Source organism: Cetorhinus maximus, chromosome 9 (assembly GCF_964194155.1).
Source record: "Cetorhinus maximus chromosome 9, sCetMax3.hap1.1, whole genome shotgun sequence".
Classification (NCBI taxonomy): Eukaryota; Metazoa; Chordata; class Chondrichthyes; order Lamniformes; family Cetorhinidae; genus Cetorhinus; species Cetorhinus maximus.
This window is the reverse complement of record NC_135887.1, coordinates 136,482,451-136,770,808: the sequence shown is the minus strand read 5'-3', so window position 1 is coordinate 136,770,808 and position 288,358 is coordinate 136,482,451. Positions and strand designations below refer to the sequence as shown.

The 288,358-nt window shown below is 42.7% G+C and overlaps 2 protein-coding genes across 4 annotated transcripts; both read left to right on the top strand.

Moving 5' to 3' along the window:
* Positions 1-106,444: 106,444 nt before the first annotated feature.
* api5 (apoptosis inhibitor 5) lies at positions 106,445-134,928 on the top strand. Its single transcript, XM_078549565.1, has 14 exons — positions 106,445-106,631; positions 113,399-113,560; positions 113,889-113,982; positions 117,630-117,695; positions 118,450-118,601; positions 120,738-120,944; positions 122,530-122,634; positions 126,667-126,756; positions 127,735-127,916; positions 129,901-129,994; positions 130,187-130,243; positions 130,599-130,675; positions 132,944-133,077; positions 133,681-134,928. Exons 1-14 carry the CDS (start codon positions 106,563-106,565, stop codon positions 133,758-133,760), a joined length of 1,569 nt encoding a protein of 522 aa, XP_078405691.1. The 5' UTR covers positions 106,445-106,562; the 3' UTR covers positions 133,761-134,928.
* Positions 134,929-167,259: 32,331 nt separating this feature from the next.
* Positions 167,260-281,403, top strand: ttc17 (tetratricopeptide repeat domain 17). 3 transcript variants are annotated; one of them, XM_078549564.1, is made up of 25 exons: positions 167,260-167,408; positions 188,627-188,716; positions 190,111-190,280; positions 191,577-191,688; positions 192,870-193,001; positions 195,390-195,499; positions 198,928-199,075; positions 202,131-202,270; positions 202,814-202,974; positions 203,509-203,621; positions 211,528-211,680; positions 212,751-212,857; positions 214,842-215,016; positions 216,799-216,867; positions 220,353-220,577; positions 222,537-222,723; positions 245,493-245,654; positions 252,913-253,184; positions 258,904-259,081; positions 260,183-260,303; positions 265,801-265,960; positions 268,178-268,261; positions 269,902-270,021; positions 278,275-278,422; positions 280,895-281,403. In XM_078549564.1, exons 1-25 carry the CDS (start codon positions 167,271-167,273, stop codon positions 281,020-281,022), a joined length of 3,603 nt encoding a protein of 1,200 aa, XP_078405690.1. In that variant the 5' UTR covers positions 167,260-167,270; the 3' UTR covers positions 281,023-281,403. The 3 variants fall into 3 exon arrangements, with proteins under 3 accessions (XP_078405690.1, XP_078405689.1, XP_078405688.1); XM_078549563.1 differs by having other exon boundaries at positions 245,490-245,654; positions 278,275-278,418; positions 280,891-281,403; XM_078549562.1 differs by having other exon boundaries at positions 245,490-245,654.
* Positions 281,404-288,358: the final 6,955 nt, after the last annotated feature.

Here is a 288,358-nt window from a genome sequence, read left to right as displayed (position 1 = left end):
CCTGCAGTATTCTCCTGCAGCACATTATGACCATAAGACCATAAAACCATAAGACATAGGAGCAGAAATTAGGCCCATCGAGTCTGCTCCGCCATTCAATCATGGCTGATAAGTTTCTCAACCCCAATCTCCCGCCTTCTCCCCGTACCCTTTGATCCCCCCTTACCAATCAAGAACCCATCTATCTCGCCCTTAAATACACTCAATGACCTGGCCTCCACAGCCTTCTGTGGCAATGAATTCCATAGATTCACCACTCTCTGGCTAAAGAAGTTTCTCCTCATCTCTGTTCTAAAAGGTCTTCCCTTTACTCTGAAGCTGTGCCCTCGGGTCCTAGTCTCTCCTACTAATGGAAACATCTTCCCCACGTCCACTCTATCCAGGCCTTTCAGTATTCTGTAAGTTTCAATCAGATCCCCCCTCACTCTTCTAAACTCCATCGAGTATAGACCCAGAGTCCTCAAACATTCCTCATATGTTAAGCCTTTCATTCCTGGGATCGTTCTCGTGAATCTCCTCTGGACCCTCTCCAGAGCCAGAACATCCTTCCTGAGATACGGGGCCCAAAATTGCTCACAATATTCTAAATGTGGTCTGACCAGAGCCTTATAAAGCCTCAGCAGCACTTCCCTGCTTTTATATTCTAGTCCTCTCAAAATAAATGCCAACATTGCATTTGCCTTCCTAATTACCGACTCAACCTGCAAGTTAACCTTCAGAGAACCCTGGACTAGGACTCCCAAGTCCCTTTGCGCTCCAGATTTTTGAATTCTCTCCCCATTTAGAAAATAGTCTATGCCTCTTTTCTTCCTACCAAAGTGCATGACCTCACACTTCCCCACGTTATATTCCATCTGCCACTTCTTTGCCATTCTCCTAACCTGTCCAAATCCTTCTGCAGCCTCCCCGCCTCCTCAATACTACCTGTCTCTCCACCTATCTTTGTATCATCTGCAAACTTAGCCAGGATGGCCTCAGTTCCTTCATCTAGATCATTAATGTATAAAGTGAAAAGTTGTGGTTCCAACACTGACCCCTGTGGAACTCCACTAGTCACCGGCCACCATCCTGAGAAGGACCCCCTTATCCCCACTCTCTGCCTCCTACCAGACAGCCAATCTTCTATCCATGCTAGTACCTTGCCTCTAATACCATGGGCTCTTATCTTACTGAGCAGCCATCTGTGCGGCACCTTGTCAAAGGCCTTCTGGAAGTCCAAGTAGATAACATCCATTGGCTCTCCTTTGTCTAACCTACTCATTACCTCCTCAAAGAATTCTAACAGATTTGTCGGGCATGACCTCCCCTTGATGAAACCATGCTGACTTTGCCCAATTTTACCATGCACTTCCAAGTATTCTGAAATCTCATCCTTAATAATGGACTCTAAAATCTTACCAACGACCGACATCAGGCTAATCGGCCTGTAATTTCCCATCTTTTGCCTCACTCCCTTCTTAAACAGGTGGGTTACATTAGCGATTTTCCAGTCATCTGGGACCCTCCCTGACTCCAGTGATTCCTGAAAGATCCCCCCTCATCCTTCTAAACTCCATCGAGTATAGACCCAGACTAACGCCTCCACTATCTCTTCAGCTATCTCCTTCAGAACTCTGGGGTGTAATCCATCTGGCCCAGGTGATTTATCCACCTTCAGACCTTTCAGTTTTCCTAGCACCTTCTCCTTGGTAATGGCCACCATGCTCACCTCTGCCCCCCGACTCTCTTGAACTTTGGGGATGTTACTCGTGTCTTCCACCATGAAGACTGACGCAAAGTACCTATTCAGTTCCTCCCCCATTTCTTTGTTCCCCACTACTACTTCTCCAGCGTCATTTTCCAGCGGCCCAATGTCCACTTTTGCCTCTCTCTTACCCTTTATATATCTAAAAAAGCTCTTGCAATCTTCTTTTATATTACTGGTTAGTTTACCCTCATATTTAATCTTCTACCTCCTTATTTCTTTTATAGTTGTCCTCTTGTTGGTCTTTGTCGGCTTCTCAATCCCCTGGTTTCCCACTGCTCTTCGCCACATTTTATGCTTTCTCTTTAGCTTTTATGATGTCCCTGACTTCCCTTGTCAGCCATGGTTGCCTCGTCCTCCCTTTAGTATGCTTCTTCTTCCTAGGGATGAATTTTTGCTGTGTCTCCCAAATTACTCTCAGAAACTCCTGCCATTGCTGTTCCTCTGTCTTTCCTGCTAGGCTCATTTCCCAGTCAATTCTGGCTATCTCCTCCCTCATGCTCTGTAGTTGCCTTTATTCAAATGTAATACCGTTACATCTGATTCCAGCTTTTTCCTCTCAAATTGCAGGGTAAATTCTATCATATTATGGTCACTTCCTCCTAAGGGTTCCTTCGCCTTAAGCTCCCTTATCAAATCTGCCTCATTACACATCACTAAATCTAGAATTGCCTGTTCCCTAGTGGGCTCCACCACAAGCTGCTCCAAAAAGCCATCTCGTAGACATTCCACAAATTCCTTTTCCTGGAATCCACTACCAACCTGATTTTCCCAGTCTACCTGCATATTGAAATCCCCCATGATCACTGTAACCTTGCCTTTCTTACACGCCTTTTCTATCTCCTGGTGTATCTTGTGCCCCACATCCTGACTACTGTTCGGAGGCCTGTACATAACTCCCATTATGGTTTTTACCTTTGCGGTTCCTCAACTCTACCCACACAGATTCTACATCATCTGACCCTACATCATTTCTTGCTATCGATTTAATTTCATTTCTTACTAACAAAGCAACCCCACCCCCTCTGCCAACCTGCCTATCTTTTCGATAGAATGTATATCCTTGGATATTTAGCTCCCAGTTCTGATCCCCTTGCAGCCATGTCTCCATGATGCCCACCACATCAAACCTGCCAATTTCAATCTGCGCCACAAGCTCATTTACCTTATTTCGTATACTGCGTGCATTCAGATACAATACCTTCAGTCCTGTATTTCCCGTCCCCTTTCTCATTGTCATCCCTTTATCTGGTGTGCTTGAAGTAGATTCCTAGCCCTTTCCAAACACTCTGTCCTATTTTGTGTTCTGGAGACTTTAATAGCCTCTCCTGGGCTCTCCTTTCTTTTCAGTTTTTTCATAATTTTCCATGAAGTTGAATCCACCCCCCCACATGCTAACCTGCTGCTTTGTTTCCCATTAGTCATACTTCTTGGAGTTTTACCCTTCCCTCCCCGCCCCCCCACTTTCTAGTTTAAAGTCCTGTTGACCACCCTATTTACCCTTTTTGCTAGAACATTAGTCCCAGATCGGTTCAGGTGGAGACCATCCCAACGGTACAGATCCCTCCTGTTCCAATACTGATGCCAGTGCCCCACAAAATGGCACCACTCCTTTAGCCACGTGTTTACTTCCCTTATTCTCGCGTCCCTATGGCAATTTGCACGTGGCTGGGGTAGTAATCCGGAGATTATAACCCTTGAGGACCTGTTCTTTAATTTAGTTCCTAGTTCCTGATAATCCCCAAACAGGTCCTCTTCCCTAGTCTTCCCTATGTTATTTGTCCCGACGTGGACCACAACAACTGGATCCTCCCCCTCCCTCTCCAATATCCTTTCAAACCGGTCAGAGATGTCCCTCACCCTTGCACTAGGCAGGCAACATACCATGCGGGACTCTCGATCCTGCTTACAAAGGATGCTATCAATTCCCTTAATTATAGAATTGCCTACAACTACCACTTGTCTTTTTGCTCCCCCCTCTTGAATGGCCTCCTGTGCCACGGTGCTGTGGTCAGCTGGCTCATCCTCCCTACAGCCCTCTTCCTCATCCACACAGGGAGCAAGAACCTCGTACCTATTGGACAAGGTCAAGAGCTGAGGCTCCTCTGTTCCTGAACACAGGGTCCCTCTACCTGCCTCACTTACAGTCACACCCTGCTGACCCTGACCACTGACCGAACTTGAGGTACTTAATCTACCGGGTGTGACCGCCTCCTGAAACAAAGCGTCCAGGTAACTCTCCCCCTCCCGGATGTGCCGCAGTGTCTGGAGCTCGGACTCCAGCTCATCAATTCTGAGCTGGAGTTCCTCCAGCAACCAACACTTGCTGCAGATGTGGTCACTGCAGCTCGCAATGGGATCTGCCAGCTCCCACATCATACAGCTACAGCATATCACCTGCCCAGCCATCTTGACTTAGATAATTAATTTATTAATTAGCTTTGCAGTGTTTTTTTTTCAAATTTGGTGCAGATTTTCTACCAACCAATCAGGTCACAGCTTTCCTGTGATGTCACTTTTATAGTTTTGGCTTCAGTTACTCTGTGCCCCGAGGTCACCGCTCTGGTGCTCCTCCCTCCGAGTCTGCTCCCTGGAGACAAGGCCGCGAATCCCCGAGGTAAGCTATTTCTATACTCACCACTCCGGTGCTCCTCCCTCCGAGTCTGCTCCCAGGGTTTACTCACCAATCAGCTGCTTTTTCTTTAAAATCCACTTTCAGAAGAGTGTCCCTCACAGGTCTGGCACACTCCTGAAGGCACTGCCTCTTCCTCTCTTTTTTTTTTAGGTTTGAGGAGGAGGGAGGGATGGAAACACTACAGCAATGTAATGTTTGGGGCCATTCCGTTCTTTGACAGTGGGTCCTCCTCAATTCCCTCCTGAGTCGCGGTGACTTCTCCCAGAATGCTTCAGTCACTTCTCACCAGCGCCCTCTGTTGGATGCTCTTCCTCCTGTTGAGTGCAAGAGTCCTTCTCCTTGATTACCTCCTGAGTCGCAGTGACTGCGGTGACTTCTCCCAGAATGCTTCAGTCACTTCTCATCAGCGCCCTCTGTACTATGAAATATATTTGGATAGCACATTGCTCGTGAGAGTAAGCCCACAAGGCAAAGCTGCTCCCACGTTTACTGCTCGCGAAGAAAGATCACACGACGGCCGGAGTGGGATATATGTTTCTCTACTGTAGCAAAGGATATAGCTTTGTGAATGCTGCTTTATAAATGCAAAGTTGTGCCTGTTGTTAAAGCGCGGTTGCATGATCTGCTTTGATTTCCACTTGAAGAACACTGGAAAGTATTGTTGCAACCATCGTTCTAAAGCCTTCCTGGAGGATTCGGGCTTTACAGTGCAATCTTCACCTCATAAAATCTTGTTCAAGCCCCCTTAAATCAGAGCTCTATATCTAGGAAGCGGAGGTTTGTTTTTTGTTTGCTGCTGGGTTGGCCTAGCAGTTTAAAAAGCCAGCAAGTAAACAATCCTCATCTAGATCGTATTTGACTGCACCCTGTCCTCCCTTTAATGCCTAAAGCTAGTAACAATCTCAACATAAAAACAGGACGCATTTCTTTCAATGCACAGATTCCAGATGAGTGATGGGGCTAGCATCCATGCGGCTATGCTTCCCTCTGAGTGTTATTTCTGAACGCTGATGGGCATCAGGCTCCTGCGAGCTACACCCTTCAGAGTTTAGAATGTTCTTATTGCACACCAAATGCCTGAAATGACACAGATAATAATAAGCATCCCCCCGGGAAGCCACACGTATACGTCATACAGGTACAATCACGAGAACTAGTGCGTTGATTCGGACTGCAAGATTGGATGTTCTGTGCGTCAACTAAATTCAGAATGTCCAGGAGAGAGGGAGAGAGAGAGAGAGAGAGAGAGAGACAGTTTTCAAAAGGTGAATTCAGGCTTTCCTGAACCTCCCAGGTCTCCTGTCTCTTTCAATGTGATGACAGCAGATTTGTCTTGGCAGCTCCATTATTCCCTATGGAAGGATGTTTTCATGGTTAACAGTTGAACTCAGAAATGTTCCCTCAGATTAGCAGCTTGCGCCAACCGGGGTGCAACACTCTCTCTAATTGTTTGGAGCGAGTGCGCCTTTAAAACAGTTCACTGCTAAGAAGATTCACTGCTTTGCTGCAGTTTGCTATTTTTCTGAATCAATGTGACTTGTTATTTTTCCTAATTAAAGCAATAATTAGCGCTAATGAATTACCGCTGCTGGTGAAATGTAACCCGTTGTAATGAAGCAAATAGATGAGAGAGATCAGGAAGATAGTTGATATCAATTTAAAATTGCTGTTTCTTGTTAACCTTGCAGTTAATTACCTTGATTGGAATGTCATATAAACAAACGCTTAAAACATCACAGACTAGAAATTAGATTGCATTGCAAATGTCTAAAAGTTGAAATAAGCAGGTGCAGGTATATATACGCTACCCAGCACAGGGGATCAGGCTGCTCCACAAACCTGAAACTGGCGACTGGATTCTGACAAATCAGGGGGGAGCCTAACGTCTGTTTCAGACATCGTTGTGAAACTGGCCTGGGAGTGACCACTGCATGGTCCATGCAGGCTAGGGTCAGTCCTCCCAGGTGCACAGCAACCAAACCAGCGACCTTGGTTAAACAGACCATAGGAAGCGGCCGCCCGAAAGGTCAATTATACCTTTTCATTACTTCCTTTAATTATAGAGACAAGATCACAGGAGTTCCTCTTCAAGCAGGATTGAAAAGGATAGGCTGCTGTTGGCCATCGTGCACTTCACTCACACAAGGCCACCAACACCCCAACTCCCCCCAACACCCCCCCTCCCACAGCTTTCTTATTTGCCTCCTCGCTCTGGACTTTGCTGAAGCCCATTGCCATCTCTGACCAATCTTGCTGCCCTCCTGCAGACCAGCAGCCACACCTCACCAATTCTATATTCGTAAGGCCACAGGACTGATTGGCCGCCATCTGTCCTTTCGCCATCCACACCTTGGGCCCAATTCAGGGGGTCAATCCGGTCTCTAGAGATCCACATCTCAAAGTTAACTGAAATATGCAGCAAAGCGTCACTAAACAAAATAAAAACATAGGGCTTCAAAGGCAAATCTGAAGAGCTTTAATAGCTGTTGCTGCAGGGCAGTTACTTCCAAGATTTATTGCTGTTGCTCCACATTCTGACAGAGGATGATACTCAAACCATCCACCCCGAGAATATAAGGATTGCATTAAGCACACATCTGCCTATCTAGAACAGACATTAATACACTGGAGCTAGTACAGATGTATTACTATATAACGCTACGTCAAGTACACAAGCATTCATCCCAGCAGCATGAACTCGCTGAAATGTTTGTTGTCCAGTTGCCAGAAGTGTTATGGAGGTGTTTTCCTTCACCAGGCATTATTTATCGTATATTTTGCGATTTTTGTACTAAACACCGACAGAGTGAGTGTCAAGGTGTGTGCCTGCCACTGGAAATAAATGCTACAATTTAGTTTTGACTGTACCCTGCTGAAACGGTAGGTAATCAATACATTTGCACCATGAAATCCAATTCTGTAGCACTGCTGTGCTCTGATAGCCAGGGGCGGGTAAATAGCATGTGTAGTGCCTGAAGCCACCACCAGTGACAGCCCCAAGCTGGGGAAACTCTTTCGAGTTACCAACTGTCACAGATTGCAACTCTTTCGAGTACAATCACAGTTCTTGGTTTCCGGGAGTGGGACATGAACCCACAACCCTCTGATTCAAAGGCGAGGGTGCTATGAACTGAGCCACAGCTGACACCTCCAAATTCTGCCCCAGATGAAACTCTTTCGAGTTATCAACAGTCACAGATTGCAACCCTTTCAAGTACAATCACAGTTCTTGGTTTCCGGGAGTGGGACATGAACCCACAACCCTCTGATTCAAAGGCGAGGGTGCTATGGACTGAGCCACAGCTGACACCTCAAAAAATTCTTTCGAGTTATCAACAGTCACAGATTGCAACTCTTTTGAGTACAATCACAGTTCTTGGTTTCCTGGAGTGCGACATGAACCCACAACCTTCTGATTCAAAGGCGAGGGTGCTATGGACTGAGCCACAGCTGACACCTCCCCAAGCTGGGGAAGGTTCTCATGCAGATACCACCTCCAATGCCTCCCAACTGGTGCTGCCATGATGTCACTCAGCTCTACCCACTGATTTGACTCACAGTTTACAAACTTAGACATTACAGGCCCATTCAACATATTCGCTTGTCACTCACGAAAGAGCGTGCATTCAGTTGCCAGAGGGACCCAGCACTGGTGTTACTTAGTGGGTCAGGCAGCCAATTGGCAGGTAAGGCTATTTTCACTCATTTCTGCTATTGCATTTCGTGGAAGGACTGTCGAGTGTTTTTGAAGGTGTTGTGGTGAGTTCCTGGATTTGGCAGCGACTGTTGCTGCATTCTCACAGGGAGGGCAAAGGATTTGGTGACCAGCCCTCTCGAAGACTGCAACAGGGATGGGGGCAGCAGCTGCAGTGCCTCAGGTCTGCAACATCACAGAATCACAGAATCGCTGAATCACAGGATTGCAATGGTACAGGAGGCCATTCAGCCCATCGTGTCTGCACCAGTTCTCTGAATGAGCATTATAACTCAGTGCCATTCTCCTGCCTTTTCTCCATAACCCTGCACATTGTTTCTATTTAAATAATCCTCCAATGCCCTCTTGAATGCCTCAAATGAACCTGCCTCCACCACACTTCCAGGCAGTGCATTCCAGACCCGAACCACTCGCTGTGTGAAATAGTATTTTCTCACATCGCATTTGCTTCTTTTGCAAATCACTTTAAATCTGTGCCCTTTCATTCTTGGTCCTTTTATGAGCAGGAATAGTTTCTCCCCATCTACTCTGTCCAGTCCCCTCATGATTTTGCACGCCTCTATCAAATCACCTCTTAGCCTTCTCCTCTCCAAGGAGAATAGTTCCAACTTCTCCAATCTATCTTCAAATGTTTCTCACCCCTGGAACCATTCTTATAAACCTCTTCTGCACTCCTTCCTAAAGTGTGTTCACATCCTTCCTAAAGTGTGGTGCCCAGGATTGTACACAATACTCCAGCTGAGATCTGATGAGGGCCCTATACAAGTTCAGCATAACCTGCTTACTCTTGTACTCTGTGCCCCTATTAATAAAGCCTAGGATACTGTATGCTTTATTAACTGCTCTCTCCACCTGTTCTGCCACTTTTAATGACTTATGCACATACAGATCCAGGTCCCTCTGCTCCTGCACATCTTTAATGTTGTACCCCTTATTTTATATTATCTCTCCATGTTCTTCCTACCAAAATGAATCACCTCACACTTCTCTGCATTGACCTTCACCTGCCACCTTTCTGCCCACTCCACCAACCTGTCTATGTCCTTTCGAAGTTCTACACTGTCCTCCTCACAGTTTCCAACACTTCCAAATTTTGTATCATCTGCAAACTTTGAAATTGTCCCCTGCACAACAAGATCTGGATCATTTTATATACATCAGGAAAAGCAAGGGTCCCAATAGTGACTCCTGGGGGAGGGGACTCCACGACAAACCTTCCTCCAGCCTGACAAATACCCATTAACCTATTACTCAGTCAATTTTGTTTTCACGTTGCCGCTGCTTTTATTCCGTGCGCTAGAACTTTCCTCACAAATCTGTTGTGCGGAGCTGTATCGAATGACAGGGGGACGGAGCAAAGGCTGTGGAGAGGAAAAGCCCTGCAATGTTCTCTGCCAAGTTGTAATCGGGCTCCTCCATGCTCCTTGACAGTGACAGGAGACAGTCTAGCAGATCATCCAATGCACCCAGCATCTCAGCATGCATGCCCTTCAGTATCTCTTGAATGCCACCCCATCAAAGGCCTCACCTGAGGCCCTTGTAGCAGAACCCACCTACAATTTAGCACTCCGGTAAGATTGCACACAAACCATCCTTTCCTCTTAGCCTGGTTCAGCCCACTTTTGCCTGGTACTTCACCATATGCAGTTTCCAACTCTATGCTAGCCTCCAAGGTACATGCAGTGCCAATGCCTGAGCTAGAGGCTGTGAATATCAGTAATGGGGCATCTTCATTGGTGCTGTGCTGTTGCTGTCTCTCCTCTGCCTGGGGCTCCTGTGACTGGACAGGCAGCAGTCCTTGGGTGCCTGAAAGCGGGAAATTGGAATGAGGGAAATGGGATGAGTTGGAAAGCTTGCTCATCATGCCAGATAGCAGGGTAAGGGTGAGTTGGGAATTGAGAAGGAGCATAAAGCTCAAAGCACACTGTCATCCTCAATGTTCTCACTGATGCCAGATGCCATGGGCTTTGCTGCAGCCAGCCACAGAGAACCATCTGCTCCTCAGGGCACAGGAGGCACGGGCATGCTTTTCCCCAACAGGTTCTGCTCTGCTCCCTTCAACTGTGTGCCACCATATCCCAGAGAAGAGAGGGCAGACTGCAAATTGATCGTCTTACATTGTGTTTGAGAGATGCGCCTGCCATAGTTGAATAGCTGGAGATGTGTGGAAGCAGCGGGAGCTGGAGGGTGAGACCGACATCACTAGAATGTGTGTGACCGTGAGATGGAGTATCTGAATATTAAGCCTGAGTCCTTCTGATTACCCGGAATTGCTGTTAGTTGAGTATAGGAGTGTGGTGCATTGAGCAGTGTGAAAGGGTGGTGAATTCATGGGTAGAAGATGCATTCACTGACCTTGACCACCTGCTTGAGTTTATTGCAGCCAGGTCCTTGGGGCCAGACTCTAGGAATTGACCTGCTAGGTCACCTGCTCCCATTCCCTTCTGAGAGTGTTCCTGCCCCACATGGCCCTTCTCCTCCTATCCCCTTCCACCACTAAGGACTCCTGTGCTGCATCTCTGAACCGAGAGCCCTCTCTTTTCCTTAGTGTGCCACAGGCAGCTGGCAATAGCTCCCTTCCACTGAGCAAAGCTCCCCTTTAAGAGGGACAGACTGCCTTTAAGAGGAGGCTGGCTGCTCCATGTGAGATGAATGAATGCTGCTCAGTCCCCCCCACTCAGTGCTCAGGCAGCCAGCAGCTTAAGCCCTGCTCGGGCCAATGACACAATCAGATAAGGAGGAGGAGCCAGCACCAAACTTGCATGGTGTCCTGTTGCCAGGGCGACTGGCAACAGCAAGTTGTGAATCTTTATCCCTATATTGATTATGCCAAGAATAAGAGGCTGATTTGAAAAAAATACAAAGTGGGGAATTTTACACCCACCACACACCCACTCACCCCGAGGACAGGTGGGTTGGAATTGGCTTGGTAGTAAAAATTGGAGAAAATTGAAGTTCGAGCACAGCATCCACTGCACTTGGGTTTAACTGAGGTATTTTGTTTCTATAATGACTCATTCTATTTTTCTTCACTACATTAACATGATCCATTTGTCACAGGTTCCATACTGCAGAATAATTATCTGCTTTTGCAGCACTTATGGAAGAAACCTTTTGCACTCTGTCACATCAAACTGCCTAAGCATTTTGGCCAAATCTCATATGCAAATATAGTCACAGAACATCAATAGATTTTGAATCATTAAATGGGGTTTAATTTTATTTAAGCTTTAGAGCATCGTTTTTTTATTCATTCATGGGATGTGGGCGTCATTGACTAGACCAGCATTTATTGTCCATCCCTAATTGCCCTTGAGAAGGTGGTGGTGAGCTGCTTTCTTGGACTGCTGCAGTCCACGTGGTGTCAGTACACCCACAGTTCTGTTAGGGAGGGAGTTCCAGGATTTTGACTCAGAGACAGTGAAGAAATGGCAATATAGTTCCAAGTCAGGGTGGTGTGTGGCTTGGAGGGTAACTTCCAGGGGGCAGTATTCCCATGTATCTCCTGCCGTTGTCTAAATGGTAGTGATCATGGGTTTGGAAAGTGCTGTCTAAGGAGATTTCATGAGTTCCTGCAGTGCATCTTGTAGATGGTACACACTGCTGCCACTGTGCGTCAGTGGTGGAGGAAGTGAATATTTGTGGATATGGTGCCAATCAAGCGGGCTGCTTTGTCCTGGATGGTGTCAAGCTCCTTGGGTGTTGTTCGAACTGCACTCATCCAGGTAAGTGGAGAATTTCCATCACACTCCTGACTTGTGCCTTGTAGATGGTAGATAGGCTTTGGGGAGTCAGGAGATGAGTTACTCGTTGCAGGATTCCTAGCCTCTGACCTTCCCTTGTAGCCACAGTATTTATATGGCTGGTCCAGTTCAGTTTCTGGTCAATGGTAACCCCCAGGATGTTGATAGTGGAGGATTCAATAATGGTAATGCCATGTCAAGGGACGGTAATTAGATTCTCTCCCGTTGGAAATGGTCATTGCCTGGCACTTGTGTGGCACAAATGTTACTTGCCACTTATCAATCCAAGCCTGGATATTGTCCACGTCTTGCTGCATTTGGATATGGACTGCTTCAGTATCTGAGTTGTCTCAAATGGTGCATTGTGCAATCATCAGCGAACATCCCCACTTCTGAACTTATGATGGAAGGAAGGTCATTGTTGAAGCAGCTGAAGATGGTTGAGCCTCAGACACTACCCTGAGGAACTCCTGCAGTGATGTCCTGGAGCTGAGATGACTGATCTCCAACAACCACAACCATTGCCCTTTGTGCTTGGTATGACTCCAACCAGTGGAGCGTTTTCCCCCTGATTCCCATTGACTCCAGTTTTGCTAGGGCTCTTTGATGCCACACTCGGTCAAATGATGTCTTGATGTCAAGGGCAGTCACTCTCACCTCACCTCGTGAGTTCAGCACTTTTGTCCATGTTTGAACCAAGGCTGTAATGAGGTCAGGAGCTGAGTGGCCCTGCCGGAACTCAAACTGAGCATCAGTGAGCAGATTATTGCTAAGCAAGTGCTGCTTGATAGCACTGTTGATGGCCCCTTTCGTTACTTTACTGATGCCCAGAGTAGACTGATGGGACGGTAATTGGCTGGATTGGATTTGTCTTGCTTTTTGTGTACAGGACATATCTGGGCAATTTTCCATATTGCTGGGTAGATGCATTCATACTAACCTGAGAATTATAGTGATTTAGAATCATGGGATCATAGAATAGTAGAGCAGAAAAGGAGGCCATTGGGCCCATTGTTTTCATGGCAGCTCTTTCAATGAGTGATTCAGTTAGTACCACTCTCCCATTTTCACTGTGCTACTGAAATATCATCTCCTTTAAGTATTTAATCAATTCACTTCTGATGGTTACTATTGAATCTACACCCACCAACCAACATAAAAAAAGGTTCCTCACATCGCCTCTGATTCTTTTGCCAATCACCGTCTGGTTATCAACACTTCAACCATTGCAAGCACTTGCTCTTTTTTTAGTTCTTCATGATTTTGAACACCTCTATCAAATTTCGTTTGGATCTCCTCTGCTCTTAGGAGAACAACTCCAACTTCTCCAGCCCGGTGACAAGACTTGGAGACCTCAGTGTTAACTGGGCACTACAATTCAGTGCTTGAAGGCAGGAGTCCACACTTGGTCCCACCTGGGAAAGGAATATTTACACTCGAGTTGACGCTGTGTTATCCAGATTCATATACGTTGTTGATCAGATGGACTGTTGAACATTGCACATAGTAACTTCCAGCAACAAATACCATGGATTTTGTCATGCTCAACTCAAAATTATTTGTTAATCTGGCACAAATTGAAGAAGCAATCACCCGTGATTCAATTTCGAAGACAAAACAGTCAAATATAGCTGCTTTTGTTAAAAATAACCCTTACTATAGTAATGTTAAAGTAAAAGATTGGATTGTTTTCTCACCCTTGAAATTGCTTCAGAAATAGCCTGGGAGAGTTTAGGTAGAGTGGTATGCTATTGTTATAGTAAGACTAATATTAGAGCTTGTTCAGTCTGAACTGGACCCTACCAGTGGATAGTGACAATGGCGTTTGGCTGTACCTGAAACGAATGGTTGTTTAAGCAACAGCTTGGCTCACTGGAAACACCGTCACCTGTCATGGGGCTGCAAGTTCCAGCCCCACTCCAGGACTGCCCTGTTCCATTGAGCCGCCTAGATTGGAGATGGACAGAAACAAAAACATTAGCAATCCAAGTATGAGGCATTACATTAAAAGAAATGAAGGCAAAAATAAAAGCTGCTGTTCACATTTAAGCAGCCGGTTATGGGTAGCAGGGGAGGCATTGCCTGCGTGGTCTTGGAGAAGCACTTAAAAATATATAAATAACTCAAGTGACAGGCCGTTTGTCAGAAATATAAAAATTTAAAAATTGATGTTAGCCTTTATAATGCAGTATCCCTGCCCCTACTTGTGCTGTTCTGAGATTATTTGGTAACAGCTAAATTGTGCAATGTACAAACATGAATCATTAAAACAGCTTGCTGTCACCAGAACCCGTCAAATTAAACAGGAGGCAAGATTCCTATTGAATTATGCAGAAAACCTTATGACTAGGCTGCTTTCGTCAACAACATAACAACATAAACTCATGATAAATGAAACTTGCTTCTGTATGGATGGGTCACAGATAAACTTGTCATTTGTCATATTTGTCATGTTAGAATTGCTATTTTTTTTTTTTTTGCTTTTAGTCTTCACAACGCCATGAACCTTAAATCAGCATGCAAGAATAACTGCTACCCGACTTGTCAATCATCAGGAAGCAGGGTCTTTAACAGCAAAGGATGCATTAGTTATTCACAGAAATGCTATTAGAATCAAACCTCAACTGAATTGAATGCCAGATTCACAGTCATAAAGATCAGCCCAAAACAGGGCGGCTTGGTGCCTTCTGAGATCACAGGTAATTCAATTCTTCAGGAACATTAGAACAGAAGGAGACCACTCATTCATCCCCTTGAGACTGTTCTGCCACTCAACGAGACCATGACTGATCTGCAGCCTAACTCCATATACTTGCTTTTGCTCCACATCCCTTAATGACCTGGGTTGACAAAAATCTGTCCATCTCAGATTTTAAATTAACAATTGATCCAGCATCGGTTGCCATTTGCAGAAGAGAGTTTCAACCTTCTATCACTGTATTATTGACACTTGTGCTGTGATATGATGTGCAAGTACCTTTAAGGGTACGTATCTAAAACTACTGTCAAATATTGCCCACCTCACCAGGGTGTAATGTAGCAGCCCCATGACTTGTATTCAGTCAGCAAGCTTCAGTGATTGAGGTCAGACATGGGCCCCACAGTCTGCCAGTGAATATTATCTATATTCAAATAATGAGCTCATAATATTGTTCCATCAACCCTTGTGTATTACTGGCATGTTTACATTGAAGAAAAGAAGAATGTAACATGGTGTTAGGGTGGCTGCATGGTTTTTGAATACAAGCCTCAATCCTTCCACATTCAGCAGAAGAAAAGAGCTGGCGGGAAAGTGAAACAACCATCAAGCCTCACTGTGTGTAAGGATTCTGCAGCTTTGTGGGGATTCTACATACAGCGTACCTTTGTTCTGGGATTGCACATTGCTCCAGGCAGCAGGCACCGGGTCCTGGTAGGATTTTTCAAACCTGGACGAGCTTAATTAGTAAAATTCTAACTGCTGCAAAGTTAAAGAAGGAACGGAAATTCAAAAAGCAGACTGCCGTTGGTCTTGCTTTAAGTAAAACTCCACCGACAGGAGAATTCATTACTGCTGTAGCTAAATACTGTAGGCTGGCCTGAAAAGAAAAGGTCCATCCACTAACAGCTCCTAACAGCTAAAATAAGGCTATAAAAAAGCTTTTATCACTGCGTCAGTTACCCTTCAAAGCAGGCAGCTCCATTTCGTGCCAAAATTACTGTTTTGTGGGCAGAGTTTAGAGGTAAGCCAGAAAAGATCAGAAAGGGATCAAAAGGTGCCACGATTGCAGTCAGACAATAACCTATGGCCAGCTAAGGCAGTAGGCACTAAAGGTATCACAATTTAGAGCTACATTAACTCTAAAAGAACTACAGAAAACCTAAATAACTATCAAAAGTGCCAGATAGCATTAAAATCCTGCAAAAAGCTAAAATATGACCACAAAATTTCCAGCACTTAATTGGGAGACAGTGGATCTCCTATCTGACTTTACTTTGTTCTGACAATGCATAGAGCTATACCTTCTGGACCTCAATATTTCCAAAGCAGATTATCAAGCGATTGAAACTGAAATTGCCCTAGGGAATGAAAGCCCCAGCAGACTGAACATGTCAGATCTGCCTGATGACCATCTTAAAAATCCAGATAAAATATGATCAACACTCGAAGGTCAAAATGAGTGAAGCTCAACTACAGAATACACCATCTGGAATTCACGTCCTTTAGGCACCAACCAACAGAAACCATTGATGAATTCATAAGTAGATGCAGAGACATAAGGCATCATTGAGGTCTCCTGGCACCTGAGCTAGTCAACAGAATAATCAAGCTCATAATAGCATCTATCTCAATGGAAGCATTCCAAAAAGATATCTTGGACCAACCCAAAGGCTATATCGTGGAAGCACTACTACAAGTGGACACAAGTACAAAACCATACTAATGGTTAGACAGAGTCTGCAGGCTATGCATAATTCATCCACCATTGGCACAATAGCCAATGCAGGCAAGCCTAGTAAGCAATGCTAGCAGATCGACCTCATACACACACCAAGAAAATGCCTGACTTACAATGCTGTATGCAAGGCATGTGGAACCAGAGGACACTCCATGCGCCAGTGCAGAAAGCAAAGGCCAAAACAAATGGTTTACATCATGAGAAGCCACAACCAGAGGCCAGACAAGTACAGCATTCCAAACATCCAAGAGCACGTACCAAACAGGATCAAGACATGATCCACAAAATGCCTAGACAAGCTATGTGGTCAGATGATGAGGATGACCAGACCATCGATACACAAAGTGAATCGACATTCAGCACAGTGAATATCAAAGATTGTTTTGGCACAGTGGTACCAACAGAAACCTTTTCCGCTATCCAGATTATATGCCCACAGATGCAGGGTCAACATAACCTATTGTTATAGTATGGCAAGTGGTAATTGCCAGGCTGGTAAAATACCAAAGGGGAACTTGGACAAGCTATCAAAACAATTTGCAATTTGTATTCTTATTATGAGAAGGTATGTGTACTGAAGTCAGAAGTAAATATTCCACTACCAATTTTGGAGATCTTAAATACTAAATTATTAACAAGAGAAAAGAAAACTTAAACACACAATATTACAGTTAGACAGGTAAATTTAGCCTTACAACATTTCCCAAAAGATTTCTACTTAGCTAGACTCACAAATAAACACACTTTTCCAGGCAAAAGTCCCTCTAGGTTCTTAATCTATAAAAAAAATCCAGTAATATTATTGCAAGGCACCTACTATCGCTATAGGGGTGGTATTTCACAGGGGCTTCTCCCTCCCTCTCACCCAACAATGGAAATCCAATGTTTGTACCAAAACCTTTGCTTTCTGGAACAAACAAATACTTCCCTGGGGTGGCCAGAGACCATTTACTTCACAGGCCTGTCCTCACACAGCACACTCTTCAAGATCTCACATGGCCACACATCCCATGCAGCTTTCAATCTTTCCTTAACTATGGTTTTTCTCTTTCATCTTTTTACCCATTATTCTTAACTTTCTTTGGAAGTTATCTTTCCCAGAATATAAAAATCTTACACGTTGTCTTAATGGCCACTACTTTTGGTAAATTTAATAACTTTGCTTTATTCATTTATGATCTATGCCAATTATAAAACTTTCTTTTATTTCTCTTTGAAATTTACCAGTTGAAAATGTAACTCCTCATTTATCTCCTAATGCAAATTCCTATTCATTTTGTAGTTACTTGCAACCCACCTTAGCTCGCTCATCTCCACTTCAAAATGCCTGCTTTTACACATAACCCTTTGATGATTTAAACCTTTCAGTCTGACTGTCTTCAATTTAATTAAATTAGACACACATACACACGCACACACACAGACACACAACCACCACAAGCCTGCTTCACTGTATCCCACACTAGTATTGGAAAAAATCATATTTTTCTTTACATTATATGCAAAACTGGATACTAATGCTGGTGCAAACGTTCTTCCGCTTCGCACTCCGAAGTGTATATACCCACAGAAGTGGCAAATGATGATTTGACCAACCAACGCCAAACTCACAATATATAATGGCTTGGAGATTCCAGCCCTAGGATCCATTACATTCATGCATCACTACAAAATCTCACCCTGGTCACCCCAGAAATTTTATATTGTAGACATCACGGGTCCGGTGATCGTAGGCCTACCAGCGTGCAAGGACCTGTCCCTAATCATCATCCATAGTGTCGTTAAGAAAATGCCAAAGGCCAAGGACCACAAGGAGCACCTTTGGAAACCCTGTGCTTACACAGGGAGATGATCACCTAATTCTGCAACGCAGATCACCAGCCAACAGGCGGTACAACATTGTTTGAACTGAATACATATGCCCATTCTGAATGTGCACACTTCACCATACTGCAGGACCAACGCGGAACTGCTCTTCCATAAACAAGTGTGGACAAACCTCCCCAGTCATCACTCATCCATACTCCCAGGAGTCCGTGATGCACTACTCGAAAAACAAGAGAGTAAATGATTCCCATGACCAGCATGCGGGTAACGAATTATCCAACCTGAACATCAGACAGAAAGTTCAAAAGTGCAACACCCAACTGATGGCACCTGGAATCCAAGAGAACTCGTCAGTATATGCCCGGTACCAAGATTATATAAAGTACGAACACCAAATGCATGACAGTGCAATGAAACAGATGCCAAATCAGAACACTACCACAACCAGAAACACCAAGTAACCCTACTGTGACTAGAATAAGGCCTGAAATGCAACACCATCAAAGCATCACCAACCAGCATTCTGAAAACATATTGCAGCCTCCAGCAAAGATCACCACAATAAAGGTTGGACCGATAAGCAAACCATTGATACATTTCAGAGACTTGTTATTTTGTTTTTCTGCCATGGTTATTTAGAAAAAAGGGACGATGTGATATGATGTGCATACACCTTTAAAGAACCATTTTCGTCAGTTGTCAAGCCGCAGTGGTCAAAGTCAGACATGTACCTCAGTCTCCCAGTGAACATTCTCTGTATATAGCCTCATCTTCCAATAAAGAATGCACATTATTGTTTCACCAACCCTGGTGTACGATTGGTATGTTTACATCAAAGAAAAGAAGAAGATAACATCTTAGAAGCAAATCACTCATTATCAAGTTGGACAAAAACGTTAAAATGGCTGGGTAGTTATAAGCTAACCCAAAAGTAGCTGAAGTTTGTTACCTACATTGGTGACAAGCTGTTCGAAAGCAGCTAAAGCAGTGTGATAGGGATCTATAGAGATTAAATTAAAGGCAGAGTCGTCGGGACAGAGATTTGCTTCTACCTGTTGAAGCCACATGGGTTGCACCACATAGAAATGGTCAAAAGTATAATGTAAAACAACTGTAATTCATCATGTGCATTTGACAAAAACTGTGCTGTTCATTTTCCTTCTTTTGCATTGATCACTAGCTCTTCCACAACTTGTATGGAGTGTCAATCTGTCCTTCCAATTGCTTCATGATGAGTGTCAATACACAATGGGACCCAATGGATGAATGTGCAATGGGTGTTCATGTGTTTGAAGGACTGTTCCATGCAAATGAGAGGAGGCCTGGGAGGGTAGAGGGTGGCTGTCAGAGGTAGAAGAGAGAAGGCCTGGAGGGTGGCTGTCAGAGGTAGTAAAGAGGAGGTCAGAAGGATGGCTGTCGGCTGTCAGAGGCAGTAGGGAGGATGTCTGGAGAATGGAGGATTGCTGCCAGAGTTAATAAAGAGGTCAGAAGGATGGCTGTCAGAGGTAGCAGGGAGGATGTCTGGAGAATGGAGGATTGCTGCCAGAGGTAGTAGCTTTCGCTTTTTATTTTATTTCAGTCGGCATAACTAACTGAGCCTTCCAGCTGTTAGGGCAAAACTGGCAGCAATGGCTTGTATATGGTTAGTCTGGCAATGAGTGCCCCATGTTCATTTTCCTCCTTCTGTTCCTCCTCTTCCATATCCTCCTCATCTGAAGATAAGTGATGAGTGCCTTCTTCTTCCTCTTCTGTAATCCTCTCTGCTGGGAAATGTACTGCAGGATGCAACACATCACTATTATTCCAGTCACTCTCACTGGTGAGAACTGAAGGGTGCTTCCAGACCTATTTGGCCACCTGAAATTCATCTGCACCATTCTGATGGCTCGCTCTATGACAAACATGGTGGTCATGTGGCTCTTGTTTTGGTCCATTTTGTTATGATCTTGGTGGATACCAGCAACCCTTAAAATTCTTCACTATACTTTACAAACTGGTCTTCTTTGTCCATCTTTTTGAACTTGAAACAACACTGCGTGTAATCATGAAGACAATGCACCCACTGCTACAATTGTTGGCAATTCTGGATCAGAGTGCACTAGGATTTCTGGTGAAATTAGAATATTTTTGATCTGGTCAAAAGCATTTTGCTGGTACATGTTCCAGCACCACTGTTGACCTTGTCCCAACAGCTGTCATAATGACTCATGATTTCCGCCAAGTTTGGTAGGAACTTGCCTACTTGGTTGACCATCCCAAGGACTTTGTGTAATTTTGTGATGTTTTTAGGCTGTGGGAACTCTTTAATTGTCTTGGTTTTCGGTGGATCAGCTATAATTCCCGAAGCAATGCAATGTGCCCTAAGAATTTTACCATAGGCTTTGCAAACTCACATTTGTCATTTAAAGATAAACCTGCTTCTCGTAGAACCTTGAGGACTGCTCTCACTCGATGGTCATGTTCTTCCCTCGATGAACCACGTATGAGAGTGTCGTCCATACGGCACATTATACCTTCCATGATTTCCAGAGTCTGAGACATCGTTCTCTGGGATAACTCAGGCACTGAAGCAATTCCAAATGGTAACTCTTAAAACAATAACAACCAAATGGGATGATAAAAGCAGTTAACAATCTGGATTCTTTGTCCAGAGGCAGCTGCCAAAAGCCACTGTTAGTATCCAATTTTGTGAAGAGGGTGCTTTTTGCTAATTTGGTGAGACTTTGTCTGCGCTGGAGTGCTGTGTTTGACTGCAGTAGAGCGCTTCAGTTGGAGTTTGGTGACTGAGGAAGTTCAGTGAGAAGGGAGGAGAAGCTCCTTTTCCTACCTTTCCTCAAAAAGAAGAACTTCGGCCTTGGTAAGCAGGAACTGGTGAATAAATTAGAAAAGCGTAATATTTTTAAAGCTGCTATACTTGGATTTAACTGTGAAGCACCAGGAATAAGGGAAATTTAGGACCAATATAATAAAGTAATATAAATAATCCAAAGTAGAATAAAGTTAATGTAAGGGAAGTAGAGTTAAGTAATGGCAGGGCAATTCAGTGAAGTGGAATGCATGTCCTGTAATATGTGGGAAGTTATGGACTCTACCAGTGTCCTAGATGATCACATATGCAGGAAGTGCTGCCAGCAGCAGAAACCTGAGCTCCGGGTTTCTGAGGTCAAGCGGCGGCTAGAGTCACTGTGGTGCATCCACGAGGCTGAGAGCTAACGTGGATAGCATGTTCGGAGAGGTGGTCACACTGCAGCTTAAGGGCCTGGAGACAGAGAGGGAATGGGTGACCACCAGGCAGTCCAGGACAAGTAGGCAGGTAGTACAGGGGTCCCCTGGGGTCCTGCTCACAAACCGGTTTGCCATTTTGGAAGCTGGTGAGGGTGTTGGTTGCTCAGAGGAGTGCAGTCAGAGCCAGGTTTGTGGCACCATGAGTGGCTCGGCTGTACAGGAGGGGAGGAAGAAGAAAGGAAGAGCTATAATGATAGGGGATTCATTGGTTAGAGGAACAGACAGGCATTTCTGTGGCTGTTGGTGTGACTCCAGGATGGTAGGTTGCCTCCCTGGTGCCAGGGTCAAGAATGTCACAGAGCGGCAGCAGGACAATCTTCTGTTGGGGGGAAGTGATCAACCAGAGGTCGTGATCCACATTGGGATCCATGGCTTAGCTAGGAAGGGGGATGTGATCCTGCAATCAGAATTTAGGGAGCTAGGTAGAATATTATCAAGCAGGACCTCTAATGTAGTAATCTCCGGATTGCTCCCAGTGCCACATGCCAGTGAGTATAGAGACAGGATAAGACAGGTGAATTTGTGGCTGGAAAGATGGTGCAGGAGGGAGAGCTTTAGATTCCTGGGACACTGGGACTGGCTCTGGGGAAGATGGCACCTGTACAAGCTGGATGGGTTGCATCTGAACAGAGCCGGGACTGAATTCCTTGCGGGGCATTTTGCTAGTGTTCTTGGGAGGGCTTTAAAGTAACTCAGCAGAAGTGGGAACCAAGAAAAATATTGCACAAAATACTGGGACAACAGATAGCACTAGTACAGAGAACAGTAAGTTAATAGGTAAAGCCGGAGTAAGGGAGAAAGTAACAAAATCTAAATCAGAGTTTCTATGCATGTGTGTGAATGTACAGAGTATAGTAAGTAAGATTGGGGAGTTACAGGTGTAGATTGCTGTGTGGAAGTATGATGTGTTGATAACATAGACTTGGCTCAAGGAAAGGCAGAACTGGGTGTTAAATATTCCTGGGTACAAAGTGTTCAGATAAGATAGAAAAGGAAGGAAAGGAGAAGGGGTGGCGGTATTGGTTAAGGAGAGCATTGCAGTGCTGGAGAAAGAGGATGTCCCAGAGGGTTCAAGGACAGAATCAATTTGGCTAGAGCTAAGGAACAAATAGGGTGCAATTACATTGCTCGGTGTAGTCTATAGACTGCCAAATAGTGAGAAGGGCGTAGAAGAACAAATCTGCAGGGAAATTACAGGGAGATGCAGGCATTATAGAGTAGTTATAATGGGGCACTTTAATTACCCGAATGTAGACTGGTACAATAGTAGTGTAAAGGGTGGAGAGGGGCAAAAGTTCCTAGATTGTGTTCAGGAGGATTTTCTACAGCAGTATGTGTCCAATCCAACTAGAAAATAGTCCTGCTTTCTTAATGCTTTCTTAATGCTTGTCCTGCTTTCTACCCTTAATGTCACCATAGCACATTCCTTAGATAATATCACCACCGTCAACACCCCTTTGTCCTTTTGTCTATGACATTTTTGGCAATCTCTTCTTTGCCTCCACCTATCACTGACCCTCTATCCAGCTCTACCTGTCCCACCCCCCTCAACCAGCTTATATTTCACCACATTTCTATATTTCCTTAGTTCTGATGAAGAGTCATATGGACTCAAAACATTAACTGTGTTCCTCTCCACAGATGCTGTCAGACCTGCTGAGTTTTTCCAGCTATTTCTGTTTTTGTTTAGAAAATACGCACTGTTGGACCTGGTTCTTGGATATGAGGCAGACCAAGTAGATCAAGTGTCAGTGGGGGAACATTTAGGAGACAGTAATCATTGTATTGTACGTTTTAGGATGATAATAGAAAAGGACGATAGGCAATCCAGAGTAAAAATAATTAACTGGATGAGAGCCGACTTCAATGGGGCAAGAACAGAGCTGGGCCAGATAGACTGGAACGAAAGATTGGCAGGAAAAACTGTAGCTGAACAATGGGCTATCTTCAAAAAAGAATTGGTTTGGGCACAGTCAAGGTATATTCCATCGAAAGGGAAAGGTAGGGCAAACAAATCCAGAGCTCACTAGATGAAGAGGGAGATAGAAATTAAGATAAAGAAGAAAAAGTGTGCTTATGACAGGTGTCAGGTAGAAAATACAATTGAGAGCCACGAGGAATACAGAAGGTTCAGAGGAGAGGTGAAAAATAACATTAGAGAAGCAAAGAGGGATTATGAGAAAAGACTGGCAGCCAAAATAAAAGGGAATCCCAAAGTCTTCTGTAGGCATATAAATAGTGAAAAGGATGGTAAAAGGAAGAGTAGGGCCAATTAGCGACCTAAAAGTGAATTTACACATGGACGAAGGAGCCATTGCTGAGGTATTAAAAGAATACTTTGCATCCGTCTTTATCAAGGAGGTAGATGCTACCCAGGCCATGGTGACAGATGAGGAAACTCCGTCACTAGAAAGGTTCAAAATTGATAAAGAGGAAGTGTTGAATAGACTGTCGGTACTTAAAAGTTGATAAGGCTTCGGGACGGGATAAGATGCATCCAAGGATATTGAAGGAAGTGAGAGTAGAAATTGCAGGGGCACTGGCCAGAATCTTTCAGTCTTCCCTAGATTCAGGGGAGGTGCCAGAGGACTGGAGAATTGCAAACATTACGTCCTTGTTAAAAAAAGGTTGTAAGAATAAGTGAGGAGGACGGTGTGGAGCTTCAAGAGGACATAGGTAAGTTGGTGGAGCGGGCAGATAGGTAGCAGATGAAGTTCAATGTGGAGAAGTGTGAGCTCATGCATTTTGGTAGGAAGAACATGGACTGACAATATAAAATAAGGGGTGAAATTTTGAAGGCGGTGCAGGAGCAGAAAGAATTGGGTGTATATGTGCACAGGTCATTGCAGGACATGTAGAGAGAGCAGCTAATAAAGCATATAGTATCCTGGGCTTTATTAATAGGGGCACAGAATACAAGAGCAGGGAGCTTATGTTGAATTTATATAAGATCCTCATTAGACCTCAGCTGGAATATTGTGCACAGTTCTGGGCACCATATTATCACAGAATTGCAGAATCACAGAATCACACAGTGCAGAAGAGGCCCTTCGGTCCATCGAGTCTGCACCGACACGTGAGAAACACCTGACCTACCTACCTAATCCCATTTACCAGCACTTGGTCCATAGCCTTGAATGTTATGACGTGCCAAGTGCTCATCCAGGTACTTTTTAAAGGATGTGAGGCAACTTGCCTCCACTACCCTCCCAGGCAGCACATTCCAGACCGTCACCACCCTCTGGGTAAAAAAGCTTTTCCTCACATCCCCCCTAAACCTCCTGCCCCTCACCTTGAACTTATGTCCCCTCGTGACTGATCCTTCAACTAAGGGGACAGCTGCTCCCTATCGACCCTGTCCATGCCCCTCATAATCTTGTACACCTCGATCAGGCCACCCCTCGGTCTTCTCTGCTCCAATGAAAACAACCCAAATCTATCCAATCTCTCTTCATAACTGAAATGTTTCATCCCAGGCAACATCCTGTTGAATCTCCTCTGCACCCCCTCCAGTCCAATCACACCCTTCCTATAATGTGGCGACCAGAACTGCACACAGTACTCCAGCTGTGGCCTCACCAAGGTTCTATACAACTCCAACATGACCTCCCTACTTTTGTAATCTATGCCTCGATTGATAAAGACAAGTGTCCCATATGCCTTTTTCACCACCCCACTAACATGCCCCTCCTTATAGGAAGGATGTGAACGCATTGGAGAGAGTGCAGAAGAGGTTTACAAGAATGGTTCCAGGGATGAGACAATTCAGTTATGAGGAAAGATCGGAGAAGTTGGGACTGTTTTCCTTGGAGAGGAGAAGGCTGAGAGGAGACTTGATAGGAGTTTTCAAAATCATGAGGGGGCTGGACAGAGTAGACAGGGAGAAACTGTTCCCATTCGTAAAAGAATCAAGAATGAGAGGATGCAGATTTAAAATGATTTACAAAAGAAGCAAATGCGATGTGAGAAAAATCTTTTTCACACAAGTGGTTCGGGTCTGGGATGCACTGCCTGGAAGTGTGGTGGAGGCAGGTTCAATCGAGGCATCCAAGAGGGCATTAGATGATTATTTGAATGGAAACAATGTGCAGGGGTACTGGGAAAAGGCAGGGCAATGGCACTAGGTCATAATGCTCATTTGGAGAGCTGGTGCAGACACAATGGGCCGAATGGCCTCCTTCTGTGCCATTAAAATTCTGTGATTCTGTGATTTCATCCACTGATACCATAGGGTGGATCTTGCGCTCTACCAGCCTGTTTAATTTAGTCAGGTCCATGCACATTCTGATTGAGTCATTAGACTCTGGTACTGTGACCATTCCATTGTTGGTATGGTAACTGGAAAGATGACCCCTCATTGTAACATGTATTCAATCTTGCTCTTGACTTTGTCTAAGAGCGGGTGAGGAACCTTTCTCGCTGTGAAGAGACGTACAGACTTTTAACTGCCCTTGGAGAGATGTGATATTCTGTTTTCAGCTTTCCTGAGCCTGAAGACAGGGATGGAAATTCATTTCCGAGACTGCTCATCAGCAATTTCATCAGCCTTCTAAATGAGCCGCGGCTGCAAGCATGTTTCCCTGCTCAAAATTGATGACTCCTGGTTCTGTATAACTTACAGCGATGCCACAATTTCTCTATTGTATTTTAATTTTGCCCAAGTGTTGGCTTATAACTCTTTGTGTTGACCTTCTGGAACATTGCAACTGGATGCAGGATGTCTGTAATGTGATTTTTGTTTTTAAAGAATACTTATTTATAAGGTTCATTGTCCCATTTTGTTAAAAAAAACAACTTTGTGAAAATGTCCATAACCAATTACTTCCATAGCGGCTTCAGCTGGCATCAGTTTTGATGATCTGTTATCGTAACCTTCTTGCTTCACGCTCAGGTTCCAAAAGCGTGAGCACATCTCCCTCACCGACCGGTCCTTTCACATTTCACACGATGGCTCGGTTGCTGTCATCCATAAGTTCCACGCGGGCCTGAGTATGTTGTCCCTGGGATCCCGTCCTTACAAGAACTTTAGTAGCCCAGGCCACTTTGACGGTCTGAGTCTGTGGACCCTCCACGATGGTGGGGGCTGAGGACACAGAAGCTGGAGACACTCAGGTGAGGGGACTTGCAGTTCTCTGCAAAAACCCAGGATTGAACCTGGGACCTTTAGGTGCTTCAGTCTAACACTCTCCCAACTGAGCTATTTCAGCTGACTTTAGCATTTTGCCACATCAGATTATATTAAAACACTTGGCACAGTGTCTAGCTTGAATTCTGTGCGATGACCATCAACTTCTAATTTAGTGCTCCAATAATTATTTCCTGTTTCATTAACTCCCCCTAAGAGGGTTACCAGGTTTTTTTGTGTGGCTCTTCCACTTCTTGGATTTTATTTGGTTTTGTTGTTATCTCTTTCTTCTTATGAGCTATAGGAATTTTGGATCTGCAGACTATTTTAAAATGTCCTAACTTCCCACAGTTCTGGCACTCAGTAAAAAGTAAAGTTGCAAAGACATATTAGAACAATGGGATTTACCTTAAAAAGGGAGAAACCTGTATAAAGGAGCTGAGGTAATCAGAAGGCATTCTAAGATCTAACAATTGTGAAAAGCCTCCAGCTTCTATGCATCAAGCTGCTGTCTACAGAAACAGAAGCTAAGAAAACTCTCTGCTCAGCCTGTCCACCATCTAAAAGGCACAAGTCAGGAGTTTGATGAAATACTCTCCACTTGCCTGGATGAGTGCAGCTCCCACAACACTCAAGAGGCTTGACACTGTCCAGGACAAAGCAGCCCCGCTTGATTGGCACCACGTCCACAAACATTTACTACCTCCACCACAGATGCACAGTGTGCCCCATTTACAAGATGCACTGCAGGAATTCACCAAGGCTATGTCGGCAGCAACATCCAAACCCGCGACCACTACCATCTAGAAGGACAAGGGCAGCAGATAGATGGAAACACCACCACCTGGAAGTTCTCCTCCAAGTCACTCACCACCCTGACTTGGAAATATATCGCCGTTCCTTCACTGTCCCTGGGTCAAAATCTGGAGCTCCCTTCCTAACTGTGGGTGTACCTACACCACATGGACTGCAGCAGCTCAAGAAGGCAGCTCAACACCACCTTCTCAAGGGCAACTAGGGATGGGCAATAAATGCTGGCGCAGCCCAGGGTATTTTGTGCTTTGCCTGAGTCTGTTGAAATCTACCTTGTTTTAATGTTGCCTTAACAGAGGTGTAACTGGGAGCAAGATTAATTAGGAGATTCAGGAGTTATTATAGTAGTCATTTGTAGACCTATGGATGTGCTTAAAAAACCTTTTTTCTCCTATTAATAAATGTTTAATTTAGTTTTGTAAAAAAAAACTTCTAAGTCTTGATGGGCTCATTCCTACTGAATTCAAAGCACCTATCTCAACATAAAATACAAATTGCAAAACAGTTGTGGCAGCTGTTTCAAGTTGCCCTCTGGGATTTGAGCAGCTCAGCATTTACCATCCGCTGTGCCATAACAGGTCACATCTGTATCAGGTGCTCCTGATGTTCACGTTTTATTCTACAATGGCCACCACTCCCAGTCTAGAAAGGTTGGGCTCCAAACTCAAAACTAAGCTGGTGCTGAACTTCTCCAAGTTCCTTGACATTGATAGTAGGCTTTCAATGCATATTCAGCTTGAGCTGCCAGTGCAAATTCACATTGCTGCCATCCTGGTTGTGGAACATACTGTCCAAATGGACTTGCAGGCTGTCACAGCATTTCGACAAACTGTCCTACATTGAAAAAAAAAATGTTGGCGTCTGTACACACCGGAGTTTTTCAGTTGGATATCCCATCTAAGGTCTCATCTGATTCATCTTCAGCAGAATTCACAAGCAACCTCACCCTTGAGCAAACTGGCACCTGTGTGATCACCACCCCCTGCCCTGCCCTGCCCTGCCCTGCCAGCAGGACACCCATACCCAGTGTTTCACCAAGTGTGGACCCCCTTCGATACTATCGCCTACAGTAACGTAGAGTGCCAGTATCTGAGCTGCTGGCTGTGAAAGTTGAGCGACCGTCTTGCTCATCACTCTCTTCTTGCTGCTCCTCCACTGCATGGCCAGGTTGCACATCTTGGCTTTCCAAAGAGAGAAAGGTACGCAGGTAAGATTGCGGTGCAGGGAGGAAGTGAAAGTAAGAGGTTCATGCTTACATAATCCGCAGCTTGTAAATCAGGAGAGAGAGTGTGAGAAGAGGTGGGATGTGAGAGCGCCGTCATCTTCAGCCCTCTGCTGGCCACAGCCACAGCAATGAATTTATCAACAATGGTCAGCATGCACATCCACCATAAGGGTTTGGGCCATGCAGGCGTGCCTGTCCCCATCCAGGTGGCTGCTGCTGCCTTCAGTTGTACACCACCTAGTCCTGCAAGAGAAAGGGAAATATGCCTGTAAGTGTGGTGAGCAATGGTTGGGTGATGTGGTAGTTATGGTTGAGGGTGTGCCAGCTGTGACTCATGGACCCGAGGCTTCCAGGAGGGCTCATCATGTGAGTGTGCAGTAGATCATATTAATTTGGGGTATGACAGAGATTATTGCTAGGTGAGCGATGGGGGTGAGGTGGATTGAGCAGTGTCTGAGGCTACTGCTGCAGTTGGCAGGATATGGCATTTGAAGTTCACCGACCTTGACCGCACATGTGAGGGTCATTGAATTCCTTGCAGCACTGCATCCAGGTCCTCAGGGCTTGACTTCTGCCATTGACCTCCAAGGTTACACAGCTATCTGCTCTCCCACTACCTTCTGAATGTGTGTCCGAAAGGCCTCCCGCACCCTCACAGATTCAGGACATCTTTTTTTTATTCATTCAAGGGATGTGGGCTTACACTGCCCATCCCTAGTTGCCCCCTTGAGAAGGTGGTGGTGAGCTGCCTTCTTGAACCGCTGCAGTCCATGTGGTGTAGGTACACCCACAGTTAGGAAGGGAGTTCCAGTATTTTGACCCAGCAACAGTGAAGGAACGGCGATATATTTCCAAGTCAGGATGGTGAGTGACTTGGAGGGGAACATTTAGGTGGTGGTGTTCCCATGTACCTGCTGCTCTTGTCCTTCTAGATGGTAGTGGTCATGGGTTTGGAAGCTGCTGCCTAAGGAGCCTTGGTGAATTTCTGCGGTGCATCTTGTAGATGGTACACACAATGCTGCTACTGTGTGTCGGTGGTGGAGGGAGTGAATGTTTGTGGGTGGGGTGCCAATCAAGAGGGCTGCTTTGTCCTGGATGGTGTCAAGCTTCTTGAGTGTTGTGGGAGCTGCACTCATCCAGGCAAGTGGGGAGTATTCCATCACACTCCTAACTTGTGCCTTGTAGATAGTGGACAGGCTTTCTCTCCTATTTTACACCTCGTCCACCTGGGTTCCAATGCAGTGCCTGAAAATCCTCCAACCTCTCCCTTATTCTTCAAGTTTTCCCAGGTCAGCTTCCCTCCCTGCACAACTGCCAATACCTGCATCCAGGCAGGATACACCTCCACTTTCAGAGATGCGGGCTAACTTTAAGCAATACAGGCCCCAATGGGGCTGGACACTCACAATATTAGCCCCCTCCCCAAGCCTTCAGCCCTTCAGTACTACTGGAAGCTGAAATAATTTCAAACAGCACACAACACAAAGTTAGCAACAATGCCAGAATTACAGGCAACAGTTGCAGGCTAATTAAACACCGAGTTCCCCAAAGCCATTTTTGGGAGCCATCGAGTTTCATCCCCAAATTCTTTCAAGTTAAACATCTGGTACTGACAAGGTTTAAATAAAGCATTCCAAAAAATTATTAATGTAATAGTGCCACCCAGAGGTTTGGCTTGCCAATGCAACTCCATATTAAGCTGAAGACTAAATATTATTTCAATTCATAACTGTTAACAATAAACTGATCACAAAGGCAAGACCCCTCCCCCAAAATCACACAGAATGTACTGCACTGAAATAGGCCTCGTGTCTGTGCCAATGTTTATATGGTACATGTGTCTCCTTCAACCCTAGCTCTTCAGCTCTGGTTGAGGCAGAATCACAGACTAACATCTTTATTCCACCAGCACTTAATGAATGTGGTTAATGATATGATAGTGACCAGATGATCTGTTTTTTGTGACGTTGATTGACTGATAAATGTTTACCAGAACACGGGGGATAACTCCCCTGCTCGTCTTCAAAATAGTACATGGGACCTTTTACATCCACCCAAGCATGGGCAGGTGGGACCTCAGTTTAACAACTTACCAGAAAGTTAGCACCTCAAACAGTGCAGTGCTCCCTCAGTACTGCACTGGAATATCAGCCTTGAATTTTTGTACTCAAGCCCTGGAGCGGGACTTGAACCCAGGAGCTTGTGATATCAGGGGCAAGAATGCTACTGGCTGAAACACAGCTGACTTTCTAGCTCACACTAAACCTATAATCATACCCTTCTATGCCTTTCTCCCATTTGTTTATCTAGCTTCCCCTTAAACTTATCCATACCATTTGCCTCAATTACTCTAATAAATGGTTGTTGGCTCCTCTGTAATGCTAGTCTGAAATTAACAAGGGAGGTGAAAGGTTATCAGGGGTAGGCAGGAATGTGGGGTTGAGGTTACAATCAGGTCAGCCACTATCTCATTGAATGGCGGAGCAGACTCGAAGGGTCAAGTGGTCCACTCCTGCTCCCAATTCGTACGTTCATACGTTCGATTTTATGTTAAAAGGGGGTGGTAAAATGAAGAGGAACCAAAGTAGAAAGTCCAATTACTTCCCGTTCCTGTTCAAGAGGTACCTTGTTCCCCAGGCACGATAGCACCTATTGACCTGGATAAGCTTGACCTCCTGTTATCAGCATTCTGCCAGAGTCCTAATGCCAATTAAGCAAAGGGGTTTGGAACATTCCTGTGTGGCACACTAATGTTAATCAATTATATTCAAAGGGATTTGTGTACAAACCTAGGGGCTAAGTTAATGTTAAAAGCATAGTTACAGCATCGCTTTGACCTTTAAGTTACATTGCAGATACCAGCATATGATCACTTGAGTGTTCTTATGTAATCCTGTTGCTCATTATTTTAACAAAGGATATAATCTCCTCCTTCTTAGGCAGTCCCTTGGGATTGAGGAAGACTTGCCTCCAGTTTGATGGGTTCTGAGGTGGCTGATAAGTCGAACGCACGATCTAAGGACTGTGCCACATGTGGGGCAGGTGCTGCTTGAAGGGTCGGGTTGGATGAGTTGTTTGGAGGTTTTTTGTGTTTACTCTGATACCTCGACTTCGCCTCTGCACGTTCCCAATGAAAAGTCTCTCAATGTGTTTTGCGTCTTCCCTAATGTACCTTCCCCATTTTAGTCAGTCACAAGCCAGGGACTCTCATGAGTCGACAGGACCTCTTCAACAGTTATAACATCTGTATATCGTTCAATGCGTTACACAACTTGGATGATCACTCACACAGTAATTTATCGGTTATTTTATGTAAAATCATTTTTATTGATAACAGTATTCCTGAAAGAAGTGTTACCGCTCACAAATATTGAAATAAAACTGGAAAAGAATAGATGATCTAAATCCAGTCAGATTGTAGCATCCCTCCAGGTGTGCAGCATTTTCCAGGGGCTTCATTCGAGGCCAAGAACATTCAAGATGACGAACTAGAGTGAACCAGAGTACAAAAATAGCACAACTTACATTTAGCAACGTTGAAATGTCCCAAGGAGCTTCACTGGGGTATTATCAGGAAATATTTGACACTGAACCAAATAAGGAGATATTAGGACAGGTGGCCAAAAGTTTTGCCAAGGAGATGGATTGAAAGGAGCTTCAAAGCAAGTGAGAGAGGGAGAGAGGTAAAGAGGCTTAAGAGGAAATTCCAGGTATGTGCAAGAGACCAGAATTGGAGGAGCACAGAGATTTCGGAGGGCTGAAGGTAGTTACAGACATAGGGAGGGATGAGGCCATAGATGGGTTTGAACATAAGAATGAGAATTTTAAAACTAAGGCTTTTCTGGACCCAGTTGCAACGTAGGTTAACAAGCACAGCTGATGCGTAGATGGGTCTTTGTTGCTGTACTAACTTACGCTGAGTTTTGGATGAGGCCATGTTTACAAAGGGTGGAACATGGGACACCCGCCAAGGATAGTCAAACCTGGAGGTAACAAAGACATGGCTTTGGTTTTCAGTAGCAGCTGAGCTGAGGCAGGGAGGAGACAACAGAGGTGAAAGTAAGCAACGTTGGTCATGTGAGGATAAGGGGTTAAATGGCTAAAAGGGATAAATGGTAAATGGCTCAGCTCAGGGCCAATAGGTTAGAAACAATCCCAATCAGCCAGGAGGACATTGGAGTCAGCGGCTTAGGAAGAGAGTTTGTGGAAGGGGCCAAAGACACTTGACGGAATTTTCCGTGCCCAATGGCATCGGGCGTCATGGCGGGCGTGAGTGGACAATATGGCTAGAAGGCCAAAAGTCGTCAATGTTGGGCCGCGTTTCCCAGCGCCAGACATCGGGAAATTCATTTTAATACACCTGCACATCATTATAAGCCCTGCTCACCAGAATCATCCCCTCACTCTGGATCATCCAGGCATGTCGGCCTGATTGCACGCCAACGTGTTTCACAACTGAACAAAAGTGACATGCACCTGATGATCTGCAATTTGCTCAGGACTTCGAGGTTTGTTTGCCGACATTGCTTCTGTCAGCACTCACGGCCATCAGCGCCAGGCTTCACCGGCAGCACCACATCACTTTTAGGGGGTCTCACAGGCAGGTCTCCGATTACGAGGCCAGCCATAAGGCAGGGGGGGCGCTTATCAACAGCTGCAGGGCTAGTGCTTGCTTGGGGAAGGGGGAGAAGTGGTCTCAGGCAAGGGAAGAGGCTGCAGGGTTAGGGCATTACTGGGTAAGAGGGGTATCCCAGGTTGCATGTGGGGACACATGCTGATCTGTGCAAGTGGCTTCAGGAGGGTGAGGGCTGAGGAGGCAGTCTCCAGAGGAGATGAATCCACATGGAGATGTGAGGGTGTGTGTGTGAGAGAATGGGTGGTGATGGCCCTTGAGCTGACAGTGAGTAAGATACCAGTGAATGTGTGATGAGCTTGTGAGTGTGTGAGTTTAGAGTGATGAGATGGTTGCCTTACCCTGGTGGCACGGATGAGATTATTCATCCTCTTTCTGCACTGGATGGTGAACCTCTTCTGTGCAGTGTTGGCACTGACCACCACTGCCACCGCCTCCCAAGCCAGAGTGGTGACACTGATGGGCCTCCTGCGGACAGGGCAGTGGTAGAGGACATTGTGGCGGGCTCCACAGCGTCCAGAAGGTGTTCCATGGATGTGTCACTGAATCGTGGGGCTGCAGTTTTCTTGCCTTTCAGGGCCGTGTCTTCTGTGCAGCGCTCCTGGGCTGGGAGCACTGAGAGGTGTGCACGCGACTGCACTTTAAACATGGTGCCCAGCGTGAGGAAGCGGTGAGGTGATGGCGTGGCGGGTGAATTGGAGGCTGCCCACCAGCCAAATGGCATGTTTCCCGGGAATGCATGATTAATGAGGTGGGATTGGGATGACACGGCGCAGAAACCCACCTTTGCGACCTACGGGTAAAACGCCTTTCTTCCTGCCCGCTACCGCCCTTAGTGCAAATCTGGGATGATTCCGCCACTGGTTTTGATCTTCCCAATATTTAACTGGACAGTACTAAACAAGGACAACATCTCTACCCTACAAAAGTACTTCAAGGCCAACACAACTCCACAACTACGCTATCCTTATTACTTGGCAATATCGCCACTGCCTCCAGGACAATTGCTTTCCTCCATGCCATCATCAAATAAACTAACATCTGCCAATATTCAGCGAAGGTCTTTCTCTCACTAATCCCACAATAGATCAGCAAGAAAAGGAGCCTTCCATGATTAATAGAAAATATATCAGCTAAGATCTTGCAAGCTAATTTTGTAAAAAGAGATGAATTAGCACTATTACAGGATAATAGATCTTTTACTTCCTGATAAAAAAAAGCCGTGATGGTGGCTGCGCTTAAATCAGGCGGTCTCTCAGTAACTCTTTGAGCTGCAATGCAGTTTTCTTAAAACCCACTGTGATATGATCCATGTCCTAATCTGTAAATGTTAATTGTGAAAGAGATAAAGATAAATTGACTGCATTGTCTGTAATGGCAATGATGAACCCAAGCCTATTCAGTACTAATTCAGCATAATTTACAAGGATCTTTTGGATCCATATCTCCAACATCCTACTGCATGAAACTCGTTTGATTTTCCTCAATGTTTTTCTTCCGTACAGTGTAGCTTTCTAACTAGAATTGGAACATGTCCACAGCAGACAAAACATTGGAGTTATCTGAATAGCCAGAATTGACATATTGTACTCATTCAATTATCTTTCTCTGAATGAGAGCTTGTTTGTATAAAGGGAATGCCTGCATGAAACTTAAGTACCATCATTCACTGGCTGCTCTAAACTGAATTCTGTCATTTCAGTCTAGAGGTGCAATCACATTACTGATCAAGCTGAGCCATATTGTCATCAAGTGCATTACAGTTATCATAAAATATATAAAACAGCCATCACACTATCATAGCTGGAAAAAAACAGTTTGCTAAGAACGCTTTGAAAGAAGCTGTCCACCAGCAATGGTGTCTTGCAAGACAAAAATTCCACAGAACTAAATTAGTGATGCTCATAAAGTTAGTGGACATAAGGTTGGCTCACCATACGTTTTAAAGATATGTTCTAAGGCATGCCTTTGAACTTGTAACTGAAATATCCTTTCTATTAAAATGACAAAGGGCTCAATGATTTTTTGCGAAGTCAAATAGCCCTGAATTGACCTGTGAATTTCATCTCACCCCCCCACCCACCACCCCCACCCCCCCACCCCCCCGCCCATCCCCCATGGCCTCTCATACCGTTTACATCAAACTATGCCATCCACCCACAACCCCATGACCCCTCGTACTCTCCATGTCAACCTGTGTCACCCGCCCATCCCATGGCCATTTATAGCCCCTATGCCAACTTTGTGCCAACCTATGGTCCCCACCCATCACCCTTCGCCTTACATCTTCCATGCCAGCACCCAGTATCCACCATGGGCAGACCTCAGGACCCATGCTGAGAGATGAGGTAAAATAAAGTTCTCAAGTGTCGACTGAAGAATTCACTATTTTAAAAAAAACACTCCCATTGATAAACCCATTCATTATATTTAACTTCCTTTAATCCATTACAAAAACAAGCATTGGAATTTGTAGTCCCACTTCAAAGAGTTTACAACCATTTGAAGCCATCAATCAAACTGTAAAATTACAGGCAATCCACCGTGACATTGAAAGGTTGTGAAATCAGTCATGCAGCACTATTCCTGTAATGATAACCCTCAGACTTAGGTCAACAGATGGAGCGAAAAGGCAACCACTGATTTTTTTAACACTTCAGGCAGTTTTTTTTTCAAATCTTTAAAGGGCAGGGCTTTTAAATTCCTTTTCAGCTTGACACCTACTTTTGCGACAGTTGCAAAGAGCTTGGGAGTTCCAATGAGTTTAAGGCACTTTTTATGCATATTTATGTCTTCTTTTAATGATCCTAAAGGGCTCAGTACCTCTCCAAATGGGTACTTGAGCTCACCCAAAGGGAACCTTACCTCTTCCAAAGGGCCTTGACCTCTCCCAAAGGGCAGCGACCTCCCCAAAGGTGTCCCGGGACCATATCCAAAAGGGTGCCTTATATCTCCAAAAGGGTACCCTATCTCTCCAAAGAACTCCGGCAACTTTAGACCTTCTCCTACCACATCTAAAGTGCACAAGTCATGCTTTGGGCAACCCACCAGCAAAAATCAGATCAGCCTGAGGCAGCTGCACTTGAACATGTGTAACTGCCTCCATGAACCAAAGACGTGCACATTAGAACCTGCCGCCATCAGCCCACCCCACCTCCCTCCCCCCGTCCCCCACCACAAACTCCTAAAATGGTGGATGCCATTTGTGGGTGGTGAGGGGGTGAGGGGGGGAAGGTGGCTTCTAGACTCGGGCCTCTGTAGCCAATTTTGTACTGAAGGCAAGGCTCTCCATCTTTACCAAAATTCAGGCCAAGGTGGTATTTGCCCTGCTCTGGACAGTTTCCTTCATTTCCTGCCTGGAGAGAAGCAAGTTCAAGGTCATTTTCAACCACACTAGATTGGAACACAGTTAGAAGAATCCTACCCCATCCCAGATAAATATTGTTGGAAAATACGGAAAGGGCTGGAAGCTTCACCAAGGATTGTTCATCATTTCCTTTTAACATTAAATGTAGTTGGAAGATAAGTTACAGTAAAGAAAAAGATGGAGCCTTTGACATGTTATTGTTTGGATAGGGTTATTTTATGGTGATCTGTAAAACGGTGATAATGAACAGGTACCCCTGTTCTTTTATAATATAGTGTTGGAAATCAGCACCCAGCTTTTGCCCCTACATCCCTCTTTGCTCATTTTGGCCTCGATTTTAATAAAACCAGGACATTTAACTACTCACCTGTTACACAGGTAACAAAAATTCAGTGAGCCATGCTGTTAGCCATTGTTCAAAACTGTATTGATCTGCTTTTTAAATGTATTATTTAGGTGGTCTTTGTACACAAATCATAGCAAGTTAACATGCAGGTGCAGCAAGCACTTAGGGAGGCTATGTTAGCCTTTATTGCATAGGGGTTGTAGTGGAAGATTAAGAAAGTCTTGCTGGAATTACAAAGGGCTTTGGTAAGACTACAACTGGAGTACCATGCTCAATTTTAATTGTTTTACCTAATATTAATATTAAATATTAAGGAAGGGTATATTGCCTTGGAGAGAGCTCCAAGGGCAAGGTGAGAGTGACTGCCCTTGACATCAAGGCCACATTTGACCGAGTGTGGCATCAAGGAGCCCGAGTAAAACTGGAGTCAATGGGAATATGGGGGAAAACTCTCCACTGGTTGGAGTCATACCTAGCACAAAGGAAGATGGCTGTGGTTGTTGGAGGTCAGTCATCTCAGTTCCAGGACATCACTGCAGGAGTTCCTTAGGGTAGAGTCCGTGGCCCAATCATCTTCAGCTGCTTCATCAATGACTTTCCTTCCATCATAAGGTCAGAAGTGGGGATACTCGTTGATGATTACACAATGTTCAGCACCATTTGCAACTCCTCAGATACTGAAGCAGTCCATGTCCAAATGCAGCAAGACCTAGACAATATCCAGGCTTGGGCTGACAACTGGCAAGTAACATTCGCACCACACAAGTGCCAGACTATGACCATCTTTATCAAATGAAAATCTAACCATCACTCCTTGACATTCAATGGCATTACCATCACTGAATCCCCCAGTATCAACATCCAGGGGGTTACCATTGACCAGAAACTGAACTGGACTAGCCATATAAATACTGTGTCTACAAGAGCAGGTCAGAGGCTAGGAATCTTGTGACAAGTAACTCACCTCCTGGTTCCCCAAAGCCTGTCTACAAGGCACAAGTCAGGAGCGTGATGGAATACTCCCCACTTGCCTGGATAAGTGCAGCTCCCACAATACTCAAGAAGCTTGACACCATCCAGGACAAAGCAGCCCACTTGATTGGCACCCCATCCACAAACATTCACTCTCTCCACCACCAACACACAGTAGCAGCAGTGTGTACCATCTACAAGATGCACTGCAGGAATTCACCAAGGCTCCTTCAACAGCACCTTCCATCTAGAAGGACAAGGGCAGCAGATAGATGGGAACACCACCACCTGTAAGCTCCCCTCCAAGTCAATCACCATCCTGACTTGGAAATATATCACTGTTCCTTCACTGTCACTGGAAATCCTGTGGAATCCAGTGGAAATCAAAATCCTGGAACTCCTTCCCTAACAGCACTGTGGGTGTACCTACACCACACTGACTGCAGCGGTTCAGAAGGCAGCTCACCACCACCTTCTCAAGGGCAATTAGGGATGGGCAATAAATGCTGGCCTAGCCAGCGAAGCCCACATCCCTTGAATGAAAAAAAACAAAGGTTCACCAGATTGCTTCCTGAGATGAGAGAGCTATCCTATAAGGATCGATTGAATAGAATGAGCTTATATTCTCTGCAGTTTAGAAGAATGATAGGTGATCTCATTGAAAGTTATAGAAGTCTTAGAGGGCTTGACAGAGTAGATGTTCTGTCACCAGCTAGTTAGTCTTGAACAAGGGGGCATAGCATCTGGATAGAGGTCACCCATTTTGGACTGAGTCAAGAAAAGATTTCTTCTCTTAGAAGATTGTGGATCTTTGGAATTCCCTACCACAGAGAGTGTATTCCAAACTGAGATTGATAGATTTTTGGACAATAAGGGAATCAAGAGTGCAGTAATTATGGTTCAATTTAGTGTGTAATGTACCTGTAAGAATAATACTTGTTAGGGAAGATCACATGATCTGTAGTAACCACTAGGAGAGTAGCACAGGCTACCTCAGGCAGTCAGTGTAGAGTTAGAGTTGGAGTTGAAAGCACACATGTAGTGGCTGCTGAGTATATTGTAAATGAACTTAAAGTTTCCACCCAAGAAGTGTCTGCAGATCAACTCTATCATTAACAGCATAACTCAGTCACCCTACAACAAACTGGCAATGAGGATAAAACAGGATCGATCAGAAGAAATCAAGTTAAAAAGAAATTGGCACTATACCTCACCCTGTAGTTGTAAGTAGCAATTTCCGTTAGAATTGAAGAAGTTATCCTCTCTTAAAATACCACAGTTTGGGAGAACTGATTCGTTTGAACCAGCCACAGATGATTGGTCTCAACACATAGAATGCCTCACGTTCTTTTTTCAAGCAAATGAGATTATGGAGGAAGAGGAAAAGCGAGCAATCCTCTTGAGTACTTGTTGGAGCAAAACCTACAGTCTGATTCGAAATTTGACATCACCCAGTGCTTGAGATTCGAAGAAATTTGATGAATTGGTGGACCTCGTGAAGGGTCATTTTCAACCCAAGCCCTAAGTCATAATGCAGAGGTTCAGGTTTAATTCACGAAATAGAGCCCTGGGTGAGACAGTTGAATACTACATGACAAATTTGAAGCAGCCAACGGAACATCGTGAATTTAGTACGACTCTTAACGACACGCTCAGAGTGTGTGGTGTGAAAGGGAACACTATTCAGAAAAGATTATTGTCCGAAGCGAATCTGGATTTCAAGAAGCAACTAGAAATAGTACTGGCCATGGAAAGTGCAGTAAGAGATTCAAAAGCAATACAAGGTGCACAAAATGACGCCATCCTCCACATTGGGCAGAAAACCTCAGCAAAAAGAGTTGCGAAAAAGCGAGACTCTGCCGAGAAGCGGGAAACAGCCCCCGCTAGCCAAAGAATAAAGAAAAATAACCTAGCAGCAAAATTGAAGAATGATTTTAATAGAGATGGAAACAATCAGTCTTATCGCGATTGGCAATTTAAAAAAATCGAATGCTACTATTGTGACAGAAATGGACATATCATGAGACAATGCAAGAAAAGGTTCGAGCAGGCTTGTAAACAAAAGAAGAAGCCCAATGAAATCTACAATGTAGAAGAACCTGAAACAACAAATTCTGACATTTACTCGTTGTTTAATCTGAAAGTTGGAAAGACAGAACCAATATTTGTGACAGTGAAAGCAAATGGTAAACCTGCTAAAATGGAAGTAGACACGGGAACTTCCACTACAGTAATTGGGGAACATACTGTTAGAAATTTGGATAATAGTGAACATCAATTAAGCTTGGAACGAACAGCAGCCAAGTTAAAAACTTATACAGGCGAAGACATTCAAGTAAAAGGCATATGCAGAGTAACTGTCCATTGTGGAAGCCAATCGGCAAAGCTACCAGTGTTCGTATTGAGAGGCAGAGGACCAAGCCTTCTAGGATGAAATTGGATAAGGAAAATCAACCTTGATTGACCACTGAGATTCCAAAAGGAAGCTAGAAGCTTTCCTGTTCTGAAAAAGGAGTGTGTAAGGACTCAACAACCTGAAGAAATGCAGACTGTCTTAAACCAAAACCCGGAAGAACAGCAGAAGGAACTCGAAGAGAACTTACTTGATGACAGAGTTCAAGAGTTGGTGAGGCACCTTTGCAGATACAAAGGAAACCTGTTGAAAGACCTTCACACACTACAGGGTTCCCTCAGGTCAAAGTTTGTACGTCTAGAAAAGTATGAAGAGAAACAGAAAGAATTCAGCACCTCTCTGAACAAACTGAAGAATCAGTTGGCAGAGAAGATGCAACAATGTTAAATTTTCCAGGAGGCAGCAAACAAATACAACAAAGAGACAGAAGAGCTGAAGAATCAGCTAAATGAAGCCAAAGAGGCTTTGGCAGCAAAATTCGCAGAATTTTCCAAGAAGCAGACAGATAATGAAATTTTGGGAGACTCAGCCACTGAGCTCAGATAAGCTGAACTTGCATCTGAGAGAAGTCTGGCCAACAGTGAGGTCAAAAAGAGGGCCGAGATTAAAGTCTGCACTAGAAAGAAGAAGGCACTTAGAAAGAAGAGACAGAAATACTAATAGGGCTTTAATTCTGGCAGCATACCAATACACTTTCATACATAGGCCTGGCAATCAAATCGCAAACATCAATGCCCTGAGTCGTTTACCTTTACAAGAAAATGATGAGCACGTCCCAGTTCCACAGGAACTTGTTTCACTGTTAAATTTCTTAGATTCCTCGCCAGTACGTGCTCGACACATCAGAGACTGGACAAGTCGGGACCCAGTCCTATCTCAAGTACGAGAACAAATGTTACATGTCTGGTCTCAGGAGCCCGTATCTGATTAAATGAAACTGTACTCCAACAGAAGACATGAAATAATCAGCCAGGATGGCATCTTATTGTGGGGAGCACGAGTGATAATTCCTCCAAAGAGAAGGGACCCACTTTTAATTGAACTACACAGTGTCCATCCAGTAATTTCCCGAATGAAGACCATAGCTCGCAGCTATCTATGGTGGCCAGGGATGGATGGTGAAATAGAGAGTTTAGTAAAGCACTGTGTTCAATGTCAGCAACTGCAAAAGTTGCCAGTGACAGGTCCATTACACCCATGGGAGTGGCCAGGTAGACCCTGGGTGCGGTTACACATTGACTACGTTGGACCTTTCCTGGGAACAATGTTTCTGCTCATTGTCAATGCCCTTTCAAAATGGTTGGACGTTTATGAGGTGAAGTCACCAATGTTGGCCGCTACTATTGAGAAACTACATCAGAGTTTTGCCATTCACGGGCTACCGGAAGTAGTCATTTCCGATAACAACACGGCATTTACGAGCGCTGAGATTCAATGGTTTATCTACCTCAACAGTATCACTCATGTGAAACCTGCACCATACCACCCTTCCTCAAAAAGACTGGCCAAAAGGGCGGATCAAACATCCAAGGCAGGCGTGAAAAAGCTAACTGGTGATTCCTTGGCAACCAAGCTAGCACGCTTTCTTTCTCATTACAGGACTGATCATAACGAAACTTAAGCTTAAGCAAAATTTGCACTCAAATTTAACAGCCTGTATATCATTTGGTTACAAAACAATACCATAAAAAGTTTGAGTTAGAAACTGTCCCTATAAAACATCATCTCCTTGCTGTTTGGTGGGATCTTATTGCTGTGTGCAGAATGGCCATCACGTTTACCCACATAGCAATTGTAATTGTGCAATGTAATTTGTGCCAAGCAAACAACTTTAGTGTATTTCTGAGAGACCATAGGTGCTATATAAATGCAACTTCTTTCCATCTACCAATACTTTGCATTTTAGTTGATGACTGTCTCCATTCAGTCGCTCGTAATGTAATCCTGGTTCAAAAATGTGCTTCATTTTACTGATTTCGTTTTGAAAACTGTTTGAAAATATAGTCATATAAAAGAAAAGCTTTGGAGGTTATCTTATTACATTCATGCAGAAATATTGCCTGGTTGCAAACCATATCAGCAATGCTGCAAATTATTTTTACAGTGTTATCTCAACTCTGCAGGAGACACCTTTCTCCTCAAATTTAGACGATATTAATGCAGTCCACACTGATGCACATAAGGGAAATGTGAAATAGATATACATAATGACATTTTTATACAATCACCGGCATGTTCTTTGAGGAAATAATGACAATTTAAGATCTCAACAGATATAAACAGACCAATATCTATCAATAATCAATCACTTTCTGACAATAAAAAGCTGGATAAATATGTATTATATATATTTTATATACATCTATTATATTATATATATATTATATATATATGTGTGTGTGTGTGTGTGTGTGTGTGTGTGTATAATGATTCCCGCTTTCAACAACTATTTTTACTTGTACCCTGCAAAGGAAACCTGTTTTTATGCTAAAAAAACCTTTACAGCTTGAACCAAAATGTGACCTTTTACGCAAAGTGTTCTGATAATGTAGCATGCACGAGGTGAATAATAAATCCTTTATATTGCCATAAAATCGCTAGGGACGGTACAAGATACCTTGTCCTTTCCCAGACTCTGATTATTATAAATTCTATAGTAATCATTCATTCAGATTCAACATCATAGGTCACTGTGGAAAGCAAAAATTGTTTCCCCTATGAACTAGGAAGAATCTTAACTGTGGTGTATCTAGTTAAATTGTAACATGACTTGGAGGCCATAACAGTAGGATGTACTGTGGGTACTGCATTCTGTGTTCTCACATGTGCTACCATGTGCATTCTCCTATATTTTGGAAAGTAGACCACAAAGGATTCAGAACCTTCTTCACCTTTACTTTTCTTTGACCCCATCTCTCCCTCCAATCTCACCTTTTGCCTAGTTTTCACAATCCCCTTTGACCTTCCCCTCTCTGACCCTAAAAATTCAGTCCTCAGCAAAGGCCTCAGCTACATCCCCTTAGGCCCCCACCTCAATGATTTGCAAGCCTTCGCTCCCGCTATTTTGGCTATGAGTCCTCCTCCAGCAAATCCCATCTACCCTCTGGCTCCTTATGTCTAGATCTTCTCATTGGGAACTGCCAGTGTGATATCAGCCTTCTCAATTTTTCTTCATTCACTCACACGGACCTGTCTCCCTCTGAACTTGCAACACACCATTTTCTCAATCTTAAACCCTAATATTGTCATTAAATCTGCTGACAAGGGTAGTGCTGTTGTTTCATGAATCAACTGCCATTTAGTGGAAGCCAAATGCTGAATCTCTGACCTCCTCCTCCCTCCCCATAACCGTGACCCCACCACCAAACATCAAACCGTCATTTCCCAATAGTCACTGACCTCATCTCCTCTGGAGATCTTCCCTCCACCGCCTCCAACCCCATCGACCCCCAGCCCCAAACAGCCCGCTTCTACCTCCTTTCCAATATTTACAATCAGGTCTGTCCTGGTAGACCCATCATGCTATCCTACTTGACTCTAGTACCTTGTCCAGGCTCTCGTGCTGAGGGATGGAGGTGTAGAGGGGTGCTATATCCAGGTCAGGAGACTGGAAACTGCTAAACTGGCCGAGGTCTTTGGGAGTGGCGTGGATGTAGGCGGGAAGAATCCAATCCTGTACCCATCAACCACCACGCCTCTCTCTCTGGCTGAGCATTGTACAACTTCTCCACTCAATTCCTGAAATAATTGTGCTGTTCTGGGAAGTCCTGCCTTTTTGTGGGATATGTGGATCGTTCTTTGTTCCAATCCTGCTCAGGTCCACTCTCCCACCTCTTCTCAGGTCCACTCTCCCACCTCTTCTCCTGCTACATTGATGACTGTATCAGTGATGTTTCTTGCTTTCACACCAAATTGGAAAATTCCATTAACTTTGCTTCCAATTTCCACCCTTCTCTTGGTCCATCTTCGACTGGAAATGTTAATTGTACTTCTCTCTCCGCAGATGCTGTCAGACCTGCTGAGTATTTCCAGTGTTGTCTGGTTTTATTACTTACTCCTCACACCCAGCTAAGGTGACTGTCTCAGCCTGTGGAAGAACTGTGAAGTGTTGTCACTATTGTAATGTAGGAAACATACCAGCCAATGCTACACAGCAAACTCCCACAAACAGCAGGATGATTTTGACCAGATAATCTGTTTTTGTGATGTTGATTGATGTTGATATTGCTCATGGTACCAAGCAGAACTCCCCTACTCCTCTTAAAAACAGTCCAATGGAATCTTTTACAACTAGCTGAAAGAGCAGGCAAGGCCTCAGTCTTACATCTCATCCAAAAGACACTCTGACATTACAGCTCATTCAGTACTGCGCTCGAGGGTTGATATTTGCGTTCAAATCTCCGGAGTAGGACTTGCACCCACAATCTTCTAGCTCAGAATGCCACTAACTGAGACACAGCTGATACCAACATTAGCCCCTGTGCACTGCTCCAGCATCCCCTGAGGCTTCCGCTCCCCCAATTTTGCTCTCCTCGCTTTCATTTATCACATAGGGGTGACGGTGCCTGGTGATGGGACATCTGCAGCTATCCCAGGGACAACCCAAAGGCCTAAGAAAAGTCACTGAAGAAGAAATGCATTCCCTCTTATGATTCATTCCCTCTAATGACGCCGGCCAGGAATTTGCCCTGGTCGGGCAGGCTCGGCAGGGGCAAGCGGGGGCGGTCGGAAAGCCGACCGCTGCCCACACAAAGGCAACCACAATGTCACACTGGTAGGCCAGTGAAGGCCCGCCCAGGGTGAAACGCATGCTGGGGGGGAAAGGAGGGCGAGTGCGGAACTTTGTGCATGCGCACAGGTGTGCGCAGGAAAAGCTCCCTGAGGCACAGAGCTACCTCAGGGAGGTGGAGACTTATGAAAATAAAAAGCAAAAAATAAAGTTTTTTATTTTTTTTTGATGATGGATTGAAACATCATCCCGCCCGTGAATGAGGTTTCACAAAAAGTCCAAAGGCCACTAGACCTTTTTGCCTGCCCACCAATGGTAAGGTTGGATAGGCAGCGAAAAATTTAATTCAATTAGTTCTTTACTGGCCTTAATAGGCCTCTTAATTGTCGGCAGGCGCGCGATATATTTCCAAATCAGATGGTGAGTGGCTTGGAAGGGAACTTCAAGCCTGGTGACCTTTTCACCTGTCTGCTGCCCTTGTCTCTCTAGGTGGTAGTGGTCGTGAATTTGGAAAGTGCTGCTCAAGGAGCCTTGGTGAATTCCTGCAGTGCATCTTGTAGATGGTACACACTGCTGCTACTGTTCGTCGGTGGTGGAGGGAGTGAATGTTTGTGGATGTGGTGCCAATCAAGCAGACTGCTTTGTCCTGGATGGTGTCCAGCTTCTTCAGTGTTGTAGGAGCTGCACTCATTCAGGCAAGTGGGGAGTATTCCAGCACACTCCTGACTTGTGCCTTGTAGATGGTGGACAGGTTTTGGGGAGTCAGGAGGTGAGTTACTCGTCGCGCGATTCCTAGCCCTTGACCTGCTCTTGTAGCCACAGTAATTATATGGCTAGTCCAGTTCAGTTTCTGGTCAATGGTAACTCCCAGGATGTTGATATTGGGGATTTCAGTGAAGGCAATGCCATTGAATGTCAAGGGGCGATGGTTGGATTCTCTCTTGTTGGAGATGGTCATTGCCTGCACGTGTGGCACAAATGTTACTTGCCACTTATCATCCCAAGCCTGGATATTGTCCAGGTCTTGCTGCATTTGGACATGGACTGCTTCAGTATCTGCAAGTCTTGGAGCACAAGTCTTCAGTACTATTGCCGGAATATTATCAGAGCCCATAGCCCTTGCAGTGTTTAGTGCCTTCAGCCATTTCTTGATATCACGTGGAGTGAATCGAATTGCATGAAGACAACTGTGATGGTGGGGACCTCCAGAGGAGGCCAAGGTGGATCATCCACTCGGCACTTCTGGCTGAAGATTGTTGCAAATGCTTCAGTCTTATCTTTTGCACTGCTGTACTGGGCTCCCCCATCATTCAGGATAGGGATATTTGTGGAGCTTCCTCAACCAGTGAGTTGTTTAATTGTCCACCACCATTCACAACTGGATATGGCAGGCCTGCAGAGCTTAGATCTGATCCGTTGATTGTGGGATCACATAGCTCTGTCTATCACTTGCTGCTTACGCTGTTTGGCACACAAGTGGTCCTGTGTTGTAGCTTCACCAGGTTGACACCTAATTTTTGGATATGCCTGGTGCTGCTCCTGGCATGCCCCTCTTCATTGAACCAGGGTTGATCCTCTGGCTTGATGGTAATGGTAGAGTGGGAGCTATGCCGGGCCTTGAGGTTACAAATTCTGGTTGTATAAAATTCTGCTGCTGCTGATGGCCCACAGCACTTCATAGGCGCCCAGTCTTGAGTTGCTAGATCCATTTGAAATCTATCCCATTTAGCACGGTGGTAGTGCCACACAACACAATGGAGGGTATCCTCAATGTGAAGACAGGGCTTCATCTCCACAACGACTGTGGGGTGGTCACTCCTACCGATACTGTCATGGACAGATGCATCTGCGGCAGGCAGGTTGGTGAGGATGAGGTCAAGTATGCTTTTCCTTCTTGTTGGTTCCCTCACCACCTGCTGCAGACCCAGTCTAACAGCTATGTCCTTTAGGACTCAGCCAGCTCGGTCAGTAGTGGTGCTACCAGGCCACTCTTGGTGTTGGACTTGAAGTCCCCCACCCAGAGTACATTCTGCACCCTTGCCACCCTCAGTGCTTTCTCCTAGTGGTGTTCAACATGGAGGAGCACTGATTCATCAGCTGAGGGTGGGTGGGGTGGTTGCAGTACGTGGTAATCAGCAGTGGTAATCATGAACTGATGCTATGAGACTTTGTGGGGTCTGGAGTTGATGTTGAGGACTCCCCGGGCAACTCTCCCCCAACTGTATACCACTGTGCCGCCATCTCTGCTGGGTCTGGCCTGCCGGTGGGACAGTACATACCCAGGGATGGTGATGGTGGTGTCTGGGACATTATCTGTAAGGTATGATTCTGTGAGGATGAGGATGACTATGTCGGTCTGACTAGCCTGTGCGACAACTCTCCCAGTTTTGGCACCAGCCCCCAGATGTTAGTAAGGAGGACTTTGCACTGTCGACAGGGCTGAGTTTGCTGTTGTCATTTCCGCTGCCTAGGTCGATGCCGGGCGGTCCGTCTGGTTTCATTCCTTTTAGAGTTTTTAGCAGTTCGATATAACAGACTCACTTGCTGAGCCATTTCAGAGGGCAGTTAAGAGTCAACCACATTGCTGTGGGTCTGGAGTCACATGCAGGCCAGACCAGGTAAGGACAGCAGATTTCCTTCCCTAAAGGACATTAGTGAACCAGATGGGGTTTTCTGACAATCGACAATGATTTCATGGTCATCACTGGACTCTTACTTACAGATTTTTAGTGAATTAAAATTCCACCATCTGCCATGGTGGGATTTGAACCCCGGTCCCTACAGTATTACCCCAGGTCATTGGATTACCAGTCCAATTACAATACCAATAGCCACCTCTAAACGGAATAAATGAAAAATTGGAAAGACATGAAGTAAATCCAAGTTAACTTCCCCTTTCTACATCAAATCCTGTTAATAGAACACTCCGAAGTCATTGCTTAAGAGTTTTGATATCAACCCCGAGTCCTGGGAGAAGCTCTCCCAGGGTGGTTGCACCTGGCGCAACCAAATAAGAAACAGTGCAGCCTCCTTCGAAAGCAAGTGCATAACAGAAGCAGAGAGAAAACGCAAGGAGACAAAATCCCAAGCCCAGCAACTCATCCAAAACTCCATCGATACTCTGCGGTATCCTGTCCTATGTGCAGCAGAGCTTTCCAGGCACAGGCCAGCCTTAGCAGCCACCTACATTCACACTGGAACCTACCAAACACTCCAGAGGATGAATATGGACATCATCGCCTCGAAGAATGAACAACAACTGCTTAATAACTCAAAATAAAAGCATTTACGCATCAGTATGTACATTAATGAGTGTTAAAAGTGTTTACTCCCAAGGGTATGTTCAGAAGCATTGGCAGAAGTTTCTACCTAATCATATCGTGCCACAAAATTACAACCCCTTGAAACACAATTAGTGCATGCACTATCTCTTACTTACAGAGCAAATTAAACACCCCAGTGTTTTTAAAAATAGCTTTTCCTTGAATTATAGTGCATAAGTTCAAATAAATAAAATTCTATGAAAGTCAAGTGATGAAACAATTAGGTTGTCTTATTCCCATTAATTGTACAAATGCGTAATAATCACCACTCCATTCTTTGTACAGTTAAACAGGAAATACAAAAGATCACTGTCACTTTGTCATCTTCACATGGGAATTAGTCAAATGCCTAAATGTTTAGAAAATGAAAGCTTGAATTACATGTGTTTGGACTGTGGTTATAAACAGAAGGAAAAGCATAATAAAGAAAATTAGTCATTTATTTTTAAATAGAGATTTTCACCAGAAATCTTAATCTTTAATTAGCGTAAGGAGATCTCTATGCTCCATGGTGGGTTTTGATGAACATTTTAACCTTCAATCCTCCACAATCGTCCTCTTTTTATTCGGTTGATAATAAGGGTGCAGAATTCTCATTCAAAGTTTGAGATGTGAAGCCATCAAATATTAAGACCAGGACGTAATGGTAGAATATTTCCTCAGTGCAAATTTCACATCACCTGGTGCACAAAGCAAATCTCCCAGAGAGCCTATAAATGGACAATAGCAACAAACCGATTAGTTGTAGAAATTGATATGGATTTTGTGGGCTTAAAAGAGACACAAAGCACACCGAAATGTGCTCAGTCTGCACAGGCATTGATCCCACTACTAAATGTGGGATTTCCTGGTCAAAGGTCCAGACCAGCTTTAGGCCCCTTGAAAATGCGAATTAGGCCAACACTCCTCTACTCCCACGGAAATCGCTATTGCCCCTCTCTATGGTAAGCCCCCCCCACCTCACTCTTGACCCCCTCTGGTGCTTACCTGAGCCAAGATTTGGTTTCCCCCATGTAGCCATATACCTGTGGAAGGTGTGATAAGTGCTAACAACTCGCTCTGAATAGATAGATGATGCCAGAACTCCAATTTTTATCGATCCTTGAGCCTGTCCCTTATGACATGCGGAAAACTGTCCAGACTCACTCCTTCCTACCTCATCATGTTCATCAAAAAGTGCAAGGATGGTAAATTCATGAAAACTCCGTTTGGATTATTGTTACAGAAGGAGATTAGTCTGATTTAAAGCTTTGTTCGTTATCTGATGGTATTTAAAGACTTGGATTTTGTAGTCGTTGGCAAAGGGTCAGGGGTCGCTGCTGACCTCGAAGGAAGCTGCCCACAAAGACCTAGCGAGCTCTGGTGTGTCAATTTCCCCCATTCCAACTCTAATTTAATTCTGGCGCAAGCTACAGGGATCCCTGACTTCCAGGATCATTGAAGCCATCAAGTAGGTTGAGCAGCCAATCAGTCAGATTGGAAAATTCTCACAGGCAGCAAACCAGGTAGTGAAAAAACACTGATTATCATTCACTCTTTAATCATGTTACAGAGGATGAAATAAAAATTAGGACATACACATGGGAAAGGGGTAAATATCATAATGTACCCCCGGTCACTCGCAGAGGCCCTTGCTGGTTTACTGGTCCCGCTTCTCCGACTGCTGAATACTGGACTCTGACCTCCATTTGTCCATCATTCATGAAGTACATATGGTTGGATGCAGTGCAAAGGCACAGTTTCCCTCCCATGCATAAAGCTACTCGATGCTTGCCCACTTGTGGCTAGATGTACTTTTCCTGGAAGACGGTGCCCTCAGCAAACATCAGTTATGCACTGGAGCACGTCATCACCAACTGCATCAGCTGACCCCTTCCGGTAACCAACTCCCCATCCATCTTGTCACATTTCCTTTAGGGCATGTCTCATCATGCTCAACAGCGTTGAAGTGATTCTGACGACACAAAAGTAGCTCAGCTCTCATTTTTAGCTGCGAGGATGGGCATCTCCTCGCCACGGTTGACTGCAGTCCTTCATGCAACAGGAATATGGGTGAAGCACAGAGACTGCTGCCTATCCTCCAACCAGAACTGAAAAGCTACCAAATCCAGGCCCTAAACTTGGAGACTCACACAACACAATTTTCCCCTCTCATTTCTCTTCCACTCCTCCTGGAAGGGGTGCTTCAGTGGCGGGGCTGGAGGAGAAACAGGACAGTACAGGAGGAGAAACAGATCAGTCACAATAATCCTTCAATAAACAGCTATGGGCAGAGAGCAAAGAGAACACTGGTCGACAGGATACCTGTGTGCCCCACCAAACTAAGCTCAGAGACCGAGAACAAATAAACAACATCAACCCTTAAACCCTCACGACTCCCAGCCCAACCACAATCACGACTTAAAATCTTTGTATGTAAACATGCTCCTCACCCAGCACTGTATGGTTAAAATGCAGGATAACACCCAAAAAGTGCACTTGAATATAAACTCTTGAGAAATATAAGTAGAGTACCATTTTACACATTAGCATGGAGACTGACAGCATGATGAAACTAAGTTAACATGACGAGATGTATAGCCATTAACCCAGGGTACTTCAACAATCCTCTCATTTAAACTTTGATTGTTAATTCAGATCCTTTACATGGTAGCTCAGTGATTATGTGTAATAACAAATTGAATTGCATAAGTTAAGATATCACAGACAGCTACTAGTTTGTTTTAAGGCAGCAATTCAATATTTGGTTTAAAGTACTGTGCATTCATATTTGTAAATCAGCAGGTTTTCTCATTACAAAATTAGCTTCCTGATGTTTTAATGCAAAAGTTAATTACACTGTATCCTGCAGCATTTAACCAAGACATGGGGCAGGATTTCACAGTTGGTGAGCAGGTCCGCGCCTGCCCACCACCGACTGCCAGCTAAGAGTCGGACAGAGGGAAGTGCATCCGGACACCGGGAAGTGCATCCGGACACCGGGAAGTGCATCCAGACACCGGGAAGTGCATCCGGACAGCAGGAAGTGCATCCGGACAGCGGGAAGTGCATCCAGACACCGGGAAGTGCATCCGGATAGCGGGAAGTGCATCCGGACAGCGGGAAGTGCATCCGGACACTGGGAAGTGCATCCGGACACTGGGAAGTGCATCCAGACAGCGGAAAGTGCAACCAGACAGCGGGAAGTGCATTCAAGGGCAGCCTCGGAGCAGGTCAGGAGGTGGCAGCATTGGAGACACCACCGACAGTGTTTAACAGTGCTGAGAAGGGGGCTGCAGACAGTTCATTGTCTGCAGGAACAGCCAGTTCCTCAATCCTGCCCTGAGCAACTCAGCCAGGAACGAATCACTCACTGAAGCGAGGCGTGGCAAACAGAGTGCGCAGCCAAGCTGGTGTGAATGCTGAGGAGACTAGACGCACAGCCCCACCGTTCGCAGATGGCCCCTCCAGGCTGTGGGTGAGCAACAGGGCAAACTTCTTCCCCACGAGGCAAGAAGAGGAAACCTCCACATCTAACAAAGAAAGCCTGGGTGGGGGGTGGCAGAGCCAGTCAGCCGCTGTGGGGTCGTGCGGCCGAGCAGGCAGTGCTAGAAGAGGGTCAATGAGCTTCCTTGCTCTTGCAAAGGTGACTAAGGAAGCGACTTGGCATTTGGAGTGAAGGTATATGGGTAGCCATGTACTTGGTGGGGCTAGGGGCTGTCTGCCCAGGTGTGTCTAAACATGGTACACCAATGGCACTTGCGCCAACGGAACTCTGTGCCCAACAAGGCTGTTTGGGACTGGGTAAGTCAGGCGGAAGACATGCTTAGTAGGGGAAGAGTGCCACAAGGTGGACCAGAGATGTTGGGGAGGAGCATGCGCGTCTGAGCCATATAGAATTGCGACCCGTTAATGTGTTTTTGTCTTCACAGAATAAAACGCCAAATGTCTGGGAACACAGCCCTATAGGTGGTGTTCGGTGCGTGCTGTGCTCATGCCAATGATGGAGGACACACTGGAGATGGCACGCGAGCAGGGGGTGAGGTGTGTTGGTTGAAGAGAGATGGGGGTTTTCTTACGAGAAGGGTGTGAGTGAAGGGGATACACTTTCACCAAAGGGGCAGGGGGAGGTGCAGGGGATATGATGGGCTCCGGGGCAGAGGTAGCTGCATATCCATCCTTTTGTTCTCTTTGGTCATTGTATTCTTGATGTGCACCAGGCCCATGCGTAGGATGCTGCAGCAGCTGGTTAGTCTGCCTCTTTAATGGTCATGTACACTCACCACTATTTTTCATACATCAGGTGACTCATCTTCCAGGCCGGCCCAAGGTCCAGATGGTCCTCCGCTGACCCCTGAGAATGAGCAGTGGCCCTCAGAGGAAGCATCGTCACATCCTCATCCTGCACCTCACGCCACCTTAGACCCTGGCACCTCAGTGGGGTTGCATGCGTCCATCCAAACGGTGGCACAAACTTGGCAATAGCGCTGCACAATCGCCAGAACAGCTGTCAGAGCAGCAAATGCCCAGGACTCTGACGCTCGGGTGGTGTGGGGTAGACCGGGAAGATGCTGAGCCCCCGGCAGACGGTGAGACTCTGGAGTCAGTCGTCAGGCGGAAAATGCTGGATGTCCAGCGGGAGGTCCATGGAAATCTGGCTAAAAGGGACTCGTGAACCAGATAGGTTTTTATAATCATCCAGTAGCTTCATACTAGCTTTTTATTCCAGATTTATTTAGTTAACTAAATTCAAATTCCCTGGCTACCATGTTGGGATTTGAACTTACATTTCTTAATTGATCATCCAGGGCTTTGGATTACTAACCACGATACCACCAGACCCCTGCATGAACCAATTAATATGCTTAATCTAATTCCAACTGGATAAATATTGTGTGCAGTAAATTTCAATCTTTATCCTATTGTTAGAGTGCTTGTAGGGTAAAACCAAACTGAGGTCCTATCGTTACAAAAACTGCTGAAGTATCTTTTAAAGAAAATAGCCTAGAATATTTTTCAGCCTTAAACTATTTATTTTGAATGGGTTAATTTCACCAATAAAACAAAACTATGAAATACCTAGATCAATGTGTCACTGAGTTGAGAAGGTGGAAAGAGAAAAGGCAAGCAGTTGCTATGGCAATGCTACAACTCCCATCTACCCACTAGCAGCAACACTACTTCTGTTTATTTTTAACTATAAAGATTGAAGGTTTACTGTCAAGTTCAAGCTGTACTGCAGTCGGGTACAATAGCTGTGACCACACTGACAGTGTAGGCCTTATACTAACCATGACTGCCTGACAGGAACAGAATGAGTGAGTGGTTAAAATAATGGTTACCTACTGACCATTTCATTACCAATGCACTCCAACAGACCATTATCATAAGCGCATAGTGTTTGGGTTTAGATTTGTGGTTCCTCCGCACCTTTACCCTGACATAATTGTGGGCAAAAACATGTTTCGAGCCAAAGGCCAAACTCCTGGCCATTGTTCTCCTCGACTTCAACTGTTTGGATCAATTAAAGTTAATCACCTTCACCTTCTCCAGTCACAGGACCCTTTCTTATCACGCTCTGCTGAACTGTTCAATAATCAGTTTGTAGCTTCTACAGTCCTTGAGCCAGAATGTTGAGAAGTCAAAGGTCACCCATTAAACTTTGGCAAAAACCAGTTCACTCTGCAACTTCACAATAATGTCCATTTTCCCATGGCGCTTAGCGGCCTCTTAGATCTGTCGGCCTCCCCCCCTCAGCCACCACAATTTGCAAACTCTGCACACGAAATTACCAAATTCTCAGTTTACATCTGTAACAAGCACGCTTCTCAATCTGATCAAACAGTCAAACAATAAACTGAAATTCAGCAAAACTGTTACAAGCAAATAGCTGCAAAAGACATTGTGCAACGATATACTCCCCTTACACTTCCTCATTTTTAAGCTCACAAAAGCTTGCTGCTGAATTATTTAATTGGAATACACACGCCAAGGGTGAGAAAAGACATACACCTCTTTCCATACAAAACATACTGATTAATGGGCAGCAAGAGAACACATAAATTCTATCCGTGACCTGTTGCTGCTAAACACTGCCTCCTTGACTTGGGTAAGGGTTTAGAGTCAGATATTGCGATGTGGCTAATTGGATTGATAAAAGGAATAACAGCAAGGGTTGTGCTGTAAAATGCTAGGGGCTGTTGAATAAGGTGTCCCAGAAGATGCTCAATGTATAAAAGTTCAGATATACGGTGTTAAAGAAAACGTAGCAACATTGATAGGACGTTTGTCAGTGGGCAGGAAAAAAAGAGTTTAGGTGAATGGGTGCGGCTCAGATTAGAGAAAGGGTAAAAATGACCTACCACTTTAGTTCTCAGTATATATTACGCAAACATGAAAAACAGAAGACGTTGGAAATACCCAACAGCTCTGGAAGCATCTGTGGGGAGAGGAATCAAAATTAATGGGCAGAAGTTTACGTTCCGGGGACGGGCATGCGCCCGATCCGAACGGGCATAAAATCGAGTGCTGATGGCGTCGGGTGAGCATCCCAACATCATCGCGTGCTCGGGCGACATTTCACTCAGCGGGGGCGTGCGGCAGTCAGAAGGGCGACTGTCGACAATTAAGCGGGCAATTAAGCTCATTAACGCCGCAATTGTCTGTGATCTTTCGCAGCCCGTCCGACCTTACAGTTGGCCGCCGGGCCAATCAGCCAGGCGGGCTTTACGTTTTCGATGAAACCTCATCCCAGGGCGGGATGAAATCTCCGGTAGGATTTGGAATAAAAGCAGATATCTGGGGACAGCACTTTTATGAGGTCAGCTTCCAGGTGCTTGATTGCGATGCATGGGCATTTTTTGCCGCATTTTCGTGCTTTCTTTTATTAGTTGGGGGTCTGCAGCTCCCCCGGGGCAGCTGTGTCTGCCCTCAGGGGAGCTCAGTGGGAGTGCTTACCAGCACCGGTGGTGACATCGGTGCCTCGCCCTCTTCCCGCCCCCCCACCCTCACCCGGCAGTGCTGAGCCTCTCTCCGGGCACGTTTCACGCTGATTGGCCGCTGATTGGCCAGCCAGCGTGAAATCGCGGTCGGGAGCCGATCGCAGGCGGAGGACCCGTTTCCCCGTCCGCTCCCAGGCCCCACCGATCACGTGCACCCGGCGGAGTGAAACATGCAAGACAAGGTTTCAGGTCAATGGCATTTCACTAGAATTTGACAGAAGTTAGAGGCGTAATGGGTTTTCAGCAAGTCCAGGGGCAGGGAAAGGGGAAGGGTAGAGGCTTGAAGGCAGGAGAGGTTAGATCATGAAAGGGTGGAAGGCAAAAGGGGGGTGGGAATGGGACAAGTAGAGAAACAAGAGTTGGGTGCGGAGGAGGTGAGGATGGCAATAACAGAATCATTACCAACTGCTGCCATCCCAAAGAATAGGAGCAGTGATTACATTCTGGAATTATCGAGTTGAATGGTGAGCCCTGAAGATTGTAAAGTGCCTAATCGATAGAGGAGGTGCTGCTCCCAACCTTCCACTGAGCATCTTCGAAGGAGGCTTGAGGAGTCGGAGTGCGGGTGGGGCAGAGAATTAAAATGGCTGAGGGTCACACTTGCTGACTGAACAGAGGTGTTTTGCAAATCGATCCCCAAATTTACTTCTGGCCTCCTCAGTGCAGAGGGGGTTGCACTGTGAGCAGCGAATACAGTGTACTGAATTGAAAGTAGTCCAGTAAATCACTGGAAGGAGTGCTTGAGGCTCTGGGTGGTGGTAAGGGAGGAGGGGAAAGGGCATCTGCTGAGCAGAGGGAACGGTGCTTTGGAATTCTGAAAGTGGAGAGGAAGGAAAGATGTGTTTGGTAGGGGCATCAGGCTGGAGGTGGTGGAAATGGCGGAGAATGATCAGCTGAATGCGGGGCTGGAGGGAGAGGACATGGGAAGCCCTGTAATAGGAGGGAAAGGGGTGAGAGCAGAAGCGTGAGAAATGGGAGAGACACAGTCAAAGGCCCCCTCATCCACAGTGGAGGGAAATCCTAGGTTGAGGAAGGAAGGCATATAAGAAGCACTTGTATAGTGGCTGCCATCATCAGAACAGATGTGATGAAGATGGAGTAACCAGAAAAATCGAATAGAGTCCATACATGTAGAGGAGTGGGAGGAAATGTATTCAAGATAGCTACTGGAATCAGAGGCCTTACGATAGATATCAGTTAACAGTCCATCCCCAGAAATGAAAATAGAGAAGTAGAAGAAATGAAGAGTAGGAGGTGGATTACGTGAAGGTGAGGGAAGGGTGAAAAATGGAAGCAAAGTTGATTAAATGTTCCAGTTTGGGGCAAAGGTCACAAGGAATAGGAACAGGAGTAGGCCATTCAGCCCATCGAGCCTGCTCCACCATTCAATAAGATCATGGCTGATCTGATTGTGGCCTCAACTCCACTTCCCTGTCTGATCCCCTGACTCCCTTGTCAATCAAAAATCTGTCTAACTCAGCCTTGAATATAGTCAATGATCCAGCCTCCACTGTTATCTGGGGAAGAGAATTCCAAAGACTATTGACTCTCTGAGAGAAGAAACTCCTCCTCATCTCTATCTTAAACCCCTTATTTTTAAACTGTGCCCCCCTAGTTCTAGGTTTCCCCCACAAGAAGAAACATTCCCTCAGCACCTACCCTGTCAAGTTCCATCAGAATCTTATGCATTTCAATAAGATCACGTCTCATTCTTCTTAACTCCAATGAGAAAGGGCCCAACCTGCTCAACTTTCCCCGATATGAGAACATCATCCCAGGAAGTAGCTCAGCAAAACTTCTCTGAACTGTTTCCAATGTAATGATATCCCTCCTTACGTAAGGGGCCCAAACCTGCACAAAGTGCACTGGGTGTGGTCTCACTAATGTACTGTCCAGCTGTAGCAAGACTTCCCCCAACTTTTATACTCCATCCCCCTTCCGATGGAAGCCAACATTCTTCTTTCAGCCTTCCTAATTAGTTGCTGTGAATATGAACATTTTGTGATTCATGTACAAGGACACCCAGATCCCTCTGTACTGCAGCATTCTGCAGTGTCTTTCCGTTTAAATAATATCCTGTTTTCTATTCTTCCCACCAATGCACACAAGCTCATATTTTCCCACATTATACTCCATCTGCCAAAGTTTTGCCCAATCACTTAACCTGTCTACCTCCCATTGTATCCTCATCACAACTTGATTTTCTACCTATTTTTGTATGATAGCCAGCAGGTTATTATTATTGTTATGTTTCCAATGAAGAAGAGAAGTATACATGAGATTTATTAGGGGGTTTTAATGTTATGCAACCTTTTGACAATGCATTGAGACAGACTATTTTGTCTGTTGGTGAGTCAGTCATATGGATGTGCATTGCCTCTTGTGACTCCCCTGATGTATTAGGTGATGAAGCAGTAATTTTCTAACATTCTGTTTACTCACTCCGACTCTAAACCACTCAGCTATTCCTTGCTTACACTTAGCTGATTGACGTTTTGATTTAAATAACCTTCTCCTTTGTCACACAACTTTCTTCTCTCTTCACACAGCAAGCTATTATCTTTCTTACTCTGACAGTCTGTAACAGACCCCTGGTGTTTGCTTTGTTTTTTCATGTTAAAAATATCTTACCAGAATAGTTTATGTTTTCTGCCTCCCATGTGATCAATGTTTTTTTCACCTCCCACATGCCTCTGACATATACATCTATGCTAATTTCTTTCCTATCTGAGCTTTTCTCAACACTTTGTACCCTTGTGTCTTGTTTTCATTACAATCTGAAGGATGTTCTACTATCCTTATTAGATCTATGCTTCCCTGCTACTGCAACTACCTCAATTTTAAGCGTCTTCCTAATAATGCTTCTAGCATTCACTTATTACCTATCAGAAATTTGTGTTTTCTTTTGAAATTTGATGCCTGCCTATTACTCGTACCTAATTCCAATTGTTTTTTATTTACTCTTTCATGGGGATGCGGGCGTCGCTGGCGAGGCCAGCATTTGTTGCCCATCCCGAATTGCCCTTGAACTGAGTGGCTTGCTAGGCCATTTGAGAGGGGCAGTTCAGAGTCACCTGTAGAGCCAGAGTCACATGTACTTCAGGCCAGGTAAGGACAGCAGGTTTCCCTCCCTGAAGGATATTAGCGCACCAGATGGGTTTTTAAGACAATCGATGATAGTTTCATGGTCACCATTACTGAGACTAGCTTTCAATTCCAGGTTTTTTTTAATATTAATTGAATTTAAACTCCGGGTGGGATTTCAATCCATGTTCCACCCCCCCCCCACCACCAAGCATTGGCCTGAGCCTCAAGGTGACTAGTCCTCACTAGTGACCTTACTACCACACCACTATCTCCCCCTTTCCCTCTGCGACACTGTATGCAGGTGTATTTTGTGGTTTATCGCACCCTCTTCCGTCAATCATGCCCCTTCCTGTTAATCCTCCATCAACCTTAAACAAATTTCCGAGCCTGTCTCGACCTTCCTCACTAAACTCTCTACTTAAGTGTCATTTTTTCCCCTCTCCTGTACCAGCGTTCAATCCCAAAACCCATTCTGAAAATGGTGTTATATCAGTTAGTCAGCCACGTATATCTTTATATATCATCGCAACATGTAATTCAGGGGCAAAATGCAGAGTGCAGCAGACTATTCCTTTTTATTCTGCGAATTAAGGAGACTTGCGTTTTGCAACATATCGTGATTATTTGGACGCTCAAATGTTCTTTTAATCGTTCATGGGGTGTGGGTGTCACTGGCTAGGCCAGCGTTCATTGCCCTAATTGCCCTCCTTCAGAGGGCGTTTTTTTTTATGAGTCGACCACATTTGCTGTGGGTCTGGAATCACATGTTATGAATGATGATTACTTGTTTAACACATATCATCATCACAATTCAGAACATGCTGCCAGGATGATTTTTCAATCAACCAATTATCCATCCATCTACCTATCATAATATCCATTGAAGCAAACTGAAGCATTTTATGCCTTTTTTCTTTCAACATTTTTGTGGTCTGGGTTCATTTTAACCGGCGCAGGGGAAACTGCACTTTCCAATTTGTTAAAGCTCAATTTTCTTCCCATTTTGAAATTGGCCATTGTGAGTTATACTGTTTTCTACTGCCACCTGGTGTATAGAATGATCCTTGCATCAGATTATTATGCAGATCCAGCCTGAGAAAGGAAGAAGAAATCATTCAGCACCTTGCGCGATCACAAGGCGTCCCAAAGTGCTTTACAGCTAATGAAATGCATTTGAAGCACTGTCAATATAGGAAAACACAACAGCCAATCTGCGCACAGCAAGCTCCCACAAACAACAATGCGATGATGACCAGATAATATGCTTTTTAGGTTTTGATCGAGGGGATGAGTATTGGTCAGGGTACCAGGGATAATTCCCCTGCTCTTCTCCGAAATATTGCCCTGGGATCTTTTACATCCATGTGAGGGAGGAGGCAGAGCCTGAGGAAGCATCTCATCCAAAGGTTGTAGTACAGAAGCACGTTAGTGAATGCTGGATGTTCAGTGTTTCTGGGAAAGGTTGTGCTTCTTTGGCAGTAAAATGAAATAGAGAAATTATCATTGTTAAACCAAAAATGGAAGCACTTATAACTAATCGCTGAGATTGGCAGTGAAACAGAGATGGATGCTGTGAAAAGTTAAACAATGTGGTGTAATGTATTGGTCATAGCGCGGCAGGACATAAGTTCTGCCTCATGTCTGCGCCATAACTGTCCCTGATCTTAGTTGGCCATGTGGGAGAAGCTGCCATGCAGCAATAATTGACTCTCTGTGAAGGAGGCAGAGAATTTCAGCGAGTGGGGACTCATCTTGACTTGGGGTTAAATTGTAAAGCAGGCAATATCAACTCAAGCACCCTTTATACACCTCTCACAAAGCGAAAATCAGGAGAAATATATAATGGTGTGGGGATCGGGGTTATTGATCGATATTACCTGTCTCACGCTATCACCCAAAGTCAAAATTAGCACCCATATTCCACTTCCATGTGAGATTAGCACAAAAGCAGCACTGAAAAATAACTAGGTTGCTCTTAGTCATGTTGCGTCATTATAATGATATAATACCTTGCGCTTATTTACTGTACAAGACACAAGGCACCAGGCATTCATAAGGGATTGGCTAAACATGTTTCGGGTTCATTTATTAAGGCTAGGCATGCGAGAACAGTTATACATGAGTATAAAGCTTGAAGGCATCAGAGCTGTGTGTGTGTGCTCTGCTCAAAGCAAATGTGATACTAAGGCCAGGTCACGTGGCACATTTCCCGTCTAGTAATGTCATGCCGCTATCCCTTAAAGGTGCATTACAACATTCCCCTTTCTTTTTAAAGATACTTTCCCTTCTTCTAAAGTATAACTTTTTACACTTCCATGTTCATGTTTAATTACCATTACATAAGTGCATAGAACTGATGAATCTATGAGTCTCTAAAGTGTAAAGGTAACCTACTCTTATGGTCAGATCTTGTGATGGTAACTTTGTCTGGAGGTATTTTTAATAGCTCACAGTGTGGGTTTGTTGTTCTTGGATGTTGTTCCTGGATGCATTTGGGATCTTGTCCAAGATGCAATTGGACTGTACTGTGGTTGATGAGCTGGAGTGGATCTGATTTGTCCTTGGTTATGCCTCACCATTGCACCTTTGTATGTGATGACTTCATAGGTCCATGGTTCTGAATAAATCCTTGTCACCTCAGCTGGTTGCCACGTACCTTCTGTGGGATTCTGGATGTGAACTTGTTGTTCCAACTGTAAACTTGGCAATTCTGTACCTGCATTTTTATCATGCACATTGGTCATCTTCTCTCGTAGTTTTGAAAGTTGCTCTCTAGTGTCTGAGAGAGTAGAATGGGTAAGAGTAGGTATATTGGTATGGACTGGTCTGCCAAAATTAGCTTTGCCAGTGCTGGAATAGTTGCACTGAAAGATGTCACTCTCAGATGTAACATTGCAATGAGTAGATCTTTCTTGGTCTGTCTATATTTGAGAATTAGAGATTTCACCGTGTGAATCATTCAGTCAGCTAGGCCGTTAGATCTAGGGGAATGAGGAGAAGAAGTAGTGTGTTCAATATTCCACTTCTCAACATATCCTCAAATGACTTACCAATAAATTGCAGACTGTTAAGTATGTTGATCTCCCTAATCACACCAAATAAACTGAAAATAGCACTTAGAGTGTGTGCAACAGTTGTGCTTGATGTATTGTGCATTTGTCAAATAATGGGGTACTTGGTGAAGTATTTGACAATGATGATGGGATCTGTGCCATGGACATGAAAGAGGTCGGATGCGACTTTGGACCAAGGATGGGAAGGAACTTCATGTGGAATCAATGGTGCTTTGCGCTGACTTGGCTTATGCTCTGGACATGCCTCACAGGTCCTGACGACGACTTCAGTGTAATTGTTCATGCCCAACCAATAGACTGTCCCTCCTGTGAGTCTTCTCGCCTGATCGGTGAGAGTGATGAAGTTGTTGAAGAATATTAGGCCGCAAAGATTGTGTTATGATGGCCTGCCCATGTTTAAAAGTGACTCCCCGGGAGATGCCTAGCTTGTCCTGATAAGGCCAAAATGGTCTCACGTATATATGGACATGCTGAATTGAATAAGGCCATCCTTTGATGACAGTTTTCCACAGTTTCTGTAGTGTAGAATATTTCACTGTTTCTTCTTGTAGCTGCTGCATTTGCGTTGTGCAAAATGTACCAGGTCAGTTTGGAGAACATCTTCAAGTTTGATGTCCATGAAGTCAACTTGTAGATCTGAGGATATATCTTCTGTTTTCACTGAGTTAGCCAATCTGTATCCGATGTAACCATTAAGTTGCTTGGCTTGTACCTAATCGTACAGTCATACCCTTGAATCGTTAACAAGAGACATTGCAATTTTGGCAGCGCAGTCAGTGCTTTTCACCAAATCACCTCTAGTGGCTTGTTGTTGGTCTCTACCACAAATCTTTTGCCAAATCGATAAGCATGAAAATGCGTGATTTCAAACATAAAGCTAATGTTTCCTGCTGGATGTTGGAGTGGTTGAATAGCATTATAGACAAAGATTATGAAACAAAGGCAGCCAGTTTGCCTTTTTTGTAGTAAGCATGCTCCCAGAACTTTCCATGAGGCATCTATCGCCACGGGAGTTGCCTCCCTAGGAATGTAAAATTGCAATGTCAATGCTTCTGATGATGACCGTTTCAGTGCTTCGAAGAGGGATTGGTGGTCTTCGTGCTACAGGAAAGGCACATCCTTTCTCAACAATTCCCTGGGTGATGAAGATTTTTGAGTGAAATTGGGAATGTATGGAGACAAGAAATTAAAGAGACCGAGACATCTTCGAAGATCATCCTTATCTTGCAGAGTTGGAGATGGTTTTACTATCCTTTATTTTACTTGGGACATATGCCAGCACTGCAATAAATAGAAATGAAGAAACTGATCTGCTGCTCGTTGATGTTGCATTTCGGACTGTTGAACACCAATGCTTCATCATGTACTGCTTGTATCAATAAGTTCAGATTTTGATCATGTTCTTGCTTTGTTCTTCCCACAAAAGCATTGGCATCTATGTATGATACAGATTCATCCTGGTACAGTGCCTGGAATGCTGTCTAGGCAAACTTGAAAGAGTTCCTGACTAACATATAGCCAAAAGGAAGTTATTGAAAACAGGACTGTCCGAATTGGGTATTAGATATAGTAAGCTATTGTGACTTCTCCATGAGATGTACTGACCAGTAGCCATGCTTGGCATTGAGCTTCAGGAAGAATTTTTGCACCTACAAATCTTGGATTTAAGTCTTCTAATGTGGGTATTTTGTAAGGACAATGTTTAAAAGCTATGTTTAAACATCACGAATCAAGGCACACTCTCAATAATCCATCCTATTTAATGAGACATGTGATTCACCTACACCAATCTGTGTGCTCCTGTAACGATGCCACCTTTCTCCATTTTGCCTAGTGCAACCTTCAATCTATCTTGCATGTGGATGCTGTACTTACATCAATTGACAGACTTACATTCTATTGCAACTGTAATGTTGCTGCTCCCTTAAAACTGACAATTTTGTTGAAACATTCTAGGTATTTTGACGTTGAGTCATGAGCTGAGGTGATAGGAATAGTTTCTAAGGTTGACCTGCCTTGTGATGTCTGACCGATTCCATGGATTGTTACTAGTGTGAGGCCATGGCCTGCCAGTAAACCTGCAATTGCTGGACCTTTACATTCCTTGATGTAGAACATTTGTGACACACAGGAGGATTGATTGTACTTGCATTCCAGGACTATGGATCTCGCACATGGAATTAGTGAACCATTGTTTGCAGAAGATTTCACAGTAGTAGTTTTCGCCATGGTCTTCCATGTCTGTGGATACATGTCTTTTAGAATTCTCAGGGAGAGTATGTTGGCACTTGCCCCTGTGTCTATCTTTGCCAATAACGATTAATTACCAACTTTCTTGGGACAGATAATTTGAATCTTGGCAAAACACTTCAGACGGTGTGACAGCATTTATGTTTTCCACGAGATTGACAGGGTGAAACATGTGCTCACTGCTCTTCATCTTGCCGTGCACATCTTCGTCATTTTCAGGTTTGTCAGTCACCTCATGTATATGATTCTGACAGGATACCGGATGGTCATTCTTATTGCTTAAAGGTACCCATTGTGTACAGTCTGTTTGGATCAGTGCACGGCTTTTTGTAGCTGCATTAGCCTTTGCAATAGTGCACTGTCACTGCCAATGGCCCTTTCTGCCACATGCCTTACAGAATTAGCGGAGAACTGGGAATTTCCTCGATGCATGCAGAAGGCACATGTCTCTCTAAGTTTGGGTGTTCTAGTGAGTGCGTCAACAATTGGGATTGTGCTTAGGACCTTTACGTTTTGTCGACCTGCGAGGATCGCATTGTACTTATGACCATCCTTGACCAGCTCTTTGATGCTATACCTTTTGGACTTGTCCAGCAGATCTTCCTGGAACAGTTCCAAGGAGTGGATGCGATCACCAACTCAATAATTCTGTCTGCTAGCTCTGTGTTTAAAAAAAATCACAGTGCGTACCCTTTTCTCTGCATCAACTGACAAAGTGGTTTGTGGATTCTGTCAGCTGTTGTCGAAATGACATGAACTCCAGTCGATGAATGTGGAAGTTTAACCCGATTCCAAATTGGTTTTCCAATGTAGTCCGTATATTTTGGCAGGGCTTGAACTCTTCTTCTGTTAATCCTGATGTGTTCAGCCTTTGTAGCCCTTCATTCACAATTGCTAGATAAATTCTATGGCTTGCTGGTCTGGTTCAGACAAAACTGAATCAAGAAATTGTAGCTCTGTATCCTATTCAAACATTTTGAATACATGTAATAGGTCAGCTACATCCCAATTCAAACTGGGGAATTTTATGGGTATTTGACAAAACCCCTTTGACCTTCCATCTTCTGTAGTACCTGGGATGAGCATCTCTGTAGCTGCTTTCACATGCATTTCCGAAGCTCCACCCACAAAAACGAGTTTTGGCGGGAATGCACCAGGGAATAATGGCATCTTTGCTTTTTATTCGATTTATTATTCAGCAACTCCCGAAGCCACCCATTTTAATCACAACATTCTCAGCTTTTTTTTTTTGTTTGGCTCTCCCTAGCTCGCTATCGATCTGGCCCACAGCCTGGTCACTCGCCTTTCCTGACTAAGCTAGCCCGGTGCTGGTCCTCTTTCCTCATAGGGACAACCCTCTCATCCCAGGATTCAATCTAGTGAAACTTCATTGCATCCCCTCTATCCCTCCTTGGGTACTGAACCTAAAACAATACATAGTACTGCAGGTGTGGTCTCACCGTAGCCCTGTACCATTCCACTCCTCCAAGCCAGCTGCTGAAGACTAAGACAGAGAGATTTCCTTGCAGAGAAAGGGTTTATTGACTCAGTACAGAGTCAGCACTCCTCTATCCCACCAGTGTCCCAGCTATCCCCATTTTTTAAAAAAGACAGCAGCACTCACTATGGCACTGGAGTACCAGCTTGGATATTTGTGCTCAAGCCCTAGAGTGGGGCTTGAACACCTTCTGACTCAGAGGTGAGAGTGCTAACTTAGCCACAGCTGACACTACACTGCTGTGGGTCTGGAGTCAAATGTAGGCAAGACCAGGAGATTTCTTTTTCTAAAGGTGGTGGGTTTTTATAACGATTGGTGATGGTTTCATGATCATCATCAGATTTTTAATTCCAGATTTGAATTGAATTCAAATTTCACCATCTGCCATGGTGGGATTTGAACCCAGGTCTCCAGAGCATTACCCTGGATCTCTGGAATACTAGTCCAGCGACAATACCACTATGCCACCAGCTCCCCCTATCCCTATTTATAGATGTACAAATACCCATCAACTGCTTAACAATGTAATTGCCATTAAACCTTAACAATTTAATTGCTATTAAACCTTTACAGTGCAATTGCCAATAATATTGACATGGACAATTGCAACAACTTCCTTACTCTTGTACTTTAACCCTGCCTCACAACAAACTATTTGGCTTCCTAATTGCTTGCCATACCTGTATGTTAGCTTCCTATATTTCATGTTCAAGGACACCTAAAATCATCTGAAAAGCTTAATAGTTTCCCACCATTTAAAAAATATTCTGTTTTTTCAGTTCTTGCTACCAATGTAGGAATTCCCCACATCTCTCCATGTTATGCTTCATCTGCCAATTTCGTGCCCTTTCATATTACCTGTAGCATCCTTTTACAGAAGTCATGTGTGGAATTTAATGCCCTCCCCTGAGGTGATTTTGGAGGTGGGTGGGGTCATTTAATCGGGTGGGAGGGTGCCAGGTGGGGACTCACCATGCCCCATCTATGCCATCCCATGCCACCTCATGCACCCATCCACCCCCCATGGCCCTTTATAGCCCTATGTCAACTTAGTGCCATTTCATGCAAACCCCAACCCACCACCTTTTGCCCTTATATCCTCCATGCCAACTCACCCAGTATCCACCATGGGCGGATCATAGGACCCATGCTAAGATGAAATAAAGTTCTAAGTGTATATTGATTACTTCACTAATTTAAAAAAACACTGATAAAATCCCATTCATGACATTTAAATTCCTTCAACTACTTAATCCCTCTTAAAAACAAGCATTTATATTCATAGCTGCACATGAAAGATTTTATAACTGCCTGGAGCTGTCAGTCAAACTGTGAACTGACAGGCACCCCACTGTGATAACGATAGGTTGTGAAATCAGTTATGCAGTGCAAATGTCAAAATGACAATCCTCAGGCTTATATCAACAGATAGAATGATGTAGCAAGCACTATTTTTTTTTTAACTGCAAACTTTTTTTTATTTAAAGGGCAGGAGATTTAAATAACTTGACAGCTTTACAGTTCCAAGGACATTTAAATGTCTTGACAGCTTGACAATGGTGCTTATCCACTTTTTGCACACATTCATGTCTAATTTTAGTTCAAAAATGAAAATGAAAATTCAAACCATCATGTTTTCTTTTCATTTTCTGATTTCCAGCATCTGTAAAATTACACCCCAACTGGGCATTATTGAAGTAAATGACATCGTTAACATGAATATTTTTCTGGATTTATATTTTGCACTGTGAGCTTTCTTTTGGTGTTATTAATATCATAGCTTATATTTATTTTCCGAGCTGTATAATTGTTTTCCCCTCCCCCAATTTTTGACGCATCATTAGCAACTGGGGGGGAGTTAGGAAAGGAAGGGAATCTTCTAAATTGAATCTTCTTTCAGTTTCCTCTCTTGCACCCATGACAAGCCCAACTCTGTGCTAAATGGACCCCAGCCAGATGGTGCAGTATGAAACTGGATGCAGATCCTTTCCTAGATAGTATGTTTATTCACAGAATGCAGCATTCTGTATGTCTGCCTCTTAGCTACCAACCACAGTGTCCCAGCAGTCCCTTTTTATACTCTTTTGTGTAAAACAGTTAAACAAATGGACAAATAATCAAATGACCAAACCCTGAAAGAGAACTGTAACAAAAACAAAACTCGAAAGGAAGCTTCTCACAATTAAGTTAAAATGCCATTTTGGGGGCTGATGATACATGCTATCCCCTGCAGAGTCCGCCAGTTGCAGAAGACCTCAGCATGCTGGTGGATACCATGTGCCTCCTCTCCAAAGGACCAGCCAGGCACGGACATAACCATGGAAGAGAGGCAGACATTCAGTTCAAACGAGCCCCTCAACCTGCCCGCTGCCTGGACCTGTTTATGGCCACCTTGGCCAGGCCCAGGAGCAGGCTAACGAAGTGGTCCTCCGATCTGCCCACTCCACCCCCAACCACACCCCACCCCACCCCACCCCCACCCACTCCACATTAGGAGTGGCCTGGGAGTCCATGAACCGACTTAATCTATGGTTACACAGGACTGCAGCTGGCAACACCCTTCACGCCAGATCCCTGATGGGGAAAAAAGAGGATTCCCACATAGGGACCCTCCCAATGGGCAGGGACCTGCCTCCCCCAGATGGCAGGACACTGTGCCCAGATGGCCAGTCCCTTTTTAAATGTGCACAAAATACGTAATCAATCAATACCCTCCACTTGTTTACCCTCAACCTCAATAATACAATTAACATAACATTAATACTCTGACTGGTAACTCATCATTTAGGAATTGCATGAAATGGCTCTTGTCTGCACAGTTCTTGTGACCTGGTGCCTCGGTATCTATCAGGGTTCATGGTGAGGACGCTGGGTTAACCAATTCCATGCCCAGCATTTCCTCTGCCTACTGTACACCTACAGAAATTATTTAATCTTGATTTGAGAAGTGTATTTGAGGAGCAGCTGTCCAACAATGACGTTATGATGCCCTCAGCTGGGGGAGGTTTTCTCTGATAGGTACAAGTGTGACAAGGGACGGTAACAAGCATATCAGATGTTACTGTGTCCCATCTGACAAGTAATGACTGTTCCAAAATAAGCAAACCAGATCCAGCTTGCTTTGTGCCTGTTAGTTATTTCTCTTCTTGTACCTACCCTGTATGGTTACAGGTTAAGCTAATTGATATTAACACAGATGTAGGAACAGTAAAGGTACAATTACTACCATACTTAGGGTCACAGTGAAGCAATTCCTATTTTGCTGCAGTGCTAAGGCCAGTGTATAAGCAATGACAATGTCAGATTATTTTGGATTCCAGGAACAGAAATGAAATAAAATCAACAATCACCTGGACAAGTGCAGGATCATTAAGGAAAGCAAGCATGGATTCATCCAGGCAGAATCATGTTTAACTTACTTGCTGGAGTTCTTTGAGGAGATAACAGAGAAGGTTGACAAAGGAAATGCTGTTGATGTGGTGTATATGGATTTTCAAAAGGCATTTGATACAGTGCCACACAACAGACTTGTGAGCAAAATTCTGGTTCATAGAATAAAAGGGAAAGTAGGCACTTGGATGAGAAATTGGCTGAGTGACAGGAAACAGAGAGTAGTGATAAATGGGTGTTTTTCAGATTGGAGCAAGGTCTGTAGTGGAGTTCCCCAGGGATCAGTATTGGGACCCTTGCTCTTTATGATATATATTATGACCTAGGCTGTGGTGTGCAGGGCATGATTTCAAAATTTTCAGGTAAAACAAAGATTAGAAACGTCAACTGTATTGGAGATAGTCTTGAACTTCAGAAGGACATAGACATGTTAGTGGATTGGGCAGACAAGTGGCAGATGAAGTTCAATGCAGAGAAGTGTGAGATGATTTGTTTTGGCAGGAAAGTCATGGTGAGAGAGTATAAAGTAAAGGGAGTGCCTCTAAAGGAGACCTTGGTGTATATGTACATAGGTCATTGAAGATGGCAGGGCATGTTGAAAGAGCAATTAATAAAGCACATGGTATCTTAGGTTTTATTAATAGGGGCATTGAGTAAAAGAGTAAGGAGGTCATGTTGAGCCTGTATAAGACACTAGTTAGGCCTCATCTGGAGTACTGCGTCCAGTTCTGGGCACCATACCTGAGAAAAGATGTAAAGGAATTAGAGAAAGCACAGAGGAAATTCACAACTTTGATACCAGGGATGAAGAACTGTAGCTAGGATGATAGATTAGAGAGGTTTGGACTATTTTCCTTGGAGAAAAGAAGGCTGAGAGAAGACTTGATAGAGGTATTCATGGTCCTGAGGGGTATGAACAGGATAAATAGTGAGAAACTGTTCCCACTCAAGAGAACATCAAGAACTAGAGGGCACATATTCAAAATAATTGGCAAAAGGAGTAAATGTGATGTGAGGAAATTTTTTTTCACCCAGTGGGTGGTTGGAGTCTCGAATGAACTTCCTGGAAGGGTAGTAGAGGCAGGTTCGATCAAGGTATTCAAAAAGGAATTGGATTGCTACCTGAAAAGAGAGAATGTGCAAGGGGATAAGGCAGAGGAGTGGGGCTTGGTGGAATGCTCTTTCAGAGAGTCAGTGCAGACTCACAGAATCACAGAACTGTTACGGTATAGAAGGAGGCCATTCAACCCATCGTGTCTGCACTGACTCTCTGAGCATTCACTTAGTGCCAATCTCTTGCCTTTTCCCTGTAACCCTGCACATTGTTTCTATCTACTCTCATGTCTCTCTGCTCCTGCACATCCTTTAAAATAATATCCTTTACTTTTTACTGTCCATGTTCTTTGTACTAAAGTGTATTACCTCACACTTCTCCACATTGAACTTCATCTGCCACCTATCTGCCCACTCCACCAATGTGTCAATGTCCTTCTGAAGTTCTACACTGTCCTCCTCACAGTTTACAATTCTCCAAAGTTTTGCGTCATCTGCAAACTTTGAAACTGCCCCCTGCACAGCAGGATCTACATCATTTATACACATCAGGCAAAGCAAGGGTCCCAATACTGACACCTGGGGGACTCCACTACAAGCCTTCTTCCAGCCTATAAACCGTTATTTCCTGTTTCCTATCCCTCAGCTAATTTTGTATCGGCGTTGCAACTGTCCCTTTTATTCCATGATCTATCAGAGATGAAGATAGAAACTTGTGTGTAGATGCAGAGACTGTGGGAAGGGTTTTGAATGAATATTTTGTCTCCATGTTTACAAAGGAAAGGGAGGATGTAGATATAGTAGCTCAGGAGGAACACTGCGAGATATTGGACGGGATAGTCATAAAGAAAGAGGAAGTACTCAAAGGGCTGAAATCCTTGAAAGTTGATAAGTAACCAGCGTCAAATGGATTGTTTCCGAGGCTGCTGAAGGAAGTCAGGGAGGAGATAGCAGATGCTCTGAGGATGATTTTCCAATCTTCACTAGATACAGGGGAGGTACCAGAGGACTGGAGAAATGCAAACGTAGTTCCATTGTTTAAAAAGGGATCAAAGGAAATGCCAAACAATTATAGGCCAGTTAGTCTTACATCGGTGGTGAACAAATTAGTAGAATCAATCCTGAGAGATAAGATTAACTGTCATGTGGAAAGGCATGGACTAGTCAGGGATGGTCAGCATGGACTTGTTAAAGGAAGGTCTTGCCTCACAAATTTGATTGAATTCTTTGAGGAAGTGACAAGAAGGGTTGATGAAGGTAGTGCAGTGGATGTTGTGTACATGGATTTTAGCAAGGCATTTGACAAGGTCCCACATGGCAGATTGGTCAGGAAAGTAAAAGCCCATGGGATTCAGGGTAATGTGGCAAAACGGATAAAAGGTTGGCTTTGTAACAGGAAACAAAGGGTAATGGTCAATGGATGCCCTTGTGAATGGAAAGTTGTCTCAAGTGGTGTTCCACAGGGCTTGGTGTCGGGACCCTTGCTGTTTGTGTTATATATTAATGATTTGGACGGGAATGTGGGGGGCACGATTGGGAAATTTGCAGATGGCACAAAGATTGGCTGAGTAGTGGATAGTGTAGAGGATAGCCATAATCTCCAAAACGATATAGATGGGTTGGTGGAGTCGGCGGTAAAGTGGCAGATGGATTTTAACATAGAGAAGTGTGAGGTCATACATTTAGGAAGGTCAAACAGTTACAGGGATTACAAAATAAATGGTAATATACTAAGAGGGGTAGATGAAGTGAGAGATCTTGGCATACAAGTACACAGGTCCCTGAAGGCAGCAGTTCAAGTAGACAAGGTTGTAAAGAAGGCATATGGAATGCTTTCCTTCATTGGCAGAGGTATAGAATATAAAAGTAAGGATATAATGTTGGAATTGTATAAAATACTGGTGAGGCCACAACTTGAATATTGTTTTCAGTCCTGGTCACCACATTACAGGAAGGACGTAATAGCTCTGGAGAGAGGGCAGAGGAGGTTTACAAGAATGTTGCCAGGGTTAGAAAAGTGTAGCTACGAGGAGAGATTGGATAGGTTGGGGTTATTTTCCTTAGAACAAAGAAGGCTGAGAGGTGACTTGATTGAGGTGTACAAAATTATGAGGGGAATAGATAAGAGTGGACAGGATAAAATTGTTTCCCATGGTGGAGAATTCTAGAACCAGGGGACATAGATTCAAGATAAGTGGCAGAAGGTGTTGGGGGAACATGAGGAGGAGCTTTTTTACGCAGAGGGTAGTGGGTGTCTGGAATTCGCTGCCCAAGTTGGTGGTAGAGGCAGAAACTCTAAACTCTTTTAAAAAGTACCTGGATCTGCACCTTAAGTGCTGTAAGCTACAGGGCTATGGGCCGGGTGCAGGAAGGTGGAATTAGAAAGGGCACCTGGGTGTCCTTGGGCTGGCATGGACAAGATGGGCCGAATGGCTTCCTTCTATGCTGTAACTTTTCTATGGTTCTATGGTTCTATAACTTTCCTCACAAGTCTGTTGTGTGGCACTGTATCGAACACCTTTTGGAAGTCCATATACACCACATCAACAGCCTTGCCCTCATCAACCATCTCTGTTACCTCTTCAAAAAACTCCAGCAAGTTAGTTCGACACGATTTTCCTTTAATAAATCCATGCTGACTCTTCCAAATCAATCCATATTTTTCCACATGGCTATTAATTCTATCTCGAATAATTGTTTCCAGAAGTTTCCCCACCACTGAAGTTAAACTGACTGGTCTGTAATTGCAGGACAGATCTTTACAACGTTTTTTGAACAAGGGCGTAATGTTTGCAATTCTCCAGCCCTCCAACACCTCCCCCAAATCCAGGGGACATTGAAAGATTATTGTCAGTGCCTCTGCAATTCCCACTCTCACTTCCTTCAATATTCTTGGATGCACCTCATCCGGTCCCGGTGCCTTATCAACTTTAAGTACCAACAGCTTATCCAATATCTCCTCCTGATCAATTTTAAACCCTTCTAGTGACTGAGTTTCCTCTTCTGTCACCATGGCCTGGGCAGAATCTGCCTCATAGATAAAGACAGATGTAAAGTATTCATTTAACACTTCAACCATGCCTCTTGCCTCTATGTGTAAATCCCCTTTTTGGTCCCGAATCGGCATTACTCTTCCTTTTGCCACCCTTTTAATATTGATGTGCTTATAGAATACTTTGGGATTTCCTTTAATGTTAGCTGCCAGTCTTTTTTCATAATCCCTCTTTGCTTCTTGTATTTGCTTTTTCACATCCCTTCTGAACCTTCTGTATTCAGCTTGGTTCTCAATTGTATTTGCTACCTGACACCTGTTGTAAGCACACATTTTCTTCTTTATCTTAATTTCCATCTTCTTTGCCATCCAGGGAGCTCTGGATCTGTTTATCCTACGTTTCCCTTTTGAGAAAACATACTTTGACTGTGCCCAAACCATCTTCTCTTTGAAGGTAGCCCATTGTTCAGCTACTGTTTTTCCCGCCAACCTTTGGTTCCAGTCTATCAGGCCCAGCTCCGTTCTTGCCCCATTGAAGTCCGCTCTCCGCCAGTTGGTTATTCTTACTCTGGACTGACCATTGTCATTTTCCACCTAAACTGCCCCGTCATCCTAAACCTTATGATACAATGATCACTGTTCCCTAAATGTTCCCCCACTGACACTTGATTAGCTTGGCCCACCTCATTCCCAAGAACCAGGTCTAGCAATGCCTCCTTTCTTGTTGGACTGGACATATACTGGTGTAGGAAATTCTCCTGAATACAATCTAGGAACACTTATCCCTCACTGCCCCTTACACTACCACTATCCCAGTCTATATACGGGTAATTAAAGTCCCTCATTATAACTACTCTATGATGTTTACACCTCTCTGTAATTTCCTTGCAGATTTGTTCCTCTATATCCTTCCTACTGGCTGGTGGTCTATATATTACACCGAGCAATGTAATTACATCCTTCTTATTTCTTAGCTCTTGCCAAATCGATTCTGTCCTTGAATCCTCTGACACATCCTCTTTCCCCAGTACTGCAATACTCTCCTTAATCAAAAACGCCACCCTCCTCCTTTTTTCACTTTCCTATCTTTTCTGAACACTTTGTAACCAGGAATATTTAACACCCAGATCTGCCCTTCCTTAAGCCAGGTCTCTGGAATTGCCATAACATCATAATCCCATGAGGCAATCTGTGCCTGTAACTCACCAATTTTATTAATTATACTCCTTGCATTCACATACATGCAGTGTAACCCTGACTTAGACTTCATTACTTGCTCCCTTACTCCAACTCCATCTATTAACTTACTATTCTCTATTTTAGTGCTATCCGCTTCTCCCAGCATTCCGTGCTCCCTGGTATTACTCTCTAATGTTCTCTCCTGGTTCCCACACCCCTGCTGAGTTAGTTTAAACCCTCCCCAACAGCACCAGCAAAACGACCCTCAAGGAACTCAGTCCCAGCTCTGTTCAGGTACAACCCGTCCGGCTTGTACAGGTGCCATCTCCCCCAGAGCCAGTCCCAGTGTCCCAGGAATCTAAAGCCCTCCCTCCTGCACCAACTTTCCAGCCACACATTCATCTGTCTTATCTTCCTATATCTGTACTCACTCGCATGTGACACTGGGAGTAATTCAGAGATTACTACATTAGACGTCCTGCTTGCTATTTTCTACCTAGCTCCCTAAATTCAGATCGCCCTTCCTACCTATATCGCTAATACCAATGTTCACCAGGACCTCTGGCTGTTCACCCTCCCCCACAAGAATGTCCTGCAGCCTTTCTGTGACATCCTTGGCCCTAGCACCAGGGAGGCAACAAACCATCCTGGAGTCACATTGATGACCGTAGAAACGTCTTTCTGCTCCCCTAACTAAAGAATCCCCTGTCAGTGCTGCCCTTCCCTCTTCTTCCTCCCCTCCTGTACAGCTGGGCCACCCATGGTGCCTCGGGCTTGTCTCTTGCTGCCCTCCTCCAAGGATACATCGACCTCACCGATATCCAGAATGGAAAACCGGTTAGTGAGCAGGACCTCTGGGGACTCCTGCACTACCTGCCTGTTTCTCTTGGAGTGCCTGGTGGTCACCCATTCCCTATCTGCCTACTTGCCCCAAACTTGCAGTGTGACCACCTCTCTGAACGCGCTATCCACGTAGTTCTCTGCCTCACGGATGCACCTCAGTGACTCCAGCCGCTGCTCAAGCTCTGAAACGTGGAGCTCAAGCTTATGCAGCCGGTGACACTCTCTGCTCATGGGCTCGTCTGGGTCACAAGAAGTGTCCACGACTCCCCACATGCCACAGGATGGGCATTCCGCTTGGCTGAGCTGTCCCACCATGCCTTAACCTTAAATATTTAAATCACTTTTATAATTGAACTTTAGTTACGTTTACTTACTTTAACTTACTTTAACCTTACTCTTCTACAATAAACTATAAACTGGAGATTAGTAGAAAGTAGAAATTCTTCACCCTTACTCACAAATCAGCTCCCTCTCCTGTGCCTATAAACTCTTACTTACCTTGCGCATGTTTAGAAATGTATGTTTCTGTACTGGCACTGTTTTCAATCTCCCAACTGTCTCTCCATTCAGGCTGTTTTATCTGCTGAACTCATGCTGTTTTATTTCCCGAACTCTCAATGTTTTCTATTCTGAATTCTCGCTGTTTTATCTCCTGAACTCTTGCTGTTTTATCCTCTGAACTCTCGTTGCTTTATTTCCTGAACTCTCTCTGTTTTATTTCCCAAACTCTCAATGTTTTATCCCCTGAACTCTCGCTGTGTTATCCCCGGAACTCTCACTGTTTTATCTCTTGAACTCTTGCTGTTTTATTTCCCAAACTCTCAATGTTTTCTATCCTGAATTCTTGCTGTTTTCACCTGAACTCTCGCAGTTTTATCTTCTGAACTCTCACTGTTTTATCTCCCGAACTTTCTGTTTTATCTCCAGACTTCTCGCTGTTTTATCCCCTGAACTCTCGTTCTTTTAACTCATAAACTCTTGTTATTTTATACCTAAACTCTTGCTGTTTTATCTCCTAAAGTCTTGCTGTTTTATCTCATGATTTCTCACTGTTTTAACTCCCGATTGCTTGCTGTTTTATCCCCTGAACTCCTGCTGTTTTATTTCCTGCACTGTCACAGCTTTATCCTCTGAACTCTCCATGTTTTATCTCCTGAACTCTCGATGTTTTATCCAAGTAGAAAATTATTTTATTTGGCCCTGCTTAATAAACCTTACCAAAAAGTACAGTCCCTACTTTATTCTAAACCTTATGAATAGAATAAATTTCAAACACTGACCAGATACTCACCAAACAGCTTCTTCCCCAGTCAGTCAAAGTGCTTCTTTTCTGTGATGTCACAATTTGGTTTTTTTCACTCTCCTTTCGAACTAAGTGCCGTCTGGTTCCAAGCAGCTGACAGATCCTCCTCTCCGACTGCTCTTCCCACAGGTCCGCCCCTCGGTCTGCTCTTCCTGAAGGTGAGTGATGTTGGCCGTGCTACCCGGGCTGTATTAATTCTCTCCCCTCTCCGTGTATCTCCCGCAGGTCTGCCTCTCTGACTGCTCTTCCCAAAGGTGGAGATGGACCGAATGGCCTCCTTCTGCACTGTAAAGATTCGGTGATGCCGTGATACTGTGAAAGCTAGCAAGTAATAGTTTGAGCTCCAATCTGCAGATCACAGAATGTGGTCCTCTGCAGCTTTGTCTCAGACGTTGTTATGATCCCAGCTGAGGTTACCACTGGACAAGCCTAATCCCAGAGTGGAACCCGGCTTGATAGATCCTAACCTTTAATTTGTTTGTTTAGATACGTGGAGAGGGGAGACTGAACAGAGTCACTGGAGTCAGCGAATGAACTTTTAACAAAAGCATAAAACATTTATAAAACAAGAAAAGATGAACTGTATTACAACACTCCTTCACCCAAAACTATACTTTTACAGATATATACAGATTTGAAAGGATAACACAAGTTGCAAATTGGTCTTATACTCTAGTGTTCGCAGTAAGTACACAATCCATGTAAACCAGTTGTGACCTGTGGTCAGACACATCACACTCTGAAATCAAGCGATAGATGCCACCTCACACAGATGCTATGGGTCTCCCCTCAATTCCCCCCAGACACTTGTTACACTGTGAGAGAACCAGTCTCACTGAACTTCATCTTTCACATGAGGGTTTCCAATCTCCACTCTCCAAGGACTTGCTTTGGAATCTTCTCCCGAACCGACACTTTCTCTCAGGCACCTTCCACAAGGGTTCAGCTCCAGGGTTTCAAACTCTCCTTCCAATGTTTCTCTCCCCTGGGTCACCACATGCATTCAAGCTTTCTTTCACGCACTCTCTGGGCAGGATTTTATGCATCGGCGAGCAGAGGTGGGGCCCACTCGCCGACGCGTAAAATCATGCACGGTGACATCGGGTGGAACTCCCGACGTTACCGCATCCCAATTAAATTTTCAGGAAGGCGGGAGCGCAGCAAAATCAGCCATTGAGGCCATTGACAGAGTCAATTATGTAATTAAAGGACCTGCCCGTCCAACCTTAAGGTTGGCGGGCAGGCCAGGAGCCCCAGCGCAAACTGGAAAAAGCATGAAACCTCATCCAGGGACGGGGTGAGGCTTCATGTAGCTTTTTAAAAATTTTAATAAAGTTTTTTTGAAAATTATGGACACGTCCCAACTCATGTGATGTTCTCATTTTATTTTATTGAAATGTTATTTTTCTATTTTAAGGTTTTTGACATTTATGGCCGATCTCCCTGAGGTTGCACTTAGCCTCAGGGAGATGAGTGCGCTCTTTCATGCCCATGCGTGAAAGAGCACACTCTCGATTTTAGGATTACCCCCCCACCTGCACAGGAAGCGCATAGCGCTTCTGTGTGGATGTCACGCTGGGCGGACCTTAATTGGCCCGTCCACATAAAATGGCAGCACGCCCCCAATTGGGGGTGTCAATCGGAAGCGCGCCTGTGAGTGCCCATGATTCAAATTCCCCCCCAATAGGGAGAAAATTCAGCCCTCTGTCTCACCAACTCAGCTGTCAACAGTACCACTGCTTCACATGCCTATAGCAAAGAGTTATAAACCTTCAGTTGTCTCTGGACCTTCTGGCCTCTTGCAAGCTGTCCTTACTTTAAATCTGCTTTCTGCAGCTTTAGTCTCTTTAAACCTGAAGCTTGGAGCCTTTCTCTCTGCACCTCCCTCTTAACTTCACTTAACAGGACTTTTTCAAGGTTCCTGTCCTTCCCTTTGACTAGAAGGCCTTCTTGGGACTTTCTCCTGTTCTACTCCCCTGGATTTTGGGATCTTTTCATTTGCTTGGGACTGGCTATCTGTCCCCTGTGCTCCAGTCTCTCCTGACAGCTGTCTTCAAAACCAACTGAACTCAAACAGGTTCCACATCAAACTACTGTTTCTAGTTTCTTCTGTGTGTGTGTCTGTGAGAGGGACCTGCCTTTCTGGACCACTGTTGCTAGGCAACAGCCCAATTTCTCTACTCTTGTTTGTTTAACTTAGCTGCAACAGTCATAAAACTCTCATTAGAAATGTAAGCGCCTTTGAAAGTGGAACTAAAACTCAATTTGACCTTTTCTAACACAGAGATACAGAAATACAAATACAAAGCCTCTGGACTCGGTCATGTCACGGTTGCTGGAGCTGCAAAGGCAAGCAAGGGAACATCAGGAAGGGATGTCCGCTGCACTCCTCAGATTGCAAGGCCCGATGGAGGAGTCCGTCCGTCATCAGGCTGAGGTGATAGCTTTTGGTATTGCAATGGACCGAGGTCAACACTGGCAGGCTGGCAGTCGCCATGGAGACCTTGCTCCAGGATGCTGCTCCTGCACTGCTGCACAGGCTTAACTCCATCGTTGATGCCATAGTTGGCCTCCAACAGCGCATATGCGACAGGGGTGCTGGGCAGCTCGATCTCACTCCAGCTACCCCTTCCCCTCATGGAGTCAGCCAGGGGCCCTCGGGCATCCAAAGGGAGGAGGATCAGTATGTGCACACCCCAGGGTCATTCACCCAGGTGACTCCAGGAGTGTCCGGCCCATCTGAATCCCCTCTTCCTGTGACCTCCGCAGCTCCAGCTTCACAGGCCAAGAAAGGTGCCACTGCCAAACAGCAGGACCCCGAAAGCAGGTCAGGGCCCTCCAGAGGACGCCTGTCAAAGTCATCACAGACAGGGCGTAGCAGTCAGCAGGCTGCCTCCACCTCCACTGTGGATGTCCAGGGAGCACAAGACATAGCGACAGGGTTAGGGCAGTTAAGGAGAATTAGTTGTACAGCCTGGCCATGGGTGTTGGTCCCTTTTACATGCTGTTCACTATTGTCAATAAACTCCAAAGAATGCCACCCTGTCCTTATTCTGATGAGCAGTGTTCTTGTCACTCAGATGTGAAACTTTTCTACACAAGATAAAGGCAGGTGTCTCAGTCCAGGGCCTCTTCCCTGTGTCTGTGCAGCCTTCAGACCAAAGTGATGGTCCGGCCTCACTCCCTGGAAACATTACTGATGCCTGCATCTCGGCAATGCTGGTCATTGCTGCCAGAATATAGTGGCCAGGCCGCACAGAGTTCCCTCATACTCTCTGTGTGCTCTCAGCATCTTTAAAATGGGGCTGGCCCCCATCACACCAGCATCTGTGACCAGTGATGCTGTGCACCAGCTCCTGAAGGGCTGAGGTGCTGAAGGCGGACACAGCATCAGATGCGTCTAAAGTTTCATGGCTGCCCTGATCATGGAGCACAAGCGAGCTGCCCTCGGCCAGACAGGAGTCAGATATTCTCAGAGGCTATGTGAAGATTCATGGAGTGTCCTCACTGAATGTCGTTATCATCCTTCAAGTGACTATCATGGCTTCCACTGCGTCTCCATGACAGGAGCATTCTCACAGAGGGTATTGGCGCTGAGATAAGCCAGACTGGAGTCAATCGTTCACAACTGCGATGTGAGGATCTATGGTGTCACCTCACTGCATGTCATCATCATCCTCCACAAATCTGGCAGGTAAGAGCGTGCCTGCCTCGTCTAGCCAGTGCAAGAGCCTCATCCCCGTCATTGTCACCACCGAGGACCCGCTCACCCTCATCCCCGCTGCCGTCCTCCTCATTCAAGGAGACCTCCAGTTCCTCCATCTTCTCCCCAGCCAGCTCCTCTCCCCGTTGCAGCGCCAGGTTGTAAAGGGCGCAGCAGATGATGATGATGTGTTACACCCTCTGTATTGCAGGGCACCACCAGGCCGGTCCAAGCACCGGAACTGCATCTTCAGCATCCCGATGGTCTGTTCCACCAAGTTGCGAGCTGCAGCATGAGCCTCATTATAGCGTCGCTCTGCTGCAGTCTGAGGCCGCCGCACGGGTGTCATCAGCCACGGCCTCTGTGGGTAGCTCTTGTCCCCGAGGAGCCAACCCTGCAGCCTCTGTGGACCCTGGAAGACTGCAGGGATATGTGACCGACTGAGGGTGTAGGCATCGTGCACACTCCCTGGAAACCGTGCGCACATCTTCAGGATGTGTTTCTGGTGGTCACACACCAGCTGCACATTCAGTGAGTGGAAGCCCTTGCAGTTGACGTTGTCCACCGTGTGCAGCGACGGGGACCTGAGCGCCACATGAGTGCAGTCGATTACACCCTGTACCTGTGGGAACCCCAAGATCAGGGCAAATCCAATGGCCCCAGCATCCTGGCTGTCCCGGTCCCGGGCGAAATGCGCAAAGTTGTTGCCATGGAGATGGCATCCGTGACCTCATGGATGCATTTGTGGTTGGCGGATTGTGAAATTCCACAGAGGTCACCTGTGGAGCCATGAAAGGTGTCACTGGCATAGAAATTGAGCGTCGCAGTCACTTTCACAGCCACTGGCACTGGATGCCCTCCATGTCCCCTTGGCACCAACCCCTGCAGTAAGTGGCAGATGTGAGCGACCAGGTCCCTAGACATGTGCAGTCGTCGGCAACACTGGTTCTCGGTCATCTACAGGAATGACAGGCGGTGTGTATAGACCCTCGGTGTGACTCCTGGGCAGTGTGTGTATGGGAGCCTCTGCTACCCCTTCTTTATGAGGTTGCTGCTCCTGCCTTTGCGCAGCCAGGTGCCTCAGTCGCTCTCTCCTCCATCTTCTTCACTCTCTGTAGGCCATCAGGCAGACAGCTAGGTCACCAGGATCCATGATCCTGATGTGGTCCTCCTACAGCATGAAAGAGACAGAGAGAGAGGTTATCATGGCTGTACTCAGCACCTTTCCTGGCCCTGTGTGACTGCCCCTTAATGCTTCCCGGAGAGTGCTGGTCACCCCTCGGATGGCCACAGATGAGTGTATGACATGGTTGTCCTGTCAACCTCCGACATGGGGGATGCTGGTCCAAACCAGGGTGCTGAGATTCCAAGGGGCTGTGAGCGCCCCCAGCAGTGACTGCTACATGGCCAGCATTGGCGAGGAGTTTGTACAACGTGTGCAGTCCAACTGCTCCGCGGTCCAGTAAAGTAGTTGCAGGCTCACAGTCTGTGCCAGGGTGGTGGGGGGTAAGGTCTGGAGGGCTTGGTGGAACATTGGTGCCTCTGCATTGCTTGCGTGGGTGGGCAGGCTAGGAGCCTAACCTCAATCACATCACTGCGGCTACACCATAACTGTCTCAGTTGCAGAGGAATGGTCAGTTTATACAGGTGTCCCTACTGCGTGGCCACTTCCCTCACCTACCCTGCCCCCCACCTCAATTGCTTGTGCGAGGGATCCAACGCCAGGGCAGCAGTTGCCCCTGGACACCACCCCCTCCCCTGACTATAGTCACCTCCAGGCTCAGGCGGCACTTCACCCGGGCCCCCCGGCACCCCTGAAGCCTGTAGAGCAACAAGCGACCCTGGTGAGCTGTGGAGGACGATGCTGTTCACTTGCCTCAATTCCCCCAAAGTGAAGGCCGCCAAGTGCGTGTCGCCTGTGCGCTGTTGTGAAACACGTCGACGTGCTCTCCTGCCAATGTGGGTGGACAATCCGACAGGGGTCCAGAGCCTGGTGGGATGGCCTTTTAATGAGATGCTGATGTATTACAATGAACTCCTCACTGACCGTTGGCGGGAAACGCGGCCGCCATCGGCGGGCTGAGCGGACAATTGCGACCTGCCTTCCAGCTGCTGTGAAACCAGCTCGCGCCATATTGTCTGCACCTGTCACTTATCACACCCGCTGCCGGCGGGCACGGAAAATTCCACCCGAAACATTAACTCTGTTTCTCTCTCCACAGATACTGTCAGGCCTGCTGAACTTTTCCAGCGCTTTCTGTTTTTATTTCAGAATTCCAGCGTCCACAGTATTTTGTTTTTATTGACTTTGGGGACAGTTTGTTTCCCGCGATGTGATCGACAGTGGAGTTCTATGATGTGGAACAAAAGTAAAAATACCTGGAAAAACTCAGCAGGTCTGGGCAGCATCTGCGGAGAGGAACACAGTTAACGTTTCGAGTCCGTATGACCCTTCAACAGAACTAAGTAAAAATAGAAGAGAGGTGAAATATAAGCTGGTTTAAAGTGGGGGTTGGGACAAGAGAGCTGGATAGAGGTCCAGTGATAGGTGGAGGTAACCAAAAGATGTCACAGACAAAAGGACAAAGAGGTGTTGAAGTTGGTGATATTATCTAAAGGAATGTGCCAATTAAGGGTAGAAAGCAGGACGAGCAAGGTACAGATAGCCCTAGTGGGGGTGGGGTGGGGGGGAGGAATCGAAATAGGCTAAAAGGTAGAGATAAAACAATGGATGGAAATACATTTAAAAATAATGGAAATAGGTGGGAAAATAAAAATCTATATAAATTATTGGAAAAAAAGGTGGGGGGGGATCGGAAAGGGGGTGGGGATGTAGGATAGAGTTCATGATCTAAAATTGTTGAACTCAATATTCAGTCCGGAAGGCTGTAAAGTGCCTAGTCGGAAGATGAGGTGCTGTTCCTCCAGTTTGTGTTGAGCTTCACTGGAACATTGCAGCAGGCCAAGGACGGACATGTGGGCATGAGAGCAGGGTGAAGTGTTGAAATGGCAAGCGACACGGAGTCATGCTTGTGGACAGACCAAAGGTGTTCTGCAAAGCGGTCACCCAGTCTGCGTTTGGTCTCTCCAATGTAGAGGAAGCCACATTGGGAGGAATGAATGCAGTAGACTAAATTGAGGGAAGTGCAAGTGAAATTCTATGATTTGGAATTGGCCATCGAGAACAAAACATCTACATCCATTGCAACCCCTCCAATTCAGAATGCTAATGCGGTGAACATCCATCTGACAAAGGAAGAAGCTGGGGCCAGTCTATCTTCACATCGGCTTGTTCACAAAACTCAGCATAACAAGTGCAGACCACTTTTCCCTTCCACGCAGTTTCTTCCCCGCACAGGTGGAAACTGGTTCTTATACATGTGCCCTAACTTTTCCCCAATTAGCATCTGCTGCTCTTAATCACATCAAGAGCACGCGCTCAATTGTCACAGCTTTTGCAAAATTAACACAGAATGCTTGGGGCCGAGTCCTTTCTGGATTTTGGAATTATCCAGCTTATAGAATGACTCTAGAATGCCTAAACACGTGTAAACCGGAAAGCACCATAGCTATCAATATATTCCTGAAACATAAAACAGAGAGAAAATATCATAACTCTGTAATAAAAAATGTTTCAACCACCCAAATACTGTATCTTCCATGTTTCCACTTCCAAAGTCCTATAATAATGCTCGGTTTAAGTTTAGGGGTTTTGAAGTATCCCAAAAATAAGTCAGTTCCAAATTCATAATTTCGAACAATGGGGTCCTCAGCTGAGCCTGACCCAACAAGACTTAAATAACTAATATCCATGAAGCAAATGGGATTTATTCAGCAAAAATTTGACATGTGCTTATCAAAATCAGTAAAGACAACATGGAAGTTGCTTATCCCTCAAGGTCCTACGATTCCCCAAGTGCTGCAATCACAGGTGATGCCTTTCTTCTTCTGGCTTTGAAGTGATGTTGAAGTATGGGCAGAATTTTGCCCTTGGCGTGCAGGCTTGGCGGGACCGGGCAGGGGTGGTCAGAGGCCCAACTGCCACCGATGGTCTGTCCCGGACGGCAATGTCACGCTGACAGACCAGCGAGAAACGAGAGCAGCAGCGCTCAGCGTTGCCCGTGCAGGCGGGCGGGGGAGGGGGAGGGGGAGGATGCGAGCCAGGCTGCCTCAGGGAGATCTTCTTATCATGTCCAAGGACAGTCTATACATGGCCCAGCCAGAACTGGACACATTTTTGCACCTTGTTGTTGAATTCAGCAAGATCTGCAACAGTGCAGGGTTCCTCTAGCGATAGGCATTGCAGGAGATGTTGCATAGTCTGTGGCTCAGTTCCACATTCACAAATTGTCGGGCTGGTTGTATATCCCCATTTGCTTAGTGACACCTTTGAACGACCTACACCAGTCCTAAACAAAAACAGAATTACCTGGAAAAACTCAGCAGGTCTGGCAGCATCGGCGGAGAAGAAATCAGTTAACGTTTCGAGCCTTCATGGCCCTTCGGCAGAACTGAAGCATAGTTAGAAGAAGGGAGAAATATAAACTGGTTTAAGGTGGTGGGGTGGGGGGAGAGACACATTGAGGGTGTGGTGATTGTGGAGATGAGCAGATAATCAAAAGATGTCACAGACAAAAGGGTCAAAGAGGTGTCGAAGGTGGTGACGTTTGTCTGAGAAAAGTGCTAATTAAGAATGGAAGGCAGGATATTCAAAGTACAGCTCTAGTGGGGGTGGGGTGGAAAGGCTAACAAGGTTTTAGTTTAGATTTAAAAATAATGGAAATAGGTGGGGAAAGAAGAATCTATATAAATTATTGAAAAAAAAGGGGTGGGGGGGGGAAAGAAACGGGGTGGGGATGGGGGGAGGGGGAGTTTAAGATCTAAAGTTGTTGAATTCAATATTCAGCCCAGAAGGCTGTAAAGTGCCTAGTCGGAAGATGAGGTGCTGTTCCTCCAGTTTGCGTTGGGCTTCACTGGAACGATGCAGCAAGCCAAGGACAGACATGTGGGCAAGAGAACAGGGTGGAGTGTTAAAATGGCAAGCGACAGGGAGGTTTGGGTCTTTCTTGCGGACAGACCGCAGGTGTTCCGCAAAACGGTCGCCCAGTTTACACCAGTCCTAAGTCTGTTAAGGCACTTCCAGGTTGCCCAGTTGCAATTACCTCCTGGGGGAAGGCTTTCATCCGGTAGAATTTCCATCGCTGGGGGTGGTTCGAGACTGGCAAGCCGGTCTTTCCACAAGGCGATGCGGGCTTCAGATGGGGTTGATTGTAATGGAACAACACTGTTCATGAAGCTCTTCCTTGACTTCAGGCGGCTGGGTGTAGGTGTATGACCATGTAGAGGGTGCCTCTCATCTGATGTTTGACGGAGTCGCTCTTTCTTGCTGGCTACTGTTCCTCTTATATCAGGGGGAGCGATACCCACCAGGATATATAGGCTGTTGGTGTTTGTTGGTTTTAAACAACCTGTGATAAGTCAGCAGCTTGCATTCAGAGCGGCATCCATCATCTTAGCATGAGTAGATCTTTCCCATGCAGGGCAGGCTTTTTCGGCAGTGGAATAGCAAAGAGCAAGTGCACTGGTTCGCAACGTTTTCCAGCTTGCTCCCCATCTCAGGGAGATGAAGAGATATGAAAGAAAATAACTAAAAAAGTAAACATGTAATGAAACGTGTCCCTGCTCATGTGACAGAGTCATATTTAATGAAAAATTAAAGTTTTTATTTTATTTTTATTTGCTTTTGGAAACCTCATCCCGCCCATGGATGAGGTTTCCAAAAAAGGTGCGAAGGCTGCTTGGCCTTTTCACCTGCCCGCCAACCATAAGGTTGGACGGGCAGCAAAAAATTTCTTTTAATTAACTTTTTAGTGGCCTTAATAGGCCTTTTAATTGTCGGCGGGTGTGCTGCTGACTCCAGCACATGCCCACCGACCGAAATATCGCGCGAGTGCATGATGACGTCAGGATGCTTGCCCGACATCATTGTGCGTCATTTTATATTCGATCAGGTCAGGCACCGCCTACCTGCCGAGCTAAAAATTTTACGCTATGTTTCAGAATCGTACCACTGAAGCCATGGTGTCAACAAAGGCTTTGATTTTCTAACGTTTATCCCGACTTCTCATCCTTTATTTGGAAATTGTCCAAATGTACCTCTTCCACTGCCTTAGGGTGAGGGTCATCTGGTGTCACCCCACTTCTGTAACTAAAATTATGTAGAATGAAGGCACATGTCCATCTCTTGTTCCCTGGGTCCCTGGTGGAACATTCCATTGTGAACAAATGGCACATCCCACCCTTGCCCCAATTGAGGCCCTTAAGTGGCCAATTACTGACCACTTAAGGGCCATTTCCCACCCAGCCTCAATTTTTAGGCTGGCCAGAAGATTCCCCTCATGGAGGATGCCCAAAAATAATCAGGCTTAGGCCTCGAGCTGGAATGGGGAGTCACCTCCTTCAGTCTAACTTTGGGTGTCCCCCCAACTTAAGTAGTCACTGGACCACCCTCCACCACCCCTCCCAGCCTCTCCCTCAACACCCAATTGCCCACTTTCCACCCCCAAGGCCTTCCCTATCTTCCCCACCCTGGGGCCCCGAAAACTTACCTTGCCATCCAGCCCCAGGACCTAGGCTCCCGCATCATCGAGCACTTCCTCTTCTGTACACTGCAGCTCCTGCTGCTGCAGGGACTAGAGAGCTGTCGGCCAATCAGATTGACTAGTAGCTCTCTAAGGCGGGACTTTCTCCCGGGTGAGGGGCAGAGGTCCTGCCTGTAGCCAATTGACACTTTTTTTTTGCAAAAATATACTTTATTCATAAAATATCTTCAATCACATTCCAAACCATTTCAAAAACACCATTACAAGGGTACAATCCAGGTTAAACTTTTACAAAATGTATCACCAGGTGCATCAGTACAAACAATATTACAATCATTTACAGCCTTTCATTTTGAGCTGTACAGCCCGAGGGGCTCTAAACAGTTCCCAGTCTCTCGGTGCGCTGTGGCAGAAAGGTCTTAGACAGTGACCCTTCCCCATTGCGCCTTTGCGGCAGCTGCCCCAAGCTTTAGTGCGTCCCTCAGCACGTAGTCCTGGACTTTGGATTGTGCCAGTCCGCAACAATCGGTCGGGGACAACTCTTTGTGCTGGAAGACCAACAAGTTTCGGGCAGACCAAAGCGCGTCTTTCACCGAGTTGATGATCCTCCAGCTGCAGTAGATGTTTGTCTCGGTGTGTGTCCCTGGGAACAGCCCGTAGAGCACAGAGTCCTGTGTCACAGAACTGCTCGGGATGAACCTCGACAGCAACCACTGCATCTCTCTCCAGACCTTCTTTGCAAAGGCACAATCCACAAGGAGGTGAACAACGGTCTCTTCCCCACCACAGCCACCTCGAGGGCAACGTGCAGAGGGGGTGAGACTCCTGGCGTGTAGGAAGGATCTGACGGGGAGGGCCTTTCTCACCAACAGCCAAGCTACGTCTTGGTGCTTGTTGGAAAGTTCTGGCGATGAGGCATTCTGCCAAATGACTTTGACAGTCTGCTCGGGGAACCATCCCACAGGGTCCACCCTCTCCTTTTCCCTCAGGGCCTCTAGGACGTTACGTGCTGACCACTGCCTGATGGACTTGTGGTCAAAGGTGTTTTTCTGCATAAATTTTTCCACCAGGGACAGGTGGTACGGCACGGTCCAACTACTTGGAGCGTTCCGCGGCAGCGTGGCCAGACCCATCCTTCGCAACACCGGGGACAGGTAGAACCTCAGCACGTAGTGACACTTGGTGTTTGCGTACTGAGGGTCTACGCACCGCTTGATGCAGCCACACACAAAGGTGGCCATCAGTATGAGGGCGATGTTGGGCACGTTTTTTCCCCCTTTATCTAGAGGCTTGTACATCGCGTCCCTGCGGACACGATCCATTTTCGACCTCCAGATAAAGCGGAAGATGGCTCGAGTGATCGCCATCGCGCAGGAGTCTGGAATGGGCCAGACCTGCGCCACGTACAGCAACAGCGAGAGTGCCTCACACCTGATGACCAGGTTCTTACCCGCAATGGAGAGGGAGCGTCGCTCCCACATGCCCAGTTTCCTTTTCACCATAGCCACTCGCTCCTTCCAGTTTCTAACGCATGCCCTGGTCCCTCCGAACCATATCCCCAGCACCTTCAGGCCATCAGCCCTGACAGTGAAGGGGACAAAGGATCGGTCAGCCCAGTTCCCAAAGAACATGCGCAGACTGATGCACATCTGCGACCAGTTCGAACTGGCCTCGGGAGCCAAGGTAAATCGTGGGAAGAGCGAGGTAGCCAATTGACACTCATTCAAGGTTGAAATGGCTGCGGGGCAGGCAGAGTGGGCGGGGATGTGTTCCCCACCGACTCTTCAGATGGTGGGAAAGGAAACCCTTTCAGGTCAAGGTGTCATCCTAAATTCAAGTTATGTTTTAGCCATTTAATCAAAGCTGACAAAAAATCTCTTAACTGCACATAGTATAATTAAGATAACATACAACTGCTTGAACCCAGACCCTAAGGCACCTTTAAGATCCTAAAATCCATTAACACCACTTCCCCACAAACAGCTGCCTTAACAGTAAGTGTCCCACTAGCAGGAATTCAAACTGAACTGTTTAAAAAGTAGCTAAAATAAAATCCATAAATGTTACTTCAGACGAACATTGAACCTTAAAAATTAGTTGTATTATCAAAATCTTACATTGGCTTGTTCAAAAAATTCCCAGACAACTGGTGTTTCCAAACAATAGATTTCTGGACTAGACAGTTTATAATTAATATTTTATATCTCAGGACATCAATGTCCTTGGGAGCTATGTACCAGCTCAGTTAAGGCTTTTCCCATGTTGGGTCTAGCACAAACTTGCACACATCCAGATCACACGTCCAGTATTTCAGATAACTTGTTAAAGTTTTAAAGTTGGGGCTGGGGACAAACTTTGTTTGTCTAAAAACAAACTTTAATCTATTTTTTCAGGCTTTCAATTGAAGTACTGAGCAAAAATCACACCAATTGGTTGCCCAAGTCCGACGTAACTCAATGTTCAAGTGGACTTTGAAATGAATGGATAACACTCAGACACAAAACAAGCAAGAGTCTCACTAAAATAGTTAGAAACATAGAAACATAGAAAATAGGAGCAGGAGTGGGTTATTCGGCCCTTCGAGCCTGCTCCGCAATTCAACATCTTCATGGCTGATCCTCTATCTCAACGCTGTACTCCCGCTCTCTCTCCCCATACCCCTTGATGCCCTTAGAGTCGAGAAATCTATCTATTTCCTCCTTAAATATATTCAGTGACTTGGCCTCTACAACCCTCTGTGATAGAGAATTCCACAGGTTCACCACCCTCTGAGCGAAGAAGTTTCTCCTCATCTGTCCTAAACGGTCTACCCCATACCCTGAGATTGTGAGCCCTTGTTCTAGACCACCACCCCTCCACCCGCCAGCCAAAGGAAACATCATCCCTGCATCCAGTCTGTCCAGCCCTGTCAGGATTTTATATGTATCAATGAGATCCCCTCTAATTCTTCTAAACTCCAATGAATACCGGTCTAGTCGGCTCAATCACTCCTCGTACGACAATCCTGTCATCCCAGGAATCAGTCTGGTGAACCTTCACTGCACTGCCTCTATGGCAAATATATCCCTTCTTAGGTAAGGAGGCCAAAACTGCACACATTACTCCAGGTGTGGTCTCACCAAGTCCCTGTATAGCTGCAGTAAGACATCCTTGCTCCTTTGCTTAAGTCCTCTCACAATGAAGGCCAACTTACCATTTGCCTTCTTAACTGCTTGCTGGATCTGCATGACTACTTTCAGTGATTGGTGTACCAGGGCATCCAGGTCCCTCTGTACATCAACATTTCCCAATCTATCACCATTTAACTAATAACCTGCCATTCTGTTCTTCCTACCAAAGTGGATAACTTCACACTTATCCTTTTTATACTGCATCTGCCATATGTTTTCCCACTCACTCAACTTGTCTAAATCGCCTTGAAGCTTCCTGACAGCCTCCTCACCACTTATATTCCCACCAAGCGTCATGTCATCAGCAAACTTGAAAATATTACACGAAGATAAAAGCATAATACTGTGGACGGTGGAAATCCAAAACTTCAGACCATGAGCTCTCTCCTCCACCCTCACCACCCCCTTTTCCCCCCTTTTTATCAATACTCCTTTTTATTTTTTTATTTTTATTTTGTATCCACTTATTTTTATTTATTTTCATTTTTATTCATTGTTTTATCCCCGCCTTTTATTCTATTTTCGATCTTTTTTCACACCACTGTCCCCCACCCTCACAAAGGCCATCTGTCACTTGTTCATGTTGTTCTTTCCAGAGTGCTTACCCTAGTCCTGTTATTGTCACATTCTGCTTTCTTACCTTATTGCCACTATCAGCACCTCCTTTAGCCAGTATCACTATCATTAAAACCACTATATCCTTTTGTTCATGACGCCTTTGTCAATCTCTCCTTTGCCCCCATCTTTCACTGGCCCTCTATCCAGCTTCATTTACTCCACCACCCCCACCCTTAAACAGTATAAATTTCATCACATTTTTACTTCTCTTTAGCTCTGAAGAAGAGTCATACGGACTCAAAATGTTAACTCTGTTTTTCTCTCCACAGATGCTGTCAGATCTGCTGTGTTTTTCCAGCAAATTCTGTCTTTGTGTTGAAAGTATTACAATAAATTCCAATAACATTATGAGAATCATTATATCTTACTGACACTCCCTCCTTATTAAAAAGTGCACCGGCATAATTTAAAATGACAGCTTCATTTTCATTAACCCATCTTATACTATCTCCTGTATTTATCTATATACTTACACTGTTACATTACCAGATGCACACATTAACATACCAATATAGATACAAATCCTTCGTATCAACAGAAATCATTTCAGTTCAGTGTCCAGGTTTTAAATGCCCAATTTTCCCTTTAGGCTTCAAACTCTTGGGGTAGAATTCTGCCCCCCGTCGGGCAGTGGGAGGTTGTGCGGGAGTGGGCGCAGGTGAGCGTGGACCCGATCGGCGCCCCCGATCGGGTCGACGCCGCTATTTTATGTGGGCAGGTCAATTAAGTGCACCCGGAAGCGCTGTGCACTCCCTGTGGCGGGGGGGGGGAAAAAGTTCCCTGCATGAAAGTGCGCAGAAATCTCCCTGAAGCACCTCTATGCCTCAGGGAGATTAGTTTTAAGTTATAAAAATTTTAATAAAGAAAAAAAAATTTAAGACATGTCCCTTCATGTGACAGTGTCACATGAGCTGGGACATGTCCATGAATTTTAATGAAACAATGTATTTACTTTATAAACCCTTCATGAAACCTCATCCCGCCCGTGGATGAGGCTCCAAAAAAAAATGCGAAGGCCGCCTGGGCTCTTCGCCTGCCTCCCAACCTTAAGGTTGGACGGGCAGCTTTCTCAATGGGCTTAATTAGTTAATTAATGGCCTTTACAGGCCTTTGACAGGTCGGCGGGCACGCAGCCGACTCGGGTGCGCACCTGCTGCACTGAAAATCTAAATGGCGCGCGGTGACATCAGGGTGCACGTACGACATTGCACCACATCATTTTACACCTCGGCGCGCGGGTTCGGAGCCAAAGATTCAGCCCTTGATAATTGCATCTGCAATCAGAGTTTCTCATCCAGCCACATGTATAATCTGTCGATTAAATGGTTGCAGTAATAAACTCCACCTGAATAGCCTTGCACTTCTGTCTCGAAATTTGTGCAGAAACTTTAAAGGATTGTGGTCTGTATAAACAATTGTTTCTGACGAATTGTTTGCAACATAAATCTCAAAATGCCGCAATGCTAACACCAGACCCAAAGTCTCCTTTTCGATCATTGAACATCTTCTCTGTTGTACATTCAACTTCCATGAAAAGTACCCGATCGGTTTCTCAATTCCATTTTCATCTCCATCTTAACAGTATGGCCCCAATGCCTATGCTACTTGTGTCAATGACCAACTTAAATTGCTTGGCATAAGTGGGTACTGCCAAAACTGGTGTAACATATTTAATACAGTTTTCAAACCATCAAATGCCTTCTGACATTCCTGTGCCCATTGAAACTTCTTATTCTTTTTTAATAGTTCAGTCAATGGAACAACCACACTGCTAAAATTTGATACAAATTTCTAGTAAAACCCACTCATGCCCAGAAATCTTAAAACTTCTTGTTTTGTTGTAGGCAAGAGTAAATCCACAATAGCCTTGACTTTCGCACCTCTGAGAGCCACATTACTATGTCCAATGGTGTGGCCCAGATATGTAACTTGTGCTTTTCATCACCAAATTAGCTTCTTGTAATCAAGTAAATAATTCTTCCAGATGTAAATGCTCCTCCCACATCTGACTGAAAACTATCAATTCGTCAATACAAGTCCCCTGGACCTGATGGGTTGCATCCTAGGCGATTAAAGGAAGTAGCTGCAGAGATAGTGGATGCACTGGTAGTAATCTTCCAAGAATCCTTAGATTCTGGAAAAGTTCCAGAGGATTGTAGAATGGCCAGTGTAACACCCTTATTCAAAAAGGGAGCCAAAAACAGGTAACTATAGGCCAGTTAGCTTAACATCTGTCATTGGGAAAATGTTGGAGTCTATTATAAAGGGTGTAATAGCAGAGCATTTAGAAATACATAATCTAATCAAGCAGAGTCAGCATGGCTTCATGAAGGCGAAATCATGCCTAACAAATTTATTAGAATTCTTTGAGGAAGTAACAAGCAGGATAGATAAAGGGGAATGAGTAGATGTAATATATTTGAATTTCCAAAAGGCGTTTGATAAGGTACTGCATATATGGCAACTTAATAAGATAAGAGCCCATGGTGTTGAGGGCAGTATATTAGCATGGATAGAGGATTGGCTAACTAATAGAAGACAGAGAATTGGGATAAGGGGGGCATTTTCGGGATGGCAACCTGTAACTAGTGGAGTGCCACAGGGATCAGTGCTGAGGCCTCAATTATTTACAATATATATTAATGACTTAGATGATGGAAGTGAATGTACTATCACCAAGTTTACCGATGACACAAAAATAGGTGGGAAGGCAAGTGGTGAGGATGACACAAGGAGTCCACAGAGGGATATAGACAGGTTAAGTGAATGGGCAAAAACTTGGCAGATGGAATATAATGTGGGAAAATATGAGGTTATGCACTTTCGCAGGAAGAATAGAGGAGCTGAATATTATTTAAGTAGGGAAAAGCTGCAGCACAGGGGATTTGGGATTCCTTGTGCATGAATCACAGAAAGCTAACATACAAGTTCAACAGGTAATAGGGAAAACAAATGGAATGTTGGCCTTTATTTCAAAGAGAATGGAGTATAAAAATAGTGAAGTCTTGCTAAAACTACACAAGGCACTAGTTAGGCCACACCTTGAATACTGTGAACAATTTTGGTCTCCTTATCTAAGGAATGATATATTGGCATTGAAGGCAGTCCAGAGAAGGTTCACTAGGTTGATCCCAGGTATGGAGGGATTTTCTTATGAGGAGAGGTTGAGTAGGTTGGGCCTGTACTCATTGGTATTTAGAAGAATGAGAGGTGACCTTATTGAAACATATAGGATTCTTAGGGGGGTTGACAGGGTAGATGCTGAGAGATTGTTTCCCCTTGTGGGAGTCTAGGACCAGAGGGCATAATCTCAGGGTAAGGGGGTGCCCATTTAAAATAGAAATGAGAAGGAATTTCTTCTCTCAGGGAGTAGTCAATCTGTGGAATTCTTTACCACAGAGGGCTGTAGAGGCTGGGTCGTTAAGTATATTCAAGGCTGAGATAGACAGACTTTTAATCAGTAAGGGAATCAAAGGTTATGGGGAAATGGCAGGAAAGTGGAGTCGAGGATTATCAGATCAGCCACGATCTCATTGAATGGCGGAGCACACTCGATGGGCCGAATGGCCTACTTCTGCTCCTATATCTTATGATCTTATGGTTTAAACAGCACAATTGCTCAGTCCTGCAATTACTTTGTTTTTCAGTCTTTGAAATGTTGCAGGTGCATTTTTCATACCAAACAGCAAGAATTTAAACTGACATCCTCCATCTGGTGTCACAAAAGCCGATATCTCCTCTGCTCTCTCCAATAACAGTACTTGCCAATATTCTTTTAGCAAGTGATAAATTTTGGTTGTCCCACTTTCTCAATAAAATCTTCCAACCATGGTACAGAATATGAATCCGCTTTTGTCACCACATTCACCTTTTGATAGTCCACACACAATCCTTGTGTTCCACCTGGTTTCGGTACCAACACAACAGGCGAATTCCAGTTTCTGCAACTAAATGCAATGATATCATTTTGAAGCATGAATTTGATTTCTTTCTGTACTTGTGATAACTTTGCCAGATTTAATCTATAAGGATGTTGCCTTACTGAAGATGAAACTTCTACAGACACATCATGTATAGCTAAATTTGTCCTTCCCAACTTATTTCCATAAATATCTTTGTGTGACCACAATGGCTTTTCCAAATCACTTTTAAGCTGGTCTGGAAGGTAACTCAATATTACATTTAAATTTTCAAGTACTCCTCATTATCCAATTTGATTAGAGGAAAATCAATTTCAGAATCCTGTAATTCTACTTCTTCCTCATTATCCATCATCACTAACACCTCCTTTTGGTCCTCTTCCCTGTCAAAGTACTTTTTAAGCATATTTACGTGACACACCCTCTGCTTCTTTCTTCTATCTGGAGTATTTATTAAATAATTCACTTCACTCAGCTTCTTTTCAATCCTGTAAGGTCCACTAATCCTTGCCTTGAATGAGTCACCCAGTACAAGGTGGTTCCCCAGCAATAAAACTATGAGCTGTAGCTTTTCTGTCTGCTTTCACTTTCATCACTTTCTGTGAGATCTTTAAATGTTCCCTCGCCAACTCACATGCTTTATCCAATCTCTCTCTGATACTTGATACATAATTCAGGAGAGTAGTTTCAGAATTTTGACCCACCAATTTCTCATGAATCAATTTCAGTGGTCCTCTCACCTCATGACCATAAACTAGTCAAAAGGACTGAAGCCAGTCAATGCATTAGGAGCATCCCTAATAGCAAACAACAAGAATGGAATTCCCCTACTCCAATCCTCTGAATAATTCTGACTGTACGCTCTCATCGTAGTTTTTAGAGTTTGATGCCATCTTTCCAAAGCTCCTTGTGACTCCAGATGATAAGCTGTTGACTTACAACTATTTTTTTCCCAAACTGTTCATTACTTCCTCAAACAGCTGTAACATGAAATTTGAACCCTGATCTGGTTGTATTTCTTTAGGTAAACCTTATTTTGTAAAAAATTTAGTTAACTCTTCCACAATCTTCTTTGTTGCAATGTTTCTCAAAGATATTGCTTCAGGAAACCTGGTAGACACATCGATTATTGTCAGTAAGTACTGATTTCCACTTTTAGTCTTAGGGAGGGGTATTACACAATCAGTCATAACCTTAGTAAAAGGTTCTTCAAATGCTGGAATTGGAAATAAAGGTGCCAGCTTAATCACTGCTTGTGGTTTCCTTATCACCTGACATGTGTGACATGTTCTACAGAATTTGACTACATCTCTATGCAATCCAGGCCAAAAAAACGTTTTTGTATCTTTGCCTGTTTCTTTCTAATTCCTAAATGTCCCCCCATTGGAATTTCATGGATTATCCTCAGTATCTCACTTTTATATCCAAATGGTAGTGCAATCTGATGCACCTCTCTCCAGCTTTAATTTGCTGAAACATGATAAGGCCTCCTTTTTCTCATTAAAACATCATGGTAATAACATAAGGTAATAACTTAAGGTAAAACATTCTGGAACACATTTTGCCTCTGTTTCTGAGTGGGCTGTCTGATATAACTGTTTTATTTGCAAATCCTTTTTTGGTAATTCCACTAACCTCCTTAAGTTAAACACTTCAGCTACATTGCCCTCTAGTCTTTCTTCCTGAACAATTTTATCAAAGACAGTGTCAGCTAATTGGATTTCCACACCTTCTCCCTGCCTTTGAACTTCCTCTTCTTCTTGTTTCAACCTATGAGCCTGTGATCTTGTTATCACACAATCTGGAAACTATCCAGGATGCTCTCTCTGCAACACTTCTGTTGAAAACAATTCTATAGGCTGTTCAACTACCATAGGCATTACCCACATTTGTGATCCAACTATATCATTACCCAGAATAAATTGAACACCTGTAGTGGGCAATTTTTCCATCCCTCCAACAATCACCTCACCTCTTTTCCACTTACTCTTTAAATTTACCTTCCACAATGAAATAGGTTTAGCATCTCCATGAACCCCACTTGTTCTGCAATGCTCCCTCTGAACAACAAATATCACTATCCCACAACATTAATTATTGTCTAGCCCGTGTCTCCTAAAATTTTAAATTTTTATCAACTCCATCCTGTACACATGGAAAGACTTTCCATTCACACACAAAATCTTTAAACATTTCTGCAACCTGCTCATCAGAATTTTCTTGGGTAAATTGTGAATACATTCCAAATTCTTTACCCATCACTGATTCTCCCTGTTTTACCTGTACACAAACCACTGGTTTTTCCTGTGCCTGAACCTCAGAACCCACAGTGCTTTTACTTCCAGAACTTTTCTGCATCCCTATAATTCCAACAGATTTTCCATGTCATTTCCAGCACACAGATTTCATGTGCCCAACTTAATTACAATGAAAACACCTCAATTTTTGAATGTCACTTCTACTCAGCTCAATCTCTGCCCTCTACCCTCCTTTTCATTCTGAGAAAAAAACTTCCTGCAAATGTCCACCTACTCCTTCTCTTCCCCGACCTTCCTTTCACCTTCCCACTTTCTATCCTTTTCTGGTTTAAAAGCATGACGAAAAAAGGTTTCGCTCTATGAACTAACTCATAATCATCAGCTATCTCTGCGGCTTGTCTTACCATTTGAACCCTCTGTTCCTCCACATGAGTTCTCACTACCAAAGGGATTGAATCTTTAAATTCTTCTAAAAGAATTTCTTCTCTAAGTTGCATTTGTCGTTTCTATCTTTAATGCCCATATCCGCCGGTCAAAATTATTTTGTTTTACTCTTTCAAATTCAATATAAGTTTACCCAGGCTGTTTTTTCATATTCTTAAATTTCTGCCTGTATGCTTCAGGAACCAACTCATGCGCACTCAAAATAGCCTTTTTTACTACATCGTAGTTCACCGACTTCCTTCTGACAGTGAACCCTAAACCTCATGTGCCTTTAATTGATTTAACTACCCTGTCAATGGCCTCAATTGGCCATTGGCAGGTCGGCGGGCGGACAGCTGATCGCGCTGTCCTCCCGCCTTCCTGAATATTTAAATATGGTTGGATGATGATGGGGTTTTCTCCTGACATCATCCCACGTCATTTTCACATCGGCGAGTGGGCCCCGCCCCCAGCTCACCGACGGGAAAAGTTCTGCCCACTGTTTCTAAACTTCATCTGTCTAGGTGACACATTCCCTGAAACCAATCTAGTCTGGTTTATTTTAAAATGCACATGTTCCCTTGACACCTATATTTACCTATTTAACATTTCAAACCTAGCTCATCTTCTACCACAGCTGGTCTTCAGACCAGCTGCCTTTAATTCAATTAAGTCACACACACACACACCCACACCCACACATACAGACACAGATACCACTATTTTACAATAAATTCCCATAACATTATGGGAATTATTATATCTTCCTGACAGTAACTAAACCAACTATCTAGAAAGGGTTTGTGTCTAGTTTCATACTTCACCAATTGGTTTTATCAATGGTGATATAGTCACGCTTGTCTATTTCAGTCCCTTTGTCGGGTTTACATATCTATGCCTGGGTTGGCTTGAGGCCTCACAAAAGTACCAGACATTGTGCTGCATGTGAAAATCAGCCAAGTCATTGGGTATCCCGCAATATGCGCGTACTAGATCAGCTAGGTGCATTTCCAAGGATTCGGCGTCTTCATTGGACACTAATCTGTGGCGGGATAGCTGGGAGTCGAGGAGTTTGAACTCAGCAAATATCGCTTCCCGTTTGATGTGGGACAAAGGCATACCACAATAGAAGCCACGGACCAGAGCAAACTCCTCGCTTTCAGAGAGTACATGGTCAGAGAGATTTACTACATGTTTGGTGGTGTCACTAATTGCTTGGTCAAACTGCTTCTGCTTAAGTGAGTTGACAGTGTGGGCAAAATTCTTTGCTGTAAGCAAAAAGATAAATTCATGAAAATCTAAATTATGTGTGATGTACGCAAAGATGGTAATTTATGGGCTTAAAGCCCTGAACCCAGTGCTGTTTCATGTGGAATTTGTGGGAAACGTGTGCCATCCAGTCAGCGGGAGTGAGAGACAGAGCTCTTTATCAGAGCAGCCCTATGTTTTTGTTTTACTCATTCGTGCGATATGTGCATTGTTGGCAAGGTCAACCTTAGTGTCCATCCTTCATTGCCCTGGAGAAGGTATTGGTGAGCGGTCACCTTTATTACAACTGAATGGCTTGTGAGGGCGATTAAGAGTCAGCCACATTATTGTGAGTCTGGGGTCACATGGCTGGGTAAGGGTGGCAGATTTCCTTCCCTAAAGGACATTACCGAAACAGATGTATGTCTAAAGCCACAGATACTGCCTATCCAGTATGTTTCTGGCATTTTCTATTGTTTCAACATTAGAAGTTTTGCTGATATCATCCTTACATACCCTTCTGAATCCCTGTTATCCCTCATCATACCACTAGTAGCATATCTAAGATCCTAAGCTCTGGAACACCCTCCCTAAACATCTCTGCCTCTTTCTCCTCCTTTATGACGGTCCTTAAAACCTGCCCCATTGCCTATCCTTACATGGTACAATGCCAATTTTTATTTGAAAATCCCCCCCATCCCCGCACGCCACCCCCTGCCCTTGGGCTGGTTTACTGTTTCAAAGGTGCTATATAAGTGCAAGTTGTTGTGGTTGCCAGAATTAGCTGCAGTAAAAACAGGAAAATGCTTAGCAGGCCGGGCAGCACTTGCAGAGAGAGATAGACTTAGCCAGAGACACCGTGTTGAAGATCTCGGGCGGGTTGACCTTATGTTCTGAAGAAAGGTCATTGACCTGAAACGCTGACTCTGTTTTTCTCTCCACAGATGCTGCCGGACCCGTTGAGGTTTTTTACGGAATCACGGAATGGTTACAGCACAGAAGGAGGCCATTCAGCCTGTCGTGTCCATCCTGGCTCTCTGAAAGAGCAATTCACCCAGTGCCACTCTCCCTGTGGTCCTGCATTCTTCATTTTCAGATAATAATCCAATTCCCTCTTGAATTCCCTCAGTTGATCCTGCCTTCATCTCACTCTCAGGCAGGGCATTCCAGATCCTAAACACTCGCTTTGTGAAAAGGCTTCTCCTCATGTCTCCATGGCTTCTTTTACCAATTACCTTAAACCTGTGCCCTCTGATCCTTGATCCTTCCAACAATTGGGAATAGTTTCTCCCTACTCTGTCCAGAACCATCATGAATTTGAATGATTTCTGTTGTAAGGTTGTACGTTGTGTCATGCAGTTTGTTTGGTTGAATAACAACTGTCTATTAATAACACATAACTGTATACTTATATACAGGATACAGTGCTATCTAGGCGCTATCTTCATGTCGACTTCTACCAGACTCTACTACTCCCATGTGACCCTCTACATCATAATGTGGGAGGTGCTGCTTCCCCAGGCCCACATTAACCCTCACGGTCCCAAACATCCAAATACTACACCTCCCCCCAAGTCTTAATCCAAATATATTTATAATAACATTCACACGCTATTCCTTCTCCCCCAAGACTCTGACTTTTGTTATTGCCCCAGCTGATGTTACCACTGCTCAAGTCAGATCCCAAGTTGGAACCCGGCTTGATAGATCCTAACTTTTTTTTTGTTTAGAAACGTGGAGGGTGGCTACTGAACAGAATCACAGGGCAGAATTTTTCGGCCTCGTTTCGACGGGGATGGGGCCATAAAATGCAGCGAGACATTCTAAACCCCATTGAGGACAGCGGGAACGTAAAATCTCCCTGTCGTAAAATTCTGCCCACAGAGTCTGCTGATGAACTTATAATAAAAGAACAAAATGGTTATTAAACAAGAGGAAATGAACTATATTATACTACTCTACCCACAACTATACCTTTACAGATATTTACAGGTTCGTAAGGATAACGCCAGTTACAAAATCTATCTTATACTCTAATGTACACAGTAAATACACAGTCCATGTGAACCAATTGGAGGCCTATGGTCAGACACACCACACTCTGAAGCCAAGTGATAGATGCTATGGATCTTTCATCGACTCTCTCCAGACGCTTGTCACCCTGTGAGCCAGACGATCTCACTGAACTCCATCTTTCACACGAGGGTTTCCAATCTCCATTCTCAAAGAACTCGCCTTGGAACTTTCTCCCAAGCTACACTTTCACTTGAACGTCTTCAACAACGAGGATCCGGCTCCAGGGTTTCAACCTCTCCTTCTGATGTTCCTCTCTCCTGGATCGCCGCATGCATCCAAGTTTCACCTTCCACACACTTTCTCAGATACTCAGCCTTGCCAACAGAACACCACCGCTTCACAGGCCCATAGTAAGGAGTCACCCCCTTTAGCTGTCTCCACCAATCCTCTGGCCTCTCTCAAGCCCACTTTTCCTTGATTCTGCTTCCTGCAGCTTTCTCTCTTTAATTCAGAGCCTTTTCCTCTGCTCCTTACTTTCAATTCCACTGAGCAGGACCGGTTCAGATTCCTGTTCTTTCCCCTTGACTTCACTGTCTTCCTGGAACCATCTTCTGCCCAACTCCCTGGCTGTTGGGACTTTCATTTTGCTTTGGGGCCTGCTCCCTGCAGTTCCCTTCCCTGCAACTCCCTCCCTGCAGCTCCCTCCCTGCCTGTTCAGGCAGTTTCTGTGAAATGCCCTTATCAAATGAAATCAAACTGCTTTTCTGTTTTTCCCTGTCTCTCTGGGCCCTCCTGTTGCTAGGCAACAGCACAGTTTTTTTTATACGTTGTTTTAACTTCCCTAAATTACTTCAAGGGTTGTAAAACCTCATGAAAATGCAGGTATGCAAACAAACCCAAAGACTTGCAGGCAACATTCTAAAGTGACCAAAACCCAGGTTTCCCCTTTCTTAACACACACATACAACATATATATTAAACTTCAACTTAAAGCTATGGTTAATTCCTAACATCCACCAATACAGATATAACTTACTTAAAACTAACTCTAGTTCCTAACGCTTTATAGATTCAGACAGTCTGGAGGCTTTATGACTCCTCCTGATCTGGTTCTTTTCAAGTTTGGAGGAGCAGCTATCTCAACTGCTTTAGGCTGACTTTGTTGGTCTGGAGTTGAAGTTGCGGTACTTGGCGTTTCAATTATTTGGGTTGCTACATCTGGTACATTTGAATTTGCATTCACCACAAGGAATGAGAAGACTTCTCCTGTTCCTCCTGATTGTGCCTTCTAGGGTATCTATCAAGTAAGGCCGCCATCAATCTTCATCCCTCGGACAATGATGCCTTCTCTGTCAAGGTCCCTGATCCAAACCTTGTCACCCGTGTTTAGTCTGGACAGGTTTCTCATACGGTACCCCCTATTGTAGTGGAAGCCTGATGCTGTCTGTAGGACTCTTCTCAGTCCTGAACCTTCTGACAGACCCTGACTGCCATCCCGAAGATTAATTTCTTCGGCAGCTTGGGAAGTTGAGTGTGAAGTTTTCTGCCCATCAGCAGCTGTGATGGGGCGAATCTCACAAGCCCACCTTACTGCAAGGGGCTCTTTTTCAATAACTCAATAACTGCATACCACATCTCCGTAAGAAAGGCAAAATACTGCGGATGCTGGAAATCTGAAACGAAAACAAAAAGTGCCACCACATTTCACCACATTCGCCACATTTCCACCAAATTCACCACATCCACCAAATTTTACCACATCTCTACCTCCCTTTGGATCTGTAGAAGAGTCATATGGACTTGAAACATTATCTCCGTCTCTCTCTCCACAGATGCTGTCAGACCTGCTGAGTTTTTCCAGCATTTTTTGTCTCCGTGCCACATCTCTGTGTCTGACAGCCCCCTGGACATGTAATATACTGGTCAGCAGCATCCATCCAGCTGCTCCTGAAACAGAACTGCCCCTAGTCCTATTGACGAGGCACCCACTGTGATTGTAGTTGGCAGGGATGGGTTGTGGTGAGCCAGGCTATCTGGTGAGAGCAGCATGTCTTAGATCTGACAGAACGCTTGCTCTTGGTGTGCGTCTCAACACCACACCTGGGTCTTCTTGAGAAGGTGTCACAGATGCTCTGTGCCCCGCGCCAGGTTGGTCAGAAATTTTGCCAACTCTTTCACCATGCCCAGGAACCATTGGAGGTCTGGAATGGGCGATGGGGTTGGGAAGTCACTGATTGCCTTCGGTTGGTGCTGGTCTTCCATGACGCCTTTGCTACTCAGAGTATAACCGAAGAACCAAATTGGTGTCTTAGAGAACTCGCACTTATCATTCAGCATCAATCCTGCTTCCTGCAAGCGTTTCAAGACAGCCGTGAGTCTACTGTCTTGTTCTTCAACAGTCGTACCCTGGACAAGGACATCATCCACGTGACAGGTGACTCCTTTCAGGTCTTGCAAGATGGCTGACGGTCACGCGGTGAAAAGTCTCAGGTGCCGAGGTAATGCCAAAGGACAGACGATTAAAGCAGAATTTGCCAAAAAGGGTGAGAAAAGTTGTCAGCAACGTAGATACCTCATCTAACGGAGCCTGCCAGAAGCCACCGTTGGCATCGGTTTTCGATAACACTGGGCTCTTGAAGAGTTTAGTCAAGCTGCCGTCCGCCGAGGGCATCGGGTGGATTTCCCTCACCACGGCCTTGTTGAGGTTTGTCAGGTTGACACAGATGCGAATGGACCCGTTTGGTTTCAGAACCGGGACCATCCCAGAACACCATTCTGTCAGCCGAGTGATGGGGGAGATGACACCCACCTTGGTCAGTTGTTGTAGTACTTGCTTCGTAAGTGGTGTAAACAAGCACACGGGTTGGCATCGTTTCTCAGCGTTATGCTCTGTGCCATCTTCAGTCACCCCAGCCCAGTGAAAAACTTTGGGAAATCCTTTTTAAAATTGAAACTGGTTAATCTCGTCAATCTTTTGGAAAAGGTTGAAGTCAGTGCAGGCTTTCCTGCTCAGGAGAGAAAATTCTTGGTTGTGGAGCAGATATAATGTCTCCCGTATTTGTTTGTTTTTTATATTGGAGCGTTGCTTGCCATGTACCTTTGACCTGGAGCTTGATGCCTCCTGGTCCATATAACTGTGCTGTAAGTGGCTTTGACATTTTTTCACTAGCCAGGGTTCCTGATCTGACAGGACGGTCAACACTGGCTCCTGTGTCTAACTTGAAATTCGTGGGCTGACCATTTACAGATATGTCTGCATTCCAAAATGCGAGTCTGAGATCCTTGATCTCTCCCAAGAAGCATTGTTGGACTTCTTCTTGGTGTGGCTCATCTATCCCATGGACTGGTTTGGGATCCTCCACAAACCTTGAGGTTTTGGACTTACATCTTTCCAAAGTGTCCCAGGCAGTTGCAGTGAAAGCACGGCACACTGATTGCTGGACACAACTCGTGTTTGAGAGATCTTTTGGTCCTACGGCGCTGACGTGGTCTGGCACCACCTTGTGTTTGGCTTGGATATTGCTTTCCTTGCCCAGGAGTCTCCTTGCCCTTTTGTTGCTTTATGAGCTGGACTATTGGGGTTACTCTGTACCATGGTTTAACTGCACAATGCAAAATAGATCAATTTTGCTGGTGGACTTCCAATTGTCTGACACTTTGGATGGCTTTTTCCAAAATCAGATCTTCTTTAGATTGGAGCACATCTGAAAGAGCATCATCAGCCCCCTCCCACTACAATTTTGTCTGTTCTCAGCTCCAATTTAAGGTCACCATTGTCACAGCCTTCAGCCAACCCGTATAACTCATTTAGGAAAGAGCTTATGGGCTCCCTGGCCCTTTGGACTCTCTTGTTAAATTTTGCTCACTCCAAAATTTTATTGCTTCTTAGGTTAAAGTAGGTGTCAAAGGACTTCATGGACTCGAGGCCTGCGGGTGGTGCTGTCGGTGGTGATTTTTGGAACTCCGATCAGAAGGTGGCGCTGTTGGTGGAGGAGCAGGAGATTTCCTAGATTCCAGGCGGGAAATGGCGCTGTTGGTACAGATTTCCCGGATTCCGGGAGGGAGGTGGCGCTGTCGGTAGAGATTTACTGGACTTCGGGTGGGAGGTACGGGAATACACAATGAATGGTAGGACCCTGGGAAGTATCAAGGATCAGAGGGACCTTGGTGTGCATGTCCACCAGTCCCTTAAGATAAGGTGGTTAAGAAGGCATATGGGATACTTGCCTTTATTAGTCGAGGCATAGAATATAAGAGCACAGAGGTTATACTGGAACTGTACAAAACGCTGAAACAAAAACAAAAATTGCTGACAAAACTCAGCAGGTCTGACAGCATCTGTGGAGAGGAAGCCAGAGTTAATGTTTCGAGTTGGTATGACTCTTCATCAGAACTAAAGAGGAATAGAAATGTGGTGAAATATAAGCTGTTTAAGGGGGGTGGGACAGGTGGAGCTGGATAGAGGGCCAGTGATAGGTGGAGGCAAAGGAGAGATTGCCAAAGATGTCATAAACAAAAAGACAAACGGGCGTTGACGGTGGTGATATTAGCTAAGGAATGTGCTAATTATGACATTAAGGGTAGAAAGCAGGACGAGCAAGTGGCAGATAGCCCTAGTGGGGGTGGGGTGGGGGGAAGGGATCGAAATAGGCTAAAAGGTGGAGATAAAACAATGGATAGAAATAAGTTTTAAAAATAATAATAGAAATAGGTGGGAAAAGAAAAAAAATATATTAAAAAATATATAATAATTATTAGAAAAAAGGGGATCAAAAAGGGGGTGAGGATGGAGGAGAAATGCTGGTTAGTCCACAGTTCTGGAATCCGGAATTATAGGAAGGATGTGATTGCACTAGAGAGAGTGCAGAGGAGATTTACCAGGGTGTTGCCTGGGCTGGAGAGTTTTAGTTATGAGGAGAGATTGGATAGTCTGGGGTTATTTTCCCTGGAGCAGAGGAGATTGAGGGGGGACATGATTGAGGTGTATAAAATTATGAGGGGCATAGATAGGGCAGACAAGAAGGAACTTTTCCCCTCGGTGGAGGGATCAATAACCAGGGGGCATAGGTTTAAGGTAAGAGGCAGGAGGATTAGAGGGGATGTGAGGAAGAATATTTTCACCCAGAGGGTGGTGGGAATCTGGAATTCACTTCCTGAAAGGGTGGTAGAGGCAGAAACCCTCATAACATTTAAGAAGCATTTGGATGTGCACTTGCGATGCCATGGCATACAAGGCTATGGGCCTAGTGCTGGAAAATGGGATTAGAATAGTTCGGCAAAATACTGCGGATGCTGGAAATCTGAAACAAAACCAAAAATGCTGGAAAAGCTCAGCAGGTCTGACAGCATCTGTGGAGAGAGAGAGACAGAGTTAACGTTTCGAGTTAATTTTTCAGAGTGATCCGAGGAAAAGCCATACAGACTCAAAACGTTAACTCTGTTTCTCTCTCTCCACAGATGCTATCAGACCTGATGAGTTTTTCCAGCATTTTTGGTTTTGTTTAGAATGGTTAGGAACTTGTTTGTTTGACCAGTGCAGACTTGAGGGGCCGAAGGGCCTTTTTCTGTGCTGTAGACCTCTATAATTCTATGAGATGGCGCTGTGGGTGAAGATTTACCGGACTCTGGGCGGGAGGTGGCGCTGTGGGTGAAGATTTACCGGACTCTGGGCGGGAGGTGGCGCTGTGGGTGGTGATTTACCGGACTCCGGGCGGGAGGTGGCGCTGTGGGTGGTGATTTACCGGACTCCGGGCGGGAGGTGGCGCTGTGGGTGGTGGAGATTTAGCGGACTCCGGGCGGGAGGTGGCGCTGTGGGTGGTGGAGATTTAGCGGACTCCGGGCGGGAGGTGGCGCTGTGGGTGGAGATTTCCCGAACTCTGGGCGGGAGGTGGCGCTGTGGGTGGGGATTTCCCCAACTCTGGGCGGAAGGTGGCGCTGTAGGTGGAGAATTCCCCGGACTCCGGATGGGAGGTGGCGCTGTGGGTGGAGATTTACCGGACTCCGGGCGGGATGTGGCGCTGTAGGTGGAGAATTCCCCGGACTCCGGGCGGGAGGTGGCGCTGTAGGTAGAGATTTAAAAACAAAAAACTACTGCGGATGCTGAAAATCCAAAACAAAAACAGAATTACCTGGAAAAACTCAGCAGGTCTGGCAGCATCGGCGGAGAAGAAAAGAGTAGTCGTTTCGAGTCCTCACGACCCTTCAGCAGAACTGTGGAGATTTCCCGGACTCCGGGCGGGAGGTGGCGCTGCGGGTGGAGGAGCGGGAGGTTTCCCCGGACTCCGGACGGGAGGTGGCGCTGTAGGTGGAGATTTACCGGACTCCGGGCGGGAGGTGGCGCTGCGGGTGGAGGAGCAGGAGGTTTCCCCGGACTCCGGACGGGAGGTGGCGCTGCGGGTGGAGGGGAGCGGGAGGTTTCCCCGGACGCCGGGCGGGAGGTGGCGCTGCGGGTGGAGGAGCGGGGCAGTTTCCCGGTCGTCGCGAGGTTTGCCGCTTGATTGTCCAGGTTGGGGGGGGGGCGGGGGAAGGGAAAGAATCGGCGGCGGGAGAGAGAGAGAGAGAGAGACCAGAGCAGCAGGACCAGCACCGGCGGAGGCGGGGCGGGGTGGCGGAGGGTGAACCATGACCACGGTGGAGGAGCTGTACCGTAACTACGGCATCTTGGCCGACGCCACGGACAATGTGGGCCAGGTGAGTGCGCGGGGCCGGCGGCGGAAATGGGGCGGTCATTGCGCACAATTCAGGCTGGGCCTCAGGAGCCTGAGAGCCGGGCCTGGCCTGAGGGAGCTGAGGCCTATGACCAAGCGGGCTCAGTGCCAGCTCCTCGGGCTCAGGCTTTCAGTTTCCCTCCAGGCCCAGCTCCCCCTGAGCCCGGGGCCTGGATCCGGCTGTTCCCATCACTGACACAGCAGCTCGTCAAACAAAAACCCTGGCTTAAGGTGTTAGTGTAAAGTTTGAAGTTCACGGGATGTTGTGCAATTCTTTCGGGGGGAAAGTGAGATTTAGCAATTTCCCAAATCCCCCAGGTCGTTTCTTTGACTCTAACAAAAATGCCAATAAAATAAAATGGGGGGAAGAGCAGAGTCAGGCCAGGCAGCACCTGGAATGGAGGGAGGGATGGAGGATGGATGGATGGAGGATGGAGGGAGGGATAATATCAGAACCTGGGCTGGCAAAGAACAGAAATCAGTGGAGACAGGTTGTTCGATGTGCAGCCAGCCCCTGGGAACCAGGAGGACAAGACACACAACATGCATCCTAAAAGCCCACAGTCACCTTGCAGTAACAAAAAAGTTCCAGGAAAGCTCCCTGCCCTTAATTTATGTTATGATACTTGCAAACGTATGACTTTAACTGATCAAATGTGTTGGCTAGGATTAAGGGAAGCCCTTTGACCTGAATGCGATTAGCACCCAGGGCCAACAATGATCAGTGCCTGTGCAATATTGCAATCCATCCATCAAACTTTTCTGGCTATTCTGGCAACGAAGTGTTTTACGTACCGCCGATCATGGCATGAAAGTCGACCCAGTGTATAAGATGACCCCAATTGTTTGACCCCAAATGTTATGTTCTTGCATATACTCAGTGTTAAAGTCCACCCTCACCCCTCCCTTTTCAACCATGCCATGCTATAATTTGCATTAGTGGTCAGCCTCAATTTTTCACCCCACAAATGGATGTTTCACTTACCGGTAGTTTATAACCGGGCACAAGGGATCAAGCCGGCGATGTGGGCTGTGTTGCAAAGATGTATGGGAGTTTAAGACATGCCCACATAGTGCAGACCCCACACGGCAAAGAACAAAGCTGGTGACTACCTTAAGCCATGCCAGTGGGTCACTTTTTTTGGAGGGTGTTTTGAAGGTTTTACACACTGACATCTACAGTAGGTGATTTCCGTTGTAAATACATCAAGGTCACAACATGGATACAGGCCAACCAGTCCGTGTTGACATTTAACCCTCCACTTTAAGTAAAAAATTCTAGTCACAGCTCCCCATCCTATTCGCATATCGCCTCAACGAGTTTTATTTATCCATCTATCAATCTAATCTGATTATTACCATAGTTTCTTCCTCAGCTGCCAACAATAGGATTAAATTTCACATTTTTGCAATTCTAAAGTAATTTTGCCATTTTAATCTTGCATTTAATTTGTCTCTATAGACCCTTGTTCTTGGGCACCTCATATACTAGAAACATTCTGCTCCAACTACCTTGTCCTGTCCTTTCATAATTTTAAATTTTGCTATCACATCTCCTGTAAAGTTGTGATATTCTAACAAAAAGCATTATAATATTTAGTCTTTTATTTTGGATTTTTTATTACCCCATGCCAGGCAATAAATCTGTTTTGTGTCTTTAAAGCCTCAGCATCCATCCTATTGCTTGGATCCCAATATATGAACACAGCGCTTTAACAAGTTTTATTAAATGTGGATATGCAAATTTGTAATAGGAAAACGGTGACAAAATGTCACAATGAAGTATGATTTTGTATTCAGAAGTCACATTCAATTTAAGATTGAATATATTCCCTTGGATTTTGCAGTAGTAACGACAGCAGAATTGTCAGCGTTCACCATTATTACTCCTTTGAAACTGACAGTGATTTCTGGAGTCTGCATGTACAAATGCAGCAATATATAAGATGCTGTCAGTGATTCTAAACTTCTTAGGATGCATTGTTGAAGTCTGCACAGGCAGCAATCATAGAGAAATCTCTGAATAGATGAGAATTTACCCTTTATTCTGTTAACCTCGCCATAAAAACCCTTGAAAAAGTTACATCTTGTCGAATGAAGTCTAACTGGGGTTTAAATGGTATAATAAGTTCATGATTGCTGCCGGAAAACCTCTCTGGTCCAGATAAATTAATTTTATATTTGTGGCATGTCAATTTTTTCCTCGATGGTAAAGTCTAATTTTTTTTAAAAAGGTTTGTTTATAATATTTCACTTTCAACCTCCATCCCATGTGTATGCCCCATTATTAATTTCACTTTCACTAAATTTTAATAAAAAAAGTGAAGGATAATCAGTCCATTTTACTTCCTGATTTGCTACCTATGAGAATACTTCAGTGTAGTTGGCTACTTAACACTGCTTGATTACATCATTGTTGCTGGACGCCTGGAGACCCCTTTGTCTTAATGTTAGTTCCAAACTAAATCAGGGGAAAGGGGAAATCCACATCGTAGATCGTTTGATCTTTCAGGTTAACACATCATTTTTCCACTGACTGTGAAATCCAGACCATACATATAATAAAAACTGGACGTCACACTCTGTACATCAATATCTCTAAAAATGGAGACAGAGAGAGAAAGCTAGAGAAATAATGCTGGCATTTCTTACCTGTGCTTTCCAATATTCAAAATGCCTAGTTTAGCATCTTTATTTAACAATTAGACTCTTTATTTAGTTTTTTAACAAATCCAATCTAATCTGTGACCCAGCCATTAATTTAAAAAAACACCTTGTAGATTCAGTGACATACATACTATAGTTTAGCAGCAGAATAATGTCATGTACTTCAGAGGTGTAGTGTTCCTTTCCTTAGAAAACAGCAGTATAATTTACTGTGAACAAGAAATTGAAGATTGTCTGTAGACATGAGCAGACATTTCACTTGGTTCAGAGAAGCAAAACCTTCTCGTGAAAGAGGATGTGGCAAGAGGCAGTGTCTTTATGCTGGGTGCTTTGATCTGATGCTTAACTTGACCAGTACTTTACAAAAGCTCATTGCCCTGAGCCTCAGTGTCTTAAACTGTCACAGCTCCATTTAATTGAATAAAATATTTTACATTAGATGTAATAATTCCATCCTTTTAAAACAGGGTTCCATTAGAAATATATGAACATTTGTGCATCTGCCCATTTCAGGCATCGCATTTGCAGTTACAAAGCAATCTTTAAAAAGTCCTTGCTGCTTCTGAGTTGCACCTTAAAACTGATTAGCATTATCCATCTACAAAGTTCTCCGCCCAAACAATCAGCTCTGAGTGATCATAGACTGTTTACTTACAGCAGTTATATTTTCTGACCTTACAGAAGCAGGTTAGCTTAAGCACAGCTCCATCAGATTAATAGAGTCTGCGTTTCCTGCTATATTTCAATCATTACCAAAGACATTATCACCTGGCTTACCGTGAGCAATGCCATGGGAGATCCACTATTGTGCGTATTTGTATTTTTCATTCTAGCACTTCAGATGTGTGAAGTAGCTTATGACATTTAATGACCATTGAAATATGTTTTATTGATACTGAAGCTGCCATTGAGGCCATAAAAAGCGTTGTGTGTGAATTGTGTGGTCGTTGTTGGTTTGTCAGTTTTGTGTTCGTTCTCTCAGGGTTTGATCAACAAGGGAATCATAGGTTATAGGGGGCAGGCAGGAAAGTGTAGTTAAGACCACAATCCGATCAGCCATGGTAATGAACGGCAGAGCAGGCTCGAGGGACTGAATGGGCTGCTACTCATATTTCTTATGTTTACAGATTTTCGTGGGCTCAAATTTTTCCCTTGATTTCTCCCAGTTTCTGATGCTAAAAATAACTGAACAGTGCTCAGAAAATTTGGGTCCTGAACCAGCAATAAAAGCTTGCTTCGCATGTCCTTTTTATGATGTTAAATCTTCTGGAACATCAACCAATAGAAGAACATGGATGAACCAATCAAAAGCTGAGAACATTTTTGGGTTGAATGTGGGGCTGAGTGGGGAGAGCCATGCATTGTTTTGAGCTGAATTTAGTGAATTTGGCTGGCAATAAATTGTTACTTTTTTTTTAAATCATGGTTTCAAAGCAGCATGATTAAACTTAGCTATAAAGCTGCCTCTTGTGTATTTCTGTAGCTTCATCTCACATTCTTCTGTGAAGGATGCAGTTTCTCTCAAGCCTTCCCTCAATCACTTAGTTTGAATGTAATGGTGCAGCCTGAGCATTGTCCTATAGTGAAAGTAGCAGCCTGGCCCACAAGTGAAAGGATCTATCTTCCCCGTGTCATAAAATATTTTTGTAAGTGATTTAAAAACAAATTGCTGAATGAGCTTTTCAGTGAATGTTTAATAATACCTGTGGTTTATTTTTTAGTACCGAGAGCTGCAGAGGTTTAAATTAAGTTTGTGCTAGTGCACCTATTAGTCATGTTATTCTCACAGCTGTCGTGAACACGTGCATTCAGTGCCACTACCTGTTCATTGATAAATAGATATTTGATAAATAGATAAATTTGAAGAAACCTTCAAATTCAGAACAACTGTGCTGGCCATACCAATACCAGCTAGTGGATAAGGAAACTTCTTTCGGAGGACAAAAATTTGACTTTGTCTCCCCCACCTCCCCCCCAAGCTCTACAAACTACTCCCATGGCCAAAATAACAGCTCTCCAACCTCCTAACTGTTCTCCATCCCCAGTGCCCCCTCCCTACCCTTGCATCCCCTCTACTCCATACTCACAAAAGAAAAAGACGAAAGACACAGGTAAGGAGCCAACCCAGATGAAACAGATTAAATAATTGACAGGTGGGATATTGGACAAGCAATGGGAAACGTTCAAACCGAAAATAATTGCAGTAAAAACTAGACACGTCCTCATGATGCAGCGGGGTTGAGCTTTAAGGATGATGAGTCGTGCTTTTCACAATACTAATATTATAAACTTCTTTCAAGATTCTCCTAATCTTTACATTTCTCTGCCAGGCCAATAATATAATTATGCAATCTGAATCGTGAACCCCAGTATGTGACATTGTAGAATGTTTGCATTAAATTCAAGTTTAACTTAATTTTGCATCAAGATGTGATTTATATAATAATCATCTCATATGATGGAGTGTTTGGTGTAGTCTGCTAATTTACTTATCCACAAACTCTCCTGCTGTTTCCTCCCCTTCTCATGTACATAAGAACATGGGGGTGTGAAATTGCCACTGATTTCAGTGTTGGGAGAGACATTATGTAAACAAACCACCTTTGTTTTCCATGCCCACATACTGGGGGCTTTCAGTCTTTTAAAAATCTAAACTGATCAGGTAGAAGAAAAATATATTGGAGCTGTCTATTTCTGATAGATTGGGAACAAGTAATTTCAAAAGCAATCTCACGGAGGAAGGAACTCTTAGAATGAGGACATTGTTACTAACTTCAACATTGATTTTTATTTAATGAAATTTGACTACACGGATTATAACTGATCAATGCATACATGTAGATGAGTTAAAATACTGATAATTTATACGGAAGATCTTATAGCTGCCTGACTTGTGATTTGATGCAGCACAGTATATAGACATGAAGAGACTTTTGGGTTTAGTCACATAAGCTCTTTGCAATTCAGAGTTAGCCAATTTTAAGATGTTAATTAGGAATTGGGTAGGTACTATTGTGCAAGAAGTGTTCAGATCTCTTTGGGCTCCATATAATGTTACATTCAATTTCTCAAAATTCCTTTTCAGAGCTTCTGACTTCTCAAATAATAGAATTGTTAGGTAATGTAGTTACTGGAATTCAGACTGCAAAGCATGAATTCCAATTGTAGTCCTGAACAGCATTTACTTTCAGCTTGCTGTAGGAGGCAAAAAGTCTAAAATTGTCTTAACTCAGCCAGGTTGATTGGGGAGAGGATTCTTTTCCATACTGACCAATTAATCAGCGAGTTATATGACAGATGGTTGTAGTTAAACCGCCCTGTTTTCTCTTCCAATTGTATGGTATATGTATGGTGGTAGTTGTATAATGTATCACAAGGTAGGGCTATTCTTCAGGAGATGTTTAAATGTGCATAGTCATTTATTATGTACCACCTGAGATGAATGCATTTTTGTGATGATGCAGATAAGCTATTTGAAGTATTAACGTGCTTGCTTTGAGAAAATAATTTGGGACCAGTTTGAAAAACATTTTCTTGTTTACATTAATATGTACGGTAGTCAGCCGAAATTGGCCTAAATTTTGTGAGCATTCAGAGCAGTAAATATTATCATTTGCATCTTCATATTATCACTCAAACTGTTCAGATTGATTTTTTTGAATTAGTAAATGATTTGCATTGCAGAAGTTTTGTAAAATGACTGTGTTGAGGTGATTTTTTTTATTTGAACTCAGTCCAACGTGTAGTATATTCCAGTATATTTCTTTGGAAAATAGCTAGTGTCTATCCATTTTCAACTGTACAGAAATATGTTGTAGTTACATGTCAGAATTTTGGACCATGCAGTTTTGACGGTTAGTTTTCCTGTACAGGATCGGTCAGACATCTTTGTGTTGGCGCTAGTTATCTCTAGACTTTGTGTTTACCCCTCCAGTTCCCAATTTCAAAGGCTTCTGAAAGTTTATGGATCCACGTGGGGAGCATCCTAAGCTTTAAAACAAAAGTGATCTTTACAAAACTGAATGATCTGAATATCTTACAAGGGTTTTAGATCAAATTCTGACGACATGTTTTTTTTTGCAGTACAAAGATGCGTATCAGGCCATTTTGGATGGTGTGAAGAGCGGAGCCAAGGAGAAAAGATTGGCAGCACAGTTTATCCCAAAGTTCTTCAAACATTTTCCAGAGTTGGCAGATAGTGCTATCAATGCTCAGTTGGATCTCTGTGAGGATGAAGATCTTTCTGTAAGGGTTATCTTCAGTTTCTGTTGTAATCTGAACTTCTGTTGATAGAGTGGGGGGCATAGGGAGAAAAAAAGGAGATGACCATATTCTCTTCTCCCCAACCTTCAGTAGTCCTGGTTGGCACAAGTTTAGTTTTATTCCATTTGTTTTAATAATTTATAAAAAGCAATTTTTATATACTTGATGCTCAGAGCAATTAATGCTGAGACCTTTTGGGAATTTCAGAAGAGTATGTAAGAACGCCTGCAGCATGGGATTAAATAAACTTTTTGACATCATTGCAAACAGAATATGTAAAACTTCAGGTGCTGAAATGTTTTTTTTTCAGATTCGCCGTCAGGCTATTAAAGAGCTCCCTCAGTTTGCAACAGGTGAAAACCTACCAAGAGTTGCAGATATATTAACACAGCTTTTACAAACTGGTATGTGTTTCTTTTGTAATGTAGAACTTTAATTCGTCCTATCCTATTGTGAAAATTTCCCATTTTAGTGACTAAAGGCTCCTTTTGTTGAAATGGATCTTTAAGTAAATTTTATTTACTGCGTTATTTCCCACAAGAGCAATAAAATGCAAATTTTCTTTATATTATATGAAATTACTTTTCTACACTTCACTTTCAGCCTGGTAAGTTGAGCAAAGTGGGTGGAAGATAGGTAACTGGTGACTGCTATTTCTTTGGGGAGAAAATCTTTCATTGAATCCATGTCAGTATGAATCTTAATAATCTAAACATGCTCGATAAAACAGTGGAAGAAAAAGGTAAAGAACATCAATCTGTCATTGAAGTATAGGAAGTGAGCAAATGGTTGATTAAAAAGAGCTTACAGCCAAGTGGTAAATATTTTGTTTATATGTTTAACTAATTGAAAGCTGTAATAGTGTCAAGTGAACATTTAGAGGGTGTCAACGCCTGTTGCTACATATGAATAACAATATACCACTAGTTGAATAAGTATGAAATCAGATTATTTCCCAGATGTGATTTCTGTTTATATGGTGAGTAGACCACACATCTTGGAACTCTTAGCCGATCAATAAACAGTAGTAACAGTGAGGCTCACTTAACACTGATTAATGCAATATGGCATGCAGTAATATTTTGAATAAGCAACAAAAATTGATAGTCCATGTGCGACAGGGAGGGAAATTTGTATATGTAAAATTGTATAAAGTCTTGGTTTAATATCTAGTGGTTTTTGGAATCTATTTGAGACATTGGTAATCAGTTTGATTACTTTTGACTTGGTATACAACTAGGCTAATTGGGATGGTTAAATGGTCTCTACTTGGATTCCCACTGTCGTGGATTTTTATTTAATCTTGGGCTGTGGGGAATTGTGGCAAGGCTACATCTGCCCTGAGCAGGTGGTCCTTTTAAGTAATCTTGCAACTGAGTGGCTCACAAGGACACATTAGAGGGCTTTGAGATTGAACCAAATATTGCAGGGTTGGAGTCACGTAGGCCGGAGTGAGTAGAGGAGGTAGGACAACTTCCTGACGAATATCAGTGAATAAATTGGCTATTTATCACTGCCACAATTTTAATGGTATATCTTTTGTGCAGCTAGTTCACAAAAAACTCAATTTATTAATTTGACTTGAATTCACAATAGTCCAATATTATAACCACTGCACCATCATACCCAACTATGGATTATTTTATTTTCTGATGCCCATAATTACAATGCAAGATTAAGGCCCAGCAGGTAAAGTGAAACCTTTTATTACCTGATAGGTCAAAAGGCTGCAGTCAGTGCAGGTGTTAGTCACAGCAAAATGGGAAAAAGAGACAGAGTTAATTAGTTGTAGTTGTTGACATACCAGGAGCTGTTATTCTGTTGTAACGGACACTCTCAGTTTTAATCCTGTGGGTGGTTGAAAGCTTTATTTAATTGCGAAAGATACGTTTTGATGCCTTTGTGTCTGGGGATAGCTCCTTTGCCTAAACACACACAGCCACTTTTTGTTAGTTCAGTATTCAGAGATTGTTAACTCTGATCATCCCTGTTCAATGAGTCAATTTCAACCATTGTATCCCTGTAGCTAGGTGGCATCAGTTTCAGTGAGATAAAAGCAAAATACTGCAGATACTGGAAATCTGAAATAAAAACAGAAAATGCTAGAAAAACTCAGAGGTCTGTGGAGAGAGAAACAGAGTTAACGTTTCGAGCCTGTACGACTTCTCCAGAAGAAGAGTCATACGGACTCGAAACGTTAACTCTATTTCTTTATAATAGTAGTAAAAGTTATTTACTTACATATTTCAATTCCTTTGTAATAGATGCTAACATACCATTTGCTTTCCTAATTGCTTGCTGGGTACCTGCATGTTAAACTTCCTATAATTCGTGTACATTAACTCCAGGTCCTGCCAAAAACTTAACATTTCCCAGTCTCACCTTTTAATAAGCATTTTGCTTTTCTATTTTTCATATCAGAATAGTTAACTTCACATTTCTCTGTGTTATATTCCATCTGCCATTTTCTTCTCCGCTTACTTTGCAAGTCTGTCCCGACACTGCTTCTTTGTGTCCTCTTTGCAGCATACTTTTCCACCTAACTTTGTACATCGCCACCAAGCTTAAATATATTACATCCAGTCCCCTCGCCTGCATCATTGATATCGATTGTAAATCATTGAGACCCCAAGCACTGACCTTTAATTCTGCTACCAAAACCTGCCAACAGGAAAATTACCATTTATTCTTATTCTCTGTTCGCTAACTAATCCTCAATTCATTGCCCCCAATTCCAAGATTCCTAATTTTGGGTAGTAACTTCTTGCGTGGTATCTTATTGAATGCTTTTTGAAAATCCAAATATATTACATCCACTGTAATATCCCTCATCTATCCTGTCAGTTACAACCTCAAAAAACTTTTAGTACATTTGTCAAGCACAATTTCCCTTCCATAAATATCTCTTTAATATCTCTGCTATTCCCTTGTTCCCCATTATAATTCCTCCTCCCTCTGAGGAATTCACGTTTATTTTCTCTAATCTCTTACTTTTCACGTTCTAATTGAAGCTTTTACAGTTATTTTTATATCTCTTGGTTTACATTCATTTTGTTTTTCTTTTTCTTTATCAATATCCCCCTTTCCTAAATTCTAAAATCCTCCCAATTCTCAGACTTGCTACTCTTTTTTGACAACGTTATAAATCTCCTCCTTTGGTACCTTGCTCTCTTTAACTTGATGACCACCTGTGGACCACTTTTCCCATTGTTTTTTTTTATTCCTTAAGTGAGTATTTGTTGTGAGTTACAATTTATTTCTTTAAACATGTGTCATTGTTTACCTAACATCATATCTTTTGCTGAAAAAAGGGACACAGAGTCAAAGCTTTTCGTCTTGCACTCATCAGGGCAAATGCAAGAATGCCAAATTTCCAAGGGAGCAACATTTTATACTGCGTGAGAAAAGGGTGCTGATTGGTTGTCAAGTCTACTCTGATTGGTTGAGGTGTTGCCATGGAGAATGCACACCAGGGAGCTATTGTCCCCCGTCATTTTGTTTAATTCAAAAAAGGACGCAATGCCTGGACATGTTTCTTTGCCTTCCCCCTCCCTCAGGTCTTGCAATGCTTGTGCCTTGAACTCCAGCTCAACAACTCAGTAGCTGAATTTCCTTCGGGTGCAGACACTTTCTGCAGATGTGGTGGTCCGGGGTTGCCAAATATTTACCTGCAATTTACCCCCACCACCCTTCCTTGTGCTGTGACTCCATTTTGTGCTATGCCACTTGCAGGTAGTCCATTTCTACTGCTCCATTCTCAGCCTCATTCTCTTCCCTAGTCAGTGCAGTGTCCAGGTAACTTTATGTACACAAACCTTTTAAGAGCCTTCGTGGTCTGACTGCTTAAGTATTTTGAAAAGCATGATTAATTATTTTGCTCCATAAATTCAATTTCTAATCTAGGATTTAAAAATCTGCAGCAATTGAGGGTTGTTAGATTAAGCTCAGCTTGCTGCAATGTACTATTATCAGAACATATTAAAGCTAAATAACTGATAAATCTTGTAATTCAGAGCTGAAAGTAACTACAAAAATTCCCACTTTTTTCCAGATGATAGTGCGGAGTTCAACTTGGTTAATAATGCATTAATATGTATATTCAAGAGTGATGCCAAAGGTAACTGCTATTTTCTTCCTAATTATTGTGACTATTTTGTCAAGAGTTGGTATGTTATTTGGATAAACCTACTATGATATACAGAGTGAAAGAGGGTGGCAGATCATTTATAAAAAATAAATTACTTCATTTTAATTTTGTATTACTGTTCATTTGAAACACTGCTGCACATGCAGTTTGTTTTGCGAAGGCAAACCATACTGAAATACTTTGTGTGTTAGTGCTTTATTTAAGGTTGTCATAATGACTAAATTTAGAGGAATGCATATGTATATTTTATCTCATCTAGCTTGTATTTGTCACAGTGAAATGTTGACCAGTAGCAATTATTGCAAAGATTGGCAAATTATCAATTTGCAATAAGTAGAATGAGAGATGAGAGAAATACAGGACACGGAAAAAAATGGAAATGTTTAGAAAATCTTGGGAAATTGGCATGGCGGAGGAGAGTAAGCAAAACCCAACAATAGTTAAAAAAAAAAGTCTCTTTACTTAGGCAATGAACAAGTTGTGACAGTTGACATAAGTTGACTTGTAAGTGTAATGTTGGCATGTGTAAATTTAGGTCATTTGATGCATTATCAAAGACCTGATGGACCAGTATAGAAAATGCATTTTGAAATGCCAGGTGTGTGTGCTTTTGAATCATATAGTTACGATGGGCCAACATTATGCCTTTTCTGCAAACCTTGATACTGTATATGCACACTAAATTTAAAATAATTTCATTCTTAATTTCTCTCTTTACCAAAAGGAACCTTAGGTGGCCTTTTCACACAGATAATACAAGGGGAGGACATTGTGCGAGAGCGCGCCATAAAGTTCCTTTCCACAAAACTGAAGGTATTACCAGAGGAAGTAATGACCAAAGAGGTAGAAGAATACATTTTTGTGGAGTCTAAAAAGGTAAATCAAGTAACATTTATTAATTGCTATTGGGAAAATTCTAACCCCTTTTTTGCTTTTAAAAGACTTATGTAATTCATCTCTGGTGGATGTGAAAGATCCCATGGCACTCTTCAAAGAAGATCAGAGTGAGACAGGGGTGCGATATTTCTGTGAATAATTTGACGGTTCTGGTTTAAGTAAAAGTTATTTGGATAATGCAGCTGTCGACTTTACAACAGAACAGACTCCCTGAAATGATGTGTGTTGAAGCCACTGTACTTCTGCTTCTGGATTGAAGAAAATACCCTCGCTGCATTGGCAAGGCCGTTCAATAAAGTTATTAACCTGAGTTGTTGTGAGCTGGATTATCTGGTGTTCGAAATCACAATATTCCATCTTTAGAGAGTCAACACTTCGAAGTCAGTCACTTGCGTGCTCCAATAGAAAGCACAGTATAAATGGAATTTAATGGATCCAGGCACAGCTACTGTTGTGAAGGGACGAGATGGCACAGGACATTGAGAACTGAATATGAAACAATATCATTGAATGGATTTGCTTTACAGCCTGCAACCACTGGTCGGCATTTGTTTTCATTTTGTGGAAGTTGCTTTTTCTATGGTGCTACCAAATTACTTTTTTAAAGGATGCTATTGCAACCACTAGTTGCCTTTAAGAAGGTAATGGTAGTGAGTTACGTTCTTGAAGCGCTGCAATCTGTGTGGGTGTAGGTACACCCGCAGTGCTGTTAGGTAGGGAGTTCCGGAATTTTCACTCAGCAACAACAAAAGAGTGGCAATATATTTCCAAGTTAGGGAGCTATGTCTTTTCCAATGCATCCATAAGTCCTTATCTTTTTAGCTGGTAGAGGTTGCTGGTTTGAAAAGTGCTGTTGAAGGAATCTTGGCAAATTGTGCTGTGCATCTTATAGATGGTACACAACTTTGGCCTCCTTGTTCCACTGTTGGAGAGAGTGAATATTTGAGGTTGTTGATGGCACATCACAAAAGCGGGCTGCCTCATCCTGGATGGTGTTGCGCCTCTTGAGTGTTGTTGGAGCTGCTGCACTCATTCAGCATAGTGGCGAGTATTCCATTACTTGTGCCTTGTTGATGGTGGAATGGCTTCGGGGAGTCAGGAGGTGTGTTGCTCACTACAGAATACCCAGCCTCTGACCTGCTCTTGTAGCCATGGTGTTTATGTTTCTAGTCAATGGTGACCCTCAGAATGCTGATAGTGGATTTGACAATGGTAATGCCATTTTGTGCATTCAAGTCCAGCTGCCTCTTGCTCTTCCAACTGATGTTTTTAGGGAAAATGCTGTCTAAAAATTAGCTATTGTAATGGTTGAGTCAGAATTGCACTAAGATCTGATCACAAACGTTGGGAAATTCTGCAGATCTGGTCCCACTTTGCTGCCTAGCTGTAACCTAAACTCCATTTATGCACGTAAACAGGGTACATCTGGCGACAGTGTGACAGTGGAGCAGGAACTACTCTTGAGAATTTCCTGGTCCAGACCTCTAGTTGTGGAAATACAAATACAAAATACATAAGGTACTGGAAATCTGAAAGTAAAACATAAAATTGGGACTGGAAATGTTTAGCAAATTCCATTGAGAATAGATCAGCAAGAGTACATAAGTGCACATCCACAGAGCTCTACTTGGAACAGGATCACAGCATTCTGGTTTTTGTTGGCACAAATGGAGTAGTAGAAGATCATTAGTTCCATCAAGCCCATTTCCTGATGTGCACTGTGTGAACTTGCAGCGCCAAGGCATTCACCTGGCTCGAACCAAAGATGCCCAAGTAGTTGAGTAATAAAAACTTGTGGTGTTGACTATGTACTACTTACAAATTACTGCAAGTTAGATTTTAAAACCCAAACCTCAAAGAAAATCAAACCAAAGCGTGCTCGTTGATTCACTATTTCAGAAACAAAACCAAAACACTTTATTTAGCTTGTTAGGTTTTTTTTTTAACTTTTCTTTCGGACAGTACAGAACTCAGGAAGGACTCAATCAAATCTAGGAAATCAAAATTTCAAATATACAACCATTAACAAGTCTTCCCCATCTCCTAAGGCTTTTAGTAAGAGAATATAGTTCACAAAGAGCAGCATTTATGCGTGTGCATTTATTTTTATTTTAGGTACTGGATGATGTGACAGGAGAGGAGTTTGTTTTATTCATGAAGATTCTGTCTGGCCTGAAGAACCTTCAGACAGTAAGTGGTCGACAACAGCTGGTCGAGTTGGTGGCTGAACAGGCAGATTTAGAGCAGGTGTTTAATCCTGCAGATCCAGATTCCGTCGACAGACTACTACAGTGCACAAGACAAGCAGTTCCACTTTTCTCGGTAAGGCTCAATTTGATTTCAGTGTATTTCAGAATTGCTGTCCCGAGTTAATTTCAGGCTTGCCCTCTGCAGTGTAACTATTTCCTTAGCCAGGCAGTTGGAAGAAGCCTGTGATTTTACAGTTGGACTTCCCCACTAATGTCTGCAATAAAATGTAATGTCTTTGCTCCTTTGAATCTATTGTTGCAAATAGCCATTTGTGCTGTTTGAAGATGAGCAGATCCTTTGTTCTGTTCATCTATCAACCTCATCCAGAGTCTTGAAAATATGCAATTAGGTTCTCTGGATGTAATATCCAAAAACACCTTTTATATCAACAAACTCTGTTTTTAAAAAGAGTGGCTAATATAGCTAATGTGGCTATTAATAATCTCATAGTAATTTGATTGACACTGGTTCATGTGACCTGATGCTTCAGCAATTATAATTTGTTCGTGTGCATCAACTGGACTTCAATATGTCGATTTGAATATTTCATACTGCTCCTGAAGAGTTAGATGTTAGGGGTGGCAAGAATGATTGTGAAGTGTCAAATTTACTTTAGAGCATATCACTATTGAGGACTTATTTGATAAGCTAGGCGTGTTTGTGTAAGGAGAGCCCAGGTTGCTGAAAGGAGCATTGAATAGGGTGTGGATGAGCTGTAGTGGGGACGAGATAGGCACCTATTATGGGGGTGATGATGGACTTGGTATTGGGGCCTTTGAATCTTGGCTTAACAGAACAACAATGATGGGCAACATTAGGTTTAGCCTGAGCAGTAGCCAAGTAAGTGCAATGAATTTCAGACTATAGCATCAAATCTCTCTCAAAATGAACGGAACAAATGTGGTCATGTATGTAGTTGGAGAAAGTTCTAGCTAATCAGCAAATTCATGTTGGCAAAAAGTCCAGACAGTGGCATTTACAGAGTTAAGGATGTGGCAGAGAGGCAAAGCTGAGTATTGTCCATGTACATGTGAAAGTTGATCAAATATATATAGGTGGCAGATGTTATGCCAGAATGTTGAGAAGAGAGTTTGAGTGTAATCCAGGCAACAAGAACAACAGTGGAACTGCCATTATGAAAACAATGGCATCAATAGTACATTTGTTTAAACTTTGAAAATATTTTGAGAGTGAACAGATTTTCCAGCTTTGGAATATACCTTGCAATCTGGTTAAAAAATTCTTTCGCGTTATCAGCAGTCACAGATTGCAACTCTTTTGAGTACAATCACAGTTCTTGGTTTTCCAGGAGTGGGACATGAACCCACAACCCTCTGATTCAAAGGCGAGGGTGCTATGAACTGAGCCACAGCTGACACCTCCTTGCAATCTGGTTAAGCTGCATTGTGTGGCACTGTTCCATATTAAAAGCCTTTCCCTTAACCCTGCAAGCATGTGATGCTGCTTAACCAGATTGTGAGGTAATTTTTTTTTAAGTATTAAAATGTGTTCCAAATAATGTCTTGGATTATGCATAAACAAACATTGATTCTTGACTGATGAAAATTAGAATCCTGAAGAAGTATGAGTTCAGAAAGAAGTGATCATTTTTACCTGTGCCTTATACATTCGAGTTTTATCTGTGCTTATCTTTCAGAAAAATGTGCATTCAACCAGGTTTGTCACCTACTTTTGCGAGCAAGTGCTGCCAAACCTAAGCTCCCTCACTAGTCCAGTGGAAGGACTTGATATTCAGTTGGAGGTAAGGGGTGGACCAGCTTGATTTATTGGTTTTGCAAAGTAGACTCATAGACATTTACAGCACACAAGGAGGCCATTCAGCCAGTTGTGCCCACGCCGGTCAATAAAGATCTGACTTCACCAATCCTATTTTCCAGTGCTTGACCCATAGCCCTGGAAGCTATGGCAACGCAAGTGAATATCTAAATACTTCGTAAATGTTTCAAGAGTTTCTGACCCAACCACCCTTTCAGGCAGAGTGTCCCGGACTCCCACCACCCTCTCGGTGAAAAAACTTTTCCTCAACTCCCCGCTTAGCCTTCTCCCTTATACCTTAAATCTGTGCCCTCTGGTTATTGACCCCTCTTCTAATGGAAAAAGTGCCTTCCTATCCACCCTATCTATGCCCCTCATAATCTTATACACCTCTATCAGGTCCCCTCTCAACCTTCACTGCTCCAAGGAAAACAAGCCCAGCCTATCCAATCTATCCTCATAGCTCAGGCCCTCCAGCAGCCCAGGCAGTATCCTGGTAAATCTCCTCTGCATCTTCTCCAGTGCAATCACATCCTTACTATAATGTGACCAGAACTGCACACAGTACTCCAGTTGTGGCCTAGTGGCCTAACCAGTGTTTTATGCAGTTCCAGCATAACCTCCCTGCTCTTGTATTCTATGCCTCGGTTAATAAAGGCAAGTATCCCATATGCCTTCTTAACCATCTTATCTACCTGCCCTGCTACCTTCAGGGATATGCACACCAAGGCCCCTCTGATCTTCAGTACTTTCCAGGGTCCTACCATTCATAGTGTAATCCATATCCTTGTTAGTCCTCCCCAAGTGCATTACCTCACACTTTTCCGAGTTGAATTCCATTTGCCACTGCTCTGTCCACCTAACCAGTCCATTGATATCCTCCTGCAGTTTACGGCTATCCTCCCAATTTTCGTGTCATTCACAAACTTCTTGATCTTACCCCTACATTTAAGTCCAAATCATTTATGTACATCACAAAGTAGCTTTGATAATTTGACTTGTTCCAACAAAATACAAGTTTGCCTGTCAAATTTTGTTATATGTATTAAAGATAAAACTATTTTAAGTTGTCTCTATATATGTCATCTGAGGCAATAGACATGGGAAAGCTCTTGCAAACAATTGACTGCATAATTAATGTAATATCAGTTGTTAAATACAACTATATCCTGTTTTAAGTAATCCCAAAGAGAGCAGTTTCACTACTAAGTAGTTTAAAAAAATGACTACCCATTTATTTGTTTCAAGTGCTACCTAGTCCATTATAAAGCAGTTGGGAATTGGGTGAAAAGATTTTTGTAACTGTCTGTACAGTTACCGGCTGGGTGAATCAATGAAAGGGCAGTTTCCCCATTCTCCAGAACTTTCGGCTCAGGTTTTGGTCTCGCCCCCCCCCCCCCCCACCCCAACACCTTGGAACATGTTGTTCCTACCGATGGCCAAAAACATGTTCTTCTGGATCCACACTGAGGCCTTTAGTTCCAGAGCAGCAGCAGAGGTCCACAGTCACTTTCACTTGCCCCAGGAGGCTGGCGACTTTGAGCTCTAATGCCGCCGCCACCACCACGCCCAGGTCCCCTCCTGGCAACCACAAGCACAACGGCGAAGAGGGCACTGAGAGGAAGACGGCACCTACCAGCGCCCCACCACACAGGAAGAAGAGGGCTGAAGCCAAGAAGCTGTATGGTAATGGGACACCTGCCCACTGCCGAGGGAATATTAGCACAGGCAACCTGGTAATTTTAACAAGCAAATTAACATACATGAGCATAGGGGAAATCAATCTCTGAAAATATTTTTTTAATTCACTGATGTGGGCGTTGATGGCTAGGCCAGCATTTATTGCCAATCCCTAATTGCCCTTGAGAAGGTGGTAGTGAGCTGCCTTCATGAACCGCTGCAGTCATGTGGGGCAGGTACATCTACAGTGCTGTTAGGGAAGGAGTTCCAGGATTTTGACCCAGCAACAGTGATATATTTCCAAGTCAGGATGGTGAGTGGCTTGGAGAGGAACTTCCAGGTGGTGGTGTTCCCACGTATCTACTGCCCTTGTCCGATCATGAGTTTGGGAGGTGCTGTCGAAGGAGCCTTGGTGAGTTTCTGCAATGCATCTTGTAGATTGTACACACTGCTGCTACTGTACATTGGTGCTGACGGATGTAAATGTTTGTGGATGGGGTGCTAATCAAGCGGGCTGCTTTGTCCTGGATGATGTCAAACTTCTTGAGTGTTGTGGAACCTGGACTCACCCAGGCAAGTGGAGAGCATTCCATCACACTCCTGACTCCTGCCTTGTAGATGATGGACAGGCTCTGCGGTAGGGCGAATTAGGCGGCGAATTACTCACCACAGGATTCCTAACCTCTGACCTCTTGTAGCTCTTAATGTTGACAGTGGGGGATTACCTTTGAATGTAATGGGGTTATGGTTAGATTCTCTTGTTGGAGATGGTCATTGCCTGACACCTGTGTGGCGCGAATGTTACTTGCCACTTGGATATTGTCCAGGTCTTGCTGCATTTGGACATGGACTGCTTCAGTACCTGAGGAGTCACGAATGGTGCTGAATATTGTGTAATCATCAGCAACCATCCCTACTTCTGAACTTATGATGGAAGGAAGTTCATTGATGAAGCAGCTGAAGGTGGTTGGGCCCAGGACAGTACCCTGAGAAGCTCCTGCAGTGATGCCCTGGACCTGAGATGACTGACCTCCAACAACCACAACCATCTTCCTTTGTGCCAGGCATGACTCCAACCCGAGGAGAGCTTTCCCCATGATTCCTGTTGACTCCAGTTTTGCTCGGGCTCCTTGATGCCACACTCAGTCAAACGTTGCCTTGATATCAAGGGCAATCACTCTAACTTTACCGCTGGAGTTCAGCTCTTTTGCCCATGTTTGAACCAAGGCTGTAATGAGGTCAGAAGCTGAGTGGCCCTGGCAGAACTCGAACAGAGCTTCAATGAGCAGGTTATTGCTAAGCAAGTGCTGCTTGAGAGCACTGTTGATGACCCCTTTCGTTACTTTACTGATGATGGAGAGTAGACTGATGGGGCGGTAATTGGTTGGGTTGGAATTGCCCTGCTTTTTGCTACAAGACGTACCTGGGCAATTTTCCACATTGCCGGGTAGATGCCAGTGGTGTAGCTATACCGGAACAGCTTGGCTAGAGGTGCAGCAAGTTTTGGAGCACAAGTCTTCAGTACTATTATCTTGGGAATGTATTTTGTACCTTTAGTTTGGAGCAACCAGCAAAAATAAAACCTGTTCTCCTTGAGTCTTTACCGCTTCACTGGGAATGTTGAAGGTTTATTTCCATTGGGTTTTGTTTGTGTCATATTTAAATTATGTATTGGTGCTGGAAACCTTGGGTTGGGAACGCATTTCCTGATATTACATACATTTAGATGGGAAAACTTGCTTCAGTATAAGTAGCTTCAATTTAAGTAGCAATTGCCACAAAAATATCTGCTACTTAAAATGGGGAATTCCTGTATTTGTTCAATTGCTTTTAACTCTGGCTGATCTTCCAGCTGTGTTGCTGTTTGTGTCATGATGCACAAATAATGGCTCTTTGATTACACCACTTGATTCCTTAATCCTTAAACACTGGCTGCCATAATTTGAGTAATCACTCAGATAAGAATGCAATTTTTTAGTAATTTTAATAATGGAAATTTCAGTGACTGTACCAGTGCACTGCAAAAATAGCAAGGCTTTTTAGGAACCTGGCTCTTATGAGCAAGGTGTCATCCTTGCTACAAACCCCTAATTTGAGAACTACTGGGCAAAAGTGGACTTGTATAATTTATCACTGCTTTAAAGTGCATCCAGGAAGATCTTTGGATAGTTCCTCAAAATGTCGTCCTAAATTCACAAATTAGCTTCAAAGCTCGGACCACTACAGAATTCCTTGTAGATTTGTACTTAAAGGTATGATTGTTTAACTGTACTTCAATGTTAGTGTGTTGATTTTTTTTATAGTGTTTGAGAGAAAGTTCTATGTTTTACCTTTACAGGTTTTAAAGTTACTGGGAGAAATGACACCTTTCTGTGGTGACATGGAAAAGTTAGAAAGTAACTTGAAACAGTTATTCGAAAAGTTACTGGTAAGAATGCAACTTTCTCAGGAATATATAATCGCAGTGTGGCTCACTTACGCATGCTAGAAGCCACATATATTTACACACAGGAAAGATTGGATAGGCTAGGGTTGTTTTACTTAGAACAGAGGAAGCTGAAGGGTGACTTAATTGAGGTGTCTAGATAGGTTAGACAGGAAAGACCTGTTTCCCCTAGTGGAGAGGTCAATTACCAGTGGGCACAGATTGAAGGTGACTGTTAGAAGGATTAGAGGGGACATGAGGAAAAACTTCTTCACCCAGAGGGTAGTAAGTGTTTGGAATTCACTGCCTGCTTTGGTGGTGGAGGCAGAAACCCTCAACTGGTTTAAAAGGCACCTGGATCTGCACCTGAAGTGCTGTAACCTGCAAGGCTGCGGACCAGGTGCTGGAAGGTGGGATTAGATTATGAGAAACTTACTGACATATTTATCTGGTTAAGAGCTTTGTAAGCATGGGTCAGATTTGTTGTATATGAATTACAGCATCAGGAAGATTGTACACAGTGGGAGACAGTGGCGTTATGGTAATGTCACTGGACTAGTAATCCAGAAGCCCAGGCTAAAGCTCTGGGGAACATGGGTTTTAATTTAAATTCAATTAATAAAATCTGGAATTGAAAGCTAGTCTTCGTAGTGGTAGCCATGGAGCTATCATACATTGTCATAACCCGTCTGGCTCACTAATGTCCTTTAGGGAAGGAAGCCTGCCGTCTTTATCTGTTCTGCCCTACATGTGACTCCAGACCCACAACAATGTGGTTGACTCTTAACTGCCCTCTGAAATGGCCTAGCAAGCCACTCAATTCAAGGGCTATTAGGGGTTGTCAACAAATGCTGGCCTTGCCAGCGACACCCGCATCCCATGGAAGAAATTTTTGGGAATGCGCAATTCTTACAAATGCTCATCAGCAAAGACATGAAAAAGTATGTCTTGTAATTAACCTAGAATTTCTGATAAACCTAGGAATATATGCCATTGCCCCCAGAAGAAGCAGAAAATGGTGAAAATGCAGGCAATGAGGAACCCAAATTACAGTTCAGTTATGTTGAATGCCTGTTATTTGGCTTCCATCAACTTGGAAAGAAGCTTCCTGACTTCCTTACAGCAAAACTCAATGCAGATCGACTGAAGGACTTCAAAATCAGGTGGGACGAATGTTTTGTTTACAACCTTCTACTAAAAACTGTTTCTCTTCTAATCTGTAATAGTACGCAAACTTGTGTTCCTCTTCGTGTTGAGTCACTTCAAAATTTTTGATTTGACTGGAATTATTTGCACAAATCATTTCTACTTTTCCTAGTAAGATCTAATGAGCAAGGGTAGTTCAAGTTCTAGATAGCTAATAGTAAGCCTAGAAGTAATTACAGGTGATTATAACTGCATTTGTATATGTGGAGAGATGAGAAGCTGGGGTTAGAGCAGACAAGCATAAGTGATTTGATAGTTCAGAATTATGAAGGGTTTGATGGAGTTAATAAGGAAAAATTGGCAGAAGGACCAGTAGCCACATGACACAGACTTAAGTTAATTACTGAAAGAACCAGAGATGGCATGAGGAAATATTTTGTTCCACATAGAGTTGGTTATCTGGAGTGCACTGCCCAACAGGGTGTTAGAGACAGTTTCAGTAATAACTTGCAAAAGGAGATTGGATAAATACTTGAAGGGGAAAAGCTTGCAGGGCTATTGAGAAAGGGTGGGTGAGTAGGACTAGTTAGATAGTTCTACCAAAGAGTTGGCAAAGATGCATTGGGCTGAATGCCTTCCCATGCTGTATTATTCTATGATTCTAATGCAATAAAATCTCTGTTAACTGGCATGCTCCGGGAATGAGAGGTGCCGGTTAATCAGATATGCCAGTTAACTGAGATGTAAGATGAGTTCTGCGTTTTCATCCAATGAGCTCCAGGGTGATTGCACAGGCATCGAGGTCTCGTGAGAGGTGCGGGAACACGCAAATCAAGTGAGAGGAGCTGAGGGGCGATGGTGCTGCAGAGCAGAGTGAGGACAGGCCGCCAATAACAACTACCAGGCAGTTTGACATCTCCAATCCAAAAACAGATCAGACCCAAGAGTTCCAGTTGGTAGAGTGCTGGATTACAGAAATTTTACTGTGTATACATGTGCACATCACTCACGGCAGTTTATGCTTCAGCTTGGGTTTGTGGCATTGATGCGCTATCTCTGAAGGCAACCGATCAGCTAGGTGGATTATTCCAGCTAATTACATAGAATGTACAGCACAGAAACAGGCCATTCGAACCAACCAGTCCATACCAGCGTTTATGCTTCACTTGCGCCTTCTCTTGTCTTTCCTTACCTAACTCTATCAGCATCAGCATAACCTTCTTTTCGTCTCCTGCATGTGTTTGTCCAGCCTCCCTTTAAATGTATCTATGCTACTCACCTCGACCTGTACATGACGGAGCGAGTTTCATATCCTCATCACCCTCTGGGGAAAAGATTTTCTGCTGAATTTCGTTTTTGATTTTTTTTTGTGCGACTTTTTTTATATTGATGGCGTCTAGTTATGCTCTTCCCCATGAGTGAAAGCACTCTCTTTGTGTGTCAATTCTATCAAAGACTTTCATAATTTTAAAGACACTAATAGTTCACCACTCAGCCATCAAGAGAAAAGAGTCTCAATCTCTTCATCCATCTCTGATAGGGACAACCTCGCATTTCTGGTATTTTTTTTAATATGGCGACCAGAACTGTACAAGGTCCCAAGTGTAGCCTAACCAAGGTTCGATACGGGTTTAGCATAACTTTCAGTTGCATCCCTCTAGAAGTAAACCCTGGTGCTTGGTTTGTTTTTTGTTGTGGCCTTTTGACTAGCAACTTGTAATGATTTGTATTTCCAGATCCCATTTAGATTCTTACTTTCCAAATAATGTGTGACTTTTTTTTTTCACCAAAATGTAAGACCTCACACTAATCTCTGTTGAAGGTCATAGGCCCATTTTGCAAGTTTATTTATATCATCGTGTAATTGTTGCAGTCCTCTTAAGTGTTGACCATAACACGGAAAGGAGTGGGTTTGAATTTTGGTCTTAAAGCTAAAAGAACCATCTGGAATATATTGTGCTACCCACCCCTCCGATATTAATTGTGTAATTTTATGTTCAGATTGCAGTATTTTGCAAGAGGTTTGCAAGTTTACATCAGACAGCTTCGTCTTGCTCTACAAGGAAAAACAGGTGAAGCTTTGAAAACCGAAGAGGTATGCATTCTAGGTCATTGACCTTTCAGACTTAAATAATGAGGCAGCTGGGAACAAGTTAGATCATTTAATACAGCATAGTTACTAAAACTGTCTCTTGGGACAGAATTGTGAAGCTTTTAGCCAAGTATTTTGGAATATATGTCAGATGAAAATTTATATTTTACGCATGGTGCTGTTTCTTTTCCACAGAACAAAATTAAAGTTGTTGCATTGAAGATAACCAATAACATTAACGTTCTCATCAAGGTAATCATTTTTTAGTGTTGTTTGTGTTATTTTGGGATTTTGTGCAGCCAAAACTTATATGCTATCATAGTTACCTGCAAAGCTTGGTACTGTTTACAATGCTGTCATATCATGCAATTCCCATAAATGACAAGAATCTGGCAAAGAGAAGCTACAGTATTACACTGGCATGTGCAAAATCTGTCTGGTATAGATGGAGATCTTTAAATACTGTTATTTAATACCTTGAAATATATACCTTTGTACAGTTAGCCAAATAGGTTATGACCTAGATATCTGGATGACAGAGACTTGGGTGCTGTAACTTGGGCTGAAAACAGCATTATATAACCTGCACTTTTTTTTGTTTTGTTAGGATCTGTTCCACAATCCTCCCTCTTATAAAAGCACAGTCACCCTTTCTTGGAAGCCTGTACAGAAGGTTGAAGGAGGGTAAGGTTATTCTTGTATCTTCTGATGTTGTACACTGTTTTCATTTCTCCCTAATAAGCTAATGCTAAGAAACTGCGGCGATAACTCCGAATTTTAAAAAATCTTACTGCTGCTGAAGTCCTGATCCTTATAACTTGAATGATGCACTGTAGTTATTACTATTTCAAAAGAAAACATATATGTGATCCTAGATTTTATAAATGGGATCTAGACTATAAATGATAAATCAATGGTTAAGTAGTTTAGGGCATCCTGCTGGAAAGGATTTGAACACCGTGGAGAGAATGCGGAAGAGATTTACAAAGCAAGGGCAGAGACTTGTTTATGAGGACAAGAGTAGAGATCCTGGGACTTTTTCTCTGGAACGTAGAGGATATGAGCAGATAATGCAGGTATTCAGGATTAAAGGGTTTTATAGACTTAATAGGGAAAACTTCTTTCCATTGGTTGGCTAATTGGTAACTAAAGGCATACGTTATTACCAAAAGAACAAGGGAGATGCTCCAATTTATGTAGGAAAACTACAGCTTCAAAGGATATAGGGAAAAGGTATCAGAAGCAGAATAAATGGAGAAGGCCAACCCAGATGCAATGAGCCAAGTACAGCCACTGATTCTGTCAAATTTTATGATTCTAGTTTGCAAACTTGGTTGAATAAACAGAAGTTTACAAAAAATTCAAAGGATGGGGAATAACGTTTTGAGTAGTGAAATATAAAGTCAGTTTATTCTGTTTTTTCCTGCTCACATCTGTCATTTTATTGTTCAACATTCAGAGCTTTTAATATTTAGCATTTTGAATAAAAAGCCAATCTAGTAAAAGTGGGGTATGTTGACTTGGGAAATTGGAGCTTTGGAGGATTTCCACGGCCTAGCTGGTGGGGCTTTTAAAATATTTTGGAATCTTTTTTAATTTGTCATTCGATCTATTTTCAACACCAACACTGGCTTCAAAATTTCAGTTTTGATGTGGTTTTATGTGGTTAACCTTAGAACTGGGAAGCCTAACTAGCAGGAAAACTAAAGGTATGAGTGCAGAGAGCACATGGGAAGGAAAGAACTGCATAAGCCAAATTGGTCTTTAATTTTATCTCCTTTGGCAAGGCTTGTGGGTAGTTTGGAACTGATGTGGAGTCTGTAATGCTGACCAGGCCTTGCTACATCCTAAATATGAACACGGTTTTCATCGTCTTTACAAAATGAGAAGAAAATCTTGCATTTATATATCACCTTCCTTGGCCTCAGGATGCCCCAAACTGCTTTTCAGCACTTTGAAGTACCTTTGCAGTGTAGTCACCATTGTAATGTAGGAAACAATGACATGCGTAGCAAGTTACCACAAATAGCAATGTAACAATGACCAAATAATCTGTTTTTGTGATGTCGACTGAGTCATAAATCTGGACTGGCACACCAGAAATAACATCCCTGCTCCCCTTTAAACAGTGAAATAGAATCTTTTATGTCTACCTGAGAAGGCAGTTGGAACCTTGGTTTAATGTCTCATTTGAAAGACAGCACTTCCATCAGTACAGCATACCTTCAGTACTGCATCAGAGTGTCAACCTTGATCTTTGTGCTCAAGTCCCAGAGTGAGACTTGAACCCACAACCTTCTGACTTGGAGACAAGAGTGCTATTAAGTGAACTGCAACTGACGCTTAAAATTGCAATTTTACCGAGCTTATATCATCCGACTGCTAACAGAGCTACTTCTGGTATAAATCAACCAGATACATGGCAACAACTTGCTGAAGGCGCAAGTAATATTGTTTTTTCTCTGAGGGTTGTTAGCCTGTGGAATTCTCTTCCCCAGAGAGCTGAGTAATGAGGAGGGGGGGTGGGGGGCAGACAGGAAAATGGAGTTGAGGCCACAATCAGATCAGCCACGATCTTACTGAATGGCGGAGCAGGCTTGAGAGGGTTGAATGGTGGTCTCCTGCTAAGTCTTGTGTTCTCTCTCATCCCCCAAAAAGCCCCTGCCTCAGTTATTGCAGTTCTTGCACACAAAATGTGGCAAAAACGATATGGATTCAAGGCCTAGTCTCAAAAAAGAGGACGGGCCTGTGCAAGAGAATTTGTTGCATGCTTTTGTAACTTTTTGAGTAATTTTGAATAGGTTTGTAATTATTGCCCAAAAGTAAAAGGCATGTGACTGTGATAATAAGGCACTTCATAATTTCTGCCTTACTTTAATATTTCTTTATATAATTGAGTAATTTTTATTTAATGAAAACTTGAAGGATAATTAATCTGGTTGATGTTAATAGGCAAAAACGAATGGCTGAGGAAAACACTTCATCCCCTCCCAAGAAACAATCTCCAGCACAAAAACGGGATACCAGGCAGATTTACAATCCACCCAGTGGCAAATACAGCAGTAACCTTGGTAACTTCTCATATGGTAAGCTATGTAAAGCAAATTGGAGATCATGGTAATTTAATTTTTCTACGGTGATGTAGTAGGTTGAATAGCACCAATGATGGAATATGGGTTTGTCTGTAAGCTACTGAGTTTCTCATCTCAGCAGTGTTGCTGTGGAGAAAATGCCACCCACAAGACTATTAAGTGTTCCGTCAGTGTGGCAAGGAAAGACAGCACTGCCTTGTGCTCACCCACTACTTAGTAACTGGGTCAAAGCGGCAATGATCGGGTTTGGTGTCTAGTCATATATCCTCACTTGGTTCATGTACCAGCTGAAGGGCGAAAATAACTTGGGAAGAGAATCCATACCCTGGGAGGAGGGAGAAGCAGGGAGTAACACTGTCATTTTGAATTTTGATTACCATGGCAAGGTCATTTGGGAAAGGAAGACCTTGATAGGATCTATGATGAATTTTTTGGTTGCATGGCCAAGTTTTGTAGTGCAGAATTTTAAACTGCGCGCTCGTTACAAGTGGACGCCTACGTGATTCAGCATAATCTTCAATTTCCGTACCATAACAATGCCCTTAAAATTACAAGTATATACGAAAACACATCAAGCATCATTTTCTTTCTTTACAGAACAGCGAGGAGGTTTCCGTGGAGGCAGAGGTCGAGGCTGGGGCGGACGAGGAAATCGTAGCAGGGGACGCCTTTACTAAACCTAAAAGGCTCCTTCACCATTGTCCATTGTGCAGTAGTTACTGTGTATTATAATCTTGAGATCGCTACAGAGCATCTGCAAGAACCGCTAGGAGCCTTCAAAGGAGAATTCTGTATTTAAGCAAACCTAATTTCTAGAAGATACCTTTGTACATTTCAACTTATGTTTATATGTGGGAATGTGAAGCTGTTTTCCAAACCCACACACCTGTTCCAAAATGTGCTTTTTATTTCCTTTTCTTTGTTTTATACTGCTGATCCAACATTTTATAATAATTATAGGCTGGGAAAAATTTTCAAAAACAAAAAGCACAGCAACAATTGACATTCCAAAATCCATCTTAGCACCGGGGTAAAATTAGAACACGGTAGAGAAGTTCGAGAGTAGCTCCCACTCCCTGCGCGTTCTCCAATTGACTGTTTCCCACAAATGTGAAGTAAAACCTGCATTCAGGGCAACATTTAAAACTGGTCTTTTTGGGATCTACGGCCAGTATGGGAAGTTTCAAGCCACTCTGGGTTCCCCTAGTGCCAGTGCATTATTTCAAATGAAAATGTGCCACCAGAAGAAGTAACATCACTGTAACACTGTTCATGATGGATTCTTGCAGCGCTGACACTTCCAAATTTTGGGTTTCATTCTTCCCTTATTGAAATGCGTAAGCTTTTAATTCCCTTCAATAGGTTCCTAGACTGAATAGCAGATAAGCAATGTCTTTCAAGGGATGGCATCTTGATTAACAACTGACAGGGGCCTCAACTTTTTTCCTCCATTTCCCTCACTGGATAATATTTTGCCTTTTCCTAGTAGTGCACAGCTTCCCAATTGAGATTGGTAGATTTAATTGTGTGGAAATTGTGGCTAGAAATACACTTATGTAGTGGTGTATTAATGTGCAGTGTGCGACTCGGGCCAAAAGTCCCTCCTTTCTGAAGCTAGGCAAATGCGAACCAATCTCAATTCAACATATGTCCTTCATCAAACTGATGGCACTATCCCTATTGATGACTATAAAGCTACATGCTGTGATAACATTTCTTAGTGCTGTGCAGTATTTATGTAACCTGTTGCATTTTTATGATCTATGTAGATTAACTGTTGAGTGCTATAGTACTGAAGTACTGTATTCGAAGAGTACTTGTAGCTTAAAAAAATGATTTGCTTAATTCCAAAGCTTTGTCTGCATTTGTGCTTTGATCCCCACTTCATTGCCTATCTGCATGGCCAATAATCTTGTGATATCAAATATTACCTCATTGTAATATTGCCTCTGCATTTTACAATGGGCTTCATTTTGATGTCAGAAGCCAACAGTCATGAGGTAAGTTTTCTAAGCTTTACCTCAATTCCTCAGTTTTTTATCCCTCTGCCCAAAGAAACCAATAACTAACAACATCCATATGTTAATGTTTTAGTTGATCATTATCTACATTTTAAATTGAGCGTGAAGATCATTGCGCTGTTGGGATAAACACTATATCTGTCTAAAGAAATTACATGCTGTTTGCAGTCTTGTGAACAAAGCTACATCCAGCAGTAGGTTGACCCTGATGTATTTCCACTGTAGCCTTCAAATGCATTGAGTAATGATATCTCACTTCAGCTCTGGATTAGGTTTAGGCTGTGGGAATTGCTGTATACTTATGCAAGATATTACATTATGGCTCCAGTGATTGTTACAGGGATACCAGAAACACCAGTATGATAGTGAATAAACTGCAAGTTGTCATGTGTTATTGTATCATGGTCTTGCAGAAAACCTGTCAAACTTTCATTTGTGTTATTGGTGAGTCCAGCATTAAACATTCTGTATCTAAATTGGGGGAACAACCATCAATTCAAAGCAATCGTTCTTGTGAATTGGTGAAACAGCTACATGAAAATTTGGCCAAGTGCCTTCATTGTGCACATTGTGATGTTGAAGGCCACAGTGGAATTGTTAAAATGTTAAGTGTCAAGATTTGAATGATGGACAAAAATCTAAGTGGTGAAACAAAATGGCCCTGAAGTCATGTTCACATATATGTATGTTGGTTCTTCAATACCAATTGCCAATGTTACAAATGTTTCAGAATGAGTAATGCCGAACCATTTAATTATTGTTGCTTAACTACCAAGATTTTAAATTTACCATAGTGCAGACGTGCTTTAAGCTGTATTTTGGAAACTTGCTGTTGGAGGTGAATGAATACTTTATTTGGATATCTGCATGAATAATATTTTCGTATTCATTTTTTAAAATCCAGTCATTGTACAGCTTTTCTTTGTGTGGAAGCTACCTAATACAATACCTATAAAGAAGGTATTTGGGGGAAAGATACTTTTTCCTTTTGTAAATTACACAATGGAACCTTTTTCTTCATTTAGTCTTTGGTTTGCAATATAACAGTGCCAGACCATTTTTAGTAGCATGTGAAAGGTTCCAGTTGTCTTTCTTATTGTGCAGAAAGATTTATTTCAACACTTGGATTAAATAAATGCAAAAGCAAAAGTTGGAAGTAGTAATACATGCTATCTCTAAGGCTGTAGGCGAAGCACGCTGTTTATTTAGAAAAGCTGTAATTGCATGTGACCTTTTTATAGGGCTGTCCTTACATATTTAGAGAACGCTTTTTGTAGGTGGTTGCTAGTTCATCAATGCCATTGCAGCTTCTGTTTAGAAATACAACAAAGTTAATTGTTCGCCGCCTCATTTTCTTTCAGTGGAAGGAAATGTAAGCGTGCCCCATCCTTTTGGAATAAAACGTTTTGTACAGTAGTGGTGCATACTGAGTATTTTTGTATTGTGCACCTATAATCAATTAGTAAACTGTGATGAAAGATAGAAGTTACATTGTCAACTTATCAGGTTTTCAATAATTTAACTTAAACAATAACTATTGAAAAGATTTAAGTATTTTTATAGGCTTATTATTTTTGATCTGGTTATATAGATAAATGGTTTTTCAAAACAATTTTTAACTGTGCAGGAATATTGAGATCACCTTTGACAATGAGTGACAGGAATTTGTGATCTGGCAAACCTTGAAAATTTGAGTATTTAATGCAGCTTCCCAACAAATTGTTGCTGAATACTGAAATGTTCAATCAAAATTTAGACATTGACATTAGGTGAATGATAAAGAAAATCAGATGTTCATCTGCCTACCAGATATAGGATTTCAAATTATGTACATTGTACGTAGGGTGGGCAAATATTTCTAATAATGAGGATCTGTGTGCCAAGGTGTGTTGTCAAAAGGCGGTGATGCATATTTGGACCTGTATCAGAAATTTGAAGAGCAAATGGCTACCTTTGTAGTTTCCCAAAATATATTGATGGTAAATCTCATCAGGAATTAGTATGTGTCTCATTCTGACTTGTTTTGTTGCCTTACATTAAATGTTTTTTTCCCCCCTTCTACTTTCATTACTTCCACTTATTTGGAAATATCGTGATCTGGCAAATTATATAATAAGAAACCATGTGAGGAAATATCAAAGTAGACCGGAAATCTACTGTAAATCACTTTTTTAAAAAGTGCAAGGCAAAATTGCTGTAGTTCTTCTTGTGAACTGGCATCTATCCTCATATAAAGTGCTTTGTCTGTTAAGCTGCTTAGTCATTCAAACACTTACATGAGTGAAGTATCAAAATCTGTGGTATTTAAGAGTGGGTTCATGAAGTCTTAATCTCATTTGTGCAATTGCAAAATTAAATCCAACATTATTGTCATTTTGATAGTATAAGACAACGAGCTCACCCCTTGGCCATGAATAGTTAATTAGAATATCATAATGTGCGAAAAGTACAGTAATTGTATGAAGGAAATTGAACATATCTGAAAAACTATTCCATTTTTTCTTAGCATTAAAGCTACATGAAACTCTAGTGCCTTGCTGTAGTACTTCAATGTGGCTTCAGCAACATCCTGAAAATACTAAAATATCAAGTTTATTTAGATGCATACTGCATATATTTTTCCTGCCTGCAATTTGATGTCAAATCTGGTCATTCACAAAACTATTTAAGTTAAAATTTTAATCATGGAATGGCAATCTACGTCTAATGGAAGCAGAATTGCTTGTGGAAAGTGTTCCTTTTAAAAGCTTCATTCCAATCACAGCTACATATCCATATTACACTCTACACTACCTTGTATTAAACTCTCAGTACCTGATGATCATTAGAGAGGTGGCAAAGAAGAGGGTCATAGGTTAGCAGAACAAAGTAGTGCCTACTGGCTGCACCTTTACTGTGGAAGCAGAAACTACACATCTTTATCTTATGTAGACAGAGCTGGTAAGTGAATCTTCATGATTTCTGAAAAGATTTGTGTTCTTTGTCACTTGGGTAAGTTGTAACTGTCACCAGACTACTACATGTCTACTATTGAAAGCAGTATCTAAATACCCTAGCCTGATAGTAATGGCACACGCTGATGTTGTAACTCACTGTGCCAAACAAGGTTGGGATATGCTCGTGCATGTGATTTCTCTAAATGTTGAGTTCCTGGTGCCTGTGGAAAAAAGCAGATTTGTTTCTGGAACAGCAGAGGGCAGTAATTCAGAAGACTGATGAAAATATTTGAACGTCGCCTTGTTTCTCAGTAACCAGAACTGAACATTGTATTCAAGCTGTAATCAGACCAGGGAACCACAGTTTGATTTTCTATGACTCCAGTTCTAATGTTGTGGCTTTTTAGTTCAATGTTCTGTTGGCTTTATTGATTGCTCTGTACTTGTTGGACGTGTTGAATATTAAGACACCAATAACTCTTTCAGCATCATCCTTGGTTTCTCTCAACACCATTCATGAATTATTGCCCATTTTTCCCTCCTGTAAACCAAGTCTTACACTTGTCTGCTTTAAATTTCATACATAATTTTTCTGCCCAATTAGAATTACAGAATTGAATGAAATGTTAAGCTGCCTCCTTGATTTCAAAGCCCCACAGGCTTGGTTTCATCTCAAAATTTCGCCAGTTTACTTTGAGCTCCTGAATCAAAATTTGTGTAAATTAGAAAAGCTAGTGGTCCCAGCCCAACTCAAATGCCAAAAGCACTATGCTTAATTTCCCCCACCTCAACATTATTCACATTGTTTTCTACCCTTATGCAATTTTCCCTGAATCCCCAGTTTTGAGCTGGACGAATAGCCTTTCAAATGAGACATTTTACCAAATGCCTTTTAGAAGTCTGTGTATGACACGTTTTAGTGATTTCAGGTCTTTCTTGGAATGCCACTTCCTCAAAAGATATTACGGATCAGGCCGAAACACTCGATCTGAGCACATGTTGACTGCTGTTTTACTCTATTATTGCAAAGCTGGCCTTCAGTTTAACAAAATTGAAGTATGACTAAAGTACCTGTAGTTGTCCTTGTCTGTCTTGTCACCTTTTTTGAATTTGGCCTGTTTGCAATCTGCTGCCATCTTTCCAACGTCTAGTGAATCGGTGATAATTAGCAATACCTCAAAAATCTCCCTGTTTTCTCTTGGATGGCGTTTACCCTAGAGAGCTATCATTGGAGATTTACTGCTGTTGATGCACTTTTAGCTTGTTCTGTACTTTCATTTCCTATATATCAGAATCATTAATTTTGTTGGGAGTATTTCAGTGTAGAATATTAGTAAAGTGAATAATTGGAGAAAATGATCATTCAGAATGTTTGTTTATTACCCTGTGCTTGTTCTTTTCCAGCCTGTTAGCATACCTTATGGCTCTAATATTTTCACTGCTTACACGCTTGCTGGTGGCATTCTGAAATAATCTTTTGCAGTTACATTTTGCCCCTGCAGCTATATTTCTTTTCTAGGCTTCCCTTTGCCTTCTGGTCACCTTTTCATGTATTGCTGCATGTTCATGTATTAATCCCAGTAAACACCTTTCATTTTCTCCGTGCAGGTTTTGTGGCCATTTTTCCTCTTTCATTTTCTCTTCACTGGTCCATTTAATTTTAAGCTTGTCTATTTTGTGCTTGTTGATTCTAGGCATCTATTTATCCCACATAGGCAATGTCATTGAGATTTACAAAATTCTGAAGAAGCTTGATAGGGTGGCCACTGAGAGATTGTTCCCGCTGGTCGGGGAATCTAAAACACGGGGGTACAGTCTCAGCATAAGAGGCCGATCATTTGGGACTGAGATGAAGAGAAATTACTTAGCTCATAGCACTGTGAATCTAGAATTCTCTATCCCAGAGGGATGTGGATGCTCCATCATTGAAGACATTTAAGGCTGGGGTAGACAGATTTTTGATGCCTCTGGGAATTAAGGGATATGGGGAACGGGAGGGAAAATAGGGTTGAAGCCCAAGATTAGCCATGATCATATCGAATGGCGGAACAGGCTTGATGGGCTGTGGTCGTCTATTTCTCCTATCGTGTTCTCGTTCCTTAAAGATTGAGGAACAACCACACCCAATGAATTTTCTTTTAATTGAAGTTAGCCCTTTCAAGATTGTACACCTGGTCCCTTATCTGTGGAATTTCTGAATTTCAAAACCTATTCAATGCCATGCTGACTGTTTTTAGTACTTTGGGTCATTTATGTACATCAGGTCAAGATTGAATAACTTCTGACACACTGAAGCAATCATGCATTACATTTACAAATTCTGAACCAATGGAGAACAGCTGAAAGAAGTAAAATGAAAGGAATCAGAAATGAATTATAATTAAAAAGAGGTGAAACTTAGGACCTGAAAGGAATTGTCTATGAAATTTAAGGAAGTAATCAAATGATTCAGAATTAAGATGGAAGCTACGAGGTTTGTTTGCCATAAGATATTTACAATTGAAAGAACATGGCATAATGAAGGTGAAACTGTCAAAAAGTTTAAAGGAAGATTATAACTAGCGAGGAAAGTACAAAACATCCATGAGTAGATAGATAAAAGTGAGGGGATATTTGAGGATGTGTGTTTAGTATTCGACTTAGTGGGATGAATCTTGAATTTGCAAGTGTAAAATGGATGGCAGCAGGTAAAAGGCTGCCAACTCAGTGTCATCTGTTCTGCACCCATACAAAGTCAATGTCTACCCCAATTAATCAACCCACCAAAGTATGTTATTCCTCAAAATAAGCAGTTGTTCAGGAAGGGCTAGCAAGTGCAAAATAATTGCCTGAAGTACACTCAGAAGATCAGTGAAGGTATGTTTATTTTAAAAAATTAATTTGCACAAAGTGCTTTCAGTTTTTAAGACTTCAGAAGTTCATTCTATTGAGCCAAATGAGAATAGGATATCAAACAAATGTAAATTATCTATAGTTTGCTCTCTTGAATGAAAAGTTTTTTGATTTCTGCAGTTTTAAAGCCAATAGTAAGAAAACTTTGTCAGAATTACAAGGAGAACGTAAAACATTGTTTCCATGATTGCGCAGAGCTTCATATTGTGTGGAGTTTAATCTTCTATGCAATGTGCAATTGAATATCGATGTACAAAAATAAACTATCCATATATCTTTAATATATTAACCATGTGTCTGCACACACTTCCTGTCTGCAAAATGCTACTTTTCACATAATTTTTGCTATTATAATTTCCCAGGTCCACATTTAGATTAGAAACTATCTATGCAAATATAACCCACTGTACTTACACCATCTTGATAGCTGTGGTGACATAGTACAACATTTTGGATCACAGCTGCTACTGCAGAGAAAAAAGCACCTGTTCTAAGTTGCTGTCCATTTTATTTAAAATTCAAAATATATAAAGTAAGAATGGAGTGCTGGACTTTAAAACTGGAAACTAAATTATATGTAAATACATGGTCCAATTGTACCCTACTTCAGCTGAAGACTAAACTTGTTTTTGATTTCTGTGCAACAGCACAGGTGATGGACTAGTGATTATTGAGGTATTGTTCTGATCAGGTTGGTGTATAACTTGGAAATTATTCTAAGTTTCATAACACTCAGAGTAGCTAATTATTGCTGTGCAATTCATGATATGCTGTTGTTTTGTGATCTGCTTGAAATGTAATTTCCTGCCCAAATCACTTCAGCTCTTCAAGGATACTGTGGATATATTTATACTCCAGATAATTCTCATTGCACTTTGGAATGAAAAGTGAAACAGCAGCTGGGAATTTCATATCAGGGGCAAAAGCCCTTTTGCACTGTTGAATTCTCCCAGGCTTTGGGTGCCACTCAAAAGTTGCTTAATGTACAGCACTGATGTCATGCTAATGTCAAGAACTTTAGTTTGTCATGTGCAATACTTGCCCTGTAACACTTTTGAATTTAATTCCATCACACTTTGTATGCCCAATGAAGGTAGCACTTTACTCTCTGGGGCTACTCAATTTAGTAAAGTCAACCTGCTCTCCTTACTTTCTAGCAATACCCCAGTCCAGTTTGCTTTTTTTTAAAAAGTGCTTAGATAACTATACAAAAAGTAGCCAGCAGACATTTCCTCCATACTGTGCTGCAGCCCTAGCTGAGAGCCAAAGGGGGAAGGGAGAGAGAAAAGCAGAAAAAAACAGGGAATGTGAAAAACAGAAAAGGAAGGAGAAATTGAGAGAAATATGAGTAGACTGGCCTGTGAGTGAATTTGAAAGATTGACAATGTAACAGAGCGAGTCCGACACTGATTCCTCTATCAAACCCTAGACAGGTTCCCAGAGACTGTGTTGTGTGATCCATTTCCAGGTGTCAATCTTCCCCAACCTGCCTCAAGTTGTTGGCCATCCCAGCCCTCTTCTGCTTACTCGTGTCCCTTTTTCCACCCCACACATTCACAGTTTCTGACCATCAGGTATAAACGTTAAATCCTGGGCAATCCACTTGGAACCAATCTGAAACTGGTTTTAAACACAGAGAACTTGGAATCTGGTGTGCTAGTAGCAGTTGAATGCAGAAACTGCATATTTTGCACCTAAACATTGGTTTCAGATTGGGTTTCGTTCTCCCAAATCGCCGTTAGTCCTAATGTTACCATACTGTTGTACCAACCTCAATTCTCCTAGATCCAAATATCCTTTCCCTCCCTAGTTCAACCATACCTCAAAACCCCCTGTCCTTATCATTTGTAGACAATGATATCTTCCACTACTTCTCCCCAAAACTCCTAAATCATGCAACCATGCTCCCCAGTGTTTCCAGACTCTGATCTCCAGACAGTACAGCCATTTGAGAGTGCTCCAGACCTGGACAGCACCCAGTGCTGTCAGACCTTGGGACCTTCTCTACTGACAGCCTGCCACCATATGCAATTCTTCCAACTGCACCTGTGCAGTCATAGTTAGTATACAATAAGACCTTCCTGAAACTGCTGACAAATCCCAAGAATCACCCAGTAAATAATAAAAGGGCTAAGTTTTGTATCCAGTGAGAAATCATTTCAGTTTAGCAGATTAGAGAGGATATGAAGTTGTGAATTTAACCTACACAAGTAGGAATAGGCTAGATGTTGGCTCCTTTTCCAGAGAGTAGCGGACTTTTGGGATAAATTAATGGCTTGAAGGATATGTACTGACTCTTGGCACACCAACAAAAGGGATGAGACCAGTTATTAGCTGCTGCAAAGATTTCACCTGATGAAAGTTAAGCAATTTACCAGTTAACTAACATGGACGACTGATTTTAATCGCCTGTTGAACTTTGGAGTTGAAGAGAAATTTTCTAGATTTTGACCCTATTTTTGGAGTTTTTTTCTTTTTAGGGATGTTATCTAGTCATTCCTAGCATCATGGGTGTGGGTCAGATTTAATGCAGCAGCCAGCTGGTGGTCTTGTCAGTCCTGCACGTTTTGTGTGCGCCTCAGCTTTTCCCCTTATTTCACATATCTACGTTTACACATGAAACTGCCAATAGAAGTTTAAAATTCAAGACAAAAAGCTTCGGCAGCATTTTTTTTTCAGCAATACTCAAGTTTATAATTCTGCAAATAAGGATTCCTGATAGAGGTTCTGCAATTTCTATTATAAATAAAGACAGAGGAATTCATAATGGAAATTATTGGTGGAGAGAGTTTCTAGGCTGGCTGAGACTATTGCAGTCGTAGGTGTGGACACCAGTGCTCAAAGCAGCCAGCAGGCACTTGGAGCAGTCTAGTTATCTGTGCTCCTGGAGATCACTAAGATTGCTGAGTGGGGGGCCACCTTGGGGAAGCAGCAGTGCTTGATGGTGCATGAACCTGTGGTCCTCTCCCAGGATCATAATATTCATGCCCCCAGCACTGCCAAGAAGATGAGGTGCCGAAGGTGTTCTGCAAAGCGGTCACCCAGTCTGCGTTTGGTCTCTCCAATGTAGAGGAAACCACATTGGGAGCAACAAATGCAATAGACTAAGTTGGGGGAAGTGCAAGTGAAATGCTGCTTCACTTGAAAGGAGTGTTTGGGCCCTTGGACAGTGAGGAGAGAGGAAGTGAAGGGGCAGGTGTTGCATCTTTTGCGTTTGCATGGGGAGGTGCTGTGGGAGGAGGAGTAGGGAGTGATGGAGGAGTGGGAGCAGACTGGGCGACCGCTTTGCAGAACACCTTCAGTCTGTCCGCAAGAATGACCCAGACCTCCCTGTCGCTTGCCATTTCAACACTCCACCCTGCTCTCTTGCCCACATGTCTGTCCTTGGCTTGCTGCATTGTTCCAGTGAAGCTCAACGCAAACTGGAGGAACAGCACCTCATCTTCCGACTAGGCACTTTACAGCCTTCTGGGCTGAATATTGAGTTCAACAATTTTAGATCTTGAACTCTCTCCTCCATCCCCACCCCCTTCCCGTTTCTTCCCCCTCCCTTTTGTTTTTTCCAATAATTTATATAGATTTTTTCTTTTCCCACCTATTTCCACTAATTTTAAATGTATTTCCACCATTGTTTATTTCTAGCTTTTAGTATTCCCCCAGCCCCACTAGAGCTACTTGTACCTTATCTGTCCTGTCTTATACTCTTAATTAGCACATTCCTTTAGATAATATCACCACCTTCAACACCTCTTTGTTCTTTTGTCTGTGACAGCTTTTGGTTATCTCCTTTCACTGGCTGCTTGTCCAAACAACACCCCCCACCCCCCCACCCCCCCCTTTAAACCAGCTTATATTTCACCCCTTTCCTAATTTTACTTAGTTCCGTTGAAGGGTCATGAGGACTCGAAATGTCAATTGTACTCCTCTCCGCTGATGCTGCCAGACCTGCTGAGTTTTTCCAGGTGTTTCTGTTTTTGCTGGAACACTACGCCACCACCTCCCCCTGCAGTTCGCTGCTGAGCTTCAGGACTGTATTTCTGTACATATGTTGGCTCCATTCTTTACTCTGTTGCTTATTAAGTCTGGCCCAGAAATCCACTTGCTCCTGGATTCCATTTCTTCGCTGGCTCTTGGCCTTTACTGTATCAAGAAAATTCACCGTCATTTTCAACTGAAATTATTCTCTGGACTGCTCCAATGACAGAGTTTACAGTGCAGAAGAAATTCAGCCTAGTGGATTGTTGCCTGTGTTTATGCTCCCTATGAATTTACCCCACCCGACTTCAAGTAGCCCTATCAACATAACGTTCTATACCTTTCTCCCTGTGTAATTATCTTGCTTCCCCTAGCAGTATCTGGCTTGGTTTAGAAGCTCAGTTTTCTACTGTGCTGAGACTTATTCACTCTGCTAACTTTTTCACAGTTAACCAAATTCCACTCCTGCTGGTTCCTGTCCTGCACTGGATTCTCCGGTCATATGTGCTGAATGATTTCCGCTATGTTGAAACCTGGCTTCTTGGTGGCTTCGGAGTTATCTCTATGCCACTCACCCTTCAGAACTCCTCCATCACTGTTCACTGGGTTGGGTTGGACCAGCTCCTCAAATTGCTGCTACTCCCAATCCAGCACGCGACTCACCTCTCTACATCAGTTCCTCGGACCACTTCCCTCATCTGCGCTGATAGCAGAGATTTACCTTTCACCCTTTCTTGGGTTCCTGGACTTCACTGCTCCTTTCTTCTCAAGTTTCAATTCCCCTGTAAGCACAATGTTGTTAAAATTTCAACCTTAAAGAGGAATATGAGGGGGAACATTGTAGGTCTATAATTAGGTGCCAAGTGGAAGACCAAGAATTAATTTTGAGTGCTATTTCAAGTTAAACAAAACTGAAATGTAAGTAGAAATAGCCTAAAATGGGCAAACAGCAAGTTTGATGTTTATTAAACCCTGGAATAATCTGTTTTGGGTTGTGGAGACTAATTATTATTTAAGATGCAATCAAATAACAAGACTGGAAGGGTGGGGGAAATTGTTTTTATGACAGATGATCTAGTTTTGTCAAATGGCTTCTCTCATCTGTACTTTGTGATACTAATATTTGAGCGAAGATATTAAAAAATGGATCTACAAAGCACACCTTTATGCAGATCAAGGCAAAATACTGTGAATGCTGGAAATCTGAAATAATCTTCATGCAGTGTTGACAGGCTTGGTCGAAGTCATATATAGAAATTCAATTGAAGTGCTAGAAGAATGACTTAGTTGGGAAGTAAGGAATATGGAGAAAAGGCTGGAAATTGAGATTAAAAAGATAGATAAATAGCTGTCTAAAGATAAATAGCTGCCTAAATTCTGCAGCAGGTTCAATGCGCTGAATGGATAACTCCTTATATCTATAATAAAGCTGAGGTTTGTTTACTTGTTTTCTGCAACTTTTAATAAATATTACACTAGCCTTTTTAAAGAAATACATCTTACACATAGGACAAAATAGAAAAGGAATGCAGGTGATTAAAAACTGTGCTCTAGCCTTGGATGCAAAATGATGTTTTGCCATTTCCACACCTCATCTTTCCACTTCTTTCTGTACCTTCAAGTCTCTACCTCCTCGTTTGTCTGTTTCATGTCTTCTCACACTATATTCCCCTTTGGGGAATAGTGGGGAAGTGTTGGAAGGATGAGCAGGCTGGTTATCACCCTGGTGATCCATGTCATGAATACTCTTTCTGTGGCCAACAAGTCCTGAAGTGAGATTTGAACAGGGAGCTTCTGCCTCAGAGGCGGGACACTGAGCCACAAGACGACCTATCATCCTCCTAAGGCGTTATTTAAAACCCAACCCCTTGACCAAGCTTTTGGTTACAGCTCTCGCTATTTCCTTGTTGGCATCCATTTGGACGAAAAGAGACCCATAGACGTTTACAGCACGGAAGGAGGCCATTTGGCCCATCGTGTCTGGGTGAGGACACAGTCAGCAGCACTGAGAAGAGCTATCCAATCCAGTCCGGCCTGTGGCTCTTGAGCGAAATCCATTTGTAATGTCAAAGGAAAACAGGTATGTGATTGGTTGGTGAATATTTTACCCATTCATCTTCAAACCCTTGTAATTTATTGCAGAAAATAAAAGCTCATGGTGTAGGGGTCACATATCATGGATAGAAGATTGGCTGGCTAGCAGAAAACAGAGAGATAAATGGTCATTTTCTGATGGGCAGGATGTGACGAATGGAGTCCCGCAGGGGTCTGTGCTGTTACAACTTATATCAATGACTTAGATGAGAGGAGCAAAGGCATGATGGCTAAATATGCAGGTGACACAAAGATAGGTAGGAAAATATGCTTGAAGAGGACATAACGAGGCTGCAGATGGATATAGATAGGTTGAATGAGTGGGTGAAAATTTGGTAGATGGAGCATAATGTGGGAAAATGTGAAGTTGTTCACTTTGGCAAGAAGAATAAAAAAAGCAGCGTATTACTTAAACAAAACAGCTGCAGAATTCTGAGGTGCAAAGGAATCTAGGCATTCCAGAATCTCAAAAAAAAAATAGTATGCAGGTACAAGTAATTAAGAAGGCTAATGGAATGCTATCCTTTATTACATGAGGAATTGAACATAAAAATAAGGATATTATGCTTCTGTTATACAGGGCGTTGGTGAGACCACATCTTGAGTAGTGTGTGCAGTTTTGGTCTCCTTATTTAAGAAAGGATAGAAATGCGCTGGAGATGGTTCAAAGGAGGATTATGAGATTCGTACCTGGAATGAGTGGGTTGTCCTATGAGGAAAGGTTGGACAGGCTGGGCTTGTTTCTACTGGAGTTTAGAAGAGTGAGGGGTCACTTGACTGAAGTATATAAGGTCCTGAAAGGTCTTGACAAGATGGGTGTGGAAATTATGTTTCCTCTTGTGGGTGAGTCCAGAACTAGGGGGCAATGATTTAAAATTAGGTGTTGCCCTTTTAGGATAGAGATGAGGAGCCTGCTCCACCATTCAATAAGATCATGGCTGATATGTTTGTATTTCTAATTCCACATTCCCATATACTCCCAATAACATTTGATTCCCTTGCCTAACAAGAATCTACCCACGTCCGCCTCAAAGATATTCAATGCCCCTGCCTCCACCACATTCTGAGGCAGAGAGATCCAAAGTCGCACAACACTCGGAGAAAAAAATAATGGGGGTTTGTGCGAAAGGTACAGCTATTATCCCTGGATTACTTCCGGTGCCACGCGCTAATGAGTATAGAAATAGGAAGTAGTCCAGATGAGTGCGTGGCTGGAGGGAGGAAGGGATGGTGCAGGAGGGAGGGTTTTAGATTTCTGGGATATTGGGACTGTTTCTGGGGGCGGTGGGACCTGTACAAGGCGGATGGGTTGCACCTGAACTGGAATGGGACCCAACATCCTTGCGGGGAGGTTTGCTTCTGCTGTTGGGGAAGGTTTAAACTAACTTGGCAGGGGGGTGGGATCCTGAGAGGAGGTTCAGCAGGGGGAGATGCACAGCCAAAATTAGAAGACAGAGCAAGTGAGGCTGAAAGGCATAGAAATTATAAGTCAGTTAAGGCACAAGGGAGTTTGGCAAGGTTGGATGGTATTTATTTTAATGCAAGGAGTCTAATAAATAAAGCAAATGAACTGAGAGCACAAATTAACGCATGGAAGTATGATGTCATTGCTGTCACAGAGACATGGTTGAGAGAGGGGCAGGATTGGCAGCTCAATATTCCAGGATGTAGGGTCTTCAGGCGAGACAGGGAAGGAGGTAAAAGAGGAGGGGATATCGCAATATTGATCAAGGAATCAATTACAGCAGTAAGGAGGGATGACATCCTAGAAGGCTCCTCAAATGAAGCCATATGGGTAGAACTGAAAAACAAGAAGGAGTAATCACATTGCTGGGAGTGTACTATAGGCCCCCAAACAGTCAGAAATACAACAGCAGGTATATAGGCAAATTTCAGAGAAGTGTAAAAATAACCCTGTAGTAGAGGATTTCAACTTCCCCAACATTAACTGGGTTAGTCATAATGTTATAGATTTAGAGGGAGCGGAATACTTAAAATGCATCCAGGAGAGCTTTTTAAGCCAGTACCTAGAAGGTCTTACAAGAGTAGGGGGCGTCCCTGGACTTAATTTTAGGGAATGAAGCTGGGCAAGTGGTAGAGGGGGAGCATTTTGCAGATAGTGCTCATAACTTAGATTCAAAGTCCTTATGGAAAAGGACAAGGATGGGCCAGAAATCAGAGTCCTAAATTGGGGGAAGGCTGATTTTAATAGGATCAGATATGATTTGGCCAGAGTGGACTGGGAGCAGTTACTTTTAGGTAAATCTGCGCCAGAGCAATGGGACTCATTCAAGAAGGAAATAGTGAGAGTACAGGGCCAACATATTCCAGTAAAGATAAAGGATAGGACCAACAAATCTGGGGAACCCTGGATGTCAATGGATATACAGGATTGGATAAAGAGAAAAAGGGAGGTTTATGTAGGATACTGAGGGCTCAAAACAGCGGAAGACCTAGAGGAGTATCGAATGTGTAGGGGGGAACTTAAAAAGGAAATTAGGAGAGCAAAAAGGGGGCATGAAAAAACATTGGCAGGTAAAATAAAGGAAAATCCAAAGTTATTTTACAAGTGCATTAAGAGTAAGAAGATAACTAGGGAAAGAGTAGGCACATTAAGGACCATAGTGGTAATTTATGTGTGGAGCCGGAAGACGTAGGTAGGGTTCTAAATGAATACTTTGTGTCGCTGTTCACAAGTGAGAGAGATGACATGGGTATGGAAATCAGGCAGAAGGACTGTGATATAATTAAAGAAATTAGCATAGAAAGGGAGGAGGTTTTTGGTGGTCTGGCAGGTTTAAAAGTAGATAAATCTCCAGGCCCGGATGAAATGTATCCCAGGCTGTTGAGTGAGGCAAGGGAGGAGATAGCAGGGGCGCTGGCAATAATTTTCAATACCTCTCTGGCCACAGGAGAGGTGCCAGACTGCTGGAGGACAGCCAATGTGGTACCGTTATTCAAGAAGGGAGGAAGGGATAAACCAGGGAACTACAGGCCAGTCAGTCTAACCTCAGTGGCGGGGAAACTATTGGAAGCAATTCTGAGCGACAGAATTAATCTATACTTGGAGAGGCAGGGATTAATCAAGGACAGTCAGCATGGTTTTGTTAAGGCGAGGTCATGCCTGAACAATTTGATTGAATTTTTCGAAGAGGTGACCAGGTGTATAGATGAGGGCAATGCATTTGATGTAGTCTACTTGATAAGGTCCCACATGGGAGTCAGATAACGAAGGTAAGAGCCCATGGGATCCAAGGCAATTTGGCCAATTGGATCCAGAATTGGCTGAGTGGCAGGAAGCAGAGGGTGATAGTCAAGGGGTGTTTTTCTGACTGGATGCCTGTGTCCAGTGGAGTTCCACAGGGATCGGTGTTGGGTCCCTTGCTGTTTGTGGTATATAGTAGGTTTTACATTAAACTAAATGAAACATTTTATTAATTTACACAGGTTAAAATATATGTACACATGGCTACAAGTTACAACTATCATAACTTTTAACAAATTCCCAAGCTAATCTCCATTAAGGCAACAGCAACCCATAGACTTAACCAGACACCAGGCAAAGCATTTCCACCTTACAAATTCAAAATGAGGTTCTTTTCGCGGTGGAGCCAGTTGGAGGCTTACAGCTGCCTTTTGATCTTACATTGTCTCTGCCTGCACACCCAAAAACTACTGAAGTTATACCTACCACCACTGATTGAATTCAAATTCTCATTGTCTCACCAGTCTCTTTGAAGTTAACCTTTTAACAATGAAACCCCTTTCATTGTACCAATTTTATTAGTAATATAAACATATTGCTTGGCAGCTGTTAGAAAGGTGTCAAGTTTTCACCCCCCTTCTTGAATTCTCTCTTCAAAAAATGCAAATGCACGCTATCTCTCTTACATATCAAAGCTAGCACATATCAAAGCACCCAGACTAGCTGGCTTTAATCCAATTAAGACATACCCGCAGACTCTATTCTAAAAGAAAAATATTTTTCAAAATCTTATATACATTAATAGCTTCATGACAGTCTACAACAAATATGCATTCCTCCAAGACACAAAAACCCAACAGGAAAGGTGAATTAGCTGTGGATAACAAAAAAAGTTAAAGATTGCATTAGATCAAAGAAAGTGGGCTTATAAATTTGCCAGAAAAAATGGTAAACCTGATGATTGGGAGCAATTTAGAATCCAGTAAATGAGGACCAAGAAGCTGATAAAGAAAAGGAAAAGAGAATATGAATGCAAACTAGCGAGGAACATAAAGGTGCACTGTAAAAGCTTCTTTAGGTATGTGAAAAGGAAAAGATTAACGAGGACAAATGTGGGCCCATTACAGGTCGGGACAGGAGAATTTATAGTGGAGAACAGGGAAATGGCAGAGGAACTAAACAATTGACTTGTGTCTATCTTCACGGAATAAGTTACAGAAAATCTCCCAGAAATACTAGGCGACCAATGGACTTTTGAAACTGAGGCACTGAAAGAAATTAGTATTAGTAAAGAGGTAGAACTTGAAAAGTTAACTGGATTGAAGGCTGTAAAATCCACTGGACCAGATGAGCTTCATCTCAATGTTGAATGAGGTGACAGTAGAGATAGCGGATGCACAGGTGGTTAACTTTCAAAATTCTATAGATTCTGCAAAGGTTCCTACAGATTGGAAAGTAGCAAATGTAGCCCTATTATTTAAGAAGGGAGGGAGAGAGAAAATGGAGAACTACAGACCTGTTAGTTTGATGTCAGTAGTGGGGAAAATATTAGACTCTATTCTAAAGGGTGTGATAAGGGGACATTTAGAAAAGAATGGTAAAATTGGGCTGAGTCAATGTGGATTTATGAAAGGGAAATTATGTTTGACAAACCTCTTGGAGTTTTTTGAAGGTACTACTTGTAGCATTGATAAAGGAGAACCAGTGGATGTGGTGTATTTGGATTTTCAGAAAGCTTTTGATAAAGTCCCACACAGGATGTTAGTAAACAATATTAGAGGGCATGGGATTAGGGGAAATATACTAGTATGGATTGAGAATTGGTTAACGAACAGAAAGCAGAGAGTAGGAATAAACAGAGCATTCTCGGGATGGCAGGCTGTTAGTAGTGGGGTACCACAAGGATCAGTGCTAGGTCCACAGCTGTTCACAATCTAAATAAATAATTTGGCTGTGGGGGCAAATTGTAATATTTCCAAATTTGCTGAAGACACAAAACTAGGTGAGAATGTAAATTGTAAGGAGGCTTCAAGGGGACTTGGACAGGCTGTGAATGGGCTAGAACATGGCAGATGGAATATAATGTGAATAAGAGTGAAGTTATCCACTTTGATAGGGAAAACAGAAACGCAGGATATTTCTTAAATGGAGAGAGGTTGGGAAGAAAAAAACAAAAAACTACTGTGGATGCTGGAAATCCAAAACAAAAAAGAATTACCTGGAAAAACTCAGCAGGTCTGGCAGCATCCTCATGACCCTTCAACAGAGCTAAGTAAATATAGGAGAGGAGTGAAATATAAGCTGGTTTAAGGTGGGGGTGGGTGGGGGGAGAGGAGTTGGGGGTGGGGGTGGGGGTGTGGTTGTAGGGACAAGCAAGCAGTGAAAGGAGCAGATAATCAAAAGATGTCACAGATAAAGGAACAAAGAGGCGTTGAAGGTGGTGATATTATCTAAGAGAATGTGCTAATTAAGAATGGATGGCAGGACACTCAAGGTACAGCTCTAGTTGGGGTGGGGTGGAAAGACTGACAGGGCATTACAGGGATTTAAAAATAATGGAAATAGGTGGGTAAAGAAAAATCTATATAAATTATTGGAAAAAACAAAAGGGAGGGGGAAGAAACGGAAAGGGGGTGGGGATGGAGGAGGGAGTTCAAGATCTAAAGTTGTTAAATTCAATATTCAGTCCGGAAGGCTGTAAAGTGCCTAGTTGGAAGATGAGGTGCTGTTCCTCCAGTTTGCGTTGGGCTTCACTGGAACAATGCAGCAAGCCAAGGACAGACATGTGGGCAAGAGAGCAGGGTGGAGTGTTAAAATGGCAAGCGACAGGGAGTTTTGGGTCTTTCTTGCGGACAGACCGCAGGTGTTCTGCAAAGCGGTCGCCCAGTTTATATTTGGTCTCTCCAATGTAGAGGAGACCGCATTGGGAGCAACGAATGCAGTAGACTAAGTTAGGGGAAATGCAAGTGAAATGTTGCTTCACTTGAAAGGAGTGTTTGGGCCCTTGGACAGTGAGGAGAGAGGAAGTGAAGGGGCAGGTGTTGCATCTTCTGCGTGGGCATGGGGAGGTGCCATAGGTGGGGGTTGAGGAGTAGGGGGTGATGGAGGAGTGGACCAGGGTGTCCCGGAGGGAACAATCCCTACAGAATGCCGCCAGGGGGGTGAAGAGAAGATGTGCTTGGTGGTGGCATCATGCTGGAGTTGGCGGAAATGGCGGAGGATGATCCTTTGAATGTGGAGGCTGGTGGGGTGATAAGTGAGGACAAGGGGGACCCTATCATGTTTCTGGGAAGGAGGAGAAGGTGTGAGGGCGGATGCGCGGGAGATGGGCCGGACACGGTTGAGGGCCCTGTCAACTACCGTGGGTGGAAAACCTCAGTTAAGGAAGAAGGAGGACATGTCAGAGGAACTGTTTTTGAAGGTAGCATCATCAGAACAGATGCGATGGAGGCGAAGGAACTGAGAGAATGGGATGGAGTCCTTACAGGAAGCGGGGTGTGAGGAGCTGTAGTCGAGGTAGCTGTGGGAGTCGGTAGGCTTGTAATTGATATTGGTGGACAGTCTATCACCAGAAATTGAGACAGAGAGGTCAAGGAAGGGAAGGGAAGTGTCATAGATGGACCATGTGAAAATGATGGAGGGGTGGAGATTGGAAGCAAAATTAATAAATTTTTCCAGATCCCGACGAGAGCATGAAGCAGCACCGAAGTAATCATCGATGTACCGGAGAAAGAGTTGTGGGAGGGGGCCAGAGTAGGACTGGAACAAGGAATGTTCCACATACCCCATAAAGAGACAGGCATAGCTGGGTTGGGAAGTGTTGGTGTCCAAAGGGACCTGAGTGTCCTTGTTCATGAGTGACTAAAAGCCAGCATGCTGGTGCAGCAATCAATAAGGAAGGCAAATGGTATGTTTGCCTTCATTGCAAGGGGATTTGATGCAGGAATAAAGATGTCTTGCTGCAATTGTATGGAGCCTTGGTGAGACCACACCTGGGATATTGTGTACAGTTTGGTCTCCTTATCTAAGGAAGGTCGTACTTGCCAAGGAGGGTGTGCAACGGGGGTTCACCAGACTAATCCCTGGGATGGTGGGATTGTCTTATGAAGAGAGATTGAGGGAACTGGCCTGTATTCTCTAGAGTTTTGAAGAATGAGAGGTGAACTCATTGAAACTTAGGAAATTCTTACAGGACATGTCAGGGTAGATGTAGATGGGGTGTTTCCCCTGCCTGGTGAGTCTAGAACCAGGAGACACAATCTCAGAATAAGGGGTAGGCCATTTGATACAGAAATGAGGAATTTCTTCATTCAGAGGGTGATGAATCTTTGGAATTCTCTACCCCATAGGGATGTGGAAGCTCAATCATTGAGCATGTTCAAAACAGAAATTGATAGAATCCTGGAAACTAATGGCATCAAGGGATATAGAGATAGTGTGAGAAAGAGGTTGAGGTAGATGATCAGCCTTGATCTAATTGATAGTGGAGCAGGCTTGATGGGCTGAATGACCTATTCCTGTTCCTACCTTCCTATATTTTGCAACTGTCTTCACTGTAGAGGATACAAATAACACCTAGGAATAATTGTGAATCAGGAGGTGAAAGGGAGGGAGGAAATTAAAACAATTACAATCACCAGGAAAAGGGTACTAAGAATATTATTTGAGCTAAAAGCTGACAAGTCCTGGGGTCCTGATGGACTTGATCCTTGGACCTTAAAAGAAGTGGCTGCTGAGATTGTAGAAGGATTGGTTTTAAATTTCCAAACTTCCTCAGATTCTGGGAAGGTCCCATCAGATTGGAAAATAGCAAATGTGACCCCTCTATTCAAGCAAGGAAGGAGACAGAAAGCAGGAAACTATAGGCCAGTTAGCTTAACATCTGTCATAGGGAAAATGCTGGAATCTATTATTGAGTTATGGCGGGACACTTAGAAAATCTCAAAGCAATAAGGCAGAATCAACATGGTTTTGTGAAAGGGAAATCACTTTTGACTAATGTATTGGAGTTCTTTGAGGAAGCAACTTGGATAAAGGGGAACCTGTAGATGTGCTGTACTAGGTTTCCAGAAGGCATTTGATAAGATGCCATATCAAAGGTTACTTTGCAAGATAAGAGCTCATGGTGCAGAGGGTAATATATTAGCATGGATAGGGGATTGGTGAGCTAACAGGAAGCAGAGAGTAAGGATAACTGGGTCCTTTTTGGTTTGGCAATGTGTAACGAGTAAAGTGCAACAGGGATGAGTGGTGGCCTCAACTATTTACAATTTATATCAATGACTTGGATGAAGGGACCGAATGTACAGTTGCTAAATTTGCTGATGACACAAAGATAGGTAGGAAAGTAAGTTGTGAAGATGACATAAGGGGTCTGCAAAGGGATACAGATAGGTTAAGAGAGTGAGTAAAAAATTGGCAGATGATGTATAATGTGGAAAAATATGAACTCGTCCACTTTGGCAGGAAGAATGGTAAAGCAGCATATTTTTTAAATGGGAAGAGATTACAGGATTCTGCAGTACAGAGGGATCTGGTTGTCCTGCTACATGAATCAGGAAAAGTTAGTATCAGGTACAGCAAGTGATTAGGAAGGGAAATGGAAAGTTGTTGTTTGTTGCAAGGGGAATGGAATATTAAAGTAGGGATGTTTTGCTACAGTTGCACAGGGTAATTGGTGAGATCACATCTGGAGTAATGTATACAGCCTCAGTCTCCTTATTGAAGAAAGGATATAATTGCATTAGAAGCAGCTCAGAGAAGCTTCATTCAACCGATACCTGGGATGGTGGTGGTTATCTTACAAGGAAAAGATTGGACAGGCTGGGCCAGTATCTATTGGAGTTTAGAAGACTGAGAGGTGATCGTATAGAAACATATAAAGGTCCTGACGGGGTGGATATGAAAGGATGTTTTTACTTGTGGGAGGAACTAGAACTGGAGGACAAATTTAAAAATAAGGAGTCTCCCATTTTAAGATGGAGACAAGGAGAAATTGTTTTTTCTGAGGGCCATTGACCTTTGGAATTGCCTTGCCCAGAGACCAGTGGAGGCAGGGTCAGTGAATATTTTTAAGGCAGAGGTAGATAGATTTTTGACGAACAAGGGAGTCGAAGTTTATCGGGGGGGTAGGTGGGAATGTGTAATGGGGGTTCCAATCAGATCAGCCATGATTTTATTGAATGGTGGAACAGGATCGAGGGGCTGAATGGCCTATTCCTGCTTTTAATTTGTATGTTCGTATGTATGTACATATGTTTATGACTCTCTAACATGTTCTCATCTTAAAGATGCTGTACCAATGCAAGTTGTTTTTGTTGAGTTGAATATTTGAATGGAATGAAACTTTGGCCGGATTACTGTCGGTGATCAAATATAAAGTTCAACACATCGATCTCAATGGGCCTTGGCAAGTATCCACTCTGAAATAAACAGTCTTTTCTTATCCCATCTTTTCTTATGCTGCACCCCTTCCTACATATTTTATTCACCCTTTTTCCGCACCCGAGGAAAGTTATGCAGCTTATTTCGGATTTGCAGCTGTGGACAGCGATTATGAAGGATTAAGTACCATTTACAGCACAAAAAGTGGCGATTTCTCCCATCTGACCTATACTAGTGTTTATACATAAGCCTTCGCCCACTCTAATTACCTATCCCTACACTGCCACGTGGTCCCCATTTGTTCATCAAGTTTTCGGTGCAGCAACACTCTGCAGTGACTTCCACATTGTCACCACTCTGTGGCGGTGGCGGGGGGAACCCTCAAACTCTTAATTTGGTTTGCTAGTGACTTTCTAACATTTATGTCCCCTTGTTCTGGGACCATCCACAGGTGAGAACATGTTCTTTGCCTCCACCCTAACAAGCAGATTGCCAAGATAAAAGCAAAAAACTGCGGATGCTGGAAATCCAAAACGAAAATAAAAATACCTGGAAAAACCCAGCAGGTCTGGCAGCATCTGCGGAGAGGAACACAGTTAACGTTTCGAGTCCGTATGACTCTTCAACAGAACTAAGGAAAAATAGAAAAGAGGTGAAATATAAGCTGGTTTAAGGGGGGTGGGGGTGGGACAAGTAGAGCTGGATAGAGGGCCAGTGATAGGTGGAGATAACCAAAAGATGTCACAGACAAAAGGGCAAAGAGATGTTGAAGGTGGTGATATTATCTAAGGAATGTGCTAATTAAGGGTAGAAAGCAGGACAAGCAAGGTACAGATAGCCCTAGTGGGGGTGGGGTGAAGGGAAGGGATCGAAATAGGCTAAAAGGTAGAGATAAAACAATGGATGGAAATACATTTAAAAATAGTGGAAATAGGTGGGAAAAGAAAAATCTATATAAGTTATTGGAAAAAAGGGGGGGATCGGAAAGGGGGTGGACTCCATCCCATTCTCTCAGTACCTTCGCCTCCGTCGCATCTGTTCTGATGATGCCACTTTCAAAAACAGTTCCTCTGACATGTCCTCCTTCTTCTTTAACCGAGGTTTTCCACCCATGGTGGTTGACAGGGCCCTCAACCATGTCCGGCCCATCTCCCGCGCATCCGCCCTCACACCTTCTCCTCCCTCCCAGAAACATGATAGGGTCCCCCTTGTCCTCAATTATCACCCCACCAGCCTCCGCATTCAAAGGATCATCCTCCACCATTTCCGCCAACTCCAGCATGATGCCACCACCAAACACATCTTCCCTTCACCCACCCTGGCGGCATTCCGCAGGGATCGTTCCCTCCGGGACACCCTGGTCCACTCCTCCATCACCCCCTGCACCTCAACCCCCTCCCACAGCACCTTCCCCTGCAACCGCAGAAGGTGCAACACCTGCCCCTTTACTTCCTCTCTCCTCACCATCCAAGGGCCCAAACACTCCTTTCAAATGAAGCAGCATTTCACTTGCACTTCCCTCAACTTAGTCTACTACATTCGTTGCTCCCAATGCGGTTTTCTCTACATTGGAGAGACCAAACGCAGACTGGATGACCGCTTCGCAGAACACCTTCGGTCTGTCCGCAAGCATGACCTTCCTGTTGTTTGCCATTTCAACACTGCACCCTGCTCTCATGCCCACATATCCGTCCTTGGCTTGCTGCATTGTTCCAGTGAAGCTCAACGCAAACTGGAGGAACAGCACTTCATCTTCCGGATAGGCACTTTACAGCCTTCCGGACTGAATATTGAGTTCAACAATTTTAGATCGTGAACTCTCTCCTCCATCCCCACCCCCTTTCCGATCCCCCCTTTCTTTTCCAATAATTTATATAGATTTTTCTTTTCCCACCTATTTCCATTATTTTTAAATGTATTTCCATCCATTGTTTTATCTCTACCTTTTAACCTATTTCGATTCCTTCCCCCCACCCCACCCCCAATAGGGCTATCTGTACCTTGCTTGTCCTGCTTTCTATCCTTAATTAGCACATTCCTTAGATAATATCACCACCTTCAATACCTCTTTGTCCTTTTGTCAATGACATCTTTTGGCAATCCGCACCTATTACTTTCCCTCTATCCAGCTCTACCTGTCCCACCCCCCCTTAAACCAGCTTATATTTCACCTCTTTTCTATTTTTCCTTAGTTCTGTTGAAGAGTCATACGGACTCGAAACATTAACTGTGTTCCTCTCCGCAGATGCTGCCAGACCTGCTGAGTTTTTCCAGGTATTTTTATCTTTGAAGCAGATTGCCAACTTCCACTGGGCATATCCTTGAAGGTTTGAACCAGTGATAGCTAATTATGTGAGGTCATTACCCCCCTCAGCCAGGTCAACAATAGCCAGTTATTGTATTTAATTCCAAACAGGAAACCATCATTTCAATTGTGCTTTCTTTCTTTTGCTTGGGAACTTTTTCTGTCAACGGTCAATGGACTGGTTAGCTGAACTTGATGTCTATTTCAATATGAAGAGATCAGATGATCCTGCATGGCCTTACTGATTTCTGCCAAGTCTCTCAAGAAAATAACACTGCCAAAACCATCCATTAGCTATGTATGCCTTTTTGATTTAAATGTATAACCTTGTGTTATTTAGTTGTATTTTCTGTACTGTGTTTCGCACAGAAACATTGTGCAATTCAATGATTTCATTGCAAACCAACCCAAAGCGTGAAAACATTGATTGTATAACGTAAACCTTAGTATTTAGGTAGGTGTTGAGGAAGTTGAGGTTGTTTGCACATTGTACTAAGCTAACTTCAGTCACGTTCTCATAGTGAATTTTTCTGATCCTGCATTTTGTGCTGTCAGCGAAGGTATCAGCATTGTATTCATACAAGAGAAGCCACAAGGTATCCAAAAGAATTGCTTTCTGTGGCATTTGTTGAGGCAAAGCCAGCAGCTGGTACTAGACCACTGCTATGTGAGGTGGATTGGTGCAAGCCTGTGGAAGTTATTGCATTTGTCTGCATGATTTTGGACCCGTGCAGTCTCCCTGGTTGGCAGCAGTTTCCAGACCATTCCATAGGGTTTGGCCAACCCATCAAAACATTTCGGCAATTTTATTAAGCCTTCCCACAGGTCTTCTCTTTTACAGAGCATGGAGGGGTGCAAGAAAAAGCTCAATCTTTCCTGATAGTTGCACCCTCTCGATACTAACATTTGCCCCAGCGTCTGTTTATTGTTGGCTGGTGACTGTGATGGTCACTCAGCCATACCCACTTACTGTGAGGAGCAGTGTGCCACAGCTACCGGTGACTAGTACTGTGGTCAATGAGCTATTGCCACAGATTGCCATGATTCGGATGGTCAGTGAGCCACAGTGACTGGTGAGTATTACTGTGAGGGTCAGTCAGCCACAGTGACTTTTTTTTATCCATTCATGGGATGTGGGTGTCACTGGCTAGGCCAGCATTTATTGTCCACCCCTAATTGTACTTGAGAAGGTGGTGGTGAGCTACCATCTTGAGCCAATGCAGTCCATGTGGTGTAGGTACACCCACAGTGATGATAGGGAGGGAGTTCGAGGATTTTGATCCAGCGACAGTGAAAGAAAGGTGGCATTTCCAATTCAGGATGGCGAGTGGCTTGGAGGGGTGTTCCCTTGTGTCTGCTGCCCTTGCCCTTCTAGATAGCAGTGGTTGTGGGTTTGGAAGATGCTGCCTAAGGAGCCTTGATGAGTTCCTGCAGTGCGACTTGTAGATGGTACACACTGCTGCCAGTGTGTGTCAGTGGTGAAGGGAGTAAATGTTTGTGGATGGGTTGCCAATCAAGTGGGCTGCTTTGTCCTGGATGGTGTCAAGCTTCTTGAGTGTTGTTGGAGCTAAACTCATCCAGGCAAGTGGAGAGTATTCCATCACATTCCTGACTTGTGCCTTGTAGATGGTGGACAGGCTTTAGAGAGTCAGGAGGTGAGTTACGTGCTGCAGGGTCCTAGCCTCTGACCTGCTTTTACAGCCACAGTATTTATATGGCTAGTCCAGTTCAGTTTCTGGTCAATGGTAACCCCCAGGATGTTGGTAGTGGGGATTCAGCAATGATAATGCCATTGAATGTCAAGGGGCGATGGTTAGCTTCTCTCTTGTTGGAGATGGTCATTGCCAGGCACTTGTGTGACGTGAATGTTACTCGCCACTTATCAGCCCAAGCCTGGATATTGTCCAGGTCTTGCTGCATTTGGACATGGACTGCTTCAGTATCTGAGGGGTCGCGAATGGTGCTGAACATTGTGTAATCATCAGCGAACATCCCCACTTCTGACCTTATGATGAAAGGAAGGTCATTGATGAAGCAGCTGAAGATGATTGGGCTGAGGACACTATCCTGAGGAACTCCTGCAGTGATGTCCTGGAGCTGAGATGACTGACCTCCAACAACCACAACCATCTTCCTTTATGCTTGATATGACTCCAACCAGCAGAGAATTTTTCCCCTGATTCCCATTGACTCCAATTTTGCTAGGGCTCCTTGATGCCACACTTGGTCAAATGCTGCCTTGATAAGGACTGTGTGGTGGTCACTCCTACCGATACTGTCATGGACAGGTGCATCAGCAGCAGGCAGGCTCATGAGGATGAGGCCATGCATGTTTTTCCCTCTTGTTGGTTCCCTCACCACTTGCCACAGACCCAGTCTAGCAGCTATAACCTTTAGGACTCAGCCAGCTCGGTCTGTCGTGATGCTACGAAGCCACTCTTGGTGACCATTATTGTAATGGTTGGTCAGCTGCAGTGACCAGTGACTATTATTCAGGGTCAGTCAGCCACAGTGACCATGATTGTGAGGGTCAGTGAGCCTCAGTGACTATGCTTATGAGGGGCAGTAAGTGACCATGCTTGTGAGGGGCAGTGAGTGACCACGATGGTGATGGTTAGTGAACCTCAGTGGCTTTGATTATGTGAGAAATTGGGGGAATATTGTGTTATTCTGTGGAAAAGTGTGTGTGTGTGTGAGATCTAATTAAGCTGGGCAGAGATTAATAGGAGACACATCTGGGGAGGCTGAAATATGAAAAGGATAGAGGTGTTAGGTTTGAAATACAAGTAAATTGGTTGGATCTAACATGTGGATTTTGAAATAAGTTTAGGGCTTGTTTGAATATCAAAGGGGAGTCAGAGATATCAAGAAACATGTTTGCATCTTGCAGGAGTTCCATAGATAAATAGAAGGGGGGATATTATATTTTATTGATCTGAAAGCAAAGACACGATAGAGACGTGGAAGGTTGTCTATTTGGATGGATTTGAGTTTCAAAGAGGTGTGAGAACAATGGAACCTGAAATACAAGGGGCAAAAAGGTATTCTAGAGTTACTGTGGGGAGCTTAGGGGAGCTATGGATGTAACTGTTTGAGCTGTTGAGGTAGCAGCTGGAGCTGAGTTGGGAACTGTTTGCTCTGGGCTGGAAAGGTATACAGTTTGAACCATCTATCCAGCCAAGCCAGAAAAGTCTTGGGCTGCAACAAGCAATTTTATTCTGAAGTTTGGATTCCACAACAGTGTGGGAGAGAGTTGAGGTCATGTGGTTTGCCTCTATTAAAGCTACAACAGTTTGCATTCGATAATTTTTTTTTGAAAAATATACTTTATTCGTAAAATATCTGGAAGAACATTACAAAACATTTCTAAATCGCCATCACAAAAAGTGCATCCAGATTCAACTTTTACATGTGGATCCTGAGGTGCTTCAATATAACCAATGAATATTACAGTCATTTCAATATGGTCATTACAGACAGTCAGACAGTGCAGTGGTATTGGAGTTATCAACATACATCATGTTGCACTCTGAGGTCCTTCAATACAATTATAATACAATTAGTATTCAATGCATACATTCATTGTGAGCTGTACAGCCCGAGGGGTCTATACAATTCCCAGCCCCTCAGTTCACTATGGCAGAAAGGTCTTAGACAGCGACCTTTCCCCATTGCGCCTTTGCAGTGGCTGCCCCAAGCTTTACTGCGTCCCTCAGCACGTAGTCCTAGAACTTGGAATGTGACAGTCTGCAACACTTGGATGGGGACAACTCTTTGCGCTGGAAGACCAACAAGTATCGGGCAGACCAAAGAGTGTCTTTCACCGAGTTGATGATCCTCCAGCTGCAGTTGATGTTTGTCTCGGTGTATGTCCCTGGGAACAGCCCGTAGAGCAGAGTCCTGTGTCACAGCACTGCTCGGGATGAACCTCGACAGAAACCACTGCATCTCTCTCCAGACCTTCTTTGCAAAGGCACAATCCACAAGGAGGTGAACAACGGTCTCTTCCCCACCACAGCCACCTCGAGGGCAACATGCAGAGGGGGTGAGACTCCTGGCGTGTTGGAAGGATCTGACGGGGAGGGCCTTTCTCACCAACAGCCAAGCTACATCTTGGTGCTTGTTGGAAAGTTCTGGCGATGAGGCATTCTGCCAAATGACTTTGACAGTCTGCTCGGGGAACCATCCGACAGAATCCACCCTCTCCTTTTCCCGCAGGGCCTGTAAGATGTTACATGCCGACCACTGCCTGATGGACTTGTGGTCAAAGGTGTTTCTCTGCATAAATTTTTCCACGAGGGACAGGTGGTACGGCACGGTCCAACTACTTGGAGCGTTCCGTGGCAGCGTGGCCTGGCCCATCCTTCGCAACACTGGGGACAGGTAGAACTTCAGCACGTAGTGACACTTGGTGTTTGCGTACCGAGGGTCTACGCACATCTTGATGCAGCCGCACACAAAGGTGGCCATCAGGATGAGGGCAATGTTGGGCACGTTTTTCCCCTCTTTATCTAGAGGCTTGTACATCGCGTCCCTGCGGACACGATCCATTTTCGACCTCCAGATAAAGCGAAAGATGGCTCGGGTGATCGCCATCGCGCAGGAGTGTGGAATGGGCCAGACCTGCGCCACATACAGCAACAGCGAGAGTGCCTCACACCTGATGAGCAGGTTCTTACCTGCAATGGAGAGGGAGCGTCGCTCCCACATGCCAAGTTTTCCTTCACCACATACACTCACTCCTTCCAGTTTCTAACGCATGCCCTCCGAACCATATCCCCAGCACCTTCAGGCCGTCAGCCCTGACAGTGAAGGGGACAAAGGATCGGCCGGCCCTGTTCCCAAAGAACATGGCCTCGCTCTTCCCACGATTTACCTTGGCTCCCAAGACCAGTTCGAACTGGCTGCAGATGTGGATCAGTCTGCGCACCGACAGCGGATCCGAGCAGAAGACGGCGACATCGTCCAATAATATTCCTGGAGTTTTATAGTTAAACATCTATTAGGGAGTGTTGCCTGGAAGGTGTTTACTTGTGAGTCTGACCAAGTACAGTGTCTTTTTGGTGGATAAAGACTAGTTTAATTGTGCAACTGTAATCTCGTGTGCTTAAGTTTTCTTTTATTCTTGTTAATAAAACTTTTACTTTTAATTTTTAAAATCCCTGCTGAGATCAGTACGTCATCTTCTCGTTTTTAGAACACAAACAAAAAGGGTGTGGTCCATAGGCAAATTTTCCTCTGGAACTGAGGGGCGGTGGCCATGGCTGTGAGGGGCAGTGGGACAAAGTGACCATGACTGGGAGGGTCACTGAGTCACGATGACCATGATTGTGAGGGGCAATGAGTGATCATGATTGTAATGGTCACTGGGCCAAAATGACCATGATTGTGAGGGGCAGTGAACCACAGTTAAAGTGGTTGTGAGGGGAAGTGAGTGACTTAGGTTGTGATGGTCAGTGAGCCACAGTGACCATGATTGTGAGGGTCAGTGAGCTAGAGTGACTGTGAGGGACAGTGAGTGACAATGATTGCAGTCAGTGTATCACAATGACCATGATTGTGAGGGTCAGTGAGCCGCAGTGATGATGATTGTGAGGGTCAGTGAGCAACAATGACCATGATTGTGAGGGTAAGTGAGCCACAGTGACCATGATTGTAATGGTCAGTGAGTCGCAGTGACCATGATTGTGATGGTCAGTGAGTCACAGTGACCATGAATGTGAGGGTCAATGAGCTACAATGACCATGATTGTGAGGGGCAGTGAGTGACCATGATTGTGAGGGTCAGTGAGTTACAGTGACCATGATTGTGAGGGTCAGTGAGTCGCAGTGACCATGATTGTGAGGGGCTGTGAGTGACCATGATTGTGATGGTCAGTGACCACAGTGACCATGATTGTGAGGGGCTGTGAGTGACCATGATTATGAGGGTCAGTGAGCTACAGTGACCATGATTGTGAGGGTCAGTGAGTCGCAGTGACCATGATTGTGGGGGTCAGTGAGCCACAGTGACCATGATTGTGAGGGTCAGTGAGTCACAGTGACTGTGATTGTGAGGGTCAGTGAGCCACAGTGACCGTGATTGTGAGGGTCAGTGAGTCGCAGTGACTGTGATTGTGAGGGTCAGTGAGTCACAGTGACAATGAGTGTGAGGGTCAGTGAGTCACAGTGACCGTGATTGTGAGGGTCAGTGAGCCACAGTGACTGTGATTATGAGGGTCAGTGAGTCACAGTGACCGTGATTGTGAGGGTGAGTGAGTCACAGTGACCGTGATTGTGAGGGGCAGTGAGTCACAGTGACCGTGATTATGAGGGTCAGTGAGCCGCAGTGACCGTGATTGTGAGAGTCAGTGAGCCACAGTGACCGTGATTGTGAGGGTCAGTGAGCCACAGTGACCGTGATTGTGAGGGTCAGTGAGCCACAGTAACCATGATTGAGGGTCAGTGAGTCACAGTGACCGTGATTGTGAGGGTCAGTGAGCCACAGTGACCGTGATTGTGAGGGTCAGTGAGCCACAGTGACCATGATTGAGGGTCAGTGAGCCACAGTGACCGTGATTGTGAGGGTCAGTGAGCCGCAGTGACCGTGATTGTGAGGGTCAGTGAGTCACAGTGACCGTGATTATGAGGGTCAGTGAGCCACAGTGACCGTGATTGTGAAGGTCAGTGAGCCACAGTGACCGTGATTGTGAGGGTCAGTGAGTCACAGTGACCGTGATTGTGAGGGTCAGTGAATCACAGTGACAATGAGTGTGAGGGTCAGTGAGTCGCAGTGACCGTGATTGTGAGGGTCAGTGAGCCGCAGTGACCGTGATTATGAGGGTCAGTGAGTCACAGTGACCGTGATTGTGAGGGGCAGTGAGCCACAGTGACCGTGATTGTGAGGGTCAGTGAGCCGCAGTGACTGTGATTATGAGGGTCAGTGAGTCACAGTGTCCATGATTGTGAGGGTCAGTGAGCCGCAGTGACCGTGATTGAGAGGGTCAGTGAGCCACAGTGACCGTGATTGTGAGGGTCAGTGAGCCACAGTGACCATGATTGTGAGGGTCAGTGAGCCACAGTGACCATGATTGTGAGGGTCAGTGAGTCACAGTGACCATGATTGTGAGGGTCAGTGAGCCACAGTGACCATGATTGTGAGGGGCAGTGAGCCACAGTGACCATGATTGTGAGGGGCAGTGACCACAGTGACCGTGATTATGAGGGTCAATGAGTCACAGTGACCATGATTATGAGGGTCAGTGAGTCACAGTGACCATGATTGTGAGTGAGCCGCAGTGACCATGATTGTGAGGAGCAGTGACAACAGTGACCGTGATTATGAGGGTCAGTGAGTCACAGTGACCGTGATTGTGAGGGGCAGTGAGCCACAGTGACCATGATTTTGAGGGGCAGTGAGCCACAGTGACCATGATTGTGAGGGTCAGTGAGCCACAGTGACCATGATTGTGAGGGTCAGTGAGTCACAGTGACCATGATTGTGAGTGAGCCGCAGTGACCATGATTGTGAGGGGCAGTGACTACAGTGACCGTGATTATGAGGGTCAGTGAGTCACAGTGACCGTGATTGTGAGGGGCAGTGACCACAGTGACCGTGATTATGAGGGTCAGTGAGCCACAGTGACCATGATTGTGAGGGGCAGTGAGCCACGGTGACCATGATTGTGAGGGTCAGTGAGTCACAGTGACCATGATTGTGAGGGTCAGTGAGCCACAGTGACCATGATTGTGAGGGTCAGTGAGCCACAGTGACCATGATTGTGAGGGGCAGTGAGCCACGGTGACCATGATTGTGAGGGGCAGTGAGCCACAGTGACCATGATTGTGAGGGTCAGTGACCACAGTGACCGTGATTATGAGGGTCAGTGAGCCACAGTGACCATGATTGTGAGGGGCAGTGAGCCACGGTGACCATGATTGTGAGGGGCAGTGAGCCACGGTGACCATGATTGTGAGGGGCAGTGAGCCACGGTGACCATGATTGTGAGGGGCAGTGAGCCACGGTGACCATGATTGTGAGGGTCAGTGAGCCACGGTGACCATGATTGTGAGGGTCAGTGAGCCACAGTGACCATGATTGTGAGGGGCAGTGAGCCGCAGTGACCGTGATTATGAGGGTCAGTGAGTCACAGTGACCATGATTGTGAGGGGCAGTGACCACAGTGACCATGATTATGAGGGTCAGTGAGTCACAGTGACCATGATTGTGAGGGGCAGTGACCACAGTGACCATGATTGTGAGGGTCAGTGAGTCACAGTGACCACTCCGCGTGGCCTGGTTGGAGCGGGAAATTGACTCTGCCCCGCACAATGATGGCGTCGTTTCCTGTGCAGTCACGTGTTTCCGGTCTGTTGGCAGGGAGGTGGGATTAAAGATGGCGGCGCGGAGCCAGGGCGAAGCTGCCGGTCAGGGTCACTCCCGGCTCCTGCTGGCCGTCCTCCTCAGCGCTCTGAGGAGCTCGCTGGGCACGACACACTGGATTGTGACCGAGGACGGGAAGATTCAGCAGCAGGTAGGACCGGGGGAACAATGAGGGGCGAGGCGGTCGGGAGGAGAGGGAGGGGGTGGGGAGGGGGTGGGGAGGAGAGGGAGGGGGTGGGGAGGGGGTGGGGAGGAGAGGGAGGGGGTGGGGAGGGGGTGGGGAGGAGAGGGAGGGGGCGGGGGAGTGGGAGGGGGGAGATGGGGAGGAGAGGGTGTGAGAGAAGAGGTGGGGGGAGGGAAGAGGTGGAGGAGAGGGAGGGAGGGGAGAGGAGAGGGAGGGAGGGAGAGGAGAGGGGAAGGAGAGGGAGGGGGCACGAGGGGAGAACAGAGGGGGGCGGGGGAATAGAGGAAGGGAGCTGGGGGGAAGAGAGTGGGGAAGAAAGGGAGAGGGGAGGGGGCTAGGGATGGGGAGTAGGTGAGAGTGGTTGGAGAAGGGTGTGTGGAGATAAGTGTCTTATCTCTTTCCTTCCTGTTTTAAGCTTGTTTTTTTTTTTTTTTGTAAAAATATACTTTATTCATAAAAATCTTCAATCACATTCAAAACCATTTCAAAAACAACATTACAAGGGTACAATCCAGGTTAAACTTTTACAAAATGTATCACCAGGTGCATCAGTACAAACAATATTACAGTCATTTACAGCCTTTCATTTTGATCTGTACAGCCCGAGGGGCTCTAAACAGTTCCCAGTCTCTCGGTGCGCTGTGGTAGAAAGGTCTTAGACAGCGACCCTTCCCCATTGCGCCTTTGCGGCAGCTGCCCCAAGCTTTAGTGCGTCCCTCAGCACGTAGTCCTGGACTTTGGATTGTGCCAGTCCGCAACAATCGGTCGGGGACAAATCTTTGTGCTGGAAGACCAACAAGTTTCGGGCAGACCAAAGCGCGTCTTTCACCGAGTTGATGATCCTCCAGCTGCAGTTGATGTTTGTCTCGGTGTGTGTCCCTGGGAACAGCCCGTAGAGCACAGAGTCCTGTGTCACAGAACTGCTCGGGATGAACCTCGACAGCAACCACTGCATCTCTCTCCAGACTTTCTTTGCAAAGGCACAATCCACAAGGAGGTGAACAACGGTCTCTTCCCCACCACAGCCACCTCGAGGGCATCGTGCAGAGGGGGTGAGACTCCTGGCGTGTAGGAAGGATCTGACGGGGAGGGCCTTTCTCACCACCAGCCAAGCTACGTCTTGGTGCTTGTTGGAAAGTTCTGGCGATGAGGCATTCTGCCAAATGACTTTAACAGTCTGCTCGGGGAACCATCCCACAGGGTCCACCCTCTCCTTATCCCTCAGGGCCTCTAGGACGTTACGTGCTGACCACTGCCTGATGGACTTGTGGTCAAAGGTGTTTTTCTGCATAAATTTTTCCACCAGGGACAGGTGGTACGGCACGGTCCAACTACTTGGAGCGTTCCGCGGCAGCGTGGCCAGACCCATCCTTCGCAACACCGGGGACAGGTAGAACCTCAGCACGTAGTGACACTTGGTGTTTGCGTACTGAGGGTCTACGCACCGCTTGATGCAGCCGCACACAAAGGTGGCCATCAGTATGAGGGCGATGTTGGGCACGTTTTTTCCCCCTTTATCTAGAGGCTTGTACATCGCGTCCCTGCAGACACGATCCATTTTCGACCTCCAGATAAAGCGGAAGATGGCTCGAGTGATCGCCATCGCGCAGGAGTGTGGAATGGGCCAGACCTGCGCCACGTACAGCAACAGCGAGAGTACCTCACACCTGATGACCAGGTTCTTACCCGCAATGGAGAGGGAGCGTCGCTCCCACATGCCCAGTTTCCTTTTCACCATAGCCACTCGCTCCTTCCAGTTTCTAACGCATGCCCCGGTCCCTCCGAACCATATCCCCAGCACCTTCAGGCCGTCAGCCCTGACAGTGAAGGGGACAAAGGATCGGTCAGCCCACTTCCCAAAGAACATGGCCTCGCTCTTCCCACGATTTACCTTGGCTCCCGAGGCCAGTTCGAACTGGTCGCAGACGTGCATCAGTCTGCGCACCGACAGCGGATCCGAGCAGAAGACGGCGACGTCGTCCATGTACAGGGAGGCTTTTACCTGAGTGCCTCCACTGCCTGGGATCGTCACTCCTCTTATGCCCGGATCCTTCCTGATGGACTCGGCAAAGGGTTCTATGCAGCACACAAAAAGGACAGGCGAGAGAGGGCAGCCCTGCCTGACTCCAGATTTAATCGGAAAGCTATCTGTTTCCCACCCATTGATTGAGACTGCGCTACTGATGTTAGTGTAGAGCAGTTGGATCCAATTTCGAATTCCCTCCCCAAACCCCATTTTGGAGAGCACATCCCCCATGTAGGTGTGCGATATTCTGTCAAAGGCCTTCTCCTGATCCAAGCTGATGAGGCAGGTATCCACACCCCTGTCCTGTACATAGGCAATCGTATCCCTGAGCAGCGCCAGGCTGTCAGAGATCTTCCTGCCTGGCACAGAGCAGGTCTGGTCAGGGTGAATCACCAATTCCAGAGTGGATTTGACCCGGTTGGCGATGACCTTGGACAGAATCTTATAGTCCATATTCAACAGTGAAATGGGTCGCCAATTTCTAATTTCCTCCCTTTCCCCCTTGTGCTTGTAGATGAGGGTGATGATGCCTTTCCTCATGGATTCTGACATGCTGCCGGCTAGGAGCATACTCTCGTACACTTCTAGCAGGTCTGGGCCGATCAAGTCCCACAGAGCCGAATACAACTCCGCCGGCAGGCCGTCGCTTCCGGGGGTTTTACTCTTCTCGAAGGACTCGAGGGCCTTAGTCAGTTCGTCAGGGGTTAGCGGTTTGTCTAGGCTCTCCCGAGTACTGTGGTCTAGGACCTCCGTGATAGAGGACAGGAAGGACTGGGAGGCCGTGCTGTCCGTGGGCTTCACATCATACAGTCCGGCATAAAAGGATTTGCTGATCCTCAGAATGTCGGACCGTGATGACTTTACTGAGCCGTCTTCTTCCTTCAGGCTGCTGATCACAGAGCGCTCTCTGTGTACCTTTTGGAAGAAGAAACGTGAGCACGTCTCATCCTGCTCCACGGAGCGGACTCTGGAACGGAAGATGATCTTGGAGGCCTCCGAGGCAAAGTGCGAGGCTTGCTGGCCCTTCACCTCTTGGAGCTCCTCCTTGACATCGACCCCCATCGACTGCAGCCGGAGCAGATTCTGCATCTTTTCCTGGAGTCGGGACATTTCCCTCTGTTCCTTTCTAGCTTTCTGGGTGCCTTTGAGGATGAAAAACCTCTTGATGCTTCCCTTGATCACTTCCCACCAGTGTGTCAGGGACTCAAAGAGGGGTTTCACGGTTCTCCAACCTTTGTAATCCCTCTTGAGCTCCTCAATGTTCTCTGGGGTCAGCAGTTGCACATTTAGCTTCCATGCCCCCCTGCCCACCCTCAGGTCTTCCTCCAAGTGGCAGTCCGCCAGTAGGAGGCAGTGGTCAGAGAAGAACACCGGCTTGACCTCGGTGGATCTGACTGTGAATGCACGGGACACAAACAGGAAGTCTATCCTGGAACGAATGGACCCGTCTGGCCGCGACCAGGTGTATCTACGCTGCGCTCCGTCTGCAGGGTTGCTGAAGACGTCGTGCAGCTTGGCATCCTTAACTGTTTCCATCAGGGATCTGGACGTAGCGTCCAATCTGCTTCCGGCCCTGCCGGATCGTCCAGCCGCATCGATGATGCAGTTGAAGTCCCCGCCCAGAATGACCGGCCTGGAGGTCGCCAGCAGCAGTGGGAGCTGCTGAAAAACCTCCAGCCGCTCAGCCCCTTGTGCCGGGCCGTACACGTTAATTAACCGGAGTGGAGCGTTCTTGTACATTACGTCTGCTACCAGGAGTCGCCCGCCCACCACCTCCTTGACCTCGGAGACGGTGAAGTTGCCTCCCCGCAGCAGAATACCCAGGCCGGAGGAACGAGAGTCGTTTCCGCCCGACCAGATCGATGGCCCGTGGGACCACCATCGTGACCATTGCCTGTAGGAGCTGAGGTGCGGTATCGCACACTCCTGCAGAAACAACAGGTCAGCTTTGACCTTGGCAAGGTAGTCCAAGGTCGCAACACATCGCGTAGTAGATTTAATGCTACGCACATTTATGGATACAATCTTTAAACCCATATTAAAGCATTTATTCTCCTACCAAACCCACTGTCTCTGAGAGTCCCAGACCTTTAGTCTGCTCCTTCATACCCGTAGTGAGCTCAAATTCCTTCACTTTGGATGGGCTGAGGTAGATCTCCTTGGCCGTGTTCTGCTCCAGTGGCATCTGGAGGTTCACGTAGTGAGCGGATTTTGAGATGACCTTTTTAAGCTTGTTACAGGAGGAGTGGTATCGCTGCTGGTCCACTCTTTTCAGTTTTTGTAAGGTTATCCCAGTCCAAGACTGAGAGATTACACTTGATTGTTCATGTGCCTCTGGCGGGAGTTTGGCTATACTTAAAACTGTTCTTGTTTTGAGTGGTTTATTTATATATGCTTCAGATCAGTTGGTTTGTTTTTGTGTTTCGGTAAGTCTTAAAAGTGGATATAGCTGGTGAGGACCAACATGTTTCACCTCTCCAATAATCTTTTTGGGTGCACACACTTGTTCTTTAGGGCAGTACTGAAGCAAGCAACGTTACAAACCGGTATAACTGTGGGTATTCTATATCAAATTGACTTGTTATATTGGAGTTTGGAATTTAATTGTTTGAAGCTCAAGGTCTGAACTACCTAGCGACTATTTGTTTGCAATGCTGCAATCCACATTTTCATAGTTTTCAATGGTTCACATTAAAATCAGCAATTCACGCGTACTGGATGGGTGAAAAGAGCACTAATTTTTCGATTTGAGTTAAAACCATTGAAAATCCTAGACGGTGGTTGAATCTTTGGATTTTGCTGATCAAAAATGTTTGTGTTGGCACTTGTGGTTTCAGAAAGCCATGATGAAATTACAGATCTCAACTGTCATTATTCGTACACTATATAACAATCGCCAGTACTCCAAACTCAAAACAGAAAGTGCTAGAAAAACCCAGCAGGTCTGGCATCATCTGTGGAGAGAGAAAGAGTTAACGTTTCGAGTCTGTATGAAAAAGTCACACAGACTCGCAACATTAACTCTGTTTCCCTCTCCACAGATGCTGCCAGACCTGCTGGATTTTTCCGCATTTTCTGTTTTTATTTCAGATTTCCAGCATCCACAGTATTTTGTTTTTATCTCCTGCAGAATTCTTTCAAAAAGAAAATAAAATGCTGCATTTGTGTGTAGCTTGTTTACCAAACTCATCAGCTAATGTGTGTGAATATAAAATCTGGATTAGCGGTTTATCCATGCATTTATCTGGCCTAAATATGCATAATATATGGAAGTCAGAAGAGTATGCTATATTAAATTAACTTTACAAATATCTACACAACATGCTGAATAAATGTGTCTCAAAGTAAAATTTCACTTTTATTTCAATATTTACGTCTTGTACATTTTATGTGTTCTCGCTAAAACATTAAAGCTGTGGACTAATCTTAATCTGATCGATGGTTGTTTTGTTAAAATGATTGCTTTTGTGTGTAAATCAGATACGTGCCCACAAGTTGTTTTTGTGTGGGGGCTTGTAGTGATTACATTGCAACACCAGGAGCTATTGATATGTCACGTGTAGATGTTTTACAAGTCATTTGATGCTTTAAATCTGTGGTATTTGGGTTTGCTGTGACGAGCTGACCTCAGAGTTATAAATAGAGATTCAATAGCAGAAAAGTGCGATGGACAGTTTCAGTTTATTTCTCAATGCTTTTCTATGGAGAGGTGATGTAGAACAAAAGAATGGTTCAGTTGGGTGAATGTTTTTGTACAGTACTGATCAAGGAGCAGTATAAAATTAACACGATTTTACTCCACATTTCAATATCAGTTGTCAGTTTTTTAAATGAACAAAGTACATTTCTTAAGCATTTTTATAAACTGTTGAGTTGCAGCTGACAAATAGTGATTTTGGACATGTAAAGCTACTCCGATTTGATCGATATAGAGCATTTTCAGACATTGTTGGCCCTGTTCATGTAAAAAAATACCTAGGGTTGGTGATAAATTCGCAGATTTCTGCATGCTGAAAAATGAAGCCTGTTATTGTCATGAGAAAATTTCATCAATTAAAAAATCTAATAGTTTCTCCTTTTATTGGAAGTGATGGCATGAAAGGGAGCATCTTGTAGTTGGTCCCCTTTGTAATATTGTCTGTAAGCTAGCAGCTTCATGTTCTGTGATTGACTGATAACCTCACAAACTTGAAACTTGGCACTTTAGGTATAACTTAATCTCTACAGGGGTAATTTTCACCTTGATTGCTTGGGCGGTAACCCGACACGGTGAAGCACTGTGCGTCGTGGAATCCACCTACTTGTCATTCCACAGTGAAATCAAAATCGAGTGGATTCTACAATTGGTGATGTATCTGTTTTGCACCCAGGCAGTGATTTTAAAAAAAAATTCTTTGGGGTGCAGGCATCGCAGGCAAAGCCCATCTGTTGCCCATCCCTAATTGCCCTTTGAACTGAGGTGCTTGTTTGGCCATTTCAGAGGGCGGTTAAGAGTCAACCACATTACTGTGGGTCTGGAGTTAGATGTAGACCAGACCAGGTAAGGACAGTGAACCAGATGGGTTTTTAACAACAACTGATGATGATCGAGATGGTCTCTTTGCTGATACTAGCTTTCAATTCCAGATTTATTAATTGAACTTAAATTCCACCAGCTGCCGTGGTGGGATTTGAACCCATGTCCCCAGAGCATTATCCTGGGCCTCTGTATTACTAACCCAGTGACAATACCGCTATGCCACCATTTCCTCCTCCTCCCCCCACCCCTCCTCCCCATGCATGATGCATGATTGTTTAAAGTTTAGGCATGGCACTGCACAGTCCTGATAAACAGCTGATTTATATTAATTTAATAGTTCAGAAGTATATGAGCTACATTTTTTATAAGTGTATCCTTGAGTCAGAAAAGATATAAAGATCAAGTGAGATAAAAATAAAGCTTTGTGACAGAATTGTGCATTAAATGTTATAGCTTCTGATGGCATCTGCAGTCTCCAGATCCCATCCTATTAAATGGGCTTCTCAAGAATCCTGTCCTGATTTCAATGTAATGACTGTTGATTTTTTAAATCACTGTGAAATCTGAAATAAATATGATTAAGTGCATGAATGTGGCTAAAACAATATCTATCTGCAATATCAGTGGCATGCGCTTTCTGTCAGAGTATGCTGCCTGTATACAGGAAAGGCAAAAGCAGATTAGCTCACACCTTTTTAAAAGTTTGTAAAGCGAATGTTTTAGTTTGTCTGACTGAACTACCTAGATTTTCTTAGCATAGCAGACTAACTTCATTCCTTAATCTGGCAAATTATGAATATTGTCAATATTGCCATGCCACTCTTCCGTATCCAAACTGCACTTAAGCATTTTGATGGGAGAGAATGAAAACAGTGGCACCTTGCGAAATGTTCTTTGAAAATCTAAGTGCGGTGATATCAGTTGCTTTTAGAGACTATAGTAGTATTTATGATTTTTAATAGTTTTGATAAAGCATTGGTAATTTGAAATATATCAACTAGCACTGAATTTAACTTTAAGCAGGATTTCGGTTTCATGGAATTTCTTGGGATTTTTGCTACCATGAAAAGTAAAAATTGATGCAGTCTTCATGTAACCATCAACTGAGGATCCAAATCAGGAGAGGGGGGAAAACACCATTAGATTTTATTTGAAAAGTCATCTGTTTGCAGAACTTGGTTATGTTGGTGTTCTTGCACTGCTTTTAGTGGAAGCCAAATTGAGATGATCTTAATACTGGCAGCCCTAGAGTATATTGAATGAAGCAGTGTGATAACAGAGGATTAGGTATGGTATTACTTATTAGAGCAGAGAGCATGATGAGGGGTAATGGGCTCAATTTTGCAATCAGCAATGAACAGACGATGTTGGTTGCTGATGTCGGGTAAAGCTGCCCATAGAGATTTAGCAGGCTTCAAAGCATAGGTTTCGTTTTTTCCAGTAAGCACCTTCTACTGTGGATCAATGACATCTAGAAACTAGAGCCGGAAACAGGCAGTTTGAAACATTATCACCAGTAGCGAAGCAGGATGTGAAATGCAGGCAATATAAACCATCTATGATTACACTGCTTCCTTCAATATATTCTAGGGCACCCAGTATTAAGATCATCTCAATTTGGAGCAAGAACAACAATATAACCAATGTAAAGCAGCCCGCTTGGTTGGCATCCCTTCCACAAACATTCACTTCCTCCATCACTGACGCACAGTAGCTGCAGTGTGTGCCATCTACATGATGCACTGCAGGAACTCACCAAGGCTCCTTAGGCAGCACCTTCCAAACCCATGACCGCTACCATCTAGAAGGACAAGGGCGGCAGATACGTGGGAAGACCACCACCTGCAAGTTCCCCTCCAAGCCACTCACCATCCTGACTTGGAAATATGTTGCTGGAACAAAATCCTGGAACTCCCTCCCTAACAGCACTGTGGGTGTACCTACAGCACTGCAGCGGATCAAGAAGACAGCTCACCACCACCTTCTCAAGGGCAATTAGGGATGGGCAATAAATGCTGGCCCAGCCAGCGATGCCCACATCCCGTAAATGATTTTTTAAAATTCTACAGAAAGAAAAATAAATATGTGAACATAACATGGGATTATGAGAGAAACACAAATAACAGAACATGAATTTTAAAAATTTTAATTAATTTCTACACATTCTGAGGGAATAAGAGGACAGCTTGTGAAATGTAAGTTTGACAGGGCCATAGAGGTTGTTCAGCAATGATGACTTTACTGTTTTAAAAATTGTCAATTGAACCAAGCCTTAGTATTTTTATTGGTTTTTGCAGTGAGAATAATGGGTCAGTATCTGAGGTTCACAATGAACCAGTGATTTCTAAACATTCCATCTGTGAAGACTGTTACAGCGCATCCTGTGGAGGAACAGGCGATTGCTGACAGCAGCTTCTGGCATTCACACATGCACAGTGAAATGCGGAAACCGAAAATGCTGTCAGCATCATGCAATAACAAAAGCAAGGGTGGCAGCCTCACCTTTATTACTATCCAAAATTCTAAGCCAGTGTCCTTTTGTACTGTTCAAGTCCCCCTGTTTGAGGTTATTCTGTGTCTTTTGATGTAAAAAAAAATGGCCACAAGGGCTTTCCTGTACTGAAATCCTTAATTCTGTAAGAACAGAAATGGATGCTGGAAGATGTTAGCCAAGATATGATTAAATATGAATATATTTGGCTTAGTATCTTCACATGAGTCAAAGTTATTTTTGAGAGAATCTATCAGGTCTTCTTCTCTACTTGTCCAGTGCACCATTGGGATTCTGTCAGTGTGTCAGTTCAGGCAGCTGCTTAGTAATAAGAGTATGTCGAGGTGACTTGACTTATGAGTGTTGTTTCCAAACCTGTTGGGCTTCAAATCAAACTGGCTTCAAATTATCACATTCCTCTGACTCGATAGCTGAGATTGTTATGTCATAGCTGAGAAAGGTTTGTTAAGGGGAGGAGCCGAAGGGCCTTTTTCTGTGCTGTAGACCTCTCTGACTCTATAAAGTGTATGCTGAAGCAAATGTCCTCTCAAACTGGAGAGTACATTGAAGTGCACTCTTAACATTACAAAGTAATTATTTTACTTTGCATTATAAAATTAATATAAGAAAAGCCTTTTGTAATGTAGACTTCGTTTTACCAAAGTATTCACACAATTGTTATTTTTCTAAAGAAATCATGTTGTAAAGGATATGTGAGATAAAATTCCAGTACTTGAAAAGGCAAAATAATGTGCTTAACACATCTAAACTTCCACAAAGGTTAAATCTTTTGGATACCACAATAGCCCCAAATAACCAATACCATTACACTTGGTTTTGACATTCTGCCTACCACACAATTGAGCAATGTGGTGTTTGAATTTGTGCTAGTGTGATGCCAGGTACATAGACCATACATCCCAATGATTGGCTGATTGCCATTATGAGCAACCTGCTAATGGATTCAGAGTACAGACTATACTCAACTAGCCCACGCTTGCAAAACCAAAAACAAAATGCCTCGGCCAATCAGAGTCAACTTGCCAACTCAACCGCACCCTTTTCTCCTGTAGTATAATTAATTTGTTTTGATTGATTGAAACTTGGCATTCTTGTGTTTATCCTGATGAATGCAAGATAAAAAGCTTTAGCAACATGTCTCACTTTTCAGCAATATTTAAGTTCTGTACTACCGAGCAACTGTTTGTAAAAGGTTACATGGCACTCATTCAAAGAAAAGGACCTAAGTTATCCCCAGTGCCCTGGGCAATATTTATCCCCTAATCAACATCACAAAAAAAAACCAGATTATCTGGCCCTTATTACATTGCTGTTTGTTGGAGCTTGCTGTGCACACATATGAACATATGAAATAGGAGCAGAACTAGGCCATTCAGCCCCTCAAGCCTGCTCCGCCATTCAATAAAATCGTGGCTGATCTGTTTGTTTAGAATTCCAAATTTCTATCTACCGCCGATAACCTTAGATTCTTGTCAGGCAAGGGAATCAATCTACCTCCGCCTTAAAAATATTCAGTGACCCCCACCTCCACTACCTTCTGAGGCAGAGAGTTCCAAAATCTCTCAACCCTTTGAGAAAAAAAAATTTACTTTAAAACAGTGCCCCCTTGTTCTGGACTCACCCGCAAGAGGAAATATCCTTTCCACATCCACCTTGTCATATACTTCAATCAAGTTATCCCTTTGTGAGGTGTGACAATGTGAGATCTTGAAAGCTGACTGTGAAACAGACTGGTGGGGAAAAAGCCTCGAAACATCCTGCAGAAGTTTGCTGTTCCAGTAACCAAAGTTTTGTTAAAAGCCTTTGGAAACCTGGTTTAGTAGAAATTTTGGGAACTTTTACAACTGTGTAATTGTAATTTTGTTGCACATTTTAGTTTTTTCTTCTTAATAAACGTTTTAATGTAATCTTTAAAATCTCTAACGGTGATAGCGGATTCATTTTTCTGATTTCAGTGCACAAGCCTTCTCGTAATAAATATAAATTGCAAAATCGTTGTGATAGCCTGGCCAAGTTTCCCTTGTGGATTTGGTCAGCCTGGCAAATACCACCTGCCATATCACAAGTCATTAATCAATCCTGTCACATTACGCAATACCAAGTCTAATATAGCCTGCTCTCTGGTTGGTTCCAGAACATGTTGCTCTGAGAAACTACCTTCAAAGCATTCTATGAACTCCTCATCCAGGCTACTACTGCTAATCTGTCTGAAGACCACTCCTACTCGTGACTTTTTTTCCCCTACTATTCCTCATCTCCACCTAAACCGATTCTACATCCTGATCTCCTGAAGCAAGATCACCTCAACCTATTGCACCAATGCCATCCTTAATCAACAGTGCTACCCCTCCACCTTTACCTAGCTTCTTATTCTTCTTGAATGTCATATATCCCTCAATATTCAGGTCCCAATCCTCGTCATCCTGGAGCCATGCCTCTGTAATCACTATCCAATCATATTTATTTACTTCACTGTGCGAGATCAATTCATTTACTTTGTTATGAATGCTATGCACATTCAGATACAGAGCATTTAGTTTTGTCTTTGTTACAAAGACAACAACTAGTCTTGTCTTTTGGCATATCCTCAGGTTTTATCTCTCTATCCCTTCCTGCTATTCCATGACCTTTACTTCCTACATTACTATTATGGTCTCCTGCCTTGAATCTGCTCCTTGATTTGCCACATCTACCCAAGCTTGATCCCCCACCCCGCCCTTGTTTAGTTTAAAGCCCTCCCTACTTCCCTAGTTATGTGATTTGCAAGGATGCTTGTCGCAGCACGGTTCAGGTATAGACTGTCCCAAGAGTACAGCCCTCACTTTCCCCAGTATTGGTGCCAGTGCCCCATGAACCAGTCTTTGAGCTACACATTCATCTCTCCAATCTTATTTGTCCTATGCCAATTTGCATATGGCTCAGGTAATAATCAAGACATTATCTTTGAGATTCTGCTTCTTAATTTGATACCTCGCTTCTCATACTGACTATGCAGAACCTCTTTCCTTATCCTATGTATGTCGCTAGATCTTCCCTCTCCCATTGCAAATTCCTCTCCAGCCCTGAGCAGATGTCCTGAACCCTGGCATCGGGCAGACAATACAGCTCCTGGACTCTCACTCTTTGCTGCAGAGAACAGTGTTAGTCGCCCTCAGTATACTGCCCCCTACTGCCACTACATCCCTGTTTGCTCCCCGCCCCATTTGAATGGCTTCCTGTGCCATAGCCAGCCTGCTCATCCACCTTGCAGACCTTGGTTTCGTCACACAGGATGTGAGCACCTCAAACCAGTTTGACAATTGCAATGTCTGAGATTCCTCCACTGCTGTCCACTTTGCCTGTCTCACTCAAGGTCACGTCCTCCTGCCCCTCACCGCTGACCAAAACAGACCGCCCTATTCTAAGAGGTGTGACTGACTTCTAGAACAAATTGCCCATGCATTTCACTCCCTCCCTTATGTTACACAGTATCTGCCATTCAGCTTCCAGATCAATAATCCTGATCTGGAACTCCTCTAGCTGCTTGCACTTTCTGTGGACGTGTTTGTCATGGATCGCCTTGGTGTCCTAAAGCTCCACAGCTGCAACATAACACCTGTTCTGCCATTGTTACTTATGTTATTTAGTTAACTTAATTTAACTATCTTCTTAATTAACTTAGAATAATTCCCATGTATACCACATCTCTTTCCCTGTGCACCGAATTCCCACATGAACCTAATTCGCTACTCACTCGGTCTCAGTCTCACTTGGCATAGTTGCCAGTTTCCTTGCGTGCCCCTAGCTGTGCGGCTTGAAATGCCTGTCTCTGTTATAGACCCTCTGATGAGTCACTAGCTAGTTTAGCTTCCTGCTACAGTAATTAACACCACTTGAACCAATTTTCAGGTGATTGACAGATAATTGCCACTCCAGGCAGTTCTCGACTTAACAATCTAGCCGAACTTACTTGAAGGTTAGTGCTATGTCAGATCTTGATTCTTAATTTGAAGTTAAACCTGAAAAGGACTTACCAGAATTTACGATGTGAACCTAATTTGCTACTCACTTGGTCTCCATCTCACTCTGACATAGTCGCCTGGCTCCTCGCGTGCCCCTTACTGATAGTCATAGGTTGTCACATTTCCTACATTAGAACAGTACTTTGTTGGCTGTAAAACGTTTTGAGATGTTCAGCGGTCATGCAAGGTGCTATTTAAGACCAAGTCTTTTCTTACTTCTCAACCTGCAACATCAAAAACAAGTGTTTTTGTCATTTAACTAATCACTGTTTGTGGGACCATGCTATACACTAATTGGTGGTTGTGTTTCCCTACATTACAGCAGTGACTACACTTCAAATGAACGTACTGTATATATTCGTGTAAAAGTCAATTTCATGTAAAAGTTCCCTCGACTTTTGGCTTAAAGAATTGGTCTCAAATTCAGCATTTGCATGAGTCTATACGGTAATTGCTTCTCGAGTGCTTTGGCCATCCTGAGTCATGAAAGGCACTATATGAGTGCAAGTTTTTCTTAATCTGGATTTGCAATGCCATTTAAAATCAAGTAAAACGTGCTCAAATATTTTGGTACTATACATACTATAAAGGTTCATGAACATTTGACAAGGGTCCCAATTTAATGGAGAGAGTTATTACTCGAGGGCTATTTTCAGGCACCCTAACAGTTTGTATTATGCCATTTCCTCATGGGGTGAGCTACTGATTTTGGGCATGCTGCTCTGAGAAGCTGCCCACTGGAAATCTGCACATCCCTATGGTTGGATCAGTGACAATGATTACTCACGCAGAGCTTCTAGCAGCTAAATACAGCAACCTAAAAGGTGGGAGAAGAAAATGCTATTTAACTGACTTATTGAAGCTTCCTACATTCCTTAATTCTGAAAACAGAAAGACTTGCATTTATATAGTGCCTTCATTGACCTCAGCCTCAGGATAGCCCAAAGCACTTTACAGCAAAGAAGCACTTCTGAAGTGTTGTTACTGTTGGAATGTAGGAAAGGCAGCAGCCTATTTACACACAGCGAGCTCCCACAAATAGCAATGACCAGATAATCTGTTTGTTTTTGTGATATTGGTTTTTAAGGGATATATATAGGCCAACAGACCAGTAATAGCTTCCCTGTTCCCCTTCAAAATAGTGTCATGGGATATTTTACATACACCTAAGAGCAGATGGGGCCTCGGTTTAACACCTCATTTGAAAGACGGCACCACTGACACGGCATTCTCTGAGTGCTGCATTGGAGCGTGAGCCTAGAATTTTGTGCTCAAGTCTCTGGAGTGGGGTTTGAAACCACAACCTTCTGACTCTGTTAAACTCCAACTGTATTTGAATTTCCCCAATGATTTTGTCCACGTTTTGTTCTATTTACTTTGAGATAATATTCCAGGTTTGCCTTAACTATACCGTTTCATATTTGACACACTGTAATGCAGTCCTCACTTAATTGCCATCTTTCCAGACTGTTAAGATTGATATAAAAACAGAAAGCAGTACAAACACTTAGGTCCGGCAGCATCTGTGCAGAGAGAAACGGAGTTAACGTTTTGAGTCCAATATTCTTTGGAACAGTTCCGAAGAAGAGTCATATTGAACTCATTGTTAACTCTGTTTCCCTCTCCGCATGTGCTGCCAGATCTGAGTTTTTCCAGCACTTTCTTTTTACTTCAGGCCTTCAGCATTTGCAGTATATTGTTTTTATGTTAAGATTAATAACTCATCCCTTTTACATTTGATTACAGTCCCATTACTTTTTTTGTTTCAATCCATGTGTGTCGTTTTTTATGATATTAACAGAACTAAACACAGCTCTGCAGGTTTGTCTGACCAACGAACTGTAAAATCATTCAGTTTTTAAATTCCTTTCTGTGTAATCTATGATAGAAACATAGAAAATAGGAGCAGGAGTAGGCCATTCGGCCCTTTGAGCCTGCTGCACCATTCGTTATGATCATGGCTGATCATCCAAATCAATAGCCTGCTCCCGCTTTCTCCCCATATCCTTTGATCCCTTTCACCCCAAGAGCTATATCTCACTCCTTCTTGAAAGCATACAATATATTGGCCACAGCTACTTTCTGTGGTAACAAAGTCCACAGGCTCACCACTCTCTCTGGGTGAAGAAATTTCTCCTCATCTCAGTCCTAAATAGTCTACCCGGTATCCTCAGACTGTGACCCCTGGTCCTGGACTCCCCCATCATCAGGAACATCCTCCCTGCATCTACCCTGTCTAGCCCTGTTAGAACTTTATAGGTTTCTATGAGATACCCCTTATTCTTCTGAACTCCAGCGAATATAATCCTAACCGACTCAATCTCTCCTCATATGTCAGTCCCGCCATCCCAGGAATCAGTCTGATAAACCTTTGCTGCACTCCCTCTATAGCAAGAACACCCTTTCTCAGATAAGGAGACAAAAACTGCACACAATTTCCAAGTGTGCTCTCACCAAGGCCCTGTATAATTGCAGCAAGACATCTCTGTTCCTGTACTCGAATCCTCTGGCTATGAAGGCCAACATACCATTTGCCGCCTTTACCGCCTGCTGCACCTGCATGCTTACCTTCAGTGACTGGTGCACGAAGACACCCAGGTCTCGTTACACATTCCCCTCTCTCAATTTATAGCCATTCAGATAATCTGCCTTCCTGTTTTTGCTACCAAAATGGATAACCTCACATTTATCCACATTATATTGCATCTGCCATGCATTTGCCCACTCACTCAGCTTGTCCAAATCACCCATGATGAATACCTAGTTCATGGTTCATGTTAATATTTTAGAGGTAATGTTTAGTTCTGGGAAGAATAAAGTTTAATTGTAGAAAATGGGATTAATGGAACGAAAGCAGCTTGGAGCCGATTACACTTAAAAGGTTGGTGCCATATTGACTTGAGAGGTAAATAACTCAAAAGGAAAGTTCCTAAAACAACAAGTGGGCTTACTCAGCTGGAGAACTGGAGACATGGTTTCTACACTGCTTGCAAAGAAGTGTAGCCTAGATAGTTTTTTGGGGAATCAGAACTAAATTTGTTTAATTCATCATGGAGATGGGTGCAGCTTCAGATTCTCTGATTTTGATTTATCAGAGTATTCTACAGCTGGGGAAGTGGAAAAACCAAAAGGGTAGGTACTGCTGTTCACAGGCTCCAGCAGTTAGGACTCAGAGAAGTCCTGGGGAGCTGAGAATGTGGTGGAAGATAATTGGTTCCATGCTAGGCTGTTAGGGCTTGGAGAAGCCCCAGGAGCCATTTATAGCTCAGTGCAGCAGGGTGGAGTTCAGAGAAACCCAGAGGCATTGCGAGCTTAGTGAAGCTAGCAGTCTGCAAACAACCTGGAATTGTGCTGTTAATTAGAGGTGGGAGTACAGCTTTGTGAGTCCCGTGGAACACAGCCTCAGGAGAAGAGATTGGGAGATGAGCAGTCGTTGACAGTCTGAGTTGCTTTTGAGGGAATTCAGAGGCTATGTCATCGAAAGTGAAATCCCTCCTGAGGGAGACAGAGTTTTATTGAAATATTGTGACTGTGGTCACTGACATCTGCGTGAATGCTGAGAAATCCCTGGAATCTGTCTTGGTTGCATATGCCATCTAATGTGCAGTGTGGTGTGTTTGACCACAGCTTGTCTATTAATTCATATTTACCTCGTGTTAACTCTGAATGGTAGAGTATAAGATATTGCAGATATCTTAAGATATTGTTTTACTTGACTTAATTTGTATGGTGAAGTTTATTTTGTTTAAAACCGTATAATCTTGTGGCTTTATTCTTTGCAAGTACCTGGGATTTCAAATTTCATCCACTTTAAACAAAAAGTTACTAGTGTTATGATCCCAGCTGGTGTTACTACTGGACAAGCCAGATCCCAGACTGGAACCCGGCTTGATAGATCTTAACTTTTATGTTTTGTTTAGAAACCTGGAGAGTGGCTACTGAACAGAATCACAGAAGTCAGGTTTTAAAAAAAAGAATAAAACATTAAACAGGAAAAGATGAACTATATTACAATACTACTTCACCCACACCAGTACCTTTACAGATACATACAGATTTGTAAGGATAACACAAGTTACAAAAGCTATCCGATACTCATGTTCACAGAAAGTACACAGTCCATGTAAACCAACAGGTAACCTGTGATGAGGCACATCACACTCTGAAACCAAGTGACAGATGCCACCCCAAACAGATGCTTTGGATCCCTCATCCACTCCCCCCACACCACCCTCCCCCCAGACGCTGTCATACCATGAACCATCCTGTCTCACTGAACTCCATCTTTCACATGTGGGTTTCCAATCTCCACTCTCACAGAACTCGCTTTGGAATCATTTCCCAACTAACGCTTTCTTTCAGATGCATTCCACAAGAGTCCACCTCCAGGGTCTCAAACTCTCCTTCTGATGTTCCTCTCCCCGGATCGCCACATGCATTTAAGCTCCCTGTCACACACTTTCTCTCTCACTCAGCCGTGTCAACAGAACACTACTGCTTCACATGCCCATGATAAAGAGTTACAGACCTTCAGCTGTCTCCTTGGATCTTCTAACTTCTCACAAGCCTATTTTGATTTAAGTCTGCACCCTGGTGCTTTCCCTCTTTAAGCTTGGAGCCTTTCTCTCTGCTCCTTGCTTTTAACTTCACCTAACAGGACTTTTTCCAACTTCCTGTCCACTCTTTGACTAGACTGTCCTCTTGGGATCTATCCTGTTCCACTCCCTGATTTTGAGGACTTTCTTCTTTAGCTTTTGGAACCTGCTTCCTGCAGTTTCCTCTCCTGTGTCCTGCAGTCCTGGCAGTTGGCTTCCAACGTTAGTTTAGGACTTGCTACCTATCCCTCTCCTATGCTGCTTTTCTGTTGGCACTCCTTTCAACTGAAGTGAAATTATTTTTTTTGTTTTTCTGCCTATGTGGGTCCTTCCCTCTGGACCCCCATTGCTAGGCTACAGCACAATTTTTTTTCTACCTTATGTTTGTCTTAACTCCCCTTCAAGAGTCATAAAAACCTCATTAGCATGCAGGCATCTGTTAAAGTGAAACTAAAACTCAAGTTCCCCCCCTTAACATACCAATTCAGAAACACAAATCAAACTTAAACTTACAGCTAAAACTCATTCTTAACAGCCACAAATACAAATATAACTAACTTAAACTCTCTTCTTCCTAACACTGGCTCCTAACTGGATTGTAACAAGTCTTGACATTGAAAGTGATATGTACAACCTTATTTCTAGGCCCATGCAGTTCAATTTGTATACTTGTGATCCGCATCTTTTCAGCACTTTATTAAATTTTATTTGCCATTTTATCTGCCCAATTATTGAGACAATCTACATCCATTTGCAAATTTTTAGCCAATTTAGTGCTGGTGGCAAATCTGATGGACTCACAGTTGGTTTTAGTATCCTGCTTCCTGCTGTAGCTTTGAAATAACTGCAACCCAAGCATATGTATAGGAAATTACTCAACACTTGTCCATTTACATGATTGATAAATTTGTGCTTAGAACCTATGATGTATATCAGGAAAAGTACTTCTGTCCATCTAAGGCTTGGTACTCTAAAGGTTAAAAAAAACTGTAGAAATAGAAAATGGTGCTGAATAAGTTAAAGATAGCTGGAAAATTTCAACTTAGATGCCAATACTTGAAGCACTCGAACTTTGTCTCAATTTTGTTTCCCTTAACTGTGGAAACTCTTGAAAACGCATCTTAATTATGGATGTTGTATATTTTGAACTCTTTAGTATGGGGTGAATTGATGAAAACCAAACTTGGTCAAGTATTTTTTTTGCTGCATCTTTTTCCCTGCCCCTTTCCAGTTCTGGTGAAAGTTCATCGACCTGAAACATTAACTTTGTTTCTCTCTCCTTCACTGTCGCTGGGTCAAAAATCTGGAACTTCTTCCTAATAGCACTGTGGGTGTACCTACACCACCTGTATTGCAGTGGTTCAAGAAGCTGGCGCAACAACACCTTTAGGCTTGGGTAATGTTGACCAGCCAGTGATGCCCACATCCCATGAATGAATAGAAGAAATGCTACTTGACTTGCTGAGTATCAGTTTATATTTTAGGCTTCCAGTACCCACAGTATTTTTTTATGCTCAAGTATTTTCGGACTCCAGTACACTGAATTAGCCATTCAAATGAATCTATGAGTTCATGAGGGCAGTGATAATCTGTCTTTAGATATTACTTCACTGTTAGGTGTAAAGAAATGGATGCTGAACCAAGGAGGGAGAGAGCAATTAAGAGGACTTTCTGAAAGTTTGGCTACAGAAATATGCTTCAGAGTAAGTTTCTAAAGTTGCAGGTAGTAGACGCAGACAGATTTGAGGAGGCGTTATGAATTTTGGTCTGCCATAGGCTTCTTGGGTTCAGTGGTGTCAGTTGCTCTTAAATGCGGTTGACTGTTGCTGCTGTACATCTACATGTTCAGTAGCATACCCAGGAATGTGACAAGCCTCACCTTGTGATGCAAGATAGGAATTTGTTCCTTATGCACTGACTGTTTCAATTTTTTTATTCATTCATGGGATGTGGGCTTTGCTGGCTAGCCAGCATTTATTGCCCATCCCTAATTGCCTTGGAGAAGGTGGTGGTGAGTTGCCTTCCTGAACTGCTGCAGTCCATGTGGCATAGACACACCCATCATTATGTTAGGGAGGGAGTTCTAGGATTTTGAGCCATTGACAGTGAAGGGATGGCAGTATATTTCCAAGTCAGGAAGGTGAGTGGCTTGGAGGGGAACTTCCAGGTGGTGGAGCTCCCATGTGTCTGCTGCCCTTGTCCTTCTAGATGGTAGTGGTCGTGGGTTTGAAAGGTGCTGTCTAAGGAGGCTTGGTGAGTTCCTGCAGCGCACCCTGTAGATGGTACATACTGCTGCCACTGTGCGTCAGTGGTGGAGGGAGTGAATGTTTGTGGAAGGGATGCCATTCAACCTGGTCTTGTAGCCACAGTATTTATAATGGTAGAATTCTAGATGCAAACTGAACAAACACTTGATGAGAAAAGGCTTCATATGAATTGATGAGCTACTTTATTTTTTGAGTGCACTCACTTTAATTTATAATGCATAACAAAGAATATCACACATTCCCACATATCAGGTGGTTCCACTTGACTGACACAGGATCATTTCAGATTGTTCCCAACTGTTGGGGTCTTGTCCCTTCATTTGCTGTAACATTTCTGCAGTTCTTCATTTGTTCAACCGCATCTTCACCTCCACCTCTGCTCTAGTGCAGGGGTTACCAAACTGTGGGCCTCAAACCCCAGTGAGGCCGCAGGATGAGATTTTGGGATTGTGAGCTCCGAGCCAGCAATGTCGGCCGTGGAGTTCGGACTGAGTTTTGACAGCTGCAAGTGTCCTTTAAATGTACATATGTTGTTCTGTCGGCCTGGTCAGCTAGTTGCCAAATATTTCTAACTGAGATCACTTTGAACAACATCTTGTTTGTGTACATACTACACGGAGCTTCACATCACGTTTGGATTCTAACCGTCAAACCAAAATCCACAGATGCAGGACAGAGGTCAGCAGCCCGAGCATGCAAACATACACTTCTGAAGGTGACCCCCCGACTGCAAAATCTTGAATCCTAGTGCTTATCAAAATGAAAAATATTTGTGCTGGGAAATGGAGAGTTGCATGTGTGGTCAAGATGCAAAGTGAAGCTTTCTGAACTTTGCTCCAACAGTGCCTTCTCACTCCAAATTAAGAACACCCCCTACTGCGACACATGTCTGTTATGTGGCTTGGAAGATTTGTTGATCCAACTCATGAAGCTGTTGTCAGGTCCTTTTTTCCTTTCTGCTTTCAACAGCATTTGACTTAAGCCTTTAAAGCCCCTAGAACGAGTAAAGGCTGACTGGTATTTCCAGGTTTTGGGGAAAATGGGACTTGGAATATCTGGGTACAGCTAGCCTCATTGACTTCATCAAGCACATCTCTTGATTAGTTGTATGCCGAATGCTTTGAGATGTTTGAGGGAAGTGGTGAAATACTGTCTAAAATGCCATCTTAAAATGTGTGCAAGTTGTGACAATGTGGCTGTGCAGCTGTAAAAATGTAACTTGAGATGATTGGAAGGAAATACTATCATGTTTCTGTTTTTGGCAGGTGGATTCCCCTCTTAATTTGAAACATCCCCATGATTTGGTGGTGTTTATGAGACAGGAAGCGACAGTCAACTACCTCAAAGAGTTGGAAGTAGGTTGAGAAATCCTTTTATTTGACTAAGGTGCATAAAACTTGAGGAAGGAGGAATTTTAATGAAACAGCTGGAATGTTTCAGATGTTATGAGATCATTATTAGAAAAGGTTAATATAACATTTTGTTTTGTAATATAGACTAAATACTGGTAGTAACTTGAAAGACAATCGGACTACCAAGCTGATTATTCTTTCTTGTAAACTTCCCATTTCAGTTTACTTAAGAATCGTTATGGAAGTTATCGTTCTTCTGACATCTCACGCTTTTTATCGAAAACTTGTTACTGAATTTTTACTTCTTTCCATTCGGATTTTGAATCACTGAAAATTTTCAATTTGACGAATACAACAGGCAAAAGATTTATTATTAAGTACTCAACCTTTAGATTTATTTGTTCTGCAGATTTGGATGTGTGTGGACTGAATCCAAATCCAGACAGACTGAGCTTAAAGAGAATTCAGGGGTAGGAAATATATAACCTGAACAAAATTGCTGTGGAGATCTCATGAAAAGGAGGAAAATCTATTATCAAATTATAATCTTGAGCATATCAAATCCGTCGAGGTAACAAATTTGAGATCCCACTGTATGACATGAAGGAATGCCACATTTGGGGCATCAGTTGTCAAATGCATCACTTCACAGGAGATTGAGACATTTTTGGTGAAGCCACTGGCTCTTAAAATCATCAGGATGGAACCTGGTGATGTGTTAACATGGGTAAAATGTTTGTAACCAAGGTTGAAAGTAGGATGACATGTCTCGCAAATATAAGAAAAGGTCCATTGAGCAGCCCTGGTTGTGCGATTATACACACTACTTCCCAGCAAACCAGCTTCAGTCTGTAATGTTGGGAACAGAATATCAGTTCATTTCATCTTCCTTTAAGACTTGCTGAATTGACGTATGTGAACAGAGTATTTGAATGAAAAGGAAGAGGAAGATTGCTACTAAATCAAAAGGAAAAATAATCTAACAGAAGTATCTTCGTCATTTTTGTTTAATTCTTTGTTAATTGCAAGCTTCCATTTCTGACACCAAGTTGGCAAAACACTCACTAAGCAAATTGTGACAAAAGCTGTTTGGGGAACATGAGTGTTTGCACTCATTTGATTAGTAAAAGAACAATGCAGATTCCAGGAAAACTTAAACTTGGCTACTATTTAAGTTGCAACCAAAGATTATTATCAAGTCCCATTGATTCCAGTTATGCATTAGTTAAGAATTATGATATAACTTGTTCTATCTTTAAACAATGACCTTAATTAAGGTGGTGTGTCTTTATTGTGGAACAATTTATCCTCGGTAATGTCATGTTCAGATGGAAAAAGTAGTCTTAAAGCCTTGTCTTTGACCACTAAAAATATTAATTCATCTTCTCTGTACACAGAAACATTTAGTAGCTCAGAAAATTCATATAGAAGAAAATGAGGATCGAGACACAGGTTTGGAACAGAGACACTACAAAGAGGACTCTGACTGCATTAAAGCCAAAGTGCCCCTCGGGGACCTCGATCTATATGATGGAACATACATTTCTCTCGAGAGCAAGGACATCAGGTTATCTCCCCTGCCATTGTTGTGTACCATTCACCAGATTATTTTTTATTTAGCGTCTGCATAGTCAGAGCCAAGCAATAGCGCTGTCAGTGGCGAGGTGTAGTTCTTTAATACCTCCTTTAATTCACTTGGTGGTGAAGTCCAAGGTAGCAATCCACCTCCAAGGCACTGACCATCACAAACAGTTCAGAGAATAGTTTGCACTGACTAGTGCCTTGTATCTGCCATTTCTGCTCTCATCACACCAGAGCTGTAGTGACGTCCATGTCCATCATGAATATGAGTACAGGAGTAACTCCAAAGGGAGCTCTGAAGATCAATACCTGGGTCGTGCATTAATGATATGTGGGAGGCACTTGGAGAAGGGAATAGTTTGCTTAGTGCCATTCAGCTAGGGCTATCATTTCCTAACTGGTATCCAGCTCCATCCTTGGCTTTGATTTTCTAGCATTTCTTATGGAAATTATCCCTTTTGTTAAACCAATCCCAAACCAGTTGGTGAAGAATGAAGCTAGACATGAATGCTTTTCTTGATGTTTATTCACAGATTGCAGCATAACATGTTTGCCTCTGCCTCTCCCACCTCCTAACCCAGTGACCCAGCAGTTTCTCTTTATACTCTTCTGAGTAACAATAAAATAAAATACTGATTAATCAAATAAACCAATTAAACATATTGATAGCCTCTTAAAGGGGCAAGATTATCTTCATAAGTGCTCTAGGTATTTAATTAAACAGTGCCCTTCACCTTTGTATCTTAACAGCACAATTAACATACAATTAAAACCTATTGTGTTCATGATGACATTAGAGTTGTTGCCTGATGCAGAAGAACATCTGAATAGTTATAAAAACAGAATTACCTGGAGAACAAAAAAAAAGTAATTATTCCTCTTTTGAGGTGCAATTCCACTGCTTTGGGACTGTAAAGGCACACCTCAAGAGTCGACTGAGTTATATATGACAGGGATTGATAGGTACTGCAGACTTTGAACTTAAATCTGCACTCACTGAATTGTGAAATCAATACTTCACGAAAAGTAATGACTAATTTATGTGAGGGCTCTAATTCTTTGTGGATATTAATTTATAAGTTTGCAACTTGATTTTTAAACGGGCGTTTTCTTGTTTTTTTCCCCCCACACATGTATGCAAAATTTGTCTGTGGGTATTTTTTGTGTGTATATTATGGGTATCTGTATTTTTAAACCAATTTGCCTTCCAGTAGTTTTTTTTTAAGCATTGCTACAGCTTATTGTAAATTGCAGAGATTGACACATTGTTCTTTTCTTGTAGTCCTGAAGAATACATTGATGCAAAAGCCCCATTACCTCCAGACCTAGAAACACCAGACTGTACAAAAACGATGGAGCTTCCATTTAGTATTCATGCCTTTCAGCACTTGAGGGTAAATGCTTTGTTGAAGATTAATTTGATCAGGATGGGAATTGCACTTAAAATAACACTCTTTCTTAATTGGTTAAAACCCTAACTTCTGATAGGTTACTTTGGAGGTGGCCTTTTTAAAATTTTAATTGTTCCAAAGTAAATAAAAGGCAACAGTGATTTACATTTATTTAGTACGGTTCATGTAAAAATAAAAAACCTAATTTCTTTGCAGGAGGGAAATAGAGACTGAGCAGGCAGTAAGGAGTTTATGGGGAGGATGAAGAGAACAGTTGAGAAGTGTTTTAGTAAAGTATGAAAGGATGTAGCCGGACAAAGTGACACTTTGAATCTAAGCCTAGAAGTGGACTGGATCAAAGTTCTGCTGAGCCATAGCTACCTCAAAATTCTGCCTTTCAAGCTATAATTCATTGTATGCACAGTCTGAGGATATGGGGTAGACCATTTAGGACTGAGATGAGGAGAAATTTCTTCACCCAGAGAGTGGTGAGCCTGTGGACTTCGTTACCACAGAAAGTAGTTGAGACCAAAACATTGTATGTTTTCAAGAAGGAGTTAGATATAGCTCTTGGGGTGAAAGGGATCAAAGGGTATGGGGAGAAAGCGGGAGCAGGCTATTGAGTTGGATGATCAGCCATGATCATAATGAATGGCAGAGCAGGCTCGAAGGGCCGAATGGCCTACTCCTGCTCCTAGTTTCTATGTTAACAGGTAGTCTTGTACCAATAGTTACCAGTCTAGAGCATTGTACACTGCACAAATGAACAAGGAAAGCCATTAACATCCTATCGCTTACTGTACATGGTGCAAACCAATTTAGACTTTAAAATATCACAACAGAACAAATTGGTTTTAGTAGAAAATGTGCAATTTACACTTTTTAATGCTTCAAAGTTTTGGGATTTGAAAATTGAAATGACTAGCAATAAATTAAAAACAAAAACAAAAATACCTGGAGGAACTCAGCAGGTCTGGCAGCATCTGCGGAGAGGAGCACAGTTAACGTTTCGAGTCCGAATGAAAGTTCTGTTGAAGGGTCATTCAGACTCGAAACGTTAACTGTGCTCCTCTCCGCAGATGCTGCCAGACCTGCTGAGTTCCTCCAGGTATTTTTGTTTTTGTTTTGGATTTCCAGCATCCGCAGTTTTTTGCTTTTAGCAATAAATTAAACTTTGTTTCTAGGGTATCCAAGAACGAATTAATCTTACAGCACCAGTATTATCAAAAGAGGATCCTATCTTTATCAGCTTATCAAGAAGATTAGGTCGAAGTATTGAAGAAATAGGGCATAGAATTAATGCGGCCTTGATGAAGGTACAGTTTACATTTTTTATTCTTATTTAGCTATCTGTCTTTTATTGGCTGTAAGTGTGTGAACACAGTTATTGTAAGGTGTGCGTGTGCTCCTCGCAATGCACCTGTTATGACAAAGCAATTTGGCCTATCTTGCCAGCTCTTTGAAAGGGCTATCCAGTTATTCCTATTCTCCTGCATTTTCCCCATAATACAGGTACAATATCTCAAATCTGGCTATCCGAAAACCGACAATGTCATAAAACTTTCATTTTTTTAAAGCTGCCATTCGCAAATTTTCACTATTATTAGATGAATAAAATCATTTACCAGCTTGTTTGGCGAGGTGCTGTATTGGCATAGTGGGGCGCCAACTAGTTATTGACTTTGTGTGCCTGTCTTTTCCCGCACTCTGAGTGGTCCGAGTGACCCTTGGCACAGACCACCCGACCCGAAAACTGGCAGGATCTGAAACCCGGCCTGTACTTGGTTCCATGGCTGCCAGTTTTGAGACACTGTATCTATATTGCAAATTTTTCCCCAATCAAGGTTTTTATTTAATTCCTTTTGAAAGTTAGCATTGAATCAGCTTCCACTACCCTTTCAGGCAGTGCATTCCAGGTTATAACTTGTAACCATCTCCCCAATGGTTCTTTTGACAGTCACTTTAAACCTGTGTCATCTGGCTACTGATCCTTCGGCTACTGGAAGCAGTTTCTCATTATTTATCTATTAAAACCCTGCATGATTTTGGACATCTCCATTATATCTCCCCTTAGCCTTCTCTGCGCTAAGGAGAACAACTTAAGCTCCTCTAGTTTCTCCACATTAGAGCCGCATCCCTGCTATCATTCTAGTGGGCCTCCTCAGTACCCTCCCTAAGGTTTTGACATTCTCCCTAAAGTGTGGTCCCCGGAATTGGGCACATTATTCCAGCTGATGCCAACCTAATAATTCATGAAGTAAAAGAACCACTGGGGAGGTAATCACTTTTTCTTTAATGTGAGACATGATCTGGAATGCGCTGCCTAAAAAGGTGGTGGAGAAGCAGATTCAATACTAATTTTTAAAGGGAATTAGGTCATTTGCTTAATTTTGTACTCATTACTTCTATTTTTAAAGCCAAGGATCCCATATGCTTTTTAGCCCTCTTTGTTACTTCATCAAATAACTCAATCAAGTTATTTATTACTACATAAATGTGACAATTAACAATATGCCTTCTTGGTACCTTATAAAATGAATAAATCTTTAAATTGCAATGTCTTGTGCAGTGTGTGTAGATTATTTTTCTACCACATTGAACCTCAAGCAGGTGCCTATTGTGTAAGATGTGACAAAGCCATTGCTGTGTATCAGAAATAAAATATCTGGTACCAGTTAGTTGCTATCCATTTATGAATTGGAGACGCACTAAAGTACTTGGTTACATAGTATGTCCAAAACGTTCATTGGAATGAGACCCAATTGTGATTTGGGATCACATGCACAACTGCAGTCATTTTGATCGTATTACTTCATACCTAATTGTATGTTAAGTTATCCCTCCATTCACCTGTTCTAAGAGGGAGAGTTGAAAAAAGCTTTGGTCTTAGAAACTTCCAGTGCTGATCATTTTCAGTAGCTAAACTCAAAGGAGAGGTTTTTCTTGAAGTAATATGGTGAAGCAAAATAATTAATTGATATTTTTGATGGCATTCTCGAAGGAAAAGTGCAATAAATATTTGTGATTTTTAAATTAGTTTCTGTAATTTTAATGGAGTTTTCGAAACCCATTTTCACTAACTGTATTTGTAAGTTGAATATCAATTTAATCAACAGTTTCTCTTCAGTCACATAATAAGTTGTGCAAAATTATATTGAAAGGAAAATTTAAGCTTCATGGAAAAACAAATTAATTTGCCTTGTTTATGTGCATATAAATTGTATTGAATAGAATGTAACTTTGTGCCTTAAAAACATTTTGAAATCTGCTATATGCATACATCACCAAATTGTCACATCAGTTCTAAATCTGCTATCCAAATAAAGCTAAACTGCTCCAATTATTTCTACTTGGGTCTGAGGTCTGTAAAACATGTTGACATTTTATTGATCTAAAAGAATTTGATCAATATTCCTTTTAAATTTATACTGTTCGCAAACCGAAGTAAGAATTATTAGACCAGTGTATCTTTACGTGAATAATGGATCTGAATTGTTCAGCCATTAATAGTTAAGTGCAGTAATTGCAAAGTTCACATCAGTCAGTAGGATTTTAATGCCATACTCTGAAGGTTTCAGTGAGTATAAAATCGTTTATTGGGTTAAAATGCCAGTTTTCAGGTGTCCACATCTATACAGAGCAGAAGTCCTATCAACTGCTGTTAATCTATTACTTTTATTATTACAAATTTTCATTGATTTTAGAATACATCATCGTGGGTGCTGTATAACATGGCTTCCTTTTACTGGAGGATGAAGAATGAGCCATACCAGGTGGTTGAATGTGTCATTCGAGCACTGCATTTTTCTCCACGGTAAGCTCTCAGAAACCAAGTGAGAAAACATTTGTGATACGAGAAACCAAGCACCTACAGTGTTTCTCCTGGCATCCTGGCCAATATTTCACTCTCAATCAAAGTTTGTTTTTTGTCTGATTTGTCTTTTGTAAAAAGGCTGCATAGTTTATCAATATTTGTGGCTGCAATTTAAAAAAAAAAGTAACTGCAATTTAAAAAGAAATTGGATGCATAATGCTTTGGGGGCAACCTGTGTAGGGTGATGAGATGCTGTATACATACAAGCTATTTCATTTATGGCAGTAGACAGCAAGTAGGCTGACTAAATGCAGTGGGGTAGAAGTCATGCTTTAGCCCTACAAAGCTCTGGTTGGACCATGGCTAGAGCACTGCGAGCAGTCCTGAACACCACAGTGGCCTTGGACAGCGTGCAGAATAAATTTACCAGAATGACACCTAGACTCCAAGGCTACGAGGAGAAATTAAACAAACTTGGGTTGTAATCCCTGGAATTTAGAAATTTAAGGAGTTGTTCGATCAAAGTTTCCAAGATATTTAAAGGAACAGAGAGGGAGAAACTACTGCTGCTAATTGGGAGTCTAGGAATAGGGGACATAATCTAAAAATTACAGCCAGATATTTCAGGAGTGAAATTAGGGTATGCTTCTGCACACAAAGGGTGGCAGAAGTTAGGCCCCTCTTCCACAAACTACAGTTAGTGCTAAATTAGTTGTTAATTTTAAAACTGATTTTGTTAGCCAGCGATATTCAGGGAAAAGGCAGGCATATAGAGTCAGGTTGCAGATCAGCTATGATCTCATTGACTGGCGCCAAAACAACCTCAAGGCACTAAAAGGCCTATTCCTGTTCTTTATTGTCAATTTTGAATTTGAACGCTCTAGCTTTTAGTCCTTTAGTACAGCAAAGATGACATCAGTTATAAACCTTTTTGATCATGAACTCAAACTCTGGAACAATATTTTATTTTGTTAATGGTTGTTCTGTCAATGCCAGTCCTAGGAGAGAACCACATTCTGTTTTTCAGAGCAAGAACCCGTCTTATCATGAGGGAGATGGAAGGGTAGAAGCCATGTGATGTTGCTATCATTAGGACAATTGTCTGCGGATGAATTTTATTATACATTTCATCACTTTTTGTCTGCTAGAGCTAAGTGTTAAACTTATGCACAGGAGCCACCTGCCATGTCTGATTCTGCCGCCTTAACTGTGTGGTGTCCAGATCCACCCTATGATGGCATCCTTAAAAGATTCAAGTGCAGCAAAATCGGATTACTGTACTCTCCTAGGTTTGGTTGCGTTCTATGCACGTTGAATGGTCCAACTGTGAACTTGCCCAATAAAGCCTGCTTGCATGTAATATCAATACATAAAGCATAACCTAGAACTTTTACATTTTAGAAAGATATTCAATCAAGGAGTATTGGAAGCAGCAGCAAAGTCATTAATTTTGTATCCATTCATTCATTGTTGAATAAAACCTGTTAATAGTTTGGGAGAACGCAGGCAAACAACTTAATTATACAAGTTTCTGTTTCTTTACTGTCGGTATAAACTTGGTAAATGATCGCAAGTGCTTGTGACATTTCTTGTAAAAATTAATTACATCAGAAGTTCTCAACTGGAGGTCTGCAGCCTTTTAGGGATCTGTGAGAAGATTTTAAGAGTCAAATCAGCAACTTTCGAGAATCTTTTTTTTAAAAAAAAGAAGTCCCATTGTGCAGTAAAAATTCTGCTGCACCATCCCTAAGCATGCATAAGGAGTATATTTGTCAAATCTGCACGCTCCCTGCATAGGGAGAAGCATAGGGTGACAGAAAAGTAAAAAGAAATGTGTTGGAACTGCTGCCACTATATTCGAGCAGCGGGAGATCCTTCTCCCCCAGATCTATTCGTGACAGTTGGCAGTGGGTTCTTTTCCTGGTAGGGTGTATACTCTCCTGTCTGTCATGTTTAAATTAGATAAGCAGAACAACAAATTGTTGAGATGCGATGTTTTTTTGTTTGGAGTAATGGGTCAGCAATTAACCAAAAAGTGTTGAATGTTTGACAGACTTCACCTCCCGCTCTTTGTGGCTCATCGCTGCTTATCTGTGGCACCTGTTTACAGAGTTGAGCACGACCCAGTGGCTGATGAAACTAGGAACATAGGAACAGGAGTAGGCCATTGGGCCTGCTCTGCCGTTCATTTAGGTCGTGGCTGATCATCTATCTCAACACCACTTTCCCACGCTATCTTCATATCCCTTAATGTCATTAGTCTCCAGGAATCTATCAATGAACATGCTCAATGATTAAGCTTCCACAGCCGTCTGGGATAGAGAATTCCAAAGTTTCACCACCCTCTGAGTGAAGAAATTACTTCTCATCTCAGTCTTAAATGGCCTACCCCTTATTCTGAGATTATGTCCCCTGATTCTAGACTCACCAGTCAGGGGAAACATCCTATCTACATCCACCCTGTCACACCCTGTAAGAATTTTGTAAGTCTCATTGAGATCACCACTCAATCTTCGAAACCCTAGAGATTACAGGCCCAGTTTCCTCAATCTTTCCTCATAAGACAATCCCGCCATCCCAGGGGTTAGTCTGGTGAACCTTCGTTGCACTCCTATGGCAAGTATGTCCTTCCTTAGATGAGGAGACCAAAACTGTACACAGGACTCCAGGTATGGCCTCATCAAGGCTCTATACAATGCAGTAAGACATCTTTACTTCTGTACTCAAATCCCTTTGCCATGAAGGCCAACATACCATTTGCCTTCTTTCCTGATTGTTGCAATGCTAGCTTTTGGTGACTCATGAACAAGGCCCTTTTGAACACAACGCTTCCCAACCTCTCACCATTTGAGAGATTTTCTGTTTTTTCTCCCAAAGTGGATAACTTAACACTTACTCACATTATATTCCATCTGCCATGTTCTTGCTCATTCGCTTAGCCTGTACAAGTCCGCTTGAGAATGCAAGATCCTCCTCACAACTTACATTCCCACCTAGTTTTGTGTCATCAGCAAATATGGAACAGTCACCTGCTCCCAACAGGAGCTCAAGGTCTAGTCCCAGGTGTATCACTCATGCGAGGTGCAACAGCCATGAAAGTTGATCTTTTTTGAATTTTAAAAAAAATGCACCATTTTGGATTGGGAAGTGAATTTGGAGCATAGGTGCATGTTGTACCTGGTGATCCATCTGAGTTTCTCTTGGTGTGCTGATTTTTAGCATAAGATAGAAGCCACTCTGTAGCAGCAACTAATTTTATATTAAGCCAGCAAAACAGAAATAATAGTAAATATATGTTTAATTGTATAATTTTTATACTGAAAAACAACTTGTTCCAGGAAATTTTTATGATGCGGGGAAGGGGTTCCCAGAAACAGCAAAGTTGAAAACCCTTATATTACAGTGTGTGTGTGTATTTTTTTAAACAGGCAACATAAAGATATAGCATTGATGAACTTGGCCAATGTCTTGCACCGAGCCCATTTCTCAGCAGATGCAGCCATATTGGTTCATGCAGCACTAGATGTATCCACTGACTTCCTCACCAGCCATTATACTCTTGGAAACATTTATGCAGTAAGTATGCTGAATCTTTTCTCTGGTCAATTTTGTTTCCATTCTTGTTAGCGTGTGCAACAACTTTTTTCTTTACATTATTGTCTAACATTTCTGTATATGTAACAGTCATATTAGAATATTGCTGAAAAGAGAGGCATGCCACCAAAGCTTTTCGTCTCGCAATCATCAGGACAAACAAAATTTCTTGTGATTGTCCTGATGAGTGCAAACTGAAAAGCTTGATCATCATGTCTCTCTTTTCAGCAATATTCAAGTTCTGTAATACCATGCAACAGTCATATTAGAGCTAAAAGGGAGGATGTTTGCTCTTGTGGGGGAGTCTGAAACGAGAGGACACAGTTTAAGAACAAGAGATCTTCCTTTTAAGAGGGAGGTGAAGAGAATTTATTTTCTGAGGGTCATTAGTCTGTGGAATTCTCTTAAAAACAAAAAGCTACTGCGGATGCTGGAAATCCAAAACAAAAACAGAATTACCTGGAAAAACTCAGCAGGTCTGGCAGCATCGGTGGAGAAGAAAAGAGCTGACGTTTCGGGTCCACATGACCCTTCAACAGAACTGAAGTATAGTTAGGAGAGAGGTGAAATATAAGCTGGTTTAAGGAGGGGTGAAGGGCCCCCTCCCACAACTCTTTCTCCGGTACATCGATGATTACTTCGGTGCTGCTTCATGCTCTCGTCGGGACCTGGAAAAATTTATTAATTTTTCTTCCAATCTCCACCCCTCCATCATTTTCACATCTCGAGCATTATGATCTAACCAGGGTTGTATTTTTCTAAATTTCCCAGCATGCTTGTGGAAATGGACAGGGCAATTCTGCTTGTCCAGATAAAAGTAAAAATTTCAAGTATGAACTTCATGACATCTGATGTATTGCCCCTCACATTTTGCATTTTAGGCATCTGAGAATGGGAATTTAACTTGTCAGGTTCTTCCCTCCCTCCCTCTCCTCCCCTTTATCCCACTGGGCTACCTTCACTTTTTAATGGCTCTTTGGTCCCTGTGACTAAACATTTAAAAATGTTTGGAACTTTTGTTTCTTCCCATCGCACCTGTCTCTCTCCCCATCCTCCCCAAAACTAGGATTCAGATTCTGGCCATCTAATTGTATGCAGTGCTACCAGATCAACCTTTGTTGGTTTTTACATATAGGGCGAAATTGTCCCAGATTTGCACTAAGTGCAGTAGCGGGCGGGTAAAATGATGCTTTACCCACCGGCCGCAATGGCAGTATTGTCCCAAACCCGTTGCATTAACTATGCATCCTAGGATACACGCCGTTTCGATGGCGGGCAGGCTTCAATTTGCCTGCGATGCCGTCACCTTGCCGCTTCATCACGCCAGGCATCACATTTAAAGTAAAGCCGCGCTCAGTGCTTCCAGCCCAGGACTGCAGCAAAGAAGCCATAGCCCCAAAAGGCTATGGACTGCCCTTGAGTGCCTTTTGGAGCCCCGGCTCTGGCTGCAGGAGGAGCAGCTACATTACCGCTCTGGCTTGGTAGGTGATGGCAGTGGTGATCAATGCCAATGTTGCACAGAAGAGGTTGGCCATCCAATGCAGATAGAGGATGAATGATCTCATCCATGCAGCCAGGGTAAGGCAACCATCTCATCACTCTAAACTCTCACACTCAAGCCCATCACACATTCACTGGCATCTCACTCACTCTCAGCTCAAGGGACATCACCACCCATTCTCTCTCTCACATCCTCACATGCCCATCTGGCTTCACCTCCCCTGAAGACTGCCTCCTCAGCCCTCACCATCTTGAGGCCACTTGCATGGATTGACATGTGCCCCCACACACACCCCCCCTTCCCCCGTATAGCCCTAGACCTGCAACCTCTTCCCTTGCCTGTGGCCACCTCTCCCCCTTTCCCAAGCAATCCCTTACCTTGCAGCCATTGAAAAGCCCCCCACATATGGCTGACCTGGTAGGTAGGGACCTACCCATGAGCCTTCCTAAGTGTGATGTGGTGCTGCCTGTGAAGCCTGGCGTTGATGACTGCGAGTGCTGCCCGAAGCAAGGTTGGCAAACAAATCTTGAAGTCCCGAGTGAAGTGCAGCCTGCCAAATGCACACCTTATATATGCTGTTGTGAAACACGGCGTGTTTTCCCACCAACGTGGGCGGACGATCAAGCCGGGGCGGGATGAGCCCGATGGACTGACCTTAAAATGATTTGCTGACGTATTACAATGAGGCTCCCGAAGGCTGATGGCGGGGAACACAGCCTGCCATTGGTGGGCGGAGTGGACAATCACAAACTGGTTTCACAATGTTGTGAAACCGATTTTTGGCCTTCTCGCTGTATTGTCCGCTCGCGCCACCCAAAACACCCTGCACCGGCGGGCATGGAAAATCCTGACCGTAGACTATAGAGAATGTTATCTGCTGCATCTAAGCCTGTTTAAGATGCTTTATTTGTTTTAAAACCAGAAAAGCAATTGATCTGTTGTGGCAAGTTAGATTTTAGAAAGTACTGAAAAAAAAATTCTCAGTAATGCGGAATATGTTTCAAAGATCTAAACTATTTACAACTGAGTGGAATAATTGTCATACAGCATGTATATTAATAAATTACATTACGCCTCATGCTGTATCAGTGTAATTCAAAGCCATGTGTCTCGTAAATACAATTAGCACTCAGTGTTGCGCACCGTCACACTGGTGAAGTATCCGTCATGCGGAGAGAATGCCAAAGGTCCAAGAAATCCTGATTTGGATGTTGTAAGTAAAACCACCAGACATTATTATTTGAACAATGTTACTTGTCTGCAATACAACTGTGTAGATAGCAAATCTACCAATGTAGAACCAGCAGATGACATAACAGAATTGTTTTTTTAAAAAAATTTCCAAATGATTCCAACAGCCATCTTATTAAGTAGGGAATCAATGCCCAAAAGTGGAGGATTTTTGCGTTATCTGGTACCATCAGCAGTGTCAAGCGCCATGCGCCCAAGTATGGCATATAGCATAGGATGGTTTCTCAAATTAAAAGCTATCTTAATTTTAGATAGAAATTTGCAATTTGTACCTTTCTTTTCCAGATGTTGGGAGAGTATAACCATTCAGTACTCTGCTATGATCAGGCATTGCTTATAAGGCCAGGTTTTGAACATGCAATGAGACGGAAGCATGCTGTCCTGTGCCAGCAGAAACTGGAGCAAAAACTGGAGGCACAGCACAGGTATGGTTGGATGTAGGAGAAACACAGTTACAGTTTTGTTTTTAACATGGAACCATAGATTAGTAGGCCAGAAGGAGGCCAGTGGGCCCAGAGTCTGTGCCAAACCTCACAAAGAGCAATCCAGTTAGTTCCACTCGCTTCTTTTTCCACATATTCCTGCAGTTTTTTTTCTCCTTCAAGTATTTATCCAATTTTCTTTTGAAGTCAACAATTAAACCTGCTTAACACCATAAAATTCAATGCTGCTTTTCATAATTCATGCAAGTAACTCTAGTTGAATAATAACCTTCCTTTATGTTTTAACTAAAAAATGTATCCCAAGGACAGTTATGTGAAAAATGTAGTGCTGAAGCATTATTAGTGAGTCATTTCAGATTTAATAAAATAGTCTTGTGCAAAGATATTTTACAGATACAACTCAGGGATAATGTTGAGTTGCAGTGGAACTAAATTTACATGTTTGACTCCTAACTTCATCCCAGTTTAACTCTTTTTTTTAACCTTTGCATTAATGGGACCTATTGTGATGTTTCATGTATTTAGATCTCTGCAGCGAACGTTAAATGAACTGAAGGAGTACCAGAAGCAGCATGATAATTACCTGAGGCAGCAAGAATTGCTGGAGAAGCACAAAGTTATGCAAGATGAGCAGCTGCTGAGAAATATAATCCATGAAACACAAATGGCTAAAGAGACTCAGCTAGGTAAATTTTGGTGCAAGATGTAAAACAGCAATGTTGGAAACTTCATTGTACTCAGCGGACTGTTTTAGCCACTGCCTGTAGTTACATGGTTATTTTGCAGGTAAACATGTAGGCATAAGAGAAGTAGTCAATTTAAAACAATTTTTTTACAATAATTTTGAATTCATACATCGCCTTTTGGAATAACTTCAATATTGTCAGTTTTGTTCAAGGTCATTGATAGCAAAGATGATTATTTTATGAAGTAATATAATATAGGAGCCAACATCTTTAATCTGTAAATCCTTATTGAGAACAGTTCTGCATGTAATTGTTCTATTTCCTTGTCATATTAGCCAACAAATTATCCAACTTTTAAAGTAAGTAGCTTAGTAGTCATAGCACTCCTTTCTAGAAATGGCCAGATGAGCAGTGTAGGTCACAAAATGTGCAAAACAGACTTTAACCTGTGATACTCCAAAATTGCAATTGGTTAGCAATTACTCAACAGTACAAAAAACGGATATTTAGGTTAAATTTGTGTTTTGTTTTTAGGAAACCACCAGCTTTGTCGCTGGGTTAACAAACAGCAAATTTTACACTGCCAGTGGGATCGTCCTGTGCGCTATACCAGAGGAGACCTATTTGATACAGTAGAGCATGTACAGGTATAAAATAAAGAAAACTCGCAATTTAGACAATTCATGTTTGGTACAAGATGAAAGCAATTTTGGCACATCTTAGAATGCTTTGATGTACCTGTTCATTTTCAGTTCACTCCCACTGCAGCCAACTCCTCAACCCATTGTAAGACTAGGAAATTCCAGGGTCCTAGGGCTCTCTTTACAACAACCCAGTAGTTATGGTCACCATTAAAAAGCTACAAGCTTTTTCATTTCAGATTTATTTAATTAATTATCTTTAACCTCCCTAGCTGCCATGTGAAATTTGAACTCATGTCCCCAGATTATTAATCCAGACCTGTGGATGACTCTTCTGGTAACAACCATTATGCTACCATGGTGAGCTAACCATCAGTGCTCACCATTCATTTGGTTGTGCTATATGCCATAGGTTAGAACCATTTAATCTGTATTCCTGCTGTTTATTTCTCTTCCTTAATCTCTAACCCTTTCATTGGCTTTTTAAAAATTCGTTTTATGGGTTGTGGGGCGTCGCTGGCTAGGCCAGCATTTATTGCCCGTCCATAATTGCCCTTGAGAAGGTGGTGGTGGTGGTGATCTGCCGTCTTGAGCCGCTGCAGTCCACGTGGTGGAGATACACCAACAGTGCTGTTAGGGAGGGAGTTCCAGGATGGTGGTTAATGTGAACAAATCATCAGCCCAACTCCTTAACCTACAAATATTAATACGTACCTTGGAATTAGGAGCAGGAGTGGGGCCTTTTGGCCCTTGAGCCTGCTTTTTTTTTAATGCATTCAGAGGATGAGGACTTCGCTGGCTGGGCCAGCATTTATTGCCCATCCCTAGTTGCCCTTGAGAAGGTGGTGGTGAGCTGCCTTCTTGAACTGTTGCAGTCCGTGTGGTGTGGGCACACCCACAGTGCTGTTAGGAAGGAAGTTCCAGGATTTTGATCCAGCGACACTGAAGGAACAGCGATATATTTCCAAGTCAGGATGGTGAGTGACTTGGAGGGGAACTTGCAGGTGGTGGTGTTCCCATGTATCTGCTGCCCTTGTCCTCCTAGATGGTAGTGGTCATGGGTTTGGAAGGTGCTATCTAAGAAGCCTTAGTGAAATCCTGTAGTGCATTTTGTAGATGGTGCACACTTGCTGTTGTGCGTCGGTGGTGGAGGGAGTGAATGTTTGTGGATGTGGTGCTAGTCAAGCAGGCTGCTTTGTCCTGGATGGTGTCAAGCTCCTTAAGTGTTGTGGAAACTGCACTTGTGCAGGCAAGTGGGGAGTATTCCATCACACTCCTGACTTGTGCCTTGTAGTTGGTGGACAGGCTTTGGGGAGTCAGGAGGTGAGTTACTCACTGCAGGATTCCTAGCCCCTGACCTGCTTTTGTAGCCACAGTATTTATATGGCTAGTCCAGTTCAGTTTCTGGTCAATGGTAACCCTCAGGATTTTGATAGTGGGGATTCAGTGATGATAATACCATTTAATCTCATGGGGCAATGCTTAGATTCTCTCTTGTTGAAGATGGCCGTTGCCTGGCACTTGTGTGGTGCGAATGTTACTTGCTACTTGTCAGCCCAAGCCTGGATATTGTTCAGGTTTTGCTGCATTTGGACATGGACTGCTTCAGGTCAAATATGGGCAAGGAAACCTCCTGCTGATTACCATGTAGTGCGTTCCCTCAGCTGATGAATCAATGCTTCTCCATGTTAAGCACCACTTGGAAGAAGCACTGAGGGTGGCAAGGGCACAGATTGTACTCTAGGCAGGGAACTTCAATGTCCATCACCAAGAGTGGCTTGATAGCACCACTACTGACCAAGTTTGCCGAGTCCTGAAGGACATAGCTGCTAGACAGGCTCTGCGGCAGGTGTTGAGAGAACCAACAAGAAGGAAAAATGTACTTCATCCTCACCAACCTGTCTGCCGCAGATGCACCTGTCCATGACAGTATCGGTAGGAGTGACCACCACACAGTCGTCGTGGAGACAAAATCCTGCCTTCACATTGAGGATGCCCTCTATTGTGTAGTGTGGCACTACCACTGTGCTAAATGGGTTAGATTTCGAACAGATCTAGCAACTCAAGACTGGGCATCCATGAGGCGTTGTGGGCCATTAGCAGCAGCAGAATTGTACTCAAACGCAGTCTGTAACATCGTAGCCTGGCATATCCCCCACTCTACCATTACCATCAAGCCAGGGGATCAACCCTGGTTCAATGAAGATTGCAGAAGGGCATGCCAGGAACAGCAGCAGGCAAAATGAGGTGTCAGCCTGGTGAAGCTGTATCACAGGACTACTTGCATGCCAAGCAGCAAAAGCAGCAAGTGATAGACAGCTAAGTGATCCCACAACCAACGGATCAGATCTAAGCTCTGCAGTCCTGCCACATCCAGTCATAAATGGTGGTGAACAGTTAAACAACTCAGTGGAGGAGGCGGCTCCACAAATATCCCCATCTTCAATGATGGAGGAACCCAGCACATCAGTGGAAAAGATGAGGCTGAAGTAGTTGCTACAGTCTTCAGCCAGAAGTGCCAAGTGGATGATCAATCTCCGGCTCCTCTGGAGGTCCCCAGCATCACACACGTTAGTCTTCAGCCAATTCAATTTACTCCACGTGATATCAAGAAACGGCTGAAGGCACTGGATACTGCAAAGACTATGGGCCCTGACAACATTCCGGCAATAGCATTGAAGACTTGTGCTCCAGAACTTGCCGCGCCCCTAGCCAAGCTGTTCCATTACAGCTATAACACTGGCATCTACCCCAGCTATGTGGAAAATTGCCCAGGTATGTACTGTGGGCAGGACAAATCCAACCTGGCCACTTACCACCCCATCAGCCTACTCTCAATCATGGGTAAAGTAATAGAAGGGGTCATCAGCAGTGCTATCAAGCGGCACTTGCTTAGCAATTAACTGCTCACTGACACCCAGTTTGGGTTCCGTCACGGCCACTCAGCTCCTGACCTCATTACAGCCTTGGTTCAAACATGGACAAAAGAGCTGAACTCCCGAGGTGAGGTGAAAGTGACTGCCCTTGACATCAAGGCTACATTTGAGCGAGTGTGGCACCAAGGAGCTTAGCAAAACTGGAGTCAGTGGGCATCAGGGGGAAAACTCTCCACTGGCTGAAGCCATTCAACAAGATCATGGCTGATTTGATTGTAGCCCCAATTGCATATTCCTGCTTATCCCTGATAACCTTTGGCTCCCTTGTTAGTCAAGAATCTATCTGCAGGGTACCTCTGCCCTAAAAATATTCAATGTTCCTGTCTCCACTGCTCTCTGGGGAGGACATTTCCAAAAACACAAGATCCTCTGAGAGAAAAAATGTCCCCTCATCTCCATTTTAAATGGGAGAACCCTTATTTTTAACTGTGTCCCTAGTTTTAGTCTCTCCCACAAAGGGAAACATCGTTTCAGCATCCATCCTGTCAAGTCCCCTCAGGATCTTATATGTTTCAATAAGATCACCTCTCATTCACCCACATTCCATGTATTAGTTGAATGAGCCTCCTCTGAACTGCTTCTAACACATTTACATCCTTTCTTAAGTAAGGAGACCAGAACTCTATACAATACTGCAGGTGTGGTCTTACCAACACCCTGTATAAATGTAGCAAAACTTTTCTACTTTTATATTCCATTCCCGTATTCCATTCCCCTTGCAATAAATGCCAGCATTCCATTTGCCTTCCTAATCACTTGCTGTACCTGTATACTAACCTTTCCTGATTCATGTACCAGGACACCCAGATCCCTCTGTACCCTAAAGTTCTGCAACTTCTCTCCATTTAAATAATATGCTGCTTTTCTATTTTTCCTGCCAAAGTGGACATTTTCCCACATTATACTCCATCTGTCAAATTTTGCCGACTCACTTAACCTATCTATATGCCTTTGCAGACTCCTTATGTCATCTTCACAGCCTACTCTCCTAAATATCTTTGTATCATCAAGTTTAGCATTGCATTCGGTTCCTTCATCGAAGTCATTGATATAAATTGTAAATAGTTGAGGCCCCAGCACTGATTCCTGTGGCATTCCACTCATCACATCTTGCCAACCCAAAAATGAGCTATTTATACCTACTCTGTGCTCCCTGTTAGCTAACCAATCCTCAGTCCATGCCAATATGTTACTCTCTACACCATGAGCACTTATCTTGCATAGCAACCTTTGATGTGGCATCTTGTCAAATGCCTTCTGGAAATCTAAGTAGAGCACATCCACAGGTTCCCCTCTATCCATGTTGCTTGTTACTTCCTCAAAGACCTCCAATTAATTAGCCAATGGTGAGAACATCACCACCTGCAAGTTCCCCTCCAAGCCACTCACCATCATGACTTGGAAATATATTTATAAATATAGTTCCTTTACTGTCACTGGGTCAAAACCCTGGGACTCCCTCCCTAACAGCACTGTGGGTGTACCTACACCACATGGAGTGCAGAGGTTCAAGAAGGCAGCTCACCACCACCACCTCAAGAGCAACTGGGGATGGGCAATAAATGCTGGCCCAGCCAGCGAAGCCCACACCCTATGAATTTCCCTTTCACAAAACCATGTTGATTCGGCCTGATTGCTTTGAGATTTTCTAAGTGCCCCGCCATGACTTCTTTAATAAAAGATTCCAGCATTTCCCTATGACAGATGTTAAGCTAACTGGCCTGTTGTTTCCTGCTTTCTCTCTCCCTTCTTTCTTGAGAGAGGAGTCACAGTCACTATTTTTCAATTTGATGGGACCTTTCCAGAATCTAGGGGATTTTGGAAAATTAAAACCAATGCATTTACTATCTCAGCAGCCACTTCTTTTAAGACTCTACGATGAAGTCCATCAGGGCCTGGGGACTAGTCAGCTTTTAGTTCTGTCTTGATCTTTCCGTTGTCTGTTATTTAACCACCCCCCCCCCCAGCATAGTTTGCTGTCACCTGTAAACTTGTATAGCTTTATTTCTGTTCCAATTTCCAGATTATTTATATATAGCCACAACAATAATGTCACAAGCACTGATTCATTTGGCACACTGCTAGTGACCCCTTGCCATGTGTCTCTATCTCTCACCAGCCTTTGCTTTCTCTGTTTTAATCAATTTTCCCCCCTAAATATGGTATTACAAAAATTTGTAACCATTATCTTTTAACACCAGGATTGCATTATTTTTTCTTGAGTCAATAATGTTAATTTCTTCAGTAATAGCTGGCAGGAGGCAGAGAGTGGGGATAAGGGGGTCCTTCTCAGGATGTCGGCCGGTGACTAGTGAAGTTCCGCAAGGGTCAGTGTTAAGACCACAACTTTTCACTTTATACATTAATGATTTAGATGAAGGAACTGAGGGCATCCTGGATAAGTTTTCAGATGATACAAAGATAGGTGGAGGGACAGGTAGTATTGAGGAGGCGGGGAGGCTGCAGAAGGATTTAGATAGGTTAGGAGAATGAGCAAAGAAGTGGCAGATGGAATACAATGTGGGGAAGTGTGAGGCACTTTGGTAGGAAGAATAGAGTCATAGATTATTTTCTAAATGGGGAGAGAATTCAGAAATCTGGAGTGCAAAGGGACTTGGGAGTCCTAGTCCAGGATTCTCTTAAGGTTAACTCGCAGGTTGAGTCAGTAGTTAGGAAGGCAAATGCAATGTTGGCATTTATTTCAAGAGGACTAGAATATAAAAGCAGGGATGTGCTGCTGAGGCTTTATAAGGCTCTGGTCAGACCACATTTAGAATATTGTGAGCAATTTTGGGCCCCATATCTCAGGAAGGATGTGCTGGCCCTGGAGAGGGTCCAGAGGAGGTTCACGAGAATGACCCCAGGAATAAAAGGCTTAACATATGAGGAATGTTTGAGGACTCTGGGTCTATACTCGAAGGAGTTTAGAAGGATATGGGAGGATCTGATTGAAACTTACAGAATACTGAAAGGCCTGGATAGAGTGGACGTGGGGAAGATTTTTCCATTAACAGGAGAGACTAGGACCCGAGGGCACAGCCTCAGAGTAAAGGGAAGACCTTTTAGAACAGAGATGAGGAGAAACTTCTTTAGGCAGAGAGTGGTGAATCTATGGAATTCATTGCCACGGAAGGCTGTGGAGGCCAGGTCATTGAGTTTCTTTAAGACCGAGATAGATAGGTTCTTGATTGGTAAGGGGATCAAAGGTTAGGGGGAGAAGGCAGGAGAATGGGGTTGCGAAACTTATCAGCCATGATTGAATGGCGGAGCAGACTCGATGGGCCAAATGGCCTAATTTCTGCTCCTATGTCTTATGGTCTAAATGTTGTTGCTTTTAAGTTGTAGCAGGACTGTGTAACTGTCAGAGGCGAGTCCAGATCCTGGACTACCCCTGGGCAATCCCACAAGAGATCTACAAGTTGTTAGTAATGAACTTTGTAAAAGGCCATGCCTTCAAAAATACATAATTTGAATAGTTGCTGCTTGAGATTGTGATGACATTTGTGGTTGAGATTTGGTTCACCGAAGCTGCACTGCATTTGACCCACAGAAGTACTATTTCAACTCCACTATTTACGTTAAACTTGTCTTAAGAAAATTGACTGCGGATTGAAATAAGTGCCTAACATGTGAATGACAAAATTTTTTGGCAGGTATAGTCATGTAAAGGTTACCTTTCCAGAAAGCAGAGGCATTGCCAGATGGAATTTAAAGATTGTATAATTTCTTTAAGATATTGGCCAAATTTTGCATGATAGCACTCGCTCCTGACCTCGAAGAAAACTGCCCCCCCCCAAAGATCTAGCGATCTCTGTGACATGGAGTTTGCCTTTCCCATCAGTAATCTGAATGAGCACCAAGTCAAGGGGATATCTGACCATTCAGCAATAACGATGTGATCAAGCAGGAGAAGTAACCAATTACATTGAAGTATTCTCAGACAACAACCCAGGAAATAAAGTACACTGATTATCCTCATGTTTTACAAATTTTACAGGGAATGAAACAAAGATTGGGGTGTACACGATTAGAAGCTGAAATATCACAAACCTTAAAAAAAAAATTATTAAGCTGTAATTTTCATCATAATGGAAAAAAATTGCCATTACATGAATATGAAGTTAATACTCCAAGCACAGAGAAGTTGCTTAGCTGTAGTTCTGACTTGGTTCACCATTAAGAACTTGGGGAGCGTTTAACAAGAATGTTATAGCATAATCGTGGATTATCTTATCAGTTCCATTATTTTTTAAACATTACCATCTGCGGGGACTTGAACACCACACACAATTGAGGGAATCACTGACATCAATCTCTACATTTAACTGCACATTTCCGGGCACCAGAAGTTGTTGTCAGTTCCATGGAGTAATAAAGGTGAATGCTGGCAGTTGCACTCTTGTTACAACTGCAAAATCTGAGCCATTTTTTTCCTGGAAATCTTACCTTTTAAATTTGGTTTACGTTTTATGGACGCCAACATCAATTACGACTTTAAATACTTGAAAAACATTTTTTAAAATCTGTAGTAATTGATTTTTTTTCAAATCTCTCATTTCATACAGAATTGGCCAGCACTTCATGCAAGCAATGACGTTTTCAGAATACCCTAGGCTTTTTTAAAAAGAATTTGTAAGATAGTTCCTCCTGCTTTTGTCACTTGAAGCTTTTGTATTCTCCAGTCAAGCCAGATAGGTCACTCATTCCAATTGTTTTCCTGTGTTTTTTAGCCCTCCTTCAGATTGCAATAAATTGAACCTCCATTAAGCTTCCCCTTATTCTTCCATTTTTGGAAATCTGTAAGACTTGGTACTTGCTCCAGAAGGTTTAACTGGGCTATCATGGAAGGAGCTTAATTGGATCACTCTGTGGGTACTCAGTATGTCTTACATTATTGGAATAGTGCTTGGAGCTGATATTTCATTGTTTTCAAAAGCAACGGTTAAAGACATGCAAGTGCACATTTTCTCTTTCAGTTTGGCGAGGACAGTTCTACCTCCAGTATGATGCCCGTTGAGATGAAGTTGGTGATGAATATGACTTGGAGCAACCTACAACAGCAATTTCCATCATCACCAGCAGGTCGATCCGTGTTGAATATATGGGGAAAGGATTTCTCAAGCTACAATGTAAGCCATAGAGAAGGAAAGATGAGATATATTTAGGGTCTTGTTTTACTTCTTTCTCCACCACCCCAACCCCCCCCACCTACCTTCCCTCATCCCACTTCAGTTATTTGTTTTAATGGGGAATTTAATAAATATATTCTGAATCCTTATAGGAGCAAAATTCTTGAACCAGGACGTTATTCCTGCAAGCCAACACTATATTTAACATTTGCAGAACAGTTTGTTTCCTTCAAGGTATCACTCATTGATAATCCAATCAAGGTTTTGGTTTTAGTTTGAATCTATTCATGCACTTTCCGTTTTTACTTGTCATTACTTCCTAATGACATCTTAATTGATGTTTTTTTGATCTAATGTAATTTTTTTATTTTGCATTGTTTGAACAAATTGTTGAAGCTGTCCTTTGTGACAATGAAAGATTGATTTAAATTGTAGTTTTATCAATTGTTTCAGCTCCATGTTCGTGTAGGATCGACATACACTGGCAGTAAGTCTGTCTGACTTTGTTATAAATGCTGTGCTAAAAGACATTTTGGGATGCTTTTATTGGGCCGCTCTGCTTTGGTATAATATTCTGCACTAATGACACAGGGCTTTTATGAACCCCTAGGCAGAGCACTGGCAATCACGTACACTGCTCCCCAGAGATGATAAGGCATCTCTGATTAGCCAATTGTGCAGAAGGTTATGCCTTTTCTATTCCCCTAGCCCTAAACAGGGAAGTAAGAAAGAAAAATTCAAAGGAGGGTCACCCCAGCTTGCACTGGCATAATTCAATGCAGCCAGTTGCAAAGTGGAGTAGTCAGGCTTGCAACAGCAGGTTGCCTACCTAACCTTGTTCACTGGGAATTGGGAGAAGTGACAAAAAATACTTATTTTGTATACGGTAGTTTGGAGTATTATTTTGTTCGGAAATTACCACAAGTTCAGGTATTTGTCTTCTACTTTGATTCCTTAGAAATTTACTGGAAAAAAAATTGGTAAGTGTTCAAGAAAAATATATTTGGTTGGGATGACAAGTGCAGTACTAAGATATGTAATATTTATTTGTGTGCTTTTTATGTTGTCAGGATATATTATGGCCCAAAAGGTTGGACTGTCTGCACACCTATCCCACTCTCCCCACTGCATCTGATCTTCCAACATACTTTCTACCTCCAGAGTACAAAGGTTTTGGGTAAGAATTTGGATATTGCTGTTGAAAAATGAGGTATTTTATATGGTACTGGGATGACATGTTGGCAACCAAGTACAAGAAAGTGTTTTCCTAAGCTGTAGTAATACCATAGCCACAGAACAATAATGCTTACAGATTTTTTATTTTCTACAATCAAACTTTTGTTGTTTCCAGGAAATGTGTATGGTTGGACTTTGTTATAAAGCTAGAAGTAGAAATGGTTCCGACTTAATAAATAACAGCAATAATGAAACTTGAATAGTTTTCAGTTATTTCAATCCGGAAATGTGTTTACCATGTCCTGTCTATGTTCTTGTAAAGAAATGCTTACTGTTCAAGGAAATGTGTTCTTGGCTGTCCAAAATGGAGCAATGTGATATCAGCCATATACCTCAAATAATGACACTTTACGAACATGCGAATTAGGAGCAGGAGTAGGCCATTCGGCCCCTCGAGCCTGCCCCACCATTCAATAAGATCATGGCTGATCTGAATGTAACCTCAACCCCACACTTCTGCCAACCCTGATAATCTTTCAACCCCCCTTGTTGATCAATAATCTATCTGGCTCAGCCTTAAAACTATTCAAAGATTCTGCTTCCACTATCTTTTGAAGAAGAGAGTTCCAAAGACTCACGACCCTCAGAGAAAAAAATTTCTCCTCATCTCTGTCTTAAATGAGCAACCCCTTATTTTTAAACAGTTACCCCTAGTTCTAGATACTCCCACAAGAGAAAACATCCTCTCCACATCCCCCCTGTCAAGACCCCTCTGGATCTTAAAGGTTTCAGTTAAGTCGCCTCTTACTCTTATAAATTCCAGTGAATACAAGCCTAACCTGTCCAGCCTTTCCTCATAAGACAACCCACCCATTCCTGGTTTTAGTCTAGTAAACCTTCTCTGAGCTGCTAACATATTAACATCTTTAAATAAGGAGACCAATACTGTACACAATACTCCAGATGTGGTCTCACCAGTGCCCTGTATAACTGAAGCATAATCTCCCTATTTTTGTAATCAATTCTCCTCACAAATTATAACATTCTATTAACTTTCCTAATTATCTGCTGTACCTGCATACTAATCTTTTGCGATTCATGCACGAGGACACCCAGATCCCTCTGAATCTGAGCTCTGCAATCTCTCACCATTCAAATAATCTTCTTGCCGAAATGAATAATTTCACATTTGCCCACATTATATTCCATTTGCCAGGTCTTTGCCCACTCGCTTAACCTATCTATGTCACTTTGCAGCCTCCTTACGTCCTCTTCACAATTTACTTTCCTACCTATCTTTGTGTCATCAGCAAATTTAGCCACTCTTCCTTCGGCCCCTTCATCCAAGTCATTTATATGAATTGTAAAAAGTTGTGGTTCCAGCACTGATCCCTATGGAACAACACTCGTCACATCCTGCCAACCAGAAAAAGACCCATTTATGCCAACTCTCTGCTTCCTTTTAGCTAGCCAATCTTCTATCTATGCTAATATGTTACCCCCTACATCATGAACTTTTATTTTCTGCAATAACCTTTGACATGGCACTTTATCAAATGCCTTCTGGAAATCTAAGTACAGTACACCCACAGGTTCCCCTTTACCCACAGCACATGTGACTCCTTCAAAGAACTATAATAAATTGGTTCAACATGATTTCCCTTTTACAAAAACATGTTGGCTCACCTGATTGCCTTGAATCTTTCTAAGTGCCCTGCTATAACATCTTTAGTAATAGCTTCTAACATTTTTCCTATGACAGATGTCCCTTTGCCAGTGTGTCATGTACTACTATCAGCTTATATTTAACAACCTAGGAAAACTATGTAGATTAAACACACTAATCAGATTCTGCAATTTAATACTTTATCATCAATATATAACCTGTATGACAAGTATTTGCTTTCAATTTTGGGTAAATTTTATCAGTTCTGTTAATTTTGCGAATCAGTAAACAATTGAGATTTTTTTTTTCTTTTTGCCAGTGTCCGATCACTCCTGACATCTTCAGAAAAGCAAGATAGAGATGTGGCTGGCCGCCTTCCTGACTGTTCTTCCATGTTAGATTTCCGCAATAATGAAAAGCTGTACCACCTAGTGAAAGAACTGGAAAACAGGCCGGATTTGAAATCTGGAATGCCAGACTACTATGCCAAGCAGGTAATTATTTTTCTTGACTGAAAGCCACATTGTACAAGTCTTGTTGAATCCTAAACCACTGGCAGTGCAGTATCTAGGCATGGTTGAGCATGGTTCGATAAAAGAGAAACTGGTGATAGAGCCTGCAAAGGAGTTACAAGCCCGTGAGCCAGAACAAAAGAAATAGGAGAGCAAGAGTAGACCATAAGGCCCCTCGAGCTTGCTCTGCTATTGAAAACAATCATAGCTGACTTTCCACCTCAACTCCACTTTTCAGCCCACTCCTCCTATCCTTCGATTCCCTGATGCCAAAAATCTGTCTGTCTCAGCCTTAAGTATGCTGAACAATGGAACATCCGCAACTCTTTTTTTGTAGAGAATTCCAAAGATTCGTAACCCTTTGAGTGAAGAAATTATCCTCACCTCAGTCCTAAATAATCAACCCCTTATCCTGAGGCTGTGCCCATGTTCTAGATTCCCCAGCCAGTGGAAACAACCTCTCAGTATCTACCCTGTAAAGCTTCTTCAGAATCTTGCATGTTTTAGTGAGATCACCTCTTAACTCCAGAGAGCATAGGCCCAGTTCACTCATCCTTTCATCATTGGATAACCCTGTCATCCCAGGAACTAATCTAGTGAACCTTCGCTATACAGCCTCCTAGGCAAGTATATCCTTCCTTAAATATGGAAACCAAAACGGCTCACAATACTCCAGATGTGGTCTCACCAAAAGCCGTACAATTGTTGCAAGGCTTTATTGTACTTGTACTCCAGCCTCCTTGCAATGAAGGCCTTTGGTGCCTAACTTGCTGAAAACTAGATCCAGTATTTCTTCCTAAATTGGTAAATTCACTCAAGTTTGTTGGGTATCATCCCTTTTATTGTTAGTCTTAATTTGCAGTCACTATCCTGCTTTTCCCCATCTAATTTTCACATTTTAGAATTGCTGTCTCTGTGTTCCTTGTATATCTTCTCATCTAGTTCCAAACACGGTAGAGCCCAACATTTTGGTTGAACGGTTATTGGGAGAGGGCAGGAAATTGGAGCTGAGACCGAAATGAGATCGGCCATGATCGTAATGAATGGCAGGGCAGGCTCGAGGGGCTGAATTGCCTACTCCTGCTCCTAGTTCTTATGTTCACATTTTATCATTACTTTTTACCCTAAAACTGTCCAGTTTCTTAGGAAAATTACATCATTATTTCACTGGTTGACCAGCCATTTGTTTACACCCTCTGTTTCCAAATTAATAAAACGCCATTCCCAACCCCAGAGGTATGGTTGAGGAAATAGCATTTTCTACTTGTACAGCACAATGATTAGAAACTGATGTACAAGTGGTGAAAATACCACAAAGGGCACTTATGATTTCAATTAAAACAGGAGTGCAATGGTTAGTACATGCCTCACCATATTAAGCCAGTGCATTCAAGTAATTTTGCAGCTTATTGGCTGGATGAACTGTACTGATATAGTGGAAACACTTTAAGTTGCAAAATATTCCATATTTCCCATTTTATTAAATATAAAACAAATGGGTTCACATTGAACAAATGTGCTTCCATCTATTGAAATAAACACACCAGTTTGTATATCTGTTTCAAATATTTGAAAGCAATTGAATTATAGGGAAGTACTCTGAAGTGTTGTGACTGTTTTGCCTATGCATTGGAGATGACTACAGTTTATTTTTTGCTTGTTTGCTACCAAGAGACCTGCACTGCAAAGAGGACATGCAATACACCATGCCGGATGCTCTTTGTATCTCCGAATTACAACTGTAATTTGCTTGTTTTTGAATAGGCTCTGTTTTCTCACTTGAGTATTATCGAGGAACAAGTTGGAGAGGTCATCTCACAAGCTATTGAAAAGGTGAGCAAATAATTTTTGTATGTCAGATTAGAGGTGATGTAAAGTTGAGAGTCTCCAGCACTTTAGACCTCTTCCTTATGACTCTATTTTTGTACATATAATAAATGTGTATGGCATGGTCATTGATGTGAACTGCATCAGCTTCCTTCAAAAACTGCTTGTTGCTTCCCAAAAATACATTTGCAAATATCAGAATACCTACTTAACATTATCCTTTATTCTGCATATCTTATATTCTTCATATTCTAACCAGTCTACATGTCTCCCATGCAAGTTTTTTTTCAACAATTATTGTTCTTGGTGTTCTTTTATATTAGTTATCACTGAATTTGAAGGAGAAGGGAAGTTTTTGGAAAGTAGTTTTTGATATAAGTGCCCTCTTTATGTGGAAGAAAATAGTAGTCACCAAAATTTTGTTTGACTCCCTATGGAAAATTTTCCTAACCGTACTGAATCCACCCTGCTGGGCAGCCCCTACTCGATGCATAACTTTGCAGCAGTAGGAGTGCGAGGCTGGCTGAAAAGCCATTTAAAACACTGATGTGTTTTACTCTACAAAATGGGTGATGAGTTTTTCCTAGAATTTTCTTTCCCATAAGCTGCTGTGAACCAAGCATGATATAATCATGACCTACTGCACATGCCAGAAGTCAGAGGACCTCATCTTTTTACTAAGCACTTTCTGGCCCTGACTTCGGACCTTTTTCCTCTGGCATTTTGTGCTGGAAATGTAGAACGAGGCGCGGGTGTTTTGGAGGGTGGAGTATGAGATGGAACAGGGTTGGTACTTTGAATGAACACCACTCTGCCTGATAATATCACTCCCACCATTTTATATCTTGTTCTACACTCAGCTATTTCATATATTTCTCTTTTCCCATGTTTTCCAGTGCCCCTTTTTTTCCTTTATACTCCCTGTTGTGTTCCTTTTTAAATTCTGTCCATATCCAATGACTCTTAGTCCCATGGAAGGCTAGTAACATTGGCTAACTTCTGATTTCCACTGCTAACTGACCCACCGAGTAGTCTCTAGCCAAAAACAATCCTGTTGCTCAATTGTTGAAACAATTATATTCCTATCTAATTCTGAATTGCTAAGCATTTGCTTCACTATTTCATTCTGTCTATCCCATACTTTTATAACTGATTAGCAGTGTGTGAATGATGAATCTTTTAACACTTAGGGAATAACTCCTCTTACAAAATGTGTTATCCTGTATTTAATATTAACCTGTCACATTTGTGCCCCCTACCCACAAACAGATCAACAATCTCCATTTAATCTAGAGAAGCAAAATCTCTGATTAGTCAGTACTGCAGCTGATTTATGCTACCTCATTTAAATAAAGCCAATTAAGATTAAAATGTTATGTTTTCTTTTGCCATTTATTCTGTCGGATTGTTACTGCTAACTCTTGGGAGCCTAACCTCAAAATAATACAGCATGGAAGGAAGCCATTCGGTTCATCATGCCTGCACCAGATATTAGATGTCCAATTAGTCTCAGTCAGCTACTCCTTCCCTTAGCCTTGTGGTTTTTTTCCTTCCAGTATTTATACAATTTCTGTTTTGGATGTTGCTATTCAATCTACCAGCCTTTTGGCAGTGTATTCCAGATCACAATGATATAAAAATGTTTCTTCACGCCACCTCTGGTTTCTCCCAATTACGGTAAATCTGTCGTCTCTGGTTACCAACTGTTCTACCATTGCAAACAGTTTCTCCGCATATACTTTACCAAAACCTTTCATAATTTCAAACGCCTATTAAATCACCTCTTAACCTATTCTGCTCTAAGAATAGGCCCCATTTCTCCAGTCTCTCCACATAACTGAAGTAATAAAATCATAGTAAATAGGAACAGGAGTAGGCCATTCAACCCTTCAAGTCTGCACCGATGTTCAATAAGATGATGGCTGATCTGATTGTGGCCCTCTGAGAGAAGAAATTTCTCCTCATCTCTGTCTTAAATTGAAACCCCTTATTTTGAAACTGTGCCCCCTAGTTCTAGGTTGTCCCATGAGGGGAAACCACGTCTCAGCATTACCCTATCAAGCCCCTTCAAAATCTTGCATGTTTCAACAAGATCACCTCCCACTCTTCTAAACTCCAATGCGTATAGGCTCAACCTTTCCTCATAAGACAACCCCTTCATTCCAGGAATGAGCCCAGTAAACCTTCTCTGAACTGTTTCCAATGCAAGTATATCCCTACTTAAGTAAGGAGACCAAAACGGTACACAGTACTCCAAGTGTGGTCTCACTAATATCCTGTACGGTTGTAGCAAGACTCCCCCACTTTTATACTCCATTCCCCTTTCAATAAAGGCCAACGTTGATTTTGCCTTCCTAATTACCTGCTGTACTTGCATGGCTAACATTTTGTGATTCATGTACCAGGTCTGTCAGGGGATTAAGGGAATACTGGGAGCAGGTGGGAAAATGGAGTTGAAACCCAAGATCTGCCACGATCGTATTGAATGGCAGAGCAGGCTCGATGGGCCCTGTGGTCTACTCCTGCTCCTATTTCTTGTGTTCAGATCCCTCTGTATCCCAGAATTCTGCAGTCTCGCCCTGTTTAAATAATACTCTGCTTTTCTATTCTTCTTGCCAAAATGGACAACCTCATAGGTTCCCAGATTACACTTCATCTGCTAAATATTTGCCTACTCACTTACCTAAGTCCCTTTGCAGACTCTGTATCCTGCTCACAATTTGCTTTCCTACTTATCCTTGTTCATTCTAGTTAACCCCTTTCACACCCTCTCAAGGCCTTAGCAACCTTTTCTCAAATGTGGTGTCCATATTTAAACGCACTGCTCCAACTGAGACCTAACCAGTGATTTATAAGGGCTTAGCCTAACTTACCTTTGTATTCTATTCTTCCATTAATAAAGCCAAGGACCTCTTCTGCTTTAACAGCATTCTGAAATTTGTCTTGCCACTTTCAAAGATTTGCATCCTTACATCCCAGGCTTCTCTGTTCCTGCACACCTTCAAACTTGTACCAGTTAGTTCATATTGCCTCTCCTTAGTCTTCCTAGCAATATGTAAAGTTCTGAATTACTGTCCAAATGCCATTATTCATTGGCTAACTTGAAGATTAACCACACAATGTAGTTTATGTTCATTTATACAGTCATACACCAATTGTGAAAGAGATGTGAATATTTTCAATGGTTGTGCAATAAGTCCTGTTGATATTGAGCTTCGTTATACCCACAGTATTCTCTTACAAGACAGAACAAGTTATTCTAACTTATCATACTCCTATCTCGCTCATCATTCTCATACAAGACAGAACACGTTATTCTCACTATAACTATTCTTTAATTAGAAGTTTGTAATGTATACATGACTGGAGGGAAATGTTTTGAATTCATGTAACTGTTCACTGTGCCTTATATAATGTTATTTCTTCATTGATTTTGATGGTGAAGTGCACTGTTTTCATTTGAAAAAGCAGCAGATTTGTTTCTTTTCCAGCAAACTGCTCCAATGTGGTTACTATTGAATGAAGCAGGTTTGTACTGGCGAGCTATTGGGAACACAACCTCTGCTCTTGACTGTTTGAGACAAGCACTGAATCTGGTTCCAGAAGATTATATGGACATTCCACTAGTCAACCTGGCTAACCTACTAATTCACATTGGGCTACATCAGGATGCTGCCGCTCTTTTGCAGAAAGCTCTTGCTATTAACAGCACAGAGGTAAGTTAACCAGGAAATACATTATTGGCATGCATCAAACCAATAAACAGCCAAAATTTAAATACATTGTTATTGCAGAGGACCTGCTTGTACTTCAAAAAGTGATCAAGAAATGGTTGCTCTATAAAAGGTTAACCTTAAGTTACCTATATTCTACAGTACAAGTTAACTTTGCACACTACATCTGAAGTAACTTAAACTATGATAGTACTATGCAGTTGGCTTTCTTGGTTTGAAATTTTACAAATATGTGGGGCAGGGGAATTTTTTCAGCTAAAGGGAGATGGGTTTCAGTGCATGTCGGGAAGTTAACTCCACTAAATTTGACATTGGGTCAAGATCCTGATATCACCCCGCTTTCTTTCACCTTGCCCTTGGAAGGGTTCCAAGGTCAGCAGAGAACCTATTTGAGTCTGGCGGGAATGTAATTGAGCCAATTTTTTTATTATGCATTCATGGGATGAGGGCATCGCTGGCTGGGCCAGCATTTAATGCCCATCCCTCGTTGCCCTTGAGAAGGTGGTGGTGAGCTGCCTTATTGAACCACTGCAGTCCATGTTAAAAGGGCAATTAAGTCTTTTCAACCCTGGATTCACCCAGTGCACAGGTTCCATGCTATCAATGCACCTTGCCAGGTTGGAAAAGGTGAGTGCCCAGAGAGAACTCATTGGTGAGTGAAACTGACCTAATAGCAACAGTATAAAGGCTGAAATCAGCAAGCCTATGGTTAGCACAGTGAAAGACTAGCACTGACCAAAGAAGTTCATTCAGCCTGAATTCACTGATTTGTTTGTGTTCAACAACTTTATCCAGCTCCTATCAAGCGCTGTGGCTTCCTTATCTCGCCTGTAAGACTTCCCTGCAATCTGGGACGTGCTACATATTTTGCACTTGCTCCTCTTAGGAGGCAGCCACATTATCAGGGGCAGCAACTCCAGCAACCTGCCTTTTCCACAGCCACATGCAGCTACACAGAACAGAGGGGATGGACACGGCTGCAGTTCAAAAGGGGCGGATATCCCCACTACAGGGTCTAAGAGCCCAGGGTCAGCTCCCTTAGAAGACTCGGGCTCTTGTGGCAAGTAGCCACAGATGTTGTGGGAGCACCTTCAGTAGATAGACTACAGCAGTTCAAGCAGATGGCATACCACAACCTTCAGGAGGAAATAGGGATTATAACAAATACCAGTCTTGCCAGCAATGTCCACATCTGAAAAAGAATTTTAAAATGCGCACACTTGTGCGCGCGCACGCACACACACACTTTCCCCCGCCCCCCCCAAAAAATTGCCTAAGGCACTAATGCATAGTTTTACTTTTTAAACTGGAACTCTGGTGAAGATTAATTGACTCAACACAGACTAGAAATCAAAGCTAAGTCCTGGTATGTATAGTACGATGCATGTTAAAAAGCCTATAGTGACCAAGAAATACTGAGAGGTAATTTTCACATGCGGACCCTAGAGTTAATGCAAGTCTGTGAACGCAAATTCCATATGAGAGTGAGTGAGAAAATGTTGCCATTTTTTCCATTGGTTGCACTTGGGCCATTGTTATTCATCTTTATCTCTTTGGTTCTAAACAATGAGCCACCCCAATTCACCCCAGTTCAGTGCCACAATTGTGAAGTGTCTGAAAATAGAAGCAGACATCTAGGAAGCATTGGCTGTTGTTGTAATGTCATTCACTTTTTCTTAATTTAATCACATTGCAGTATGATGATGTATCTCTGTTAATTTATTTACTCAAACTGATACTGATATTTCCATTTGAGGTGAACACGGTTTAAATTTTCCCTTTTGAAGTTTAAATACTTCAGATGCAAACTTAATGTAGCCAAAAGGTGACAAACATCCCAAAATTGTTCTGCTTTATTTCTAAACCGCAATAACTGACAAAATTTGCATCTTTTTAGTTTGTCTCAGTACTGAATTAACCACAAAGTATTTCTTCTTCCAGCCACTGACACTTCTCAGCTTAGGAAATGCCTATCTGGCTTTGAGGAATGTTAGCGCTGCTCTTCAAGTCTTCAGAACAGCGTTGGACAGAACAACTAGATGTCCTGAATGTGACAGCAACCTGAAATTAATCCGCTGTCTACAGTTCTACCCTTTTTTATACAACCTTACATCTTCCAAGTGTGCAGGTAAGCAAGGGAATAGACCTTGAAGGAAGCAAGAAGAAAAACTGCAAAACCATTATAACTTTCAAATGGACTTTTATTGAAAGATTAGTTTCCAGGTGCAAGCACTCATATACAAGTCTGGACGCAAATTCCATATGAGACCGAGTGAGAAAATGTTGCCATTTGGAACATTTTAAAATTCTACTATATCGTATGGAAACTTAATTTTCATTAATTGTACATGGTTTCAAATTGTATACACTGCACTTAGGGAAAACGGTGACTTAAGTACAGGTGTAGAAAAGTTTTTGAGTATAAGGCAAGGCATATTTTTAAATTTAAAGGTACCTCTGCATTACACTTAAAACAACAATTATTTTTCATAACAAAAACAGAATTACCTGGAAAAACTCAGCAGGTCTGGCAGCATTGGTGGAGAAGAAAACAGTTGACGTTTCGAGTCCTCATGACCCTTTGGCAGAACTGAAGTATAGTTAGGAGAGAGGTGAAATATAAGCTGGTCTAAGGTGTGGGGCGGGAGGAGAGAGAAGTTGAGGGTGGGGTGGTTGTAGGGATAAGCAAGCAGTGATAGGAGCAGATAATCAAAAGATGTCACAGACAAAAGGATCAAAGAGGTGTTGAAGGTGGTGATATTATCTAAGAAAAGTGCTAATTAAGAATGGATGGCAGGATACTCAAGGTACAGCTCTAGTGGGGGTGGGGTGGAAAGACTAACAAAGTTTTAGTTTTAGATTTAAAAATAATGGAAATAGGTGGGAAAAGAAGAATCATATAAATTATTGGAAAAAAGGGGGAGGGGGAAGAAACGGGGTGGGGATGGGGGGAGGGGGAGTTTAAGATCTAAAGTTGTTGAATTCAATATTCAGCCCGGAAGGCTGTAAAGTGCCTAGTCGGAAGATGAGGTGCTGTTCCTCCAGTTTGGGTTGGGCTTCACTGGAACAATGCAGCAAGCCAAGGACAGACATGTGGGCAAGAGAACAGGGTGGAGTGTTAAAATGGCAAGCGACAGGGAGGTTTGGGTCTTTCTTGCGGACAGACCGCAGGTGTTCTGCAAAGCGGTCGCCCAGTTTGCGTTTGGTCTCTCCTATTATTTTTCATACATATTCTGTTGGGAAAATTCTTGATATGCATGGAGGAAAAAAATCAAGGCCAATGCACCTTTAGATATTTTGATGTCTATTTATTATATTTGATTCTCATGTAATATAAATATACTATATGAGGGAGTCACAAATACAATAACTAGAATGATATGAAACCTTACACCAATGCATTCTCTTCTTCCTCTTGACAATATCGTAAGATCCTTTCATCACTTTGAAAGAAAATATCTGGAAAGGCTTAATGTAGCCGTAACCTTAAATATATGTGTGTATTTACCAGCAGCATTGCCTCAGAACTTCCAGATGAACTTCCTCTTGCACTTTAATTATTTAATAAATTAGCTCTGCCCACATTTTTATCCATAATACTCTATGGAAAAATCACATGTCAAACATTGATGTACATAGGTGGAAAAAAAGGAAGAGTTTGCAGTTATGTAGTGCCTACGCAACTTTTTGGAGATCCTACAGTGCTTCACAGCTAATGGAGTACTTTTGAAGTGGAGTCACTGTTGTGACATTGGAAACCATGTTAAAAATCTGTTTACAAATAGTTGCTTGGTAGTACAGAACTTGAATATTACTGAAACAAGAGACATGTGCCCAAAGCTCTTCATATTTGTACTCATCAGGACAACTGCAAAATTGCCAAATTTCAAATGATCACAAAATACATCCCAAGGATTGGCTGATCAAATCAAATAGTATGTTCCTTCGGTTGTTCATAATAATTAGAGTACAGCACTCAACCAGCTCACACTTGCAAAACCCAAAACAAAACATCTACTGTTAGATGTGATTCCACAATTGGACAGCACTTTCTGAACAATCCATAGTGCACGAACAGCTACACTGACAGTCAATTTAAGATATTTAGTTGCGTTCGTAACATCATTCATTTACACTTGGCTAGAAGCGGCATACATTCATACGCAGGGACCCAATCCCTACAAACAAAAGAAATATGTTCAAGCTTTCCACCTTTTTTGAATTGCCCAGAAGCTTGTAGGGCCTATAGTTCCATGTTGCTTTGTCCATGACAACATCTCAACCAATCAGAGTTGTCTTGCCAACCAATCGGCACCCTTTTCCCCTGTGGTATGAATTGTTGTGATCTTTTGAAATTTGGCATTCTTGCATTTGTCCTGATGTATACAAGCTGAAAAGCTTCGGGAGACAGTGGCATAATGCTAATGTCACTGAACTAGTAAGCCAGAGGCTCAAGCTGAAGCTCTGGGGATGTAGGTTCAAATCCCACCTTGGCAACCGGTGGAATTTAAATTCAGTTAATAAATCAGTACTGGTGACCATGAAACTATCATTGATTATTGTAAAACCCATCTGGTTCACTAATTTCCTTTAGGGAAGGAAATCTGCCATCCTTACCTGATCCAGACTCCATATGACTCCAGACCCACAACAATGTAGTTGACTCTCAACTGCCCTCTGAAATGGCCTGGCAAGTCACTTAGTTCAAGAGCAATTAGGGGTGGGCAATAAATGCTGGCCTGGCCAGTGATGCCCACATCCCAAGAAAGAATAAAGGAAAATAACATACTCTTTTCAGCAAGAAATCTGAGAGAAATGTGTGGTTGCAGATTTTTTGAAGGCGTAACATATGTGACTTGTTAACTCAAGTTGCACATCTCTAAGCATTATGTGACCATCAGATGATTATAAACCACCTCTGTAAAACCTCAGTGTATTTCTGAACTGTGAACACCGAGCATCACTGCAGCAGCCCTTTCCTTGGAGACCTGTTGATAAAGGTTAGAAAAGATGAGTGCACTTAACTCCATGTGGTACAGTAATAAGATATTCAAATACCGAAATAGTTAACTATAAGGGCTCCACAAAAAGCCATATTTTCCCTAGAGGGCTACTTAAAAGTCATGGGTACAGATTCATAGACCGCTTACTTTCTCTAACGTGTACCTCTGGATGGCTGCAGAAGCTATTGGAACATTATCAAGATAAAAGAAAATTGCTTTGAAAGATTATGGGGCAAAAATGCTAATTATTACCTACATACAACCAATCTGAATGATTAGGAAAGAAATTTCAAAAGCACCTCTATACATTATTGGTTTTTCATCCTGCCGATCAGAATTTGCATTAAACAGTATACAGAAACCAAAATTCAGCCTGTGTTAAAAGTTAAAGTTAATTTTTAAAATTGGATAAGCTAACACAAGACAAAACTTTCATTTTTGTCTCATATAATTATGTTTAAACTTTTGCACATTGTTTGCACTTTTGTAAGTATTTTAGTTCCTGCATGCTTTACTCATCATACTACTACTGGTGCAATTTTCCCATTCAATTTATACCCAGGTGGCTGTTCAGTCGATAGCAACTTCAGTTCTTTGCAACTCTCAATTCCCTCAGGGGTCAGCATCCCTCACTCCAGCAGTAACTCAGAATAGATATTTCCCCTACCTGTTTTTCATAACCAGTTTTGTATTTTTTGTTTTTGTTTGCCACATTGGTGTCACCATGATTGGCATAATTCCCCAGACTTTTGAGTCTGGGTTTCAACTTTATGGCTCTTTGCACTGTCCCCAGTGTCTGAATGTTTCTCTGTGACCAGCAATTGTCATAGCACTTGAACTGCAGGGCCTAATTTGATCATGTCATCCTCTAACTTTCTAATTTTTGGTTACAAAGTTGTACATTCTGTTAGTTTTGTAGCTTACACCTTGCATTGATTGGGCATGTTCGGTATCAAGCCTACTAAAACAGCTAACTGGAGGTGGAGGCACCACAAATATCCCCATCCTTAATGATGGGGAGCCCAGCATGTTAGTGCAAAAGATAAGGCTGAAGCACTTGCTACAATCTTCAGTCAGAAGTGCGGAGGGGATGATCCATCTCTGCCTCCTCCTGAGGTCCCTAGCATCACAGATGCCAGTCTTCAACTAATTCGATTCGCTCCCAAATGATATCAAGAAATGGCTGAAGGAACTGGATACAGAAGGCCATAGGCCCTAACAACATTCCGGCAATAGTACTGAAGATTTGTGCTCCAGAACTAGCTATGCCCCTAGCCAAGCTGTTCATTACAGCTGCAACACTGGCACCTACCTGGCTATGTGGAAAATTGCCCAGGATGTCTTGTACACAAAAAGCAGGACAAATCCAACCCAGCCATTTACCACCCCATCAGTCTACCCTCGATCATCAGCAAAGTGATGGAAGGTGTCGTCGACAGTGCTATCAAGCAGCACTTAGTCAGAAATAACCTGCTTACTGACGCTCAGTTTGTGTTCCGCTAGGGCCACTCTGCTCTTGACCTCATTACAGCCTTGGTTCAAATATGAACAAATGAGCTGAACTTCCGAGGTGAGGTGAGAGTGACTGCCCTTGACATCAAGGCAGCATTTGACCGAGTGTGGCATCAGGAGCCCGAGCAAAACTGAAATCAATGGGAACCGGGGGACACCACATGGATTGCAGCGGTTCAAGAAGGCAGCTCACCACCATCTTCTTTCTCAAGAGCAATTAGGGATGGGCAATAAGTGCTGGCCTAGCCTGCGATGCCCATATCTCTTGAATGAATGCAAAAAAAATTAGCATCATCTGCCAATTTGATTTATACTGAGTTTCTGAATGTAGGCCATTAATAGTAAAATTGCAGTATTAGCTCAAATGTGTACACAATGATACGGGAAGTGTCTATACTATTGGGATTAAGTTACCTCAACTTTTTTTTAAAATTCTATTTTTGAAGTATGTGTCAACAATTTATTTGCAACGGGACTTTTGCAATAATTTGCAAAAACATGCATATTGGGTTGAATGATTCATATTGTTAATACTTAAATTACTTTTCACAATTTGACATTGGGGGTTATACTGCCAATGAGGTAAGGAAGAACTTTAGCCATTGAAGTAGTAATGCTGAGAGATGTGAGAGCCACACATTTAGTTCTTGGAATGACTCGGGGCATAATTTAGGGAGATTTTTACTGACTGAGGCGCTTGTCATCTATACCGAACCTACCCATGGTGAGAATATTGTGGAGGTTGAGCTTGGAAAGTTATTGGCTGCTTTAGAGTCCTGCCCAATAAAATTGCTCCCTGATTTCTCAGCAATTTTGTTCAACCTGTAAATAAGTTACAGTAATCAGAAATGTTGAAGATTTTATCTTTGGTCTGGACTAATTGATTGCAGCAAATTAAGCAGCAGGGAAAGGCAGACCAGATTCTGACTCGTAATTACAGAGATTCTTTTGGGAATTGTACACTGTTAGCTAGAAACAGGGTTACCTTCCTCTCTGTCTTAACTATCTCCTCCCCTCTCTCTCCCAAAACAATAAGTTAAAAAACCTATTGTTATGACATGGCAGGTGATGTATGCCAGGCAGACCAAATCCATGAGGGAAACTTGACCACGCTATCACAACGGTTTTACAATTTGTATTTATTACGAGAAGTTGTGTGCATTGAATTCAAAAGTAATGAGTCCATTAAGACAGTTATAGATGCATAAGATTACAGTTACTTAGTACTATACAAATCCTAAAATTCTTTATTAACCTAACTCCCAACCACACACCCACTTTAAGGCGACAATCCAAAATAGATTTAAAATTTAAAAAACAAGCCAACAAGTTACCACAGCACGCACTCGACAGTGGAATTCCAAAGGCTTTTCTCCAACTTTAGTTACTGGACACAGCAGACTTTTGCAAAAATGGCTGGAGGCTTCTTCAAGGCTGTTTCACACGCTCCTGTTAGATCTTACATGGCCCCCCAACATGGTCTTTCATCCTTCTTTAGATATGTTTCTCTATCTTTAATCTGTAAATTCCATTGTTCCATGTGTCTTTTGAAATGTTCTTTTCCCATGCTGTAAAATTATTTCATGTTGCCAATGTGACCCCTTTCCTTTTGGTAAAAAATAAATACGCTGCTTGGCCTTGCTTATCTTACTAGTTTTAAACATCCTACCATCCCTTTGAAATCCAAACAACTCCTTCATTTATCTAAAAATGCAAATTTCCGTCACACCTTATATGCTAAGACCTCATCCACGTTTACTGCTTAACATTTCAATTACCCTTCTACATCTAACTCCTTTTCATAATTTCAAGCTTGCAGTCTAGCTGACTCCAATTCAATTAAATCTCGCACAGGCAGAACCATCCACACTCATCCCTATAAACCTGCATTACAATCACCCACAATAATATTATGAAAATTATTATAGTTTTGTGACGCTATTAACACTCAGCACTCACTGTTGAAACCCACTTGTGAATAATGTCCACTTGGTGGCACCCTTGGTGTACTGTGCTCGAGTAAAGGGGGGAGGAAGAAAGATTGATGAGGAGTGATAGGAACTTCTTACAGTTCTTCAACCTCCCATTGAAATAATATCAGAAATACAATTTTACCTTGGAAATTCCAAAAGGGCCTGCTGTGACAGACTTGTTCCACATTGCTAATAGATGTCACGGAAATGATGCTTTTGTTTTGCTGAAGTACAATTATTTTAGATTTTATTTTATTTATTTTAGAATATTTAATTTTCTAGATGTATTGCTTTTGATATTTATTCCACAAGGTATAGGGTAATGCTGTGAGCTTTAATACAATGAACACTACTTTTGAAATTTTCATTTCTCTCAAGTAGTAAGTTCAATTGCTGATGATGGATTTCTGCCAAATGAAACTGTGATTTAAAATATCTTTTTTACATATTTCCAAATGAGCAGATGTTATATATCCTTTATGTATCTTATTTCTAATGTGAGGCACACAGAACATGGTACAATTTTGCCAAGCCTTTGACTCCATGATGGAAAAACAGTTTTGAGGTAATTGGTAATTGAGATTCAGGCTCTGTTTAGCCATCGCCCTAGTGTAGTATAATTAGCAGTCATCTGAATGAGAGGCAGTGATTTTTATCTAGTCTGTTTTATCTCCTAATGGGGAAAGGTAATTTTAGATCTCTTACTCTTGGTGTGGGCCCTTAATCTCAAACATGCTGGAAGCACATTGTGTGACATGCTTGTTGGACCAATGTACAAAATTCACTGTAGCCTGTTTATTCACCCCCCCACTAATTCCAGCTTGAAAATTTGCTTCAGTAATGCAGCTTATTAATAATTGAAAGTTTATTTCTTTAATAAACATTTGGAATGCTTAATTCTTGTCCCTTTTGTACATGCAGCTGGGCTTGTCATAAAAAGTTGTTTCTTTTTGCCTTATTTTTGGTTTCACGTTTTCAGTTTTAAATGCCATGCATGAATCTATAAATGTATGCCCAATGATCAGTTTAGTTGTGTTGTTCGAACACTCAAAACACGAGTATTTATCCTGCATTCCCACGTATAAAACAGAATTTGGTTGATTCAGTTGATTTAAACCAGTAGCCTGATCATGTTCATGTCATGAACATGATTCCCAAAACAATAGTTTAAATTCATAACATTAGAATTGCTAGGCGATTTTAGAAAGTCACAGTATTAACAAGGCCTGACACAACATAATGATAATGGAGCTGTTGAATAATTGTAGCAACCGATCTCTAACAATGAATCTACAACAAACTCAGCCATGGCATGCTGAAAAGTCTTGGTGGAAAACTTTGGGACCCGTGGGTTCAAAATTATTTGTTCCCTATCCCTATCATATGTCATGGACTTGGAAAGGATGGAACAGCATACTGTCTGAATGGTGAAAAGCTAGAAACATTGAAGTTCCAAAGAAATTTTGGGACATTTACATAGATCTTTAAAATGTTATGAAGGGGTGCAGGAAATAAAAAAAGTGAGAGGAACACTGGCCTTTATTTTTAGAGGACTAGAATTCAAGGGCGTACAAGTTATGGTGCAGCTATACAAAGCCCTGGTTTGACCACACCTGGAAGACTATGAGCAGTTTTGGGCCATCAAGACATTAACTAGAAACGAATGGTAGATAGAGCTTTTAGATAGTGATGAACTATTTCTTCTAATTGGAGAGCTTGGCCTAGGGGGCAAGAATTAGAGCCAGACCTTACAGGAATGAAATTAGGAAACAATTCTTTATTCAACAGGTTGTAGAAATTTTGAACTCTCTTCCACAAATGGCAATTGGTGCTAGATCAATTAATTTTAAATCTTTGATGGATAGATATTTGTTAATCAAAGACGTTAAGGGATATAGAACAAAGATGTGTCGTCAATGATCTGATTGAATGGTGGAACAGGATCTTGGGACTAAATGGCCTTATCTTATTTCTATGATCCCAAGTCTCAACTTATTCTTCTACACCTAACATAAAACTTAATTAAACTTAAATCGGTAGCCCTGTGAATTATATTTGTCAGCTGGTAACTAATATCTTTGTCCAAATTAATCCCTTAGAAACTTTGACCAAATGTATATGCGAAGTGACCCAAAGATAAACTCGTGAATTCGTCAGGGAAGCTTTGGCAATGTAGACCAATATGGCAGCCAAACTGCAAACAACACTGTTCCACACGGCAAAATTCAGGAGTTAGGCCTTTAGATTGGAAAATTGCAAATGGGCAGTCTGTTATTTCGGGTGAGGAGGAGAAACCAGGTAATTACAGACTTGTAAGGTGTGTTGATGTTGATGGGAGCAATAAGTTTCAAAGGTGCATAGACTAAGTGAATGGACAGAGCTAGGGTATATGGAGTTCAATGTGAGTACGTGTCATGCACTTTGGATCTGAAAAAAGATAAATTGGAATATTTTCTTAATGGTGAGAAACTGTGGCAGAGCAAAGAAATTTAGATGTCCAAGTACAGTTAAAAGGTAGTGCACAGATATAAATAGTAAACAAAGAATTTAGGAGTGAAATTAGGAAGTATATTGAACAAAACATGCATACACTAGACAAGGGCAGTGAAAATTTGGAACTCCAAATAACTGTAGATATTGGGTTAATTAAAATTTGAAAGGTTGAAGTAGATTTTTTGTTAATGAAGGGTCACAAGGGATCCTGAGTAAAGACATTATATGGAGTGGAGGTGCAAATTATCCATGATCTAAGTCGAAGAATAGGCTTGTAGGGGTTTAATCATCTACTTCTATTCCTAAATGATCAAATTATGTTTTGGTGTTGGGACACCAGGAGAAATACCATGCTGTACTTTGTAAAGTACCTTGGGATTGTTTTGCAGCCACCTGAGAGGCTAGAGTTTAATATTCAGCTTAATAACCAGATAATGGAAAGGTTATGGGTCATGACAATATTCCAGCAACAGTACTAAAGACTTTTGCTCCAGAAATAGTTGCACCCCTAACCTAGCTGTTCCAATACAGTTACACCACAGGCAATGTGGCATATTGCCCAGGTATGTCCTGTCCGCAAAAAGTAGGTTAAATCCAATCTGGCCAATTACCGCCCCAAATTCTCAATCATCAGCAGTGAGACGGAAGGGATTGTTGACAATGTTATCAAGCAGCACATGGACAGCAATAACCTGCTCACTGATGCTCAGTTTGGGTTCTGCCAGGGCCACTCAGCTCCTGACCTAATTACAGCCTTGATCCAAACATGGACAAATGAGCTGAACTCAAGAAGTGAAGTGAGAGTAACTGCCCTTGACATCAAGGCCGCATTTGACCGAATGTAGCATCAAGGGGCCCTAGCAAAACTGGAGTCAGTGGGAATTGGGGGGGAAAACTCTTCACTAGTTGAAATCATACCTAGCATAAAGGAAGACGGTCTGGTTGTTGGATGTCAATCATTTCAGTCCTGGGACATCGCTGCAGGAGTTCCTCAGGGTAGTGTCCTAGGCCCAACCATCTTCAGCTGGTTCATCAATGACCTTCCTTCCATCATAAGGTCAGAATTGGGATGCTCACTAATAATTGCACAATGTTCACCATTTGCAACGACTCAGATACTAGAACAGTCCATGTCCATATGTAGAAGACCTGGGCTGATAAGTGGAAGTAACATTCGCACCACACAAGTGCCAGGCAATTAAAATCTCCAACAAGACATTCAATGGCATTACCATCGCTGAATCCCCCAATATCCTGGGGGTTAGCATTGACCAGAAACTGAACTGGACCAGCCATATAAATAATGTGGTTACAAGAGCACGTCAGAGGCTGGGAATTCTGCGACAAGTAACTCACCTCCTGACTCCCCAGATTCTGTTCACCATCTACAAGGCCCAAGCTGGGAGTACAATGGAATACTTTCCACTTGCCTGGATGAATGCAGCTCCAACAACTCTGAAGCTTGATATCATCCAGGACAAAGCAATCACCTTTATTGGCACCCCATCCGCCACCTTAAACATTCGCTACCTCCAACAACCAACACACAGTGGCAGCAGTGTGTACCATCTATAAGATGCACTGCAGCAATTCACCAAGGCTCCTTCGACAGCACTTTCCAAACCCACGACATTTACAACCTAGAAGAACAAGGGAAACAGACACATGGGAACACCACAGCCTGCAAATTCCCCTCCAAGAGTCTCACCATCCTGAATTGGAACTATATCATCGTTCCTTCTCTGTCGCTGGGTCAAAATCCTGTAACTCCTTTCCTAACAGCACTGTGGGTGCACCAGCACTACATGGTACTACTACAGCGGTTGAAGAGGGTGGCGAATGACCACCTTATCAAAGACAATTAGGGATGGGCAATAAATGCAGGCCTGGCCAGCAACGCGCTCACCCCATGAAAGAATAAAAAAAATACCTTATCCAAAAGATGGCAACTCTGTGACTCTGCAGCAGCACCTCAGTACTGCACAGAAGTGTTAACCTGGAACGCGACTTGAACCCATGATCTACTGACTCAGGTGAGAGCACTACCGGTGAGCCAAAGCTGACAACTTAGATGGTAAATTACTGCATCAATGATGTAGAAATGTTAAGTTCTGAATGAAACCTTGCCCTTGAACAGTTCACTTGGACAGGATTTCTGTATTTTGACTTTTTATATTTCTAAATTCCATTTTCATGATATTTTTGTCTTTTCCATTTTGCTGTGCTTGTCTAACTTTATCAATGCACATAAAACAATCTACTATTTTATTACAATTTTGTGTCACTAACATTCAGTAGAAATTCAATTCAAAATCTGTTAGAATTTTAATAATGTTTCAAATTTAGTTTTTTTTCCTAAATGAACATATCAACAAGATTAAAAATTGGAGACTAGATATAGACCTGCACCTGCCATGGAAATTGGATTTTTTTTGTTGTAATTCTGAGTGATAAATAATAGCTGACTAGTTGAATTATAACAAGATGGACTTGACACAGTTTTCAAGTTACAGTGCTGGAAATGTCCCTGGGCTTAACTGATCTGTTTTTGTATATCTTTTATCTAAGAACATTGTGCTCCTGTTGTACCTTCGAAAAAGCCACCTTGGGGCTATAATTAAAATCCGGGTATTAGTTCTGCTCACTCAAAGCTATACTTAGTATCAGTCTACATCACAAATGTGGTACCATTATCCAATCTGTTTAATTTGCTGCTGGTGAGAGTTCATTTTTTATTGTTTCCCATCGCCAGTTGTTCCCCTTCTTCCTGCTTTATTTAATCATGGTATCAGAGGTTACAGCACGGAAGGAAACCATTTGGCCCATCGTGTCTGTGCTGGCACTTCAAAGGAGCAATTCACCTAGTGTCATTTTCCCGTCTTCTCCCCGAAACCCTGCACATTCTTCCTTTTCAGATGACAATCCAATTCACTCTCGAGTGCCTCAATTGAACCTCCTGCCAACACATGCTCAAACAGTGCATTCCAGATCCTAAGTACTCATGTGAAAATGCTTTTCCTCATGTTGCCATTGCTTCTTTCATCAGTTACATTAAATCTGTGCCCTCTTGTTCTCGATCCTTCCACCAATGGGAATAGTTTCTCCCTATCTCCTCTGGCCAGACCTCTAATGATTTTGAATGCCTCTATCAAATCTCCCCTCAACCTTACCTTCTCCAAAGAAAATAGTCCCAACTTTTCCAATCTATCTATGTAACTGAAGTTCCTCATCCCTGGAACATTTTTGTGAACCTTTCTGCGTCCTCTCTAATGGCTTCACATCCTTCCTAAAATGTGCCCAGAACTGGATGCTATTTGAGGCTGAACCATTGTTTTATGCAGGTTTAACATAACTTCCTTGCTTTTTTACTCTATGCCCCTATTGACAAAGCCCAGAATGCCATATGCTTTATTAACCACTTACTTGATCTGTCCTGCTGCCTTCAATAATTTATGCCCATATGCGCCCAGGTTCCTCTGCTCCTGCACCCTCTCTAGATTTGTACCCCATTATTTTATATTGACTGTCCACATTCTTCCTACCAAAATGAATCACTTCACGCTTCTCTGTGATAAATTTGTTCTGCCACTTGTCCGTCCATTCCGTCAAACTGTCCTTTTGAAGTTCTCCTATCCCCCTCACAGTGCGCATTATTTCCAAGTTTTGTATCATCTATAAATTTTGAAGTTGTGCCCTGTTAAACAAGGTCTAAGTCATTATTATATATCAGGAAGAGCAAGGGTCCCAGCAGTGACCCCTGGAGAACTCCACTATAAATCTTCCTCCAATCTGAAAAGCAACATTAACCACTACTCTGTTTCCTGTTACTCAGCCAATTTCTTATTCAAGCGCCTATTTTTCCCTTTTATTTCATGACCTATAATGTTGCTCATAAATCTGTTGTGTAGCATGTCCGTGTACCATGGACTTACCGGTACATCCTTTTCTGAACAAACGTATAACATTTGAGGATCTTCAGTCCTCTGGCACCACCTGAGTCTAAGGAAGACAGGAAAATTATGGCCAGTGCCCCTGCAATTTTTCGTTCTCACTTCATTCGCCCAAGAACATAAATCTGACAGAGAGCTCTGAGATGAATATCTTGTGCAATATTTGCTTGAAGTGCTCTGGTTACGATTAGATTAGATGGGTAAGAGCGGAGCTAAGGAAGGACAGCTCCACGTAACTGAACAACGGAGAGGCATTGGAACAGGATCATTTAATGGACTGTCAAAGCTAACAGTGGTTAAGTGGAGAACATAATATCTGAGATGGGTGCTGTATCTTTTGTTGAGCTTGTTGGTTTTGTGGGTTTTAAAGCTGATTTTGAGCTTTGCATTTACTTGTATCTTGGCAGATCTATTTTATGTTTACAAATTCCCAGCTTCAAAAATTTACTAGACTTAATGTTGTTGCCCTTAGTCCCTTGAAACAAGGATGACGTCTGCCAGGCCTCATGATTTGGGTGTCCTCAGCAAGCCAATCCTGGAAGAAAAGGCCTTCGAGCAGAAAAGATGAGTTGTTTTTTTTTGTCCATTCATGGGATGTGGGCATCGCTGGCTAGGCCAGCATTTATTGCCCATCCCTTATTGCCTTTGAGAAGGTGGTGGTGCATTGCCTACTTGAACCATTGCAATTGTCCTATTAATCTCAGTCCAGATTCTGCTCTCTCCCCTTCCACTTTTGTCGCTTCTCTGCACCAGTTTCTGACTTTGTTGCGACTTGTTGGAAGAAACACTGCCACATATTATGGTGTGTGGCAATTTCCTCCCTTTTGCTCCATTTTCAATGAGGCCTTCACAGTGTCCTTTAAAACATTTTCTCTGTCCTCTTTGAGAGCGGGTACCATCCCTAAGTTGTGAAAAGAGGATCTGTTTTGGAAGCTGAGTATTTGGAATGGGAATGCAGTGTCCAGACAGGCGGAACTGAGTTTGTATGATCATGGTTGTGACGCTGGTGAAATTGGCTTCGTTGCAAATGCTGGAGTTTATTCGCCTGTCTTGCTGCTTGCCTTTGAATATTCTGCACAGACACCAGTGCCAAAGTTGCCTTTGGTAGGTGATCCAAGTCTCATTTATATATGGAAGGATGGAGACAACAAAACAGCATTGTGGGCTATCGCCTTAATCCGTTTATGGCGATCTGTGTTGTTGATGATCTGATTGTGCGGTTTTTGGAAAGCTGCACTGGCACAGCTTATTTTATGCTGGATCTCTTCTTCAATGTTGACATTTTGAGAAGGATAGCTGCTGAGATCTAGGAAGCTTTCAATGACTTCTAAAGTCTGCCCATCAATAACGATAGCTGGAGGTCTGTGTGAAACTTTCTTGTAACTCATGATTGTGAATCTGTATTTTCATTAGACCATGATTTGCTTCCTGTGAGTTGCCAGCATTTCTAAGGAAGGAAAATTAAATGGGACCTATGGTCTACAATAATCCAATCTAAAGCTGGTCAAATTTTGCTTGGTTTTTTGCTTGGTAGCTAAGTATATGAAACACTAGTTCCTTTTTACACGCACTCCATTATTAAGTACCCCCTAGCGATCCATTGGATACAGTTTTGGGGAAAGAATACAGTCAGATAGCAATAAGACACACCTATAACTAAATGCTTTTTTAGTTGTTTCTGATCATTGGTGCATACGAACAAGGAGCAGGAGTAGGCCATTCAGCCCCTGGAGCCTGTTCCACCATTTAATAAGATCATGGCTGAAATGATAACCTGAAATCTGCATCCCACCTACCACTGAAGTCTCATGGCATCAGGTAAAACATGGGCAAGGAAACCCCCTGCTGATTAGCATGTACCGCTCTCCCTCAGCTGATGAATCAGTGCTCCTCCATGGAGGAAGCACTGAGGGTGGCAAGGGCACAGAATTTACTCTGGGTGGGGGATTTCAATGTCCACCACCAAGAGTGGCTCGGTAGCACCAATACTGACTGAGGTGGCCAAGCCTGAAAGGACAAAGCTGCTGGACTGGGTCTGCGGCAGATGGTGAGGGAACCAACAAGAGGAAAAAACATACTTGGCCTCATCCTTACCGACCTACCTGCTGCAGATGCATCTGTCCATGACAGTATCAGTAGGAGTGACCACCGCACAGTCGTTGTGGAGACAAAGTCCCAGCTTCACATTGAGGAAACCTTCCATCGTGTTGTGTGACATGACCACCGTGCTAAATAGGATAGATTTCGAACAGATCTAGCAACTCAAGACTGCACATCCATGAGGCGCCGTGGGCCATTAGCAGCAGCAGCAGAATTGTACAAACACATGTAACCTCATGGCTCGGCATATCCCCCACCCTACCATTACCATCAAGCCTGGGGATCAACTCTGGTTCAATGAAGAGTATGGGAGGGCATGCCAGGAGCAGCACCAGGCATATCTAATGATGAGGTGTCAACCTGGTGAAGCTATAACGCAGGAGGACTACTTGCGTACCAAACAGCATAAGCAGCAAGTGATAGGGCTAAGCGATCCCACAACCAACGGATCAGATCTAAGCTCCGCAGTCCTGCCACATCCAGTCATGAATGATTATGGACAATTAAACAACTCACTGGAGGTGGCTCCACAAATATCCCCATCCTCAATGATGGAGAAGCCCAGCACAGCAGTGCCAAAGATAAGGCTGAAGCATTTGCTACAGTCTTCAGCCAGAAGTGCCGAGTGGATGATCCATCTCGGCCTCCAGAAGTCCCCAACATCACAGATACCAGCCTTCAGCTAATTCAATTCACTCCAAGCGATATCAAGAAATGGCTAAAGGCACTGGATACTGCAAAGGCTATGGGCCCTGACAACGTTCCGGCAATAGTACTGAAGACTTGCGCTCCAGAACTTGCTGTGCTCCTAGCCAAGCTGTTCCAGTACAGCTACAACACTGGCATCTACCCAGCTATGTGGAAAATTGCCCAGGTATGCCCTGTACACAAAAAGCAGGACACATCCAACCCGGCCAATTACCACCCCATCAGTCTACTCTCCATCATCAGTAAAATAAAGGAAGGGGTCATCAACAGTGCTATCAAGGGCACTTGCTTAGCAATAACCTGCTCACTGACGCCCAGTTTGGGTTCCGCCAGGGCTACTCAGCTCCTGACCCCATTACAGCCTTGGTTCAAACATGGACAAAGGAGCTGAACTCCCGAGGTGAGGTAAGAGTGACTGCCCTTGACATCAAGGCCACATTTGACTGAGTGTCGCACCAAGGAGCCCTAGCAAAACTGGAGTCAATGGGAATCGGGGAAAACTCTCTGCTGGTTGGAGTCATACCTAGCACAAAGGAAGATGGTTGTGGTTGTTAAAGGTCAGTCATCTCAACTCCAGGACATCACTGCAGGAGTTCCTCAGGGTAGTGTCCTTGGCCCAACTATCTTCAGCTGCTTCATCAATGACTTTCCTTCCATCATAAGGTTAGAAGTGGGGATGTTCGCTGATGATTGCATGATGTTCAGCACCATTCGCGACGACTCAGATACTGAAGCTGTCTATGTCCAAATGCAGCAAGATCTGGACAATATCCAGGCTTGGTTGACAAGTGGCAAGTAACATTCGCACCACACTAGTGTCAGGCAATGACCATCTCCAACAAGAGAGAATCCAACCATCGCCTCTTGATGTTCAATGACATTACCATCGCTGAATCCCCCACTAGCAACTTCATGGTAGTTACCATTGACCAGAAACTGAACTGGACTAGCCAAATAAGTACTGTGGCTACAAGAGCAGGTCATCAGAGGCTAGGAATCCTGCAACGAGTAACTCACCTCCTGACTCCCCAAAGCCTGTCCACCATCTACAAGGCACAAGTCAAGAGTGTGATGGAATACTGCCCACTTGTCCTGGATTGCACTCCCTCAACACTCGAGAAGCTTGACACCATCTAGGACAAAGCAACCCGCTTGATTTGCAGCACTACATCACAAACATTCATTCCCTCCACAACCAGCGCACAGAAGCAGCGGTGTGTACCATCTACAAGATGCACAGCCAGTGAAGCCCACACCCCATGAACACCCTCTTGCTTACCAAGAATCTATCGACCTCTGCCTTAAAAATATTCAAAGACTCTACTTCCACCACCTTTTCACGAAGAAAGTTCCAAAGACCCACGACCCTTCTGAATGAAAATTTTTTGCTTCATCTCCGTTTTAAATGCGCAACTCCTTATTTTTAAACAGTTACCTCTATTTCTAGATTCTTCTACAAGAGAAAACATCCTGTCCACATCCACCCTGTCAAGACTCCTCAGGATCTTTTATGTTTCAATCAAGTCACCTCTTACCCTTCTAAACTGCAGTGGATACAAGCCTAGTCTGTCCAACCTTTCCTCATAAGACAACCACCCATTCCTGGTATTAGTCTGGTAAACCTTCTCTGAACTGCTTCCAATGTATTTACATCCTGCCTTAAATAAAGTGTCCAATACTGTACACAGTACTCCAGTTGTTGTCCTTCCAATGCCCTGTACAACTGTCATGAGCTATTAATGTATATAATATTATTGTAAATTATTCTTTTAGAATAGAGGTTTAGTCTGTTGGTGTGTCTGTATGTGTTTTAATTGGATTAAAGCCAGCTGGTCTGGGTGCTTTGATGTATAGTAGTTTTGAGATGTAAACAGAGAGGTAAAGAGTACATTTGCATTTTGTTGAATAGAGCATTCAAGGGGAGTGAAATCTTGTACCTAGCTAGGAGACACCAATCAATGTTTATATTACTAATAACATTGGTACTATGAAAGGGGTTTTATTGTTCGAGGTGGAGTTCAAAGGGCCTGATGATACAATGAGAATTTACATTCAAAGAGAATTGCTGGGTATAACGGAAAGCAGTTTTGTGTGTGCAGGGCAGAGGCATGTAACATCAAAGCAGCTGTAAGCCTACAACTGTCTGCAAAGGAGCCAAAATGAAAAGAACCTCATTTTGAATTTGTCAGGTGAAAATGCTTTGCCTGGTGTTTGCTTAAAGTCTATGGGTTGTTGTTACCTTAGTGGAGATTAGTCTGGGAATTTGTTAAAAAGTTATGATAGTAGTAATTTGTAGCCATGTGTATATGTTTAACTTGTGTAAATTAATAAATGGCTCATGTAGTTTGATATAAAAACCTCTCGAGAACTGGTGGTCTTATTCCTGAATTTAGAGCTGCATCTCAAACATACCACTTGAAAATTTAGGTTATGACAGTTGTTTAAAGTTTCCCTCTGGGATTTTAAATAACAGCCTTTACTAACTGCTGTGTCATAACTGAAGCATAACCTCCCTACTTTTGTATTCAATTCCCCTCACAATAAATTATACTATTCTATTAGCTTTCCTCATTACCTGCTGTGCCTTGCACACTAGCTTTTTCTGATTCATGTGCTAGGACACCCAGATCCCTCTGCACCTCAGAGCTCTGCAGTCTCTCACCATTTAGATAACATGCTTCCCTTTTATTCTTCCTGCCAAAATTGACAATTTCACATTTTCCCACATTAAACTCCATCTGCCAGACCTTTGCCCATTCACTTAACCTATCTATATCTGTACTCCTCAAGTCCTCTTTACAACCTATCTTTGTGTTATCAGCAAATTTGGCAACCATCCCTTCAATCCCTTCATCCAAGTCATTTATATAGACTGTAAACAGTTGAGGTCCCAGCACTGATCCCTGTGGCACGCCACTCGTTATACCTTTCCAACCTGAAAAAGACTCCTTTATGCCTACTCTCTGCTTCCTGTTAGCCAGCCAATCTTCTATCCATTCCAATATGTTACCCCCTGTACCACTGAGCTTTTATTTTCCTCAATAACCTTTGATGTGGCACTTTATTGAATGCCTTCTGGAAATTCCTAGGTTAAGTCTGATGCATTGGATCTCACGTCTTGGCAGGCAAACCTCCTTGCTGCGCAGATGTGATTCAAGCAAGTTGCTTTTTTGCCAGTACCCACAGGTTACCCGGTCTGTAAGAAAAAACATGATTGCTCAGGAAAGAAAAGGTTCAGGATCGTCTCTCACACCATCATTGTAACATTATATATGCAGGGGTGACTTGGTCAATGCTTATGATCTTGCGACATTCAAAACACGTCTGTTCTGCCAACATGTAGTTTTTTTCATGTCCCTCACAACAGCAACCACAAATTCCGCCATATACATTTGGCTGCACCTTTAGCATTTTCATACATTGGCATTCTTTATTGTTCTGATTTCCTCTGAATTCAAATGGAACTCCACATCCCCTGCATTGTGTTAACTGCTTCCAAAATATTTATAATTGCCTTTTATCGCAAGCAGAAAAAAAATCCTTGCAAACACATATAAAGCTCACCTGCTTCCATATTTGACAAGGTCCTTCTAACATCTCTCTCACTCATTTCTGGAGAAGTATCCAAGAAAAACAACTTTCTTGACAGGTGGTGTTTCTCTTGCCTTCAGCCTCTCTGTCTGTTGTGGATTTTTATTTTCTTTTCAAATCAGTTTGACTAAGACATTGCTGCTCCAAAGTTCTCCCCCTTGTTCCGCTTACACTGCAAATAAAGCAACCTTGCATATTGTTCCTCGTCCTGACCTTCTCACTGTGTTGAAATCTCCTAGTCGTTCTTCCCCAGGACTTTTCATGCTGTCAGATTTCTTGCTTTTCTTAGATTTCCATCCTCTCCCACGATCAAAAATCCAAACTACATGTTATACACCTATTTTCTGATTTATCTGAGCCATTACACTGAGAGGAGGTTGGAGGTTGTGTGCACTGAGGATGTGCGGCTTGAAGTGAACGAAGCAATGGATAAAAATATGATTCGAGTTGATCATTAATGTGAGCAAGAATAGAAGGGCAAAGATGATAACCCTCGGAATCCCAAGTTGGTTGAGTCCAAGTCGGATCTTCTGATGAGAGGTCAGTGACCTGAAACGTTAACTGTTTCGGTCTCCACAGATGCTGCCAGACATGCCGAGTGTTTCTAGCACTTGCTGTTTTTATAACACAGCAGTTAATGTTGGTTGACTATCATACAAGTCATATCACAGCTAGGAATCTGATTGGTAAACTCTTCAGACCCAAGGACGCATCACAAATATATCAGTGCGTATCAATTTCCTTCAGAGAACCATATTAAGTTAAATGGGTTGGGACTGTAAGAGTAATGAGAGGCCAAATGATTGCTTAGTGTTTCAGACAACTGAGCATTATTACTAGAAGGTACTGTAGGGCTATACTTTAATTGTATTTTCTGCTGGACCAAGAGCTAGCTCTGAAATCTGCTGAAGTCTAAATCGTCATCCTGAATGAATGCAAAACATGTTACCCGAAGGGCTTTGTAAGGCATGAGATGAGTTCAGAGAATTCGTTTTCAACATTTGGTCTTTCATTTGTATGGTTTTAAACTGTGTGTTTAGTGTTTAAATTTCAGATGGAATGTCTTAAGCAGTGAGCCTGGTTTAAGGTTCATCTTTTTGTGCAGAATCTGAAGTGAAGAGGAAACTGAAAAAAAATATAGAAAGATGATTTAAAATGTTTCAGTAAACTCTAATAAATATTCCCTAATGTTATTTTCAACTAATATTGCTGTTTTTGACACAAAATTGAAATGGTTGTGGTAAGTTTTAATTTCTTTTAATGGGACACATTTTGCGTTCCAGTCAGCTTGATGAGGCTCTTGAAATATCACTTACATACGATGTAGGTCACCATAACTACTTTATTCTGCAACACATTACAACAATAACTTATATTTATGCAGCGCCTTTAATATAGTAAATGTCCCAAGGTGCATTATCAAAAAAAAAATTGACACCAAGCCACATAGGGGGTTATTAGGATAGATGTAGAAAGCTTGGTCAAAGAGCTAGGTATAAAGGAGAAAAGAGAGGTGAAGAGTTTTAGGTAGGGATTCCAGAGCTTAGGGCTGTGACAACTTAAGACACGGCCATCAATGATGGAGCAGTTACAGGGCAATGAGGTATATGTTATAATTTAGTATCCGCCATGATCAATAATTAACTTAAGTCTATGACTTTTGTACTTCAAGTGATGCATTCGTCTTAGTTTGATGCTGCTATAGAATCTCTGTCTCTCTCAAATGTCAGAATTGGAAGGGAATCCAAGCAGGAACTGGCTGTTAGATTGAAATTGGCAGTAATCCTGGAGAAGGACTTAGTTCTTGTTTTTTAATGTTGGAATGCTCTCCATGCATTTCTTGGCATGGCTTCCCAATCTAAATCAGATGACCATGTATCAACAGCAGAGACTCTGGGAACAAGACTGTTCGATAACGATTTCCAAATGTTGAGAACCTCGTAAATGATAATGAATGAGCTGATCGTTAGTGGTAACAACTTGAGGTGTTTTACGTGTTATCACCAGGTACCATGGAAGTTAACTCTTGCATCATATGATTAAACATTCATATTATGCTGCTAGAGATAGAAGGCTAGCTGCACTCCCTCTGCACTTTACAATATAGCAAGGCTTGCACACTGCAGAAGGCTGAGTAGACCCTGCGACTCTTTGATCAGACACTGTTATTACACAAACATATACCTCATTGTGCACAACCACTTCATGGCTGACAGCTTGACCAACCACTATATTACTTGATTCTTTTGTTGAGCCCAGATGTTTCAGCAACCTTAGCCACTTCACCTCCAGTAGAGCCTGCTTGGTATTTGAGCGTCAAGTGACGCACATGCTAATTAACTTATTTTTGCTCCCATAATTATTGGCACAGGGAGTTAAGCTTTCAGGCAGGGGAGGACAGGATAGCATCAGAATCATGTCAGTGACTATTAGTTGCCTTTTTAATTAAAAATGAGCATTAAAAATTTGTGCCTTTGTATATTGCGTTATATATTCCCCTTCCATGATTATAATGGAAACTGCTTATAACTGCCATGCTGTAATTACACACTCTGTCGCCTGGTGCTGTGGTACCTCTGTTTTACACCTCCCAGCTTGCAAGCCCGTATTTGGAGGGAAACTTCTAGGGTTCCAACCAACTGTACTTCTCTACTTTAGCTAAATTTAAAAGTAATTTGGAATCGACTGTAAACTATAATATGGAAAAAATATTCTATAAAAATAACGATTTTAAAATGGGGAATTAATTATGCCTGAGTGCCGTGGTCAAATTATCTCCTATCATCTCTAACCTTGCTTAGCCTGAAGATTGCATTTGGCTTTGACTCTGTGTGCCATACCACAGAAGGTTGTGTGTATTTGTGTCGGCTTGCTGTTTTGTCTCCGCGCCTGTCCATTGTATTTTAACTGGGGTTTGAGGGAATGGTTGATGAGGAGAATTGCCAAAAGCTACTCTTTATGGGAGGCAGAGGGAATAATGTATATGGAATATGAGGTATTCGTCAATGGTGTAGGAAACTACGATTCCAAATCGAAACAGTTCTCTTTTCTCATTCACTTGGAAAACAAAACACAGGTTCAGACTTCACAGCATAATTGTATATAACTTGTTGGCATAATTGGGCTATTTGTAGTAAATTCAGTCACAATTTAACGACTGTATTTATGATTTCAGTACAAATAATGGACAGAGGAAATCTTAACTTTCATGCCTGTGACCAGTAATAATGTTCATTACCCTAATTTTCTAAATGCAAATATTGAAATGACCATTACAACTTGCATTTAAACATGGCTGGAAAATTGGAAAGGAATGGTCATTGACCTGAAACATTAACTCTTTTTCTCTCTTCTCAGATGTTGCCTGAACTGCTAAATATCTCCAGCATTTTTTGTTTATTATAAATTGGAAATGAAATTTCTCACCAAGTAACATTATGGCTTTTTAAAAATAAATGGTGTTGAACTATTTACTATTCTTCAATCTTTTATATAGATGTTGTGCAAGTTTTGCAAATCCAACATATCTAAAACATGTATGTCATTTCTTGTTCTTATTCCTAGAAGATCATTGTTACAGCAGTCAGAAGGATTTATCAGCTCATGAGCATCAGAAGTATTTTGCTGAGCCAGAAAGGATAATTGAGTCCTCAGAGGAAACCATTATAGAAGAACCCTTTCAACCGTCCGGACACTCAACAGAGGATTCTTCACCATCTGAGCTTAAAAGTCAGTCCCTTTCTTAGTTTTTTATTCTTTCAAGGGATGTGGGCATCACTGGCAAGGCCAGCATTTGTTGCCCATCCCCAATGGCCCTTTTTAACAGGCAATTTCAGAGGGCAGCTAAGAATCAACCACGTTGCTGTTGGCGTTTGTAAACCAGATGGGTTTTTGCAACAATGGACAGTTTCGTGGTCACTTACTGCAACTAACTTTATATTCCAGATTTATTAATTGAATTGTAAATTACACCAACTGATGTGGTGATATTTGAACCCATGTCCCCAGATCATTAGCCTGGTCTTCTGAATTACCAGCCCAGTGACATTACCCCTACACCACCTAAAGGACTTTGTAATGGACATGATTAACTTGTCAATATTTAAATTGAACACTTGTCTGCCTATTTGTGTTGGCATATTGATCCCAAAAGACACATTTATGTAGTAATTAAAATTGTAATATAGACTAGAAAAAATTGACTGAAAACAGTATTTTCCAATGGCGTCCAGATCAAGAGTTGAAATAATTAAAACAACAGAATTATAATACAATCAATAGATTAGGTGAAAAAATGTTGTGAAAGATGCAGAAATTACAGATTATGCCAATAAGGAGTCTTTGATTTTACACCCATTGGCAACACCAGGCCTCCTCAACTTTGCATTTGACTCTTGCCAAGCCTGTGTAGATTTGTGCCTAGAAAATTCTCACTTCTACTTAATTTCTTTACTCATTGTACTATGTCTAGTTGAGGGAATTTTGTATGGCAGACTGGTGTCTACTGGGGAGAAGAGGATTATTTTTCTTTGACACTGTCAGCAGCAATCATAAAAGAAGGAACTACTGAACATACAAATTAGGAGCAGGAGTAGGTCACTCGCCCCCTCAAGACTGTTCTGCCATTCAATAAGATCATGGCTGATGTGATTGTAACATCCTGCCTACCCCCTGATAACCTTTCACCCCCTTGCTTATCAAGAATCTATCTGCCTCTGCCCTAAAAATATTTAAAGACTCTTCTTCCACCACCTTTTGAGGAAGAGAGTTCTACCTATCTGAGTTAAAATGATGATTGGGATGCATTTATTAGTGATGGCAATATTTGTTTCTCACTTACTAGTTGGCCTAAAAAATAGGAACAGGAGGTGGCCGTTTAATCGCTCGAGCCTGTCACTGTTTACTGAGATTATGGCTGATCAGGCAGGTTTATTGGGCCAAATAGCCTTTCCATGTTATCATCTCTTGGTGATAAAATCCATATTGTAATCCCTACATTGTAGTAAAGATTGTTACTGCATGGCTGACCCATGACTTTCAGATAGTACTCTGTTTCACCATGAGATTGATCATAGCCTAGAGAAATCCTAAAAATTGGACTTTAGATAACTGCTTATATTTGCTGTCAGTTCTTCCTCCCATAAAGGGTGCCTATTTCAACTTCTAAAAAAAGTTACATCAGGTCATTTGAAAAAGTAGGTGGGGTGATTCTCAGTGGGCCATCCCCTTCCTGATGCCAGGCCCTTCAATCAGGCACTGAACCCCCCTGGGAGACTGGAAGCAACCCCGACAGGGTTTGCTTGTTGTGCTCCCCACTTGGAGAGATCCCCCTCCGTCCTGCAAGCCCCCTGTCTGTTGCTTGGGGCTGAGGCCCCTAATTGGGAATTAATTGCCCACTTTAAGGGCCTCAATTGGCGGCGGAAGAGAAGGCCGTCCACAGACCTTCTCACCTCGGACTTAATCAGGGTAATGATGGGAAGGCGGCGGGATTCCCACTGGCCAACCTCCCATCTAATTAAATGCCCACAGCCTGCCACCCAGGGGAAGGACATTAAATTCCTCCATGTATCTTCTGACATTTGCATTTTTGATTCCCTTGGGAATCTTGGAGTACATGTCCAGAGATCCCTGAAGGTGGCAGGTTAGGTAGATAAGGTGATTAAGAAGCCATATGGGATTCATTCCTTTATTTCTGAGGCACAGAATGTAAGAACAAGGCGATTATGTCAGAACTTTACAATGAACTATTTAGGCCAGCTAAAATACTATGTAAATTTCCAGCCACTTTACTAGTAGGACGTGATTAGAGAGGGTTTGGAGAAGATTGATGATGATGATGTTGCCAGGACTGAAGAATTTCAGCTATGAGGGAAGATTGGATAGCCTGGAGTTATTTTCTTTGAAACAGCAACTTAATTGAGATGTATAAGATTTTGAGGAGCCTAGAAATGTGCATAGGAAGGAGCTACAGTATTCCCCTTAGCAGAGAGGTCAATAACCAGGGGGGATAGATTTAAAGTAATTGGCAGAAGGATTAGAGGGGAGTTGAGAAGATTTTTTTTCACCCAGAGTGGCGAGGTTCTGGAACTTACTGTCTGAAAGGTGGTAGAGGCAGAAACCTTCATCACATTTAAGAAGTGCTTGGATATACACTTGAAATGTTGCAACCTACAAGACTACAGACCAAGAGCTAGAAAGTGGGATTTGGCGAGATCGCTCTTTTTCAGCTGTCAGAGAGACAATGGACCGAATGCTTCCTTCTGTGCCATAAATTTCTTTGATTCTTTAAATTACTTTCAAAACTTGTTATGCCAGCCTTTCTTACTAATTTGTTCAATTAAAATATCTTAATGCAGTGTCGCTGTCAATCCCTGCCTTACGCAGTCGCTCAGTTGTTTCAAATCCAGAGTAACCTTTGTACTTATTCCCTGAATGCTTTCTACTGCCCAAATATCTTCTGATAATCACTACTCATTGTGATACTCAAAATGTGGACACTGCACATACACTAATAGGAAACTGCATGAGACCATATTTACCTACTTTTGACCGGTAACATTAACTGGAAATTTTGTAATGTGTCTGGGATGATCAGAGTTTACACTTTAGTGGTGAGAATCAGCAAAGACTTGTTTTACTTCCTAAGTAATAGAAGAAAAATTCATGGTTTAAAGTTCTCATTATATTGATTGGTGCCACAAGGAACAAATTTGCAGATGGCATACTTCTTTATGTGGAGGACTTTGCCAAATGTATTTCTAGCATGTTCCCTACTGTCAACAAATTTTAATGAATTTCAGGGCAGGGGGTAAGTTAAATATTAAAACAGCTTTCATATTCAGCAGCTGATAAATAAGTTAAATTCATCCCTGGCTTTAAAAATATTTGCCAAGTAATTGCATGTATCGTTCTAGATTAAGGTATGGATTGTGAGAGCATAGATGCACAAATCTTGGTAACAGTTTGGTTTGCACCAGCAAGGATGAAGATACCAAAAGGTGCTTGTGGCTCCTCTTTTCAATGAAAATGAAAGAAGACACAGTTGAACTTAAACCTGGCGTGCTTTGCAAGTTTGTGTATCTCAGTACAGTTCCCTGAGGGTTAGACAAACCTAAAATAAGTTCCTACAGGAAATAGGATCCAAGCTATCTTGGCCAAGTTTCTAAATATGACTGGATGCCCTAAAGTCTTCAAGATGGTCTCACTGACTCAATGTATTCACTGACTCACTGAGTCAATACACCTGAGCATTCTATTTCCCAATAGAAGATCAGTGTGTTGTTCCTCTCCAGTCTATCAGGTATGAATACAAGTGAGAAACTAGAATTTGGGCTAGGTTTTATTTTAATTATTCATTCATGGAGTGTGGGCAGTGCAAACACTCATTGCCATTTCTAATTGCCACATTCTTGAACCACTGCTGTCTTGTGGTGTAGGTACATCCACACTCTTGTTTCAGAATTTTGACCCAGCAACAATGAAGGGATGGCGATATATTTCCAAGTCAGGATGGTGTGCAATTTGCAGGGGAACTTGCAGATCACGGTTTTCCCATGTGCCTGCTGCCTTGACGGGCAGTGGTAGTCGAAGGTTTTGAAAGTGCTGTCAAAGAAGTCTTGGTGAGTTGCTGCAATGCACTGCAGCCTAGGTGCACCAATGGTGGAAGGAGTGAATGTTTAATGTGGTACGTGGGGTGCCAAATAAGCAGGCTACTTGTCTTGGATGGTGTTGAGCTTCTCGAGGGTTGTTGAAGCTGAACCCAGATAGGAAAATCGATAATATTTCATTACACTTCTCACTTCTGCCTTGTTGATGGTGGAAAGACTTCGAGAGTCAGGAGACCCTCAAACCTGCTCTTGCAGTCATAGTATTCATGTGGTTGCTCCATTTAAGTTTCTAATCAATTGTAACCACTAGAATGTTGATGGTAGGGTTTGCAGTGAGGGTAATGTTGTTGAATGTCAAGGGAAGGTGCTTAGACACTCTCTTGTGCCACTTCTGGGGCAGAAATGTTAGTTGCCACTTATCCACCAAAGCAGCATGCAGACCTGGACTGCTTCATCTAAGTTGTAATTGAAACTGAACACTGTGCAATCATCAGCGAACATCTCCGCTTCTTACCTTGTAATGAGGGAAGGTCATTGATGAAGCAACACCAGGCATACCTAGACATGAGATGCCAGTCTGGTGAAGCTACAACACGTGTGCATGCTAAACAGTGGAAGCAGCATGCTGTTATCAGAGTTGAGCGATTCCACAACCAATGGATCAGATCAAACTTCTGCAGTCCTGCCACATCCAGTCATGAATGGTGGTGGAGAATTAAACAGCTAACAGGAGGAGGAGGATTCATGAATATAATGATGATGGTGCTCAGTGCACGGGAAAGACAAGGCGTTTGCAGCTACCTTCAGCCAGAAATGCAGAGTGGTTGATCCATCTCAGCCTTTTCCTGAGGTCCCGACCGTCAAAGATGCCAGACTTAAGCCAGTTTGATTCAATCCATATGCTATCAAGAAACAATTAAGCACACTTGATACATATGGGCCCTGACACAATCTGGGCTGTAGTGCTGAAGCCTTGTGCTCCAGAATGAGCCGCACCTCTGTACATGCTGTTCTTGTACAAAATTGACATCTTCCTGGCAAAGTGGAAAATTTTATCATTTTATGTCCTGTCCACAAAAAGCAGGGAAAATCCAATCCAGCCAATTATCATCCCATTAATCTCAATCCTCAGCAATGTGATGGAAGATGTCATCGACAGTGCTGTCATGTAACTCTTACAGAGGAATATCCTGCTCACTGCTCAGTTTGGGTTCCAGAGGGGCACTCATCTCCAGACCTCAGAACAGCCTTGGGTCCAAACATGGATAAAAGAACTGGATTCTCGAGATGAAACGAGAGTGTGGCTGTGCTTGATATCATGGCAGCATTTGACTTTTTAAAAATTTGCTTATGGGATTTGGATGTCATTGGACTGGCCAGCATTTATTGCCCTGCCCTAATTGCCCTTGAGAAGGTAGTGGTGAACTGCAGTCCGTGTTGTAGGAACCTCCACAGTGCTGTTAGGAAGGAAGTTCCAGGATTTTGACCTAGCGACAGTGAAGGAACAATGATTATAGTTCCAAGTCAGGATGCTGTGTGACTTGGAGGAAACTTGCAGGTGGTGGTGTTCCCTTGTCCTTCTAGTTGGTAAAGGTTATGGGTTTGGAAGGTGCTGTCGAAGGAGCCTCGGTGAGTTCCTGCAGTACATCTTGTAGCTGGTACACACTGCACCAGTGTGTAGGTGGTGCAGGGAGTGAATGTTGAAGGTGGTGGATGGGGTGCCAGTCAGGCAGGCTGCTTTGTCCTGGATGGTGTCTAGCTACTTGTGTTGTTGGAGCTGCACTCATCCAGGCAAGTGGAGAATATTCCATCACACTCCTGACCTGAACCATGGTGGACAGGCTCTGGGGAGTCAGGAGATGAGTTACACTCCACAGAATTCCCAACCTCTTACCTGCTCTTGTAGCCACAGTGTTTAAATGGCTGGTCCAATTTAGTTTCTGGTCAATGGTAACCACCAGGATGCTGATAGTGGAAGATTCAGCAATGGTAATGCCATTGAATTTAAAGGGGATATTGTTAGATTCTATCTTTTTGGAGATGGTCATTGCCTGGCACTTGTGTGGCACAAATGTTACTTGCCACTTAACAGCCCAAGTCTGAACATTATCCAGATCTTGCTCCATATAGACATGGACTGCTTCAGTAACTGAGGAGTTGCGAATGGTGTTAAACATTGAGCAATTATCAGTGAGCATCCCCACTTCTGACTTTTTGATGGATGGAAGGTCATTGATGAAACAGCTGAAGATGGTTGGGCCTAGGACAACTACCCTGAGGAGCTCCTGCACTGATGTCCCGGGACTGAGATGATTGACTTCCAGCAGCGACAGCCATCCTCTTTTGCACTAGGTATGACTCCAACCAGTGAACAGTTTTTCACAGATCCCCATTCGCTTCAGTTTTGTTAGGGCTCCTTGATGCCACACCCAGTCAAATGCTCTCTTGATGTCAAGGGCAGTCACTCTCACCTCCTCTCTTGAGTTCAGCTCTTTTGTCCAGGGTTGGACAAGGCTGTAATGATGTCAGGAGCTGAGTGGCTCTGGCAAAACCGAAACAGAATGTCAGTGAACAGGTTATTGCTGATTGTCACTTGATGACACTTACCATCACATTGCTGATGATCGAGAGTAGACTGATGGCATGGTAATTGGCTGGGTTGGATTTGTCCTGCTTTTAGTGGACAGTTGCCCTTGAGAAGGTGATGGTGAGCCGTCTTTGTGAACATTTGCAGTCTGTGTGGTGTAGCAAAACCTCTGGAAAAAGTTAATCTCAGAAATCTCCCTTGAATCCCACTTAAGCCTTCTGTTTCTGGGATACAGTTTTGCACAGCTTGGAAGTGAGGTATTTCCGATGAGCTCAAGAAAACAATATCATAAAAGATCGTACAAGTTCCCTGCCTTTCCCACCACTGAAAGTTGTAATAGCTGCATTCCTCCAAATCGAAGAACGCAGCCTTAGTACAAGTGAACAAATCAGTAAAATGGACTATGGAAATCGTCCACATAACAGGGCAGTCATTTAGAATCGAACATAGTTAGTCTTATGTTGCAGCAATATCACTGCTAATACAAACCAAATTCATGCACACCTGGATAGACAATACTATGATAATCCATCTGTGGCTGGACAAGGCATTAACACATTTTCGTGTATCTACCAGAACAGAGACTGCTAATACTTTGATATCTAAGTCAGCTTAATATCTACAATATAATAGTAAATATGTTCTGTTGTCTCAGTTCCAGGCAATACAAGATCATGTAGTTCATGAGCTTTTCAAGGTATGCAGCTGCTTTTTTTGCATCCTGCAGCAACCATTATCTCTCTTTTCTGTGCTCCTTTTCTATTGCTAATCTATGCTCACTGTTTGCTTATAGCTGTAATTGTGGCAGAAAGTAACAGCACTGATGAAAGGGAAATTCCCAAAAATTTGGAGCCTGATGAAAATCCATCTGCCGCAGCAGAAGTTTTTGAAAATACTTGGCCCTCAGAGAAAGACCTTCTGGGAGCATTCGAAGGTGCATTTGAGGTTAAAGGACATCGAGTGGATCTACAGGGTATTCGGGTTTTGAAGAAAGGTATCCAGGACGGAGTGCCTGGATCTTGTTTCGGAGATTGCGAGGATGATGACGATGATGACGCTGAATGGGTAAGTGTTGGTTCAATAATGAAGGGATTTTTCTTTTTGTCATTATGCTGTTTGTGCAGCTAATGTGTTTAGTAGGATAGACAGAGAAGGCCTGTTGATGTCACATGGTCATATTTTCCATATCCATGTGATATTTTGTCATCTATAGACTGATCCATTGATTATTGATATATATTTATAGATGTATACAGTCCATTGGTCACTAGTTTTTGCAGGAGTTTTGTACCTCTGTCCAGAATCCTGCTTCACCTCCTGGTTTTGTGACTACACTTTAAAAGTACTTCATTGACTGCAAAGCACTTTGGGGTATCCTGAAGTCATGGAATGCGCTAGATAAATGAAAGTCTTTCTTTTTGAAATTCATACTATCCAGATCCTTGAAGAAAATAAAGGGTTGCTATTTAAATTGAGCTATTTTCAAATACATGCATACATACAAACAAACAAATTAGTAGCAGGAGTAGGCCTCTTGGCCCCTCGAGCCTGCTCTGCCATTCAATAAGATCATGGCTGATCTGATTGTAACCTCCCACCCACTGCCAATAACCTTCCATTCCCTTGCTTATACAGAATCTATCTGCCTGTACTTCAAAAAATATTCAGAGAATCTGCTTCCACTACCTTCTGAGGGAAAGAGTTCCAAAGACTCACGATCCTCGGAGAAAAAAAGTCTCTCATCTGTCTTAAATGAGTAACCCCTTATTTTTAAACAGTGACTCCTAGTTCTAGATTCTCCCACAAGAGGAAACATCCTCTCCACATCCACCAGTCAAGACCCCTCAGGATTTTATATGTTTCAATCAAGTCGCCTCTTACTCTTCTCAACTCGAGCAGGTACAAGCCTAGCCTGTCTAACTTTTCCTCATAAGACAACCCGCCCATACCTGGTATTAATCTAGTAAACCTTCTCTGAACTGCTTCCAATGCATTTACATCCTTCCTTAAATAAGGAGACCAATACTGCATACAGTATCCAGATTAGGTCTCATCAATGCCCTATATAACTGAAACATAACCTCCCTACTTTTGTAAAAGCAAAATACTGCGGATGCTGGAAATCTAGAACAAAAACAAAAATACCTGGAAAAACTCAGCAGGTCTGACAGCATCTGCAGAGAGGAATACAGTTAACGTTTCGAGTCCAAATGACTCTTCATCAGAACTTCATCAGAGTCCTGATGAAGAATCATTCGGACTTGAAACTCTGCAGATGCTGTCAGACCTGCTGAGTTCTCCCTACTTTTGTATTCAATTCCTTTCGCAATTAAGGATAACATTCTATTACCTTTCCTAATTACTTGCCTGTATCTGGCATGCTAATCTTTCGCGATTCATGCAATAGGACACCCATATCCCTCTGTATCTCAGAGCTCTGCAATCTCTCACCATTTAGATAATATGCTTTTTTATTTTTCCTGCCAAAATGGACAATTTCACGTTTTCCCACATTATACATAGATGAATAATTTCTTGTATTTCTGATCACAGCAGAAATGAATTACATCTATCGGAAGTTTCAAACAGATACCTCCAATTTTAAAGCTTACAGCTCCTTAAATATCCTTGAAACATTTACCAAGAATTCCTGAATTTGAAGAATTGTCAGTTAGATTTGAAAACAGCTGACTGTCATACATATAAGTGAATAAATCCCGTTGTCCATGTTTGTTCAAAACCAGCTGATTCCTTCCTCAAACTTTGGAGATGACTAACTAAACTTGAAACATCAGTATTGAGTTAAGCTTAGGACAAGATTCCGGCAGTAGCTAGTTTTTTTGTCCCTCCCCAAAACCTTCCTCAGATTGGGACACTGAGACCTTTTGTGCTGATGAGATCAAGTGGCGGAGAATCAAGCCTAGAACATTCCATGAGATGCAATCGCAGAGCCACTGAGACACCCCCCCCACAGATTTTAAATATAAATTACTGAGAGGCTGAATAAATAGATCGGGGGAGGGTTCTGGAGAGGGGGATACGTAGGCTTACAAAGTAAAGGGATATGGCAGCATTGCAGGGCAGCTATTTAGGTAATGATACCCAGCATGTGACAGGAAGGGACAGACTGTACAAACATTTTTTAAAAAGCAGCAAATAGGGTAAAAGGGGGAAAAAATGGTAAAAAGGCAAAATTAATGGCTCCTTTACTTAAATGCACTGGGTATTCAGAACAAAGTGAATGAATTAACAGCACAAATAGAAGTTAATGAGTATGATCTTATAGCCATTACAGAGATGTAGTTACAGGGAGATCAAAGCTGGGAACTAAATATTCGGGGGCATTTGACTTTTCGAAAGGGCAGGCAGGAAGGAAAAGGTGGTGGGGTAGCTTTGTTAGTACGAGATGGAATAAGGGTGAAAGCAAGAAATTATCTTGGATCGGAAGATGTAGAATCCATATGGGCGGAGGTAAGAAATAACAAGGGGAGGAAGACACTGGTGGGAGTATTCTATAGGCCCCCTAACAGTAGCTATACTGTAGGACAGAGAATAAATCAGGAGATAATGAGGGCATGTAAAAAAAGGCAGTACATTAATCATGGGTGACTTTAATCTTCATGTAGATTGGGAAAATCAAATTGGCAGAGGTAGCCACAAGCAAGAATTCATAGAGTATACTCAGGACAGTTTCCTAGAACAATATGTTGTGGATCCAACCAGAGATCAGGCTATTTTGGATCTGGTAATGTGTAAAGAGGCAGGTTTAATAAATGATCTCAGAGTAAAAGAGCCCTTAGGAAACAGTGACCATGACATGGTAGAATTTAACATTCAGTTTGAGAGTGAGAAACTTGGGTTGGAAACAACTGTGCTAAACTTAAATAGGGGTAATTACAAAGGAATATGGGCAGAGTTGGCTGGAGTGGACTGGGAAAGTAGTTTGTGCAATAGCAGGCGTTTAAGAAAATAGCTCACAACAACGATATATCCCAGTGAGGACAAAGGATTCTAGGAAGTGGATAAACCAACCATGGTTAACCAAGGAAGTTAAGGATAGTATCAAGTTGAAAGAAAAAAACATACAATGCGGCAAAGATTAGTGGTAAGCCAGAGGATTGGGAAAGTTTTAAAAACCAACAAAAGATTACCAAAAATAATAATGAGGGAGAAAATAAGCTTTGAGGGTAAATGAGCAAGTAATATAAAAGTGGAAAGTAAGAGCTTCTTTAAATATATAAAAAGGAAGAGAGATGCTAAAGTGAACATAGGCCCTTTAGAGAATGGGGCTGAGGAAATAATAATGGGGAACCAGGAAATGGCAGAGGAGTTGAATAAATACTTTACATCAGTCTTCACAGTAGAAGACACTAGTAGCATTCCATAAATACTAAATAATCAAGGGGAAAAGTGTGTGTGTGGGGGAGGGGGAATAAATGCAATAACTATCACTAGAGGAAAAGTACTAGGGAAACTAATGGGGCTATAGGTCAATAAGTTCCCTGGACCTGATGGGTTGCATCCTAGGATATTAAAGGAAGTAGCCACAGAGATAATGAATGCACTGGTAGTACTCTTCCAAGAACCCTTTGATTCTGAAAAAGTCCAGAGGATTGGAAAACTGCCAATGTAACATCTTTATTTAAAAAGGGAGGGAGACAAAAAACAGGTAACTATAGCCCAGTTAGCTTAACATCCGTCATTGGGAAAATGTTAGAGCCTATTATAAAAGATGTAATAACAGAGCATTTAGAAATGCATAATATAATCAAGCAGAATCAGCATGGCATCATGATGGGGAAATCATGCCTGACAAATGTATTAGAATTCTTTGAGGAGGTAACAAGCAGGATAGATAAAGGGGAACCAGTAGATGTAATATATTTGGATTTCCAAAAGGTGTTCAATAAGGTACTGGACATAAAGCTACTTAATAAGATAAGAGCCCATGATGTTGGGGGTAGTCTATTAGCATGGATAGAGGATTGCCTAACTAATAGAAGACAGAGAGTTGGGATAAGAGGTCATTTTCAGGATGGCAACCTGTAACTAGTGGAGTGCCATAGGCATCAGTGCTGCGGCCACAATTATTTACTATATATATTCATGACTTGGATGAGAAAAGTAAATGTGCTATCGCCAAGTTTGCGGATGACACAAAAATAGGTGGGAAGGCAAGTGGTGAGGGTGACACAGAGTACAGAGGGATATAGACAAGTTAAGTGAGTGGGCTAAAACTTGGCAGATGGAATATACTGTGAGAAAACGTGAGGTTATCCATTTTGGCAGGAAGAATAGAGGAGCTGAATATTATTTAAATGGAGAAAGACTGAAGAAAGTTGCAGCACAGAGGGGTTTGGGGGTCCTTGTGCATACAAGTTCAGGTAACGGGGAAGGTAAATGGAAAGTTGGCCTTTATTTCAATGAGAATGGCGTATAAAAATAGGGAAGTCTTGCTAAAACTATACAAGGCACTAGTTAGACCACACCTAGAATACGGTGAACAGTTTTGATCCCCTTATCTAAGGAAAGATATACTGGCATTGGAGGCAGTCCAGAGAAGGTTCGCTGGGTTGATACCGGGTATGGAGGGATTTTCTTATGAGGAGAGGTTGAGTAGGTTGGGCCCGTACACATTGGAGTTTAGAAGAATGAGAGGTGACCTTATTGAAACATATAAAATTCTTAGGGGACTTGACAGGGTAGATACTGAGAGGTTGTTTCTCCTTGTGGGGGACTCTAGGACCACAGGGCATAATCTCAGAGTAAAGGGTTCATTTAAATTCATTTAAGACAGAGATGAGGAATTTCTTCTCTGAGGGTAGTGAATCTGTGGAATTCTTTACCGCAGGGGGCTGTAGAGGCTGGGTTGTTAAGTATATTCAAGGCTGAGATAGACAGATTTTTAATCAGTAAGTCAATCAAGGGCTATGGGGAAAAGGCAGGAAAGTTAAGTTGAGGATTATCAGATCAGTCATGATCTCATTGAATGGCTGAGCAGACTCTACGTCTTAGGATCTCACGGCCTTATGGCCTGTTGGAACATGCAAGATTCTGAAGGGGTTTGACGGTAGACACTGAGAGGTTGCAAAGGGTTGTGAATCTTTGGAACTCTCTACCCCAGTGGGTTATGAATGCTCCATCATTGAAGATATTTAAAGCTGAGATAGACAGACTTTTAATGCCTCGGAATCGAGGGATATGGGGAGGGGTGGGTGAGTGTAGTTGAAGCTGAACATCAGCTATGATCGCATCGCTTGGCGAACTGAATGGTCTACTTCTGCTCCTATTTCTTATGGGCATGTCATTATGCATTAGTTGATAAACTGAAAGCTGGAAAATTGCGAACTGTGTTACTGTATGTGGTTCGAATTCTATTCAGTTGTTGAGGTATAAATTCCCGTCACAGCCCAGGCTATAGAGGTAGGGTAAGACCTTGAAGTAAAAACTTTAATGAAGCTATTGAAAGGCATTTAATTGCATAAATTTAGTCATGTCATTGTGGAATATGTAATATTTGAATTTTTGATTTTTGTTGAAAACTTTATTTTGAACTTGAGGTTACAGTTGAAAGGCAAAAAAAGCCATGGCTGAGAAGTGTTTATGTGCATTTTTCACAGCAAGTAACATTTGTGGATAGAAAGTGCAGTCATATGCAAGATACATATTAATTCTGACAAAGACTGCTTTTGCTGCTCTGGCAAAGATTGCTTTGCAATTAAGATAAATATGCTTGTTGCTTATGTTTTTAAATCTTCCAACTCTTCATCTTTTATTGAAAAAGATCACTGTTCAAGTTAAACGTATAAAGAAGTCAAAAACAGACAGTGCAGAGAACCAGGACTACGATGGTCGAAGCGGTGAGAAAAGTGACAATTATCTAGTAAATGAGGAAGATGATGATCATTATCGGTCTGCGTTTGAAATAACTGGGCCTAAAGTACCCTCTCCAGGACCACAAGGTAAATGGTTACAAAATGTATGTGTGGAATTGGTTCATCATTTGTTTTGTGCATGCTTCAGCCTTTTTTTCCTTTAGATCAGTGTTATTCACGTGGGTGTAATCAGAATGGAGATTTGAAAATTATTCTGCAGAGTAAAATAGTGGCCACTGATTGTAGGATTGTGAAAACATAAGAGATAAGAGCAGGATTAGACCATGTGGCCCGTCGATCCTGCTCACCATTCAATGCGATTGGCGCTGACCTTTGGCTACAACCCCATTTTCTTGCCTGCTCCCCATACCCCTTGATCCCCGAGAGACCAAAAATCTGTCTCTCTCAGCCTTAAATAGATTCAGTGATGGAGCATCTAGAACCTTCTGGGGTAGAAAATTCCAAAAATTCATAACCTTCGAGTGAAAGAATTTCTCCTCATCACCTAAATGAAAAGATTAGTATATTGCCATAACATTTGAAAGCCAGTTTATTTTTTGTGATGGATGTGCAATTCAATCGTCCTCACGAAGCTTTGTACATCTGTTAAATTGCATGATCAAAACTCTCTGAAATCCATACTGCTGCTTCTACATTTGCTGTTGGGAACGCTAATGTGGCGGGTTTCAGTTATTGCTTTCTCCAAACTAATTTTTATGAGTAAATCTTCATTGTTTCACAGAATTAGTGAAAATAATAGTATCAGCGTTGCCTTTGATATAAACTTTCACATTTTTGCTAACGCATAGTTTGGGGACCTTATCTTTGCAAAATTGCTTGCAAGTCTGTGCCCATGGCACTTTGGGACTAGTCACAAGAGGAGCTTATATCCTAGAAGTTCGGTCCCTGAGATTAAAAGCTACACTATTGCAGAGTGCTCCATCTAGCAGCTCAATGAAGCAATGCTGAAACTCAATTCAGTTGTAGGAAACAGATTAGCCATAAAATTTGGAAAGTAGTATTTTATCGTCCTATCTCTTGTTTGTTTATTAGAAAATTGTAAGCACGTGCTAATACCTTGAATTGTGCAGGTATACTAAAATTTAAGAATGGTACATTTACAAGGAGCCAGAAAATTTATAAGATGTCCTGCTGTGGTTTAGTTGGCTTAATTTCTATATCCTTCAGGAAAGAAGAGAGATTATATCAGTCTTGGATGGCCCAGCCCTGACGAATGTCTGAAAATCCGAAGAGTGGAGCTTACAACTGTTGCAAGCACTTGGCTAGCAGTTTCAGCCAAAAATATAGAGTAAGCCATATTCCTTTCTTTTCTCAGACACAGATAACCCAGACCTGTAATGTTGCATTATGTACCCTTAAATACCATAGATTGCGGCACGTTCACGAGAATAGTTCCAAGCAAGAGGAACTTCAGTTATGCGAATAGATTGGAGAAGTTGGAACTGTTTTCTGCTGAGGAGATTTGATAGATGTATTCCAAAATCATGAAGGATCTGGACAGAGTAGATAGGGAGAGAAACTGTTCCCATTGGCAGAAGGATCGAGAACAAGAGTGCACAGATTTAAGATAATTGGCAAAAGAAGCAATGGAGACGTGAGGAAAAACTTTTTCACGCAGCGAGTGATAAACGCCTAGAATGCTCTGCCTGCGAGTGTGGTGGAGGCAATTCAATTGAGGCATTCAAGAGGGAATTGTGTTGCTGTCTGAAAAGGAAGAACGTGCAGGGTAATGGGGAGAAGCTGGTGGCACCCACACTAGGTGAATTGCTCATTCAGAGAGCCAACACAGACATGGTTGACTGAATGGCCTCCTTCTGTACTGTAATAATCCTGTGATGGTGTATAAATCGACCTGGCATTAAAGACAACCCCATTTTATCGGTCCCAAAAACCATGTTTTTGCATAAACCTGACATACACGTCAAACCCCCTTTTCACCCATGACATGCTGAATTCGTGTTAGCAGTCAGTCTCAATTTTTCACCTCACAAATGAATGTTTTACGTACTGGTACCTTATAACTGGGCATAATGGATCGGGCAGGTAATATGGCTGTGTTGCAAAGATGAATAGGAGTTTAAGACACGCCCAGAGCAGACTGTGTGCGGCAAACGACAAAGATAGCAACCACCACACCCGCTCCGGCACTTCACTTTTATACTTGGCATGTAAGTCAGACCCTGTTTTTGGAGGGATTTTTCGAAGTTTCAAAGGCCGACATATCACAAAATGGTTATGGTGCAGAAGGAGGCCATTTGGCCCATCGTGTCTTTACCAGCTCTCCAAATGAGCATAATGACCTAGTGCCATTCTCCTGCCTTTTCCCCGTAACCCTGCACATTGTTTCTCTTTAAATAATCATCTCATGCCCTCTTGAATGCCTTGCTTGAACCTGCCTCCACTGCACCTCCAGGCAGTGCATTCCAGACCTGAATCACTTGCTGTGTGAAAAAGCTTTTCCTCTCATCGCATTCACTTCTTTTGCAAATCACTTTAAATCTGTGCCCTCTCATTCTCGATCTTTTTATAAATGGGAACAGTTTCTCCCTATCTACTCTGTCCAGCCCCCTCATGATTTTGCACACCTCTAACAAATATGCCGATATCAATGGTAAGTCATGGACATGCCACATTGGTGTGAAAAGTTATGTAACTTTTTGGTAGGGTAGTATGATTCTGTAAATTGCGTCCACAGATCCCCATAACAGAGTGACACCTCAAGCAGTTTTGGTCCTCTGCATTGGAATTTTACTAGTTAAATACTGAAATAAAATAATTTACTTTAATGTTGGATGTGCATAGACTACCTCGTTATGCATGCATTTCAATTCATCACCAGATCTTGGTGTGCAGGGGACAATTTCAAACTTTACGGATGATATGAAGCTTGGGAGTATTGTAAACTGCGAGGAGGACAGTGTAGAACTTCAAAAAGATATAGACAAGTTGGTGGAGTGGGCAGATAGGTGGCAGATGAAGTTCAGTGTGGAGAAGTGTGAGGTGATGCGTTTTGGTAGGAAGAACATGGACAGACAGTATAAAATAAGGGTGAAATTTTGAAGGGAGTATAGGAGCAGAAAGACCTGGGTGTATGTGTGCATTGAAGGTGGGAGGACAGGTGGAGAGAGCAGTTAATAAAGCATATAGCATCCTGGGCTTTATTAATAAGGGCATAGAGTGCAAGAGCAAGGAGGTTATGGTGAATTTATATAAGACATTTGTTAGACCTCAGCTGGAGTATTGTGCACAGTTCTGGGCACCACAGTAAAGGAAGGATGTGAACACATTGGAGAGAGTGCAGAAGAGGTTTACAAGAATTGTTCCAGGGATGAGAAACTTCAGCTATGAGGATAGATTGGAGAGCTTGGGACTGTTCTGTTTGGACAGAAGAAGGCTAAGAGGAGGTTTGATAAAGATGTTCAAGATCATGAGGGAGCTGGACAGAGTAGATAGGGAGAAGCTGTTCCCACTTATAAAAGGATCAAGAACAAGAGGGCACAAATTTCAAGTGATTTGCAAAAGAAGCAAAAGTGATGTGAGAAAAAACTTTATCACACAACGAGTGGTTGGGGTTTGGAATGCACTGCCTGGAAGTGTGGTGGAGGCAGGTTCAATCGAGGCATTCAAGAGGGCATTAGATGATGATTTGAATAGAAACAATGTGCAGGGGTGCGGGGAAAAGACAGGGCACCGGCACTAGGTTGTAATGCTCATTTGTGGAGCCGGTGCAGACACGAAGGGACTTGTGGCCTCCTTCTGTGCTGTTAAAATTCTATGATTCTGTATAAAGTCTACCCAGATTACAAATCCGTTTCTGCCTGAGCTGTATGCTTTTAAAAAAGACTTGAATTTCAATGGACCTGATCACAAATTTCATCTTGAAAGGAGAGTTTAAAATTAACTAAATTTTAAAGTACCTATAATCTTAAGGATAGGATTTCAGATGCTATTAATTGCTGTTCAAGGTTAAAATGTTTAAACTGTAACATTATCTGGTTTCCAAAATGATTTGATGAAGTTACAAAAATAAAACTCATGGAATTCATGAATTTTTGAACCTATTTGACTATATACGAATAGGCGTCATTTGTTAAGGAGAATATTTGTACAGTTGCCAGACTGTCATTCTCATTTTTAAACCCATCTTATTTTGAGACATGTAGTTACTGTATGAATCAATGAATGTGAAGTGGACAATTTAGATATAAATAACAAGCACCCAAAATAATAAACTACTCAGTTTTTCCTGTGATGGAAAAAAAAATGATTTTTTTGGGGGGTAAAGGGATATTGAAGACTCTGGGCTCAGATATGAAATTTGCTTAACCCACTTTGTCATTCAGACCCTAATCAAGTTATTTGTATTTGGAAATGTTTTTTTTTGTTTACTACTGGTTTTTGTTTCTGCTTTATCAGAGATTTTTGCAATTCCATTTGTATTGCACCCTCAGTACTTTTCTATGCTGACCTGACCATCTTCTAAAGTTATGAATGTGGAATGATGTAATATGGAAATTATCCAGCTCATTCATTGTCTTATACCTTCAGTGTTTTTTCTATTAAGCCACGTTTTTTTCACTTCAAATAAAGTTATTCGATTTTCCTCATTTCCGGCTGGATTTTGCCTGAGAGGGCAATATGTGCATATCCAAGTACTTTTTACATGCAATCAGAGTTTCTCCCTCCTCCAGCTTTTCAGACCGAGTTCCAGATCCGCACCACCCTCTGAATGAAAAGGTTCCTCCTCGACTTCCCTCTAATCCCATGCAAATCTAAATCTATGACACATTGCACAACTAGATAACTTTTATATTGGAAGTGTTGAAACGTCAGTTGGGATGCACAGATCATATATTGGTTCTCTCTTATTGGTTAGGTTGCAGTTAGAATAGTGTGTCCTATTTTGAGCAACCTCTTCAGAAGGAAATTAAGGCCTTAGAGAGGATGCAAAAGAGTTTCACCTAAGATAACACCAGGGATAAGAGGCTTTAGGTGTAAAGAGATCCTGATATACAAGGGTTTTTTCACTAGAGTAGAGGAGGTTAAGAAACCTGATGGAGATGTTCAGAATTATGAAGGGTTTTATCAAGGCAATTGGGGAAAAACAGTTTTCACTGCTGGTGAATTAGTAACTAAAGGCCACAAATGTAAGTTAATCACCAAAAGAACGGAAGCAAACGTTTAGAAAATTGTTTAAACTGAGTTTTTTCAATGAGGTGACAGCAAAGATGGATAAGGGCAGTGCAGTTGTTATGTATATGGACTTTCAAAGGGTATTTGTTAAGGCATCACAAATCAAGTTTGTCAGCAAAATTGAAGCCCATGGGATAAAAGAGGTGGAACATGGATACAAAATTGAATATAGGATAGAAAACAGAGTTTCTGTATAGCTGTTTTTTGGACTGGAGAGATGTATACAGTGGAGTTCCCCAAGAGTTAGCACAAGATTCACTGCTTTTTTGGTGTTTCTGAATGATTTAGACTTGGGAGTATAGGGCGCAATTTCAAAATTTGCACATGACCCAAATTTGGAAGTGTGGTAAATAGTGATGGTGTTATACTTCTCAAGAATATAGATGGGCAGATAAAGTGCAGTGTAGAAAATGTGAGGCGAAGAATGAGGAGGGGCAGAACATGTGAAATGGCGCAAGAAGAGAAGGAGCGTTCATACACAAATCATTGAAGGTGGCAGGGCAGGTTAACAAAGTGGTTAATAAAGCTTATGGCATCCTGGGCTTTATAAATAGAGGCATAGACTACAAAAGCCAGGAAGTTATTCGAAACACAAAATCTGGGCACTTTAGGAAGGATTTAAAGGCATTGGAGAAAGTACAGAAGGTTCCCTGGTTGATGGACTACAGTTACCTGCATAGATTGGCGAAGCTGGAATTGTTCTCCTTATAGCAGAGAATGCCAAGAGGAGACTTGATAGAGGTGTTTAAAATAATGATGGGCTTAGATAAAGAGAAACTGTTTCCAGTGGCTGAAGTGTTAATAACCAAAGGTTTTACAGATTTAGGGTGATTGGAAAAAGAACCAGAGATGAAATGAGGGGGGGAAAAATAACTATTTTAGGCAACAAGTGGTGAGGATTTGGAATGCTCTGATTGATAGGGTGGTGGATGCAGATTCACTAGTAACCTTTCAAAGTAAATCAGGTGAACACTTGAAAGAGAAAACATTACAGGGATATGAGGAAGAGCGAAAAACAGCCAGCACAGACTCAATGGGCCGAATGGCTTACTTCTATGCTGTGCTATTCTATAATTCTATGAGAAGTTAGTTGATTTTTCATTATTATAGAATGTCCTACCAGAAAGAATGGTTAATGTGGAATCCATATTATCTTTTTAAAGAGAAGAGGATAATTAATTGTAAAAGAAAAAAATCAAGCAGGTAACATAAAAATGCCAGAGGAAATGGGACTAAGTGGATAACTCAGAGAGCCAGGGCAGACAGAGTGGACTAAACAGCCATCTCTGGTGCTGTAAAATATATTCATCTACCTTCACACAAAATAAACTGACTTGGCTCTGTTCAAAACAGGACCCATTGATAAAGATATAAATGCAATAAATCACAACATTAAAACAGTAGCAAGAAAAGCCTATTCAAAAAGTGTAAGGATATAAGATTAATATGTCAAAGGCGTCTCTCAGAATCTCATCACATTTACTATTAAGAAAATGGGTCTCCATGTCACCCCAGTCACCTTTTGAAGATAAATTCCAATGATTCTCCGTTTTCAGAAGTTTATCATGATATATTTTGCATTTTTATTCTAGTATTACAGAACATATTGACTTTGCCACCTCTCTCCAAGAACCAGCAGTAGAACCTGTTTGTAATGCCAACCTTCCTGCCAGTATGCACACCTTAGACCATTTGCATGGTGTGGCAAGCCGACTCAGTATACATTATACTGGAGAAAGCCAATTGAAGGAGGTAAGTCGAACTGCAGGAAGAAATCACCTCTGTCACGAAACTTATTTATTAAATGTGTTAAGTTAAACTTAATGCTTAAAAAGTGCTATGTCGCTCAACCAATGTGATTAATATACAAAATCCCAAGCCATCTTATAGCCATATACTATGCAACAAAGCAATCAAGTTAGTTCCAATTATATGACTGACTGAGGGGGATGCTGCACAGTTTGGAAGTCCAAACTCCAGCACCCCCGGGACCAAGGCCTTAACCGATTTCGGATTTTCCCAGATTTTGGACAATAAAATCGGTTAGCCGATCCTTGGCCAAGTTCAATGAGAAATCGATCACCGAGGCAAGACACCGTTTTTACCAGCAAAATGTGACATCATTTCCAGCGGGCTTTGCACATTCTACACGATCGAATTAGACTTCCCCTGAACGGCTCCCTGAAGTCCAGTCAAGTTGCTTCGAGTGTTGTCGTCGCCCCTCGAAACCTGTTAATGCCCCACGGTGGCAGAACAGCGGAATTATAAGCTGAAAGTTGGTTTCCAGTTTCTCAGCTGGCCGAGTGCTTTCATGTGCAATTGACAGTGAAGTGAATCTGACCTTCCATCCTGCCTTTATGGTCGGATGACTGAAGGGTGCCTGGGGTCGTGTTCAGAGCCGGGATTCGCAAAGCCCTGCTCATTCAGGGATGGCGCACCAATATGGTACGCGGGAAGCTCCGCCCTTTCGAACGAGCCATCTCCAGAGCGAATCGGATGCGTAACACCAGAGGAAGAGGTGTTCAAGCACAGGCACCCATCATCACGTTGTTAAGGGGAACATCAACAAATACAATACTACCACCTCAGCTGCAGAGGGCAGCACATATCTCTCTAGATTTCAATGAGGCCGGCCTTGGAGCGCAGGAACTAGATTGGTGTGGTGTAAGCGAAGCTGACAGTTAACTAAATGCCAAATGGAACGTTTTCAGAAATGAGTGGTTTTCGGACAATTCTGGTTTTCGGACAGCCGGAATTTGGACGTCCAACCTGTGGTATGTAGTGGGCTGCGTTTTTGCCTTGACTGTTTCACCACAACAGCAAATAGAACTCTGGGAGTAGTTAGTCATAGACAAAACTGTTTGACCAAAGTATAAAATATTTTTATCAGAATATTATTTAATAGTCATTGTACAGATTTTTGACCTGTGACACATTGTTGCATGCTCCCTTATGTACGTGTGTCATTTTGGTATAGCTCTCATTTATCTTCGTTACCATACATCATTAATGCTTAAATGTTCCTACAGTGTAAGGGTACTCTTATAATCAGGCATGTTTAAAGTTTGCTTTCAGAAGAAGTTTTACAATGTTTTATACTTTCCTGATCTATGTGCACTTCTTATATTTTAAATTGGACTGATTATCTCAATAAACATGGGTGTGTAGAACCTAAATTTAAGTTTAATCCGTGTTGCAGATGTATTGTGTGGAAACGCTTGTAGTTTGGAAACTTTAGGAAGGGGTAGAGAGAGGCCAACGATATGAGATTAACAAATATGCATGAAGAAAGGCCTTCACCCGAAGAGTGGTAAGAATGTGGAACTCGCTACCACAGGGAGTGGTTGAAGCGAATAGTACAGATGCACTTAAGGGGAAACTAAACAAGCATATGAGGCCGAAGGGAATAGATGGTTAGAATGATGGATTTAGATGAGAAAAGATGGGAGGAGACTCGAGTGGAGCAGAAACACTGGCATGGACATAGTGCCGAAGGCCTGTTTCTGTGCTGTATGTCGTAGGTAATCCTATCCTATGTAAAAGTTTTCTGATCAAGTACCGTAAACCAGGCACTTTCATATAACTATGTAGCAGTAAATGTTGTTAGCTATTTGACATGAAATTTGGAAAGTTCATCTAAACTTTAAGCACTGAATTGTATGTTGTCATTTTGTTTGTTACCTCCCCATCAGGCATTAGGTGCTCAATTTGCAAAACTTAAGTTATGTGGAGAGACTAGCTGGCAATGTTCTGCTTAGAGCAGAGAAGGTTAAAGGGTGATTAACAGGTGTTCAAAACTGTGAATGGTATTGATAGGATAAATGAAGAAAACTTGTTTATACTGACGAGAGTATCGATAACCAGAGGACACTGATAATTGGCAAAAAAAAAACCAAAAAGGTGAAGAGTATTAAGTGACACCTTACACTAATTTAAACTTTATTAATGGCTCTCTTTGTTTTCTGATAGGTTTTACAAAATCTAGGCAAAGAGAAGTATCCACCCCAGTCTTTTGAGCAGGTTGGAACACGAATAGCCAAAGTGTTAGAAAAAGTAAGTTGCTCAAAGTGATTTAATTTGAATTGCAGTTCTAAGTCAAATTATGTCATCCAAGTTTCAGTTACCATTTACCCAAATATATCTGTGTATTCTATTGGGTACCTAGTAAACTGTGGAACCAATTTACTATCCACACCAATTATGAATAAAAGGTAAAGTACAGGAAATGCAGACTGTGTCCCTTCAGCTTATCACAAAGATTTTTTTTAAAATCAGCTCTTGTAGGCCAGTATTCTCTTGACCCTGTTATAACAGTTCCATGTTAGGATACAAAGTACCCCACCACTATTGCCAAACAAATACCTTTTAATTGGACACACAGACCGTTGGCTACAAGGCAGTAGAATGATTCAATGTCAGCGTATGTAGAGTCACAGGTTCATCTACGGCACAGAAGAACGTCATTTGGTCCATCGAGCCCATGTCAGCTCCCTATGAACCAATCCAGTCAGTGCCTGTTTCCTGCTGTAACCCTGGTAGAGATTAGCACTGTAAGTTTATTCCCTTCAAGTGCCCGTCCTTTCCTTTTGAAATCATTGTTTCTACATCCACCACTCTCCAGGGCAGCAAGCTCCGGGTCGTTACCACTCACTGCGTAAAATAAATTCTTCCTCACATTCCCCTTGCATGTCTTGATCGAAATCTAAAATCTGTGTTCTGTAGTCATTGTACAATCAGCTAATGGGAGCAGTTTTTCCTTCTCTACCTTATCTAAGCCAATACACCTCTATCAAATCTCCCCTCAACTTCCATTGCTCCAAGGAAAACAATCCCAGCTTTTTCAACGTAACCTTATAACCAACCCTCCACCCCAACCATCCCCTCAATTCTTGGAAGCATTCTGGTGAATCTCTTCTGTACCCCCCTCAAGGACCTTCACATCTTTCTTAGTGTTGACCAGAACTGGAAATAATACTCTTGTTTTGGCCTAGCCAGAGTTTTGTAAAGGTTCAGCATAACTTCCCTGCTTTTGTGCTCAATGCCTCTATTTATGAAGCCCAGGGTCCCATATGCTATGCTAACCACTCTCTGTGCGTCCTGCCACCTTCAAAGATCATTTCACCTTCATCCCCATGTCCCCCCATTCTTGCGCACATTTTAGAATTGTGCCATTAAACCTGTTTTGCCACTCCTCATCCCTTCTGCCAAAATGCATCATTATGTTGCAGAATAATACAGAATCTACAGTTTTTTCATGGCAATTTCTGATCTTTGCTGGGAGATCAGAGCATTGTACCAGTTGGAGGCTATGTGGAACTTAAAGCGAGCCATCTTGGCCATTCTTGCATTCTTCCTTGTGGCTCATTACAGAACAGCAGTCACTCATTCTCTTGATTAGAGTACTTTTTAATAACTTCAAATACTTATTTTCATATTTCTTTACAGGCCAGTAGCATAATGCTTTTGTCTGAATACAGCACTACACACCAGTGCAAATCCATCAGTGTTCAGAGAGCTATTTATAGAAACAAATGTCTCCAGTGTTCAGAGAGCTATTTATAGAAACAAATGTCTAAAATTGAATTTTTGAGCTATAAAATGAAAACGAAGGTTTTTGAGTATTTATCTTATCTGAATTCAAAAATCTTTCAAATTGTTTAGTCAGCTCACTTTTATGATTTGTATTTCAACAGAATCAAACATCCTGGGTGATTTCAAGTATGGCTGCACTGTATTGGAGGGTTAGAGGTCAAGGAAAGAAAGCTATTGACTGTCTACGTCAAGCATTGCACTATGCACCCCACCACATGAAGGTGAGAACTGCCATGATTCAATGAAACATTGTCAAGCATCATTTAGTTTGAAATGAGCATAACCTTGGACAGTCAAGAAGATAATCCGTCTTCTATTCTTTTTTGGTGAACCTGTATTCAACAGTTCAGTATATGTAAGATTTCGGAGCCACTCCTCATTTACACTGATGCTAGAAAAATATATGGTTTATACCTTTCCTTGGCAGGTAGGTTTGGAGATGTGCATTTGACTTCTCTTTTGTTCTACTCTGTGCTGACTTGAGCACCACACACAACTGAGTTCCTTTAATGTGATTAGCTATCAGGATAAGGCTTGGTTGCAGATGTGGTCCATTCTCTCGGGTCAGCCTTATCCTTAACTAGGGATATTGACTTTGGATTCACTGAAGCCAAAAGGAAAACAGGTTAAGTAAGTAGTTTCATGGTACTTGGAATTTGTATCAGATGCAGTATGACTCTAACCCTGTCGCATAATCATATTTCTGATCTGCACCACACCTCATTGCAATTATTGATCATAGGAACATAAGAACAAAATGAGGCCATTTAGCCCCTTGAGCCTGTTCCGTTTTTCAGAACAATCGTGGCTGATCCGTAACCTAACTCCATAAATGTGCCTTTGCCCCATGTTGCATAATATCTTTGTTCATTTTATATGCAAAGAAATATCTATCGTCGGTCCCAAATTTGCCTTTCGTAATGTTGAACCTGTATCATCTTAACCTGCTGCCCTGGCAAATATGAAAATGGTATTTTTTTAAATTTCTGTTACATGCTATGTATCTGAAAAAAAATTGTCCTCTGAGTTATCTCTTGAAACGTAAAAGCCCTATCCTCATCGACTCATTCCTCGTGGTTCCTCTGATACTATTAGCCATCCTCTTTTCTGTTCTCTGCACTGCCTCTTGATCCTGACCCCTTATGTTGTTCCAAGCAGAATGTTTTCTATACTGCAACTGCAGCTTTACTAGAACATTGTAGATGATCTCTGGGATTTAAATGCAACTGATTTGACAGGATAACAGCATAAATGGTTGTGGGATGGGTTGGAGGTAGAGGCAGGATAGTGACTGTGTGGTGCAGGCTTGATTGATGAGCTGGTGTTTTAATGTTCATCATTCATGTGTGTTCTTACACAATTTGCTTTGTTTATTACCACCTCACACTATTTAAATTTAGTGTCCAACAAGTAAACTAAAGATAACTTGGTGTCTCAAATTTTCCTTGTTATTCCTTCAGTTAATTCCAACATCCAGTTGGTATTCATTTTGCACTGGCCCTGGAGTAATTTAAGGGTCAGTCATGGCAGGGCAGCTCGGCCAAGTCGAATGATCCTCCTGTGTGATGTGGGAAGTTGGGGCCATTCCCAATGTCCAGGACAACCAAGTGTAAGAAGTGTCTCTAGCTGCATCTACTCAAATTCCGCATTTCGGAGCCTGAGCTGCGGCTGGAGTCACTGTGGAGTATCCGCAAGTTTGCGACCTTCATGGATAGCACATACAATGAAGTGATCACACCACAGATAAAGAGTGCACAGGCAGAAGGGGAATAGATGACCACCAAATAAAGTAAAAGCACTAGGCAGGCAGTGCAGGAGTCCCCTGGGAAACTACTTCACCCAGAGGGTGATGAACCTGTGGAATTCTCTGCCACAGAAGGCTATGGAGACCAAGCCACTGAATATATTTAGGAAGGGAATAGATTTCTCGACACTAAAGGTGTCAAGGGATATGGGGAGAGAGCAGGAGTATGACGTTGAGATAGAGGATCAGCTGTGATCATATTGAATGACGGAGCAGGCTCGAAGGGCCGAATAACCTACTCCTATTTTCTACATTTCTATGAAAAACCTTCAGTCCTCAAGACTTCCTCGGGTTCTCTAAATTCACAATCTCCTTGGATTGGTCTTCACGGCATTATTTCAAAGTATTCTGCATTTCGTGTCACCTGTAATGTGAACAGTGGGGATATAACGGACTTCAGGAGGACATAGAAAGACTGGTGAAATGGGCAGGCACATGACTGATGACATTTAATGTAGAGGAGTGTGAGGAGAGGCAGTATAAACTAAATTATACACTTTTAAAGGGGGCACAAGAACAGAGCAGCCTGGAGGCATGCAGACAAAAATTGAATGTGGCAGGATAAGATGGGAAAGATGTTTCAAACAAAAAATATACAGGATCCTTTGTTTTACGAGCAGAGGAATAGATTACAAAGGTGAGGAAGTTATGCTGTCTAAATCACTGGTTATGCCTTAGCTTCTGGGCGCCATACTTTAAAGGATGCAGAAGAGATATACTAAAATGGCACCTGGGATACAGGACTTCAGTTACGTGGAGAGATTAGAGAAGCTGTGGTTATTTTCCTTAGAGTCGAGAAGGTTAAGGGGAAATTTAATAGAGGTGTTCAAAATTATGAAGAGTTTTGATAGCTGGTAATCAGAGGACATAGATTTAAGGTAATTGGCAAAAAGAACCAGAGATAAATAATTTTAATGCAGCGAGGTTGTGACCTGGAATGTGTTGCCTGAAAGTGTAGAGGAAGCAGAGTCAATAATAACTTTCAAAATAGAATTGGCTCTGTACCTGAAGGGGGAATTTAGGGAAAGGGTACGGGAGTGGGACAGCTTTTTCGAAGAGCTGCTAAAGACACGAAAATCAAATGCCCTCCTTCTTCTGTGCTGTATAATTCTGTATTCTTTCATGGTGAAGGGGAGAAGTTACGCTCTCCTATCCGCAACGACCACAGAGACTCAGGCTTCCTTTTAACCGGTTTTATTCAAGCATATGCAAGGGAGCCGCAATCATTCCTAAGAATGAAGATCCAGCTCCCTGATTGATTACATTTCACTACTTTTGTACTTTTTCTTATCATAACACATTTGAGTACATCCAATCGGTAACTGACACACCAGTTCCATACTAACTCTATCCTATTGAGTACATAAACATGTGATTTTGCTAACCAATTATTCTAAAGAATGTATACATAATTATATTATCCAATCAGAATTAAAACACGTACACAAAGACCTTGGTTCTTACAACTCAAGACTGTTTGTGTTTCATCAAAGCCCCTTCTTTGTCCATTGTTCATCTTTCCATATTTAAGCTAAACCATTTGTCCTCCCCTTGTCTGAGGATTGAGCATACTTAATCTGACTTTATGCCATGTTTTATCTCCAGTCTAGCTCTCACAGCTTCACTGCATCATTGCACCACTTGAATTGTCCTGCCTGACAGAGGCTGTCCTGCCTGTTACTGGACATTAGCTCATCTCTTGACTTCTGTGTAAATCACACAAAAACCCAAAGCTTCTTTGTGTGCAATGTCCATCTGGTTATCCTCAACTGTTAATATGTTTAGCATCAATGGCTGCCTGGAGATTTTAAGTATGTTCAGCAAATTCTTACTGTGTTCTCCTTTTTAATGTGTGTGATAACTCCCCCCTAACAATGGGATGTGGGTATAACCGGCAAGGCCAGCATTTGTTGCTCATCTCAATTGCCCTTGAGAAGGTGGTAGTGAGCTGCCGTCTTGAACTGCTGCAGTCCAAGTGGTGTAGGTACACCCGCAGTGCTGTTAAGGAGGGAGTTCCAGGATTTTGATCCAGTGACAGTGAAGGAACAGCGATATATTTCCAAGTAAAGATGGTGTGTGGCTTGGAGGGAAACATCCAGGTGGTGGTGTTCCCACCTATCTGCTACCCTTGTCCTTCCAGGTGGTAGCGGTCATGGGTTTGGAAGGTGCTGTCTAAGGAACCTTGGTGAGTTCCTGCACTGCATCTTGTAGATGGTACACTGCTACCACTGTGTGTTGGTGGTGCAGCGAGTGACTATTTGTTGCCAGTCAAGCGGGCTGCTTTGTCCAGGATGGTGTCCAGCTTCTTGAGTGTTGGAGCTGCACTCATCAAGCAAGTAGATAGTATTCCATCACACCCCTGACTTGTGCCTTGTAGATGGTGGACAGGCTTTGTGAAATCAGCAGGTGAGTTACTTGCCGCAAGACTCCGAGCCTCTAACCTGCTCTTGTAGCCACAGTATTCCTATGGCTAGCCCAGTTCAGTTTCTGGTCAATGGTAACCCCCAGGATGTTGATAGTGGGGGATTCAGTGATGGTAATGCCATTGAACATCAAGGGGCGATGGTTGGATTCTCTCTTGTTGGAGATGGTCATTGCCTGACACTTGTGTGGTGCAAATGTTACTTTCCACTTGTCAGTCCAAGCCTGGATATTGTCCAGGTCTTGCTGCATTTGGACATGGACTGCTCCAGTATCTGAGGGGTCGCGAATGGTGCTGAACATTTGTGCAATCATCAGTGAACACCCCCATTTCTGACCTTATGACGGAAGGAAGGCCATTGATGAAGCAGCTGAAGATGGTTGGGCCAAGGACACTACCCTGAGGAACTCCTTCAGCGATGCCCAGGAACTGAGATGATTGATCTCCAGCAACCACAGTCGCCTTTCTTTGTGTTAGTCATTACTCTAACCAGTGGAGAGTTTTCTCCCTATTCCCATTGACTCCAGTTTTGCTAGGGCTCCTTGATGTCACACTTGGTCAAATACTGCCTTGACATCCAGGGCAGTCACTCTCACCTCAGAGGATAGTTAAGAGTCAACCACATTGCTGTGGGTCTGGAGTCACATGTAGGCCAGAACTGGTAAGGATGTGTTCTTACACAATTTGTATAAGTAAACCAGATGGGTTTTTGCACCAATCCGTGATAGCTGCCATGGTCACCATTACCATGGTAACCACAATTCCAGATTTATTAATTGATTTTAAATTCCACTAGTTGTTATGGTGGGATTTGAACCTGTGTTCCCAGAGCATTGCTCGTCCAGTGACATTCCAACGAAGCCCCCATCTCCCATCACCCTTGATTCTATAAACTTTGTATGGAAATTGCAATTTTTTTTGTGCACCAATAATGGGAACCCCAATTCAATAATGCTTCATTTTAAAAACTATTCTGTGCTTTCTTCCATTTAGCCACTGCTAATCTGCATTCACATTTTACCCTGGGTACCTACTAATTTTAGTTTGTGAAGGAATCTGTTGTACGGTGCTTCATCCAAAGCTCCTTTGAAAGTCAATTTAAAACATCTGCTTCTGAAAAGAAGCCCGAGGTTGACGTTGATACTCAATAGGTTCATGAATTTATAAGGTTTGCAAGCTTGTTTCTATTTGTAAAATTGTTGAAGGTGTTCTTGTATGAACTTAAAATGTTAGGTTTATTTTCCAGTGTGCAGCTTAATTCCCACCTACCATTCAATGAACCTTCGTGCAGACAAGTAACATCAGATATCGCAGGCAATATAAAAATAATGTTCTTTGAAACATATTCCCAATAATTGTTAGCAAAGGTTCATGTAACAGTAATTCACAGTTTGTCAGATCGACAAATGGTTGTTCAACAGTATCTCTAAATGTCTGGATTAGCTTTTTATAAATGTTACAAGACAAAATGAGATGGTACCTTGTTTGGCATATTCTCTTCAAGGGTGACAAAAAATTTAGTAAAATAATAAATGTTAGGTGAACATATTAAGTGTACCTGTTGCAGTGAGTTACAATGTTCTCTTCTCTCCCTCTGTCCCAATATTTTCTTGATTATTTTGATTAAATTATTTTAACCCATTTAGCGCAGGGCCTGACTGTCATAGCTGAAATCATTTTTAATTGCCATGATTACTTCATTCTAATCATGCTTTTTACACAAAGTTATCAGGATGCAGAATAAAAGGAAAAATGCCAATATGCTTTTCTATTTATAATGTATGTAAAAGAACAATGATAGGCGTTTCAATAGATAAGTGCACAACCTTTTATATGCAAGGCTTCCTTGCAACCTGAATCTCTGACCTCACTTGGCCTGTTACTATTCATTGCTACTTTATCTTGTATTGTTGACTTATTCGCTCAAGATTTTTTACTGTCTCCTACAGTCAATGGACAAGGCTGCAGTTAACAAGAAAGATATGAGAAATAATCAGCTGTCCAAAAAGATGCAGGGGCACATTTCTTCAAAGGGTAGTGTTCCTGGCTGATTCCACCTTTTGAAGGTTGAACTGGCTCCAAAGACTGGAGAAACCTGGATTCCCAATTTTTCTCATGTGCTTTAAAATTAAAAGAGCAAATGGTGGAAATACTCAGCAGGTTAGGCAGCATCTGTGGAGAGAAAAACAGAGTTAAGTTTTCAGGCCTGTGACCTTTCATCAAAACTGAGGAAACTTAGAAATTTAATAGATTTTGAGCAAGTCAAGGGGGGCAGGGGGAGTAGGGGAAAGTGAACAATAAAAGGGAAGGTCTTTATGTTGTAGGGAAGGAGAGATTAAATGATAGAAGACCAAAGCGAGTGGTAACGGATAGGATAAAGAAACAAAAGATGTGTCCAGAAGCGGTGTGAATGGCCGTCTAAATGCAAAGTAAAGGGATTAAGAAAGAAACGAGACAAAAACCGAGCCAGCAAAAAATACATACAAAACCAGTTGGGGACAGAGGTTGCGATCAAAAACTGTCGGACTCATTGTTTAGTCCAGGAAGCTATAAAGTGCCAAATCAAAAGATGAGAGACGGTTCCTTGCGCTTGTGTTGATCAAGGATAGAAAGGTCACAGTGGGAGCAGGGTGGAGAATTAAAATGGCAAGCGACAGGAAGCTCGGGGTCATGCAGACCGAACAGATGTTTTCCACAAAGCAGCCGCCCAGCCTACGTCTAGCCTCCCCAATTTTTCAGCTGGCCTGATTTTTGCAAGTGAATTTTTAAATTTGTACTAATTTCAAAGCAACGTTCCCAAATTTTAAAATGTCTTCCAAGCCAGAACATAAGGTGACTTTGGAGTTACAGCAACAAGGGGATAACGTGAATGTTGAATTTGTATTTGCTACATTTTTTTTCAACAAAGTGTTAGCACTTCACTATATTTTGATGCTGCATAGTTTAACAGCTAAACAAGATGCAGCCCAGAGCCAAAAGCTGCGCACAGGCTTATTTGATCCAATCTTTAAAAAAAAATACTCCTGTAAGCTTCTCCTTTGCAATATGTGCAAAGCCAACTTCACCTTCAAACAACTTAACATTCCTAAGCAGGGAGGGCTGGAAAAGACTTTTTTGCTGGTGCATTTTAACCAGTCAGGGAGCAATGTTTAATCGTCTTTCAAGCTCAGCAAATTTAAAGACCTGAAGAATTCCTTTGCTCCCCTTGTGCTTTTTCATGGTCCCAACTCGATCATTGCTGGCACCCATGTTTATCACAGATGCATCTTTTATAACTGAGGTTGTGTGCCTGAGACAGTGGACTCTTTCTAAGAAGTTTTTCATGACCTAAAGAAAAGAGGACAGGGAAGCAGAGTTACCGGAGAAGAGGCGACTAACAATAACAGGGAAGGTGAGAGGGGGACCGAAAGGGGAGACAATGCTAGAAAAAGGATTGCTAAGAAGAGTGGAGGGCAAAGGAATCGAGAAAACGGGTTTGGAGGGGGGCAGAGATGGTGGGAACAAGGGGAAAGAATGATGGGTGCTTCATATACTTTCGCTTTTTGAGGATCTTGCTATTTTGTGCACTGGGAGGTTCGTTGCTTTTGTGTGTATGGAGCTTGTAATATTCACTTGCGATTTTAATTAAGGCATGCAACTCCTAGCTCCAAGAGGCTGGATATTCTTGATTTAAGACTTTGTTTCACCATCATTTGGTACAGCAAAATTGCTGCCCCAGCCATCATGCTAGGCATCATTGCTTTTTCAGGCTCTATCACACTGCTGTTGAACTTCAGAAGCTATGCAACCTTATTGTCAGTCACCAAACTGACTGCACAGTAATCATCAGATGTTCAGACTTTTAAGAATTAGGAAAAACCAAATTAAAAAGATAGAAACCTGAAAATATTGGACACAACATTGTATCAAACTCAATTGAAGCGCATAACTTTTGATTTTTCGTACAATTATTTCAATATTCATAGTATGTTCAAATGAAAGGTCATCAACCTGAAACCTGTTTCTCTTTGTCTGACCCACTGAGTATTTCCAGTATTTCCTGTTTTTATTTCAGATTTCCAACGTCTGCAGTATTTTGCTTTTGTGTTGGTCTTTCCCTTATTTTTGAAGACTGTGTCATTGATGTACAAATTTGCAGGTTGTTTGGTGATGCCAAATTTCCAGGAGATAATCTAACATTGAGAAGCAGTAAATTGAACTCAAACTTCTGATCAATCCCTTCACTAACTTGTATTTTTTTTTGAGCAGGATGTGCCTCTCATTAGTTTGGCAAATATTTTTCACAACGCTAAACTATGGGATGATGCAATCATCGTTGCTACTATGGCAGTGGAAATCGCTCCACACTTTGTCGTCAATCACTTTACCCTGGCTAATGTCTACGTAGCAATGGCAAGTAACCCCATTTGGTTCGAGCACCTTTCATGGCCAATTCGTTTGGCTGAATTTCTATTTATGTTGTTTTAAAAGGGCTTCAAGTTATAATGTGATGTGTTGAAATGGAATCTCTCTTTCAAAGCATGCAAATGTTTGAAGAACTGGCATGTAAGGGAATCTTTTTGTATGTAGTTGATTTACCCATTATATCTATGGTTTTAAATTTTGCATTGGAAAACTTGGAGTTTTATTTAATAATGGTGCCATTATGCTGCAATTTCTGCTTTAATGTAACAGGTTTTCATGTTGCATTTTAGTGAAATCCGCAGTATAGCTCTAGTTTAAGGTCATCAATGTGAATGCAATCCGATTTTTGAAAATAATATCAAAAACCTTGAAGAATGTGTCTCAATGTATAACTTCCAAGCAAACTGCACATGAAATACTAATCCAGTTCCCCTCCTGCCAGAAACTGACAGCCTTTGCCCCACAAAGTAAATGGAGAGTATAGTAAATGTCTGAAGTTAATAGCATTATCATGGAAACCAGACTGTCAAAGATGGGATGCTGCTTCTGCACCTTGCATTGAACCTGGTTGGGGCCATGTCGGAGGTCAGGAGGGGTGGGGGGACTACTGAGCTATTGAAAGGATGAGGTAACACGTAGAACAGAGTTATTCACAAAGCAGTCACCGAATCTGTCTCCCCAGTATAGAAGGAGACCATACTGTGAGCAGCAGATAGGAAATGTGCATAAATTGCTGTTTCAAACAAAAAAAAATGTTTGCAGTTTTGGGGAGAGTAACATTTCCTCATTGACATCCAGGTGGTTGTATGGGAAGGAAAGTGGAGTCACAGAGCAGTATGTTGGTGAAATTGGGAGAAAAGAAGCTCTTGAAGGAAACGGGATGGCGAGAAACATAACTTAGGTTGTTGCCTGATGTCCGGAAAGCCCGTTGCCAGAAATAAGGAGACCGCATCCAGGAAGGGAATAGACAGAGAAGGGGACCGTATAAAGTTGAGAGATAAATGAAAGCAGAGCATAGTAAATTACATTTCCCAGGTTGGAGTGAGAGAGGGGGCACTCATGCCAAGACAGTAAATGATGTCATAATGCGTTTGAGATTGGTTGTGAAATGGAAAATGAGGTTCCATGTGACTGTAACAAATGTAAATTAACCCTCCTTATCTTCTCGACCTGTCCTGCAGCCTTTATGACACGATTGACCATACCATCCACTTCCAGCACTTTTCCACTGTCATTCAGCTGGATGGGACTGGACTTGCATGGAATCAAAGCCAGAGAATCACCTTCGATGGCTTTTCTTCCAGTTCCTGAACCATTCCCTCTGGTGTCCCCCAATGATCCATCCTATTTCTTGTCTACATGCTCTTCGATGACGTCATTCAAAAAAGCATTGGTTTTCACGAGTATGCTGATGACACTCGACTCTATCTCATCACCACCTCTCTCTTGACTCCTCCACAACCTGTAAATTATCAAACAGCTTGTCCAACATCCAGCACTGGATGAGTAAAACTTTTTCCCCCAGTTAAATTTTGGGAAGATCAAAGCCATTGTCTTCAGGACCCTCTACAAACTCCATTCCCTAGGTACAAACTTTAGCCCTCTCTCTGGCAACTGCCTGAGGATGAAACAGACTGTTGGCAGCCTTGATTGAGACGACCTTCCAACCATGCCATTACTAAAACCACCTATTTCTACCTCATCGCCTGACTCTGCCCCACCTCAGCTCACCTGTGCCTTTTTTAGCTCTAGGCTTGATTATTCCAATGCACTTCTGGCCAACCTCCCACTTTCTATCCTCTGTAAACTCTGCTGCCCACTCTCAACAAATTCCATTTATCTGTCATCCCTGTGCCCATTGACATACATTTGCCCCTGGTTAAGCAACGCCTTGATTTTAAAATTCTCATCCTTGTTTTCAAATCCTTCCATTAACCTGCCCTCCCTATCTCTAATCTGCTCCAGCCCCACAATCCTCTGAGATATCTGCACTCCTCTAATTCGTTGGTGGCCATGACTTCAGCTGCAAGTTCCTTAAATTTGTCCACTTCTCTACCTCTCTTTTAAGATGCTCCTTAAAGCCTACCTATTTGGCCAAGCTTTCGATCAACTGCCCTAATGTCGCCTTATGTGGCTCAGTGTCAAATTTTGTTTTATAAGGCAACTGTGATGGGCCTTGGGATACTTAAAGGTGCTATATAAATCCAAATTGTTGTTGTATTATTGGGCCAGTGTTCAGGGATTTAACAGAGGGCCTGGGAGCAGACCTGGTGAAGCATGGCAGATTAAAGAGACTATGCATCCATGGTGAAAAAGACAATAAGGCTAAAGAATCTGAATTAACTGAATCATCAGAAAGCAGCATAGTCACAGACACATTCAAAAATAGTCGCCTTAATAGTGTGAATAGATGATTGTGTTCTCAAGGTGTTAAAAAAAATTGTCTGATTTTCCTCACAGGAAGATTATGAGAAAGCAATGCGATGGTACGAGTCTACTTTGAAGCTACAACCGGAGTTTGCACCAGCTAAAGATCGTCTTCGCACAATCCAGTGCCACTTGTTAATGAAAAAGGAGAGGCATTCTCCATAAGGGTAACGCCCTAAGCATCAGACACAATTATCCAATTCCTGCTTCAGACCATTTAAAATGGCACACACCTAGTTTAATTGAGGGGGGTTTCATTTGTGAGAATTTAGTAGATGGAACATGAAATGAGCTATGGAACAAAGCTTTAAAAGAGTATTGTAACTATCACCTTAATATAATTTACAGAAAGAAAAATAAATTACATTAAAAACGAATTACAGTGGTATTGATTTTCTATTACAAATGATGTACAAAACTTTAAAATGGTTTTCAGAATGTTTTGTGTATGCAGATCAAGTCAGGAAACTGCAATTTTAAATCCTTGTGGGCAATAATGGGGACCTGTGTGAAGGTGGAACAATAAATCATTTCTTAATGACTGAAGTTTTCATTTATTTTGTATTCGTATGTACATCTGTTGTGTAATACTTGTAAAATCCAGTAGGTGCTGCTCATGACACAAAAAAAAACCTGGTTCATATTTTTAATGGACATAGAATCCCATTCAGTAGAAAAAAAGGCAAATTATATTATTCACTTCAAAACCCATTTAAAATTCAGAAATAGATTTTGCAGCCTCACTGCAAGCAATTTTATAAGCACTTTAATTTTCACAATGAGTTGGTACACACAAAATGAAAATGCGGAATTGAAAGCGTCATTGGTTTCTGCGTAAATTGTTGGTGTTTCGTACAAAGCCCAAATAGATATCTATAGATAATTCACTGATCAAATATAATATATCTTGGTTGCTTTTTAAATGCTATAATCTGCTCAAAAGCATACAATAACTTAGTTTCAAAATCAAGTAGTATTCCCAATTTCTTCATTACCCTGTATTTGTGGGGGTTTTTTACTTAGCAACTTGTGAGCTGGTAATTGTTAATTGAATAGAACCAATCTAACCAGAAGGTGCTCCCAATATATTTGAGTTACCTGCATGATATACTTTGAATAGTATTTTTAGTTCATAATCCTTTTTTCTTCCTGTAGCTGCCTGAAGAGTAAATCCTGTTAAGTTCAGTTAACAAATATTATTATTGATGACACTTAATTGGCAGTGCAATGTTTAATTTTTCCTTATTAACTTTTCTCCAAATTGTCTTCCCTGCAGGTGATGCTCTTAATCTATTATTAAAGCTTACATGGTATTTTATCAAGGTTTACTTAGGAATAAACTAATTCACATTTTTTTATTCACTTGGATTTTTTCATAAAGCAACTTTACAATTTTTTTGAAAATCTGTCAAGTTAGCATGAAATCACTTTTTTCTTAACATCCACGTAGGTATGTAGGAAGGAACACATGGAAGTATTTTCTGTATTTCATGGCTGTGATGTTGTCAACTGCAGGTAGAGGGAGCTGGTTGAGACATAAGATCCAGAGCAGAAAGAGCTGTTCAGGTCATACAATCTGCCCCATCTAGAGACTGGATAATTATTCCATTGCTGAAAAGGGAAACACGTTACCCAAGCTTTTCATCTTGCATTCATTAGGACAAATGCAAGAATGCCAAATTTCAAACAATCACCACATGTTCTCCTGCAGCATAAATTGTTTTGATCGTTTGAAATTGAACATTGGGTTTATCCTGATGAGTGCAACGTGAAAAGCTTCAGCTCTTTCAGCAATGTTATTCTTTTGTTGACTTCCACCTCTCCAATGTACCTGTTGATCCATCAGATTTTAATTATCATAGATCTTTTATATTTATAGGCAACTCCATAGTTGATGTGCTGTGGCGATGCTCACCGGAGAAGATGCTTTCTTATTCCACATAATGAACAACAGAAAAGGGATTGATTTGCCATAATGTGCTTAGTCAAATAGTGTTTTCTCAGCTTATTCCCAGAGCATTGATGGCAAAATTGGGCTCAATTGGCAGGTTCAATCGAGACATTCGAGAGGGAATTAGACTTCTGCCTGAAAAGAATGAACGTGCAGGGCTACAGGGACAAGGGATGGGAGTGGCACTAGGTAAATTGGTCCTACGGAGAGCCAGTACAGACACGACAGGCCGAATGGTCTCCTTCCGTGCTTCAACAATTTTGCGATTCTGTGATAATTTAAGGGATACTAAATTCCCTCTCTTACCTTCTCAGAAAAGGGGAACAATCCAACAAAGCTGTTAACCTTTCCAAAATACCCTTTGTTCTTGATACCTTAATACCAGCAAAGAGCAGCTGCTGCCTCTTCTCCCACACATGCAAACCAACCCACATGTGGCTGCATGTTGCACAGAGAATTGAAATTAGCCGGAAAGAAAAGTGACTTCTAATACCACTTTCTCGACGGCTGGTGATTCTCCTCATTCTGTCATTATTTTGCCTAGGTTTCTAGATGATTAGCTTATTCAATGATATCTAGACTTTTAAAATATAATGGCCCAGGATTTGCTGTGGAAATAGCAGAGAGTTTAATGCGCATGTCATTAGTAATGTACAAGTAACTCAGCAATTGTGGTGAGGAAGAGGGACACTGAGAGTTGCAAATTGCTGGGCGATTTGCGCCTATTGGCGCCTTAAAGATGGAAGCTTGTCATCAGCCTCCCTGTAAGTTTCAAGAAGTTGTTGCACTTACGCTGTTAACACAAATTAAAGTCACTGCAGAAAGTTAGGGCTGGGACTTAATGATGTAATGACTCCTTTTAGTTCCGTTTCTGCAATGTCACTCAACCTTTCCAGCCCAGAAGGGGAGCAACTGATACTGTGAAGTCTCATTCCTGCAGGTAGTACAATTGTTCTTTGAGATTTTTTAAAAAACCTTTATTTTCCTTTCTCTCTCTCTCTCTCTCCAATCTTACTTGCCCTTACCTGAAGAATGAGGGAAAATAATCTTAACTAATTGGGCAAGCTGTGAGATGTCCTGCTCTCGTAAATTCTAGGTTAGTAACGGGAAGACATTAGAGTTTATAGTAATATAACACTGTTACTTTTCAGAACCCTTTAACTCTCCAGCAGGTCAAGAATAAAGTGGTAATTCAAGGTTTTAAATATTTTTCCACTAAATATTTAAGATAGATTGAAATTCATAATTAGTATAATTTAGATGCGGGGTAAGCAATTAATCCATCTGAAAAGGGATTCTTCAGTCAGAAAAATTGAGAACTGCTGTGCTAGTGCAGTGGTTCGCAAATTGGGTCCACTGACCCCTCTAGCTCGGAGAAACTTTTTAAGGGGCCTGCAAAATAACCCCTCTTGAGGGGCCGAGAGAGGAAAAAAACACGAGGGGATCAAAGAGAAGGGAAAGAGACTGAGCTGCCCACTTTATATGAATTAACGTAACTAGTCACTCCCAACTGGAGGAATTATTTTGGCTACAGAACTTTCAATCAAAATAAAATGTCCCCCAGAAATCTGTCTCATTCACAAACTCTGCAAACACAACTACTCGGTTGGCAAGCTTGACTCTGTTGAGAAGGAATGTGCAACTGATAACAGGTAGGATTCTAATTTTTTTTTTATATAATGTATTTTCAGATGCAGTAAGATAGATTTTTGTAAAGAGCTCTGACCCGGTAGAGCATGAATGAGCCACTAATGGGGTTTATGAACCAACTTCAATCTATATTAGTTTATATTTCGAGAAAAAGTGACTCATGGTTTTTTTTTTCAAAATCTCTTAATTTTTAAGAATCTTCCCAGTGGGACTGGCATATCTGGAAAATGTGATTTTAAAAATATTTGCATTTTGTTTTGAGCGGCAAGGTTGATAAATACAGCTAAAAATAGGTTTATCAGACTCAGAAAAAATAAGCATTTTAAATCCGTGTCAATCCTCCACCTGCGAGTAACCCAATTTTAAATGAACTGAAAGTTACTAAAAAAAATATTTTAAAAAAATTTTTTTTTTATAGTCAAACTGGGGGACATTGGTCAGTTCCATAAGTATGCTTTATAAAAATCAAAACTGTTAAAAATGTTCCTATGAGTGTGGTCCTAGCTGAATTTTTATAGCGTCCCTGTTGGTCTGCAAATGAGCACAATTAGTGGAAACTCCCAGTGGTGATTAATTCATACAGCGGACGGGGACTGCTTCAAACACGGTGTTTTTCCAAGCTAGCATAAAAGATCGTAGAAACTCAAGTTATGCTGAATATGATTTGTGCTTAAAATTCTGTAAGCTTCTGTATCAGTTTACGCCAATATCAGGGATATTGTGACATCAAAAACCAGCGCTATTGAGCAGAAGCTCCAGGCCCTGACCTTTTACCAAAGATTCCAGTATGTTTTCTACCGCTTGATAAGCCAACAGGTCGATAATTCCCTGGATTCGGTCAAGATCCCTTTTTGAAAATAGGAACTGCGTTTTGCTCTTTGCCAGTCCTCTGGTGCATTCCTTTTTTCTGTTGAAAGAAAAAAAAAACTCAGCCCTCACCACTTTTATTCTTCATTTATATCTTAAGTTGCAAAAACAAAGCCGCTGTAATCATTTGACTCTCTGCTGCCATCACAGCCCCTTAACCTTTTGGTTTTAAATGCAGGCAAAATTTATGGGATGAAAATCTTTTCTCCAAGCAAACTCAATTCCAAATGGATGTAGGGCTACAGAATAAAATTGCCCACAATTTTGGCTAGCGTGGTGAAAGAGACCATAGAAAACCTGGTGCAAAAATGAAAGGCAAAAATCGCACTAGCTATTAAATCGCATCATCTATCAATATTAATGAGTGGGGAATTGTGGGGGGTAAGGCCCACAGTTACCCAAGATGCATTCCCAACGCCAAAGCCACCTTCCTGAAGCGAGATGGGGAAAATCCGTCATTGTACCCAAGACGGGAAACCATTCTTCCAAACACGCCTTAGCTTGATGAGCATAAGGATTCCCCACAAAATACAGGTTTAAGGAAACAGACTGTCGGAAGAGCATATGGGGACCGTGTCCTCAGACATGTCAAGCAATGAGGAAAGCGTTCAGAAAGGATTCTGTATTCAGGTGTCTAGGTCTTAATTTTAAGTCTCCACTATAAACTGCTGCTTAATATATTTAAAGCTGTAAGGTGCCATAAATAAAGATGTATTAACCTAATATTCTCTTCTTGTACTGATACCTGAAGGAGCATTGCGCTTTCATTAACGATAAACACTTAATTATTACAAAGCCCAAAACCCAGATCACAAGGCTTTGGGCGGCTAGCCTGCTGTTTGCACAGACTTGCCAATCCAGAAGCACTGTGCCTCCTGCCAACGCAAGATGCTCACCGGCACCCATCTGCGTATGTGCAATTGTCCTCTCATCCACAGAAAACCATTGACGCCATTGGCTGGACACCAGCAGCAAATGTAGCCCGGTTAAAAACATTGGAAAGTAACGGCATACGTTTCCATGGTTATTGTTAACAAAGTTATGTATCGTACAGATTTTAAGAACGAAGAGCAAATTGTATTTGACTTTATATTTTAAAAAAAACAGTGCAGGGAATAGCAAAATATTTCAGGTATAGATGATTGAGCTGCCAGATGAGTATCTCACTGAGGTTGGGGGAATGAGTAGAGTTCCAATCCCAACCACTTGCAATGATGTCACGGAGTGAAGCCTTACAACGGCGCATGCACTGCCTTGGCAGCAAGTGCAGCCAATCAGAAGAGGCTCTGCTGATGAAAGTCTTCAGCCTGAAATCATGGGTTTTGAAATGAGCCTTTTTCTTTCATTTTTTTGCTTATAAATTAGTTATTTTGGAAAAATATTAGGTCGGTACACTCGATTTAGCTGTTCCCACTAATCCAATATATTGTAACTGGCGAAGATGCAGTAAACTTGGATAAGAACATGAGGGACCCAGAATTTTCTGTAATAATAAGGGTGAGGCTCGCCTTCAATTACCAGGAAAATCTGACAGCATCTTCTGGCGCAGTTAAGTGTGAAACTCCACAAGTTGCTGTCAGAGATACCATGCTCTTCAAGCTGTGTGCTGCTATAGTCCTCGGTGACGAGACTAGGCATTGAAATGACTGCAACCTTGAGAACTTGCTCTTCCTGCCCACTAATTCTGTATTAAAAATGACTGGAGAAGCTAGCACTTGTTTGTTTTTAATGGCATAATAAGTGATAATCACTGATGAACAATTCTCTGGCCCTGAAAAAATAATGTTAAAAGTTTTGAATCTTTTTATTTTTATTCTTTCATAGGATATGGATGCTGCTGGCAAGGCCAGCATTTGTTGCCCATCCCTAATTGCCCTTTAACTGAGTAGCTTGCCACACCATTTTAGAGGGTGGTTATGAGTCAACCACATTGCTGTGAGTCTGGTGTCCCATGTAGGCCAGACCCGGTAAGGATAGCAGATTTCCATCTCTAAAAGGACATGAATGAACCAGATGGGTTTTTACCAACAATCTGCAATGGTCACCATCCCTGAGAGTAGCTTTTCAATTCCAGGTTTATTACTTGAATTCAAATTCCACCAGTCTCACCTGCTCAGAAGAAGGTTATTGGAAATATTTTAAAAATTAAAATTGTCAATTTTAAAAAAAAAAAAATTCCTGCCTCTTAATTCCATCGGCACTTTCCAATCTTTATTTCGCTTTCTGTAAGTCATTTGAATCCAATTTGTTTCCTGCTTTAGACTTCCAGGTTTGAAGTCTGCATGACTCAGTGACGATTCTTCAGTCTGATTGGTTAAAGCGTCTCATTGTTGCTTGCTCTGTTCACGGATGCTACAAATCGCCTGTAGAGGACATCATGGTAGCCGAATCAGGGGATATCTCTGCTGACAAAGTCTGCAAAAACTCTGTAGGCAGTTGTCAGCGAGGTGGACCGTGAGTGCTGTTCCTTTGCCTCAAGAGCAAAATCCAGGTAATAACCTGGAATTGAAAAGCTACTCTCAGGGATGGTGACCATTGCAGGTTGTTGTAAAAACCCATCTGGTTCATTAATGTCCTTTTAGGGAAGGAAATCTGCCACCTTTACCTGGTCTGGTGTACATGTGACATCAGACCCACAGCAATGTGGTTGACTCTTAACCGCCCTTTAATGGTGTGGCAAGCTACTCAGTTCAAGGTGACACATCCCTCAGTCTAGCACATGGTAACTAGTGATCCTATTTCAATAACAATATTAGGAACAATGGAAAGCGGAGGACCAGAAAACTATGGCGACCATCTGACCGGTTTCAAACTAATTTCTATCAGTCATCCATCTCTTGAATATCTGTCCAATACTCCCTTAAATTTTCGTGCACCATTTGTCTCCACTACCCCCCTGGGTAGTTAATTTTACAGAATCACAACCTGTGTAAAGCAGCCTAGATATTCTAGTAAACAGTTGTCATTGAAAGTGCAGTGGGATAGAATGTGCACATGCCATTTTCATGCTGTTATGTCTCAAATCCTAAGGAC

What these genes read in the sequence shown, in the direction of transcription:
- ttc17 (XM_078549563.1), top strand. Translation starts at nt 167,271, where the DNA reads ATGGCGGCGCGGAGCCAGGGCGAAGCTGCCGGTCAGGGTCACTCCCGG. An exon ending in AAACTGGAGGCACAGCACAG is followed by an intron (nt 202,271 to 202,813) that starts GTATGGTTGGAT and finishes TCATGTATTTAG; the next exon opens with ATCTCTGCAGCGAACGTTAA. An exon ending in ATACAGTAGAGCATGTACAG is followed by an intron (nt 203,622 to 211,527) that starts GTATAAAATAAA and finishes TTTCTCTTTCAG; the next exon opens with TTTGGCGAGGACAGTTCTAC.
- api5 (XM_078549565.1), top strand. Translation starts at nt 106,563, where the DNA reads ATGACCACGGTGGAGGAGCTGTACCGTAACTACGGCATCTTGGCCGAC. An exon ending in AGTTATTCGAAAAGTTACTG is followed by an intron (nt 126,757 to 127,734) that starts GTAAGAATGCAA and finishes TGATAAACCTAG; the next exon opens with GAATATATGCCATTGCCCCC. An exon ending in AAGCTTTGAAAACCGAAGAG is followed by an intron (nt 129,995 to 130,186) that starts GTATGCATTCTA and finishes TCTTTTCCACAG; the next exon opens with AACAAAATTAAAGTTGTTGC.